Here is a 288,358-nt window from a genome sequence, read left to right on the forward strand (position 1 = left end):
TAAAATGTTCACTATTTGCAGATAACACGATACTAAATAAACAAAACCCTAAAGACTCAAAAAAAAAAAAAAAAACTACTACAACTGATAGATGAATTCAGTAAGGTTCAATATGAATGGATACAAAATCAGTGTACAGAAATCCATTGTGTTTCTACATGCTAATAATGAAGCAGCAGAAAGAGAAATTAAGAAAACAATCCCATTTACAATTGCAACAAAAATAATAAAATATCTGGGAATAAAATTAACCAGGAAGTGAAAGAAATGTATTCTGAAAACTATAAAACATTGATGAAATAAATTAAATATGGCACAAAGAGAAAGACATTGGGGTGCCTGGGTAGCTCGGTTGGTTAAGAATCTGACTTCAGCTTAGGTCATGATCTCGCAGTTTGTGAGTTCAAGCCCTGCGTCGGGTTCTATGCTAACAACTCAGAGTCTGGACCCTTCTTCGGATTCTGTGTCTCCCTCTCTCTCTGTCTTTCCCTGTCTCATACTCTGTCTCTCTGTCTTGCTGTCTCTCTGTCTCTCTGTCTCTCTGTCTCTGTCTCTCTATCTCAAAAATAAATAAACATTTTTTTTAAATAAGAAAAAAATTGAAAGACATTCCATGCTTATAGATTGGAAGAAGAAATATTGTAAAAATGCCCATACTACCCAAAACAATCTGCAGATTTAATGAAATTACTATCAAAATCTCAACAGCATTTTCACAGAACTAGAACAAATAATCTTAACATTTTTATGGAACTAGAGAAGACCTTGAATAGGCAAAGCAATCCTAAAAAAGAAGAACAAAACTAGAGGTATTACAGTCCCAGATTTCAAGTTCTACTACAAAGTTGTGGTATTCAAAACAGTAAGGTACTGGCACAAAAATAGACATGTAGATAAATTGAATAGAATAGAAATCCCAGAAATAGATCCATGATTATATGGCCAATTAATCTTTAACAAAGAAGGAAACAATATGCAATGGGAAAAAGACAGTCTCTTCAACAAATGGTGCTGGAAAAACCAGACAGCTACATGCAAAAAAAAAAAAAAAAAAAAAAAAAACTGGACCACTCTCTTACACCATACACAAAAATAAACTCAAAATGCATTAAAAATCTAGATGTGAGACTCAAAACCATAAAAATCCTAGAAGAGAGCACAGGCAGTAATTTCTCTGACATCGGCCACAGCAACATTTTTCTAGGTGTTTCTCCTCAGGCAAGGGAAACAAAATCAAAATAAACTTTTGGGACTATATCAAAATGAAAAGCTTCTGCACAGCAAAGGAAACAATCAACAAAACTATAAAAGACAACCTACCTAATGGGAGAAGATATTTGCAAATCCGATAAAGTGTTAGTATCCAAAATATATAAAGAACTTATACAACTCAACACCACAAAAACAATCCAGTTGAAAATGGGCAGAAGACAAGAACAGGCATTTCTCCAAAGAAAACATCCAGGTGGCCAACAGACACATGAAAAGATGATCAACATCACTGATCATCAGGAAAATGCAAATCAAGGCCACAATAAGGGGCACATGGGTGGCTCAGCCACTTAAACATCTGACTCATGATTTCAGCTCAGTCATGATCTCACAATTGTGAGATTGAGCCCCATGTCAGGCTCTGCACTGACAGTGTGGAGCCTACTTGAGATTCTCTCTCCCTGTCTCTCTCTTCCTCCCTCTTTACCTCTCCACCACTTGTACTCTTTCTCTCTCTCTCAAAATAAACATTAAAAAAACCCACAGTGAGATACCACCACACACCAAATGACTGGTAGACAACCTGGATGGCTAAAATCAACAACATAAGAAACAACAAGTGTTGGTAAGGATGTGGAGAAGAAGGAATCCTCTTGCACTGTTGGTGTGAATGCAAATTATTACAGCCATTGTGGAAAACAATATGGAGCTTCCTGAAAACTTTAAAAATTAAAACAACATATTATCCAGTAATTCCACTACTGAGTATTTACCCAAATGGGATGAAAACACTAATTTGAAAAGACATATGCACCCCTATGTTTATTCCAGCACTATTTACAATAGCCAAATTATGAAAGCAGTCCACATGTCAATCGATAGATACATGATTAAGGAAGATGTGGTACACACACACACACACACACACACACACAGTGGAATAGTGTCAGCCATTAAAAAGAATGAAATCTTGCCATTAGCAGCAACATAGATGTAGCTGGACAGTATAATACTAAGTGAAATAAGTGAGTCAGAGAAAGACAAATACCATATGATTTCCCTTATATCTGGAATTTAGGAAACAAAACAAAGGGCAAAGGGATAAACCAAAAACAGACTCTTAAGTATAGAGAACAAATTGATGGCTACCAGAGGAGAGATGGGTGTTGGGTGGGTGAAATAGGTGAAGGGGATTTAAGAGTACACTTATCATAATGAGCACTAAGTAATGTATGTAGACTTATTGAATCACTGGGGCACCTGGGTGGCTCAGTCAGTTGAGCTTCTGACTTTGGACATGATCTCACAGTTTGTGGTTTTGAACCCTGTGTCAGGCTCTGTGCTGACAGCTCAGAGCCTGAGGCCTTCTTCGGATTCTGTGTCTCCCTCTCGCTCTGTCCCTCATGCTATGCTATGCTATGCTTCATTCTCTCTCTCTCTCTCTCTCTCTCTCTCTCAAAAATAAATAAACATTTAAAAACAATTTTTAAAAGACTTATTGAATCACTTTATTGTACACCTGAAACTTATATAACACTGCATGCTAACTGACTGTAATTAAAATATAAATTTAATGAAGGAGAATAAAAGGGAAACAAAGGCAAAAGAGCATGATACAAGAATTAGAGAACTCAGTGACTCATTAAAGGAATAACATCCAAGTCATAGGGGTCCCCTAAGATGAAGAGAGAGAAAAAGCTATAGAAGGTTTATGTGAGCAAATCATAGTGGAAAACTTTCCTAACATGGGGAAAGACACAGACATCAAAACCCAGGAAGCACAAAGAACTTCCATAAGATTCAACAAAAACCGACCATCAGCAAGGCATATCATAGGCAAATTCACAAAATACACAGACAAGGGAAGAATCATGAAAAAAGCAAGGGAAGAAAAAAGTTCTTAACCTACAAGGAAAGACAGATCAGATTTGCAGCAGACCTATCCACAGAATCTTGGCAGGCCAGAAAGGAATGGCATGATATATTCAATGTGCTGAATCAGAAAAATATGCAGCCAATAATTCTTTATCCAGCAAGGCTGTCACTCAAAATAGAAGAGATAAAAAGTTTCCTAGACAAAAAAAACTAAAGGAGTTCATGACCACTAAACCAGCCCTGCAAGACTTTTAATGGGAGAATCTCTGAGGGGAGAAAAGATGAAACAAAACAAAAAAGACCAAAAGCAAAAAAGACTGGAAAGGACGAGAGAACACCACCAGAAATTCCAACTCTACAGGCAACACAATGGCAATAAGTTCATATCTTTCAGTACTCACTCTATATGTCAATGGACTAAATGTTCCAAACAAAAGACATAGGGTACCAGAATGGATAAGAAAAAAGATCCATCTATATGCCTTTTGCAAGAGACCTATTTGAGACTTATAGTCACCTTCAGATTGAAAGTACCTAGATGGAGAACCATCTATCATGGTAATTATTGCCAAAAGAAAGCCAGAGTAGCCATACTGTTATCAGACAATCTAGATTTTAAAATAAACACTGTAACAAGAGATGAAGAAGGGCATTACATCATAATTGAGGGGTCTATCCACCAAGAAGACCTAACAATTGTAAACATCTATGCCCCCAAAGTGAGACACCCAAATATATAAATCAATTGATCACAAACATACAGAAACTCATTCATAATAATATCATAATGGTAGGGGACTTCAACACACCACTTACAGTAATGGATAGATAATCTAAACAGAAAATCAACAAGGAAACAATGGCTTTGAATGACACACTGGACTGGAAGGACTTAACAGATGTATTCACAAGATTCCATATTAAAACAGCAGAATACACATTCTTCATGAGTGAACATGGAGCATTCTCCAGAATAGATCACATACTGGGACACAAATCACCCTCAACAAGTACAAACAGATCAAGATCATACCTTGCATATTTCAGACTACAATGCTATGAAACTTGAAATCAACCACAAGAAAAAAAATTGGAAAGCAACAAACACTTATAGACTAAAGTACCTCCTACTAAAGAATGAATGGGCTAACCATGAAATTAAAAAGGAAATTAAAAGTACATGGAAGTCAATGAAAATGGTAACACCACAGCCCGAAACCTCTGGGACACAGCAAAGACAGTCATAATAGGGAAGTATATAGCAACCCAGGCTTTCCTAAAGAAGGAAGAAAGGTCTCAGATACACAAACTAACCTCACAGCTTAAATAAAGAGCTGGACAGAAAACAGCAAATAAAACCCCAAATCAGTGGAAGACAGGAACTACTAAAGATTAGAGCAGAAATGAATACTATCGAAATTAAAAAAAAAAAAAAAAAAACAGAAACAAAACAGTAGAACAGATCAATGAAACAAGGAGCTGGTTCTTTGAAAGAATTAACAAAATTAATAAACCACTAGCCAGTTTGATCAAAAATAAAAAGCAAAGGACCCAAATAAATAAAATCAAGAACAAAAGAGGAGAGATCACAACCAACACTGCAGAAATACAAACAATAATAATAGAATATTATGGACAATTATATGCCAATAAATTGGGCAATCTGAGAGAAACGGACAAATTCCTAGAAACATATAAAGTACCAAAACTGAAACAAGAAGAAATAGAAAATTTGAACAGACCCATAACCAGTAAGGAAATCAGATTAGTAATCAAAAATCTCCCTCAACACAAGAGTCCGGGGCCAGATGGCTTTCCAGGGGTATTCTACCAAACATTTAAAGAATAGTTAACACCTATTATTTTGAAGTTGTCCAAAAAAAATAGAAATGAAAGAAAAACTTCCAAACTCATTCTATGAAACCAGCATTACATTGATTCAAAAACCAGACAAAGACCCCATGATAAAGGAGAACTACAGAACAATTTCCTGATGAACATAGATGCAAAAATCCTCAACAAGATACTAGCCAACCAAATCCAACAATACATTAAAAGAATTATTCACCATGACCAAGTGGGATTTATACTTGTGATGCAGGGTTAGTTCAATATCTGCAAAACAATCATTGTGATACAACACACCAATAAAATAAAGGGCAAGAACCACATAATTCTCTCAATAGAGAAAGCATTTGACAAAATACAGCATCCTTTCATGATAAAGGAAGTAGGGATAGAAGGATCAAACCTCAAGATCATAAAGCCATATACAAAAGACCCACAGCTAATATCCTCAGTGGGGAAAAACTGAGAGCTTTCCCCCTAAGGTCAGGAACACGACAAGGATGTCCACTCTTGCCATTGTTATTCAAGATAGCATTGGAAATCCTAGCCTCAGCAATCAGACAACAAAAAAGAATGAAAAGCATCCAAATCGGCAAGGAGGAAGCCAAACTTTCCCTCTTCACAGATGGCATGATACTGTATATGGAAAATCCAAAAGATTCCACCAAAAACCTGCTAGAACTGATACATGAATTCAGCAAAGTGGTCGGATATAAAATCAACACACAGAAATTGGTTGCATTCCTATACACCAACAATGAAGCAACGGAAAAAGAAGTCAAGGAATCGATCTCATTTACAATTGCACCAAAACCCATAATATACCTAGGAAGAAACCTAACCAAAGAGGTGGAAAATCTATACACCGAAATCTATAGAAAGCTTATGAAAGAAATTGAAGAAGACACAAAAAAAAAATTGGAAAAAATATCCCATGCTCATGGATAGGAAGAACAAATATTGTTACAATGTCAATACTACCCAAAGCAGTCTACATATTCAATGCAATCCCTATCAAAATAACACCAGCATTCTTCACAGAGCTAGAACAAATAATCCTAAAATTTGTATGGAAACAGAAAAGACCCCGAATAGCCAAAGCAATCTTGAAAAAGAAAACTAAAGCTAGAAGCATCACAATCCTGGACTTTAAGCTGTATTACAAAGCTGTAATCATCAAGAGTGTATGGTACTGGCACAAAAACAGACACTCATATCAATGGAACAGAATAGAGAACTCAGAAATGGACCCATAAACGTATGGCCAACTAATCTTTGACAAAGCAGGAAAGAATACCCAATGGAATAAAGACAGTCTCTTCAGCAAATGGTGTTGGGAAAATTGGACAGTGACATGCAGAAAAATGAACCTGGACCATTTTCTTATGCCTACAAACATCAAATCAAAATGGATGAAAGACCTAAACGTAAGACAGGAAGCTATCAAAATCCTAGAGGAAAAAGCAGGCACTCTTTGGCCTCGGCCACAGCAACATCTTACTCAACACGTCTCTGGAGGCAAGGGAAACAAAACCAAAAATGAACTATTGGGACCTCATCAAAATAACAAGCTTCTGCACAGTGAAGGAAACAATCAGCAAAGCTAAAAGGCAACCAATAGAATGGGAGAAGATATTTGCAAATGACATATCAGATAAAGGGTTAGTATCCAAAATCTATGAAAAACTTATCAAACTCAACATCCCAAAAAACAAATAATCCAGTGAAGAAATGCACAAAAGACATGAATAGACACTTTACCGTAGAAGACATCCAGATGGCTAACAGACACATGAAAAAATGCTGAATATCACTCATCATCAGGGAAATATAAGTTAAAACCACAAAGAGATAACATGTCACACCAGTCAGAATGACTAAAATTAACAACTCAGTCAACAAGAGATGTTGGTGATGATGTGGAGAAAGAGGATCTCTTTTGCACTGCTGGTGGGAAAGCACACTGGTGCAGCCACTATAGAAAACATGGAGGTTTCCTCAAAAGTTAAAAATAGAACTACCCTATGAACCAGCAATTGCACTAGTAGGTATGTATCCAAAGGACACAGGTGTGCTGTTATGAAGGGACACATGCACCCCAATGTTTATAGCAGTGCCATCAACAATAGCCAAAGTATGGAAAGAGCCCAAATGTCCATAGAAAGATGAATGGAGAAAGAAGATACACATACATATACAATGGAGTATTACTTGGAAGTCAAAAAGAAAGAAATCTTGCCATTTGCAACAACGTGGATGGAACTAGAGGGTATTATGCTAAGCAAAATAAGTCAGTCAGAGAAACACAGATATCATATGACTTCACTCATATTTGGAATTTAAGATGCAAAACAGATGAACATAAGGGAAAGGAAGCAAAAATAATATGAAACCAGGTTGGGGGACAAAACATAAAAGACTCTTAAATACAGAGAACCAACTGAGGGTTGCTGGAGGGTTTGTGGGTTGGGAGATGGGCTAAATGGGTAAGGGGCATTAAGGAAGACACTTGTTGTGATGAGCACTGGGTGTTATACATAGGGGATGAATAACTGGAATCTACTCCTGAAAACATTATTGCACTACATGCTATCTTTGATGTAAATTATAAATAAATAAATAAATACTCAAAAGGGGCCAAAAATTGATGGAAATAAATAATAGAAGCAAACTTGTACTGCGAGATAAATTAATAAAATTTTAAATGTGGTTCCCTGAGAATAGAGAAAATAACTAATGAATAGTATTTGAAGTTTGACACAGATCTAGGACAACGTGGTTTTTAGAATATGATAAAGATTGCCTTTCAAATTCAGCAGAAAAAGCTAAACAAATATTTAAATTTTGTGTTATTCTATACTATGCTGACTTGGACAATAGTCAGTCCATGCAGCTCCTGGACCTAGACTTCTCAGTCTGAGGGACAAGAGTTCGTTGCCATCCTCATCCTCACCAGGGATTGTCATTAAGTGAACCTCCATATATGTACAACATAGAATGGCCATCAAAACGTGAATGTATAGACATTGGTAAGTAAGTGTCATCAATTCATAAGGAGGACATATAGAACAATAAGTAAATTGGAGCTAGAATATCAGGTTTGACACACTCCAGTGTTAAAATGTGTTACATAAAAATTTTGAGCCTCAGTTTTTTTTTCTCAGTAAAGTTAGAATAATATCTTCAACACAGGTATAACTCCATGGGTATAAATATAAAAAAACACAAATGGAAAGCATCCACTATTTTTCTAGTGCCGAGCTAGGTTTAAGAGGATACAACTGACCTGTAGGAAATGATGTTTTGGCAAGGTAGGTTAAAACCCTTTGACACGAACATATTTAGAAGATGATTGTGGACTAAAAGGTAAAGAACAAAAAAAAGTTTAGAGAAAGGGCCAGTCTTCATGAGCTGAGTTAGTCTGAAAGACTAGAGACCAAAAAAGTTTTTATCACAGTCCTGGTGATGGTGAGGAGGAGCAGAGACTCTCATGCATTTTTGATGCAACTGTTAATTGGTTACAACCTCTTAGGAGCAAAATTTGGAAATATTTATAATAATTAAAATATGTTTAATTTTGTATTGAGGAGAAATTCACATAAAATAAAATGAACTATTCTAAGTGGAGTTTACTATATTCACATTGTTCACTTCTATCTGGTTCTAAAACGTTTTTATTACCCCCCAAAGTTTGCCCTTTACCAATTAAACAGTTACTCCCTCTTCTGCCCTTTCCCAACCCTGGAAACCACTAATTTGTTTTTTTGTCTTTATTGGATTTACATATTCTGACATTTGACATATATAGAATCATCCAATAGGTGACCTTTCACGTTTGGTTTCTTTCACTTAGCATAATTTTTTCAAGGTTCACTCCTTGAAAAATGTACCTTGAAAATAGCAAGTTATCGGTACTTCATTCCTTTTTTAGGGCTGAATAATATTTCATTTTATGAATGTACTACATTTTGTTTATCAGCTCATCAGTTAATGGACATTTGGATTGTTTCCACCTTCAGGCTGTTGTTAATAGTGCTTCTATAAACATTTGTGTATACACATTATTTGAAAACCTATTTTAAATTAAATTTTAAATTAAAATGGCTGTGCCATTTTACATCCCCACCAGCAATTCATAAGGGTTACAATTTCTCCATGTCCTCACCAACACATTATTTTTATTTTAATGGATTAGAGCCATCTTAGTGAGTTTAAAGAAGAATCTCACTGTGGCTTTGATTTGCATTTACCTAATGACTAATAATTTTGAACATATTTCTGTGTTACTTTGAGCTGTGTATCTTTTTGGGGGGAAAAGTCTATTAAAGTCCTTTGCTGATTTTTTAATTGGGTTGTTTGTCTTTTTGTTGTTGAATTGCAGCCCATTATATATTTTGGATACTAGACCCTTATCAGATACATGATTTATGAACATTTCTCCCATTTTGTAGGATGTTTTTTCACTTCCTTGAAAGTGTCATCTGGTGCATTAGGTTTTTAATCTTGATGAAGTCCAATTAATTTATCTACTGTGTGTGTGTGTGTGTGTGTGTGTGTGTGTGTGTGTGTATGTTTGATGCTTTAGGTGTCATTTTTAAGAATCCATTGCCAAATACAAGGTCATGAAGATTTATTCCTAGTCTTCTTCCAAACATTTTATGGTTTTAGCTCTTATATTTGTGTCTTTAATCCATTTTGAGTTTATTTTTGAGATCAAATGAGGTAGGTCTAATCTCATTCTTGTGCATATGGATATTCAGTTGTCTCATCACTGTTGTTTCTTTCTCCCATTGAATGGACTTGTCGCCCTTGTCCAAAATTAATTGACAATGGACGCATGGGCTTATTTCTGGACTCTCAGTTCTATTCCATTGATCTAAATGTCTATCCTTATGCCAGTAGTACACTGTTTTGATGACTATAAATTTGTAGGGTGTTATTTTTTATTTTTTATTAAATTTAGTTTTGAGAGAGAGAGAGAGAGAGAGAGAGAGAGAGAAAGAGAACAAGCAAGGGAGGGGCAGAGAGGAAGGGAGAGAATCCCAAGCAGGCTCTGTGCTGACAGTGGGGCTCAAACTCATGAACCATGAAATCATGACCTGAGCCAAAACCAAGGGTCGAACACTTAACTGACTGAGCCACCCAGGTGCCCCTGCAGGGTATTAAAATAAGAAAGTATGAGTCTTCCTACCTTTTTTTGAGATTTTTTGGGGTCTATTTGGGATTTCTTGCAATTCCATATGAATTTTATTCTCATCTTTTCCATTTCTGGAAAATAAACTTTTCTTATTTTGATAGGGATTGCATTGAATTTTTTGATTGCTCTGGGAATTATTACCATCTTAACAAATACTGAGTCTTCCAATCCATGAACATGTGGCATCTTTCCATTTATTTGGGCCTTATTTAATTACTTTTATCAATTTTGTCATTTTTCAGTGTACAAATCTTGAGATACCTTGGTTAAATTTATTATATGAGTATGTATTATGCTTCATGCTTTTGTACATAGAATTGTTTTTGTAATTTCATTGTTGGATTGCTCATTGCTAATGTATAGAAATACAACCAATTTGGGATGGCTGATCTTGTATCCTGCAATTTACCACATTCATTTATGAGTCCCGGTAGGCTTCTTGCATATTATTTGGATTTTTTTGAAAGTTTTACATTTATTTTTGAGAGACAGAGAGTGACAGAGCACAAGTGGGGGAGGGGTAGAGAGAGAAGGAGACGGAAAATCCAAAGCAGGCTCCAGGCTCTGAGCTGTCAGCAGAGAGCCCAATGCAGGGCTCAAACTCACAAACTGTGAGATCATGACCTAAACTGAAGGAGGGTGCTTAACCGACCTAGCCACCCAGGCGCCCCTGGGATGTTCTATATATAAGACCATGTCATTGACAAATAAAGATAATTTCTGCTTCTTTATTTCCAGTTTGGATTCAATTATTTTTTTTTCTTGCTTAATTTCTCTGGCTGGGACTTCCAGTACAAAACTTGTGAAAGCAAACATCCTTGACTTATTTGTGATCTTACATGGAAAACTTTTAATATTTCACTATTGAATATAAACTAGCATTGAATTTTTCATAAATTCCCTTTATTATGTTGACACAGTCTGCTTATGTTCCTAGTTTATGGACTGTTTTTATCATGAAAGGGTATTGGAGTTTGCTAAATGCTTCTTTTTTGTATCAATTGATACAATAATGTGTTTTCCTTTCTTATATTAATTTAATATATATTACATTAATTTATTTTCATATGTTGAATCACCCTTGAATTTCGTGGGTTAACCTCAATTCTTCATGAAGTAAATATTTTAATATTCTGCTGGCTTAGTTTGCTAGTATTTCTTTGAGGATTTTTGGATCAATACTCATCAAGACTTTGGAGGTGATGGATATGTTTATGGTATACATTCTGGTAGGTAAACAAACCAGTAAAATACGCACATACCATATGATCCAGCACTTTCACTGCTTTATATCATCATAGAGATATATGCACAGATGTGCACAGGAAAGCATAAATAGATACTTTTTATGGCATTGCTTCTAAGAATCAAAATACTAGAAATAGTTTAAGTCACCAAAAGGAAAAGGTCAAATAAACTGTGGTCTATCTATACTTAGAAAACTACACAGTAATTTAAAAAATGAGATTCTTATATTGAAGCATCTCCAGGAATATTGTTAAGTAAAAACAATAGGACAGTAGATGTAATGTTATAATATTTAATGAAAATGCAAAACAGGGGATGCCTGGGTGGCTCAGTCAGTTAATCCTCTGACTCAGGGTTTCAGCTCAGGTCATGATCTCAGGGTTTGTGGAATTGGCCCCACAGTTGGACTCTGTGCTAACAGCACAGAGCCTGCTTGGGATTCTCTCTCTCCTCTCTCTGCCCATCCCCCACTCAAATGCATGCATGCTCTTTCTCTGTTTCAAAATAAATAAATAAACTTTATAAAATGCAAAACAGAAATATATAAATTTCTAGATGGATATCCATCAAACTGATCAGTGTTTAATTGTGGGAAGGGGATTGAAATTGGAGGTGTGGGTAGAGCAGTATATTAAGATGAACTAGGCTATCTCAGTGGTTTTAAAGCAGTTTATTACTCATTCCTGTCATAGTTTAATGAGAGTTATTGGTTCTCCTGCATGGCTCGCTTCATTGATTATTCAGGTATCCAGCCTGCATTCATCTCACAGTCATGTGTTCCAGATGGCACACATGGTTTCCAAGGTTACTGAAAGGAGATGGAGAGATCACTCTGAATTGTTTAAAAGCCTTAGAAGTGTCTTATGTTACATTTGATGGCCCCAACATATGTGCAAGGGAGGCTGGAAAATGTAAAGGATCATGTACATTTTTACTTTCCAGAAACCATTCCATAGAAATATAAGCACCAATAATTTGAATATATGTGCAAACATGTTCATTGCAGACAGAATTGTTTTTAGTAGGCAAAGCATAGAAATAACTTAAATTTTGAGTAATAGGGGAATGATTTTAATAACACAAGCTACATTCATACTATAGAAAATAGATTCATCTGTATTTGTGTTTACAGACGTCTGAAAACTCCCATAAGACTTTCACGCTGAGAAAGAGACACAACTAACTTAAAGTCATATAAAGAAATAAACAACAACAGTAAAGGTAACTACACAGGTAAATATAAAAGCAAATAGTTTTTTTTCATATTTGGTTTATAACTCTTCTTTTTTCCCTATATGACATAAAAGACAAATGCACAAAACAATAATTATAAAGCTATGTTAATATGCACACTCACCATATATCCTGTTTCAGCTGAGTTGTGCAAAAGGAGTCTCCTTATAATGTCTTATGATTCCTAATTAAGGACTCCTGAAAGTCATAATGTAAAATTTAATTAAAATAAAAAACAAAAATACATTAATTTCTAGATGGAGATCCATCAAACTGTTAAGTGTTTAATTGTAAGGAGAAGACTTAAATTGGAAGTATGGTTAAAGCAGTATATTAAAATGGACTAGGTAATTCATTATTTGTGACAATATTATTTGTGACAATAACAGCATGAAAGTATGTAATGTCTTTACTTAACAATATTCCTGAAGATGCTTCAATATAAGAATCTCATTCTTTTTAACTTCTGTGTAGTTTTCTTGGCATAAATAGACCACTGTTTATTTGACCTTTCCCTTTTGATGTCCTAGGCTATTTCTATAATATTGGCACTTACAAACAGTGACAAAATAAACATCTATCTATGCTTTCCTGTGCATGTGTGTACATATATCTCTATGGTAATACAACGAAGTGGAAGTGCTGGATCATATGGTATGTACATATTTGTATTGGTTTGTTTACCTTTTTCTTTACCATTTGAAAAAGCTATCGGGGTTATAGAGATATTTTCCCATTGTCTGTCATGGTATTGAAAATACTTTCTCACAGCCTATTTCTTGTATTTGGACCTTTTATATTTTTTCCTTCATAATTCTGGAATTTTTTTCATGACTAAGAAGATAATGACATCACAAGATTATACATTTTTAGTTAATTTGCATTGCAATGTATTATTCTTATTCTTCACATTTTCTTTCGTTTTTTAAAAAAAATTATTTTTAAGTAATCTCTATACGCAATGTGGGGCTCAAACTCACAAACCCCAGATGAAGAGTCACATGCTCCACTGGCTGAGCAATCCAATGCTCCTTGTTCTTTACATTTTCATCTTTAATCCATGTGGGATGTATTTTTGTGTACTTGGTGAATAGGAGTCTATGTTCATTTCCTTTTGATTGGACAGTACATGTACTTGATTCTTAGGTTTAAAGAATCCTTGAAAATATGTAAAATCTTCAAATAAAAACGTGTATAGCTAAACATTTGCTCACCACTATGACTATTTCCCTACAGTAGAATTGTTCAGTCATGGTATATGCAAAATGTACAGCTTTTGGTACTTATTGTGAATAGAAACAAAAACTATGGATGTAGCAATTTACTCTCTCATTGAGTATCAGAATCCCTACATCTTGAAAAAAAATTGAGTATTGGAAACAAACATTTGCTTATTTTATAGGTGGATAACAATTTGTTGTTTTCTTTTTCTTTTTCTTTTCCTCTTACCAAGGATAAATGTTTACTGTTCACATAGATTTACTTGGTAGATACACAATTTTCAGGCTATTATAAACACCATTTTGACCTTCAGGAGCCCTTAATTATGAAATATAAACCATTTGGCTCTTTGATTATAAGGAGACCTGTTCTGCACTGCTCTTGGCTGAAACAGTGTCTGTAGTGAGAGTTTATGAAGCAATAATGGAGACAATGATTTCATGGGAAACCCAAAATGGAGGGTCAGGGCCAAATGCAGAAATTCTGATTCAGAGTGTATGTAAGAGCATGAGTAAGCACTCCAGATGATTATAATGTAAAGATCTGTTTGAGACGTCAGTTGTGCCCTGTTACAATAATTTTATAGACTGATTTGGGAAATAATCCCTTTCCTGTTAGGTCCTATTTGAAAACGAAAGTTATAGTTTGCACAGAAATAGATTATTGTCAATTTTATGCAATCAGAAGTGAAACTGGGCCAAGAACACTAGATTCTAATTAAGCAAACGTTTATTAAATGCTCACTATATGTAAGTAACTAATCAAGAGTGTAATGAAATATATTGAGATGCAAAATTCAAGAAGTCCAATTAAGAAATAATGCCTAACTGTGTATATGTATACATATGTATACATACATTTATATATGCATATATATATGTGTATATATGTGTGTGTTCATATACATCCTTTGTAAGACTAAATATATATATATATATATATATATATACACTTACACATGTACTAAAAATATATACCATACATACATGTACATATATACACTAAAAAGTGTATATACATATATTTCTATATATGTATATATATGTTATATATATTATATATATCATATATATATTAGTCTTTTAAAGAATTTTTACATATGTTTCAGAAAGGGAAGTTATAGAAAGATGAGGATTGCTTTCTTAGATATATTTCCTGCATTGTTTTGTGCAATTTATACATGTCCTCCGAGAGTCTTCTGAACCAGTAGGACAGGCCTGCCAGGAGCCTTCATGGAGAGATCATCTCACAAGAGAAGGAAGATAAAACCTTAGTGTTTAGAGGTAAGGCAGCAACTCTGACTACAGCACTTTTTTTATTCAAACTTGTACCTTGGTCCTACTCCTCAAATGACCTCATCATGTCTGACTCCTAGTTAGAGGAAGGGTCCTGGAATTAAAAACAAAAGGGGCTGTTTTGCTAAAAACTCTGCAAGACACTGTGGCTCAAGCAATCCTAGGGCAGTCTCACCTATGTTAAGAGTCACTATAAAGCAGACAGGCTTCAGAAAAGAATGGAGGTTCAACCCAGTAAGGACTCCAGGAAATTGAGTGGGATTTGGCACCCAAGCACTCCAATGTGTCAGGAGCAGTGAGGGCCAGCAGAGAGTAAAGGACCCAGCAGAAGAGGTTGCAGTGCCCACCAGGCATGGCAGAACCCAGGGGAGGAGTGGGGTTTAACAGCAGATGACTGGCATGGAAGCCCCCAATGCCCTGCCTACTAGTGAACTCGTTCCTGAGCACACGTAAGTCATGCAAGGGACCTCCCTCCAATAACTGATGTTCTGTAGTGGGTTGGAGTTCTGTATGCACAGGTAGGACTGAGTCTACTTGGCCCAGCTCAGAGTTGCCTCATTTCTTCCTTACAGCAGCTCTGTGAGGCAAATATTTTCCCCATGAAAAGACTGAGTCTAAGCTAGTATATCTGTAATAATTGCCAGTTTTATTCCTCTGGCTAAGAGGTCCAAAGGTAATTTGAAGTTTATATTTCTTTTTTATAGTTCTTATCAAGAGATTTTTAAGTGTTTTACTGCCCTTCAAAGGTGATTGACAAGTTTTTATTTTGTCTGTTTATTTTAGTTCTTTGTGAAACAAATAATACACGCACATATGCACATATATTCTTTTTTTTTTTTGGAAAATGAGAAGATGCAGATAAGCAAAAAAGAAATAAAATACATATCACGCAGAAATTCACTGTTAACCTTTCAGTGTATAATAATTCTAACTTTTTCTTTTGCGTTATGTCATATATAAATGTACATATAAAGTGTGCATGTGCATATATATGTGTGTATATATACACATACACACACTGTTTGGCAACTTATTATTTTCACTTTACAGTATACAGTGAGCATCTTCCCATGCATATGAATGAAACATCCTTATTAAATGAGTGAAATTGGGTCAAAAGATGAGATGTTGGAAGCAGGAGTCATATGCAAATCAAAGGAACATTGAAGGATAGGAGTAAAATGGTAGCAATATTTAGCAAGAACATGCAGACAAAAAGAAACCAATGGTGGTAATATTAGTAACATAAAATAATTGAATTCAGCAGAGAAATGCATTAAATGGGATAAGGACGGTCCCGAGAATGCCTATGGTTAGAATGCAGAACCCTAAATTTCTTTCCCAGACCCCTTATCTCTTCCAAACACCTTTCCATCTCATCTCCCGCCCTTGTCATTTCTTCATCCTTAAAATGCCTATAATCTATGTCCTCTTTAAATTCCTCGAGAGACTGAAGCAGCCTTTGCCTAAAATTCCCTTCTGTTTGCTGACGTTCAAATTCTCCATAGGGGCGTTCTTCCTCTCTCTTTGGCACGCTGCACTTGGGCTTTCCTTCATTTTCTTTACAGGGTTTTTGCATGATGTTTCCAGCTTAAGTCCGGGGAGAAAATATAGAGCAAAATGCCTCGTTTCTTTTGATTTCAGGTTTGTCAGTTTCTCTTTGAACAACGTACTGGCCTAATTTCCCACTCGGGCCACACAGGTCCAGCCCTTTGAAGTTTGAGATGCCTCCCCTTCCTATCCCACACCCCCTACCACTCTTCCTCCTTCCCCCTCTACCGGCAACCCACCATTTCCCCAGCAGACAAGGCTAATGGCCTCTCCCACCCGCGGGAGAAAAGGAACGCACCGAGAGTTGAGCTGTGAGGCCGCAAATTTTACCCAGATCTTGCCCTACCCAATTCCCACCCTCAGAGACCCCGGGCTAAGTGCCTCCCCGACACTGACCTATGAAGATTAAGGATAGTTTCCTCTTTTTCTTGCCTCCAGATGTCAGTGAACGCAGACCCGTGGACCTGCAGACAGAAAGGAAGGGGGAGGAGAGGAGGGAGCTCTCTGTGGATCCACCAGCCCCAGAGACAAAACACTCGTTATTATCTTGAGTCCGGGATCTTCATAACCATTGTCGCCCAAAATTTTCTACCTCCTGGTTCCCCTCCTATTCTTATCCCTTCCTCTGGATCTCTGTCCCCACCCCCCCACCCCTCAACCTCTGGCTTAGTCCTTGCGAGGGCGGCTGTCCCCTCGGCACCCCCGCCCCCTCCCATGGCCCTCAGGGAGGCATTGAATGGGAGAAAATATTTTCAAATTATGTGTAAATTTCCGCCTCCACCCCAGGATTCTAGCCTTTCTCCACACAACAGTCCACAACTCATTTCCTCAACGGAAGTGGAGAAAGAGGAGGATAAACAGAAAGTTTACCAATCTGAGAAGCCGATTATTTCTAAGCTATCACTAAGTCTGTGGCTGTTTCTCAGGAGGCTTCCACCTATTCCCCCACCCTGTCCTTTCAAAAAATACAATAATCTCCCAACGAGTTTGCAGGGGTTTGGGGAAAAGCGAGCCTGGACCTATTCCAGTCACTGGATTCAGCCACTACCACCCCCACGGGTCCCAGCGGTTCCCTCAAACCAACCTTCTGAGATTTAAGGAATTTAAGTCCTCCTTCTCTTGGCCACAAGCACAAACGCCTACAGGCCAGTAAGGAACTGGGACCCAGAGGAGAAAGAAGCCGGTGAATATAAGGACTTCGCGGCAGCTCCTGGTCATGTGAGGATTATGTCATCCAACTCTGGTCCCCACTTTCCCCTCCCACAAGCTGTGTTGCAGAAGTGGACCGACTTACCAATGTCCCACCTCCCCACCACACCAAGGACCTGTCATTCATTTTTGTCATCACTAATTTCAGAGGTCAAAAGTGGCCCTGTCTCTCTATGGTTGGAATTTGCCTTTCTCTGATTACCAGAGAAGGGCTGCAGCTTCCTAGAGTCGTATTAACCATTGTTACTTTTTAGGGTTGTGTTGAGAGAGATTACTCATCCTCTTCTAAACTACAACAGAAAGGTAGCAGTTTTCCCTTGACCACCTCCCCACCAGTCACTAATAGCCACATTTACCTTTCTGTTCAATTCTTAAAACCAAATTGTAGGGGGTAGAGTAAATTAGGAAAGAAACTAATGATTGAGACGGCGTTTTTTTACTTTTATTCTGATAATTTCCTACTTTTCCATTTTTCCATCAACTTATTGTATTCTTTTATTAATCAGAAATACAATAACAATAAATACATTTGGAAAAAGACTCAAGATAGGAGGGAAAAAAGAACCAGGACACCTGTTTCTGCTGCTGAGTCAGAAGATAAATATAGACCCTCCAGGCAGACACATTGTTGGAAGTTTAAAACATACAGGGCAGCTGGATGCTACCCTTCTGAGGAGCTCGGCATGTGAGGCCCTTTCATTAGGTGAACTACTAAGGCCATAATCCAACAGCACCTTGCCCTTAGATTTCCAGAGCTCAAAAATCAGTCATAAAACTTTACTAGTTTGATCTCAATATCATTCCCTCTCTCTCAGTTTGTACTATGCAGTTTTCTTTATTTCTTGTATTCAAAAGATCCCACCTTTCCTCAATAGTCTTATTCAGAATCACATAGTTTTTAATTTCTCCCAGACATTGCCATCCTATTTATGTTTTCTTAGACCTCATTCAGCCACACTGGAGAATTAGATGCAGTGACAGAAACTGGTCACATTTAGTCACTTATCACACTGAATTTTTTGTTGCTAAGGATTTTGGCACTAATCTAAGTGGATTCGTTGTTGTTGATATGTTAATTTGAAATATATGCAACAGAAAGAGGAATGTGTTCTTAAAGCTTTTTTTTTTTAAGGAAGACCTTAGCTCATTATGAATGCAAAGTTGCCACAAACAAGATTGATATTAATAGTTCCAGAAAATACTTAAAAGAAAGAGGTCTTAAAAAGAGTGGAGTATTGTCACAGTTATTAAGAAATGGTAAGTTGTGATAGAGGCATAAGATTAATTGGTGGGGTGGGGAGTCCCTGAATCTTCTGTGAACACCTTTTCATACAGATGGTTAGACTCATGGTTTTCAAATGGCTGGAAGGATCCAGATGCTGAAGATTTTAGCATTGTTGTAAGAAGCATAGCTTTTAACAGATCTGGGTTTGAATTAATTGCATTTGCTTACCTGTTGTATAACCTTGAATATAAAACTTGGATATTAAAACTTCCTCGTGCCTCATCTATAAAATGAGGCTAATACTTCATAAAGTTGTCAAAATTAAATGATATAATTTATATAAACCATTTAGTATATGACTGAAAAATACCAAGTGCTCCAATAAATGACAGGTCTCAATGATTACCTCGTAAGGATTTTGGGAATCCTTCCAGTTCTCACTCTGGCTCTAGTGCCACCCCCTTATGAAAACAGCCATAACTCCTGGACATCCACAACATTTACTGGTCTCTTTGACCTACAGCTTTTTACTTTCTAATAGAATAGTGATTCCAAGCAACAGATATGATCATATCACTACCCTGAATTATTTTATCTCACCCACCAACAATCTCACTAGATAAGAACATCTTTAGTTGATCTTCTGAACATCTCATGGAATATATCTCCATTTCTAAGTAAAAGCTGGTATGAAACTGCATGCAATGCAAGCAAGGTAAGATAGTTAGATTTCACTTGTTTCCTTAGTACTGACTCATGGCACTCACAGGTGAGGACAAAGAGGCATTATGTGTCATAAAAAGAAACTCCAACAATTAGGACCAGATACCTTCATAAGAGCTTGCCAAAAAGCATTTCTAAGCCAGCTCTACTACCCACAACAATCACCCCAGCCTTCCCTCTCCCCAACTCAGTGCAAGGAGACAGGTAAGGGTAAGATATAAAGAAATGTGGAAACCATTGACCTTGTTTAGAGGTCAGTGTTGTTCATTATAACAATGCCACCAATGATACTTCACACTTACATAATACTTATGTACCAGCAATTCTTGTAAGCACTTTACATATGCTTATTATAAATTAATATTTATAATACTATTAATAGGAAACTAAGAAGTACAGAGATTAAATTGCTTGCCCAAAGTCACACAATAAAAAACGGATATAGAATTTTAAGTAAGATGCTCTGACTCCAGGGTTGGCACAAGGTGCAAGTCAATTCTCTAACTTTTTCATGGATGAAAGAAAGGGCATAGATTATTCCCTCTTTTAAACCAAGTGGAGGTGGTATTTCTAAGAGGATCACATAAAGAGAGAGGTCTGTGAAAAGGGAATACTGGTGTACAATCCTCGGTTAGATCATGGTTTATCTGGTTGATCCAAAAGAGATGGCAAGGTGAAGACAGAGATACATTGTACTCCTACCTTTGCTGTGCCAAACATGGGTGAATTTTCCTGTGGGTTAAGTAGACATATGGGTGACTTGCTGGTTCCTTTTCCAATAGGACTTCACATGGGATGAAGGGAATCTATAAACAACCTGTTCTAGAATTGTACAAAATATGCTAAAATAAACCAAATGGCAAAGATTATGGGCAGACTGGAATTGGGCATATCCTCCTATCTTGAAGAACCACATAACTGGGCAAATATATCAAACAACTACAATTGTTTTCATCCTCTGGACAACTGGCAGGACAAATGGTGTGGTCCCTGAGAGAAGCAAAGCAATCAGGGTGAGCTGTAAGATTGCTTTGGGTTTTGATGAAAGATACCTTATGGATGGTGGCACAGGGAAGGTGAGCAAGTTTCCCTTCCTGAGTTGACAAGAAAGAGTTGAAATTCTGGGAGGTGAAAGTGGCTGAAATTTGTGGGGAATAATACCAGAAATGAGGGATTAGTGCAAAAAATCATTCTCCAAAATTTTTTTTAGAGTTTCCCTTGAGTCTGTTGCTGTATATTAAGTTGCACATACATAAAGTGGAACTTCATGAGGCTGGGCAAAGAATAGTAAATGAGTTACAAGCCAGGCACAAAAGGCCACATATTATACTATTACATTTATATAAAATATCCATAATAGTCAAACTCATAGAGGCAGAAAGAAAATTAATGGTTTCTAGGGACTAGGAGACAATAGAATGAAGAGAGAATGCTTAAAAGTCTTGGGGTTTTCTTCTGGGATGATGGAAATATTCTGGAGTTAGATAGTATAGATACCTGCACAACACTGTGAATGTACTAAAAGATAATGAATTCTACAATTTAAAATGGTTAGAATGGCGAATTATGTTGTGTAATATTTATCTTATGAAAAAATAATAAAAGTGAAATAAAGACATTCCCAGAGAAACAAAACCTGAGAGAATTCATTGCTTGTAAATACACCTTACAAGAAGTATGAAAAAGAGTCCTTCAAGCTGACAGCAAATTAGTCCAGGCAGCAATTCAAATCCACAGAAAAAGCAAAGAGTACCAGTAAAAGTAATTATATTATTATAAAAGACTATATAAAAATACATTTCTTCCCCTTGTCAAAAATCTTAACTGATTTTTAAAGTGATTGTATAAAGTAATCTTGAGTAATTTTATTGTTGGTCTTATTTACATATAGAAATGTAGTATATTTGACAATAATAGTACAAATGACGCGGGTAGGAGGACACTTGTATTAAGTTAAGTAAACAATACCATGTGGTAACTTGAAACCACAGGAACAGTTGAAGACAACAAGAAATGGAAAATAAGAATGTCACTATAGCAAGCTCTACAGACATACTTGTTCACCTTTCTTTCCTCAGTTTCTACATAGTAGACATAAAATTATATTAAGTAATAATTATAACTATACATTTTTGGTTTCCTAACATATATTGGTGTAAGATGTATAACAATAATTGTACAAAAAAAGAAGGAATAGAGTTATAGTGAAGTAACATATCTGTATTACACTGGAATTAAGTTAATATAAATGTGAAGTAAATTTTGATAAGAGTATATAATGCACCTACAGTAACCACTAAGAAAATAAATAAAAATCTATAGTGAAAATATCAAAGGAATAAAAATGTTACACTAAAAATTTTAACTTAATGAAAAAGGAAGCTGTAAAGTAGGAAAAGAATAACAAAAAGACTTGAGATGTATATAAAACAAAAAGGAATGTGGCAGATGTAAATACAATTCTATCAATAATAACATTAAATGTAAATAGAGTAAACAATCCAATCTAGGATAGAGATTGTAAAACTGGGTATAAGAAACAACATTCATGGGGTGCTTGGGTGGTTCAGTAGATTAAGCAACTCACTCTTGATTTTGGCTCAGGTCATGATCTCATGGTTCTTGAGTTCAAGCCCTGCATCAGGCTCTGCACTAATACTGCAGAACCTGCTTAGGATTCTCTTTCTCTCTTTCTCTCTCTGCCCCTCCTGTGAACTCTCTCAAAAGAAATAAACTTTAAAAAAATAAATAAAAAGCAATATTCATCAAAATGCTGTCTACAGAAGAAATTTATACTCAAAGGGACAAATAAGTTAAAAGTAAAAGAATGGAAAAATCATGCAAACAGCAACCACAAGAAAACTGGGGTGACTATACTAATATCACACAACTAGCTTTAAAACAAAACATTTTCCAAAATTAGATTTTATAATGATAAAGAAATAAATCCATCAGGAAGATATATCAATTATATATGTATATGCACTTAATAAGAGACCCTCAAAAATACATGCATGAGTCAAAAACTGACCAAATTAAGTGATAAATAGACAACAATAGTAAGAAATTTCAATATACTACTTTCAATAATAGAATAAGTAGACAAAAATTAAATAAGATGAAACCTACCACCTGGACCTAATTACATATATGCCACATGCTAAGCAATTAAAACACCTTAATAATAATTTTAAATGGTTAACACTATACAAAGTACAGTTTGTGATCACAATGGAGTGAAATTAGAAATTAATAGTGGGAAGAAGTTTGGTAAATTGAAAGTATGCAGAAATAGGGTGCCTTTATGGCTCAATTGGTTGAGCATCTGACTCTTGATTTCGGGTCAGGTCATGATCCCAGGTTGTGAGATCACACCCCACATTGAGATACTCACTGAGCATGGAGCCTCTCTCCTCCTCTCTCCTCTCTCTTCTCTCCCTCTGCCCCTCTCCCCTGCTCACACCTTCTCTCTCTCTTTCTAAAATAAAAAAAATGTAGAAATTAAACAACACAACTTGAAATAATGAATGTCATAAGAAATCACAAGGAAATTAGGAAATACTTTGACATAAATAAAAATTAACACACATCATACCACAACTTACGGGATTCATGTAAAGAAGTGCTTAAAGTGAAATTTATATTTGCAAGTACATACATTGAAAAAAAGAAAGATCTCAAAACAATAGCCTTCCACCTTATGAAATGAGAAAAAACAAGAGTGTAGTAAACCCAAAGGAACTAGAAGGAAGGAGATATTAAGGATTAGAGCAGAAATTAATGAAATAGATAAGAGAAAAAATTTAGAGAAATTCAACAAAACCAAAAATTGTTTATTGAAAAAGGACAACAAAATTGACAGATTTTTAGACTCATTAAGAAAAAAAAGAGAGAAGGTTCTAAATACTAAAATCAGGAATGAAAGAGCAGCAACTGCTACTGCCTTTACAGAAATTTTAGAAAAGTTTGTAAGAGAATGCTATAAACATCTGCATGCCTGTAAATTAAACAAATCAGATGAAATGATCAAATTCCTAGAAAGACACAAAATAGCAAAACAAACCTAAGAAGAACTAGAAAACTTGAATAGATTGATAACAAGCAAAGAAATTGAAGTAATAATTTAAAAATTTCCCAATAAGCAAAGAAAAACAACCTCAGATGACCTTACCAGTGAATTTTACTAAACACTTAAAAAAGAAATAATACCACTTCTTCCAAAAAGTAAAAAAGAAGAGGACATTTCCCATCTCATTCTAAGTGGCCAATATCACCCTGATCCCCAAATTAGAAAAAGACATCACAAGAAAACTACAGATCAATAACTCTTATGATATAGATGCACTCAATAAAATACTAACAAATAAAATACTAACAAAAAAATAAAATGCACTCAATAAAATACTAACAAGCTGAATTTAGCAACAAATATAAACAATTATGTGCCACAACCAGATTCAATCTCAGGAAAGTCAATATATGTATACACCATATTAACAGAATAAAAAAAAAAGAAACAAGCACCATATCACCATTTCATTTCAGTGAACTGAACAAAATTTTTAAAAAATACAACAGCCCTTCATAATAACAAAGAAAACTCTAAAAAGCTAGGAATAGAGGAAACATCCTCAACCTGATGGACATATAAGAAAAACCCACAGCTAACATTACGGTTAGTGGTGAAAGATTGGATGCTTTTACCCTAAGATCAGGAGCAAGACAAAGATATATGCTTTCACCACCTCTAGTCAGCATTGCATTGGAGGTTCCTGATAGGGCAACTAGGCAAGAACATGAAATCCAAAGGATCTAGATTGGAAAGGGAAAAGTAAATCTGTCTCTATTTGCAGGCAACATGATCTTATACATAGAAAATCCTAAACAATCCAAAAGTAGGTTACCAGAACTAATAAATGAATTCAAAACTTCAGAGTATGAAATCAACACACAAAACCAGTAGTGTTTATAAACACCTATGATGAACAATCTGAAAAGGAAATTATGGAAATAATTCTATTTACAATATAAAAAAATAACCTCAAAAGAAAAGAATAAAAAACTTAGGAAGACATTTTTTAAAAAGTGCAAAACTTATACTCTGAAAATTATAAAGATTTTTTGAAACAAAATAAATACCTAAATAAATGAAAGACATTCCATATTCATGAATTAAGGACTTAAAATTTTTTAAAGTTTATTTATTTATTTTGAGATAGAGAGTGTGCATGCAAGCTGGGGAGGGGCAGAGAGAGAGAGAATCCCAAGAATCCATGTGGGGCTCAAACCCATAAAATGTGAGTTCATGACCTGAGCTACAATCAAGTCAGATGCTTAACTGACTGAGCCACCCAGGCGCCCCAGGACTTAAGTTGTTAAAATGGCAATACTCCTCAAAGAAATCTACAGATTCAATGCAATCCCTTTCAAAAGTTTAACGACCTTTTTTGAAGAAATGAAACAGTAGATTGTCAAATACATATGGAATTTCAAGGAATGTAGAATAACCAACACGATCTTGTCAAAGAAGAATAAAGATGAAGGAATTACACTTCCTGATTTCAAATCTTACTATAAGGCTATAATCATCAAAACAATGTGGTACAGGCAAAGGGTAGACATAAAAGTCAATGGAATACAACTGAAACTCCAGAAATAAACCCATATACCATTGTCATTTGATTTTTTAGAATGGCACCAAGATAATTTGATGGGGGAAAGATCAAATTTTCAACAAAGGGTACTGAGAGACCAGGATAACCACATGCATGAGAATAAAGCTGAACTCCTCTCATCATACAGAAAAATTAACTCAAAATGAATCACAGACCTAAATGTAAGAAAAAACCCATAAAACCCTTAGAAGAGAACATAAGCATAAGTCTTTGTGACCTTGGATTAGATAATGGTTTCTTAGACATGACACCCAAAGCACACACATACAAAAATAAAAGATAAATCAGATATCTTCAAAATTTAAAACTTTTATGCCTCAGAGGATATTATCAAGAAAATGAAAAGATACTCAACAGAATATGAAAAAAATTCTAAATCATATATTGGACAAGGAGCTTGTATCTAACATATATAAAGAGCTATTATACAGGGTAATGTAAAGACAACCCAATTAAAAATGAGCAAATGATCTGAATAGACATATAAGCAAAAAGGTAAAAATATGGCTGACAAACACGTGAAATGATGTTCAACATCACTATAACCATTAGGCAAATGCAAATCAAAACCACAATAAAATATCACTTTATACCCATTAGGATAACTATACTAAAATGATAATAACCAATGTTGATGAGGATGTGGAAAATTTTGGGACTAATGCATTGCTGATGGGAATATAAAATGGTTCAACTGTTTTAGAAGACATTTTGGCAGTTCCTCAAAAAGTTAAATATAGAATTAGTATATGACCCAGCAATTTCACTCCTAGGTATGTACACAGAGAAATGAAAACATATGTCCACATAAAAAATTGTACATGAATGCTTATAAATACCCTTATTCAAAATAGGCAAAACTTGGAAACAGCTCAAATGTTCATCAACTAATGAATGGATAATTACAATGTGGTAGATTGATACGATAGAATATTATTTGGCAATAAAATACATTAAGTAATAATATAGGCTACAACATGAATGAACCTTGAAAACAACATAGTACATGAAATAAGACTGTCAGAAAAGATCACATTTTGCCTGATTCCATTTGTATGAAGTGTTCAGAATAGACAAATCTACAGAGATAGAAATTAGATTAATGGTTGTGTAGGCTTGGGAGTATGGGGACAAATATGGAATTACTTCAAGTAGGCTTCCTTTAGAGGTAATTAAAATGTTCTAACATTGATTGTAGTAATAGCTGCACTATTCTGTTCACATACTAAAAAAACATTGACTTATACAGTTTAAATTGCAGAATTAAATGATATATGAATTGTATCCCAATAAACTTTTTATTTAAAAAATGTGAATGAACACATGATAATAGAAACTATGGAAACTGCATCACAGTAAAAAATAAATGAAGAGAGGGGCGCTTGGGTGGCTCAGTCGGTTAAGTGGCCGACTTTGGCTCAGGTCATGATCTCACGGTCCATGAGTTCGAGCCCCGCGTCGGGCTCTGTGCTGACAGCTCAGAGCCTGGAGCCTGTTTCAGATTCTGTGTCTCCCTCACTCTGACCCTCCCCCGTTCATGCTCTGTCTCTCTCTGTCTCAAAAATAAATAAACGTTAAAAAAATTAAAAAAAAATAAATGAAGAGAGGGGTGCCTGGGTGGCTCAGTCAGTTGAGCATCACACATCACTCAGGTCATAATCTTGCTGTTCCTGAGTTCTAAACCCACACCAGGCTTTCTGCTGTTAGTGTGGAGCCTGCTTTGGATCCTCTGTCCCTCTCTCTCTCTGTACCTCCCCTGCTCACACACTCTCTCTCTCTCTCTCTCTCAAAAATAAATAAACATTTTTTAAAAAATGAAGAAAACCTCAGTGACCTGTGGATCAATATAAAGCAGTATAACTGGCAATATGACTCAGACAAAGAAGATAGTGTGTGACACAAAAAATATATTGAAAGATATAATAGATGAAATATTTCTTTTTTTTCAAAATGTTTATTTTTGAGAGAATAAGTGGGGTAGGGGCAGAGAAAGAGGGGGACAGAGGGTCCAAAGCAGGCTCTGCACTGGCAACAGAGAGCCCGATGTAGGGCTCAAAACCAAAAAAACGTAAAATCATGACCTGAGCTGAAGTCAGAGCCTTAACCGACTGAGCCACCCAGGTGTCCCTGATATATTTCTAAATTTTTTGAATATTATAAAATCACAGACCCAAGAAGCACAATAAACTTCTAGCAGGATAAACAAAAAGAATGTGACATCACTCCCATGTTCATTGCAGCATTATTTACAGTAGCCAAGCCATAAAAACAAACTAAGTGTCCATTGATGGATGAATCAATAAAGAAAATGTGGCATATATACACAATGGAATATTATTCAGCTATAAAAGAATAAAGAAATCCTGCCATTTGTGACAACATGGATGGACCTTAAAGGCATTATGCTATGTGAAATAAGTTAGAGAAAGGCAAATACCGTATGATCTTACTTATATGTGGAATATTAAAAAAAAAAAAAAACAAACTCATAGATACAGAGAACAGATTGATGGTTTCCAGATGCAGTGGTTGGGGTGTGTGAGCAAAATGGGTGAAGGTGGTAAAAATGTACAAACTTCCAGTGATAAAATAAATAAGTCCTAGAGATATAATGTACAGCATGGTGACTATAGTTAATAATACTCTATTGTAGGGGTGCCTAGGTGGCTCAGTCCATTAAGAATCAGACTCTTGATTTTGGCTCGGGTCTTGATCTCACAGTTGTGAGATTGAGCCCTGCATTAAACTCTGTTGACTCTGCGGAGCCTGTTTGGGATTTTCTCTTTCCCTCTCCTAGAGGCCTTCACCCCCTCTCAGAATAAATAAATAAACTTTAAAAATATTAATTGGGGCACATGGGTGGCTCAGTCAGTTAAGCGTCTGACTCTTGATTTTGATTTTGACTCAGGTCATGATCTCATGATTTGTGGGATGGAGCCCTATGTTGGGCTTTGCACTGACAGCACAAGGCCTGCTTGGGACCATATCTCCCTCTCTCTCTGCCTATTTCCCAATTGTGCTCTGTCTCTCAAAATAAATAAATAAAATTTAAAGAATAATTATAAATACTTTATTGTAGGAAAAAAGAATGTAAACATCTCATGCCTACTTTGATTATATGTTGAAATGATCATATACTGTCTATATGGGGTTAAATAAAATAAGTTATTAAAATGGAAAAACATTGTATTGTATATTTAAAAAAAATTAATGTTTATTCACTTTTGAGAGACAGAGACAGAGTGCATGCAGGGATGGGGCAGAGAGAGAGAGAGAGAGAGAGAGAGACATAGAATCCCAAGAAGGCTCCAGGATCTGAGCTGTCAGCACAGAGCCCTATGCGGGGCCTGAACTCACAAATTGTGAGATCATGACCTGACCTGAAGTCGGTCACTTAACCAACTGAGCCACCCAGCTGCCCCTGTATTGTATATTTTAAAGTTACTAAGAGAGTAGATCTTAAAAGTTCTCATCGAAAGGAAAAAAAAGAATTGTATCCCGTCCTCATTGGTCGGTTTCCCCACTGAGCTGGTGAGTGAGGTTTTAGCACTTTGTGAGTAAGATGATTCACCCGTACTTGTTGGAAGTTGTTGGAGGGGAAAAAATGGGCATAACAAAGAAAAAATTGTAACTATATGTGTTGATGAATGTTAACTAGACTTATTGTGGTATTATTTTGCAATATGTACCAATATCAAATCATTATGTTGCACACTTGGAACTAACATAATATTTCATGTCAATTATATCTTCATTAAAAAAAAGAATGCCACATCAGAGTATATCATAATCAAAGTCCTGAAAAGCAGTTACTAAGAGAAAATCTGAATAGCAGTGACAGAAAAAGGTTATGTTATAAACAAAGGTATAAATCTAAGAATGACTCCACACAGCATCATAATTTATAAGAAAAAAAGACAATGGAATGACATCTTTTAAGGACTGAAAGAAAAAAAATGTTAACCGAGAATTTTTTACCCACTGAAAATATCCTTCAAAAATCAAGATGAATAAAGGCTTTTCCCAACAAACAAAAGATCAATGTATTTGCCATTATGACTTTTACTGAAAGAAATATTAAATGAGTTCCTGACATGGAAGAAAAATGACACCTGCTGGAGTGCACCTCTACGTAGAAGAAGGAGGTATGCAGGAAATGACATACATGTGGTTATATACAAGAGCATTTTGGGGATTTAAAAGCATTTTTTTATTTTATTATTTTTATCATCTTTACATTTAATTTTGGTTTTTTTATTATTTATTTTTTTATTCTCAAGTTAGCATACAATGTAGTCTTGGCTTCAGGCATAGAATCAGGTGATATGTCACTTACATATAATACCCAGTGCTCATCCTAACAAGTACCCTCCTTAATTACCATCACCCATTTAACCTGCCCCCCAGTCCCCCACCCCCATCAATCCTCAGTTGGTTCTCTGTATTTAAGAGTCTCTTGTGGTTTGCCTCCCTCTCTCTTTTTTATCTTATTTTTATTTCCCTTCCTCTATGATCATCTGTTAAGTTTATCAAATTCCACATATGAGTGAAATCATGTGATATCTGTCTTTCTCTGACTGACATATTTCACTTAGCATAATACCTTCCAGTTCCATCCACATTGCTGCAAACAGGAAGATTTAATTTTTTCATCGCCAAGTAGTATTCCATTGTGTGTGTGTGTGTGTGTGTGTGTGTGTGTGTGTGTGTCTGTGTGTGTGTGTACACCACATCTTCTTTATCCATTCATCAGACAATGGACATTTGGGCTCTTTCCATAACTTGGCTATTGTTGGTAGCATTGCTACAAACATTGGGGGTATGTGTCTTTTGAAATCAGCATTTTTGTATCCTTTGGATAAATTCCTAGCAGTGCAATTGCTGGGGCATAGGATAATTGTATTTTTAATTTTTTGAGGAACCTCCACACTGTTTTCATTAGTGACTGTATCAGTTTGCATTCCCACCAACAATGCAAAAGAGTTCCCCATTCACATCTTCCCAACATCTGTTGTTTCCTGAGTTGTTAATTTTAACCACTCTGATAGGTGTTTTCATTGTCTTTTTGATTTGTACTTTCTTGATGACGAGCAATGTTGAGCATCTTTTCATGTGTCTGTTTGCCAATTTTCTTCTTTGGAGAAGTGTCTATTCATGACTTCTGCCCATTTCTCCACTGGATTATTTGTTTTTTGGGTGTTGAGTTTAGAAAGTTCTTTATAGATTTTCAATACTGACCCTTTATCCAATATGTCGTTTGCAAATATCTTCTGCCATTCCATCGGTTGATGGTTAGTTTTGTTGATTGTTCCCTTTGCTGTGCAGACGCTTTTTATCTTGGTGAGGTTGCAATAGTTCATTTTTACTTTTATTTCCCTTGCCTTCGGAGACATGTCAAATAAGAAGTTGCTGCGGCCAAGGTCAAAGAGGTTGATGTCTTTTTTCTTCTGGGGGATTTGATGTTTTCCTGTCTCACATTTAGGTCTTTCATCCATTTTGAACTTATTTTTGTGTATGGTGTAAGGAAGTGGTCAAGTTTCATTCTTCTGCATGTTGCTTTCCAAGTTTTTCCAGCACCATTTGCTAAAAAGACTACCTTTTTTCCATTGGATACTCTTTCCTCCTTTGTTGAAGATTAGTTGGCCATAAAATTATGGGTCCATTTCTGTTTTTGGGTTTTTTTTGCCAGTACCATACTGTCATGTTGATTACAGCTTTGTAATACAAGTTAAAAAGTCTGGGATTGTGATGTCTCCAGCTTTGGTTTTCTTTCTGAGCATTACGTTGGCTATTTGGGGTCTTTTGTGGTTCCATACAAATTTTAGAATTATTTGTTCTAGCTCTGTGAAGGATGCTGGTGTTATTTTGATAAGTATTGCGGTGAATGTATAGATTGCTTTGGGTAGTATTGACAATTTAAAAAATGTTTGTTCTTCCAATCCATGAGCATGGAATATTTTTCCATTTCTTTGTGTCTTCTTCAATTTCTTTCATAACATATCTATAGTTTTCAGTATACAAATCTTTTACCACTTTGGTCAGGTTTATCCCCAAATATTTTTATGGTTTTTTATGCAGTTGTAAATGGGATCAATTCCTTGATATCTCTTTCTGTAGCTTCATTATTGGTGTACAGAAATGCAATCAATTTCTGTACATTGACTTTATATCCTGTGATGTTGCTGAATTCATGTACCAGCTCTAGCAGTTTTTTGGTAGAGTCTTTGGGCTTTCCATATAGAGTATCATATCATCTCAAGAGTAATAGTTTGACTTCTTCTTTGCCAAAGTGGATGCTTTTTATTTCGTTTTGTTGTCTGATTATTGAGGCTAGGACTTCCAACACTACGTTAAACAACACTGGTGAGAGTGGACATCCCTGTCACATTCCTGATCTCTTAATCTCTGAAAAAATGAGAGCTTTCTCCATTATGGATGATATTATCTGTGAGGCTTTAATATATGGGTTTTATGATGGTAAGGTATGTTCCTTCTATTCCGACTTTCTTGACGGTTTTTATTAAGAAATTATGCTGTAGTTTGTCAAATGCTTTTTCTGCATCTGTTGAGAGGGTCATATAGTTCTTATCCTTTCTTTTATTAATGTGATGTATCACACTGATTTATTTGCAAATATTGAACTAGCCCTGCAGCCCAGGATAAATCCCACTTATCATGGAAAGTAATTCTTTTAATGTACTGTTGAATTAGATTTGAGAGTATCTTGTTGAGAATTTTTGCATCCATGTTAATCACAGATATTGGCCTGGAGTTCTCCTTTTTCGTGGGGCCTTTGTCTGGTTTTAGAAGCAAGGTAATGCTGGCTTCACAGAATGAGTTTGGAAGCTTTCCTTCTGTTTCTATTTTTTGGAACGGTTTGAGAAGAATAGGTATGAACTCAGCTTTAAATACCTGATTCTTAGACACCCCACACTACCAAAACACAAACAGGAAGAAAAATAAAATTTGAACAGACCCATAGCTAGTGAAGAAATTGAATCAGTTATCAAAAATCTCTGAACAAATAAGAGTCCTGGACCAGATGGCTTCCCTGGGAAAGGGAATGTTCTACCAGACATTTAAAGCAGAGTTAATACCTATCCCTCTCAAGCTGTTCCAAAAAATAGAAATGGAAGGAAAACTCTGAGACTCATTCTATGAAGCCAGCATTACCTTGATTCGCAAACCAGACAGAGACCCCACTAAAAAGGAGAATTATAGGCTGATATCCCTGTATGGACATGGATGCAAAATTCTCACCAGGATACTAGCAAATCGAATTCAACAGCATGTAAAAATAATTGTTCACCATGATCAGGTGGGATTCATTCCTGGGCTGCAGGGCTGGTTCGATATTCACAAATCAATCAGTGTGATACATCATATTAATAAAAGAAAGGATAAGAACCATATGATTCTGTCAATAGATGAAGAAAAAGCATTTGACAAAATACAGAATCATTTCTTAATAAAAACCCTCAAGAAAGTCGGGATAGAAAAAACATACCTAAACATCATAAAAGGCATATATCAGAGTACACAGCTAATATCATCTTCAATGGGGAAAAACTGAGAGTTTTCCCCTGAGATCACGACAGGGATGTCCACTCTCACCACTGTTGTTTAACATAATGTTAGAAATCCTAGCCTCAACAATCAGGCAACAAAATGAAATCAAAGGTATCAAAATGGGCAAAGATAAAGTCAAACTTTCATTTTTCTCCAATGACATGATACTCTACATGGAAAACCCAAAAGACTCCACAAAAAGGCTGCTAGCACTGATACGTGAATTCACCAAAGTTGCATGGTACAAAATCAATGTACAGAAATTGGTTGCATTTCTATACACCAATAATGAAGCAACAGAAAGAGAAATAAAAAAAAAAAACTGATCCCATTCACAATTGCACCAAGAACCATAAAATACCTAGGAATAAATGTAACCAAGGATGTAAAAGTTATCCATGCTTAAAACTGTAGAAAGCTTATGAAGGAAATTGAAGAAGACACAAATAAATGGAAAAACTTTCCATGCTCATGGATGGGAAGAATAAATGCTGTTGAAATGTCAACACTACCCAAAGAAATCTACACATTCAATGTAATCCCAATCAAAATTGCACCAACTTTCTTCTCAAAGCCAGAACAAACACTCCTAGAATTTGTATGGAACCACAAAAGACCCTGAATAGCCAAAGTAGTATTGAAGAAGAAAACCAAAGCGGGAAGCATCACAATCCCAGATTTTAGCCTCTACTACAAAGCTGTAATCATCAAGACAGTATGGTACTAGCATAAAAACAGACACATAGACCAATGTAATAGAATAGAGACCCCAGAATTGGACCCACAAATGTATGGCCAACTAATCTTTGACAAAGCAAGCAAGAGTAACCAATGGAAAAAAGACAGTCTCTTTAGCAAATAGTGCTGGGAGAACTGGACAGCAACATGCAAAAGAATGAAACTAGATCACTTTCTTTCATTATACATAAAAAAACTCAAAATGGATGAAAGACCAAAATGTGAGACAGGAAACCATCAAAACCCTAGAAGAGAAAACAGGTAAAAATCTCTTTAACCTCAACCACAATAATTTCTTACTCGACACATTTCCAAAGGCAAGGGAATTTAAAACAAAAATGAACTATTGGGACATCATCAATATAGAAAGCTTCTGCACTGCAAAGGAAGCCATCAACAAAACTAAAAGGCAACCAAAGAAATGGATAGAGCGATTTTCAAATGACATATCCAATAAATGCTTAGTATCCAAAATATATAAAGAACTTACCAAACTCCACACCCGAAAAACAAATAATCCAGTGAAGAAATGGGCAGAAAACATGAATAGACACTTTTCCAAAGAAGACATCCAGATGGTCAACAGACACATGAAAAAATGCTCCACGTCACTCATCATCAGGGAAATACAAATCACAACTACACTGAAATACTACATCACACCAGAGTGGCTAAAATTAACAACTCAGGAAACAACAGATGTTGGTGAGGATGTGGAGAAATGGAAACTCTCTTGCACTGTTGGTGGGAATGCAAACTGGTGCAGCAACTCTGGAAAACAGTGTGGAGTTTCCTCAAAAAATTAAAAATAGAACTGCCATACAACCCAGCAGCAGCACTACTAGGAATTTATCCAAAGGATACAGAAGTGCTGATTCATAAGGGCATATGTACCCCAATGTTTATAGCAGCGTTTTCAACTATAGCCAAATTATGGAAGGAACCTAAATGTTCATCAACTGATGAATGGATAAAGAAGATGTGGTTTATATATACAATGGAATACTACTTGGCAATGAGAAAGTATGAAATCATGCCATTTGCAGCAAGGTGGATGGAACTGGAAGGTGTTATGCTGAGTGAAATAACTCAGCCAGAGAAAGACAGATATCATATATTTTCACTCATATGTGGATCCTGAGAAACTTAACAGAAGACCATGGGGGAAGAGAAGGGAAAAAAATAGATACAAACAGAGAGGGGGGGAGGCAAACCATAAGAGGCTCTCAAATACAGAGAACAAACTGCAGATTGATGAGGGAATGGGAGAGTGGAAAATGGCTGATGGGCATTGAGGAGGGCACTTGTTGGGATGAGCACTGGGTATTGTATGTATCTGATGAACCACAAGAATCTACCCCAAAACCAAGAGCACACTTTACATACTGTATGCTAGCCAATTTGACAAAAATTATATTTAAGAAAATTAAAAAAATAAAAATACAATTTTCCAAAAGTAAAATAAAATATATGTCTGATAGAATTCCCTTGGAAAGCCATCGGGCCCAGGACTCTTATTTGTTGGCAGATTTTTGATAACCGATTCAATTTCCTCTCTGGTTATGGATCTGTTCAAATATTCTTTTTTTTAATTTAAATTTTATTTTTTTATTGAGGTTATGTTCATGGAACATAAAATTAACCATTTTATTTATTATTTTTTATGAATATAATTTATTGTCAAATTGGCTTCCATACAACACCCAGTGTTCATCCCAACAAGTGCCCTCCTCAATGCCCATCACCCATTTTCTCCTCTCCCCCACCCCCCTATCCACCCTCAGTTTGTTCTCTGCATTTAAGTCTCCCCATTTGACTTTTGGTAGTGTTTGAGTGCCTAGGAATTTGTCCATTTCTTCCAGATTGTCCAGTTTGTTTGCATATAATTCTTCATAGTATTCTCTGATAATTCTCTTTCTGTGGTGTTGATTGTGATCTCTTTCATTTGTGATTTTGTCTGTTTGGGTCATCTCTCTTTTCTTTTTGAGGATTCTGGCTAGGCAATACCAATTTTGTTTATTCTTAAAAAAAAAAAAAAAACCAGTTCTAGGGCGCCTGGGTGGCTCAGTTGGTTAAGTGCCAGACTTCATCTCAGGTCATGATCTCACAGTTCGTGGGTTTGAGCCCCGTGTCAGGCTCTGGGCTGACAGCCTGGGGCCTGCTTCAGATTCTGTGTCTCCCTCTATCTGTGACCCTTCTCCGCTCACTCTCTCTCTCTCTCTCTCTCAAAAATAAATAAACGTTAAAAAAATTTAAAAAAACCTGTTCTTAGATTCAATGATCTGTTCTACTTTTTTTTTTTTGAATTGCATATCATTTATTCTGGCTCTAATTTTTATTATTTCTCTTCTGCTGTATTTGAGCTTTCTTTGCTGCTGCTTTTCTAGCTCCTTTAGGTGTAAAGTTAGGTTGTATATTTGGGACCTTTCTTGCTTCTTGAGATAGGCCTGATTGCAATGTATTTTCCTCTTAGGACTGCCTTTGCTACATCCCAAAACATTTTGACTGTCATATTTTCATTTTCATTTGCTTCCATATATATTTTTTTAATTTCTTCTTTAATTTCCTGGTTGACCCATTCATTCTTTACTGGATGTTATTTAACCTCTATGTATTTTGGGGCTTTCCAAAATTTTTCTTGTGGTTGATTTCAAGTTTCATGGCGTAATTTGAAAACATGCATGGTATGATCTCAATTTTTTTTTTTTTTTTACCTGTTGAGGGCTGTTTTGTGACCCAGTGTATGATCTATTTTGGAGAATGTTCCATGTGCACTCAAGAAGAATGTGTATTCTGCTATTGTAGGATGAAAATTTTTGAATATATCTGTCAAGTCCATATGGTTCAATGTGTCATTCAAAGCCATTGTTTACTTATTGATTTTCTGCCTAAACGATCTGTTCATTGTTGTAAGTGGAATACTAAATTCCCTTACAATTATGGTATTTTCATTTATACATTCATTTAGGTTTGTGGTTAATTGATTTATATATTTGGGTGCCCTCATGTTTGGAGCATAAATATTTATAATTGTTACCTCTTCTTGATGGACAGACCCCCTAATCATGATATAATGCCTTTATCCATCTATTGTTATTGTCTTTGTTTTAAAATCTAGTTTGTCTGATATAAGTATGGCTACTCCAGCTTTCTGTTGACATCCATTAGTATGATAGATGGTTCTCCATCCCTTCACTTTCAGTCTGCTGGTTTCTTCAGGTCTAAATTGAGTCTCCTGTAGGCAGCATATAGATGGATCTTGGATTTTTTTATACATTCTGATACTCTATGTCTTTTGACTGATGCATTTAGTCCATTTACATTCAGACTGAATATTGAAAGGTATAAATTTTGTGCCATTGTATTTATCTGTAGGCGATATCTGTTCATGGTGATATCTCTGGTATTTTGTAGTCTTTGTTGCTTTCCACTACAGTCCCCCTTAGGATCCCCTCAGTGGTTATGATATCCTTTAGTGTTTGTCTGGGAAAGCCTTTATATCTCCTTCTATTCTGAATGACAGCCTTGCTGGATAAAGGATTCTTGGCTGCACAATTTTCCTGTTCAGCACATTGTATATTACCTGCCATTCTTTTCTGGTCTGCCAAGTTTTAGTACACAGGTATGCTACTATCCTTATGTGTCTACCTTTACAGGTTAAGGACCATTTGTCTCTAGCTGCTTTTAGAATTCTCTTTTTATCTTTGTATTTTACCAGTTTCACTATAATATGTCATGGTGTTGAGCTGTATTTGTTGATTTTGAAAGGAGTTCTCTGTGCCTCTTGGACTTGGATGCCTGTTTCCTTCCCCAGATTTGGGAAGTTTTCAGCCATAATTTGTCCAAATAAACCTTCTGTCCTTTTCTTTCTTTCATTCTTCTTCTTCTGGAACTTCTATGATACCGATATTGTTTTGTTTCATGGACTCACTTAGCTCTCTAATTCTCCCCCTTATGAGCTAGTAATTACCTTTAACTCTTTTTTTCAGCATCATCATTTTTTATAATTTTATCTTCTATTTCACCTATTCTCTCCTCTCCTTCTTCCATCCTCTTTGTCACTGCATCTAGTTTATTCTGCATCTCATTTATAGCATTTCTTAATTCACTGTGACTACTTACTAGGTCTTTGATCTTTGCAACAATAGATTCTTTTCTGTCCTCTATGGTTTTTTCAAGCCCAGCAATTAGCCTTATGACTGTAATTCTAAATTCTTGTTCAGATGTATTGTTTATATCTGTTTTGAGCAAGTCTCTGGCTGTCATTTTTTCCTGAATTTTCTTCCTGGGAGAATTCTTCCGTTTTTTCATTTTGGCTGTTTCCATCTTTTGTATGTTTTAATACCTTTTTAGGTGTCCTGCACCTGTGAGTACTAGTACTAGTATATTAAAAAGGGGTAATACACTGTCCAGGGCCTGGCACTTCAAGAAGTGTTTTTGGTGTGTGTTGTATGTACTCTGTCGTGTTTGACTGCTGTATCCCACTGGTTGGTCTTTTGCAAAGCTCCTCCTTTTTTGTGGTGGTGGAGTGTTTGGACCTTCAACCAGGTGTGCTTTGATTTGTTCATTGAAGTAACCCTCGAATAAAAGGAAAGTGCAGGGAAGACAAGGAGAAAAATGAAAGGAGAGAAAAGAAGACCAAGCAGAGAATTAAAACAAAACAAAACAAAACAAACAAACAAAAAAACATATGGCTAAATCCAGAGAGAGAAAGGAAAATAAAAAGGAAGAAGATGAAGAAAAGGTGTAAAAAGAATAGAGTAAAAATGCATGATTAAACAATTGAAAAAAATATACATAAATTGTATACAATTTATACAATTGTACACAATTTATACAATTGTGTACAATTTATGTATATATATATATATAGAATTATATATAGAGAATTTTATTCTATATATAGTATAGAAAATATAAAAAATCTATATTTATTATATGTATACCTTTTATTATACATATAAAAGAATTGACCAAAAACAAATCAGAAACTATGAGCTTCATTCCAAAAGAAAAGAAGAAAAGGGTAGAAAGAAAAAGAGAAGAGAACAGACAGACATACAAAAACAAAAAACAGGTGTCTGTTGGTGCCTGGGACCGGGGGCTGTTCTGGTCTGGAAGAGTCTGTCTGTGTTGGCTCAGTGTCAGTCTTCCTCCAGTAGATAAACAGTTGCCGGGCAGGGAGAGGCGGTGTTTAGTGTAAGGGAGTCCCACCTCCACTGGGGGCTTCTGTGATGCTTTCAGAAGTCTCACCTTGATGGTGTTGGGGATAAAAATGGTGATACCCCAATCTCTCTTCCCCAGACTGGGTGTCTTAAACCACACTGTTTAGGCAGCTCTCACAGAATAATGAGGGCGGTCAGCTTGCTCTGCTCGACAGTACTCTTTCCCTTCCTAGGCACTTGCATGGGATTCAAAACCTGATGTCTTAAAGGACTTTCTACAATGCAGACCCTGTTCTGGTGTAGTTCCACTCAGCCCTGCCGATAAAAGGCCTTTGGCTGGTGCCTGCAAGGTCTTTTGTCCTTGGGGAGTCAACTAACCCTTTTCCCACAGTATTCGAGGAAGGGAACTATTCTCTTCCAGTGCACCCCTGAGGAGATTGTTACAGCGCTGCGAGGCCAGCTCCTACTTCTGCAGGTGCGTGCACAGGGCTCTGGCTTTGGTCAGGGGAAAGTCGTGCACTTTTGAAACTTCTGAGTTTTGGCACCTAAGGCAGTTTACAAAATAGAAACTGGCACTCTCTGTATTTCTCATTCCCCAGTCTGTGGTCCCGAGAGGTTTCTTCTTATGCTAACTAGATACTGAAGCCATCTCTTTCTCTCCCTTTTGTCTCCGCATAAAAAGGGTTCCCTCCCCTCTGTGCCTACACTGTCTTATCTCCCCCAATTCACATACAGTCACCTCTGTCCTGCCAAGCTGTCTCCCTCCAACCATGGAGCTCCTTCTGTCACTCCGCAGATCAATTTCCTGGGTGTTCCAAGTGATCTGACCTCAATACAGCTGCGTTTGAGGGACGAGGAAAATACCTTTCCCTCTACTTCTCCACCATCTTAACTCCCTTTTCCATTTAAGCAATTTTAAAGATAACAGACTATACAAAATAAAAATAACAGTGTATCATGGAATTTACAACATAGATACAAGGTAAATAAGACAGGGCAGGGGATAGAAAATGGATGGGTTATATTTGTATAGTTCTTACATGAATTGGTATAGTATTAGTTGATAATAAAGTGTAATAATTTAATGATGCATAATGTAAATAAACTCTAGAGCAAGCACTAAAATTAAACCCAAGGGTTATAGCTAATAAGCCAAAAGTGGAAATAAAACAGAATAGTAAAAAAGTGTCAATTACGTTTTTTAAAAACAAGGAAAGAGGATAAAAAGAACAGTGAGAAATGGGTTTATAAAAGCAAATAGCAAGGCATTAGGTTTAAACCCAATCATAGTAATAATTAAAGCAAATATTGTTTAAGCACTCCAAGTAAAAATGAGAAATTGATGGATTGGATACAAATCCTAACAACTTATGTACTTTCTATGAGCCATACACTTTAGATATAAAGACACAGATGGGTTGATAGCAAAAGAATTGAAAAAGAAATAGTATGGAAACACTAATCATAAGAAAGTGGGAATGACTAGATTAACATCAACAAAATAGATTTCAGAACATGAAATGTCCATCCACAAATGAATGGATAAACGAGTATGGTATATACATACAATAGGATATTATTCAGTCTTTAAAAATAAAATAAAAATGAAATTCTGACACATACTATGACATAGATGAACCTTGAAGACATTATGCTAAGTGAAATAAGTCAGGAACAAAAGGGCAAATATTGTATGTTTCCACTTGTGTGAGATACCTAGAATAGGCAAATTCATAGAGGCAGATAGTATAATCATGATTGCCAGGAGCTGAGGGAAGGGAGGAATGAGGAGTTTTTTGTTTAATGGGTACACAGTTTCAGTGTGGGGAGATGAAAACGTCTGGAGATGGATGATGGTGGCGTTTGCACAACCCTGTGAATATATTTAATGCCACTGAAATGTACACATAAATATGGTTAAAGTGGTAAATGTTATATTATGTGTTTATGTTTATTACCAATAAAAATAAATTTAATAAACCAATGAATGAGGAAAGCTTTGGATTAAGAGATCTAAAAGACATATCAATAAAGTGTTATTGGAACTTCTTTCAAGAAAATGTAAATTTTTTTTAAACATGATATTTTTGGGGACAAATGAAAACTTCAACACTGAATAGATTTTTAATATTAAAGCATTATTATTTTAGAATAATAGTAATATTTTAATTAAGTTTAAAAAGTTTATCTTCTAGAAATCAAATGTCAACACATGGGATTATATGTTGCCCTGGAATTTGTTTCAAAATAATACAGAAGGAAAAGAGTGGGAGAGAATAAAAACAAATTGACTTTCAATTGAAAATTATCATAGTTTAAACTATAGAATGCTTGTGAAAAAATTGAAGAAGACACAAAGAAATTAAAAAAAACATTATATGTTCATGGATTGGAATAACAAATATTGTTAAAATATCTATACTACCCAAAGCAGTCTCCACATTCAATGCAATCCCTATCAAAATAACACCAGCATTCTTCACAGAGCTAGAAAAAACAATTACAAAATTTGTATGGAACCAGAAAAGGTCCTGAATAGCCAAAGTAACCTGGAAAAAACAAACAGAAAAGCTGGAAACATCACAATTCCAGACTTGAAGCTGTATTACAAAGCTGTAATTATCAAGACAGTATGGTACTGGCACAAAAACAGACACATAGATCAATGGAACAGAATAGAGAACCCAGAAATGGACCTATACTTGTATGGCCAATTAATCTTTGACAAAGCAGGAAAGAGTATCCAATGGAAAAAAGACAGTCTTTTCAACAACTGGTGTTGGGAAAACTGGACAGCAACATGTAGAAGAATGAAACTGGACCACTTTCTTATACCATACACAAAAATAAGTTCAAAATGGATGAAAGACCTAAATATAAGACAGGAAAGCATCAAAATCCTATAGGAGAAAAGAGACAGCAATCACTTTGACCTCAGCTGCAACAACTTCTTACTAAACACGTCTCCTGAGGCAAGGGAAACAAAAACAAAAATGACCTTTTGGGACCTCATCAAAATAAAAAGCTTCTTCACAGTCAAGGAAACAATCAACAAAACAAAAGACAACCAACGGGATGGGAGAAGATATTTGCAAACAACATATCTGTTAAAGGGTTAGTATCCAAAATCTATAAAGAACTTAACAAACTTAACACCCAAAAAACAAGCCAGTTTAAGGGCAGAAGACATGAATAGGCACTTCTTCAAAGAAGACATCCATATGGCTAACAGACAAATGAGAAAATGCTCAACATCACTCATCATGAGGGAAATACAAATCAAAACACAATGAGATACCACCTCGTGCACCTCGTGCCTTTCAGAATGGCTAAAATTAACAACTCAGGAAACAATAGATGTTGGCAAGGAAGCACAGAGATGGGAACCCGTTTGCACAGTTGGTGGGAATGCACACTAGTGCAGCCACTCTGGAAAAAAATATGGAGTTTCCTCAAAAAGTTAAAAATAGAACTACCCTAGGACCTAGCAATTGCAATACTAAGTATTTATCTAAAGGATACGAAATTCTGATTAGAAGAGGCACATGTACCCCCATGTTTATAGCAGCACTATCACCAATAGCCAAATTATATGGAAAGTGCCCAAATGTCCATTGTATGATGAATGGATAAAGAAGATATGGTATATACATATATACAGTGGGATATTACTTGGTAATCAAAAGGAATGAAATCTTGCCATTTGTAACAACATGAATAGAACTAGAGTATATTATGGTAAGCAAAATAAGTCAGTCAGAGAAAGACAAATATATAATTTCACTCATATGTGGATTTTAAGAAACAAAACAGATCAACATTGGAGAAGGGAAGGAAAAATAAAATAAGATAATAACAGAGAGAGGCAAACCACAAGAGACTCTTAAATGTAGAGAACAAACAGGCTGCTGAGGGGAAGTGGGGGGATGGGCTAAATGGGTGATGAGTGGGGTGCCTGGGTGGCTCAGTGAGTTAAACATCCAACTCTTGATTTCAGCTCAGGTCATGATCTCACAATTCATGAGATCGAACCCCACATTGGGCCCTGTGCTGACAGTGTGGATTCTCTCTCTACCATTCTCTTTTTCTCTCTCTCTCTTTACCCCCTCCCAAGCTCACATGCATGTGTGCTCTCTCTTACTCTGTCTCTCAAAATAAATAAATAAACTTAAAAAAATACATAACACAATTGAGAGAAATGAAAAAATGTCTAAATAAATGTAGAGATATATGATGGTCATGGATGAGAAGACTGAATATCTTTAAGATGTTAACCTTCCTTTCCAACTGATCTACATAGTCAATACAATTGCAATCAAAATCCAAGAAACCATCTTTGTACAAACTGACAAGATGTCTCCAAAATTTATACGGATTTATAATAGCTAAAAAAATTGTAAAAATGAAAAACAAGTCTGGAAGACTTAAAATTTTTATGTTATGATATAGCTGCAGTGACAAAGGCAGTGATGGTGGGGTGCAGAATTGAATAGATCAATGGAACAGAATGCATAGTCCAGAAATAGACCCAAACATATTTGGCCAATTGGTTTTCAACAAAGGTGCCAAGATATCTCACAGGTTATCATTGATATTCACTTGACATCATGCACAAAAAGTAACTTGAAATGGATCATACACATTAATATGAAACCCAAAACTATGAAACTTCTAAAATAAACATAGCAGAAAGTCTTTGAAGACTTGGGGTAGGCAAAGATGTCTTGGGTTACACAAAAAAAGGGCACAGATCATTTAAAAAAGCAGCTGCACAATTGAACTTCAACAAAATTAAAAACTTCTGATTCTTGAAAGACATCACTAAGAAATTAAATGACAAGCTAACGACTAGGTTGAAATAGTTTCAATGCTTATAGTTGACAACTAGTTTGTATTAAAAACGTATATAAAGAATTCCTAAATCTCAAAAGTATAAGACAACCAATAAAATGGGCAAAATATTTAGATACAAATTTCACAAAAATAGATATGTACACTGACGATAAGAACCTGAAAAAATGCTCAGTATTGTAAGACCCTAAGGAAATACAAAATAAAACCATATTAAGATACCATTACACATTTAACAGAATGATTACAATTACAGAGGCTAATAATGTCAAACATAACTGTAAAACATTGATGAAAGAAATTGAAGACAACACAAATGAAAAAATATTCATGGCTCACGGATTGGAAACACAAATATTGCAAAAATGTTCACACTACCCAGAACAATCTGCAGATTTCTGCAATCTTTATCAAATGTCAACAACATACTTCACAGAACCAGAATAAACATTCCTAAAATTTGTATAGCACTACAAAATATCCCAAATAGCTAAGCAATCTTGAAAAAGAAAAAAACAAAGGTGGGGGTACACAATTCTAGATTTCAAGTTATACTACAAATATGTAGTAATCAAAACAGTATGTTACTGGCACAAAAATGGACACACAGATCAATGGAATAAAATAGATATTCCAGAAATAACCCCATGATTATATGATCAATTAATCTTCAACAAAGAAGGAAAGAATATGTAATAAGAAAAGGACAGTCTCTTCAACAAATGGTGATGGGAAAACTGTATAGCTATATGCAAAAGGATAAAACTGCATTTTCTTACACCATACACAAAAATAAACTCAAAATGGATTAAAGACCTAGATGTGAGACTCGAAATCACAAATACCCAGAGAAGAGCACAGACAGTAATTTCTCTGACATCAGCCACAGCGACATTTTTCTAGATGTGTCTCCTCAGGCAAGGGAAACAAAATCAAAATAAACTTTTGGGACTACATCAAAATAAAAAGCTTCTGAACAGCAAAGGAAACAACCAACAAAACTAAAAAACAACCTACTGAATGGGAGAAGATATTTGCAAATAACATATCTGATATAGCATTAGTATCCAAAATATATAAATAACTTATACAACTCAACACCACTAAAACAAATAATTCAGTTGGAAAATGTGCAGAAGACATGAACAGGCATTACTCCAAAGAAGACATTGAGATGGCCAATAGACACATGAAAAACGCTCAACATCATTGATTATCAGGGAAATGAAAATCAAAACCACAATGAGATATCACCTCACACCATCAGAATGGCTAAAATCAGAAACACAAAAAAACAACAAGTGTTGGTGAGGATGTAGAGAAAGAGCAACCTTCTGCACTATTGGTGGAATTGCAAACTGGTGCAAACACTGTGGAAGACAATATGGAGGTTTCTTCAAAAAAAAAAAAAAAAAAAAAAAAGAACTACCATATGATCCAATAATTCCACTACTGGGTACTTACCCAAAGAATATGAAAATACTAATTTAAAAGAATGTATGCACCCCTATGTTTATTGAATCATTATTTACAATAGCCAAACTATGGAAGAAGCCCACATGTCCATCTATAGATGGACACATGTATGTATATAATAGAATATTACTCAGGTATAAAAATAATGAAATCTAGTCATTTGTAACAATGTGGAAAGATTTAGAGAGTATAATGCTAAAAGAAATAAGTTAGAGAAAGAAAAATACTTTATGATTTCACTCGTATGTGGAATTTAAGAAACAAAACAAAGGAAAAAAATAAAGAGACAAGCCAAAAAAAACCCAGATTCTTAACTAAGAGAACAAACAGATTGTTACCAGAGGGCAGGTGGGGCAGGGGAGATGGGTGAAATTGGTGATGGGAATTAAGAGTACACTTACCTTGATCAGCACTGAGTAATGTAGAGGTGTTGAATCACTATATTATACACCTCACACTAATATATGACACTGTATGTTAACTACACTCAAATTAAAATTTTAAAAAATAATAAAATAAAATAAAATAAAAAGACAAAAAATTGCCAAGCATTTGGAGAATGTGGAGCAAGAGGAACTCATATTTTGCTGGTGGGAAATTTTTCTTAGAATTATATATATTAATTTCCAAAATTCAACTATTCTGTAAAACTATTTGGTATTTTCTTAAAATTCAGCTATTCTACTTTTAGGTATTCGCAATAAATGAAAATTTTCTTTCACAAAAATATTTGTATGTGAATTTTCATAGCAGTTTTGTTTATAAAAGCTTATTATTGGAAATAATCCATAAACATGTGGACAGCCATAGAGGAAATGAGGCCCTCAGTCTAGAAGCTTTCTACAAACAAAAATCCTGCCAATAACCTTGTAAATTAGAAAGTCGACCCTCTTTTAGTTGAGCCTTAAGATGATATTGCAGTCAGGTCAACATCTTGATTGCAATCTTGCGTATGACCTTGTGGGAGAGCCACCCAGTTAATCTGTGCCAATTTCTTGGCTGTGAGATAATAACTGCTTGTTGTTGTAAGCCAACAAATATTAGGGCTATTTGTTATGCAGCAATAGATAACTAAACACATACAGTTGAACAATAAAAAGAAACAAACTCTTTATTCAGTCCATAACATGGATAAAGCCAAGCACAAAAGAATGCATGCAATATGATTCCATTTAGACAACATTCTTGAACAGGAAAGCTTATCAATAGTGATCGAAAACAGATTACTGGTTTCCTGGAATGAAGTTTGGTGGGGTAATGGCTGCAAAAGGGCATGACTTTCTGGGGGCAATGAAAATGTTTCATATCTTAAATAAAATAGTGTTTATGTGGGAGTATACGCTTGTCAATACTCAGACTCATTTGAAATGTACTCTTCATATATATGATTTATTGTATGGAAATTACATCTCTGAAAGTTGTTTAAGAAAAGTGGTCAAAACAAAAACAACACAAGGTGGGACTAATGCCTCTGCAAAACAAAGAAATTACTTTATACTATAAAAGGCTATATAGAAACCCCTCAATTGTCATAGCTCTGTAGCAATGTAGTTTTATCCTAGATGTGTACCTTCTGCTGCCTAAGTGAAACACACAATGAAATCTTGAATAATTGCATGGAATAGCAGGACAAAGAAATTCAGATAATCCTGAATTAACATACACTAGGAAACCACTGAGATAATCCAAACAATAGGATTCTTAACAACCCTGATCTTGTTTGTCATGAAGTCACAAGGAGACTCTAAGAGCTCACCATCATTACCCTTGCTATTATGTAATGATTTTTGAAAAGGTGTCTTAGGTCATATTCATGTAAATAAAAAGAAATCATGTAAGTTTTAAAGAGTTTTTATTACAAAATATAACCTAGAAACATTAAAAATGTAAACATTAGTGAAATAGTATAAGGTGAACACTCTTAACTATAACTCAGAGCATAAAACTTCATACATACATACATACATACATACATACATACATAAAACTTCATAAGTAAAATTTCCAGCCACTCCAGAAGCTCCTCCATATGCCCCATCCTAATGGAAGCCTGGCTTTTCTACCCTGAAAGTAACCACTGTCCTAAATTTTGTAGTAATCACTTTCTTTGGTTTCTTTATGGTTTATCTTCCAAGTGTGCATATCTGGATATTATAGTTTAGTCTTCTTTAGAAAATGGTGCTATATTTATTTAAAGTCTCTATTAATGTACAGGTTTTATCTCCATTTCTTTCTATTTCTTACCCATTATCTATGGAAGAAATTGGGCTGTTTGACTTCTAGACTTTCCTAGAGTCTAGATTTTGCTAACTGCTTACTTATGGTTCAACTTGATCCTCTTTATTCTAATTCCTGCAAATTGGCAACTATATCCAAGAGATTAAAATATTGACTCTAACACTTTGCCCTACCCAGACATCATTTGGTGACTACAGGTCTATGGCGACCAAATTGACTTTCAAGTCTCTGTTGATATTTTATAGTCATTTTTGAGTGAGATCCTGTGCTCTTAACACTAATTAACCCAACCTGCCTTATTAATTTGTCTAGTTGCTCTATCTTGAAATGTTAGAGCCTTGTCTGACTCTCACCCCGTCTATAGCCAGTAAGCCTCTATCTTTCTTCAATGTGACAGCTGAATTTGTCATTTTGCTGTTTTAGGCCCTCATGACCTTTCATCTGAACTACTAGGGCAGACAATTCTCTGATATTCCTCCCACTCTCCTCTCCTTCTCTTCTTTTGAGAAATTTAAGTAAGGTGTCCATGGATACACACTAGTTGATGTTGAATCTAGGAACTAACCCAAGTTTTAGAATGCGGACTGTCTCAAATGTTCCCATATTTTCTCCCATCTTTGTTCACTGATGAGTCAATAGTTATTTGGGAGAAACTTTCACATGCCCAGCACTTTTTTGTGTTCTCTTAATGTTAAGGGCTAGGTCTCAGAGAAAGGCACAACATTGGTGAAAAATATACTGTCTCTGGTTAGGCCAAATAGCCTTTCACATGAGACTATTTGGAGATAGCTATATTAAAGGGTGAACTTTCTGGCCAATAGAAGCTACAAGAAAGCAAAGGCCATGTTGGCCTGAAATAGAGAAAGTCTCAAGGAGGAAAAGGACATTGACCTGGGCCTCAGAACATGGGAAAGATCTAGAAGTTAGGTTGGAAACAGAGAAAAGAACTATCTGACTGAACCCAAGCCCCCATCCTTAACATTAATCACTCTGACCTGTCTTATGCTGCTTTGTGGGTACAAGCCCACTTGTTCCTCCTTTAGAGGTGCTTAAATCTATTGATGGTCTATGATTTAAAAGCAGGTTCAGGGCAAACTTTTTCTGACATGAAATCAATAAATCTGTGCTCCGAACTTCCCCAGTGGATTTCTCACTTGTTTCCAGGTAATAGAATCCAAATATGTTAACCTTTCTTTATGGAACTCAGGCATGTGCATTTAAAATATAGGTTCCTGTCCTAACTGAAGATGGCAGCGTAGGAGGACGCTGGGCTAACCGCAAGTCCTGCTGGTCACTTAAATTCCACCTACACCTGCCTAAAAAACACAGAAAACCTCCAGAAGACTAGCAGAACGGAGTCTCCGGAGCCAAGCGCAGACGAGAGGTGCAGGGAAGAGGGTAGGAAGGGTGGAGAGGCGGTGCTTGCTACACAGACTGGTGGGAGGGACCCAGGCCAGAGGGGCGGCTTGCCAGGCGAGCAGATCCCCCGAGTCTGGCTTGCAAAAGCAGAGGTGCCAGACAGAGTGTGTTCCAACACCAAGCGGGACTTAGCATCTGTGAGGTCAAAAGTTAGACCTCTGCTCAGAGAGCCGGAAGGCTGGAGGACAAAGGGAGGGAGAGATGCTGAGCCCCAGGATGACAGAGCTCAGTTTGTTGGGGAACAAAGGCACTCACCAGCGCCATCTCCATCGCCCATCCCGCAGCCAAAATCCCAAAGGGAACCAGTTCCTGCCAGGGAACTTGCTTGCACCGCGCAAACACCCAACGCTGTGCTTCTGCGGATCTGCACCTCCAGCGGCGGGTCTGACTCACTCCCACTGCCACAGGGCCCCTCCTGAAGCAGATCACCGAAAGGAGAAGTGAGCTGAGCTTGCCCCTCCCGCCCTCATGCACCTTGCCTATCTACCCCAGCTAATACGCCAGATCCCCAGCACCACAAGCCTGGCAGTGTGCAAGTAGCCCAGATGGGCCACGCCACCCCACAGTGAATCCTGCCCCTAGGAGAGGGGAAGAGAAGGCACACACCAGTCTGACTGTGGCCCCAGCAGTGGGCTGGGGGCAGACGTCAGGTCTGACTGCTGCCCCGCCCACCAACTCCAGTTATACACCACAGCACAGGGGAAGTGCCCTGCAGGTCCTCACCACTCCAGGGACTATCCAAAATGACCAAACGGAAGAATTCCCCTCAAAAGAATCTCCAGGAAATAACAACAGCTAATGAACTGATCAAAAAGGATTTAAATAATATAACAGAAAGTGAATTTAGAATAATAGTCATAAAATTGATCGCTGGGCTTGAAAACAGTATAGAGGACAGCAGAGAATCTCTTGCTACAGAGATCAAGGGACTAAGGAACAGTCACAAGGAGCTGAAAAGCGCTTTAAACGAAATGCAAAACAAAATGGAAATGACGACAGCTCAGATTGAAGAGGCAGAGGAGAGAATAGGTGAACTAGAAGATAAAGTTATGGAAAAAGAGGAAGCTGAGAGAAAGAGAGATAAAAAAATCCAGGAGTATGAGGGGAAAATTAGAGAACTAAGTTATGCACTAAAAAAAAATGTTATACGCATAATTGGTATTCCAGAGGAGGAAGAGAGAGGGAAAGGTGCTGAAGGGGTACTTGAAGAAATAATAGCTGAGAACTTCCCTGAACTGGGGAAAGAAAAAGGCATTGAAATCCAAGAGGCACAGAGAACTCCCTTCAGACGTAACTTGAATCGATCTTCTGCATGACATATCATAGTGAAACTGGCAAAATACAAGGATAAAGAGAAAATTCTGAAAGCAACGAGGGATAAATGTGCCCTAATATATAAAGGGAGACCTATAAGACTCGTGACTGATCTCTCTTCTGAAACTTGGCAGGCCAGAAAGGATTGTCAAGAGATCTTCAATGTGATGAACAGAAAAAAAAATGCAGCCGAGAATCCTTTATCCAGCAAGTCTGTCATTTAGAATACAAGGGGAGATAAAGGTCTTCCCAAAGAAACAAAAACTGAAGGAATTCGTCACCACTAAACCAGCCCTACAAGAGATCCTAGGGGGATCCTGTGAGACAAAGTACCAGAGACATCGCTACAAGCATAAAACATACAGACATCACAATGACTCTAAACCCATATCTTTCTATAATAACACTGAATGTAAATGGACTAAATGCGCCAACCAAAAGACATAGGGTGTCAGAATGGATAAAAAAACAAGACCCATCTCTTTGCTGTCTACAAGAGACTCATTTTAGACCTGAGGACACCTTCAGATTGAGAGTGAGGGGATGGAGAACTATTTATCATGCTACGGGGAGCCAAAAGAAAGCTGGAGTAGCCATACTTATATCAGACAAAGTAGACTTTATTTATTTATTTATTTTTAATTTTTTAACGTTTATTTATTTTTGAGACAGAGAGAGATAGAGCATGAATGGGGGCGGGTCAGAGAGAGAGGGAGGCACAGAAACTGAAACAGGCTCCAGGCTCTGAGCTGTCAGCACAGAGCCCGATGCGGGGCTCGAACCCATGAACTGCCAGATCGTGACCTGAGCTGAAGTCGGACGCTTAGGCGACTGAGCCACCCAGGCGCCCCAAACTAGACTTTAAATTAAAGGCTGTAACAAGAGATGAAGAAGGGCATTATATAATAACTACAGGGTCTATCCATCAGGAAGAGCTAACAATTATAAATGTCTATGCACCCAATACGGCAGCCCCAAATATATGAAACAATTACTCACAAACATAAGCAACCTTATTGATAAGAACGTGGTAATTGCAGGGGACTTTAACACTCCACTTACAGAAATGGATAGATCATCTAGACACACGGTCAATAAAGGAACAAGGGCCCTGAATGATACATTGGATCAGATGGACTTGACAGATCTATTTAGAACTCTGCATCCCAAAGCAACAGAATATACTTTCTCCTCGAGTGCACATGGAACATTCTCCAAGATAGATCACATACTGGGTCACAAAACATCCCTTCATAAGTATACAAGAATTGAGATCATACCATGCATACTTTCAGACCACAATGCTATGAAGCTTGAAATCAACCACAGGAAAAAGTCTGGAAAACCTCCAAAAGCATGGAGGTTAAAGAACACCCTACTAAAGAATGAATGGGTCAACCAGGCAGTTAGAGAAGAAAATAAAAAAATATATGGAAACAAACGAAAATGAAAATACAACAATCCAAACGCTTTGGGATGCAATGAAGGCAGTCCTGAGAGGAAAATACATTGCAATCCAGGCCTATCTCAAGAAACAAGAAAAATCCCAAATACAAAATCTAACAGCACACCTAAAGGAACTAGAAGCAGAACAGCAAAGACAGCCTAAACCCAGCAGAAGAAGAGACATAATAAAGATCAGAGCAGAAATAAACAATATAGAATCTAAAAAAACTGTAGAGCAGATCAACGAAACCAAGAGTTGGTTTTTTGAAAAAATAAACAAAATTGACAAACCTCTAGCCAGGCTTCTCAAAAAGAAAAGGGAGATGACCCAAATAGATAAAATCCTGAATGAAAATGGAATTATTACAACCAATCCCTCAGAGATACAAACAATTACCAGGAAATACTATGAAAAATTATATGCCAACAATCTGGACAACCTGGAAGAAATGGACAAATTCCTAAACACCCACACTCTTCCAAAATTCAATCAGGAGGAAATAGAAAGCTTGAACAGACCCATCACCAGCGAAGAAATTGAATCAGTTATCAAAAATCTCCCAACAAATAAGAGTCCAGGACCAGATGGCTTCCCAGGGGAGTTCTACCAGATGTTTAAAGCAGAGATAATACCTATCCTTCTCAACCTATTCCAAGAAATAGAAAGGGAAGGAAAACTTCCAGACTCATTCTAGGAAGCCAGTATGACTTTGATTCCTAAACCAGACAGAGACCCAGCAAAAAAAGAGAACTACAGGCCAATATCCCTGATGAATATGGATGCAAAAATTCTCAATAAGATACTAGCAAATCGAATTCAACAGCATATAAAAAGAATTATTCACCATGATCAAGTGGGATTCATTCCTGGGATGCAGGGCTGGTTCAACATTTGGAAATCAATCAACGTGATACATCACATTAATAAAAGAAAAGATAAGAACCATATGATCCTGGCAATCGATGCAGAAAAGGCCTTTGACAAAATTCAGCACCCTTTCTTAATAATAACCCTTGAGAAAGTCGGGATAGAAGGAACATACTTAAGCATCATAAAAGCCATTTATGAAAAGCCCACTGCTAACATCATCCTCAATGGAGAAAAACTGAGAGCTTTTTCCCTGAGATCAGGAACACGACAGGGATGCCCACTCTCACCGCTGTTGTTTAACATAGTGTTGGAAGTTCTAGCATCAGCAATCAGACAACAAAAGGAAGTCAAAGGCATCAAAATTGACAAAGATGAAGTCAAGCTTTCACTTTTTGCAGATGACATGATACTATACATGGAAAATCCGATAGACTCCACCAAAAGTCTGCTAGAACTGATACATGAATTCAGCAAAGTTGCAGGATACAAAATCAATGTACAGAAATCAGTTGCATTCTTATACACTAACAATGAAGCAACAGAAAGACAAATAAAGAAACTGATCCCAGTCACAATTGCACCAAGAAGCATAAAATACCTAGGAATAAATCTAACCAAAGATGTAAAAGATCTGTGTGCTGAAAACTATAGAAAGCTTATGAAGGTAATTGGAGAAGATATAAAGAAATGGAAAGACATTCCCTGTTCATGGATTGGAAGAATAAATATTGTCAAAATGTCAATACTGCCCAAAGCTATCTACACATTCAATTCAAAATTGCACCAGCATTCTTCTCGAAACTAGAACAAGCAATCCTAAAATTCATATGGAACCACAAAAGGCCCCGAATAGCCAAAGTAATTTTGAAGAAGAAGACCAAAGCAGGAGGCATCACAATCCCAGACTTTAGCCTCTACTACAAAGCTGTAAGCATCAAGACAGCATGGTATTGGCACAAAAACAGACACATAGACCGGTGGAATAGAATAGAAACCCCAGAACTAGACCCACAAACGTATGGCCAACTCATCTTTGACAAAGCAGGAAAGAACATCCAATGGAAAAAAGACAGTCTTTTTAACAAATGGTGCTGGGAGAACTGGACAGCAACATGCAGAAGGTTGAAACTAGACCACTTTCTCACACCATTCACAAAAAACTCAAAATGGATAAAGGACCTGAATGTGAGACAGGAAACCATCAAAACCCCAGAGGAGAAAGCAGGAAAAGACCTCTCTGACCTCAGCCGTAGCAATCTCTTACTTGACACATCCCCAAAGGCAAGGGAATGAAAAGCAAAAATGAATTACTGGGACTTTATGAAGATAAAAATCTTCTGCACAGCAAAGGAAACAACCAACAAAACTAAAAGGCAACCAATGGAATGGGAAAAGATATTTGCAAATGACATACCGGACAAAGGGCTAGTATCCAAAATCTATAAAGAGCTCACCAAACTCCACACCCGAAAAACAAATAATCCAGTGAAGAAATGGGCAGAAAACATGAATAGACACTTCTCTAAAGAAGACATCTGGATGGCCAACAGGCACATGTAAAGATGCTCAACATCGCTCCACATCAGGGAAATACAAATCAAAACCACACTCAGATATCACCTCACACATGTCAGAGTGGCCAAAATGAACAATTCAGGAGACTATAGATGCTGGAGAGGATGTGGAGAAATGGGAACCCTCTTGCACTGTTGGTGGGAATGCAAATTGGTGCAGCCACTCTGGAAAACAGTGTGGAGGTTCCTCAAAAAATTAAAAATAGACCTACCCTATGACCCAGCAATAGCACTGCTAGGAATTTACCCAAGGGATACAGGAGTCCTGATGCATAGGGGCACTTGTACCACAATGTTTATAGCAGCACTCTCAACAATAGCCAAATTATGGAAGGAGCCTAAATGTCCATCAACTGATGAATGGATAAAGAAATTGTGGTTTAGATACACAATGGAGTACTACGTGGCAATGAGAAAGAATGAAATATGGCCCTTTGTAGCAACGTGGATGGAGCTGGAGAGTGTTATGCTAAGTGAAATAAGCCATACAGAGAAAGACAGATACCATATGGTTTCACTCTTACGTGGATCCTGAGAAACTTAACAGAAACCCATGGGGGAGGGGAAGGAAAAAAAAAAAGAGGTTAGAGTGGGAGAGAGCCAAAGCATAAGAGACTCTTAAAAACTGAGAACAAACTGAGGGTTGATGGGGGGTGGGAGGGAGTGGAGGGTGGGTGATGGGTATTGAGGAGGGCACCTTTTGGGATGAGCACTAGGTGTTGTATGGAAACCAATTTGACAATAAATTTCTTATATTGAAAAATAAAAAAAAATAAAAATAATTAAAAAAATAAAATATAGGTCCCTCAGTCAATTGATCATTTGGCTCTTGATTTCCGCTCTGGTCATGATCTCACAGTTCGTGGTATTGAGTTCTGCATCTGGCTCCATGCTGAGAGCTCAGAGCCTGCTTTGTATTATTTCTCTCCCTCTTCTCTCTGCCTCTCTCAAAATAAAATGAATAAACTTAAAAAAAAATATAGTTGCCCCATTGAGGCTACAAATCCATTCTTAAGCATCCATCCTAAGGAAATAATCAATGATGTTCACCAAAATACTGTTACTCTATCAAAAGTTATAGTACATATGGATGGTCAAGTTCTCTTTATACTACAATGATATTCAATCAGTTGATTTTTCTTAGACGTGAATAGAGAAAACCTTATGCTTTGCACTAAACTGAGTTGTGCGTGAATGTATTCCAAATGAACAACTTTGCCAAAGTCTGACTGATGAGTGTAACCTTATTGCTATTACTCCGTTTAGTCAATATGGCTAATTTTCCCCAGTAACAACTTTCTCCATCTTCTTCTAAGTAATAGGACTCCCTTCCCCAAAGTTTTAAAGGAACTCTTCATCAGACAACTGGAAACTAACATTCCCCAGCCTCCCTTGCAGCCAAATACGTCTTTGCATCCAAATTCTATACCATGAAATATGTTATGTGGAGCACGCAACTTCTGTATCACTTTTTAAAAGGAAATTGTTTGCCTAATAATTTCTCTTTCCTCCTTCTTGTGTCCTAGAATTCAAAGTGTATGTACAACACTCTAGGAAATAACAGGCCTGGAAAATAGAAAGCACTTGACCTCACACAGCAGACAAATCCACCTGCCCAGAAGTCCCTTTCTATCTCTGGACTATTTTGTATGAGAAAAATATATTTTCCTCTCTCTCTCTTGTTTGAACCATTGTATTTTGGGGGTCTGTATATTATAGTGGCTTATCCTGTATCCTAAACAATTTTGGGAAGCAAGTGATAGATTTTCCACATAGAGTGAAAGGAAGGATTTTTCCTCATCACTTTTTTTCTGACGTGAAAAATGAAGTTAAAATGAATTCATGATATATGTTCTGCACATGTTTCCTAGTTTGTTATTTACTATTTTTGTTTCTAGTGGTTTTATGTATAGAATTTTTTTTTGTTTTGTTTTGGGGGTGCCTACATGTTCAGTCAGTGGAGCACACACTCTTGACCTTGGGGTTGTGGGTTTGAACCCCATGTCTGGTGTAGAGATTTACCTAAAAAAATGTCTTAAAAAAAAGAAGTTTTTTGTCTTAATATTGACAATATAAGTATATTCAGAAATAAGGATTGATTATATTCTATTTATTACAGTCTATGTTTATGTATATATGTATATACATGTATATTAGAATTCCACTGAGCACACTGTTTTTAATCAACTTTTCTATTATTTAAAGTGTAAATCATGAAAAGATTTCTTAATCATTAAATACCCCTTTATAGCACATTTTCTTTCTTTTATTAACTTTAATTAATTTTTAATTATGTTTTTAGTTTTAGTTCCAGTATAGTTAATATACAGTGTTATATTAGTTTCAGATGTACATATAGTGATTCAGTACTTTCGTACATCACTTGGTGCTCGTCACAAGTGCACTCTTTAATCCCCATCACCTATTTCACCCATCCTCCCACCTACCTCCTCTCTGGTAACCATCTGTTTATTCTCTAAATTAAAAGTCTGTTTCTTGGCTTGTTTCCCTCTTTTTTTTTTTTCCTTTGTGCCTTTGCTTTGTTTCTTAAATTCTACAGACAAGTGAAATCATATGGTATTTATCTTTCTCTGACTGATTTATTTCACCTAGCATTATGCTCTCTAACTCCATCCATGTTGTTGCAAATGGCAAGATTTTTATCTTTTTTGTGGCTGAATAGTATTCCATTATATATATAGTGTATTTTTCTTGTTTTATAGAACTCAATTATACAAATAGGCAATGATATGTTTAAGCCAACTAATCCATATTTGCTTATTTTTTTCATTTTGTTTATATTTTTGCTTATGTTTTCCATTATTTTCCTCATATTTGTTTTGCTACAATGAATATCTTTATAAATTTCTAAACACATGTATAATTTTTTTAAAAATAGAATAGCATCTAAAAAATTAAATGACTACATCAAGCAGTATGAAAATTTCTAAGACTTTTAATAATTACTGTCAAATAGCCTTCCAGAAAGAATATATCAAATTACATACCCACCAATAGTGTGATAATTTTTTTGAGGTTTAACAATTTACTATGAGAAGAATTGTGTCAGTTTGTTTTGCATTAAGGAAAATTTTAAATACTGTATAAAATACATATGTAAAAGTGACCAAATCATGAATACCTAGCTCAGTGAAGTTTTACAAACTAAAACTACTTAACCAACACTTAAAATGCAACAAAACAAAACCCCAGACCACTACCAACACTGTAGAAGCTCTGTTCCAGTCATTATTCAAGGCTGTCACTACCTTGAATTCTAACATCATAGTTTTGCCTACCCTAAACTCATAAAACTCATACACATTATTCTTTTTCACTCTGACTTTTATATCTCAACATTATATTTTTGAGATCCATCCATATTACATGTACTCATAATTTTTACATTTTTATTACTGAATTACATCCAACTGTGTAAATATATGATTTACTTATACATTTTCCTGAAGAAGGACATTTGAGTATGTCTAATTTCAGGAAACATAATATGTGCTTTTATAAACATGTGTAAATGTTGTTTGGTAAACCAATACACATTTTTATTATAGGCATATCTGGAGTACAACTGCTTGGTCATAAAGTGTACATATGTTTACATTTATATACTGTGATAAACAGTTTTCCAAAGTGGTAGTACGAATTTATGTTGTACCACAACCTCATAAAACACTTAACATTTTCAGTTTTTATTATTTTAGGCATCCCTAGAAAGGGTGGGGGGTGTATAGTGGTATCACATTTTGGTTTTAACTTGCATTTCTCTTCAAACTGATGAAGTTAAACATATTTTCACAAATTTATTAGATATTAGGATATTCTGGGTTTTTTTAAGTATTGTTTTAAGGTGTTTGCCCATTTTTCTATTGAATTATCTGTCTTTTAAAATTTATTTGTAAGAATTCTTTATACATTATAGATATGAGTCATTTGTCAGATATATGTGTTCCTTATGTCTTTCCTAGTTTGTGGCTTGCTTCCTTATTCTTTTAATGGTCTCCTGATGAACAGAAGTTTCTGATATTAATAAAGTACAATTTGCAATCATTTTTATCCTTCATAATTAGTGCTTTTTGTGTCCTCTTTAAGAATACTGCCTACTCTAGGGGTGCCTTGGTGGCTCAGTTGGCTAAACATCCAAATCTTAATCTCGGCTCAGGTCATGATCTCACAGTTCATGCACAGAACCTGCTTGGGATTCTTCCTCTCTGTCTTTCTCTGCCCCTCCCCTGCTCACACGTGCTCTCCCTCTCCAAAATAAATAAATGAACTTTAAAAAACCCAATAATGCCTACTCCAAAGTAATGAAGATGATTTCCTCTGTATTTTACATTAGAATGACATTTTTACTTTTCCCACTTCGATCTGCAATTCATTGGGTGTTTATTTTGTGTGTTAATTAGGGTGGAGTCAACATCATTTTTTCACATATAGATATCCAGCTGATGTGCTACCACTTTTTGGGGAAACAAATCCTTTCCCCACTTCACTGCACTGTCATCTTTGTCATAAATCAAGTGACATGTGTAGGTATGTTTCATAGGTCTGTGCATGCATGTGTGTACACAAATATGTTAATCTCTTAGACAATATGCTATTTATTCGTAATTTACTCACTATAGCATTGTACCAAGTTTGGTATCTAGAAGTGGAAGTCTCGGTGCTCCCTTCACTGTTACCTTGGCTATATTTGGTTCTTTGCATTTTGATATACAGAGTTTGGATCTGCTTGTCAACAAAAAATAACTAGCCAAGATTTTTATATAGATTGCATGAATTTAAACATCAAATTGGGACCAATTATATGGATTGCATGAATGTAAACATCAAATTGGGAATAATTGACAACTATAAAATATTGAATCTTTCGGGGCATCTGGATGGCTCAGTTGGTTATACATCTGACTCTTGGTTTTGGCTCAGGTCATGATCTCATGGGTTCGTGAGTTTGAGCCCTGCATCAGGCTCTACACTGACACCACGGAGCCCGCTTGGAATTCTCTCTCTCCCTGTCTCTCTGCTCCTCCCCCACTCTCTCAAAATAAATAAACTTTTAAAATATTTAATCCTTCAATCCATGAACCAGGCATATCTCTATAATTATTTAGGTCTTCTTGAATGTTTCTCAAAATTATTTCTTAATTTTTAGTGTAGAGGTCTTGCAACTATTTAATTAGATTTATTTCCAGATATTTCATTTTTTTTTAATTTTTTTTTCAACGTTTTTTATTTATATTTGGGACAGAGAGAGACAGAGCATGAACGGGGGAGGGGCAGAGAGAGAGGGAGACACAGAATCGGAAACAGGCTCCAGGCTCCGAGCCATCAGCCCAGAGCCTGACGCGGGGCTCGAACTCACGGACCGCGAGATCGTGACCTGGCTGAAGTCGGACGCTTAACCGACTGCGCCACCCAGGCGCCCCCAGATATTTCATTTTTAATAAGGATTTTTTATCCTGGATTTTATCAGGATTTTTTCAGGATATAATTATCAGGATATAATTTTATCAGGATATAATTACAAACAATAAGATACATACACTTTAACTATACAGTTCAATGATTTCAACAAATGTATTAGCCAGTAGAGTCACTACCTCATCAAGATACAGAACATTTCCCTCAGCTGAGAAAGTTCTGTTATGCTCCTTTTACAATTAAAAAAATAATTCCAACCTTCAAGCCAGGCAAACACTGACTTGACCCAATTTACATCAATATAAATTAATTTTGCCTCTTCCCAAACTTTATATAGATGGAATCACACAGAAAGCACTCTTTTGTGTCTGATATCTTTCCCTGAGTATAATATTTTTTTTTTGAGATTTATCTATGCTATTGATTGTACCAGCAGTTTGTTCTTTATTATTCCTTAGCTGTACCCTAACATATGACTATATCACAATTTGTTTATACATTTCCTGGTTGATGAACATTTGGATTGTATCCAGTCTGGGGCTATCATAGATGAAACTGCCATGAAATTTCTTATTCAAATATTTTTGAGGAAATATGGTTTGAATTGTGTTTGGGAAAATTCCTAAGAGTGAAATTTCTTGGACTTATGGTAAGTGTAAGTTTAACTTTTAAAGAAACTGTCAAAAAGTCTTTCAAAATGGTTGAACTTCTCATCAACAATGAATGAGGAATGAGTGCTCCAGTTCTTCCATATCCTCTAAAATACTAGGGATTGTCAGACTTTTTAATTTTAGCAATTCTGATGGTTGTGTAGTGGTATTTAATTGGTTTTTTTTGTTTGTTTGTTTTACTTTTCCCTGATGATTAATAACATTGAGCATCTTTCCATGAGCTCTTTGGTGATTTGTACATGTACTTTTCTGAAATGCTTGTTCAAATCTTTTGATCATTTTTCATTGCATTGCTTGCCTTATTTTGAATTTTAGAAGGTCTTTATATATTTTCTGGACACAAACATTTTGTTGGTTACACATATTTTTTTCTTGGTTTCCCACCTCGTTTCTTAACCATATCTTTCATAGAGCAGAAATTTTTAAATTTAAATTCAATTTCTATGTATATTCCATTACTACTCTACTTTTACTACATCTTTAATTTTTTTTAAACATTCATTTATTATTGAGAGACAGAGAGAGACAGACCATGAGCACGGGAGAGGCAGAGAGGAGGAGACACAGAATCTGAAGCAGGTTCCAGGCTCTGAGCTGTCAGCACAGAGCCCGATGCAGGCCGAACTCAGAAACAGGGAGATCATGACCTAAGCCAAAGTCGGATGCCTAACCGACTGAGCCACCCAGGCACCCCTACTTTTATTACATTTTACGTCTATAAATCAAATGGTATAATTCTCCACATTTGTGGGTTTTTTTTTTTCAAATTATTTTGTTTATACTAGGTCTTTCTCGTTTACATATAAATTTGAGGGTAATTTTGTCAAGGTATACAAATATGGCTGCTGAAATTTTGATTTTGAATACACTAAATTTATAGATTGATTTGGAGAGAATTTAGCTTACCAGTATTGTATTTCCTGATCCAGGACCTTGTTTTTTCAAATTTATACCTAAGTATTTCACCTTTTTTGGAAGCTATCATGAAATTATATATTTTATCATTATAATTATATATAGATAATAATTTCAATTTCCAATTATTCATCACTAAAACACAGGAATACAATGGATTTTTATAATATCTATCTATAACTGCAAACCCACTAAATTAAAGTACTAGTTCTATAGTAGGCTTATTGTAGATCCCTTAGGATTCTTTAAATACATGATCATGTGATTTGTAAATAAAAACTTACTGCTTTTTGAACTTTAAATTTATGAAGGAATTTTAATATTTGATATTGTTTTAGTTCTGAAAATTCATTAAGACTCTGCTGCACTACGGTCTAATTGGCTCACCTCATGCAAGGGCTTCAGGTATCTAGGGGCCCCTAACAAGAGGAGCCATCAGCTGCCCTGTTTTTTTCCAAGTTCTAAAAAAGAAGCTGGCTGTATAGTCTATATTTATGTAATGACTTATCAGAAGAGACAGATGGTTGGGTTCCCCCCCCCCCCCAACTTTAATTCTTATTTTCAAATAAAAATAACTAAAGTATATTGATTTGGGAGGATTTAATATAAAAAGAACAAAACAGATATTAAGAATTTTTAAAAATCCACTCTCCTGGGCTCTTTTCCTCACTCATCTCTTCTACGCATTTAAAAAAATTTTTTAATGTTTACTTATTTTTGAGACACAGAGAGACAGAGCATGAACGGGGGAGGGTCAGAGAGAGGGAGACACAGAATCTGAAACAGGCTCCAGGCTCTGAGCTGTCAGCACAAAGTCCGACGCGGGGCTCAAACTCACGGACCATGAGATCATGGCCTGAGCCAAAGTCGGAAGCTTAACCGACTGAGCCACCCAGGCACCCCTCTTCTACACATTTTAAAAGTGGAGGGAAAATGGAGAGAGAGCACTAGTAGCAGAAAAGACAGCAAGTGGAAGAAAGCATATCCTTGGAGCAAAGAAGGGGAAGAAGCAAGTCCCCAGAGAAGAACTGGAAGTGGTCAACAGACCCCTGAGAAGATACTGCCCTTACCAGGCAAGCAGAGAAAAGCCCAGGAATATATAAAGAGGGAGAGTCACAGAGCCCAGCCTGGAGTTGCTTCGAAGGACGAGGCGGCAGAGGGAAGGTGCGCAGACCAATCAGCTTTGCGCCACCTAGCGGGCAGCAAAGGGCGCGGGATGGGGGTAGTGCCGCTCGCGGTGACGAAGGCCTCACGTGACCTGCCAACGGTGACTCGAGCGCCTAGCTCTAGCGTCAGACTGGGCCGGCGCTCGCTCCCTTCTCGGTACCTGCTCCCGGTGGCCCTGAGGGCGTGCGGGACAGGGGCACCCCCAAAGGGTAGGAGGCGGAGGGGGAGCAGGTAAGGGACCCGGAGGAGGGGGAGCGTCCCCTGGGCTCGGTGTGGGAGAGCCCACGCGGCCCGCGGAGCCCTCCTCGGGTCCCAGCTGCCCGAGGGCGAAGCCGCGGAAGGACCGCAGCCTCACGCCCAGCTGCGGACCGCGTTTGGCCGCAGAAAATGGTAGGGTGGAAGGCTGGACCGCTGTGAGGCAACGACCCTTTGCAAACACCTGCCTCCTGCACGCCCGGCCCCGCCCGCGTCCTTCTTGGTGTAGAAAATGGTGGTCTGCGCGGGGCATGGGGCGTCTTGGCGTAGGGGTGGGACGGCCGTAGGGTCCCGGGGCCTAGGAAGGGCTGGGTGGCGACGGGTTGGACCCAAGCGCTGGTTGCATCAGTCCCCGCTCCCTTACTCCCGCCCTCTGCAGGTGTGCGGGTCTAAGTGTCGCAGCGGCGCACTCGCGGCTAGAATCGGGAGGAGGAGACTGCAAGGATAGGCCCAGGTCGGTGTGGGGGACAGTGGGGGGGGCGGGGGGAACGTGTGGAAAGCCCTGAGACCCCCAAATCCCCCGCCCCACCAAACAGCCCGTCCTCCATCTTGGTGCCCGCAGAGGCCTGGGCTTGGATCGGCAGGGAAAATGGTGGGCTTTGCGCGAGGGAGGGGAGAGGAGCGGCTGGGAGTGGGTAGGGCTCTTACTGGGGGCCCCCTAGAGGGCGTAGGGAGCCTCTCAGGTGGGAAAAATGAAATTTTAAAAAGGCCTAAGAGATCCAGGGCTGAATCTTGGAATGTGCCTAGTAGGGCCTCTGTCCTCGGTGCTGATCAGTCCTGATAAATCCTTCTCTTTCTTTTGTCTCTTAGGAGCAATGGCGTCCAAAGACGAGCAAGCAGTAAAAAATCTCCACATGGAAAATGCCAACCAGGAAAACAAAAAAAAGAATGAAGAGGAGCAAGTTGCAAATAAAGGAGAGCCCTTGGTCCACCCTTTGGAAGCTGGTGAATATTGTGTGCCTAGAGTAAATCGTAGGCGGTTCCGTGTTAGGCAGCCCATCCTGCAGTATAGATGGGACATGATTCAGAGGCTTGGAGAGCCACAGGCAAGAATGAGAGAAGAGAATATGGAAAGGATTAGGGAGGAGGTGAGACAGCTGATGGAAAAGCTGAGGGAAAAACAATTCAGTTACAGTCTGCGGGCAGTTAGTACTGACCCCCCTCACCATGACCATCATGATGAGTTTTGTCTTATGCCTTGAATTCTGATGTTTTCTCTGAAGTTAATAGGAAAACACACCTACCTAAACTTATATGTTTTCAGTGTACCTTTGTTGTAAACCTTTTAGTGTTAACATGTTTCTTGTGCGTCTCCTATGACCACTTCTGATTGAATATTGTATTTTGACCCAATGTGTAAGATTCTGTCAGCAAGGGAGTCTTACCCTATTGAATGGCAAGATGCTCATTATATATTGTGAAGTTAATAAAGCAGTTTAAAAAGGCATTCTCTGTATTCTTTTCTATTTCAGATCTCTTATATTTTGTATACGAAGACAGTCTAAGAATATATAAAGTAAAAAGTTAAAGTGTTTATCTCTTTATGGTAGAATTATGAATAATTTTAATTTTCTTACCTATATTTCATTTCAGAACTAAACACATTACTAATGAAAGAGCTTAACCACCTTTAAAAACAATGTGGGCACTTACACAAAAACTTGTGACAGAATCTGTTTTAGCTTACCTCTGGTTTTCTATTTAGAAGTATAAACTAATAGTGATAAGAGATACGTCTTTTTAAAAATCATACTCATCAGAAGGATGATGATAACTCCAAGGGCTGCTGTGTGTACTTGGTGAAGCAATAAGTGTAAGCTTTCTCCAAGTTCTTGTTCCCACTGGAATGTGTGCATGACCCAACTCTAGATATCCCTTTCAGCTATTTGAGGAAGTTTCCAAAGCCAGTTCTTCCCTATACTCCCAAACAAGTCTAGTAGACTAAGAGGTAAGTACTTCCATTCCTCTGCTACTGTGCCCCATTCCCATCTTCTCCCCTGAGTACATCAGTTCAGGAGTCCTCAAGGTGAGGAAATCCCACTGATTTTTTTTTTCTAGAACACTCAATAAAGTGAATCCTCACTCTTCTATAAAAGTGTAAATTCCCTCTCCTTTTTTAGCTTCATGAAAAGACCTTATCTGTCTAGTTCTCTATGTCTGTAGGTGTGTAGTTCTTTCCTAAGAAACCCCCTTAGTTCATTAGACTATACAGGATGTGTAAGGGAACACAGCTCACTTTCAGTCTGAGACAGTCCCTCCTCATTCCAGCCCCCTGAAATTTAGGAATATAAAGAATTAACCTACATTGAGTTGAATGCCAGGAGATTATGTCAACGAATACCCAAATGTGGGTAATTATGAGAAGTCCATTGGAGGACTGTTGGGTTTAAGTTCCAATAGAACTTGGGAAATGAAGTTGCCTTGGAGTGTGCTATGTAGGTGAAATATATATTATATATGAAGACAGTCTTGTGGAAATAAACTTAGAAGTTAGGATTCTAGGGGTGCCTGGGTGGCTCAGTTTGTTGAACACCAACTCCAGCTCAGGTTATGATCTCACGGTTTGTGAGTTCAAGCCCTACATCGAGCTCTGTGCTGACAGCTTGGAGCCTCAAGCCTGTTTTGGATCTCGTGTCTCCCTCTCTCTGCTCCTTCTCTCTCTGTCTCTCTGTCTCTCTCTCTCTGTCTCTCTCTCTCTCAAAAGTAATATAAACATAAAAAAATTTAAAGAAGTTCAGATTCTAAAATGGAAGTTTGCAAACCACAATCTAAGAGCCAGATTTGGCCTATTATTTTTGTGTCCAATGAGCTAAGAATAAATTTCATGTTTTTAAATGGTTGAAAAAAAATCAAGAATATTTTTTGACATGTAAAAATTATATGAAATCCAAATCTTAGTGTCCATAAATAAGTTCTTATTGGAATACAGCCATACTTAGGAATTTACATACTGTCTGCACTACAGTGGCAGAGTTGAATAGTTGTGAAAGAAACAGTTTTGCCTGCCCGCAAAGTGTACATATTTTATTATCTAGCCCTTACAGAAAAAAATTGCTAACCCCTGCTCTGGAATATAATGTCACAATAGCAGTTATGAAACCCAAGGAAAAAATGGATAGGCAGGTGAAAACCATGTAACGGCAACCCCCAGACATCATGAATCAGATGCCTAAGCAATTCCAAAGCCCTCCCTCCTCCAGGTGCTTGAGATATAAGGCACATTCATGCAAGACAAGTTCATACAGAGAAAAGCTAGAGTTGAAAGGGCAGGTGAACTGATGAACAGATAAGCATATGCCCTACCATACTTCCTAAACTTGATTGTTAATATTAGCACCAGATTTTCTGGAAAACAGAAGCATCCTAGATTCACTGGCCTAAGGATATTCTTCAGCCTTGAAGAAAAAGTGGAAGCTCACATATGAACTCATGCCATACTGTAATAGAAGTTTAAGCATGTATATGCCTAGAAAAATGTACATCTCTTCCATGTAAGGCAGATCCAAGTTGCCTTGTTAACCTCAGAGAAGGATCAGTTCAGGATCCTAGTCTTTGAAGAGAGACCCTGCTGTTAACCAGCTTCCCTTGGTTGTTAGTGTTTGGATCTGAAGGGACATCTGAGGGAGTAGTATGTGAGTGGTTAGGCTCCCTATACAACGTTCAGGTAACAAACAACCAGCAGAAAGTGAGCGAAAGCCAGTAAGGAAACAGAGCATTAGGTTCCCTCAAGGGAAACAGACATATATTTGCCCATTTATATCATTTCTATGTGTTGTGTAGTGAGTCTCCTTTTCTCCCTCTGGCCATTGTCCATGAAAAGAAGAACAAATTATTCCCATAAGTGCCTAAAAATTTTAATAAAGAGAAGGCAGTGAGATTAGGGATTGTACCCTGGTTCTCAAAAAAAAAAAAAAAAAAAAAAAAAGGATGTGCAAGAAAGAGGCTTGAGATATAGATATGTGGTGGGCCATTGGAGTTTTAGCATATCATGCACATCTAGTAGGTATCTGGTGAATGAAAAATTCAACAAAGTAAGTATGGATTTACTGGTATTCAGCAACTGATAAACAAGTATGTACATCTTGGAATCCTTATTTAAATTGAGATAATAATGCAAATAATGTTTCATAACTTTTGAATAAAAATAATTACTGTTTGTTTTCAAAAATTCAATTCAATTGAAGGAAATTCAGAAAATAAATTTAAAGGCCACCATGTGACCAAAGAAAGCAGTGCAATTTGAACTTTCTAGTCAGGCAGAGCAGGGAGAATACACAGACACTGGACTCTTACAGGAGTCCAGGTAGCATAGGAAACTTTGGTTAGAGGCAAAATAAATCCTTCATGATTAACTATCATTTAAAACACAAAGCCATATTTATGCTTCAAGTGAAAATGGAATAACGGTATGGATTTACCTCCCTAACTGAAACAACTAAAACCGGGACAAAATACATGAAACAACAGTTTTCAGTTATTTAACGTCAGAGAGTTGGGAAAGTTAATTGAAATAAGAGCCTTCTAATTGCCCCCAGCTTACTGTGTATTGTAGGATTTATAGCATATGTAGAAGTAAAAGGTATGTCAATAACAGCACAAAGACCAGGAGAGGGTTAACAGAAGTACAGGATTTTGAAGTTCTTATTCTATACATTAATATCACTTGAAGGTAGATTCTGAAATGTTAAAAATGTATAAACCTTAAAACAATCATGTAAAAAGTTGTAGCTGATGAGCCAACATATGAGATAAAATGGAATCTTCAAATAGTCAATGAAAAATGTTAGAGGAAAAAGAACAAAGAGCAGATGGGACAAATGGAAACAAATAGCAAGATGATTGATTTAAGCCCAAACAAATCAACATCAATAATTGCATTCATGTAAATTGTCTAAATACCTCAAATATAAACCAGATATTATCAGATTGTATATAAAAGGAAGACAAATATATGCTGCCTATAAAAACCGTATTTTAAATTTAAAGATACAAATTGATTACAAGGAACGGAAAAACAATGAGCAATCTTAACATCAATCAAAACAAAGCTTGAGTGGCAATATTGATTCAGATACAATAAATTTCAAGGCAGAGAATAGTATCAGGGATGGGGCACCTGGGTGGTTCAGTCAGTGAAGCATCCAACTCTTGATTTTGGCTCAGGTCATGATCTCACAGTTTGTGGGTTTGAACCCCATATCAGGCTCTATACAAACAGTGCAAATCCTGCTTGAGGTTCTCTGTCTCCCTCTTTCTCTCTGCCCCTCCCCTGCTCTTTCTCTCTGAAAATAAATATTTAAAAAAAATAGTAATAATACCAGGGATATTACAGTTATAGAAAGTCATTACATAATTTTAAGTGCTAAGTTTGTCAAAAGGACATAGCAATCGTTAACATTCACATGTTACAGTGCTTTAAAATAGATGAAGGAAAAACTGATAGCACTGCAAGGGAAGCAGACAAATCCACAATTACAGTCAGAGATTTCAACACCTTCTCTAAAATATTGATAGAACAAGTAGACAATCAGCAAGAACATATATGGCTTGAAGAACACTATGAAACAACTTATCTAGTTGACAATTGTAGAACTTGCCACCAACAACAGTAGAATGTACCTTTGCTTCATTTGCACAAGGAACACTTACCAAGATAGTCCATATTCAGGGCCAAAAAGTAAGTTTCAAAAATTTTAATAGGATTCATATCATAAAATATATGTTTTCTGAGCAAAATGGAATTAAATGAGAAACTAATAACAGAAAGATATCTGGAAAAATCCCAAATATTTGAACTAACATCAAACAGCACATGTCTAAATAACCAAAGAAAGAAATCAAAGAGGAAATTATAAGGCATTTTGAACTGAATGAAAATGAAAATTCAACAAATAGTAATTTGTGAGATGTGGCAAAAGCACCACTTGGGCAGAAATTTATAGCACTGAACATACATATTAGAATAGAAGGAAGCTCTATACCTATTAAATAAACAGAAATCTTTAAAAAAAGTTTTTTATTTGAAGTATTTTTGGTATCCAATGTTATATTAGTTTCAGGTATACAGCATAGTGATTTGACAATTTTATACATTAAGCTATGCTCACCATGAAAGTAAATGGAAATTTTATTTAAAATACTTCCTCTAAAGAAAACCATAGGTCAAGATGGCTTAACTGGTAATTCTACCAAACATTTAGGAATTACATAATACCAATTCTATTCAAAATCTTTTAGAAAATTGAAAAGGAAGGAATAGCTCCCAACTCACCCTATGAGGCTAAAATTACTCGGATAACTAACCAGACAATTATGTTACAAGGAAAGATAACCATAAACTAATCTCCTTCATGAACATATATGTTCATTTTTTTTTTTTGAGAGAGAGAGAGAGAGCATGAGCAGGGGAGAGAGAGAGAGAGAATATTTGGTTTTTGGTTGTTTTTATGTTTTTTTTAATATGAAATTTATTTTCAAACTGGTTTCCATACAACACCCATGCTCATCCCAAAAGGTGCTCTCCTCAAGAGAGAGAGAATCTTAAGTAGGCTCCACACTCAGTGCAGAGCCTGACATGGGGCTCAAACCCATGACCCTCGGATCATGACCTGAGCCAGGCACTCAACTGTCTGAGCCATCCAGGCACCTGCCCTTTTTAAAATTCAGTTATATATACAAAACATAATACACCATTACTAAGTAAGGTTTATCCCAAGGATTCAAGATAGTGTTAAATTAGAAAATCATTGTAATTCACTACGTTAACATAAAAGAGAAAAAAACATACGATAATCTTAATGGGTGATGAAAAAACATTTGCTAAAATTGAAAGAATTATTACTGATTAAAATAGTCAGCAACCACATATAGAAGAGACCTTCCTCAACCTGATAAACTACATCTACAAAAATTATACATAATGATGTGTATGTAAAGACTAAATGTTTCCCACCTAAGATGAAAAACGAAGCAAAATAAACACTTTCATAAATTATATTTAAAATTATACCAGAAGTTTTAGTCAGTACAATAAGAGAAAGAAATAAAAGTCATACAGATTGCAAAGGAAGAAATAGAAAATACTCCTAGAAAACTATTATCTATGTAGTAATTCTATGTAATATATAAAAAGCTACTTGAGCTAATAAATAAGTTCAGAAAGGTTGCAGGATACAAGATTGAAATACAAATTTAGTTGTTTTTCTAATTTTCTGAGACTGCTATAACAAATTACCATAAGCTTGGTGGCTTAAAAAAAACACCCAGAAATGTGTTCTCTTATAGTTTTGTAGGCCAGAAGTCCAAATCAAGGTGTAAGTAGTGCTATGTTCTCTCTGAAATTCTCTAGAAAAGAATCCCTCCTTACTTGTTCCAGCTTCTAGTGGCCTCAGACAGTCCTTGACTTGTGGCAACTTTAACTCTAATTTTTGCTTCTCTTCTGTATGTCTGTCTATGTGTTCTTTGTTTCTTCTAAGGATACATCCATTGGATTTAGGGCCCACCCTAAGCCACTATGATATTTCTCAACTCTTTTTTTTAATATTCTATTTTTAAGTAATCTCTATGCCCAACATGGGGCTCAAACTCACAACCCTGAGATCAAGAGTTCCAAGCTCTACCAACTGAGCCAGCCAGGCACCCCTCATCTCAATTCTTAATTAATTACATCCACAAAGACCTTATTTACAAATAAGATCACATTTTGAAGTGCTGGGTAGACATGAATTTTGGGGGAAAATATTCAGTCCTGTACAACAATGAACAGCCAGATTAAAATTTAAAACAATATCATTTACAATAGCATCAGAAATATGAAATACTTAGGGATAAATTTGGCAAAGATATTCAAGACCTGCACATTGAAAGCTATAAAACATTGATAACATACATTAAATCCACCAAATTCATAGGAAAAGAGATCAGATTTGTGGTTACCAGCAGTGGGGGTGAGGGGAGGGAAAAATTGTAGAAAAGTGGTCAAAAGGTAAAAATTTCCATTTATAAAATAAATAAGTCATGGGGATGTAATGTAAAGTGTGATGACTATAGTTAACACTGCTGTATGATTTATAGAAAAGTTATTAAGAGAGTAGATCCTAGGTGTTCTCATCACAAGGAGAAATTCTTTTCTTTTTTTTATTGTACCTGTATGAGATGATGAATGTTCACTAAGCTTACTGTGGTAATCATTTCACAATATATGTAAATCAAAGCATCATGCTATCTTAAACTTATACACTAATGTGTGTGAATTATCTCTCGATAAACTGGGAGAAAAAGTTGGAAACAACCTAAATGTCCATTGACAGATAAATAGATAAACAAAATGTAGTATATACATAAAATGGAACATTATTCAGTCTTAAAAAGGAATGAAATTGTGACACATGCTACAATATGGATAAAACTTGAAGACATTATGCTAAGTGAAATAAGCCAGACAGAAAAAGATTCGTGATTTCATTTATTCAAAATCCCTAAAGTAGTCAAACACTTAGGGACAGAAAGCAGAATGGTGCTTGCCAGGGCATAAAGAGAGTGGGGCAAGGGGAGTTAGTTTAATGGGTACAAAATTTCAGTTTGGGGAGACAAAGAAAGTTCTGGAGATGGATGGTGGTGATGGTTGCACAACAATGTGAGTGTACTTAATGCCACTGATATGTGTACTAAAAAATGGTTAAGAAGGAAAATTTTATATTATGATAACTTATCATAATTAAAAAAGAAATTTGCAAGTCAGTCTTCCAGGCCCAACATTGCCTTTAGAGTCTACACACATCCCAGCCTCCTTATAATACCAGAACCATGAAAACATGACTTGCATCAACCCGAGTAGGTATCTACTTGTAAATAATACCACAGTCCCACATCCTAGATGACATCACCCCAATCCAGAAGCCTGCCACTGGAAATGATGTTTCTTCAGATAACATGGTCCCAGTCAAAGATCTTACATTGGAGATGACTTTGCTCTCTAAACAGGGGAAGACTTCACCTCAGACACGGAGACCATCGTTTCAACAATGCCTATATGCTGTCTTTCCTAAAATACTGACAAATTGAACACAATATATTTATTGTTTTTCTTTCTTTGATATTGGGGATTCTATTACATTTCTTCAGTTCATTATTTATTTAGTTCATGACCCTGGTATATGTTTTTCTCTCTGCCAAAAGGTATACTGTATACTTCTACACTTCCATATCTAAAGGGGAAATCTTGTAGAAGTTATAACTATTAATGCCATTTTAAAAATTAATGGAGATTATTGCTTGCCTCATGAGGCAACTACCTCCTAGACCACCCCTCATCTACCTTGGTTATGTCTGGCCTATAAGAACTTCTTATTCTTCTACTTGTTTTCTTCCTTTTTATTCTCATAATAAAAGGTCTTTTATGTTGTTTAAGGCAACTTATGTCCTGCTCTCTGTAAATCTTTTTTACTATTTGAGCCACTCAAATATCCCAACAATGGAGTTCAAGATGGATGTCAAGACATCTAGTCATCAACTACATCATCTTTTTTATTTTTATTTTATTTTATTTTATTTTATTTTATTTTATTTTATTTTTGTAAAAATGCTGTCGAGTCAATTGTGAGGCCCTGGCTAGAGGCTGGTTAGTTGCCCTTCATGAACAGATGATAAAGTATACACTTCTACCACTTCCCAGATCATGCATTCACACTCTGGGACACTATGCACAAGCCCTATTAGCCCATGGGCCAGGTTCCAGACAACTAAGAACAGCCTCTATGCCCTGGAGCCTGAGAAATTATTCAAATTAGCCAATCCTCAAAGGTCCAGAAAAATGTAGCTAGCCCCACCTAATTTGTAATACATAAACTGCCCTTGAGAGATCCAACTAGCTGTTATTCAGGTGTAATGCCTGTAGCTCTGCTTGGCAACTAACTTTCTCTCTTTTGGAGCTATAAGTAACAAAGGGTTCTGCCTTCTATCTATTTTTGTGACAGTGTGTTGTGTTCTGCAATCAAAAGAACCTTTAAATTGTATAAAGTCATTTAAAAAAATAAACTCACACAATATACAAAAATTAACTCAAAATGTATCAAAGAGCTAAATATATGAGATAAACTTTAAAACTCTTGAAAGAAAACAAAGGTATAAATCTTCATGTCCTTGAATTTGGCAATGAAGTTTTAGATATGACATCAAAAAGAAGAACAACAAAAAAGAAAAACATATAAATTGGACTTCATAAAAATTAAAAACTTCTGTGGATAAGAAGACACTTTCAAGAAAGTAAAAAAGCAATCCACAGAATGGAAGAAAATATTTGCAAATCATATATCTGAAAAGGGTTTTGTATCCAGAATATATGAAGAACTCTTATAATTCAATAAGAAAATGACAAGCAAGCCAATTTAAAAAATGGAAAAGGGTCTTGAATAGATATTTCTCCAAAGAAGATCGATAAATATCTGATAAATACAAGAAAAGATGCTTAATATTATTAGTCATTAGGAAAATGCAAAAATAAAAAAAGTGAAAATTAACAGTTGTCTTTGAGAATGGAGAGCAATTGGAACCCTAATATATTGGTGGTAGGAGTGCAAAATGTTGCAGCCACTGTGGAGCAGTTTGGCAGTTCCTGAAAAAGTTTTACATAGAATTACCACATGACCCAGCAATTCCATTCTTAAATATTACCCAAGAGAAATAAAAACATACACCCACACAAACACTTATACAGAAGTGTTTAAGGCAGCACTTATAATGGTAGAAACATGGAAATAACCCAAATATCCATCAATATTGAATGGCTAAACAGAATACAATATGGGCATACAATTAAATATTATTCAGCCATAAAAAGGAATGAAATACTATACATACTACAATGTGAATGGACCTTGAATATATTATGCTAAGTGAAAGAAGCCAAACATGAAAGGTCACATATTGCATGATTCCATTTATATGAAATATCTAAATTGGATAATTCCATGGAGACAAAGCAGATTAGTCATTGCTAGGAACCAGTAAAAGGGAAAAATTGGTAGTGACTGCTTAATGGGTTTGGGGTCTCCTTCAGAGTTAATGCAAATTATTTTGGAATGGAATAGAGGAGACGGTTTCACAACATTGTGAATGTACTATATGTCATTGAGTTATACACTTTAAAATAACTAATTTTTATGTTATGTTAATTTCTCCTAAAAATAGAGTCCTATTTGAAAAAAAAGATATTTATAAAAGTATATTCTCTAGGGCAGTTGGCCTTCACTTGTTTTTATATTGCATACCCGTCTGAACATCTTATGATACTAGTGGATCCTATCCTAGGCAAATATACACACCCGGTAACAATGTACATATCGCTCCCAACCACACACACATGCACATCATTTTGAATATAATTCCAGAGGATTAAGACGGTTCTCTAGTTAAGAATGCTGGAATCCAAGGAGAAAGTGCTCTCACTTTAACATAGGTCAGCTTCTAGGATTTTTTTTTTTTTCCTTTTCTCATTTTATTTATTTATTTATTTATTTATTTATTTATTTATTTTTTCAATATATGAAGTTTGTTGTCAAATTGGTTTCCATACAACATCCAGTGCTCATCCCAAAAGGTGCCCTCAATACCCATCACCCACCCTCCCCTCCCTCCCACCCCCCATCAACCCTCAGTTTGTTCTCAGTTTTTAAGAGTCTCTTATGCTTTGGCTCTCTTCCACTCTAACCTCTTTTTTTTCCTTCCCCTCTCCCATGGGTTTCTGTTAAGTTTCTCAGGATCCACATAAGAGTGAAACCATATGGTATCTGTCTTTCTCTGTATGACTTATTTCACTTAGCATAACACTCTCTAGTTCCATCCACGTTGCTACAAAGGGCCATATTTCATTCTTTCTCATTGCCACGTAGTACTCCATTGTGTATATAAACCACAATTTCTTTATCCATTCATCAGTTGATGGACATTTAGGCTCCTTCCATAATTTGGCTATTGTTGAGAGTGCTGCTATAAACATTGGGGTACAAGTGCCCCTATGCATCAGTACTCCTGTATCCCTTGGGTAAATTCCTAGCAGTGCTATTGCTGGGTCATAGGGTAGGTCTATTTTTAATTTTTTGAGGAACCTCCACTCTGTTTTCCAGAGTGGCTGCACCAATTTGCATTCCCAACATAGGTCAGCTTCTATTTGTCTTTTCCTTTTCTCACTCCCAAGTAGCTTCTTCTCCATCTCCTCTATATCTTTTCTCTACCTGTAGCTTCTGCTTTTCCATGATGTCAATCTGCTCATGTATCAGGGTTTCTCTGGTTCCTAGGTACAGATCTTTTCATAAGTGCACATACTCTAGTACTTTCTAAGCATATGCAACCTTGCATACCATTTTAGGTGGTCCAAGACTTCATCAGTTGAGAATGCATGGTCTACGTAAATCAGTACAGTCACCATGTCAGACTTCCTTAGACACTGAACCAAACCTGGCTCAGAGGGCACAGGATGGGTATGAACTGGGAAGCAGACACCTTGCAGCATGCAAGGTGCTTTGGTGCTTCCTAGGTGCTCTGGTGAAGATACTGCAATTTAGAAACCCATCAGGCATCACCTCCTAAGTCAAGCAGTAGGCAGCAGACAGGGTCAAAGAAACTTCCACTTGGACACTCTGAATAAGGGCAGAGAACAGGCAGGTATGGAGGCTCTCCCTAAAGCAATCATTTCTCTGGGTTTTATAGAAACCTTCCACTGCAGGGGGCTGGAAGGGATGTGTCTTGGTTTTCAGTTGTTAGGATAGCATTCCCATCTCTGCTGGGGTTGACTTACTTCTGTGAGAATTTGGAAGAAGGAGGGAAGGATCCAAAGACATTTACTCAGGTCACTACCATGGTCATCTCTCCATGTTCGTTTTGGAGTAAGCAATAGTCAGGTGCCTGAATGCAAAGGATGAGAGGCTCTGGAAGGTGAGAAGGGGATCTGGAAACTGCATATTCCCCGCTTCTTGGAAGGGCAGGGAAAATCAGACCATATCTGCATCCCTCAGATCCTCAGCCGCCTTTCCACAACAGCTAAACTTCTGAATGAAAATAGCCATGGACCAAATGTTCAAGATTGATATTGTGTCCGCCATCAGATTTCAGCAAGTCTACTTAACACTCAGTGATTGTTTAGGCACAATAAATACATGTATTTTTAGTAGAACATGGAAGAACTACCTATTTATGAAAATTACAAAAAAATATTTTGTGTATAGCCAGTTCAAGCCATTTTCCATACAGTAAAAATTAATGCAATGAACTTAATTTTGGAAACTTGTTGGTTTTTTTTCTATCCTAAACACATTCTTTGCCCCAAATGAAAATAGCTTTATTTAATTTTTGCTTATAAGAATAACCCATGCTGAGGGGAGCAAATTAAATAAAACTGAAAAAAAATATTTAGAAGAAAATAAAATCCCCACTTCAACTATCTGTTTCCCTACCTGGCAATCCATCATGTACCTGTTATGTGAAGATTTGGAGGAGAGGAGAAACGAAAATCAGTGGCTAAGTTGAGTAGATTGACGGGACGGGGTAGGTGCTCTGAGATCAAAGGAGAGAAAGAAAAAACAATCCTCAGAAATGTACCAGTGACCAGTTGCGCTAGGAGAAAATGTAGCTCTTCCTTGATAAAACAGAACAAACACATACCACAGGGAGAAGGGGCCACATTTGATCTTTGGGAATAGCAAAGACCAAAATGAGTGACAGGGGCTCAAACGGTGAGAGGAGGGGACTTAAGCAGAGCGAGGCGGAAGGGGGCTAGTGAAGGGAAGAAGTGGGCTGGCTCCTGACGCACTTTCTGCTGGTGGGAGGGGAACTAGGGACCCGAGCCCACTGGTGACGTTTTCTTCACGTGATCAGAGGCCTACGTGTGCAGAAGTCCCTCTCCTCCAGGTACCAGCTCCCTATTTCCGTGGAGAAAGATTTCAGACTGAGGGACAGAGGGCAGCTGCCCTATAGCCCTGCAGGTCGGTACAACCAGAGGAGAAGTTGCGGGGGGCGGGGGGTGGTGCACTGGGGTAGGGATGGTAACTGATAGAGGCTACAAAGGATCCTGTCTGCTTTCCAGATGCCACCCCCTCCCACCACCATTCATTCTGGCGCAGGAAATTGTATGAGTGTTCAGGGAGAGGTCTGGGTACCAACTCTTATTTCCCCGGATAAATGTGGGCTTATGGCAGAAAGAAATGTGAGGAGACGGAGGCATCTCTCTGGAAGGGCTACAAATCCACAGGCACCTGCAGACCCCTGGGGTGGGGGATGGCAAAAGGCAAAGACCCGAGCGGGTCCAGGACTGGATTCTCTCTATCCCTTCTTTTCCCAATGGGTATATATTTGGTACAAGAAATCCAGGGCTTGGCGGGAGGAGGTGGAGAGGGACAAGGGGTTGAGACTGGGTACCAACTGGGATCTCCTAGGAGGCAGGTTATCCAGAGACGTCTGGCGGAGACGGCCGGGGGAGGGGGATGACGATGAGGAGGAAATAGCCTGATCTCTGCCGAGCAGCTGGAGGATGGCACAGCCTGTGAGCCAAAGGTGGGGAGGGCCTGTGTTATTTGCATCTTTTCTCCAACTTCCGTCCATTTTGTAGCCGAAAATGATGGCCTGCAGGTAGCGGGGGAGGGGGGAGGAGGTGCTGCAAAGAAGGGAGACAGAGGTTCAGTCTGCAGCTCCCTGTTGGGGAGGAGTGGCTTCTAAACTAAAGAACACTAACAGGAGATAAGATGAGCCAAATCTACTGAATTTGGAAATAATTTGTCTCTTGCATTGTAGGAAAACGTGGTATTCTTCGTATGTAGAGAGGCAAGGGGTGTCAGGAATGCTCTGGACGTTTCAGTCCTGCCTCCTGACTCTATCTTCATCATTTTCAGAAACGTGATGGACTTTGTGCTATGTGGGCACCCTGGAGTGGGGGGTTGGGAAGGCAGATACCTGAGCCCAGCAGGATCTGCCTTCTGAACATCACTGTCCTGAACCTCACTCATTTTAGTGCAAGAACAAATCAGATATAAATTTGGGAGGAAGATTCAGAAACATAGTAACTCTTTGGAAATAATTGTTCTCTGCCATTGCCCAGTGGTAGAAAATGGAGGTATTAGGGAAGGGCTGTAAAGGGGGATCCGGGAAGCAAGGAAAAGGATGGGGGGGTGGCGCGAGTTGGGAAAGTGTTGACAACTATAGTGTGAAAAGAAACAGCGTCTCAGTTGCCAGTCATTCACTTCTCATTTACCATCTGTCTCTTGTCTCTTTATAGGTCTTCAGGTCGGTAGTTGTAGGCACCAACCCAAACAAGAAAAGGAAAGACCTGCAGTATCAGTGCAGGTCAGTGGGAGAAGGTAACTGTCCCAGGACCCCTGGGAGTAGCAGTGACTTAAGCTTGAGCAGAGGTTGGGGAGGACAACCTTCCTCCAAGCCACCCTACTGCAGTCTCAGAATACATGGCCTATGTCAGGACCCTAAGGGAAGGAACATGGTGCTTTATGGCTGGTGAGGACCAAGGTAAGAACAAAGAAGTGAGAGACAAGAGGCATGGCATCTGTGAAGCCCCTTGAAGATATTAGAATAGCTCTGAAATCTGAGAACTGGCCATTATCTGTTATATCTGCAGTTCTAGAAGTCTTACAACTGCAGGCAAGGAAAAAAAGAAACTGGCCAGGATTCCTGCAGGTCAGTGTGAGTTGGGACTACCCATTTAAAATTGTCCTGGGCATTGCTAAGGCCAGAGCAAAGTTTAGGGACAAATCTGCTCTTATACAGTTCTCAGCACACCCCACTTAAATGTAGAGAGAAGCACCTGTGAAAGTTTCTGTAAGGCTGGCTCATGTAAACATGTGGAAGTGGGGAGGAAAGGGAAAAAATGTATAGGTAGGAGTGCACCTGTAATTTGGGTAGGGTAAGGAAAACTCTAAATCATAAAGGCAAATATTTTTAGGAACTATATTATACAACCTAAGTTCTCCTTTTTGTCTCCTAGGACAGGCAAAGGAGGGAGAATCTCAACATGGAAAAGGTCTACAAAGAAAATGAACGAAAGCCAGAAAATGAAGGAAACCTCAAAAACGAGGGAAAGCCAGAAGATGAAGTAGATACAGAAGATGAAGGAAAATCAGATGAGGAAGAAAAGCTGAAAGTGAAGGGAAAGCCAGGGCATGAGGGAAAGCTCCAGAATGAGGGACAGTCAGATGATGAGGGACAACCAGAAGATGAGAAAAAGCAAGAAAAGCAGGGCAAGTCTGAAAATGAGGGAAAACCACACAGTGAGGGCAAGCCAGAATCCCTGACAAAGGCTGAGAGTGAGTCGCGGGCTGCCGAAAAGCGCCCAGCTGAAGATTATGTGCCTAGAAAAGCAAAAAGAAAAACGGACAGGGGGACAGACGATTCCCCCAAGGACTATCAGGAGGACTTACAGGAAAGGCACTTGGGCAGTGAGGAAATGATGAGAGAATGTGGAGATGTGTCAAGGGCTCAGGAAGAGCTAAGGAAAAAACAGAAAATGGGTGGTTTTCATTGGATGCAAAGAGATGTACAGGATCCCTTTGCCCCAAGGGGGCAACGGGGTGTCAGAGGAATGAGGGGTGGAGGTAGGGGCCAGAAGGACTTAGAAGATGTCCCATATGTTTAATGCCTTTGGCCTTCAATTCTGATTTCTCTAGTGAGAATATTGCTGACCCTGCTTTCCCTGGTAGGCATTTGCCAGGCTATGTGCTTTAACCTTATGCTGATACTTTGCTTTAGGTGTCACTCTCGGTTACCAGCAGCCTTCACCCAACTGCAGCACTCTGTCTTTAAGTAGGGAACTTTCACCCATGTGCATGGAAAATATGTTCATGGTACATTGTAAAATAATAATAAAAAAACAGTTTTCAGAACCGCATATACAGCATCAGCCCATTTTTGAAAAAAAAAATAGTTACATAATACATCCATGAGTAGGGAAAACTGAGTATATCAAAAGAGAAATGGTGGCTTTCTCTGTGTAGTGGCAATGGAAGAGATTATCTTCTCTTATCTGCTTTTTTCCTGAAAAAACATAGATTACTTTTGCCATAAAATAAATAATAAAAGATGTAAAAATGGGAAAACACATACAAAGCAATCAAAATAACAGTTCAGTGAGTTTATGAAGGCAGTGGAGACACTTAAAATTACTTTGGCACGATGTGAATGATGTGTTATATTCACATTCCCTCTGGGACTCAAAACTGGAGGAATTAACTTGAGAGTTATTACAGATCCATTTCTGTAACAGTCTTGTCATCTGTGAAATGGGGATAAAACTTCTCTTCCAGGGCTGTGGAGAAGATCAGATGAGGTACTGAGTATGTGAGCTGTATTGAGCTGACTCCTACCCTCTGACCTGCAGTAACAGAAACAGAACTCTGGGGGAGGGCTGAAGGAAGTCTCATTTGTGTCAGGAATAAGTCCTGGAAGCTAAGAGGTGGGTGCCACTTTACCTTGAGTAATACTATGTTTGATGTGCACTGTGCTTCTTCTCATGGGTCCTGCACTCCCCTAAGGGCCTCACTGCTGCTGGTGGGTTGGAATCCTCAAGGTAACAAAACCTCTTTGATTTCCAGAGTCTCTGCTGAGTTGAATCCTCACTATGTTCCCTGCCAAACTGTGGAGAAGGTCCCTCTTTCCATGTTATACTGTAGTTTTAACACTGACAAGAAATGTGGGAAAATGCTTTGTAAATTTTTAATTAATATACTTTTCAGACATTATAATTACCCCATTAGACTTGCCTTTTACAAAACAAAGAATTCATCTTACTGATTTTGGTACCCACAACATATAATAGAAATTTTTTTAAAAAGCCAGTACATTATCAAGTCAGAAGGCCTCAATTCTTGCTCCAGTTCTGTCTCTGATTGAATATGTAAGCCTGAGCACATAATTTCATTTTTTAGCAACTGAAACTTAACACTCCAAAAGGAACACAGCAGTACAGGGATTATATCACAATTCATTGGTAAATGATTTTAACATTGGATATAGTAGTATTCTCAAATTTTGCTAGCTGCCAGCAGACTACCTGCATTAAAATCATCTAGCTACCTTGTCAAAAATTCACAATCCTGGCACATCCAATATAGCAGAATCTCTTTTGACTTGTCCTCACAATGTCTGTGTGTGTGTCTTTTGTTCTTAGCTCATTTTTATCAAATGGATACCTGTAAATTTTTTTAATCCAATAGTGCAAAAAGTTTATTATTAAAAATCTCAGTCTGCCTTGCCATTCCACATTCTCATCCTCCAAAGGCAACTACCATAAACGTTTTTGGTTTCTTCTAGTATTTATCTCCATATTTCTGAATAATATACTTACGCTGCAATTTCTTTCTTTATAAACAGTTGCATTGAAATGTAATTCACATACCACAACATTCACCCTTAATTTTAAAGTGTACAATTTATTGGTTTTTAGTATATTAGCAGAGTTCTGAAACCATCACCACTATTAGTTCCAGGATATTTTCATCACCCTGAAAAGAACTTTATACACATTAGCATATAATGGTGTTCCCATTCTCTTCTCCCCCCAGCTCCTGGCAAATAATGATCTACTTTGTCTCTACAGATTTGCATATTCTAGACATCTCATATATATGGAATCATACAATATATGATTCCTTTCAAGTAGCATAAAGTTTTTAAGTTTCATCCATATAGTAGTATGTATCAGTACTAAAAATTCATGTACATGGGATTTTTTGCCTTTTAAAATAAACTTCATTGAGAAGACAAAATATAATATTTACAAGTACAGAAATTATGGTTTTGTCTTAGCTTATTATGTAGATAGCCTCAGTGCATGCTAATGATTATGTCCAAAGTTGCATTAACTTCATTTAAATGCTTTGATTCCTTTTATGAAGAGGTACTCTAAATTTAATGTACTTGTTTTTTGTCTGTTTTAAAGTAAACACAGGTGTGTAGTATGTGATACACTGCTTATTCATTTCTGCTGAAAGAACCAAAAGTTTTTTCCATTCTTTTTTTACTTGAAATCTTTCATTTTATTGAAATATAATTTACATGCATTGCTATATGTTTAAGATGTACAGCATGTGGATTGATTTACATATTTGTAAATTACCACAATAATTAGCTGTATACCCATCATCTCATATAGATATGATAAAAAACAAAACAAAACAAAACACCTGTTGGGAGAGGGGCCTGGAGCGGCACCACCTGTGTGGTGCAATGGTGTTGCATGGAAGGTTCATGTAGGCTGAGTTTTGAGTGGATGCACGACTGTATGAGTGTGCGAGTGGGCCATGCAAGGTGAGTGTGTACCCCAATCCCTGAGCCCTTGCCCTCCCCCACACTTTGATAGTATTTGACCAAGGTGTGACCCTAGCCCTGAGGAGCTGACCTGAGATGAAAAGCTTCCTTCCTGAGAAGTCCCCTCCTCTGTGCAGGGATCTCCCTCCTCAAAAAAAGAAATAAAGAAAAAGAAAAGAAAAGAAAAGAAAAATATATGGTGATGAGAACTATTAGGATTTCCTCTCAACAACTTTCATATATATTATACAGTAATGTCAACTTTTTGCATTTAAATATGTGTTTTATTTCCTTGAGTATATACCTAGGAGTGGAATTGCTATGCTATGCGGTAATTCTATGTACAACTTTTTGAGGAACTGCCAAACTGTTTCCTAAAGCAACTGTGGCACTTGACAGTCCCATCCAGATCCTGTGTTCAAGTATTCCAACTTCTCTACATCCTTGCTAACACTTGCCATTGCCTGCATTTTTTATTTTGGCCATCTTAGTATAAAGTGGAATCCATTGTGGTCTTGATTTGCATTTTCGTAATGGCTAATGATGTTGAGCATATTTTCATGTGTGTATTGTTCATTTGTATATCCTCTTTGGAGAAATGTCTATTTAAATCCTTTACCAATTTTAAAATTGGGTTGTTTGCCTTTTTATTGTCAAGTTTTGAGTTCTTTCTTTATCTTGGCTACAAGTCTCTTATCAGATATATGACTTGTAACAGCTATTTTCTAACTTATTAACTTAGTCATTATCCACTGGCTTTCTGATACCATAATTGAGTAGTTCTCTCTTCTCATCACAATCTCCATATCAATTGCCTATCTCCTAATATAGCTTTATCACATCTAATGTGTATTGTAACAAGCCTTCAGTGATTCTGTTGTTTAACTCTGAGGACCATTTGTGCATTAGGGTAGCTACCAACCCCAAAACATCAGTGGCTTACCACAACAAAGGTTTATTTTTGAAAATTCATGAGGATTGGGTATGGACAGGTTCTGCTCCCTCTAGTTTCCCAGAGATCCAGACTAATCATGATACCACTGCAACAGAGGAAAAGCATACATGGAGATCTCACACTCATTTTTCCACACCGTGGTCTAGAAGTGATATAAATCACTGCTGTTCACAGCCCATTTTTTTCATATTTCTAACTCTTCAATTCTGGCAAGCAATTCTGAGAAAGGTGTTATTATGCTTTCCATATAGGTGACTTAATTGAGGCTCATAGAGTGTAAATGACTTATGCAAAGTCACATACTGGTAAGGGGAAGGGCCAATATTGGAACTTGGGTTTACTTGGCTCTAAGGCGATGATGCTTAACTAGTTAGCTTCCCTAAATACAAGGATTTGAATCTTATCTTCACCTTATTGACCAACCAATCCTTTAAGATGTCAGAATAGTGGTAATGTTTTTTTTCAGATGACAGACCTAAAGAGCAAGGCTCACAATGGCATTGCTTCCTCCACTATTAATGCCTTTAAAAGACATTTAATGCCAATTCACGGCTCGATTGCCTTGGCCTCCAAGTCATGGGCTCTTCCTATAGTACATGTAGGTATTCAGACAGGTGGTAACACCTGTTTTCTCCTGAGTTGGAAGATCACATTCCTTCTTAAGCTCCCTTTGCCTGGGATCTCTTATACATTTGGGCCTGGGATGACTCAAACATTAGAAGTACTGCACTGGGCAGATACAGAACTGATGTCACTACAAAACCACCAAAACAGGCCCAGGCACAATCAAGGCCCTTCTGGGAGTTGGAGCAAGGTTGGCTGGAGTAATTGTCTTAACTGCATCCCCATGCCTATTGTTCTGGGGGCTATTTCAATAGACTCTGAGAGAAGGGTTCAACATGTTTACTTCAAAACTCAAATTATCTGTTCAAATCCAGGTTGTAACTGGTTCTGAAAGGGAGCAATGCTTTAAAATTTTATGGTATGGAGTTTAATTTCCATCCCTACAAAATTCTCCTTCATACTTCAAAAGTGAAAAGGACAGAGAAAACAAACAAACAACAAAGCCTTATGACTAACAATGAAGAGTTTCTGTCATTGGAGACTATCGAACCTATTACCTGTTCCTTTTAGCCAACAAACAATGACCTATGTTGCTAAGGATAGTCATATAAGAGATAGCTACTTTGCTTCTCCCTCACAATCTTCCCAACCCATAAATACTTTTGGGATAAGAAAATAAATGTTCCTGAGAATAGATATCAACTCCTTGTCCACTGCAAGCCACTAGAGCAAGAGTTTGTACTTCTTATGGGAACCAAAAGGAACCTTAAATCAAGTGTTATTTAATTTGTAAAATGAACAAGAAAATTTTTGGTTTCATCCCCAAATGGAGAGCTAAAAAGAATAGCACTCACACTACAACAGGAAAGAAAGTTGTATAAATGGCAAAATAACAATTTTTCTTAAAACTCTCAGAGAACTGAGTTCACAGGGCAAACAATTATCACAAAATCTATAGAGAGACTTGTGGAGGGAGAAATAGGACCTGAGTATCTGCTTATCTGGGATAGACACTACCAAACAGCATGTAGACCAGTAAGAAAATTTGGCTTGAAAATGCTAATGAATTTCTAAAGACTGAGTGAGGGCTAGCATGAGTGTGTGAAGTCCCCGAGGGCTGCAGATATAAAGGGCTTACATTCAGGTTTTATTCCAAAAACTTCAAGTGTTCCTAGGGAAGATCAGGGAGAATCTGAGAAAGCTTGCTCCAAAATGCCAGCTAAGAGACTGAGACAGCAGTCACTGATTAAATCCCAACCAGACTAAACTCCCCTGATAAACAAAAGACTTAATCACGCAGGAAGAAGGACAACAAAACCCATATCTTGAAGGCACAAGTAGAACCCCACAGCAGTTGGGGAAAGGAAACAGAAAAACAAAAAGCTCTATGAAGGGAGGGAGCAGGCATGTGTGCTAGGTTCAGCATTGTATCTGAAGGAGAGGCATGAATACATGCAAAGGTTACATCACTAAAACTCAGGTTCACAGTGCTTACCTAAGATGAAGACCTTATCAGAACATCAGAGAATGCCTGTCCCTCTCTGTTCAATACCACACTAACAACCACTGAGTAAAAATAACAGTGGAGGACAGCAAGAAACATTCTTTCTCAGAAGAGCAAAGGAAAACTGCAAAGCCAATTGGAAAGACTCAAAGCCAATGGGAAGAAAACATCAAACTAAGCCCAACTTCTAACTAGATTAAACTTCCATACTAAAAACTTAGCAGGAAAGACACGTTCATCTTCAGTCATAAACTCTATTTACCTCAGTAATTACTATCTTACCTAGTTTTCAGGTAAAATTATGAGAAATACAAAGACAAGAAAAGAAAACATTCTGAAGAGACAAAACAATAATGAGAACCAGAATCAAATATGACATGGGTCTTGAAACTATCAGACAGGGAATTTAAAATAACTGTGGTTGGTGTTCCACTTCTGGCATGGTAATGTGAGAAACTCTGAGGATCCATTCCCCGGTGAAATTGCTGAAAGTTATTTTTTAATATAACCATTTGAATTCTTTGAAAATTATCATAAGGGTATACAGCAAATGGAAAAAAATGATACATTTCTTTAAAAAAATCTAAAACAATAAAAACAATGAGAATCTGTGACATTTGAACCAAGACTTTCTCCATGCTTACACCTTCCCAGCTCAGCATAATGGAAATTATACTCCAGAAGGGTACAGCCAAGAGCACAGTTCCCTTCTCACCTCAGCTCACATCTGAAGGGTCACTTTATCTTTCCAGGAGAGAAGGAACTTCTTATACTGCTTTGAGTTAATCTGTTGTTCAGACTATAAGTTTTAGGTGAGTGTAGCCAAAAGGTGAGGGCTCCCTTCTGCCCAGGCCCAATTTATCAGAAAGAAGCTCTCTCTTCAGCACAGTGTGCTAAGAATACTGGGCCCCCAGTTGCCTGGGACAGGCAAGTCAAGAAGACTTGATGGTACTTAATCCCCATTCAAGTGCACAGGTCCTAAAGCAGGAGTGTCACTCAAATTGTGCCACTGTGCCCATCCCTAGCTCCAGAGCCTTGTATCAGAGATTTTTTTTTTCCATTGGGAAAGGCAGGCTTTGAAGCAGAGAGCTCCAATCCCTTTCCAAAGCACTGTCACACAGTGTGGAGAGGTTGAAGTTTGAAAGCACGATAAGAAATGAAGATTGCGGTCAAATGCAATTAAGAGGAGGTCAGTACATTAACTAGAGATGTAACTTAACATTATGCCAGCTAGTTTATCAGAGGATTAAAAAAAGAGACAGATAAGTAGAGTCTTATTGGGGTCAAAACAAACATCACACAATGACATCAAAAACTATGTCTGAAAAGGGGCCAAAATTTCATACCATAAATCTGTGAAGCAATTTATGCCCCAGAGCAGTTTCAAAAACAATATAGCAATAGGGCACCTGGGTTTCTCAGTTGGTTAAGCATCTGACTTTGGCTCAGGTCATGATCTCTAGGTTCATGAGTTTGAGCCCCACATTGGGCTCTCTGCTGTCAGCACAGAGCCTGCTTCAGATCCTCTGTCCCCCTCTCTCGGCCCCTCCCCTGCTCTCTCACTCAAAATAAATAAATAAATAAATAAATAAATAAATAAATAAATAATAAAAAAATTAAAAACAGGGGTGCCTGGGTGGCTCAGTCAGTTAAGCATCTGACCTCAGCTCAGGTCATGATCTCATGGTTCATGAGTTCAAGCCTCGCATTGGGTTCTGTGCTGACAGCTCGGAGCCTGGAGCTTGCTTCGGATTCTGTCTCTCTCTGTCTCTCTCTTTCTCTCTCTGTCTCTGCCCCTCCCCTACTTGCTCTCTCTCTCTCTCTCTCTCAAAAATAAATGAAACATAATTTTTTTTTAATTAAAAACAAAATAAAAAGAAGAGAACAATCAGCCAGCTATTAGTGGAGCTTAACAGCTAAGTATGTTCAGGGAAAAAGACAGTGAAGAGAACTGACAAAACCATTGTCATACAACAGTGACTGTGGGCATACCCAATTCTGTGCCCTCTCAGGAACAACAAAAGAGTCTTAACATAGCTGGGAAGAAATGGACATGACTAAAATAGCCAGCCACTAAACAAACAAGCAAACAACAACAATAATAAACCCCAAGAGAAGAACACAAGTACTCAGAGTTGCTAAAATGTATTACCTAAAAAATTGCAAGACATGCAGAGAACAGGAAAGTATGCCCATGTATGGGGAGCAAAGCAGGCAATAGAAACTACCTGTAAGAGTGACCAGATGTTAAATTTAACAAAAACTTCAAAGTAGCCACTATAAATATATTTCAAGAATGAAAAACCCTGTGATTAAAGAATAAAGGCAAGTATGATAACAATGTTATATCAAGTAGAAAAAAATAAAAAAAGAGATATTATGAAAAGAAACAAGTGGAAATTCTGAAAAGTACAAAGAATGAAATAAAAAATTCATGAGAGGAACCAAACAGTAGATTTGAGCTAGCAGAAGAAAGAATTTGTAAATTCTAAGATTCATAGATTTTATGTAATCTAAAGAAGAGAGAAAAAAGAAAACTGAATAGTCTCAGGGAAACATAGAATAGCATTAATTGGACTAACGTACATAATGAGAATACCAAAAGCAGAGGGAAAAGGAGGAGAAAAAAAATTCAAAGAAATAAGGTTTGAAAACTTCCCAGATTTAATGAAAAATATTCATCTACATATCCAGGAAGCTCAGTGGATTTCAAGTAGAATACATACAAGAGATTGGCAAACAGACACAACATTGCAAAATACTGAAAGCCAAAAACAAGAAGAAAATATTGAAAAAAAACAAGAGAAAAATAACTTCTAACTTATAAGAGAACCACAGTAAGATTAATAGCTAATTTATCATCAAAATAATGGATGCCAGAAGGAAGGAAAACAACATATTCAAACTGCTCACAGATACGACCTGTTAGCCAGGAATTCTGTGTTCATCAAAGTTAATTTTCAAAAATGATGGCAAAATAAAGAAATAGATAAAAAATGAATCTGTTGCTAGCATTCTCACCTTACAAAAAATACTAAAGAAAGTTCTCTAGTTCTGAATGTGAATGACCCCAGACAGTAATTTGAATCCATGGAAAATAAAAGCACACATACAGGTAATTATGTAATTCTAAAAGACAGTACAAGTGCATATTTTTCCCTTTCCTTCTCTTAACTGATTTTGAAAAGGAACTGTTTAAAACAGTACATTTATAATGTGTTGTTTGGGGCTATAACATATAGAGCTGAAATATATCTGCCAATAAGAGCACAAAGGAGATGGGTGGGAGCAAAGCTGTATTAGGATAAGGACATGAATCCACAAGGTAACTAAAATACCTCTGAAGAAACGAAGAGAACCAGAAGTGATAAATAAGGAGACTAACATAATTCTATTAATATTACTTGCTATCCTTCTTCTCACATCTTTCATAAAAGACATAAAGTTATGTAAAGTAATAATAAAAATGGATGGGCTTATAAGATTTTTTGATGTGATATGTATAACAATATTACCAAAATGAGTGGAAAAAGGGAATAGGACTGTATGGGAATGATGTTTCTATGTCTTACTGGAGTTTAGTTAGTATAAATATGAAATAGATCCTGGTAAGTTAAGATGTATGTGCCAAGTCCTAGGACAATCATAAAGGAAACACTTCTGAAAAATATAATGAAAATGTTATTAAAGAAACTAAAATTCTTTATTAAAATATATTCGGGGCGCCTGGGTGGCTCAGTTGGTTAAGCGTCCAACTCTTGGTTTCGGCTCAGGTCATGATCTCATGGTTCATGGGTTCAAGCCCCACGTCAGGCTCTGTGCTGACAGCATGGGCCCTGCCTGTGATTCTGTCTCCCACTCTCTCTGCCCCTCCCCTGCTCTCTCTCTCTCTCTCTCAAAAATAAATAAACATTAAAAAAAGTTAAAAAATATATTCAATTAATGTAAGGAAAAGGAAGGAAAGGGAGAATAGAGGAACAAAAAATACATGAGCCATATGACAAACTAAAAGTGAGTTGGCAGAAATAATTACAATTATATCAATAATAACATCAAATGTGAATGAATTAAACAACTCAAATGAAAGGCAAAGATTGTCAGACTGAATTTTAAAAAGATCCAACTATATGCTGTTTATAGGAGACACACTTTAGATTCACAAGTAGATTGAAAGCAAAGGGATGAAAAAAATATAAATCATGAAAATCCGAGGCATTGTATTACAGATGAATGCCCTAACCTTATGAAAGGGTGGGGGGAAAAGAGCTGACCTAAGATGCTTTGGAAAATAGTGTTTTCGCTGTATATTATAAGGATGAAGACAAAAAGAACTGACAAAATAAATTCTGTGCTCTTATTGGGAAATTTGTTTCCCACAGATATAAATGACAACAATTCTGAAACTACTTTAAATATACAGTAGGGTTAAATCAGTCAATCAATCAATCAATCAATCATATATAAAGAGAACCAGGTTTCTCACTGTCAGTGACAGAAGTTAAAAATAAGTGGACGGACTGGGGTGCCTGAATGTTTCAGTCAGAAGAACATGCAATTCTTGATCTTGGGGTTGCAAGTTTGAGCCCCACATTGGGTGTAGAGATTACTTAAATAAATTTAAAAAAAAACTTTAAAAATAAGTGGAGAAAAAGCTAAATTAATACCTGTCATAATGGATTAGAGTCATAAGTATAAGTATGAATGTATGTATTGTGGGGAGGGGAGAAGGAGGGAAGGAGAGATACAGACACAATAAATAGATGCAGGTATACATACATCTCTTTGCTCTATCAACTGAGAAGTCCTAGAAACAATGACACTCCATTACCAACAGATACACCTTGCATTCAGATCTTAATTATATATGATTATCCAATAAAAGTAACCAAGATTTCTTGGAGAAGTGGCTGATTATTGGGCCATTGGAAAAAGGAAAATACAAGATGAATCTGGAATATCTTGTAGTACCAGAAAGCAAGGAAGCAGAAAAAGGATAAGGGTATGCTAACCTGAAAGAGCCCCTATGGCCAAGGGTGGTACAATTTGGGGGGAAAAAACCCAAAAACAATAATGATCATATTGAATTATAATGCCAAAGATTTAAAAATTCATGAGTCATAGTGATAGAAACAAAGATTTGTATCAATAAGTAAATCGGGGGAGGGGGAGGACAAATCTTTACAGAATAATTTAGAAGTATTAAATGTAGAAGGAAATGAGTGATATAAAAATTTACCATAAGAACATCATTGTAATAATTGCTGCAGGAAAAATCCACAGAATATTTTTCATAGTTTCAAATTATTTGACTCCTATTATTTATTAATTACTATGGTTATTTTCTTTTCATTTTTAAAAATTTTTTAATGTTTATTTATTTTTTAAGAGACAGAAAGAGACAGAGCATAAGTGGGGGAGGGGCTCAGAGAGAGGGAGACACAGAATCCAAAACAGGCTTCAGGCTCTGAATTGTCAGCACAGAGCCGGACATGGGGCCCCGACTCACAAACCATGAGATAATAACCTGAGCCAAAGTCAGACGCTTAACTGACTGAGCCACACAGGCACCCTACTATGGTTGTTTTCAAACACATATCTACAAATTCCTTGGTACTCCCCCATCCAGGGGGTAGAACTTAATTCCTCTCCTCTTTAATGTGAGCTAGACTTGGTAACTTGCTTCTAACAAATAGAGTAAAAAAAGAGAAAAACAGTAACTTTATAAGTGGAGAAACCCAGTAGACATCATCTTAACCAAGTGATGAAAATTAACTTCACCATTGATTGGTCATATTGATATCATGTAACCCTGATATTATGATGAAAATGGCATTTCACCTCTGTGATATTCTTCTTCCAAATCAGTAACTCTGGTGTAATTATGAGAAAAATATCAGACAAACCCAAATTGAGGAACATTCTACAAAATACCTCACTCTTCAAAAGTGTCAAGGTCATGAAAACCAAGGAAGACTGAGAAACTACAACAGTGCAGAGTAGACTAAAAAGATGTGTTAACTTTGTATCCTGGGTTGAATCTTGGAATAGAGAAAAGTCATTTGTAGAAAACCTGGAGAAATCTGAATAAAGTCTGTAATTTAGTTAATAGTAGGGCACAAAAGTTAATTTCTTTATTTTTATAAATGTAACATAATTACTAGACAAAGCTGGACATAGGGTATATGGGAACTCTTTGTACTATCCTTAAAAGTCTTCATTAGAACTAAAATAATTTCAGAACAAAAACTTTAAAAAAATACACCAGGCTGAATTTCAAGAACCCATATAATAAAACTCTCTTAATGAATGAAACTAAATAGCTGAGAAAACAAACTGAAATGTCATTACATGGACTCATTATTCAGTGAGAAAGGGAGAATTTGACAGACTACAGTTGACAGCAATTACTTGAAAAAATAAAACCATTCCATGTTATGCCAGAAAATTTGAACTACTTAATAAACTAGTTATGCATACATATATCTATTTATCATGTGTATGTGCATGAAAGAGTATTTTCTAAATACTGTTATGCCACTTCCTTCACTCAAAAATATAATTTTAATTTATTTTAACATTTATTTAGTTTTGAGAGACAGAGAGAGATAGAGCATGAGCAGGGGAGGGGCAGAGAGAGACACAGAATCTGAAGCAGACTCCAGGATCTGAGCTGTCAGCACAGAGCCCGATGTGGGACTCAAACCCACAAACTGTGAGAACATGACCTGAGCTGAAGTCAGACACTCAACTGACTGACCCACCCAGGGTCCCCCCAAAATATTATTTTAATATAATTCAATGTCACTTATATGTACATTTTTCATTCCTTTTTATATCTACACAATTTCTACAGTATGGATAATTTATTTAATCATTCCCATATTGATTTAAATTATTTCCACCAACTTAATTGTTTCTATCAACATTGGAGTGGTTACAAAGTTGAACCAGATAAAGTTTTTGTCCTTATGGCACTTTTAGGTAAGGGAGGGATACAAAGTAGAAAGCCAACAAAACAGGGTGAAAGTGTTAGGATGGGAAAATACAGCATCTAAAGGATAATGTAGAACAGGTAATGTAGGCAGAATCAAAAGGCCAGCAGAAACTTTCTTTTTATTATAAATTTAATTTTTAAAAGCACCAAGCCTGTTAGCAAGGACACTTTCTCTCAAACAACTCAGCTTCTGCCACAGGAAAAGGTTGCCTGGCCCAAGCTGTAGTACAGCTGATGTGTGCCTACCCTGAACCCAATAAGAGGCTCTACATAGATATGGATCTCAAGGTTTAATTAAGCAAAACAATCTAAAGAATCTACCTGAGGTGGATCTTGAGCATGCTGTCATATTAAAAGTCTAAGCAGACCAACTCAAGGATTCCTATTAACTGTGGCCAACATGGATACCATGGGAACATTTGAAATGGCAGTGGTTATGACACAGCATTTCAGGTTCACAACAATTCATAAGCATTATGCCCTGATAACCAGAAACTCTTTGCCACAATAATCCACAATGTGTGCAGCATTTAGCTGTGAGTTCAGGAAGCAGGCAGAATTATCTGGCAGAGATGAAAAGTTGTGCTTCAAGATAGGTTCATTTCCTTGAACATGGCCAATGGCTATTCTGAGTAGTTTGTGAAACTTTTGAAACGTATCCATGCCAAATTTCCAAATGTCAGGGAATATAGTATGGAGGGATGGTAGAAGAGTTTACTTTGTGAAACAGATACAGTCTAATTGGAAATCATGTTTTCTGTGTTTCACTTAACAGAACATGAGTGGACTACTCTCAGTAGAACAAAGACCCAATGTATTATGTCTGCTTGTGCTCTGAAGGGGCGAATCATCTCATATGGTGGCCACTTGAATCTACACTATGCAGCCAAATCTTTGGATGTGGAGCAGATTTTGCCATGCTGGGAAGGATGCTTTCAATCCATACAGAGTGTGCTAGAGAAGTTAAGGAGAGGAATAGCTGTCTCAAGCTCTTCTATGGGATGAGCTTTGAAACAACAATGAAAAAGAAATATGCAGGAGGAGTTCCTGAATATAGAGATTCAGAACAAAAAACTATGGAAGTGACTTCTAAAGGGAACACAGAGGGGCACCTGGGTGGCTCAGACAGTTAAGCATCCAACTCTTGATTTTAGCTCAGGTCATGATCCCATGGTTCAGATCCAGCCATGCATTGGGCTCTGCACTGACAGCCTGACAGTGAGGAGCCTGCTTGGGAGTCTCTCTCTCTCTCTCTCTCTCCCTCCCTCTGTCTCTCTGCCCCCCCCACCCCCACTAATGCTCTCTCTCTCTCTCTCTCAAATAAACATTAAAAACATAAATAAAGGGAACATAGAAAACAATATTCTGGATATCACAGTCTTGTACAAGAGCTCCTGGTTGGCAAAATGCTACCTTCCTTTCTTCTGCCCTCACACCACTTGGAGGACTTTGGGCTTTGCAGCCATCCCTAGTGTCCTCTTGGTACATGAAAACAAGACATTGATTAGGTCAGAAGCTCAGGGTATCTACTTTCTAGAACTCATACCTTTATTGTTAAATTAATATGTGCACATTTTTCATTCCTTTTTAAAAATAGTTTTCACTTTAATATAATGCTGTTATATTCAAGTATCTACTTATATTTATTTTTCTATTTCAAATTTTTATTTAGATTCTAGTTATTTAACATATAGTGTAATATTGGTTTCAAAAAATCTACTTATATCTAAAAGCTACTGTGATTAATTTAATTTTGAAGGTAGCTATGTGTTATATTGATGCACTGAAATTGCTCAGGGATAAGAATAAAGGTAAACACCTGTATGATCTTCCTGTCAGTGTACACCAGTGAGTGTCCGATCTCTCTCGTCAGTATTTAGGAAAACAGGGTCAATATTTTCTATCGATATTTCCTTAAAAATGGTGTCAAAGTTGCTCAGACTACATGTAAGGAGAATAAGCAGAGGAGGAGGCAATGAAACTTCTCCATTTTTTTGTGCAGACAGAAAGAAGTTTCATCTGTGAGTCAATCTGCAAACAGCTCCTTCTGAAACTCTGAGTTTTTTGGGAGATGCACCGTTGAAAATTATAAGAGCCACTCAAGCAGCATGTAAGCTGAAGCCTGACACTCCCTCCACTCCCCATCTTCAAACTACATCTGACCATCTGCCTGATTAGATATGCCTTCCCTCCAAATACACAGAAAAGTGCAAAGGTACAAGGCAACTTTCACTAAGGGCAATATAAGAGGTACAAACCCTGTATGTAGAATAGAGAGGGAAGGGAGAGATCACTTCCAGTTGTGGTGGCTTTAGAGTCTGGGTGATGAAGTCTGGGCTCCTAAGAATGAGCAGGACCAGGATTTAGGAGGAAGTGGAGGGCAATCAGGAGGAAGAAAATGGCATGTTAAGGACAAAGAGAGAAGAAGGCATACTTGGGGCACAGTGAATGAGAGTTCCTTTTGATGCAGTAGAGAAGTGTAATGACAAGGTTGTGAACATGGGTCCTGAGAATCAATTCTGATCAATGTTGAATGTCAGGATGAGGAAAGTAGGATTTATTTCTCTGATGGTGGGGTTGCCATCCAGGACTGTCGAGCAGGAGAATAACAAGCTAAAAATAAGGAAGAGTAAAGTTGAATTTGATGGTAATGTGCTAGGTAAATTGTAAAGGGAGAAGGAGGCACTGAAAGCAGATAGGTCAGAGAAGGAGTTCCCTTAACAGTCAGGCGTGAGGCAATAATGTCCTAAACCTATACACAAATGTTTATAGGAGCTCCCTTCATAATTACTCAAAACTAGGAACAACTTAAATGTCGTGCAGGTAAATGGACAAATAAACTGTTACATCCATATAACAGAAAGTTACTCAGCAAAAAGAAAAGAATGAACTATCAGTGCTACATGAAATAGCTTAAATGACTTTCCAGGGCATTTTGCTGAGTAAAAGAAGCCTGTCTCTAAATGTGATATATTGTAGATTTCTTTTATATAACATTTTGCAAAAGACAAAACTATAGGAATTGGGAATAGACCAGTGGTTGCCAGAGTTCAAGGATGGGGGTAAGATATGACTACAAAAGGGTAGCATAAGGGAGTTTTTTTGGAGGGGTGACTGAACTGTATCCTGATTGTGGTGATGATTACATAAATCTATACTTTTGTTAAACTTCATAGAACTATCCACACAAAAAAAGGGACAATTTTATTGCATGATAATATTTTTTTAAAAAATCAGAGTTGTCCCCCATTAAATGTAACATCTGATGGGGCACCAGGGTGGCTCAGTCGGTTTAAGCTTTGGACTTTGGCTCAGGTCATGATCTCACGATTTGGTTTGTGGGAGCGTTGGGCTCTGTGCTGACAGCTCAGAGCCTGGAGCCTGCTTCGGATTCTGTGTCTCCCTCTCTCTGTCCCTCCCCTGCTCACACTCTGTCTCTCTCGCTCTCTCTAAAATAAATAAACACATTTAACATGTGAAAGAATGGAAACATTTTGTCGTAGTTAATGATTACATCTTTATAATTCACTGTCTATATTTACATTGAAAACTCTCTCTTGAATAATAGAAAATGTATCCCTCAACTGTGGAATAAATTATTCATGCTTAAATATAAATTATGAAGCATTAAGCCTGAAAAAAATATTTATTTTTTGAACCTTTCCTTTCCCATGGCAGGCTTTGTTGTCGGCTGCCTCATCCCCCTGTGACCATCCTAGGCAAAAGATTCCTTACTTCCTCCTTTCCCTGACTCCCCAGCTGACTCCATTAGCCAGAATGCCATTTCTGGCAACAACACACCTTCAAGTACTCAAGATTATGAGTTGTTAGGGTATCATTTTCCACTTTTAACTAATATTTTTTTGCAGCACTGATGTTCTCTCTGCTTCTGATCATAACAATTATGCATGTTGATAGTTCTCTTTTTGAATGGAACAAAGTGAATGATACCAGAATATCTTAAGAGTGCTATGAATGAATGAAAATTCTACCTAATAAGCCTCACACCAAATGGTGAGATATAGGGGACCAAATGGTGAGATATAGGGAACTCTCTCCTTTCTGAATGTTTGAATGTGTGAAAGCTATTTGAGTTCCAAAATAAAGTTCACTCTGAGGAAAGCTGGCTTTTCTGTGGACTCATCTGATTAACAAGGCACCAGATCCTAGAGAACAGAAGAGGTCTGTCTGAAGTCCATTTGAAACCCAAGCGGAATTCATTCATCAGTCATCAATGAAAAAATCAGGCTTCTAACACTTGATAACTTGAGTTCAGCCAGAGAGAGAAAATAGTTGATTATTTATATAAAATTGTTAACAAGAGAAAACTGGGCTTCTTTCCACAGATTAATCTGGGAGCCAGTTTTTTTTAAAGGTGCACTTTTAATAAGATTATTTTTTTCTAACACATCAATATGTTGTGCAAACTGTCATTTCATTTGTAGCCATTACGAAATTTTTCCGAAGTCTTAAAAATTGATAAAACTATCTTGTCCTCCATATTGTGTCAAATATCGACTATAAGGCATCTTTTTTAAGTATCATTGTAAAATATCATGATCATTTAATATCATACTTAAAACATTAAAAAATTCAAAAGAAGTCGTAAAAAAAAATCCCACACTCTCACTCCTACATTCTTTTCCTGCCGCCTCTACCCACCACCTTCCCCCATCTACCACCTTCGCCCCTTTTAATGCTAGTTAGGACTCCAGGGGAAATGGTGGACTGTAGGTCTTCCTGGAGGAGAGGAGGTGGGCGAATTTGAAGCAGGAGAGAGAAGGAGATAATTCCCAAACGAAGGAGAAATGGTCGATTAACCCCTAAAAGCTGATCCTCCCTGGCAATCCAAGAAGGGCGAATAGCAACTGCAAGAGTAAGATACCAGTTCTATTGTCTGTGATTGGCAAATACGAAAAAAGATTGACAGTATCAACTGGAGGGAATGCAGGGGGCGGACTGCAGTGTTAAATGGGAGGGGTAACTGAAGACTGGAGCTCATTGATGACGCGACCCTCACGTGATCAGGAGTCGACGTGTGCAGAAGTCCTTATAGTCCAGGGCCTGTTTCCCTGTAGCTGCTACGTATTGCTGGAGAAGGAGAAAAGTGCCCCGGATCCTTTCAGGTCAGTATAAAAGCGGGCGCTGCCTTGGGGATCCTGAGGTCTAGGAACCAGAGAGCAAAAGCTAGTCAGGGTCGCCACTGTTTTCCTAACATTACAGTCCGCCAAACTCCCATTTTTTGCAGGAGATTTGGGGCTGTTTGATGGGGGTGGGGGATGGGGGAGGAAAGGCAGAATGCTAACCAATTGAGGGTTCCTAGAGAAACAGAAACAATTTGGGAAATAACATGTGTCTTCCACTCCCTGCCTGCAGGGAGCCGGGGGGCACCGGGGAGGGAGGGCGGGGTTGCCTTAAAAGGAAGGAGAGGACAACTTTAGATGAACAAGGCCTAGAATCGTGAAAAGGATCAGAGATTCAGGTACTGGCCTGCTCAGCAAGCACTTCTGTCCTTCTGCAGGACTCTTGGTCTTTGGACGCGACACAGATCGAGTGAGGGAAGAGGCAGGAAAATCCCCTGGATCCCTGCAGGTCAGTGTAAGGTTGCCTCAGGTCCCTTCGGGTGGGGACGGGAGTGGGAGTGGGAGTGTGGATGACAGCAAAGCAGATCCTGGGGTCGCCACAGCCTCTCCCCATCCGGATTAAGCGCCGGAGGCCTTTGCAGAGCCTGCAGCGGAAATGGGGCGGGGGCGGGGGAGGTAGGAGAGACCGGGAAGGGGGAGGGGAGGCCAGATACTGCACCACCCGGTCTCAGGTGAGTGGCGGGAGTTTGGAACCTCTTGGGAAAGCCCAGGAGGGCGGGAATATTGGAGACAGGCCTCTAAGGAGAGGGTTAATTGCTTCTGCGCTGCTTCCGCTTGTGTGCTAGGAGAGGCCTGTAAGCAGGGCCTGCTGGGAAATGGTGGGCTGGAGCGGGAGAAGGGAAGATGGAGCTGGAGCCAAACGGGGAGGGAAGGAAGGTGGAGGAAGGGGTGGAGTCAGGGGAGTTCTGAGCTTGAGGACCTAGCTTTCTCTAGTTGGAAAACTTAGACATATTAGGGACCTGAAAGAGAAGAGGCCAGTCGCTATGGGAACCCATACTATGGCTGGTCTATTTGTCTGGCATCTAGTTTTGTTTCCTTGTTTTCTAGAATTAATTTATTCAAAAGAAATAACAGAAAAATACTCAACATGCAAAAGTCTTGTGAAGAAAATGAAGGAAAACCACAGAACATGCCAAAGGCAGAGGCAGGCCGCCCTTCAGAAGCTGTACCACAGGAGGCAGAAGGAAATCCTCAACCTTCCGAAGAAGGTGTAAGCCAGGAAGCAGAAGGAAATCTTAGAGGAGGGCCGACCCAACCTGGCCAGGGGTTTAAAGAGGACACTCCTGTGAGGCATTTGGACCCTGAAGAAATGATAAGAGGAGTAGATGAGTTGGAAAGGCTTAGGGAAGAGATAAGAAGAGTAAGAAACAAGTTTGTGATGATGCATTGGAAGCAAAGACATTCACGCAGCCGCCCTTATCCTGTGTGCTTTAGGCCTTGAATTTTTTTGTCTGATATTAAATCTGGCCCCTGCTTTCTTTCTGTTAGCGTTTTCTGATGTATCTTTGACTTTCGTTTTATTTTAATCATCTGGTGGAATTTTTTTTTAGGTAGTTCCCTTGTTACCAGCATCTCACTGGATTTTGTATTTTGACCCATTCTCCAGGTCTGTTTTTCAATTGGAAAGTTTCACACATATGCATGAAAATATATTCATACTATATTGTAAAGTAAAACATAACCGGTTAAAAAGCAGTATATTTAGTATCAGCTCACATATGTAGGATTAAATCCCAAATTGTGTGTGTGCGTGCGTGTGTATACATACATACATATATCAAAAACTGATTATTTCTGTGTAGTGTGAGCTTTTTTCTTTTTGCTTATATGTATTTTTTCATGAACACATGTCACACACACAAAAAGAATAAAAGTTTTATAAGTAAGAGTCAAATAATTTGCAACCGGCTTATAGGAGCAATGGGGGCACCTAAATTCTTGATGGAATAACTAAAAGAAATATGTAAACCTCAAATTACCTCTGGATCTCTTAGCCAGAGGAATAAAACTGGCAATTATTACAGATATACTTGCTTAGACTCAGTCTTTTCATGGGGAAAATATTTGCCTCACAGAGCTGCTGTAAGGAAGAAATGAGGCAACTCTGAGCTGTGCCAAGTAGACTCAGTCCTACCTGTGCATACAGAACTCCAACCCACTACAGAACATCAGTTATTGGAGGGAGGTCCCTGGCATGACTTACCTGTGCTCAGGAACAAGTTCACTAGTAGGCAGGGCATTGGGGGCTTCCATGCCAGTCATCTGCTGTTAAACCCCACTCCTCCCCTGGGTTCTGCCATGCCTGGTGGGCACTGCTACCTCTTCTGCTGGGTCCTTTACTCTGCTGGCCCTCACTGCTCCTGACACATTGGAGTGCTTGGGTGCCAAATCCCACTCAATTTCCTGGAGTCCTTACTGGGTTGAACCTCCATTCTTTTCTGAAGCCTGTCTGCTTTATAGTGACCCTTAACACAGGTGAGACTGCCCTAGGATTGCTTGAGCCACAGTGTCTTGCAGAGTTTTTAGCAAAACAGCCCCTTTTGTTTTTAATTCCAGGACGCTTCCTCTAACTAGGAGTCAGACATGATGAGGTCATTTGAGAAGTAGGACCAAGGTACAAGTTTGAATAAAAAAAGTGCTGTAGTCAGAGTTGCTGCTTTAGGTCTAAGGACTAACTAAAGTTTTGTCTTCCTTCTCTTGTGAGATGATCTCTCCCTGAAAGCGCCTGGCAGGCTTGTCCTACTGGTTCAGAAGACTGAATATGCATAAACTGCGCAAAACAATACAGGAAACCGATCTAAGGGAATAGTTTCCTTCACCCCATCCCATCCCCAATTGAAACGTGAAAAAAGAAAAAAAGACTTGAACTGTATAAATGCACTAATAGAAAGGCTACTATATAAATGTTCAGGATTTTATTTCCCCTACAGAACAAAAACTATCTTTTCTTCCTGACAGCCTCACATACTTGTGTTTCACTGAGACATCATGTTTTAATATTTAATTGATTTCTTGATTATTACTAAGGAGCTGGCGTTGTCCAAATTCTGCTATCGACTCAATAGTCTTCAACAAATCTTTTTATTTCTCTAGTATCATGGCAAGCAATTCCAAAAGGAAAATGCATGATGTAGATTGCACTCCAAATGTTTTCTCAAAGTCTTGCATAATCACCTGCATTAGAATCACCTTGGAGAGCATCTTTAAAATAATGATTTCTGGGGCTGACCTAAGACTCATTGACTGGCTGTAAAAGTAACAGCAAGTTCCTCTAGGGGATTATGATACACACTGAAGCATGAGGATGACTGGCATATACAGTATGCTTTACATTGTTTCAAATATGAACCCTAAAATAATTAGGAGACAATATGGATGAATTTTATTGAAATTCAGAAAGTAGAGGTCTACAACAGTATTTATATTTTTAAGTATGAACTATGAAAAGATTGACAGATTTATACATAAAATTTAAAAGATTCCCCTTGATAATGAAATACAAGATAAAAAGACAAGGGAAGAAATGTAATATTAGATACATTTTTTCTTGACTGAACACCATGTTTGGCCATGCATTCACTCCTTTTAATATGAGTTAAATATATTCAGGTACCCTTTTTGTGATCAGCACACAAAATGGTTAGCCAGTCCTATGCTTTTTGGCTTTGTTTTCATTTTTTCATTGTGATATAATTTGGGGGGATCTTCATGTCTCCAAACTATTCTTCAAAGTTGCAACAGCTGGATGGATGCTAGTTGGGCTCGACTCTGGTTGGAGTGAGATGAACTTCTAGGACCTCATTGCACCAGTTCTACAAGACAGGGTAAATCCATTCTCCTGGTTCTCAGAGGGGCTGTGCTCAGGTAGTCACTGAGGTAGACTTGGCTGTGCTCACCCAAGTCACTCCTCCTGAGGGTGGCTCTGACTATGATTTCTCTGTTCCAGCCTGCAGCAGGCACAGACTCTCTTAAGATGATGGCTGGGCTGCCCTGGACATACTTGGAGGACAACACCTGTCCTCATTGCAGTTCAGAGCAGTTTACCTTTGCTTCCTTCTCCCCTTCTCTTTTAAGGAACTTTGTGTATGGGATGAGATAAAGCCCCAAAGATTCATAACCAGAAACATTGGTTTATGATCATCTTTGTCTATGCAATTGTCTGAACTGGGTTTGGCCAGGTAACTTGGAGATAAAGCTGAAGAGATTGACTTTTCTCTCAGAGTCCAGTGAAGTAGCTCCCAAAACAATTGGGATGAAAATGGGTATAGATTTCAGGCAAGACCTCTATCATTCTCCTACTATCCAGCTTGCTCAGACTCCCAGAAGGCCTCTGTTGTGTCTGGGCCTGTTGGTGTGGTTCTGCAATAACTCTGTGTGTGTGTGGTGCAGTGCTTCTGATGTCTGTATCAGCCCTGGCTCAGGGATATAGGAAACCCCAGGTAAAGGAAGCTTACAAGAGTATGTGGTCCTACAGTTCAGGAGAAAAGGGGTGTCACCTCCTGTTTGAACAACATCCTTTCACTGTGGGCTCAGCCCCCAACTTGGGGGCCAGAGGAGTTAAGCCGTAAGTTGGTATGAAGATGCATTTGAAGGCATTGATGGTAGAGGAAACAATTGTTACCATTGCTCTTTTGGTCTGTCATCTGAGGAATTATTACCACTTTTTTTTTTCATATCCTGAAAAACTGGTTGGGCAGTAAGGTGAAGATAAAATTCAAGTTCTTGGGTTTAGGAAGGCAAAGTGGTTAAGTGTATGGCCTTGGAGTCAGAAAAAACTTGGGTTCCAAGCTGGGCTCTTTCCCTTACAGCGTGTAACATTGCATTAATCACTTATCATTTTTTCTTGGAGGACGCCTACTATCTTTGAGACTAGACCATTCATGGGCTCCCTGGAAATGGAACTCTTAGACCAAAGAGGAAATTTCCTCTCCATCACCAGCACTGCTGTTATCATCATCATCATCATCATCATGATCAATGTCATTATCATCATCAAGGGATGGTATTGAGTGAATACTCAGTGGATTCCTGTTGGGTACAGGCCACATACTGTGAAGATTTCTAATGATCAATGAGCAAGCCCTGGCAACCTATCATCTGAAAGAATGAGGCCAGTATAATGGAAAAGCAGTGGCTAGAATTGGATTCTCTATGTATAAAAAGTGTGAGCCCAGAGTGGTCCATTCATCTCTAAAATGAGTATGACTCTACATACACCCACAAGACTGTTGTGGGAAGTTAGTGCAGAAAACTATGAAATTCCTGGCTTACAACAGGCCCTCATAGAATGTTAGATCTTTGATCATCCTTATCAACATCATCATCATCATCATCATCATCATCAGGTGATGCTGAGATAATACTCAAATACAAACTCAGAAAGTCTGTGCTTCCTTGACTCCATATCACCCTTCCAAAGCAAAAGTCTATTCTTGTTCCTTTCATTCAACCTCATCCCTTGCATAAAAGAAGCAAATAGTGCATAAACTAAATGGAATAAATGTTATTCATTTAGAATTATAAAATAAATAATTGAATTCCATATACATTTCCAGCATTTATGCACTCTGGTGGCATGTGTGAATTTTAGAACGAGAAAATTTCCCTTTTTACATTTCCATGTTATTTAGCTACCTGCCTTAAAATTTGAAATCATGAAGAAAGTCTTTCTTTCATGAATTACAAAATATGGTGTAGAAACATCTCACTGACATGGAAAGGTATTTCTGACGATCATACTGTTTCATGAAAAAGCCAGCTGCAACACACACACACACACACACACACACACACACACACACACAGAAGTTAAAGAGAAATATCAAAATACTTCTAAATGGTATTATTATGGAAAATTTATAGCTTCCTCTTTGTTCTCTGTATTTCCAGTTTTAACTGTTTCAATGAGCATATGGATTTTTTATAATTAGAAAAGGATCATAAAGGTGAAAGTAGTATAATTCTGTTTCTCCTATCCCTTTAGCTGAGATAGGGCCTGATGGCTCTTCCAGTTCTTTGCATTCTGTTCCATCTTACTTCTGAGAAGAACCTGGTATAAGTGTTAGACCTCTGAGGGTACTGGCTGTGAAGCTTCCCCTCTCTGGGCCACTCTCCCTTGTGTGAAATCCTGTACTTCTGTCTTTGGTCACAAGGTGGCATTTCATAACTACTTTCTAAATATTCTACTACAAAGTGACATTAATTTTTCAAAAATAAAATAGCAATAAACATAATTTTCAAAGAACATTATGAAACTGATTCCGAATTCTGCTTTTAAAGATACACAGATATAGAAAAATACTGGTAGGATATACCTTCAGTTACATTTGCCTGAGCTTCCAGATTTACATTTCATTTATTTACTCATTCACTGGATGCCTACTGTGTAACAGACTGTGCTAGACAAAATCAGTTTATCCAACCCAGACTTTTCTCCTGAGACTCTATATTCAACTTCCTGTTAATACTGGCCACATGGACTAAGATAAATGTTAACCGACAATATTGCATAATTTTGTATGGACACATACTCATCACTTAGCCAATTTATCCCTTAATCCTGGAGGCTCACCACGTAAAGTGAAGGCAGTATGAAAAAAACTGGGAAAGTTTAGGTTTAAAGTAAGAAAATTTTCATTGAAATGGACATTTTCTTATTTCATAACACTTGTAATTGATCAAAAGGATTCTTAGTAAACTAGGAAATGGATTAATAATATAAGGTTTCAAATACAAGACATACCTATACATCTAGGGTTGAAAGTTAGAGTCTACATTACACATTTGACAACCATTGATGTAGATGATTTCCATGGTCTGCTTCCTTTCCTTCCTTTATTGAGCTCCTGCTAAGTGCCCTGTCCCTTGGCTAGGTCCTGAGACACAGCAGTGAACAAAAGAAAGTTCCTGCCTTTATGATGTGCATATTCAGATAGACACTCTTTTAAAAAAATTGAAGTAAAACTTACACACAGTGAAATGCACAGATCTTAAGTGTATACAATTGTGTGTAAAATAGGACACTTCCATTACTCCAAAAAATTTTCCATCACTCCAAAAAGTTTCCTGTCCTTTTCCATAGTCTGAATATACTACAATTTGTTTATGTACTCAGATATTTTGAACATTTGAGTTATCTCCATTTTTGTCTATTATAAATATAGCTGCTATGAACATTCTTGCATAAGTTTTTTTTAATGAATATGTGTTCTTATTTCTTTTGGGTAAATATCTAGTAGTAGAGTTGCTGGGGTATAGAAAGAGCAACTGTTTGACATTGTATGAAATGGCCAACAGTTTTCCAAATTGGTTGTACAACATTTTGTACTCATACAAACAATGTATGAGAATTTCATTGCTCCACATTCCACCAAAATGTCAATGCCATGAAAGAATGAAGGTGAGAGAACTATTCTAGATTAAAAGAGATTAAAAGACATACCAACTAAATATAATGTTTGAATAAGGATGGTAGATAAGAAAATAGTATTACATTAATACTAAATTTCCTGAAGCAATCATTGTATTGTGCTTGTTTAGGAGACTGTCCTTATTGTTAGGAGATAAAATGCCGAAGTATTATAATATCTGTGATTAGCTTCAAAATGTTTCAACATGAAGAAAGAGAAAGTAAATATGTAGCATAAGAGAGAAAGCAATTGGCAAAATATTAATTGCTGAATCTAATCTAGATGAAGGGATTAAGAGTATATGGACATTCACTTTATTATTCTTGAAATATTTTGGAGGTTTGAACTTTTTCAAAATAAAAAGTTAGTGAAAATGGGGGGAGGTGGTGGGGGAAAGCATAGATATCTGGTCAGCTCTCCAGAAGAAAAGGTGGCTAATGAGAATCTAGAGTCAAGATTGACAAATTCGGTTATCTGCAAACATGAGGTGATAGATTATGCAAATTTAGAGGAACACAAAGACAGGGACAGCTGCTTGAACTCTGCTTGTGGAAATAGTTTAAGAAATCATTCCAGAGGCCAACTTGTTGGGACAGCCCACCACATGTTATCAAGACTTTTTTGTAAAAGTTAGAATAGCAGGGCACCTGGGTGGCTCAGTTGATTGATCTCCTGACTCTTGATTTTGGCTCAGGTCATGATCCCAGGGTTGTGGGATCAAGCCCATGTCAGGGTGGAGGGTGGGGTGGGGCTCAGCATGTAGTATGTTTAAGATTCTCTCTCTCTTACTCTCTCTCTCTCTTTCTGCCCCTCTCCTCCTCTCACATGCTCTCTCTCTCTCTCTAAATTAAAAAAAAAAAATAGGGGCTCCTGGGTGGCTCAGTCAGTTGAGCATTGGACTTTGGCTCAGGTCATGATCTTGTGGTTCATGGGTTCGAGGCCTGAGTGGGGTACTGTGCTAACAGCTCAGAGCCTGGATCCTGCTTCAGATTCTGTGTTCCCCTCTCTCTTTGCCCCTTCCATGCTTGCTGTCTGTCTTTCTTTCTCTCAAAAATAAATAAAAATTAAAAATTAATTAATTAAATTTAATTTAAAAATAGCAATATCTACACACCATGGATAGGATTAGATTATTGTGGGAGGAAGAGTGGAGCTTGAGAACATCTAAATATCCAATTAAAGGAAATGACCTTAGAGAGTTAAGACAAAAATATATAGTTTAATAAGAAGAATTGAATATATTGTATGAGATATTGATGATGTGAAAAGACTATGTGAACTGCTTTGCCAGCAGGGAACGTATCAAAAAAGGGGAGTCACGGAGACCAAGGTTGGACCTATCCCATTCAGCCACAATCCAAAACAGGATGAAAACAGTAGTCAGAAGCCCTAGAGCAAGTGTTCACAGTCAGGAAGAAAATACAGCAATGGTAGGAATGGAGTAACAAGCGGTGTGAGGATGCAGCAAGGATGGGAGTAAAGAAAAAGAATCCAAAATAAGAGTAACGTAACCTGTATTTACAGCAAAGCCAAAGGTGAAACTGGACTCAGACTAGAAATATATCAGGACTATAGTATAGTGGTGTACATAAAGTTACCCTCCAAGAACAACATTTTATACTAATGTTCTAAACATTCCACAAACGGAGCTCATCTCCAATAACAGCTAAAAACTGATATGAAAATATATTAAAAAAATGTTTTCTACTTGTCAGGTTCTTCTTGTCTTTGAGAATTCTGTAAAGGTAGAATGAAGATTTCCCAAAGTTATGCTGAATTCATAGAGCTGTTTAAGGATTATTGAATATGACATTCTGGAATCACCTTAAAAATTTTTTTTAATGTTTTTATTTATTTTTGAAGGAGAGAGAGACAGAGCATGAGCGAGGGAGGAGCAGAGAGAGAGGGAGACACAGAATTTGAAACAAGCTCCAGGCTCTAAGCTGTCAGCATAGAGCCTGATGCAAGGCTCGAACTCACGAACTGTGAGATCATGACCTGAGCCGAAGTTGGACGTTTAACCGACTGAGCCACCCAGGCGCCCCTGGAATCATCTTTTTTTTTTTTTTTAAGTATATTTATCTATTTTGAGAGAGAAAGAGATAGAGTGAATGCCTGAGTGTGTGGGGGAGGGGCAGAGAGAGATGGAGAGAGAGAATGCCAAGCAGACAGTGTGGACCCTGATGTGTCTTGAATCCATGGATCATAAGATCATGACCTGAGCTGAAATCAAGAGTCAGACACTTAACAAACTGAGCTACACAGGCATTCTTGGAATCAGCTTTTTGTAGGATAGGACAATACTTTAGGTGGGGAGATCAGAAAGGAGGCTGTTGAGTAGTTTAAGGGAGGTACAATCAATAGGTCTTGGTAACTGATTGGATGTGGACACTAAGAAAGTCTGGTTTAGGAAGCTTGTTGAATCTTAGTGTTTTAATGTAATTTAATTTAATTTAATTTAATTTAATTTAATTTAATTTAATTTATTTTACTTTAGACCAATATAGTTAACATATGGTGTTATATTACTTTCAGGTGTACAATATAGTGATTCAACAATTCCATTCATCACCCAGTGCTCATCATGACAAGTGCACTCCTTAATTTGCATCACCCATTTACCCATCCCCCCAATCACCTCCCTTCTGGTAACCATCAGTTTGTTCTCTATAACCAAGAGTCTATTTCTTGGTTTCTCTCTCTCTCTTTTCTACTTTGCTCCTTTTTTCCCCTTAAATTCCACATATGAGTGAGATCATATGGTATTTGTCTTTCTCTGACTCACTTATTTTGCTTAACATTATACTCTTTAGCTCCATCCATGTCATTGTAAGTGACAAGATTTCATTTTTTTCCGTGGCTGAATAATATTCCAATGTATATATCACTCTTTTATCCATTTATCTGTTGATGGACATGTGGGCTGCTTCCATAATTTGGCTATTGTAAATAATGCTGCTATAAACATAGGGGTGCATGTATACCTTTAATGAGGGTTTTGTATTTTTTGGGTAAATACCCAGTAGTGTCATTACTAGATTATAAGGTAGTTCTATTTTTAACTTTTTTGAGGAACCTCCATACTGCTTTCCACAGTGGCGGCACAGTTTATATTCCCACTAACAGTGTAAGAAGGTTCCTTTTTCTTCACATCCTTGTAAACATTTGTTGTTTCTTTGTTTTTGGCCATTTTGATAAGTGTGAGGTGATATTCATTGTAGTTTTGATTTGCATTCCCCTGATGAATGATGTTCAACATCTTTTCATGTGTCTGTTGATCATCTCTATGCCTTCTTTGGAGTAATGTCTGTTCATGTCTTCTGCCCATTGTTAATTGGATTATTTGGTTTTTGGGCGTTTAGTTGTATAAGTTCTTTATATAGTTAGGATACTAATCCTTTATCAGATATGTCTTTTGCAAATATCTTCTCGCATTTAGTAGGTTGCCTTCTAGTTTTGTTTCTTTCACTGTGCAAAAGCTTTTAATGATGATGTAATCCCAATAGTTTCTTTTTGCTTTATTTCTTTTGTTTCAGGAGACATATCTAGGAAAATGTTGCTAGAGCCAATGTCATCAGAAATTACTACCTATGCTCTCTTTTAGGATTTTTATTACTTCACACCTCACATTTAAGTCTTTAATCTATTTTGAATTTTTGTATATGGTGTAAGAAAGTAGTCCAAGTTGGGGTGCCTGGGTAGCTTAGTTGGTTAAGCGTCGGACTTCGGCTCAGGTAATGATCTCACAGTTCGTGGGTTTGAGTCCCGTGTCAGGCTCTGTGCTGATAGCTCAGAGCCTGGACCCTGCTTCTGATTCTCTGTCTCCCTCTCTCTTTGCTCCTCCCCTGCTCATGCTCCATCTCTCTCTCTCTCAAAAATGAATAAACATTAAAAATTTTTTAGAAAGTAGTCCAGGTTAATTCTTTTTCATGTAGCTGTCTAGTTTTCCCAGCACTGTTTGTTGAAAAGACTGTTATTTCCCCCATTGGATATTCATTCCTTTGTCAAAGATTAATTGACCATATAATTGTGGATTTATTTCTGGGTTTTTTATCTTCTTCTATTGATCTATATGTCTATTTTTGTGCCAGTACCATACTACTTTCATTACTACAGCTTTTTTATATATCTTGAAGTCTGGAGTTGTGATACCTCCAGTTTTGCTTTTCTTTTTCAAAATTGCTTTGGCTATTCGGGGTCTTTAAGGTTCCATACAAGTTTTAGGACTGTTTTTTCTAGTTCTGTGAAAAAATACTTTGTATTTTTATAGGGATTGCATTAAATCTGTAAATATCTTTGGGTGGCATAGACATTTTAAGAATATTTGTTCTTCTAACCCATGAGCATGGAATATTTTTCCATTTCTACATTAATTAAGATAAAGATCTCAGGGGCGCCTGGGTGGCTCGGTCGGTTGAGCATCCGACTTCAGCTCAGGTCACGATCTCACGGTCCGTGGGTTCGAGCCCCGCGTCGGGCTCTGGGCTGACGTCTCAGAGCCTGGAGCCTGCTTCCGATTCTGTGTCTCCCTCTCTCTCTGCCCCTCCCCTGTTCATGCTCTGTCTCTCTCTGTCTCAAAAATAAATAAACGTTAAAAAAAAATTAAAAAAAAAAAAAAAAGATAAAGATCCCAGAGAGATTTTGGGTAGGGAGAGAGAACTGAAAGAGAAGACATTTAGTACAAGGTAGAGAATATAGGTGGTGAAGTCGAAAAGTAAGTTGAATAAAATAGCATGGAGCTCAAAAGAGAGATATATGGTAGAGACACAGTTTTGGAAGTCAATGTTTATATGACAGTGTAAATCATAGGATCATTTGAACATTGTAGTAGGCTGAATATTGTTCACCAAGGATATCCAGTTTCTAAATCCCTGGAACGGGTAAATTTTACCTTACATGGCAAAAGGGATCCTGCTGATGTGATTAAGTTAAAGATCTTGTGATGGGGAGATTTTCTTGGATTATGCAAGTGGGTCCTAAATGTAATTGTAAGTGTCCTTATAAGAGAGAGGCACAGGGAGATTTGACTTCAGAAAAGGAAAAAGCAATGTGATAATGGAAGCAGAAAATATAGTAGCACAACGTAAGGCAAAGAATGTCAGCAGTCAACAGAAGCTGGAAGAGGAAAGGAATGGATTCTCTCCTGGATCCTTTAAAAGGAATCAGACTTGACAACACCTTGAGTTTAGCCTTGTAGAACTCAAAATTTGGAGTTCTGGCCTCCAGAATTCTAAGAAAATACTGTTATTTTAAGTTTGTGGTAATTTGTTACAGCAACAATAGGAAACTAAACACTAAAACCTTTTCATTTTGAGAATAAAAAAAAATGACTGTGAAAGAACTCAGACAGATACCAGTATTTCAGGGGGCCTATTGCTTATCGGCCCTGAATACAAGTGGTGGTGTCAAACAGATCTGGATTCAAATTCAGGTCTGCTCTTAGTAGCAGTGTGACTATGGGCAAGCTATTTAAACTATATAACTAAGTTTCTCTGTAAAATTGAGACAATAACAGAGCATCTGTCAAAGATCTGTTGTGAGGATTAAAAGCAAATATCCAATTATGCCCCAGTGCATAGTAAGAACTTCATAAATGGTGATTTTGGAGATCCATATGTATAAGCATGAGTTACAGCTATTATTGTGTAGTTAGTAAACATTTTTAATGTGGAGATGAATCAACAATGCTATTTTTTTTTTTTTGAAGAGTTGTATTACATTGTTCAGCTGAGTTCAACAATGTATGAGAGCATGTGGAGGCTTGGTGGCAAAGCCTACACTGTTAATAAAAAGTTATTAACAGCATTCATTTAGACTGCTGTATGTGTGTGTTGCATATATATTTTTGGGAAAAAATAGGTCAAAATGCAACTTGTTAAGGATGTGAGATGGCATCAAAATCTTTTTCTACTTTAATAGTTACTTTTTCTATTAAGATCTCTCTCCTTCCTGGTCCCCTTAAAAATTTCAGGCATTTACACAGAAGTTAATTATAGTTATAATGCTAATGATAAGCTCCCTTTACATATGAACATAAACTTGAACTGATTTTTAAATTTCTTGCTTCTTACTGTGGTGCCTGGGCGGCTCAGCTTGTCACATGGGCCCTCTCCATCCTCCAACGAAAGGTGAGGTAATCTACCTAAGACCCTCTGCCTTTCCCCCTAAAGGGAGGTGATGTTGCCTGAAACAATCTTTTCTTTTGCTAATAACTTCTTTGCCCCACCCTCATGCTTAATAAAGCCAATTTTATCTTCAAATTTATTAGGTTGATTTTTTTTAACACAGGTCAGAAGACTTACCTGAATATGTTAATTATAGAGTGGCACAGGATTTAAGTTCAAGCTAAAACATTACATTCCTTACTCTATCCCACACAGTTTGTATCCCACAGATCAATCTATAAAGCTAAGTACTGTGTACAGCATCATTATTTCCCATATATTATGCCCAGTTAAAACAAAAACATCTTTTTTATCATCGTCTACTAAGTAGTGCCTAATAAGGTATATTACTACCTTGATATCATATACATATTAAGCAAACACCCCATCATGGCAGGAATATACTACTCTGTACCTTGGGATCAATTTTTTAAAAGAATCTTTCTTTTGATATTTGGCTCCTGTTCTTGTTATGGGACTGAATGCTTACTGTAATTTCATTACCGCTATTGCAAGTTGTGGTAGCTTCACTACTTGCAGTAGTGGAGCATTGCAAGCTCCTCCTACCTTTCACGCTGTTTGGCAGACCAGTGACAAACGTGCTTGGAAATTTCCTTCTTACAAAAACATGTGAAAAGGTAGTAAGTACATAATGCCATTTTATTGGTTCTCAGGTCTGTTCTGATTGAGTTCTCATGAGCCAAGTGCTTCATATTTGTAACCTTCAATCTATTTCTTCTACTTTGGGATCCATTATGACCCTCATGCCTACAGCAGTGGTTTTCAAACCTTAGCGTACTCATAATCAACTGGCCGACTTGGAAACACAAATGGTTGGGCCCCACTTCCAGAATTCTGATTCATTTGGGCTGGAGTGGGGCCTAAGAATCTGCAATTCTAACAAGTTCTTAGGTGATGCTTCTAGTCTGACAGCAATACTTAAGAACTACTGGTCTTAGGGGTCCCTGGGTGGCCTTGTTGATTGAGCACCTGACTCTTGATTTTTGCTCAGGTCATGATCCTGGGGTCGTGGGATCAAGCCCCACATCAGGCTGAATGTGGAGCCTGCTTCAGATTCTCTCTCTCTCTCTCTCTCTCTCCCTCTGCCCCTCTCCCCTGCTCATGCACACATGCTCTATCTTAAAAAACAAAACAAAACAAAACAAAACAACTATTGGCCTTAAATAATAATTGGTAAGCACTCAATAAATTTCTTGAATAAATGAATCTTTTTTATGTTTATTTTTAAATTTTTTTAACATTTATTATTTTTGAGAGACAGAGAGAGACAGAGCGCAAGTGGGGGAGGGGCAGAGAGAGAGGGAGACACAGAATCTGAAGCAGGCTCTAGGGTCTGAGCTGTCAGCACAGAGCCTGCCATGGGGCTCGAATCCATGGACCATGAGATTATGACCTGAGCCAAAGTAGGATACCTAACCAACTGAGCCACCCAGGCACCCCTTGTTTATTTATTTTATTTTTTTTTGAAAGAGAGCTAATGAGTGGAGGAGCAGCCGAGAAACAGAAAGAGAGAGAGAGAGAGAGAGAGAGAGAGAGAGATTGAGAGACAGAGAGACAGAGAGAAGATCTGAAGCAGGCTCTGCACTGACAGCAGAAAGCCCAATGTGGGGCTTGAACCCAAGAACCATGAGATCATGACCTGAGCCGAAGTCAGATGCTTAACCTACTGAGCCACCCAAGTGCCCCAAATGAGTCTTAACAGTAACCATTTGAAATAGATCAGAATTACCTTTTACAAATACGATAGCTGAGTGACAAAAAAGTTAAGTGAATTGTGTGTAGGGGCCAAGGGCTGGGTCCCCCAAAATGTGCCACTTCAGTATATTGATTATTTTACTTTAGATTTTATTTTTAAGTAATCTCTACACACAACATGAGGCTTGAACTCACAATCCTGAGATCAAGAGTCACATGCTCTACCAACTGAGTCAGCCAGGTTCTCCTGCATATTGTATTTTAAATAAAAGTTACTTCAGAGATGGCCCATGCAGGAAGGTTCAGATCTTCCTCTGTCCATCCTGAAAGCAAGAAATAAATATCCCATGTGAAAGGCATTCTCCCTGTACCAGGAGACAAGGAGCCATATTTATCACTGGAGATGAGAAATTTAGAACTGAGAAGGCTGTATAAACAACCCTTGTTACTTTTTACTAATTAACTACCCGAGTCCAAATTCTGTTTAGAATTCCTTACGAATTGAAGCTCCCAAAGTCGTTTTCTTTTTCCTGTCAATTCCTCACAGATTATTGTCTCCTTGTCTAAAATGTATAAAAACTGCCCACCTTGGTTACTTCTTTAGGTGACAATTTCATTATTGGGGCTCTGTGCACACATAATAAAACTTTGTGAGTTTTTTTTCTGTTAATCTGTCATATGTAAATTTAATTCTTAGTCCAGCTGCAAGAACTTGACAGGTAGAGAAGAATTTTACCTTACCTTCATGTGCAAGGTAAGAATTTAATCCAATTTGTCTAAATCCAAAGTCATGGTTTTTAACAACTATGTCATGTTGTATCCTCAGTGCCAATTCAATGGCTTTCACCTTAGAATATTAGAGAAGTTGTTATGACCACCAGTGTTTGAATATTTTTTTTACTATTAATATGTTCAATTATTTTTTATTTTTCTGCTATGTACATATATTACTGCAATCAGAAAATTCCATGAAGATTATTATAAATGCCTCAAAACAAAGTAATATTATAAAGCATGTTAAAATACAAATAAACAATGCAATGCAATATTTACAACATGTATTACAGATTTGGAATTAGCCTTAATATTTGAGTAGCTCTTATAACTCAATAGCAAAATGAAATGCCAACAAAGGAAAAAAATGGTAGCTGCAAAATAAAATATGTATACTTATTTGCAGTTTTTGGGATTGCAATCCAGGAAACACAGATATGAACAAAATCAAAAGCATGCTCCAGAGAGACAAAGAAAGTTAGAGTTTTTGAAGAGGAATGAGGAGATTTACATAGGTTGTTTTGAAGAAAATGCAATTGGTGCTGGTATTGCTACAGTTACACTAATCTATGTTTGACTGGTTCCTAGGGCTAGTGTTAGGCAGAAAGTCCATTTATGTCCATTTTATCATATAGCAGATGCCTTGTCTTTTAGCTGAGTTGAGTAAAAATTCTGATAATTTGAGACAGAAGATGTGCATGAGCCCCACCTCCTCAATATCTTCCCAGCTGGCCCCATTTTAAATTATTCTCTTAGCAATGGTTACTCCATCTTATTCTTTTCATTGTCAGAACTAAAGATATGAATGGGAAATTTACAGTAAGGGAAACATAAAGGACCAATAAACAAGCAGAAACTGAACAGTGAAAGAAATACAAATGAAAACAAAATATACCCTTCCTTTCCCTATCAAATCAGAAAAGATTAGAAAGACTGATAAGATTCTGTGTTTGGGTGTCAGTAAATAGGACTAGCACATATTGCTGGTGGGAATAATGTATAATCATAATTTTTATAAAGGTGAGGTTTGTTTATGAATGTCAATTAGAACAATAATGATAATACTAAAACTTGAAAGCAACACAAATATGCATGAGTAGAGGGTTAACTGAAAACATTATAAGACACATTGAAAGAAATAGTATACAGAAAATCAAAATAATTAGGGAGACTGCTGATTAAATGTTGTAAATTGACTACAAGCTTTTATCTTACCTTTTTCATAAGATCTCACAAGAATTAAGTAAACTGAGAACAACATTTAAAAAACCTTTTTATTTTGGAATTTTTTTTAAGTTTATTTATTTCTAAGACAGAGAGAGACAGAACATGAGTTGGGGAGGGGCAGAGAGAGAGGGAGACACAGAATCTGAAGCAGGCTCCAGGCTCTGAGGTGTCAGCACAGAGCCCGACGCGGGGCTCAAACTCACGAGCTGTGAGATCATGACCTGAGCCGAAATCAGTGGCTCAACCGACTGAGCCACCCAGGCGCCCCTATTTTGGAATATTTTACACAAGAGTTACAACGATGGTAAAGAGAGTTCCTGTATACTCTTAATCCAGATTTCCCAAATATTAACATATTTCACCTGCTAAAATTAAGAAATTAACAGTCAACACTATTAACTAAACTAGACATTTTATACAATTGTCAACAAGTTTTCCCCAAAGTCCTTTTTTTCTGTTCCTAAGGTTTAATCCAGGGTACTAACTGTATTTATTTAACATGTCTCCTGATTCTACTACATTTTCTGAAAGTTGTTCTTTTGTTTCATAACCTTGATATTTTTTGAAGAGTACCGTCGGCTATTTTAGAAGATGTCCTTCAGTTTGGGCTTGTCTGATGTTTTCTCATGATTATTGAGATTATGGGATTTCAGGAAGAATACTACAGAGGCAATGTGTCCTTTCCTGTGATGTTCTGTGATATGATTCATGTGATATGATATCAACATGATTTATTAGTGATAGTGTTAACTTTGATTCCTTGACTAAGATGAAGTCTGCCAAGTTCTTCCTTTGTAGGATCTTTCTCCATTTTCATATTCTATTTCTTAGAAGTGAGTGAATCACTAAGTCCAGGCCATACTCAAGAGAAGGGAAATTAAGCTTGACCTCCTGGGGGGAGAAGTATCAAATAATTTGTGGGTGTATGTTTTTTTAAAAAAAAAACATAGTAATTAATTAAAATTTGGAGAGGAGATACTTTGAGGCTATGCAAATATCCTGTTTCTCCTTAAAGTTTTACTCATTAAGTTTAGCATTCATCAGTAGTTCTTACATGCAACAATTACTACCTTGGTGTTCTAATGGTGATTTTCTATATCTCTCATACTGACTACATTTATTACTTGGAATTATTTAGTAAGGAAGTTCTATTTTATCTATTTTTCTATTTGTCTATCATTTGTTTATCTATCCATCTACCTATTTATCATCTACCTATCATCTATATATCTATTTATATCAGTATGGATGTTGTTATTCTTTGTGATATAATTCAATAATATCTTTATTTTTTTCAAATGGATCCAGTTTTGGCCACTAAAAGCTTATTTGGATTGGCTTAAGTTCCTTTGATATGCCCAATGTGTTAGGCAGAATTTTCAAGACACCCCCAAGATTCCTGTTTTTTGGTTATTCAGTAAAACACCAATGTAGGTACTGCTGTAAGGGGATTTTTCGGATGTAATTTAACACAATAAGCTGACTTTAACCTTGGGAAATTTTCCTGGATTATTCTGGTTGGCCCAAAATAATCACATGAGCTGTTGAAGCATAGAACCTTCTCTAGGCAGAAGCTGAAGGCAGAAAAGAAAAGAAGAGAAAGTTAGGGATATTCAAAGAATGAAATGGATTTAATTTATCATTGCTGGCTTTGTAAATGGTGGTGGCCAGAAGTGAAGGAATATAGGGAGTCTCTAGAAGCTGAAAACAACCTGCAGCTAACAACCAGCAAGAAAACAGGGACCTCAATCCTACATCTGTATGGAACTGAATTGTGTTAACAACTTGAATGAGACTGAAAGCATGTTCTTTCTCAGAGTCTCCAGACAAGAGCCCAAGCTGGTTGGCCCTTAATTTCTGTTTTTTTGTTTTGTTTTGTTTCGTTTTTTTTTTGAGACTGTAAGTAAAGAATCTAGTTGAACCCATCTGGACTTCTGTTTTAAGCCAATAACTTGGTGGTTGTCATGTAGCAATAGAAAATGAATACACTTGCATACTGTTTTTAAATCACATCCTTACTTTCTGGTACTATAAGATGTTCCGGGTTAATCTTGTATTTTCCCTTCTCTGGCCCAAGAATCAGCTGTTTCTCTAAGGAGTCCTGATTCCTTTTATTAGAAAATGGTATTTAGAAATGAAGATCTCGGCCTTACATGTGTTCATTGCTAGAGGGACAGCATTGTGTCTAGACCTTCTCAGTGGACAGAACTAGTAAATATATCTACACTACTCTGTGTACACACACACACACACACACACACACACACACAAGTTCATATTGATATATCTAACTCTAAAACTTTTCTTCTGTGCAACTTCTTTCTCTGACAGTGAGAAACTTGGCTCCCATTATCTATATTAACTTATTTGTTCAACCCTCATATGCATGCAATGTATTTCTATACATGTAATAAATTGCTATATAATATTCTGTGAGAAACAAATATACCAACTAGAGTATGGTTCTTTTTGTCTTTAGCTTTGCAGTAGTCAGTCAAAACACTGTTTTCCAAAGTTACTTAGGTCAGCTCCATTATTCTTCATCCACTTTAGTGAAGTGACTGCATACATTTTGCTATGGTCTGAATGTTTGTGTCCCCATCACCACCAAATTTATATGTTGAAATCCTAATGCCCAGTGTGATGATATTAGGAAGTAGGGCCTTTGAGAGGTGCTTAGATCATGAGGGTAGAACACTCAAGAATGAGGTTTGTGTTCTTATAAAAGAGACTCCAGGGAGCTCCCTAGTCCCTTTCATCATGAGAGGACACAGTGAGAAATCAGCAGTCTGCAATGCAGGAAAGGGCCTTCGTCAGAATCCAAACATGCTGGCACACTTGTTCAAGCCTCTAGAACTGTGAAAAATAAATTTTTATTATTTATAAACTACCAAGTCTATAGTATTTTATTATAACAGCTCAAATGGACTAAGACATTTATAATACAATTAAATGCATTTGTTACAGTCTGTATTCCATCCTGGGTTCTTCTTACAGTCTGGCCGATTTAAAAAATTTTTCTATGCATATATCAAAGTTTCTCAACTTTGGCATTATTGACATTTTAGGCTTGATAATTCTTTGTTTGTATGGCTGCCCTGTGAATTGTTGGATGTTTATCAGTATTCCTGGCCTCTACCCACTGGATGCCAGTAGCACACACCTCCACAGTGTGAGAACGAAAAATGTCTGCGGACATTGCTAAATAACCCCTGGTAGGCATAATTGCTCCCAGTTGAAAAATACTGGCATAGGGAAAGAGTCACCTTTTGTGGTGGTGTATGTTCTATGGGTTTTAACATGTACATTAACTACAACAGTAACATATAGAAGAGTTTCACCATCCTAAAAATTCTCTTGTGCAGACTCTGTTATCAGTCACATCCATCACCCCCAGCTCCTGGGAGCCACTGAACTGATTCTGATTCTATAGTTTTTCCTTTTTCAGAATGTCATAAACTGTGATCATATTATATGTAGCTTTTTTTTTTTACTAAATTTTAATTTATTTTTGAGAGAGAGAGAGCACTAGTGGGGAGGGGGAGAGAGAGGGAGAAAGAGGATCCCAAGTAGGTTCCAAGCTGTCAGCATGGAGCCTGTTGCGGGGCTTGAACCCACAAACGATGAGATCATAACCTAGGCTGAAACCAAGAGTTGTACCTTAACTGACTGAACCACCCAGGCACCCCCTATATGCAGCTGTTAAGATCTGATTTTATTCACTAACATAATGCTTCAAATTTATTCATAAAACAAGAGTTTGTTTCTTTTCATTGCTTAGTAGTATTCCATTTAATGGATGTGCCATGGTTTATTTACATATTCACTTGTTGAAGGAATCTGGATTGTTTTCAGATTTTGGTGATTATGAATAATACTATAATGAACATTTTGTGTATAGGTTTTTGTGTGAATACACACTTGAAATTCACTTGGACAAATACATACAACTGAGATTCCTGGGTCATATGGTAAGTGTATGTATGATTAACTTTATATTAAACTGTGGATATGTTATCCAAAGTAGCTGTATCATTTACATTTCTACAAGCAATGCATGGGAATTCCTCTTGTTATAAATCTTCACAAGTATTTGCAATTGTGGACTTTTTCAATTTTATCTATTCTAATAGGTGTACACCGGTATTTCATTGTGGTTTTAACATGCATTTCTCTAATGACTAACAATATCAAACATATTTTCATATGTGCTTAGGTACCATTTGGATATATTCAGATATTTTGACAATTTCTTAATTGAGTTTTTTTTCTTTTGGTGTGTTTTAACAGTTTTTAAAAATATTCAGGAAATGTGTTTTATAAAATATGTAATCTGAAAATATTTTCTCCCAGTGTGGCTGTCTTTTTACTCTTTTAACAGGTATTTTATAGAGCAAAAGATTTTCATTTTGTTTAAGTTCCATTTATCATTTTTTTTCTTTTACGGATGTCATACATAAAAACTTTTCTTTTGTTGTCACACCTGAAAACTCATTGCCAAAGTCAACATCACACAAATATCTCCTATGTTTTCTTCCATAATTTATATTTTTTGCTTTACATTTACATTTAATACATTTACATATCTGTTTCATTTTGAGTTAATTTTTCTGTAAGTTCTGAGGTATGTGTTGAAGTTCATATTTTTGGTTATGCATTTCTAGTTGTTTTTGTTTTATTTCTTCTTTTCCAATATCTGATTCTTGGGGTTTCCTACATAGACAATAATGTCATCCACAAGAAGGAAACTTTACTTTGTTTATTTGTTAAAGTATAGTTGACACAGTGCTACACGGTATAATTTTATTTTTACATTCCAAACTATATGCTTTTCATTCCTTTTGTTGTTGTTGTTGTTGTTTTATTGCACTTGATAAGACTTCCATTATGATATCAAAGGTCACTGCTGAGAGTGGATATGCTTGCCTTGCTCCCAGACTTGAGAGAAAATATTCAGTCCCTCACCACTACATATGTTGCCTGGATGTTTTTGTAGAAGCCCTTTATCAGGTTGTGGAAGTTAACTTCTATTTATACTTAATTGAAAGTTTTTATCATTAATAGATGTTGTATTTTGTCAAAAGACTTCTCTGCATCTATGGCTATGCTCATAGCGTTTTTCTTGTTTAGATTCTTAAGATGGTGGACTGATTTATTTTCAAATATTGAATTAGCCTTTCATTCTTGGAATAAATCCCACTTGGGGAGAGAGTGAGAGTGAGAGTGAGAGAGAGAAAGAGTGAGAAAGAGAGAGAGATTTAATCTGGTAATATGAGGGATACTAGTCTTAGTTTTCTTTATTTGTACTATATTTCTCTGGTTTGGTTGTTGTAAAATGAGTTGGAACAGATTTCTTCCTCTTCTGTATTAGTTTTCTATTGCTGCCATAAAACATTACCACAAACTTAGTATATTACTTTAAATATAAAGGTTTTATATTATTTCACAATTATCTAGGTCAGAAGTCCGACATAGGTCTCATTTGCAAAAAATAATGATGTTGGCAGAACTGTATTCCTTTCTGGAGGCTCTAGGGAAACATCTCTTTCTTTGCTCTAAAGAATTAAATTATGTTTATGCTTTCTATTTCTTTGCTCATAATTTCAGGTTTAATTAGGTTTTTTTTAAGTTTATTTATTTATTTTTAAGAGAGAGAGAGAGAGAGAGAGAGCACGAGCAGGTGGGGGCAGAGAGAAGGAGAGACAGAATCCCAAGCAGGCTTCATGCCGTCAGCACAGAGCGCCATGCGGGGCTTGAACTCATGAACTGTGAGATCATGACATGAACTGAGATCAAGAGTCAGATGCCTAACCCACTGAGCCACCCAGGTGTCCATAATCACTCCCTTTAAAAGGAGAAAGATTTATATGGTTGTTAACAAGTTAAAGTCAGAGAAATTCAAAGCATGATAATGCTTGGATGCATTACCATTGCTGGCTTTGAAAGTGGCATGGACCAAATGCAAGGATATCAGAGAAACCTCTAGCAGCTGAGAGCAATGCCCTGTCAAAAGTCAGTGAGGAAAAGTAAGCAAGGGTATGGGGACATTAATCCTACCACTTCAAGAGATTGAATTCTCCCAACCACCTGAATAAAGTTTGAAGGGGATTCTTCCCCCTGACCCTCCAGATAAGAGGCTAGAACAATCAACACCTTCATTTTAACCTCATGAGATCCTAAACAGGAAACTAGCCAAGTCCTCCCAGACTATTGAGCTATAGAACTGAGAGTTAATAAAGAGATGTTGTTTTAAGCTGCTGAATTCATGACAATATGCTACAGTAGTAGAAAATGAATATAACCACAAACATTTTGTATACATTTCCCACAAAGACATTTTCCTACATAACCACAGTATAAATATCAAAATAAGAAAATTAACACTGATGATATACTACTACCATCTAAACTCAGGCCTCAATAATTTTTTGCCAGTTATTCAACAATACCTTTTATAGCAAAATGACATTCTAGTTCAGAATCACCTGTTACATTTTGCTTTCAGATCTCTTTATTATCCTTCAGTATAGAATATACCCTCCATTTTTTTCTTGACTTTCATGAATCTGTAAATTCATGAAGGTACAAGTCCAGTTATTTTCTACAGTGTCCTTCAATTTGATTTTGCCTGATCATTCTTCTAGAATGGATTCATGTTATGCATCTTTGGCAGGAATATCACAGAAGCATTGCTTTGGTGTGCTGTTTATCCTATCAGGTGACACAATTTCAATTTGTGCCATTACTTACAATGTCTTCTTTGACCATTTGTTTAAGGTGGTGACTTCCAGGCCATTCCAGTGTCTTTTCCCTTTGTAATTATTAAATATTTTATGGGTAGGTATTTTGAAACTATCTAAATGTTTATTTTTATATTTATTTATTTAGATACTGAATCATATTTTATTTTTTTGATCCAATGGATTACACTATCTTCTATCATTATTTAATTTGATACTCATATTGTCCTTTATTTGATTTGTAGGAGCCTGTTAATACCAGCTTCTATGTCCTTTTGGTATGCCATCATTTTTTTGCCACTTTGCTTTCTGGCATTGCAATATGTTCCAGGCTCATTATGTTCTTTACCTACCACAACCATGTAATCAGCCATTTCTCCAAGGAGTTCTTATTATTTTTATTCAATAATAGTATTTAAAAGACACCATATGGACACTAGGTCTGTTTCTTTCTATTGGCATACTGGGCCCCTGGGCTCTCTCAGTGGAAAGAATTAGGCAATATTTGTATATACATGTACACACACAGACATAGGTACTCACACTTATATGCATTTACACACTTACATGTATATTTCTATCTTTCTGTATCTTTATCAATTGAGAGCCATATAGGTATCCTCTTCAGATTACTAGCAGGCTTCTGCATGGACATGTTTCTCACCCTGCTCAGATCTGAAATCCTGCTCAAGTCTGCCACATATTGCCTCCACATGGACACTCTCTTCAACCAAATAAAAAGAACCCAATGCTCCTCACCTGGATAGTTTCCTACCTAGGAAGCTCTCTTTACAGTCTTAGGCTCTAAATCTTTACAATGAGTCTCTCTCCAAGGTTGCCCAGGTTGGATGTCTTCTTCACCCTGCTCAGGCCAATATAACTCTGTTCTCTCCTCTGGCAAAAACACCTATCTTCCTTTTCCCTATCTAATGGTGTTAGAACTGAAATGTCCAGGAAGAGAAGGGAAGGGCTGAGAAAAAGGAAAACAAATATATATTTTTGTTAAATAAAGTCATCAAATTTTTATTCATCATAATAAATGTACTCTTTAAAACCCATCACCTATTTCAGCCATCCTTCCATCCAATTCTCCTCTAGTAACCATCAGTTTCTTCTCTATAGTTAAGAGTCTGTTTCTTGGTTTCTCTCTCTCTCTCTCTCTTATTTGATTATTTGTTTTGTTTCCTAAATCCCACATATTAGTGAGATCATATGGTGTTTGTCTTTCTTTGACTGACTTATTTTCCTTAGGATAATCCTCTCTAGCCATGTTGTTACAAATGGTAAGATTTTATCCTTTTTAAAATTTTTTTAATGTTTATTTATTCTTGAGAGAGACAGAAGAGTGTAAGCAGGGGAGGAGCAGAGAGAGATGGAGACACAGAATCTGAAGCAGGCTCCAGGCTCTGAGCTGAGAGCCCGACATGGAGCTTGAACCCACAAACCACGAGATCATGACCTAAGCTGAAGTCAGACACCCAACTGACTGAGCCATCCAGGCACCCCAAGATTTTGTTCTTTTTTATGGCTGAAAATTATTCCATTCTCTCTATATAAACACCACTTCTTTATTCATTCATCAGTCAGTGCACACATGGGCTGCTTCCATAATTTGACTATTGTAAGTAATGCTGCTATAAACATAAAGGTGCATGTATCCTGTTGAATTAGTGTTCTTGTATTTTTTGGGTAAATACCCAGTAGTGTGATTACTGGATCATAGAGCAGTTGTATTTTTAACTTTTGAAGAAACTCCACACTGTTTTCCAAAGTGGTGGCACCATTTTGCATTCCCACCAACAGTGTAAGAGGGTTCTTTTTTTCTCCACATCCTCACCAACACTTCCTGTTTCTTGTGGTTTTTTTTTCTATTTTAGCCATTCTGACAAGTGTGAGGTGATATCTCATTGTAGTTTTGACTTGCATTTCCCTGATGATTATTGATGTTGAGGATCTTTTCATGTGTCTTTTGGCCATCTCTATGTCTTCTTTGTTCATGTCTTCTGCCCATTTTTCAATTGGGTTATTTGTTTTTTGGGTCTTGAGTTGTATCAATTCTTTATATATTTAGGATACTAACTCTTTAATGGGTATGTCATTTGAAAATATATTCTCCCATTCAGTAGGTTGCCTTTTTGTTTTGTTGATTGTTTCCTTCACTGTGTAGAAACTTTTTATATTGATGTAATTCCAAAAGTTTATTTTTGCTTTTGTTACCCTTGCCTCAGCAGACCTACCTAGAAAAATGTTGCTATGGTTGATGTCATAGAAATTACTACCTGTGCTCTCTTCAAGGATTTTTGTGGTTTCAGGTCTCACATTGTTCTTTAATCCGTTTTTTTAAACTCTTTTTAATGTTTATTTATTTTTGAGAGAATAGAGTGTGAACAGGGAGGGGAAGAGAGAGAGGGAGACACAGAATCTGAAGCAGGCTCCAGGCTCTGAGCTTTCATCACAGAGCCAGAAGCAGAGTTCGAACTCATGGACCATGGGATAATGACCTGAGCTGAAGTCGTATGCTTAACTGACTGAGCCACCCAGGCGCCTCAGTCTTTAATCCATTTTGAGTTTATTTTTGTGTATGGTAAAAGAAAGTGGCTTAGTTTCATTCTTGTATGTAGCTTTCCAATTTTTCCCAACACCATTGTTTGAAGAGACTGTATTTTTCTCATTGTATATTCATTCCTCCTTTGTCAAAGATTAATTGACCATATAATATTGAGTTTATTTCTATTTTTCTAATATTCTATTTGATTGGTCTATTTTTATGCCAGTACCATACAGTTTTAATTACTACCATTTTCAATAATATAACTTGAAGTCTGGAATTGTGATACCTCCAGCTTTGCTTTTCTTTTTCAAGGTTCCTTTGGCTATTTGGGATCTTTTGTGGTTTTATACAAATTTTAGGATTGTTTGTCCTAGTTCGGTGGAAAATGTTGTTGGCATTTTAATAAGGATTGCACTAAATGTGTAGATTACTTTGGGTAGTATATACATTTTAACAATACAGTAAAACCTTGGTTTGCAAGCATAATTCATTCCAGAAACATGTTTGTAATACAAAGCACTTGCATAACAAAGCAAATTTCCCTATAAGAAATATAATACACAGTAATAAAAAAAATACAAAATATAAAAAAATAACAAATTAACCTGCATTTACCTTTGAAAAGCTTTGTGGCTGATGTGAGGGGGACAAGACAGAGGAGGGTTATTGTGTATGATGAATTTCACTACCACTAACGTAATCACCGTTATCTATTGGCTCAATGGAATCTTTTTATTTTCATGCAACTTTAACAAGGAATCTATCCAATGACACTTCTTTTTGTCTCCTTTTTAGGATTTCATGGAAATGTGACATTGCTATGACGATCACCCAAAATCCTGCAGCGAGAGAGAGAAAGAGAGAGAGAAGAACAGTTGTGATCAGAACCAGTTGTGATCATGTGATGTTTGGCATCACGTATTAGTCCTATTGCAAGACATCGCTCATTTATCAAATTAAAATTTATAAGAAATGTTTGCTTGTCTTGCAGAACACTCACAGAACAAGTTACTTACAATCCAAGGTTTTGTTGTATTTGTTCTTCCAATCCATGAGCATAGAATGTCTTTCCATTTCTTTATGTGGTCTTGAATTTCTTTCATCAGTGTTTTGTAGTTTTCAGAGTAGAAGACTTTCACCTCTTTGGTTAAGTTTATTCCTAGATATTTTATTGTCTTGGCGCAATTATAAATGAAATTGTTTTCTTAATCTCACTTTCCACTCCTTCATGGAAATGCAACAGATTTCTGTATAAGAATGCAACAGATTTCTGTAAATTAATTTTGTATACTGCAAATTTACTGAATTCACTTACCAATTTTAGTAATTTTTTGGTGAAGTCTTTAGGATTTTCTATATTGAGTATCATGTCATCTGCAAATAGTAAAAGTTTTACTTCTTTACCAATTTGGATGCCTTTTATTTCTTTATGTTGTCTGATTGCTTTGGTTAGGACTTCTAGTACTGTATTGAATAAAAGTGCTAAGAGTGGACATAGTTGTCTTGTGACTGACCTTAGGGGAAAAGCTCTAAGTTTTTCCCTACTGAGTATGATGTTCACTGTGGGTTTTTCATATAAGGCCTTTATTATGTTGAGATATGTTCCCTCTAGACCTACTCTGTTGAGGGGTTTTATCACGAATGGATGTTGTACCTTGTTGAATGCTTTGTCTGACTCTATTGAAATGATCATATGGTTTTTATCCTTTCTCTTATTGATGTGACATATCATGTTGATTGTTTCATGAATATTGAACCACCCTCTTAATTCTTTTTTATTATTGAATTGTATGAATACATTACCAATCTAAACTATAAAATATGTTGTGTTTAAGTTAAACTCAAATGTAAATGGAGCTTATGTGCTGTGAAATTGTTCAGGACACAGCACCTGATCACAAAACAAGCACTTTCTTCATAAGAAGGTGGGGATATCTTCTGCCAATAATTCCATTGATATGACGTTAATGTTGCCTCTGACTACATGTAAGCAGAATAAGCAGAAGAGGAGTCAGTAAAACTTCTGCTCCCAACTTCGTGTGGGCAGAAAGAAGGTGTAGTTGTAAGCCAATAAACAAATAGCTTCTTCTGAGCTTCCAAGATTTCTGGAGATGCACAATTTAAACATTAACAGAAGTCATTTAGGCAGAGTGAGGGTGGGCCCCTGCCTGTTACCCTAGCACCTAACTTCCTGAGAAAGTAGCCCCTGCCATCCACACACATACTGGAAAGAGGAAGAAGACAGACTATCCATTGTTAAGGACCATAAGAGTGGTTGAGACTCCATGTGCCTCAATGCCCATCAATGACAAAGATGGGAGAGTTCACTTCCAAGTAGCACGGTCTCAGATGCTGTGTTGTCAGTGCTACGCCTTGAGGAATGAGCAGTACAAGGATTTGGGAGGAAGAGGAAATTAAAAGAAGGAAGGGGAAAAATTGAACTCTAATAGCCCACTTTCATTCCTTACTATGTCTTCCTTACCAAATTAGTTTATCTTTCCTTTTATGGGTGAGAGTATTCCTGCTTTGTTTGAAAACCTGTAACAGCCTGTCTGAAGGCACCTTACAAAGGAGACCAATTGTCTTCATTCTCTCCCCATTGCCTTCAGTCACTCATTTTCTCTAAATCTATAACCCAGCATGCCAGGTGGGGAGGGAGGACACTATAATTATAAAAAATGAAATAGCTCATACATCAGATGAATTGCAGAATTTTATACTATATATATATATATATATATATATATATATATATATATATAATAACCTATTTCAGTCACATTTTTGGTTGAGGTCTCAAGATAATTGGTTTCCACTACTGTCAAATTCCAAAGTGTAAAGCAAGGTGATGAAAACAGGTCATGCAAAGGACTTGGATGAGTACTGAGTTGGTTATCCCTAGATAACTACACATTTTTAGCCTACAAAAGACATTTGAGAGGCCAAAAAGATTGTCAGAGATTGAAGAGGATTTTTATCGAGAACTATTGGAATTTCATGAGTGCTTCCACTGTAGAGAAGGATTTGCTGTTCTTCACTGTCACCTCAGTCCTAAGGCAAAAAAGTCAATGGGTCTATTCAGTGGCCCCATAACTTGTTAACACAGTAGGTATCTAACTCATCCCTGAGAAATCTAAAAGGCAAGACTAGCTAATTTTTTTGACATTTCAAGAGAAGAGCAAGAAAGAGATTTTCAACAATGGAGGACGCCCTAGAGAACCAATAAGGGAACCACACAAGGGAAGGAGTTAACTTTAGATACCTTCACAACATAGAAAGTGCCAGTACTATATGGCCGTAATGGTACCAGTTATACAAGTTATACAATTATACAATTGTTATTTCTTTTCTGCCTTAATTGAAAGGAAACTGTTTTGTGACTACAACTGACAGGATGATATTTTTACTTACAGACATGCAGGGAAGTCATGGGACATACCCTAGATTTAACTCAAGGGACAGGAGAACTAGTGTGAAAAAGTAGGCTTACATAGACAGCAGGTAAAAAAAAAATGTTTTATTATGGTATCCTACAAATCCTACTTTTTCAATTTATTTGTTACTTCGGCAAATCTTGAAAATATGTGTGAGAATATTAAAGCTGGGAAATGGCATAATTTTAGCTACTTTTTTCAGGCATGCTTTCAATTCAGGTCCATTGCATTGCTTTTCCCTCTGATTGGAAGACTCTACCCTCAAACATCTGCCTAGATCACTCCTTTGCCTCCTTCAGATGTTTCCTCCTGAGCTTTGTCTTGTTTTTCCAACAGGAATTCAAGTTCTATGAAGACATTTTTTTTCTCTTTTGTTTAGTGTTGTGATTCCCCAATACCTAGAACAACACTAGGTATGTAGTACATGCTAAACAATTTGTTAAATTAATAAATTAAATTGAATTCATCAATATTTGTGCACATAGCAGAGATTCTAAATTCAATGTGTTGTCTCATGCAGCTAGCTTCTTATTGTTTGCTCAGTTGGTTGACTGAACTATGGCCTCCTGATGGATGACACAAAATGTTGGTGTATCAGAAATTGCTTAGTATGATGTAAATAGTCTAAATAGTTATCAAAAGGGAATGTTGGAGTGTGCTTATCATGTATTACATACTCATCTACTTCCTGTGTCCAAAAAATACCTAGTAAATGGAAGACCTGGGATTCAAGCTTATATTCCTTATTCTTAGATGACAAGACTGGTTGTTACGAACTTTTGTCGTATGGTACCCATGCTTTATCATGCATAAGTGGAAATTAACTTCTTAATAGGGAGGGATGTTGGAAATAAAATGCTTCCGCCTTGGGCTGAGAGGCCTAGTTCTGGGAGTTACATTAATTTGCTGGTTCCCAAGTTAGCATAACACAAAGAAATGAGAAAAATATATTGAATGACACAGATTTCTTTTCAGATTGACATGTCAACTTTGTCATATAGTAAAACACTTCTTGATTTTTTGAGAAACTTCCATACTGTTTTTGAGAGCAGCTGCACCAGTTTGTATTCCCGATGAAATCTTGCCATGTGCAACAACGTGGATGGAACTGAAGGTTATTATGCAAAGTGAAATAACTCAGTCAGAGAACAACAGATATCATGTTTTCTCTCATATGTGAAATTTGACAAACTTAACAGAAGACCATGGGGGAAGGGAAGAGGAAAAATAGTTTTAAACAGAGGGAGGCAAATCGTAAGAGACTCTTAAATACAGAGACCAAGTTGAGGGTTGATGGGGGGGTGCAGGGAGAGGAAATGGGTGATGGGTACTGAGGGGGACACTTTTTGGGATGAGCACTGGGTGCTGTAATGTAAGCAATGAATATAGGAATCTACTCCTGAAGCCGAGAGAACACTGTATACACTGTATGTTAGCTAACTTGATAATAAATTATATTAAAAAAAGACTTTGGGGCACCTGGGTGGCTCAGTCGGTTAAGTGTCTGACTTCAGATCAGGTCATGATCTCACAGCTTGTGAATTCAAGCCCCGTGTCGGGCTTTGTGCTGACAGTTCAGAGCCTGGCGTCTGCTTTGGATTCTGTGTCTTCTTCTCTCTCTACCACTTCCCCGCTCATGCTGTCTCTCTCTCCTTCGAAAATAAATAAACACTAAAAAAAAAAAAAAGATTTATTTTACCTAAATATGTCTATGCTACTGTTTATATATTTTTGTTTTATTGGGAGATAATCAAACTGTTTTATTTATTAATAATAAATTGTTCCATCTGGTTATTGATGTTCTCCTTTTTAATACCCCAAAAGGAAACTTTATATATACCCTTTAGTAGTCAAGCCCACCCCCCCCCACCACCAGCTACCACCACTATTCTACTTTTTGTATCAACAGATTTGTCTATTCTGGGCACTTCATATAAATGGAATCATATAATACGTGCCCTTTAGGTTTGGTTTTCATTTAGCATAGTGTCTTTAAAGTTTACCCATGTTGCAGCATTTATCAGGACTTCATTCCTTTTTATGTGCATTGAATATTTTGCTACAAGAATATACCACATTTTATTGATTTGTCAGTTGGTGGATATTTGGGTTGTTGGCACTTTTTGCTATTATGAACATTTGTGTACAAATATTGTGAACATATGTTTTCAATTATTTTGAGTATATACCTACAAGGGAATTGCTAGGTCACATGGTAGCTCTACGTATAACTTTTGGAAGAATTGCCAAACTGTTTTCCATGGCAAGTGCATGGTTATACATTCCTATCAGCACTCTATGAAGATTATAATTCTCACATCTTCATGAATACTTGTTATTGTTTGCTTTTTGATAATAGCCTTGCTAGTGGATGCAAAGTGTCTAAAGGACACATCTCCAGTGGTCCTGTTCTTATCTAACCTTTCTTCTGAAATTGGTCCTCCTGACTGATTTACTACTGGACCAGAGTCTGTCATTCACTTGGAAATGTTTGGCCTAATGGTCAGAAACCACTTACATTTTACATTGTTCTCTACATATGTCTTGTTACTTTCCAAATCAGTTCTTTGACCCTGGCATTCTTCTCAAATCCCCTTATCAGAAAGGACCTGAACATGTCATTTACATGAAGCTGTATTTGACTAATTGTGAGTGTGGGAAACTTCCAAAAATGAAAAAAGAGAGAAGATACCCTATGTGAAAGACAGAGTTTTCAGCTTCTTTCAGGGGCCTTGTCCTTTTCCTTGACTGCTGTGACAAGACACCTATTTGTGTTTTTCCTTATAAAAACACTGTCCCTAGTTGTAGATGGTATAAATGCTTATGTAAAAAGCTGCAAGGAATCTAGAATTAGCGACTAGAATTAATAAATGAATTTAGCAATGCCATAGGATATGAGATTAATATAGAAAAATAAATTGTATTCTTATGTAGTAGCAGCAACAAACAATTGAGAAATTAAATTTAAAAATTCCATATATAGCAGCAACAAAACCGATAAAATACCTAGGAGTAAATGTAACAAAATATGTCCCTAAGACCCCCATAATGACAACTACAAAACGTTGTTGGGAGAATTTAATAAGATTTGTGTAAATGGAAGTCATACCATGTTCACATATTGAAAATCTATTAATATAGTTATTCTCACCAAATATATATATACATATATATATATATATATATATATATATATATTCAAAGCAATCCCAATAAAAATTCTTGCAAGCTTAATCTTAATTGAGGTTGTGGGAAGATGGCGGCATAGGAGGATGCTGGGTTCACCTCGTCCTGCTGATCACCTCATAGATTCCATCCATATCTGCATAAATAACCCAGAAAACCGCCAGAAGACTAGCAGAATGGACTCTCCAGAGCCAAGTGTAGACAAGAGGCCCACGGAAGAGGGTAGGAAGGGCAGAGAAGTGGTACATGCCACATGGACTGGCGGGAGGGAGCTGGGGCCGTGGAGGGGCAGCCCACCCGGCAAGGTGTAATCCCTGAGTCTGGCTTGAAAAAGTGGAAGGGCTGGACTACATGCGTTATGACAGCAAGCGGGACTTAATATCTGGATTAGTCAACAGCTCTATTCGGAGAGTGGGAGGGCAAGAGGACACTGGGAGGGAGAGGTGTTGAGCCCTGGAACACAGAGCTCAGCTGGGCGGGGAACAAAGGCACTGGACAGTGCCATCTCCCTCTCCTGTCCGCAGGGGAAATTCCAAAGGGAACCAGTTCCCTTCACCTAACTTGCTTGCACCGTGCAAAAACCAAATGCTGTGCTTCTGTGGATCCATCCCTCCAAAGGGTCTACCTCCTTCCCGGTGCTGCAGGGCCACTCCCACAGGGGACCACCAATGGCAAAGCGAGTTAAGCCTGCCCCTCCTGTCCTGGTGCACCTTTCGGATCCACCCCGGCTAATACGCCAATCAAAGTACCCCACAAGCCTGGCAGTGTGCAAGTAGCCCATTCAGGGGCCACAGCACTCTACAGTGAGTCCTGCCCCTGGGAGATGGGAAGATAAGGTACACACCAGTCTGACAGTTGCCCCAGTGGTGGGCTAGGGACAGACATCAGGCCTGACTGCGGCCCTGCCCACCAACACAAGTTAATCCATACAGCACAGGGGAAGAGCCCTGCAGTTCCCCGCCACACCAGGGAATATCAAAAATGATGAAACAGAAGAATTCTCCTCAAAAGAAACTCCAGGAAGTAGAGAAAGCTAACGAATTTATCAAAAATATTTAAGCAATATAACGGAACAAGGATTTAGAATAACAGTAAAAAAAAATTAGTCGCTGGGCTTGAAAAAAAGTATCGAGGACAGCAGAGAATCTATTGCTACAGAGATCAAGGGACTAAGGAATAATCATGAGGAGATAAAAAATGTTATAAATGAGGTTCAAAATAAAATGGAGGCAACGACAGCTCAGATTAAAGAGGCAGAGGAGAGAATAGGTGAATTAGAAGATAAAACTATGGAAAAAGACGAAGGTGAGAAAAAGAGAGATAAAAGTATCCAGGAGTATGAGGGGAGAATTAGAGAACCAAGTGATGCAATCAAATGGAACAATATCCATATAATAGGAATTCCAGAAGAGGAAGAGAGAGAGAAAGGGGCTGAAAGTGTAATTGAAAAAATCATAACTGAGAACTTCCCTGATATGGGGAAGGAAACAGTATTGAAATCCAATAGGCACAGAGAACTCCCTTCAGATGTAACTTGAATCGATCTTCTGCATGACATATCATAGTGAAACTGGCAAAATACAAGGGTAAAGAGAAAATTCTGAAAGCAGCTAGGGATAAACACGCTCTAACATATAAAGGAGAAACATAAGACTAGTGGAAGACCTATCTACTGAAACTTGGCAGGCCAGAAAGGAACGGCAGGAAATCTTCAATGTGATGAACAGAAAAAAAAATATGCAGCCAAGAATTCTTTATCCAACAAGTCTGTCATTCAGAATAGAAGGAGAGATAAAGGTCTTCCCAAACAAACAAAAACTGAAGGAATTCATCACCACTAAACCAGCCCTACAAGACATACTAAGGCGCATTCTGTGAGTGAAATGTTGGAAGGACCACAAAGTACCAGAGACATGACTACAAGCATGAAACCTACAGACATCACAATGACTCTAAACCCATGTCTTTCCATAATAACACTGAATGTAAATGGACTAAATGCCCCAACCAAAAGACATAGGATTTCAGAATGGATAAAAAAAACAAGACCCATCTATTTGCTGTCTACAATAGACTCAATTTAGATCTGAGGACACCTTCAGGTTGAAAGTGAGGGGATGGAGAACTAGCTATCATGCTACTGGAAGTCACAAGAAAGCTGGAGTAACCATACTTATATCAGGCAAACCAGACTTTAAGTTAAAGGCTGTACATAAAAAGAGATGAAGAAGGGCATCATATAACAATTACAGTGTCTATCCATCAAGAAGAGCTAACAATTATAAATGTCTATACACCAAATACGGAAGCCCCCAAATATATAAAACAATCACAAACATAAGCAACCATATTGATAAGAATGTGGTAATTGCAGGGGACGTTGATACCCACTTACAAAAATGGATAGATCATCTACACGAGGTCAATACAGAAACAAGGGCCCTGAATGATACATTGTTTCAGATGGACTTGACAGATGTACTTAGAACTCTGCATCCCAAAGCAACAGAATATACTTTCTTCTCGAGTGCACATGGAACATTCTCCAAGATAGATCACATACTGGGTCACAAAACAGCCCTTCATAAGTATACAAGAATTGAAATCATACCATGCATACTTTCAGACCACAATGCTATGAAGCTTGAAATCAACCACAGGAAAAAGTCTGGAAAACCTCCAAAAGCATGGAGGTTAAAGAACACCGCACTAAAGAACGAATCAGTCAAACAGACAATTAGAGAAGAAATTAAAAAATATATGGAAACAAATGAAAATGAAAATACAACAATCCAAACGCTTTGGGATGCAGCGAAGGCAGTCCTGAGAGGAAAATACATTGCAATCCAGGCCTATCTCAAGAAACAAGAAAAATCCCAAATAAAAATCTAAAGGCACACCTAAAGGAACTAGAAGCAGAACAGCAAAGACAGCCTAAATCCAGCAGAACAAGAGAAATAATAAAGATCAGAGCAGCAATAAACAATATAGAATCTAAAAAAAAAAAAAAAACCTGTAGAGCAGATCAACGAAACCAAGAGTTGGTTTTTTGAAAAAATAAACAAAATTGACAAACCTCTAGCCAGGCTTCTCAAAAAGAAAAGGGAGATGACCCAAATAGATAAAATCATGAATAAAAATGGAATTATTGCAACGAATCCCTCAGAGATACAAGCAATTATCATGGGAATACTATGAAAAATTATATGCCAACAATCTGGACAACCTGGAAGAAATGGACAAATTCCTAAACACCCACACACTTCCAAAACTCAATCAGGAAGAAATAGAAAGCTTGAACATACCCATAACCAGCGAAGAAATTGAATCAGTCATCAAATATCTCCCAACAAATAAGAGTCCAGGACCAGATGGCTTCCCAGGGGAGTTCTACCAGATGTTTAAAGCAGAGATAATACCTATCCTTCTCAAGCTATTCCAAGAAATAGAAAGGGAAGGAAAACTTCCAGACTCATTCTAGGAAGCCAGTATTACTTTGATTCCTAAACCAGACAGAGACCCAGTAAAAAAAAGAGAACTACAGGCCAATATCCCTGATGAATATGGACGCAAAAATTCTCAATAAGATACTAGCAAATCGAATTCAACAGCATATAGAAAGAATTATTCACCATGATCAAGTAGGATTCATTCCTGGGATGCAGGGCTGGTTCAACATTCGCAAATCAATCAATGTGATACATGACATTAATAAAAGAAAAGATAAGAACCATATGATCCTGTCAATCGATGCAGAAAAGGCCTTTGACAAAATTCAGCAACGTATCTTAATAAAAACCCTCGAGAAAGTCGGGCTAGAAGGAGCATACTTAAAGATCATAAAAGCCATTTATGAAAATCCCACAGCTAACATTATCCTCAATGGGGACAACCTGACAGCTTTTCCCCTGAGATCAGGAACACGACAGGGATGTCCACTCTCACCGCTGTTGTTTAACACTGGGTTGGAAATTCTAGCATCAGCAATCAGACAACAAAAGGAAATCAAAGGCATCAAAATTGGCAAAGATGAAGCCAAGCTTTCACTTTTTGCAGATGACATGATACTATACATGGAAAATCCGATAGACTCCACCAAAAGTCTGCTAGAACTGTTACATGAATTCACCTATGTCGCAGGATACAAAATCAATGTACAGAAATCAATTGCATTCTTATACAATAATAATGAAGCAACAGGAAGACAAATAAAGAAACTGATCCAATTCATAATTGCACCAAGAAGCATAAAATACCTAGGAATAAACCTGACCAAAGATGTAAAAGATCTGTATGGTGAAAACTATAGAGAGCTTATGAAGGAAATTGAAGAAGATACAAAGAAATGGAAAAACATTCCGTGCTCATGGATTGGAAGAATAAATATTGTTAAAATGTCAATACTACCCAAAGCTATCTACACATTCAATGCAATCCCATTCAATATTGCAGCAGCATTCTTCTCAAAGCTGGAACAAGCAATCCTAAAATTCATATGGAACCACAAAAAGCCCCAAAGAGCCAAAGTAATTTTGAAGAAGACCAAAGCAGGAGGCATCCCAATCCCAGACTTTAGCCTCTACTACAAAGTTGTAATCATCAAGACAGCATGGTATTGGCACAAAAATAGACACATAGACCAAAGGATTAGAATAAAAACCCCAGAACTAGACCCACAAAAGTATGGCCAACTAATCTTTGACAAAGGAAGAAAGAATATCCAATGGAAAAAAAGACAGTCTCTTCAACAAATGGTGCTGGGAGAACTGGACAGCAACATGCAGAAGAATGAAACTAGACCACTTTCTTACACCATTCACCAGAACAAACTCAAAATGGATAAAGGAACTGAATGTGAGACAGGAAACAATCAAAACCCTAGAGGAGAAAGCAGGAAAAAAACCTCTTTGACCTCAGCTGTAACAACTTCTTGCTTGACACATCCCCAAAGGCAAGGGGATTAAAAACAAAAATGAACTATTGGGACCTCATGAAGATACAAAGCTTCTGCACTGCAAAGGAAACAATCAAGAAAACTAAAAGGCAACCAACAGAATGGGAGAAGATATTTGCAAATGACACATCGGACAAAGGGCTAGTATCCAAAATCTATAAAGAGCTCACCAAACTCCACACCCAAAAAACAAATAATCCAGTGAAGAAATGGGCAGAAAACATGAATAGACACTTTTCTAAAGAAGACTTCCAGATGTCTAACAGGCACAAAAAAAGATGCTCAACGTCGCTTCTCATCAGGGAAATACAAATCAAATCCACACTCAGATACTACCTCACACCAGTCAGAGTGGCTAAAATGAACAAATCAGGAGACTATTAATGCTGGCGAAAATTTGGAGAAATGGAAACCCTCTTGCACTGTTGGTGGGAATGCAAACTGATGCAGCTGCTCTGGAAAACAGTGTGGAGGTTCTTCAAAAAATTAAAAATAGATCTATTCTAGACCTAGCAATAGCACTGCTAGGAATTTACCCAAAGGATACAGGTAGTGCTGATGCATAGGGGCACTTGTACCCCAATGTTTATAGCAGCACTTTCAACAATAGCCAATTCATGGAAAGAGCCTAAACGTCCATCAACTGATGAATGGATAAAGAAATTGTGGTTATATACACAATGGAATACTATGTGGCAATGAGAAAGAATTCAATATGGCCTTTTGCAGCAATGTGGATGGAACTGGAGAGTGTTTTGCTAAGTGAAATAAGTCATACAGGAAAGACAGATACCATATGTTTTCACTCTTATGTGGATCCTGAGAAACTTAACATAAGACCATGGGGGAGGTGAAGGAAAAAAAAAAAGTTAGAGAGGAAGGGAGCCGAAACATAAGAGACTCTTAAAAACTGAGATCAGAGGCGCCTGTGTGGCTCAGTCGGTTGAGCGTCCGACTTTGGCTCAGGTCATGATCTCACAGTTTTGTGGGTTGGAGCCCGCATCAGACTCTGTGTTGGCTGCTTGCTCAGAGCCTGGAGCCTGCTTCAGATTCTGTGTCGCCTTCTCTCTCTGCCCCTCCCCCGCTCACACTTTGTCTCACTCTGTTTCTCAAAAATAAATAAATGTAAAAAAAATAAAAAAAAAAAACCTGAGAACAAACTGAGGGTTGATGGGGGGGTCAGAGGGAGGAGAGGGTGGGTGATGGGTATTGAGGAGGGCACCTTTTGGGATGAGCACTGGGTGTTATATGGAAACCAATTTGACAATAAATTTCATATTTAAAAAATAAATTAATTAATTAACTTAAAAAATAAATCTTAATTGAAAAGGAAAAAAAGTTCTTGCAGGCTTAAAAATAGATCATTGACTGATTCTAAAACTTATATGAAAATTTAGGGGACCTAGAATATTGAAAGCAATTTTAACAGAGAAGAACAACGTTGCAGGACTTTCCCTACCTAATTTCAAGACTTACTATAAGGCTACAGCAATCAAGACAATTTGATATTGGTGAAAAGATAGACATAGTCATTAGTAAAGCAGAATAGAAAGTACAAAAATACAGCTACATATGTATAAGTACTTGATTTTTGACAAAGATAAAAAGGCTATAGGATAGAGAAAGGAAAGTCTTCTCAACAAATGGTGTTGTATTAGTCAGATATCAATATGGGAAAAATGAACACTAAGGTTTACTTCGTATTCACACAAAAATTAACTTAAGATGGTTCATAAAACAAAATGAAAAGCCTAAAAAATATAAAACTATGGGAGTAAAATAGAGGAGAAAGTCTTTATAACCTTGGATTAAGCAGCACATTATTTAAATAGAACACAATTGTAAAAGGAAAAATTGATTAAATGGACATCATAAAAATTTAAAACCTTTGGTCTTTGAAAGAAACAATTAAGTAAATGAAAAGGCAAGCCAAGGGGGTCCGGAAGATGGCGGCTTAGGAGGACGCGGGGCTCACAGCGCGTCCTGCCAATCACTTAGATTCCACCTACACCTGCCTAAAGAACCCAGAAAACCGCCAGAGGATTAGCAGAAGGGAGTCTCCGGAGTCAAGCGCAGACTAGAGGCCCACGGAAGAGGGTAGGAAGGGCGGCGAGGCGGTGCGCACTCCACGGACTGGCGGGAGGGAGCCGGGGCGGAGGGGCGGCTTGCCGCCAAGCAGAGCCCCCGAGTCTGGCTGGCAAAAGCGGAGGGGCCGGACAGACTGTGTTCCGACAGCAAGCGCGACTTACCGTCTGGGAGGTCATAAGTTAACAGCTCTGCTCGGAAAGCGGGAAGGCTGGAGGACAAAGGGAGGGAGAGCTGCTGAGCCCCCAGACGGCAGAGCTCAGCTTGGCGGGGAACAAAGGCGCCAGCGCCATCTCCCCCGCCCATCCCCCAGCCAAAATCCCAAAGGGAACCAGTTCCTGCCAGGGAACTTGCTCGCTCCGCGCAAACACCCAACTCTGTGCTTCTGCGGAGCCAAACCTCCGGCAGCGGATCTGACTCCCTCCCGCTGCCACAGGGCTCCTCCTGAAGTGGATCACCTAAGGAGAAGCGAGCTAAGCCTGCCCCTCCACCCCCCGTGCACCTTGCCTACCCACCCCAGCTAATACGCCAGATCCCCAGCAACACAAGCCTGGCAGTGTGCAAGTAGCCCAGACGGGACACGCCACCCCACAGTGAATCCCGCCCCTAGGAGAGGGGAAGAGAAGGCACACACCAGTCTGACTGTGGCCCCAGCAGTGGGCTGGGGGCAGACATCGGGTCGGACTGCGGCCCCGCCCACTAACTCCAGTTATACACCACAGCACAGGGGAAGTGCACTGCAGGTCCTCACCACACAAGGGACTCTCCAAAATGACCAAACGGAAGAATTCCCCTCAGAAGAATCTCCAGGAAATAACAACAGCTAATGAACTGATCAAAAAGGATTTAAATAATATAACAGAAAGTGAATTTAGAATAATAGTCATAAAATTAATCGCTGGGCTTGAAAACAGTATACAGGACAGCAGAGAATCTCTTGCCACAAAGATCGAGGGACTAAGGAACAGTCACGAGGAGTTGAAAAACGCTTTAAACGAAATGCAAAACAAAATGGAATCCACGATGGCTCGGCTTGAAGAGGCAGAGGAGAGAATAGGTGAACTAGAAGATAAAGTTATGGAGAAAGAGGAAGCTGAAAGAAAGAGAGATAAAAAAATCCAGGAGTATGAGGGGAAAATTAGAGAACTAAGTGATACACTAAAAAAAAATAATATACGCATAATTGGTATCCCAGAGGAGGAAGAGAGAGGGAAAGGTGCTGAAGGGGTACTTGAACAAATTATAGCTGAGAACTTCCCTGAACTGCGGAAGGAAAAAGGCATTGAAATCCAAGAAGCACAGAGAACTCCCTTCAGACGTAACTTGAATCGATCTTCTGCACGACATATCATAGTGAAACTGGCAAAATACAAGGATAAAGAGAAAATTCTGAAAGCAGCAAGGGATAAACGTGCCCTCACATATAAAGGGAGACCTATAAGACTCGTGACTGATCTCTCCTTTGAAACTTGGCAGGCCAGAAAGGCTTGGCACGATATCTACAGTGTGCTAAACAGAAAAAATATGCAGCCGAGAATCCTTTATCCAGCAAGTATGTCATTTAGAATAGAAGGAGAGATAAAGGTCTTCCCAAACAAACAAAAACTGAAGGAATTTGTCACCACGAAACCAGCCCTACAAGAGATCCTAAGGGGGATCCTGTGAGACAAAGTACCAGAGACATCACTACAAGCATAAAACATACAGACATCACAATGACTCTAAACCCATATCTTTCTATAATAACACAGAATGTAAATGGATTAAATGCGCCAACTAAAAGACATAGGGTATCAGAATGGATAAAAAAACAAGACCCATCTATTTGCTGTCTACAAGAGACTCATTTTAGACGTGAGGACACCTTTAGATTGAGAGTGAGGGGATGGAGAACTATCTATCATGCTCCTGGAAGCCAAAAGAAAGCTGGAGTAGCCAAACTTATATCAGACAAACTAGACTTTAAATTAAAGGCTGTAACAAGAGATGAAGAAGGGCATTATATAATAATCACAGGGTCTATCCACCAGGAAGAGCTAACTATTATAAATGTCTATGCGCCAAATACCCGAGCCCCCAGATATATAAAGCAATTACTCATAAACATAAGCAACCTTATTGATAAGAATGTGGTCATTGCAGGGGACTTTAACACCCCACTTACAGAAATGGATAGATCATCTAGACACACAGTCAATAAAGAAACAAGGGCCCTGAATGATACATTGGATCAGATGGACTTGACAGATATATTTAGAACTCTGCATCCCAAAGCAACAGAATATACTTTCTTCTCGAGTGCACATGGAACATTCTCCAAGATAGATCATATACTGGGTCACAAAACAGCCCTTCATAAGTTTACAAGAATTGAAATTATACCATGCATACTTTCAGACCACAATGCTATGAAGCTTGAAATCAACCACAGGAAAAAGTCTGGAAAACCTCCAAAAGCATGGAGGTTAAAGAACACCCTACTAACGAATGAGTGGGTCAGCCAGGCAATTAGAGAAGAAATTAAAATATACATGGAAACAAACGAAAATGAAAATACAACAATCCAAACGCTTTGGGATGCAGCAAAGGCAGTCCTGAGAGGAAAATACATTGCAATCCAGGCCTATCTCAAGAAAGAAGAAAAATCCCAAATACAAAATCTAACAGCACACCTAAAGGAAATAGAAGCAGAACAGCAAAGGCAGCCTAAACACAGCAGAAGAAGAGAAATAATAAAGATCAGAGCAGAAATAAACAATATAGAATCTAAAAAAACTGTAGAGCAGATCAACGAAACCAAGAGTTGGTTTTTTGAAAAAATAAACAAAATTGACAAACCTCTAGCCAGGCTTCTCAAAAAGAAAAGGGAGATGACCCAAATAGATAAAATCATGAATGAAAATGGAATGATTACAACCAATCCCTCAGAGATACAAACAATTATCAGGGAATACTATGAAAAATTATATGCCAGCAAATTGGACAACCTGGAAGAAATGGACAAATTTCTAAACACCCACACTCTTCCAAAACTCAATCAGGAGGAAACAGAAAGCTTGAACAGACCCATAACCAGCGAAGAAATTGAATCGGTTATCAAATATCTCCCAACAAATAAGAGTCCAGGACCAGATGGCTTCCCAGGGGAGTTCTACCAGACATTTAAAGCAGAGATAATACCTTTCCTTCTCAAGCTATTCCAAGAAATAGAAAGGGAAGGAAAACTTCCAGACTCATTCTAGGAAGCCAGTATTCCTTTGATTCCTAAACCAGACAGAGACCCAGTAAAAAAAGAGAACTACAGGCCAATATCCCTGATGAATATGGATGCAAAAATTCTTAATAAGATACTAGCAAATCGAATTCAACAGCATATAAAAAGAATTATTCACCATGATCAAGTGGGATTCATTCCTGGGATGCAGGACTGGTTCAACATTCGCAAATCGATCAACGTGATACATCACATTAACAAAAAAAAAGAGAAGAACCATATGATCCTGTCAATCGATGCAGAAAAGGCCTTTGACAAAATCCAGCACCCTTTCTTAATAAAAACCCTTGAGAAAGTCGGGATAGAAGGAACATACTTAAAGATCATAAAGGCCATTTATGAAAAGCCCACAGCTAACATCATCCTCAACGGGGAAAAACTGAGAGCTTTTTCCCTGAGATCAGGAACACGACAGGGATGCCCACTGTCACCGCTGTTGTTTAATATAGTGCTGGAAGTTCTAGCATCAGCAATCAGACAGCAAAAGGAAATCAAAGGCATCAAAATTGGCAAAGATGAAGTCAAGCTTTCGCTTTTTGCAGATGACATGATATTATACATGGAAAATCCGATAGACTCCACCAAAAGTCTGCTAGAACTGATACATGAATTCAGCAAAGTTGCAGGATACAAAATCAATGTGCAGAAATCAGTTGCATTCTTATACACTAACAATGAAGCAACAGAAAGACAAATGAAGAAACTGATCCCATTCACAATTGCACCAAGAAGCATAAAATACCTAGGAATAAATCTAACCAAAGATGTAAAAGATCTGTATGCTGAAAACTATAGAAAGCTTATGCAGGTAATTGAAGAAGATATAAAGAAATGGAAAGACATTCCCTGCCCATGGATTGGAAGAATAAATATTGTCAAAATGTCAATACTACCCAAAGCTATCTACACATTCAATGCAATCCCAATCAAAATTGCACCAGCATTCTTCTCGAAACTAGAACAAGCAATCCTAAAATTCATATGGAACCACAAAAGGCCCCGAATAGCCAAAGTAATTTTGAAGAAGAAGACCAAAGCAGGAGGCATCACAATCCCAGACTTTAGCCTCTACTACAAAGCTGTCATCATCAAGTCAGCATGGTATTGGCATAAAAACAGACACATAGACCAATGGAATAGAATAGAAACCCCAGAACTAGACCCACAAACGTATGGCCAACTCATCTTTGACAAAGCAGGAAAGAACATCCAATGGAAAAAAGACAGTCTCTTTAACAAATGGTGCTGGGAGAACGGGACAGCAACATGCAGAAGGTTGAAACTAGACCACTTTCTCACACCATTCACAAAAATAAACTCAAAATGGATAAAGGACCTGAATGTGAGACAGGAAACCATCAAAACCTTAGAGGAGAAAGCAGGAAAAGACCTCTCTGACCTCAGCCGTAGCAATCTCTTACTCGGCACATCCCCAAAGGCAAGGGAATTAAAAGCAAAAGGGACCTTATGAAGATAAAAAGCTTCTGCACAGCAAAGGAAACAACCAACAAAACTAAAAGGCAACCAACGGAATGGGAAAAGATATTTGCAAATGACACATCGGACAAAGGGCTAGTATCCAAAATCTATAAAGAGCTCATCAAACTCCACACCCGAAAAACAAATAACCCAGTGAAGAAATGGGCAGAAAACATGAATAGACACTTCTCTAAAGAAGACATCCGGATGGCCAACAGGCACATGAAAAGATGTTCAACGTCGCTCCTTATCAGGGAAATACAAATCAAAACCACACTCAGATATCACCTCACGCCAGTCAGAGTGGCCAAAATGAAGAAATCAGGAGACTATAGATGCTGGAGAGGATGTGGAGAAACAGGAACCCTCTTGCACTGTTGGTGGGAATGCAAATTGGTGCAGCCGCTCTGGAAAGCAGTGTGGAGGTTCCTCAGAAAATTAAAAATAGACCTACCCTATGACCCAGCAATAGCACTGCTAGGAATTTATCCAAGGGATACAGGAGTACTGATGCATAGGGGCACTTGTACCCCAATGTTTGTAGCGGCACTCTCAACAATAGCCAAATTATGGAAAGAGCCTAAATGTCCATCAACTGATGAATGGATAAAGAAATTGTGGTTTATATACACAATGGAATACTACGTGGCAATGAGAAAAAATGAAATATGGCCTTTTGTAGCAACATGGATGGAACTGGAGAGTGTGATGCTAAGTGAAATAAGCCATACAGGAAAGACAGATACCATATGGTTTCACTCTTATGTGGATCCTGAGAAACATAACAGAAACCCATGGGGGAGGGGAAGGAAAAAAAAAAAAAAAAGAGGTTAGAGTGGGAGAGAGCCAAAGCATAAGAGACTGTTAAAAACTGAGAACAAACTGAGGGTTGATGGGGGGTGGGAGGGAGGGCAGGGTGGGAGGGAGGGCAGGGTGGGTGATGGGTATTGAGGAGGGCACCTTTTGGGATGAGCACTGGGTGTTGTATGGAAACCAATTTGACAGTAAATTTCATATATTAAAAAATAAAAAAATAAATAAATAAAAATTTTAAAAAAAAACTGTTTTGAAAGTTCAAAAAAAAAAAAAAAAAAAGAAAAGGCAAGCCAAGACTGAGAGAAAAATTTACAACATATATATCAGAGAAACTGAATACAGAATTTATAAAGAAATCTTGCAATTCAGCAGTAAGAGAATGGACAACCAAATTTAAAAATTAGCAAAATATTTGAACAATATTTTTTCACAAAAAAAGCTAGATGAATGACTAATGAGTACACGAAAAGATGCTGAACATCACTAGTCATCAGAGAAATAAAAATTAAAGCTATAAGATACTATACACCCTTTAGAATGGTTAAAATTTCCAACAAAGACATGAAAATATGCTCAACATCTCTCATCATCAGGGAAATACAAATCAAAACCACAATGAGATATCACCTAACACCCATCAGAATGGCTAAAATCAAAACACAAGAAAGAACAGGTGGTGGTAAGGACATGGAGAAAGAGGAAACTGCACTGCCAGTGGGAATGCAAACTGGTGCAGCCACTCTGTAAAATAGTTATGGAAGCTCCTCCAAAATTTAAAAATAGAACTACTTTGTGAGCCAGCTATTACAGTACTAGGTATTTACCCAAAGAATACAAACGTACTGTTCAAAGGGATACATGCACCCCAATGTGTATATCACCATTATCTACAAAAGCCAAACTATGGAAAGAGTCCAAATGTGCATCAAGTGATAAATGGATAAAGAAGAAGTGGTATATATGTACAATGGAATATTACTCAGTCATAAAAAAGAATGAAACCTTGCCATTTGAAACAATGTGCATGGAGCTAGAGAGTATTATGCTAAGGAAATCAAGTCAGTCAGAGAAAGGCAAATACCATATGACTTCACTCATATGTGGAATTTAAGAAAGAAAACAAACGAGCAAAAGTAAAGAAAAGAGAGAGAGAGGCAAACCAAGAAAGAGACTCTTAACTATAGAGAACAAACTGATAGTTACCAGAGGGGAGAGAGGTGGTGGGATGGGTTAAATAGGTGATGGGGATTACGGAGTGCACTTGTTGTGATGAGTACCTGGTGTTGTATGGAAATGTTCAGTCACTATATTGTACAGCTTGAAACTAATATTACGCTGTATGTTAACTACCTGGAATATAAATAAAAACTTTTAAAAATTAAAAGTATTAACAAAAAAACCCTAACCACACTGAGTAATGATAAGGATGAGGAAAGTTGGCACTCTAATACTCTACTCATGGGAATGTAAAATGGTGAAACCACCTTGGAAAACAGTTTGGTAATTTCTTTCTTAAAAATTAAACTTACAACTTCTATATAATGTTGCCATTTCATTCCTAGGTGTATACCCAAGAAAAATGAAAACACGTTTACAGAAAAATCTGTGCATGCATATTCATATCAGCTTTATTTGTAACAGCCAACAACTAGACATTATCTAAGTGCCCATCAACAGATGAAGGGATAAACATTCACCATATCATGAAATATCACTCAGCAGTAGAAAAGAATATGTTATTATTGCATGCAAAATCATTATATTGAATAAATGAGGTCAGACAAAAAAAAAAGTATATGCTCTGTGATTAACTTTATATAAAAAATACTGCAAAAATCAAAATATAGTGACAGAAAGCAGACCAGAGTTTGCTTGAGGATGGAGGTGGAAGTGGGGGTAGACTACAAATGGGAAGAAAAAGACTTTTGGAGGTGATGTAAGTGCTTGCTATTTTCATTGTGGTTATGGTTTCATAGGCTTACATATATGTAACACAGATCAAATTGCATATTTAGGTACTTTCTGAACTTTAGTTATACCTTAATAAAGCTAACATAATTACTTACATGTAGATACAGACTGAAAAGAGTAGAAGTGATAACTTGTTTTGTGTTTTCTTCTCGTGATATTTCGTTTGTTTTTACTTTTTTTTCGTTATAAGTTCAATTTTTTCCTTGCTAGCCTCTTTAAAGCCTCCCTCAATGATATCTCAATTTTCTGTAATTTGAAGGTGACAGCATATGCTTCTGAAAGGCTCTACTCAGAGATATCTCCTTTTCCTTTTTAATTACTTAGCTTCTATCCTAAGCCCTGTTTCAAAATCTATAAAAATATACACATGTTCCTTAAGAAACTAAACATGAATATATAAATGACTGATAGGGATGAATGCCTTAGTCCTTTTTGTTGTTCCCAGTTGATTCACTTTTCTTTGGTTTTCATATTTCTTTCATTTTCTTACTGGCCTCTTTAGGGACATTCCCCAATGATATATTTCAATCATCACCTTAAAAAGTCAGAATGTACTGCCCACCAAGATTGACCCTCCCATGGGATGTATAAGTTAATGGAAGTGTTCACTACAGCTACTCAGTGCTCCTTCAATTGCCTTGTTACTCAGTAAATTTTACTTTTTCTCCTGGCTTTTATTTTTTTCCAGGAAGTTCTGTTCTCACTCTTTCACCCTTGCTGAAACACTCAGGAAAGTGTACTTCCTTGTTTATCTTCAATCATGCTCTGATTATGATCTCTGAACTTTGCTGCTTCTAGAAAGTTCTATGCTCATACTACCTTGGGGGTGGGCTCCTGGATGGCTCAGTCAGTTAAGTGTCTGATTTCAGCTCAGGTCACCATCTCATGGTTCATGAGTTCGAGCCCTGCGTTGGGCTCTGTAATGACAGCTCAGAGCCTGGACCCTGCTTTGGATTCTGTGTCTCCCTCTCTCTCTGCTCCTCCCCTGCTCACACTCTCTCTCTCTCAAAAATAAATAAACATTAAAAAAAAAGAAATACATTTTTAAGGCTACAATATTTCCTACAAGTAAAACTAAAACTAGTTTCTTAAAATAATTTTTTAAAGTTTATTTATTTATTTTGAGGGGGGAGGGGCAGAGAGAGAGCACAAGAGAATCCCAAACAGGCCCCACACTGTCATCACAGAGCCTGATGCAGAGCTGGATCCCACAAACCATGAAATCATGACCCGAGCTGAAATCAAGAGTCAGATGCTTAACCAACTGGGCTACTCATGTGGCTCTCAAAAATAATTCTTTTTTTTAAAGTTTATTTATGTATTTTGAATGAGAGAGACAGAGAGAGAGAGAGCAAGTGGAAGAGGGCCAGAGAGAGAGGGAGAGAGAGATAATACCAAGCATGCTCCACACTGCTAGCACAGAGGCTAATGTGGGGCTTGAACCCACAAACCATGAGATCATGACCTGAGTTGAAGTCGGATACTAAACCGACTGAGCCATCCAGACACCCCCTCAAAAAAATTATTAATGCTACTGGATGATGGACTATGATGTTTTTTGTTCTTTTTTTAAAAAAAAATTTAAGTTTATTTAGTTTGAGAGAGAGAAAGGGAGCACAAGCAAGCAGGGGAGGGGTAGAGAGAGAGGGAGGGGCAGATAGAGAGGGAGAGAAACCCAGGCAGGCTCTACGATGTCAGCCTGCAGCTCAACACAGGGCTTGGTCTCAAAAAACGTGAGATCACGACCTAAGCCGAAATCAAATCTGATGCTTAAATGACTGAGTCACTTAGGCACTCCCTAATTTGTTTTTTAAAATTGATTGTTGTGAGCCACAAAACTGATTTCAATAGCCATAATGGATGGCTATTATTACCGTGAAGAAGACTGGGTTGTCAGGTCTTTAAAATTTTTCTCTTCTTTCATAAAATTTAAAGCATCTACATTGAAAATATACAAAAATATTAAAGATACCCTCAATCTCACTGAGTCTCCCTGAGACCCTCCTTAGCTTGTTACCAGTTACAAAAGTTAAATATTCTGTATCTCCATATAACAGTCTTAGAGAAAATGGCCCAAGCCAGTTATATAGCAGGGGGTAGCCTTGGTTCTGAACATCTCTGAACACCAGTACCCTCATCTGCCATTATCCCTACCACTCTTATACCATTCTATTTTAAGGCCCTGTACTTTTCCTTTTTAATGTTTTTGTCCATCAAATTCAGGTGATATTCATCCTGTTATTTTACTTTATTTTTCACACTTAATAATACAGCACACACATATGTACTTAGATATATACATATATATGTATGTATATATATATGTATATGTGTGTATATGTGTGTGTGTGTGTGTGTGTATATATATATATATATATATATATATATATATATGGCCTCAGTGTACATTAGATTTAACAGGAAAGTGTGTTAAAAAAAATGAAGATTCTGGGGGCGCCTGGGTGGCTCAGTCAATTAAGTGTCAGATTCTTGATTTTGGCTCAGGTCAAGATCTCATGGTTTGTGAGATCTAGCCCTGCATCAAGCTCAGCACTGACAGCATGGAACCTGCTTAAGATTCTCTTTCTCCCTCTCTGCCCTCCCCTGCTCACACACTTACATGGTCTCTCTCTCAAAATAAATAAAACTCAAAAACAAATGGAGATTGTGGCATGCCCACCTGTGAGTCTGGAGAATAGCAGCCAGATGTTCTACATTAAAAAGCTTAAAAATCTCCCCTGGGATGCCTGGGTGGCTCAGTCGGTTGAGCATCCAACTTCGGCTCAGGTCACATGATCTCAGTTTGTGAGTTCCAGCCCCGCATTGGGCTTTGGATCTTCTGTCCCCCTCTCTCTCTGCCCCTCCCCCACTCTCTCTCCTTCTCAAAAATAAATAAATAAATAAATAAATAAATAAATAAAATATTAAAAAAGTGCTCCCCTCCCCAGGTGTTTTTATGCAGGTGGTGGACTCACTCTGAAAAACAGTAGGGCATACATTCTTAAAATAATATCAGATGTTATGAATATGGTCCTTCCTTACTCATTGGATGGTAACAACAACAACAAAAAGTCAAAGACAGTTGTGGTTTTGAGTCTAGGCAGCTAGGTGAGGACAGATAGTAGCAAAAAATAAAGACGAGGGTGAAAAAGGAAGATTGCTTTTTAAACTGATTTATTCATTCATATTATGAAAAGAATAGTGTTTCCTAAACCTGGGTGAAACTGCCCTACTGGACAGAAAGTTTTACACTGAGACAAAACAATATTTAATTACAAACTGCTAAGTGGAAACCAACAGGTTTACCTAAAAAGTAAATCACAAAACTACAAGCTTGTAGAGCAGAGGCCACATTATTAGCCGCAGGGAAAACCTTAGAATTCAAGGTATAAGGCAAAAGTCATAATGATTTTCAGGTTCAGGAGTTTGGAAGTGCTTATGATGCCTCATTTGCTGGTCCTTAGTTTTTCTCCTGATTTCCATCATCTGCCCTATGAACTTTTCCACATCATCTCCCACTTCATTATGATCAATATGCCTGTTGGGTATGGCCCATCGAAAATTAGAGACAAGTCGTCTCATTCGCCCCAGCCTGACATTTCGTCCATGCTTCTGGCCTTCACCTCCTCTCGAATTGTGCGCTTCCTCACCATTCTGTGGAAGGCCTTGTTCTCCATTTTCCTGCTGGGCATTTTCCATGTTGAGATTTTTCACCGTTTGTTTCTCTTTGGACGCCATTGCTCCTAGGAGATAAGAGACCAGAAAAAGGACTATTTTCTTGGGATGAGCAGCACCGAGGACAGAGGCCCTTACTATTCCTGTTCCAAAATTCAGAGCCTTGGATACCAAAGGCTTTTTAAAATTTTACTTTCCCACCATAGAGGCTCCCTACGGCTTTGGGGCAGGTCCCCAGTCTGAGCCTTACCCCCTCCCGGTCGCTCCTCTCCCAAAGCCCACCATTCTCCCAGCCGATCCGTCTCCACGCCTCTGCAGGCACCAAGATGGAGAGGGGCTGATTGGTGGGAGGAATTTGGAGTCTCAGGGCTTTCCACACGTTACCCCCACCCGCCTCCCCACTGTCCCCCGCAACGACCTGGGCCTATCCTTGCAGTCTCCTCCTCCCGATTCTCGCCCCCAGTGAGCCGCCAGGACACCTACACCCGCACACCTGCAGAGGGCAGGGGTGGGGGAGCGGGGACTGCTGCAACTCAGTGCTCGGCGCCAACCCGACGCCACCCAGCCTCTCCTGGGCTCCCCGAGACCCTACGGCCGTCCCACCCCTACCCCCACTCCCACCCCCGGACGCCCCATCCCCCGCGCTGACTACCATTTTCTACACCAAGAAGGACGGGGGCGGGGCCTGAGTGCGAGAGGCAGGTGTTTGAGAAGGGTCATCGCCTCATGGCGGTCCAACCCTCCGCCCTACCATTTTCTGCGGCCAAATGCGGGCCACAGCTTGGCGTGAGGGCTGTGGTTCTTTCCCAGTTCCGCCCCCGGGCAGCTGGGACCCGAGGAGGCCTCCGCGGGCCGCGTGGGCTCTCGCACACCGGCCCAGGGGACTCTCCCCCTCCTCCGGGTCCCTTACCTGCTCCCCCTCCAACTCCTACTCTTTGGGGCTTCCCCTGGCCCCCACGCTCTCAGGGCCACGAAGAGCAGGTACCGAGAAGGGAGAGAGCGCCGGCCCAGTTTGACGCTAGAGCTAGGCGCTCGAGTCACCATTGGTGGGTCATTTGAGGCCTTCGTCACCGCGAGCGGCACCGCCCCCATCCCGTGCCCGCTGCTTCCCGCGAGGTGGTGCAGAACTGGTTGGCCTGCGCACCTCCTCTCTGCTGCATCGTCCTTCTGAGCAGACCAGGCTGGGCTCTGTGACTCTCCCCTCTTTGTATATTCCTTGGCTTTTCTCTGCCTGCCGGGGAAGGGCAGTATCTTCTTAGGGGCCTGTTGGCCATTTCCTGTCCTCCTCTGGGAACTTGCTTCTTCCTCTCCTTTGCTCCCAGGATACATCCCTCCAAGAACATCTATGAGCAAGATGTCGCACCTACCCTGCTCCCAGCCTGTGGTCCTCCTTGCTACCAATGCCCACCATTTTCTCTATACCAAAATGTTGGGGGTGGGGGTCAGGAAAGGAGATGTTATTTTTTCTAATTCTTCTTTATACTCTTTTGCTCCCTTTTCGACTAGAATGTCATTCTCTTTATAGTTTACCTTAACTTTATTCTAACTTTTGTTATGAAAAAATTTAAAACATATGCAAAAATAAAATACTAGAATGAAAGCCACTGTACTCATCACATAGCTCCAACGGTTAACTCATTGCCAATATTACTTCATGTGTATCCTTACCCACTTCCTACTCTTAGAAATTATTTTTGAAGCAAATGTCGGTCATAATATCATTTTGTGCATAAGTATTTCAAAGTACATGTCTATAAGGACTCTCATATGTATTTACGTATTTATATAATTTATGTATAACATATCATATGTATATTTATACCACAATACCATTTTCCCACCTAACAATGAATAATTCCTGAATACTGTTTTATGTCCAATCCGTGTTCAAGTTTTCAATTCTGTTATAGTTTTTTAACAGTTTGTTTGGACTAGGGTCCAAATAAGACTGAATGCTGCTTTCGAGATACTCTTTTTGTCTTTGGCTTTGACAGTTTGACTATATTGTGTCTTGGTAAGTGTATTCTGTAAGTGCATCTCTGATATTGAACCTTTTAATTGAATTTTTAATTTCAGCTACTGTAATTTTCAGCTCCAGAATTTTTGTTGGTTCCTTTTAATAATTTCTTCCTGTTTATTCATGTTCCCCATTTGACAAGACATTAATTTCCTGGTTTATTGTAGTTCTTTTTCTGTGGTTTCCTTTAGCTCTTTGAGCATATTAAATTCAGTTGACTTAAAGCCTTTCCCTAGTAAGTCCGGCTTCCTCAGAGTCAGTTTTTACTAATTTCATTTTTGTTGTGAATAAGCCATACTTTCTTTGCACATTTCATATTTTTCTGTTGTTGCTGAAACTCGACATTTTGAATAGTATAGTATGGCACCTCTAGAAATCATATTCTCCCTCAGGATTTGTTGTTGGCTGTTGTGGATTGTTGTTTGTTTGTTTAGTGACTTTTCTAAATTGATTTTGTAAACTCTGTATTCTTTATCATGTCTGCCACTGAAACCTGTGTTGCCTTAACTTAGTGATCAGCTGGTATTTTGACAGTTACTTTAAATACCTGGAGCCAGTAAAAGAAAAAAAGAAGAAACACTCCCAGTATTTGCAGATTGGTCTGTGCTGGTGAACTCGTTCACTGCCTAGCCAGACCATTTTCAACTCTGTATTAATTTTCACTTTCTTCTTGCACAGAGTATGAAGGCTAGCTGGAGGTGAAAGGCCTCCTCAGGTCTTTGAAACAGTTGCATCCCATCCTGGGCATATGTGTGGTCTTCTCAGTCTCCCTGTATATTGGGGAACTTTTAAAAGCCCTTATTTTCCCATGTATTTCCTTTCCTAGCCTCTTCCTCCCAGTTTTCTCATTCTATTTATTTTTTGACCTTGGTACTGTCCTTTACCCCAGGCTGCTGTGTCTAATATCCAAGCCTTTAAATGCTTTTGACAAAAGCCACTCTACTCCTGGGAAGGCTCTGAGGCAAAATAAAGGGAAACCTTGGTGTCTTCTGTGAGGAGGACCAGCGAGATGGTCAAGACCCACAGACACAATTGAATAAGGTCCATAATGTTCCTTCTGGTACTAGCAAACTTCACTAGCTGATCTGGAGTATTGGGGATGATAGTCTGGCAATTTAAAATGTCATGGCACTCTCTTACTACAATGCAGGAGCTTTTATCTTAAACTAGTTTTCCCCTGGTTGTTTTAAGTTTTTATTAGATTCCAGACTCCTGCAAAAGTTGATACTGACCATTTTTGGCATGAAATCTTTGAGTTCCCTACTCTACCATTTTTGGTGATGTCTTTATATTTTTCAGTTCTCTACAACATAATGGCAGCATACAATTGTTTTTAAAAACTACCCTCTTTAAAAGAACAGTACAATATTATGCTTGCTTCTTCTCACAAATTTTAAAATAGAGTACTTGATTAATTATACTGTTTGGTACTTTGCCACAGATAATATTTGATGTGTTTGACATGATTTTAAAACATTTTTTTGTTTAGTTGTTCTCTGGCATGTAGCTGTGGAAACTTCATATTTCTAAATATGTTGAAAAGTTATATACAAGTTTAAAAATGATAGGTGAACATCAAAACATAAGTTTTGTTATCATTGTGAGTAGTAACTATTTGGGTATTGTTTGAGTGCTTCTAAAACAATAAATAATGCAATTGAAAAAATCATGTTTGTTTAAAATAAATTTTCTTAAGTTTAAAAGGTTATTAGTAAACTTTTTTTTCCCTTTTACCTCATGCTTTTACCATGTCTGCCAAGAGGAAACATTTCCTCCTTTAAGTCTCTTAAAAATAACCAGGAAAAAAATCAGTGAAAAAGTTGGTATATATCTTTCAACATTCTTCCCTCTCCCCTAACAGACAAGGCACGGGCTATAAGACAAACAACCTAAACTTGAGTCCACAACTCTGCCACTGTTTCTGTGTATCTAAACAAGTCATTTAACTTCTCCAAAGTCTACTTTACCAGATTTAACCAAATTGACTAAATTTAACAGAGTTTGAATAGATTGCATTGGATAATGTACATAAATATGCTTGTAAACTATAAGGCATATTCACATATGTTACTATTAATAACTATCATCTTCCTGAAACACGCACACATGCACACACAATGAGGTGGGTCTGTTAGCCAGGAGCCAAAAGATTTGGCAACTTGGGCAAAAATGACAAGGTGGAAAATAGTAATGTAATCCATGAACTAAGAAGCATGGAAATATTTATTAACAGAGAAATATTATTAATAAGAAAATAAAGAATTATGGTGCATTTCCATAATAAGAACACTATGCACAGTTAAAATGAATGACCTACATATCCATATAGCAATGAGTGAAAGTCTTAAACATGATAAACCTGAGAGAAACAGGTTGAAAACACAATTATTTGCCAATGTGTTTGACAGTGTAAAAACTGTCAAAATGTTTACATGTCTAAAAGTAATTCTATATACATTTTAATATTTTTATATTTTATATGATATACTTTAATTTATATTTTCAAAAATATTTTACATACTTAAATTATGTATATACATATATAGGCAAAGTGTAGAAACATATGTGTAAAGATATATACCAACTTAAGAGCGTGGTTACCTCTGGGGAGAGAATGGGGTAAATGGAGATGGAGGCTAACTCAGCTATATTAAAATCATGTGATTGTTTAAAAATTCAATGTAATAGTCTTCATATATTTCAGAGCATGAGGTAACTGTATTTTTATTATTTTTTAATATTTATTAATTTTTGAAAGAGACACAGAAGGTGAGTGGGGGAAGGGCAGAGAGATTGGGAGACACAGAATCAGAAGCAGGCTCCAGGCTCTAAGCTGTCAGCACAGAGCCGGACGCGGGGCTCGAACCCACGAACCGTGAGAACATGACCTGAGCTGAAGTTGGACCTTTAACTGACTGATCCACACAGGCGCCCCAGTAACTATATTTTTAAAGACAAAAATTAAAGCCAAGACTTACTTTTAGGCAAAAAATAAGTTTTGGATCAATACACATCATGTGTTTCGACTAAACATATTCATAAATACATGTGTTTCACTATATGCATATAAAAAACTTTTAAATCTACAAACTAACTTGTTTCACATTCTATATCATTTTGATGATCTATTGCTATGTATCAAACAAGACACCAAATTAGTAGCTTAAAACAATATATTACTTTTGTTAGAGTTATAATCATCACCACCATCATTTCTTTTTTTTCGTGAATATTTTATTTTATTTTTTTCTTCAATATATGAAGTTTATTGTCAAATTGGTTTCCATACAACACCCAGTGCTCATCCCAAAAGGTGCCCTCCTCAATACCCATCACCCACCCTCCCCTCCCTCCCACCCCCCATCAACCCTCAGTTTGTTCTCAGTTTTTAAGAGTCTCTTATGCTTTGGCTCTATCCCACTCTAACCTCTTTTTTTTTCCTTCCCCTTCCCCATGGGTTTCTGTTAAGTTTCTCAGGATCCACATAAGAGTGAAACCATATGGTATCTGTCTTTCTGTGTGTGGCTTCTTTCACTTAGCATCACACTCTCCAGTTCCATCCACGTTGCTACAAAAGGCCATATTTCATTCTTTCTCATTGCCACGTAGTACTCCATTGTGTATCTAAACCACAATTTCTTTATCCATTATCAGTTGATGGACATTTAGGCTCTTTCCATAATTTGGCTATTGTTGAGAGTGCTGCTATAAACATTGGGGTACAAGTGCCCCTATGCATCAGTACTCCTGTATCCCTTGGGTAAATTCCTAGCAGTGCTATTGCTGGGTCATAGGGTAGGTCTATTTTTAATTTTTTGAGGAACCTCCACACTGCTTTCCAGAGCGGCTGGACCAATTTGCATTCCCACCAACAGTGCAAGAGGGTTCCCGTTTCTCCACATCCTCTCCAGCATCTATAGTCTCCTGATTTGTTCATTTTGGCCACTCTGACTGGTGTGAGGTGACATCTGAGTGTGGTTTTGATTTGTATTTCCCTGATGAGGAGCGACGTTGAGCATCTTTTCATGTGCCTGTTGGCCATCCAGATGTCTTCTTTAGAGAAGTGTCTATTCATGATTTCTGCCTATTTCTTCACTGGATTATTTGTTTTTCGGGTGTGGAGTTTGGTGAGCTCTTTATAGATTTTGGATACTAGCCCTTTGTCCGATATATCATTTGCAAATATCTTTTCCCATTCTGTGAGTTGCCTTTTAGTTTTGTTGGTTGCTTCCTTGGAAGTGCAGAGGCTTTTTACTTCCATGATGTCCCAGTAGATCATTTTTGCTTATAATTCCCTTGCCTTTGGGCATGTGTCAAGTAAGAAATTGCTGCGGCTGAGGTCAGAGAGGTCTTTTTCTGCTTTCTCCTCTAGGGTTTTGATGGTTTCCTGTCACACATTGAGGTCCTTTATCCATTTCGAGTTTATTTTTGTGAATCGTGTGAGAAAGTGGTCTAGTTTCAATCTTCTGCATGTTGCTGTCCAGTTCTCCCAGCACCATTTGTTAAAGAGACTGTCTTTTTTCCATTGGATGTTCTTTCCTGCTTTGTCAAAGATGAGTTGGCCATACTTTTGTGGGTCTACTTCTTGGGTTTCTATTCTATTCCATTGGTCTGTGTGTCTGTTTTTGTGCCAATACCATGCTGTCTTGATGGATACAGCTTTGTAGTAGAGGCTAAAGTCTGGGATTGTGATGCCTCCTGCTTTGGTCTTCTTCTTCAAAATTACTTTGGCTATTTGGGGCCTTTTGTGGTTCCATATGAATTTTAGGATTGCTTGTTCTAGTTTCGAGAAGAATGCTGGTGCAATTTTGATTGGGATTGCATTGAATGTGTAGATAGCTTTGGGTAGTATTGACATTTTGACAATATTTATTCTTCCAATCCATGAGCAGGGAATGTCTTTCCATTTCTTTATATCTTCTTCAATTACCTTCATAAGCTTTCTATAGTTTTCAGCATACAGATCTTTTACATCTTTGGTTAGATTTATTCCTAGGTATTTTATGCTTCTTGGTGCAATTGTGAATGGGATCAGCTTCTTCATTTGTCTTTCTGTTGCTTCATTGTTAGTGTATAAGAATGTAACTTATTTCTCTACTTTAATTTTGTATCCTGCAACTTTGCTGAATTCATGTATCAGTTCTAGTAGACTTTTGGTGGAGTCTATCGGATTTTCCATGTATAGTATCATGTCATCTGCAAAAAGTGAAAGCTTGAGTTCATCTTTGCCAATTTTGATGCCTTTGATTTCCTTTCGTTGTCTGATTGCTGATGCTAGATTTTCCAACACTATGTTAAACAACAGCGGTGAGAGTGGACATCCCTGTCGTGTTCCTGATCTCAGGGAAAAAGCTCTCAGTTTTTCCCCATTGAGGATGATGTTAGCTGTGGGCTTTTCATAAATGGCCTTTATGATCTTTAAGTATGTTCCTTCTATCCCAACTTTCTGAAGAGTTTTTATTAAGAACGAGTGCTGAATTTTGTCAAATGCTTTTTCTGCATCGTTTGACAGGATCATATGGTTCTTCTCTTTTCTTTTATCAATGTTATGTATCACGTTGATTGATTTGTGAGTGTTGAACCAGCCCTGCAGCCCAGGAATGAATCCCACTTGATCATGGTGAATAATTCTTTTTATATGCTGTTGAATTCTATTTGCTAGTATCTTATTGAGAATTTTTGCATCCATATTCATCAGCAATATTGGCCTGTAGTTCTCTTTTTTTACTGGATCTCTGCCTGGTTTAGGAATTAAAGTAATACTGGCTTCCTAGAATGAGTCTGGAAGTTTTCCTTCCCTTTCTATTTCTTGGAATAGCTTGAGAAGGATACATATTATTTCTGCTTTAAACATCTGGTAGAACTCCCCTGGGAAGCCATCTGGTCCTGGACTCTTATTTGTTGGGAGATTTTTGATAACTGATTCAATTTCTTCGCTGGTTATGAGTCTGTTCAAGATTTCTATTTCCTCCTGACTGAGTTTTTAAAGCGTGTGGATGTTTAGGAATTTGTCCATTTCTTCCAAGTTGTCCAATTTGTTGGCATATAATTTTTCATAGTATTCCCTGATAATTGTTTGTATCTCTGAGGGATTGGTAGTAATAATTCCATTTTCATTCAGGATTTTATCTATTTGGGTCATCTCCCTTTTCTTTTTGAGAAACATGGATAGAGTTTTTATCAATTTTGCTTATTTTTTCAAAAAACCAACTCTTGATTTCGTTGATCTGCTCTACAGTTCTTTTAGATTCTATATTGTTTATTTCTGCTCTGATCTTTATGATTTCTCTTCTTCTGCTGTGTTTAGGCTGCCTTTGCTGTTCTGCTTCTATTTCCTTTAGGTGTGCTGTTAGATTTTGTATTTGAGATTTTTCTTGTTTCTTGAGATAGGCCTGGATTACAATGTATTTTCCTCTCAAGACAGCTTTGCTTTATCCCAAAGCGTTTGGATTGTTGTATTTTCATTTTCGTTTGTTTCCATATATTTTTTAATTTCTTCTCTAATTGCCTGGTTGACTCATTCATTCTTTAGTAGGGTGTTTTTTAACCTCCATGCTTTTGGACGTTTTCCAGACTTTTTCCTGTGGTTGATTTCAAGCTTCATAGCATTGTGGTCTGAAAGTATGCATGGTATGATATCAATTCTTTTCTACTTATGAAGGGCTGTTTTGTGACCCAGTATGTGATCTATCTTGGAGAATGTTCCATGTGCACTCGAGAAGAAAGTATATTCTGTTGCTTTGGGATGCAGAGTTCTAAATATACCTGTCAAGTCCATCTGATCCAATGTATCATTCAGGGCCCTTGTTTCTTTATTGACCATGTGTCTAGTTGATCTATCCATTGCTGTAAGTGGAGTGTTAAAGTCCCCTGTTATTACCACATTTTTATCAATAAGGTTACTTATGTTTATGAGTAATTGTTTTATATATTTGGGGGCTCCCGTATTCGGCGTATAGACATTTACAATTGTTAGCTCTTCCTGATGGATAGACCCTGTGATTATTATATAATGCCCTTCTTCATCTCTTGTTACAGTCTTTGACTGAAAGTCTACTTTGTCTGATATAAGTATGGCTACTACAGCTTTCTTGTGACTTCCAGTGGCATGATAAATAGTTCTCCATCCCCTCACTCTCAATCTGAAGGTGTCCTAAGTTCTAAAATGAGTCTCTTGCAGACAGCCAATAGATGGGTCTTGTTTTCTTGTCCATTCTGATACTCTATGTCTTTTGGTTGGCGCATTTAATCCATTTACATTCACTGCATTATAGAAAGATATGGGTTTAGAGTCATTGTGATGTCTGTATGTTTTATGCTTGTAGTGATGTCTCTGGTACTTTGTCTCACAGGATCCCCCTTAGGATCTCTTGTAGCGCTGGTTTAGTGGTGACTTATTCCTTCAGTTTTTGTTTGTTTGGGAAGACCTTTATCTCTCCTCCTATTCTAAATGACAGACTTGCTGGATAAAGGATTCTCGGCTGCATATTTTTTCTGTTTATCACATTGAAGATCTCCTGCCATTCCTTTCTGGCCTGCCAAATGTCAGGAGAGAGATCAGTCACGAGTCTTATAGGACTCCCTTTGTGTGGTAGGGCACGTTTATCCCTAGCTGCTTTCAGAATTTTCTCTTTATCCTTGTATTTTGCCAGTTTCACTATGATATGTCATGCAGAAGATCGATTCAAGTTACGTCTAAAGGGAGTTCTCTGTTCTTGGATTTCAATGCCTTGGATTTCAATTCCTTCCCCAGTTCAGGGAAGTTCTCAGCTATTATTTCTTCAAGTACACCTTCAGCACCTTTCCCTCTCTCTTCTTCCTCTGGGATACCAATTATGCGTAGATTATTTCTGTTTAGTGCATCACTTAGTTCTCTAATTTTCCCCTCATACTCCTGGATTTTTTTATCTCTCTTTTCTCAGCTTCCTCTTTTTCCATAATTTTGTCTTCTAATTCACCTATTCTTGCCTCTACCTCTTCAATCTGAGCCGTGGTCATTTCCATTTTATTTTGCAGCTCGTTTATAGCGTTTTTTAGCTCCTCCTGACTATTCTTTAGTCCCTTGATCTCTGTAGCAATAGATTCTCTGCTGTCTTCTATACTGTTTTCAAACTCAGTGATTAATTTTATGACTATTATTCTAAATTCACTTTCTGTTATATTGTTTAAATCCTTTTTTATCAGTTCGTTCGCTGTTGTTATTTCCTGGAGATTCTTTTGAAGGGAATTCTTCCGTTTGGTCATTTTGGATAGTCCTTGGAGTGGTGCGGACCTGCAGGGCACTTCTCCTGTGCTGTCTTGAATAACTGGAGTTGGTGGGCGGGGCAGCAGTCAGACCTGATGTCTGCCCCCTGCCCACTGCTGGGGCCACAGTCAGACTGGTGTGTACCTTCTCTTCCCCTCTCCTAGGGGCAGGATTCACTGTGGGGTGATGTGGCCCGTCTGGGCTACTTGCACACTGCCAGGCTTGTGGTGCTGGGGATCAGGTGTATTAGCTAGGTGGATAGGCAAGGTGCATGGGGGGCGGGAGGGGCAGGCTTAACTCGGTTCTCCTTCAGTGATCAGCTTAAGGAGGGGCCCTGTGGCAGTGGGAGGGAGTCAGACCCGCCACCAGAGGGGTGGCTCCACAGAATCACAGAGTTGGGTGTTTGCGTGGTGCCAGCAAGTTCCCTGGCAGGAACTGGTTCCCTTTGGGATTTTGGCTGGTGGATGGGCGAGGGAGATGGCGCTGGTGAGTGTCTTTGTTTCCTGCCAAACTGAGCTCTGTCATCCCATCCTGGGGCTCGGTAACTCTCCATCCTGTTGTCCTCCAGCCTTCCTGCTTTCCGAGCAGAGCTGTTAAGTTATAACCTCCCAGATGTTAAGTCCCACTTGCTGTCTGAACACACTCTGTCTGGCCCCTCCCCTTTTGCAAGCCAGACTTGGGGACTCTGCTTGGCCGGCGGGCTGCCCCTCTGCCCTGGCTCCCTCCTTCCAGTCCGTGTAGCACGCACCGCCTTGCTGCCCTTCCTACCCTCTTCCGTGGGCCTCTCGTCTGTGCTTGGCTCCAGAGACTCCGTTCTGTTAGTCTTCTGGCAGTTTTCTGGGTTATTCAGGCAGGTGTAGGTGGAATCTAAGTGGTCAGCAGGACGTGGTGAGCCCAGAGTCCTCCTACGCCGCCATCTTCCCCGAAATCCCTCTTCCACCATCATAATTTCTTATAGTTCTGTGGGTGACTGGGTTCAGCTGGGTGTTTTTCCCATGACATCCCTTACAAAGTTGCAGTTAAATCACAGCTGGAATTTTGAGCATCTGAAGACTCGAATGAATCGGATCTCCTGGCAATGGATGCTTGCTGGTGATAGGGATCTCAGCTGGGGCTGTTGACCCCATTGTCTAAAGTGTCAACATTAAACTAAAGTGTTTCAGTTACCTATTACTGTATAACAAACCACAACAAAATTTGGAGTAGCTTAAGTAACACCAAACAGTAATATCTTTCATGATTATGTGGGTTTACTGGACTCAGCTGAACAATTTTTCTGCTCCTTATGGATTTTTTTGGGATGTAGCAATTTGGAGTTTCAACTGATGGAATAACCAGAGTGGCTCAACTTACATGATTGGCAGCCAGAGATGGAATAAATTCTCTGTGTCTGATTAGTACATTTGCCACAGCAACTTATTAGAAAACAGGCAAGAAATACTGCATCAACAGTTCTGCCATTTGTATTTGGTTTACATAGTATATTTAAGACCTAATTCCATACCCATTGTGTAGAATTACACATTTCTCTAAATGCCTGAATGGTGTTCTGACATATTTATGCACTCTGTAAAGTATTGTATTCAATAAGACCCTAATTGATGGACATTTAGGGTGAATCCATCTTTTATGGGCTACAGAGGAAAAAGTGGTGAGCAGGATAGCACCCAGGTACTTGAACAGCTTATATCCTAGTGGGTTGCATGCGCAGGAGAGCAAGCCATTACAGAAGGAGTGATAAGTTTAATGAAGTGGGAGGGGTTACTTGTCCAGAGTGGATAGGACCCATGAACAGTTCCTCCACAGAGTTCTGTTTTAGGCCATCAGACCCAAGGCCAGGCCTACCCTGAAGAGGTTCATTCCAGGGGTAGCATCATATAGAGGAAAGAACACAGCTGAATCAAGGGATAAACAATCTGCCGGTTAATTTTGGGTTCTGTCATGCACTTACTGAAGATTCTTATGTTGAGAACTCCTTGGTTCTCATTTTTGGCCACCTTCCCCCTTCATGCCATGATGTCTCCTTAGGCACCAATCTCATCTTTACCTATATCTTCCGTTGACATCCACCCATATATGATCCCTGAATTTTCCTCTATAGCTCAGTCTCTGATCTAAATATCTTGCTACATTCTTAACATCACTACTGGAGTGTACAAAAGTATCAAGAAATCAAGATGGCCCATTGTGCTCCCAGCAAAAAAAAAATATATATATATATCATTATGTGTTGTTCATTCCAGTTAAAATTACCATCTATTACAAGGATGATCAGGTGAGTTATCTGAGAATCCCCCTAACAGTTCTCTCTTATACCTCCCATCCAATTTTCATATCTTTCATCTGTTTGTTCATTAATGAATATGCTTATTCATCTAGTAGAGAGAGGAATACCGCTGTATCATGGGAGAAGGGGGATAATTACACAATCACAATCACAGTCATAGAGTGGGTTATCCATTGCAATGAGAAGAGACTGCCTTACTAAGATTTTTCACAAGAAAGGAGGCACCATAGTTGGTGATGTGGGTAAATTGGTAGGTTTGGTCGTGGGAACATATAAACAATCTCTTCTGTTATAGCATCTACTTTTCCAAAGAAACAAAAGGTCTAAAGAGCAGTTGATAATGTTGAGGTGTGAGATAGTGTTGAAGGTTTGTGTAGAGAATAGGTGTTGTGCCACAATGATCTCAGATATTGAGAAAGTATATAGACCATGAAAATGTGGTAAGACTACCAGCCAGGTCTGAATATTGCTCCATACCTTGCATTAGCTTCCCTTCCACCTTAACTCCCACAACTCTCCTACTTTTTCTACGAGGTTCCAGACACACTGGCTTTTTTTTTCATCTGTTTTTGGGAAGAAGTCATGCTCACTCCCACTTCAGAGTGTGCTGTTCCCTAGTCTAATGTCAAAAGATCTTCATACACACACAACTCTTCCTTGTCATCCAGGTCTCAGATGAAAAGTTACATCCATAGTATGGCCTTATCTAGTGATAAAGCATGGCACAATTCCAGGTATCATCATGCATAGTGTAGTCTAAGTACATGATGCTCTTTGAAGTTGTTAAACTGGATGGCCCTGGACATCCTTCACTGTCCTCTCCATAAAATGCTATTTTCTATCCTATTTTCCTGTTTTATTTTTTTCATGGCACTCTTTACCCACTGAAATTATATTGGTTATTGTTTATCTGTATCCAAAAGAGAATGTAAACCCGCTAAGGGGAGGGGACTTTCCTGTCTTATTGCCTAGAAGCCAACCAGTTAGGCAAAAAGTAGATACTCAGTAAACAAATGCTGCATGTCTGGATTTTTATCTACCAAATACATGAAAACATAAATAGGTAGTTAAAGTTGAGTGGCAAAAACATCGATGTTGGAATCGAAGATCACAATATGTGAAATATTTAAAGAAGTGATACATGATGTATTCAGCAGTTTTCAAAATATAGTAAACATCAGAATCTACCAGGGGAACGGATTCATGACCCTCAAACCCCAGGGAACGGGTTCAGCAGGTCTAGGGTAAAGTTTCAGAAGTTGCAGTTTTAAAAAGATCCAGGTGACTCCAGTTGCCTGTGGCTCATGCTTATACCAACACATACCTTTAAAAATTGTGTTTTCCTAAGGAAAATTGCTTTTATACCATTAATCTGTTACCTATCATGCAGAGTTCTTATATCTTCAATTTGACTGCTGGAGTGATTAGTGGGAAACTAATCGTCTAGGACCTCAGATTGTTTTTTCAGATGGGATCTCATTTAACTCTTGGTAAACTATCAGGGTCCATTGGATCCAATTTTTGTTTTTGACCATTTCTTTGAACATTTTTAACTATTTGTAAGGATTAATATTTCATGATTTCTACTCTTTCTTAGAAATCTTCCAAAGAACAAGGAGAAAATTTCTCTCTTATTTTTAAATAGAATAAGCCCATTCTATTTTGCACAACCACATGGAAGAATTGGGCTTTTTTTTTTTTTTGTAAAATTAACATATGGGATCTCATTGATCTTATTTTTCCTATATCTTAAAACACCTTGTTATTTGTCATGCTAGGAATTATTTCGTTATTAGTAAATTATTCCCAGCTCTACTAAAACGACTTAAAAAATAAGAGAAAGAAAAGATTGATGGAAGAGCTTACATTAGAAATAATGCAATAATAAAATAAATAATACCACATATCAATCACCATTTAGTTTTTTTACTGCATTGTCCAAATTATTACACCATCTTTCAAAAAGATATAGAAGAAATTAAGAGACTCCATTTTGCATTTATTTAACACAGCTTTCACTGAACAAAAATGATTTTTTTTTCATTTTTCTTCCCAGGCTGGCAAAGAAAAGTAAATTGACAGAGAAATTCGTTTTACAATTATTAGATAAGAAAGTACAGTGACATTAATACGCTAGATGCCATTACTGATAGTGAAATTGATATCTCAAACTATGAGTCTTCAAATGATAATATCTTAGATGATTTTCCAACCCTCAAAATCAATTACTGAACAGTGTACTTCTAAGGACCAAAATGATAAATGGTGTTCTCAGTTTGTCACTTGCCATACAATATGTTGCAGCAAGAAGTAGGAAACATCCCAATTTGTTCAAAGGATGTGGGACAATTTTTTGTCATCTTTTATAATATTGGATGTTTAATATATGTCTAGTATTTAATCAATAAGGTTTCTGAGTGAACAAATGCTGAATTCAGGTAAGTAGAGGGGAATAGATCAGGTATAAATTAAAAAATGTCATTGGACTGGTCATTCTAATTGGTGTTTATCAATCCAAAAATAAAAATGTCTTGCAATTATGGAGAAAAGAAGATGGCAATCCTCCCTTCAACAAAATTATGAGCTGTCAATGTTTTGAAAATTTTCTGTTTTGATGATATAAAAAGAACTAGAAGTAATGATAAGACAACTTATTGGGGATATAAGTGAGGAAGAAGTGAAAAATCAATACCTACAAGATGGATATATTCTAAGTTCAGGGATGAGAATTGATAAGGAGTGAGCTGCATTCAAAGGACTATGTCCTTTTTGAGTATACTTTCAAAGCTAGGAAAATGAAAAATAAAATTTTGGTTTGATATGTTTAAATTCTTGTTAGATTTTCTGATTCAGTTGTTCTTCATTATCCCTTTATTTTTACTTCTATGAATTTTTCATAAAGTGACTTAATACAAAAAAACATCAAATGGGTATTTTGTACCCAGAAGGTGATGATGATTTTGTCCGGGTATTCTGAGGGTTAACATTCTAAACACTACTGAGTGGGATAACTCAATATTTTTATCTTGTTTAATGGATGAGGCTGGTGCAAGGGAAGTGACCTCTCCAAAGTGCCTTCATGATGGGACCTCTTGACTCATTTTAATGTTCTGTCTAGTCAATATCACACCTTGTGCTTACTTATCACCTTCTGTGCCTCAAGATGGAAGTTTACAGATTTCTCTGTTAATCTACAAGTCAAAGTGAGACAACTGAAAATCTTTGAAACAGAAATGCAAGGGATGATTTTCTTCCCCTGAGACTCAACTGGAGGATCATTCAACTAAGTGGAAATGATGTAATAACATTCTTTCTCCAGGGCTCTATCAGGTAGCCAATTATATCATAACAAATTGGCACAGAAAATCATGTGGGCATGTAATGAATTTGTATACATATCCTTTTGTGCTGTTAAATTTTCAAGTATTCTTTTTGGTAGTCAAACTTCATTTCATGTCCAGGACACTTCTTTTAAAGAATAGAAGAGGCAAAGTGGGAAGGGAACTGGCAATTCCTAAAGTGCTTCACCGGGTTCCTAACACTGGTGCTTTAAAAATGAAGAGAGGTGAGAGTCAGAGTAGTTAAATATCATTCCCAGGTTCCAGTTAGTAGAAGGCTGAGGAGACCTCTCCAAGAGTTGTCTGACTCCAGGGACCCTGATCTCACCACTCTCCCACTGCGACCTCCTTTTGAGATGGTGGCCTTGCAAGAATGAGGAATGAATGAGTTTATACATTCCGGGTAGGGCGGGTTCATGTTGGGTGTTACAGGTTAGTAGGGGACTTGTACTAATACATATCTTCCTCCATTTGAAGATTTATGATAGATACACAGGGGAGTTCATGTGAGAAGTCTGGGGTAAAGATATAGATTGGCGTTTGCATATTTCAATCCCATTAGGTGCATAATACATGCATGGTGGCCATGCAGTCCTTTGCTTTTTCTGGGCTTCGTTACCTGATCTGCAAGCTAAAGTTCCTTGACTAAGTAAGTGTTAAGGTCTCCTTCTACTCTGTTTTCATAAAAGCTAAAGATAGCCACTTAATTTTTGGATCTTGCAAAGTGAGTCAGAATTCCTCATCAATCACTCCATCATGCTGTGCATGCTGCATTCAAGTTATACCAGACTGTCTCCTGACTGTGCACCCCAAGCACACAGGGTACATTTTCATTTCCATGACTTTGTATAGCCAAGAATGTCTATACATGCATTCCATTTCCTTTCACAATCCTACTCCTCCTGTAAGATTTAGCTGAAAATCCACCTTCTTCTCTGATGATTTTTACTGGCATTGCCTGATGTACAATATTTGCTAAGGAAGGGAATGCCAAAAAACAAAAACAAAAAACAAAAAACAAAAAAACAAACAAACAAACAAACAAAAAACGAGGGCATTAACCAATGAAGGTTTAATATCCTGAATGTGTAAAGAGCAGTAAATATCAGAAAAGAAGGTTAATTGTAATAGTAATCAGGGAAATGGAGTTGAAAACAACAAAGAGTAATATTTCACAACCATCAATTAGCAAGACTTATTTTAAAATTCTCTAAATACCTGTGGTGCCTAGGTGGCTCAGTCAGTTAAGTGTCTGATTTCAGTTCAGGTCATGAGCCCACAGCTCACGAGTTTGAGTGCCATGTCAGGCTTTGTGCTGACAGCTCAGAGCCTAGGACCTGCTTTAGATTCTGTGTCTCCTTCTCTCTCTGCCTCTCCCCCACTCAGGCTCTGTATATCAAAAATGAATAAATGTTAAAAGAAATTTTAAATTCTTATTTTTGATATGACATATAAATGAGAATTTCTTTTTGCTTTGAGTATGACGTATAAAAGAATATTTTCAAAGTTACAGACAGGGTAGGAGGCAAACCATTAGAGACTCTTAAATACTGAGAACAAACTGAAGGTTGATAGGAGGTGGGGGAGAGGGGAAGTGGGTTATGGGCATTAAGGAGGGCACCTGTTGAGATGAGCACTGGGTGTTGTATGGAAACCAATTTGACAATAAATTACATGTAAAAATAAATAAAATGCTAATAAATAAATGTTATAAATTAAAACAAGATAAATAAATACAAGTATTTATATGAAAAAATAACAATATTGAAATACAAAAAAAATGAAATTTTAGTCTGCTGCTAATGGCAATTTAAAAAGACAGAAGCAGAGACAGAGGAGGAAGATGGCAGCGTAGGAGGACGCTGGGGTCACTGCGTCCCGCTGACCACTTAGATTCCACCCACATTTGCCTAAATAACCCAGAAAACTGCCAAAAGACTAGCAGAACAGATGCTCCAGAGCCAAGTGTAGACAAGAGACCCATGGAAGAAAGTAGGAAGGGTGGAGAGGTGGTGCGCGTTACACCAACTGGCGGGAGGGAGCCGGGGTGGTGGAGGGGCAGCCCTCCGGTGAAGGCAGAGCCACCGAGTCTGGCTTGCAAAAGCAGGGGGCCAGACTCTGTGAGTTCTGACAGTCAGTGGGACTTAACATATGGAATGTTATAAGTCAACATCTCTGCTCAGAGAGCCGGAGGGCTAGAGGACAATGGGAGGGAGAGTTGTTGCGCCATGGAGGACAAACCTCAGCTTGGTGGAGAACAAAGGCACTGGACAGGGCCATCTCTCTCGCCCATCCCCCAGCCAAAATCCCAAAGGGAAACAGTTTCCCTAACGGAACTTGCTTGCACCGTGCAAACACCCAAATCTGTGCTTCTGTGGATCTGTCCATGTGATGGGCCTGACTCCCTCCCAGTGCCACAGAGCCCCTCCCGCAAGAGACCACCAAAGGCAAAGTGAGCTGAGCCTACCCCTTCTACCCCTGTGCACCTTGTGGATCCACCCCGGTTAATACGCCAGGTCCCATAGAAGCAGCACCACAAGCCTGGCAGTGTGCAAGTAGTCCAGACAGGGGCCACATCACTGCACAGTGAGTCCTGCCCCTGGGAGAGGGGAAGATAAGGTACACACGAGTCTGACTGTGGCCCCAACGGTGGGCTGGGGGCAGACATCAGGTCTGACTGTGACCCTGCCCACCAACACAAGTGACTCCAGACAGCACAGGGGAAGTGCCCTGCAGTTCCATACCACTCCAGGGACTATCCAAAATAAAGAAACGGAAGAATTCTCCTCAAAAGAAACCCTAGGAAGTAGAGACAGCTAATAAATTGATCAAAAACGATTTAAGCAATATAACTGAACATGAATTTAAAATAATAGTCATAAAATTAATTGCTGGGCTTGAAAACAGCATAGAGGACAGCAGAGAGTCTATTGCTACAGAGATCAAGGGTCTAAGAAACAGTAATGAGGAGCTGAAAAATGCTACAAATGAGGTGCAAAATAAAAGGAGGTGACCACAGCTCGATTGAAGAGGCAGAGGAGAGAATAGGTGAATTAGAAGATAAAATTATGGAAAAAGAGGAGGCTGAGAAAAAGATAAAAAAATCCAGGAGTGTGAGGGGAGAATTAGAGTTCTAAGTGATGAGATAAAATGCAACAATATCAGTATATTAGGGATTCCAGAGGAGGAAGACAGAGAGAAAGGGGCTGAAGGTGCACTTGAACAAATCATAGTTGAGAACTTCCCTGATCTGGGGAAGAAGAAAGGCATTGAAATCCAAGAGGCACAGACAACTCCCTTCAGAAGTAACTTGAATCGATCTTCTGCACGACATATCATAGTGAAACTGGCAAAATACAAGGATAAAGAGAAAATTCTGAAAGCAGCTAGGGATAAATATGCTCTAACATATAAAGGGAGAAACATAAGACTAGTGACGGATCTATCTACTGAAACTTGGCAGGCCAGAAAGGAATGGCAGGAAATCTTCAATGTGATAAACAGAAAAAAACATGCAGCCGAGAATCCTTTATCCAGCAAGTCTGTCATTCAGAATAGAAGGAGAGATAAAGGTCTTCCCAAACAAAAACTGAAGGAATTCATCACCACTAAACCAGCCCTACAAGACATCCTAAGGGGGATTGTTTGAGTGAAATGTTGCAAGGACCACAAAGTACCAGAGACAACACTACAAGCATGGAACCTACAGACATCACAATGACTCTAAACCCATATCTTTCCATAATAACACTGAATGTAAATGGACTAAATGCCCCAACCAAAAGACATAGGGTACCAGAATGGATAAAAAAAAAAACAAGACCCATCTATTTGCTGTCTACAAGAGACTCATTTTAGACCTCAGGACACCTTCAGATTGAAAGTGAGGGGATGGAGAACTATCTATCATGCTACTAGAAGACAAAAGAAAGCTGGAGTAGCCATACTTATATCAGACAAACTAGACTTTAAAGGCTGTAACAAGAGATGAAGAAGGGCATCATATAATAATTACAGGGTCTATCCATCAGGAAGAGCTAACAATTATAAATGTCTATGTGCCGAATATGGGAGCCCCCAAATATATAAAACAAGTAATCACAAACATAAGCAACCTTATTGATAAGAATGTGGTAATTTCAGGGGACTTTAATACTCCACTTACAACAATGGATAGATCATCTAGACACACGGTCAATAAAGAAACAATGGCCCTGAATGATACATTGGAGCAGATGGATTTGGCAGATATATTTAGAACTCTGCATCCCAAAGAGCAGAATATACTTTCTTCTCGAGTGCACCTGGAACATTCTCCAAGATAGATCACATACTGGGTCACAAAACAGCCCTTCATAAGTAGAAAAGAATTGATATCAGACCATGCACACTTTCAGACCACATGCTTTGAAATTTGAAATCAACCACAGGAAAAAGTCTGGAAGACGTCCAAAAGCCTGGAGGTTAAAGAACACCCTACTAAAGAATGAATGGGTCAACCAGGCAATTAGAGAAGAAATTAAAAAAAATATATGGAAACAAATGACAATGAAAATACAACATTCCAAACGCTATGGGATACAGCGAAGGCAGTCCTGAGACGAAAATACATTGCAATCCAGGCCTATCTCAAGAAACAAGAGAAATCCCAAATACAAAATTTAACAGTACACCTAAAGGACATAGAAGCAGAACAGCAAACACACCCAAAATCCAACAGAGGGAGAGAAATAATAAAGATCAGAGCAGAAATAAACAATACAGAATAAAAAAAAAAAACTGTAGAGCAGATCAATGAAACCAAGAGTTGTTTTTTTTTTGAAAAAAGAAACAAAATTGATAAACCTCTATCCATGCTTCTCCAAAAGAAAAGGGAGATGACCCAAATAGATAAAATCATGAGGGAGAATGTAATTATTACAACCAATCCCTCAGAAATACAAGCAATTGTCAGGGAATACTCTTAAAAATTATATGCCAACAAACTGGACAACCTGGAAGAAATGGATAAATTCCTAAGCACCCACACACTCCCAAAATTCAAACAGGAAGAAATAGAAAACTTGAACAAACCCATAACCAGCAAAGAAATTGAATCAGTTATCAAAAATCTCCCAAAAAATAAGAGTCCAGGACCAGATGGCTTCCCAGTGGAATTCTACCAGACATTTAAACCAGGGATAATACTTATCCTTCTCAAGCTTTTCCAAAAAATAGAAAGGGAAGGGAAACTTACAGACTCATTCTATGAAGCCAGCATTACTTTGATTCCTAAAGCAGAGAGAGACCCAGCAAAAAAAGAGAACCACAGGCCAATATCCCTGATGAATATGGATGCAAAAATTCTCAATAAGATACTAGCAAATCGAATTCAACGGCATATAAAAAGAATTATTCACCATGATCAAGTGGGATTCATTCCTGGGCTGCAGGGCTGGTTCAACATTCGCAAATCAATCAATGTGATACATCACATTAATAAAAGAAAAGATAAGAACCATATGCTCATGTGAATCGATGCAGAAAAAGTATTTCACAAAATTCAGCTTCCTTTCTTAATAAAAACCCATGAGAAAGTCGGGATAGAAGGAACATACTTAAACATCATCAAAGCCATTTATGAAAAGCCCACAGCTAATATCATCCTCAATGGGGAAAAACCCAGAGCTTTCTCCCTGAGATCAGGAACACGACAGGGATGTCCACTCTCACCATTGTTGTGTAACATAGTGTTGGAAGTGCTTGCAATCAGACAACAAAAGGAAATCAAAGGCATCAAAGTTGGCAAAGATGAAGTCAAGCTTTCACTTTTTGCAGATGACATGATATACTTGGAAAACCCGATAGACTCCACCAAAAGTCTGCTAGAACTGATCCCATTCATAATTGCACCAAGAAGCATAAAATACCTAGGAATAAACCTAACCAAAATGTAAAAGATCTGTATGGTGAAAACTATAGAGAGCTTATGAAGGAAATTGAAGAAGATATAAAGAAATGGAAAAACATTCCGTGCTCATGGATTGGAAAAATAAATATTGTTAAAATGTCAATACTACCCAAAGATATCTACACATTCACTGCAATCCCAATCAAAATTGCACCAGCATTCTTCTCAAAGCTAGAACAGGCAATCCTAAAATTTGTATGGAACCAGAAAAAACCCTGAATAGCCAAAGTAATTTTGAAGAAGACCAAAGCGGGAGGCATTACAATCCCAGACTTTGGTCTCTACCACAAAGCTGTAATCATCAAGACAGCATGGTATTGGCACAAAAACAGACACATAGACCTGTAGAATTGAATAGAATAGATACCCCAGAATTAGACCCACAAAAGTATGGCCAACTCATCTTTGACAAAGCAGGAAGAATATCCAATGGAAAAAAGACAGTCTCTTTAACAAATGGTGCTGGGAAAACTGGACAGCAACATGCAGAAGAATGAAACTAGACCACTTTCTTGCACCATTCAGAAAACTAAACTCACAATTCATAAAGGAACTGAATGTGAGACCGGAAACCATCAAAATCCTAAAGGAGAAAGCAGGAAAAAACCTCTCTGACCTCAGCTGCAGCAATTTCTTACTTGACACATCCGCAAAGGCGAGGGAATTAAGAGCAAAAATGAACTACTGGGACCTCATGAAGATAAAAAGCTTCTGCACAGCAAAGGAAACAATCAATAAAACTAAAAGGCAACAAACAGAATGGGAAAAGATATTTACAAATGACATATAGGACAAAGGGCTAGTATCCAAAATCTATAAAGAGCTTACCAAACTCCACACCTGAAAAACAAATAATCCAGTGAATAAATGGGCAGAAAACATGAATAGACACTTCTGTAAAGAAGACATCCAGATGGCCAACAGGCACATGAAAAGATGCTCAACACCGTTCCTCATCAGGGAAATAGAAATCAAAACCACACTCAGATACCATCTCACACCAGTCAGAGTGGCCAAAATGAACAAATCAGAAGACTATAAATGCTGTCGAGGATGTGCAGAAATGGGAACCCTCTTTCACTGTTGGTGGGAATGCAAATTGGTGCAGCCACTCTGGAAAACAGTGTGGAGGTTCCTCAAAAAATTAAAAATAGATCTACCCTATGACCCAGCAATAGCACTGCTAGGAATTCACCCAAGAGATACAGGAGTGCTGATGCATAGGGGCACTTGTACCGGAATGTTTACAGCAGCACTTTCAACAATAGCCAAATTACGGAAAGAGCCTAAATGTCCATCAACTGACGAATGGATAAAAATATTGTGGTTTATATACACAATGGAATACTAGATGGCAATGAGAAAGAATGAAATATGGCCTTTTGTAGCAACATAGATGGAAGTGGAGAGTGTGATGCTAAGTGAAATAAGCCATACAGAGAAAGACAGATACCATATGTTTTCACTCCTATGTGGATCCTGAGAAACTTATCAGAAGACCATGGGGGAGTGGAAGGGATAGAAAAGTTAGAGAGGGAGGGAAGCAAACTATAAGAGTCTCTTAAAAACTGAGAATAAACTGAGGGTTGATGGGGGGTTCGAGGGAGGGGAGGCTGGGTGATGGGGGGGTGCGAGGGAGGGGAGGCTGGGTGATGCGTATTGAGGAGAGCACCTGTTGGGAGGAGTACTGGGTGTTGTATGGAAACCAATTTGACAATAAATTTCATATTTAAAAAAATAAAAAGAAGCAGAAAAGCTTGAGGGTACAATTTTATATTTTCAGACAGATCTTATTCGTATCATAAGACTCAGACATTCCATGATTAGACATATAACACTTGGAAACATGTGTGTGTATGTGTGTGTGTGTATGTGTGTGTGTGTGTGTACGCAGAGAGAGATCTAAATTTCCATCAAGAAGAAATAAGGTAAAAGTAGAGTATACACTCACACCAGTGACTAGTATACTCTGGTACTGGTTACCCTTCCCTACTCCACACATGTAAATGAAAAATAATTCAAATCTTCTTGAGCAATTGGCTCCTTTATCATCATGTAATACCTCTTTTTATCCCTGATAAATTTTCTTGCTCTGAAGTCCTCTTTGTTTGAAATGAATATGACTATTCTAGCTTTCTTTTGATTATTGTTAACATGATATATCTTTCTCTAAACCTTTAGTTTTAATCTACCTGTGTCTCTATGTTTAATATGGGTTTTGTGAAGACAACATATAGCTGGGTCTCTTTTTTGTTATTCTTTTTTGTGTTTTTTTTTTTTTTTTTTTTGTCTACTCTCAGTCTCTGTCTTTTAATTGGTGTAGGTAGGCCATTGTTGTTCAAAGTGATTATTGATATGGATGGACTAATATCTACCATGTTTGTTACTGTTTTCTATTTTTTGCCTTTCTTCTTTGTTTCCTTATTTTCCTTTTTTTCTGTTTTCTCTGGTTTAAATTGAATATTTTATACGATTCCATTTCCTGTCCTCTCTTAGTGTATCAATTATACATATTTTTACATTTTTAGAGGTTGCCCTTGAATTTGAAATATATATTATAACAATCCAAGTCCTTCTTAGAATAACACTATACCACTTAAAGAGTAGTGCAAGTATTTTGTAACAGAGTGTTCCCAATTCCTCCCTTCCATTCTTTATACCATTTCTGTCATCCACTTAATTTATCCATAAGTTATAATCACCAAATACGTTGTTGCTATCAATAGTTTAAACAAATTGGGGCGCCTGGGTGGCTCAGTCGGTTAGGCGGCCGGCTTCGGTTCAGGTCATGATCTCGCGGTCTGTGAGTTCGAGCCCCGCGTCGGGCTCTGTGCTGACAGCTCAGAGCCTGGAGCCTGTTTCGGATTCTGTGTCTCCCTCTCTCTGACCCTCCCCTGTTCATGCTCTGTCTCTCCCTGTCTCAAAAATAAATAAATGTTAAAAAAAATTTAAAAAAAATAGTTTAAACAAACGATTATCTGTTAGATAAATTACGATCAATAAAAAGGACAAATTTTATTTTACTTTCATTTATTCCTTCTCTAGCACTCTTCCTTTCATTATATAGCTCTGAGTTTCTGACCTATATCAGTTTGTTTATCTCTAAAGAACTTTTGAAATATTTCTTGCAGAAGAGGTCTACTGTTTACAAATGAATTTTTCTTTGAGAAAGTCTTTATTTCTCCTTCACTTCTGAAAGATAACTTCACTGGTCCAGAATTCTAGGTTGATGATTTTTCTTCCAACAATTTAAGTATTTCACTTAAATTCCACTCTGTTCTTGAATGCATGATTTCTGAAGAGATATTCAATGTAATTTTTATCTTTTCTTCTCTATAGGTAAGGTCTGCCCACCCCCAGTTTTTTCAAGACTTTCTCTTTGTCTTTCTATAATTAGAATATGATGTTTTCTTGGATGTACCAGTCTACTGATAAGCCCATCAAAAGTATTCTTCATTTCTGTTACAGTTTTTCTTTTTTATTTCTGTCATTTCCTTTTTTTAAAGTTTTTATTTAAATTCCTTTTAGTTAACATACAGTGTAATGCTAACTTCAGGTGTACACTATAGTGATTCAACACTGCCATAAAACACCAAGTGCTCATTACAACAAGTGTACTCCTTAATCCCCAGCACCTATTTAACTCATCTCCCCACCTACCTCCCATTTGGTAACCATCAGTTTCTCCTCTATAGCTAAGAGTCTGTTTCTTTGCCTCTTTTTTCCTCTTTTCTCATTTGTTTTGTTTTTAAATTCCACATATGAGTGAAATCATACAGAATTTGTCTTTCTCTGACTGACTTATTTTCGCTTAGCATAACACTCTCTAACTGCATCCACTTTGTTATAAATGGCAAAATTTCATTCTTTCTTATGACTAATATTGCATTGTATATATATACACACCACTTCTTCATCCATTCATCAGTCAATGCACACTTGGGCTCTTTCCATAGTTTGACTATTATAGATAATGCTGCTATAAACATTGGGGTGCATGTATCCCTTTGAATTAGTATTTTTGTGCTCTTTTTGTAAATACCTAGTAGTGCAATTGCTGGATCACAAGGTAGTTCTATTTTTAATTTTTTGAGGAACCTCCGTACTACTTTTGAGTGCAGTAGCACGAGTTTACATTTCCATCAGCAGTGCAAGAGTGTTGTTCCTCTTTCTCCACACCCTTGCCAACACTTATTGTTTCTTATGTTGGTTATTTTAGCCATTCTGACAGGTGTGAGATATTTTATTGTAGTTTTGATTTACATTTTGCTGATAAGTGATATTGAGAATTTTTCATGTGTCTGTTGTCCATTCGTATGTCTCATTGGAAAATGTCTATTCATGTCTTCTTCCCATTTTTCAATTGGATTATTTGTTTTTTGGGGGATGTTAAGTTGTATAAGTTCTTTATATATTTTGGATGCTAACCCTTTATCAGATATGTCATTTGCAAATATCTTCTCCCATTCCATAGGCTGACTTTTAATTTTGTTGATTGTTTCCTTTGCTGTACAGAATCATTTTATTTTTAAGCTTTTTAGTTTTATTTTTATTTTAAGACCCAATAGTTTATTTTTTCTTTTGTTTTCATTGCCTCAAAAGACATACCCAGAAAGAAATTGCTATGGTTAATGTCAAAAAGTTTACTGCCTGTGTTCTCCTCTAGGATTTTTATGGTTTCAGGTCTTACATTTAGGTTTTAATCCATTGTGAATTTATTTTTGTGTATGGTGCAGGAAAGTGGTCCAGTTTCATTTTAATTTTTGCATGTTGCTGTCCAGTTTTCCCAACAGTATTTATTAAAGAGACTGTCTTTTCCCCATTGGATATTCTTCCCTGCTTATTGAAGATTAATTGATCTTATAGTCGTGGGTTCATTTGTGGGTTTTTTATTCTGTTCCATTCTATCATTTTCCTTTGATTCCTTCTTAGAGATTTTATATCTCTGCTTACATTACCCATCTGTCTTGCATGTTGTCTGCTTTTTCCATTAGAGTCCTTAGCATATTAATCATATTTGTTTTAAATTCCCAATATGATAATGTATATGTTCCTGCTATATCTGAATCTGACTTTGAGGCTTGCTCAGTCTTTCCAAACTGTGCTTTTGTATTTTTTCATGCCTTGTACTTTGTTTGAAAGCTAGATATAATGCTCTAGATAAGTGGAACTGTAGTAAATAATCCTTTAGTGAGAGGTTTTATGTTTGTCTGGATAGGGTTAGGCTATGTTTACTGATGAGGGAGCATAGTGCAAGCTGAGAGCAACGTACAAGCTAGCACCCCCACCCCCACAACTGGTGGAATATGTGTGATATTCTTTGAACACACCTGGCTACCCAAGAACAAACAAAAGGGGTTTAAGTGCTTGTCATGGTGATGTGGGAAACTAAGGCAAATGAAACATTAAATTCCCTTACTGCCTACAACCCATTGAAAAGTCCTTGAAACAGGTAGAGTGACCACCCTCTAGAAGCTCAGCTGTGTTGATGATGACACTTTGCTAGGGGCAAAAGGGATTTCTGATTTCTTCTGATTTCTGAAGCCTCAAAATCAGTTTCAGATATAGCAGGAACTTGTACATTATCATATTGGGAATTTAAAACAAGTATGATTAATATGTTAAGGACTCTAATGGAAAAAGCAGACAACATGCAAGACAGATGGGTAATGTAAGCAGAGAGATACAAACTGTAAGAAAGAATCAAAGGAAAATGATAGAATGGAACAGAATAAAAAACCCACAAATGAACCTACGACAATAATGACCCACGATCATTATACTGACACCTCCCCCCCACCCAGGATCCTGTAAGTCTACTTTAACATATAAAAATTCCCTTGGAAATGTCCTTTATCTTAACTTCCCCAAGATATATGCTGGCAATTGTACTCCAGGCATATAGCCCCCCGATATGCATCTGAAGGGTCTCATGACTGAGGTTTCCCTAAGCAGTAATAAATGGTAATTTGTCCTAACAACAGCTAGCCCCTCAAGGTCTCGGAAACCTTGCTTCCACAATTCCTTAAAGACTTACTCTATCTCGGGGGAAGGTTGGAAGATGGCGGCGTAGGAGGACGCTGGGCTCACCGCGCATCCTGCTGATGACTTAGATTCCACCTACACCTGCCTAAATAACCCAGAAAACCGCCAGAAGATTAGCAGAACGGAGTCTCCGGAGCCAAGCACAGATGAGAGGCCCACAGAAGAGGGTAGGAAGGGCGGCGAGGCGGTGCGTGCTCCACGGACTGGCGGGAGGGAGCCGGGGTGGAGGGGCAGCCTGCTGGCCAAGCAGAGCCCCGAGTCTGGCTTGCAAAAGCAGAGGGGCCGGACGGAGTGTGTTCTGACAGCAAGCGTGACTTAGCGTCTGGGAGGTCATAAGTTAACAGCTCTGCTCAGAAAGTGGGAAGGCTGGAGGGCAAGGGAGGGAGAGTTGCTGAGCCCCCCGGATGACAGAGCTCAGCTTGGCGAGGAACAAAGGCCCTCGCCAGCGCCATCTCCCTCGCCCATCCCCCAGCCAAAATCCCAAAGGGAACCAGTTCCTGCCACGGAACTTGCTCTCTCCTCACAAACACCCAACTCTGTGCTTCTGTGGAGCCAAACATCCGGCAGTGGATCTGACTCCCTCCCGCTGCCACAGGGCCCCTCCTGAAGTGGATCACCTAAGGAGAAGCGAGATAAGCCTGCCCCTCCTGCCCCCTTGCACCTTGCCTACCCACCCCAGCTAATACGCCAGATCCCCAGCATCACAAGCCTGGCAGTGTGCAAGTAGCCCAGACGGCCACGCCACGCCACTGTGAATCCCGCCCCTAGGAGAGGGGAAGAGAAGGCACACACCAGTCTTTCTGTGGCCCCAGCGGTGGGCTGGGGGCAGACATCAGGTTTGACTGCAGCCCCGCCCACCAACTCCAGTTATACACCACAGCACAGGGGAAGTGCCCTGCAGGTCCTCACCACTCCAGGGACTATCCAAAATGACCAAACGGAAGAATTCTCCTCAGAAGAATCTCCAGGAAATAACAACAGCTAATGAACTGATCAAAAAGGATTTAAATAATATAACAGAAAGTGAATTTAGAATAATAGTCATAAAATTAATCACTGGGCTTGAAAACAGTAGAGAGGACAGCAGAGAATCTCTTGCTACAGAGATCAAGGGACTAAGGAACAGTCACGAGGAGCTGAAAAACGCTTTAAATGAAATGCAAAACAAAATGGAAATGACGACGGCTCGGATTGAAGAGGCAGAAGAGAGAATAGGTGAACTAGAAGATAAAGTTATGGAAAAAGAGGAAGCTGAGAGAAAGAGAGATAAAAAAATCCAGGAGTATGAGGGGAAAATTAGAGAACTAAGTGATACGCTAAAAAGAAATAATATACACATAATTAGTATCCCAGAGGAGGAAGAGAGAGGGAAAGGTGCTGAAGGGGTACTTGAAGAAATAATAGCTGAGAACTTCCCTGAACTGGGGAAGGAAAAAGGCATTGAAATCCAAGAGGCACAGAGAACTCCCTTCAGACGTAACTTGAATCGATCTTCTGCACGACATATCATAGTGAAACTGGCAAAATACAAGGATAAAGAGAAAATTCTGAAAGCAGCAAGGGATAAACGTGCCCTCACATATAAAGGGAGACCTATAAGACTCGTGACTGCTCTCTCCTTTGAAACTTGGCAGGCCAGAAAGGATTGGCACGATATCTTCAGTGTGCTAAACAGAAAAAATATGCAGCCGAGAATCCTTTATCCAGCAAGTCTGTCATTTAGAATAGAAGGAGAGATAAAGGTCTTCCCAAACAAACAAAAACTGAAGGAATTTGTCACCACTAAACCAGCCCTACAAGAGATCCTAAGGGGGATCCTGTGAGACAAAGTACCAGAGACATCACTACAAGCATAAAACATACAGACATCACAATGACTCTAAACCCGTATCTTTCTATAATAACACTGAATGTAAATGGATTAAATGTGCCAACCTAAAGACATAGGGTATCAGAATGGATAAAAAAACAAGACCCATCTATTTGCTGTCTACAAGAGACTCATTTTAGACGTGAGGACACCTTTAGATTGAGAGTAAGGGGTTGGAGAACTATTTATCATGCTACTGGAAGCCAAAAGAAAGCTGGAGTAGCCATACTTATATCAGACAAACTAGACTTTCAGTCAAAGGCTGTAACAAGAGATGAAGAAGGGCATTATATAATAATTACAGGGTCTATCCATCATCAAGAGCTAACAATTATAAATGTCTGTGCGCCAAATACCGGAACCCCCAAATATGTAAAACAATTACTCATAAACATAAGCAACCTTATTGATAAGAATGTGGTCATTGCAGGGGACTTTAACACTCCACTTACAGAAATGGATAGATCATCTAGACACACGGTCAATAAAGAAACAAGGGCCCTGAATGATACATTGGATCAGATGGACTTGACAGATATATTTAGAACTCTGCATCCCAAAGCAACAGAATATACTTTCTTCTCGAGTGCACATGGAACATTCTCCAAGATAGATCATATACTTGGTCACAAAACAGCCCTTCATAAGTTTACAAGAATTGAAATTATACCATGCATACTTTCAGACCACAATGTTATGAAGCTTGAAATCAACCACAGGAAAAAGTCTGGAAAACCTCCAAAAGCATGGAGGTTAAAGAACACCCTACTAACGAATGAGTGGGTCAACCAGGCAATTAGAGAAGAAATTAAAAAATATATGGAAACAAACGAAAATGAAAATACAACAATCCAAACGCTTTGGGATGCAGCAAAGGCAGTCCTGAGAGGAAAATACATTGCAATCCAGGCCTATCTCAAGAAACAAGAAAAATCCCAAATAAAAATCTAAAGGCACACCTAAAGGAACTAGAAGCAGAACAGCAAAAACACCCCAAACCCAGCAGAAGAAGAGAAATAATAAAGATCAGAGCAGAAATAAACAATATAGAATCTAAAACAACTGTAGAGCAGATCAACGAAACCAAGAGTTGGTTTTTTGAAAAAATAAACAAAATTGACAAACCTCTAGCCAGGCTTCTCAAAAAGAAAAGGGAGATGACCCAAATAGATAAAATCATGAATGAAAATGGAATTATTACAACGAATCCCTCAGAGATACAAGCAATTATCAGGGAATACTATGAAAAATTATATGCCAACAATCTGGACAACCTGGAAGAAATGGACAAATTCCTAAACACCCACACGCTTCCAAAATTCAATCAGGAGGAAATAGAAAGCTTGAACAGACCCATCACCAGCGAAGAAATTGAATCAGTTATCAAAAATCTCCCAACAAATAAGAGTCCAGGACCAGATGGCTTCCCAGGGGAGTTCTACCAGATGTTTAAAGCAGAGATAATACCTATCCTTCTCAAGCTATTCCAAGAAATAGAAAGGGAAGGAAAACTTCCAGACTCATTCTAGGAAGCCAGTATGACTTTGATTCCTAAACCAGACAGAGACCCAGCAAAAAAAGAGAACTACAGGCCAATATCCCTGATGAATATGGATGCAAAAATTCTCAATAAGATACTAGCAAATCGAATTCAACGGCATATAAAAAGAATTATTCACCATGATCAAGTGGGATTCATTCCTGGGATGCAGGGCTGGTTCAACATTTGGAAATCAATCAACGTGATACATCACATTAATAAAAGAAAAGATAAGAACCATATGATCCTGGCAATCGATGCAGAAAAGGCCTTTGACAAAATCCAGCACCCTTTCTTAATAAAAACCCTTGAGAAAGTCGGGATAGAAGGAACATACTTAAGCATCATAAAAGCCATTTATGAAAAGCCCACTGCTAACATCATCCTCAATGGGGAAAACCTGACAGCTTTTTCCCTGAGATCAGGAACACGACAGGGATGTCCACTCTCACGGTTGTTGTTTAATATAGTGTTGGAAGTTCTAGCATCAGCAATCAGACAACAAAAGGAAATCAAAGGCATCAAAATTGGCAAAGATGAAGTCAAGCTTTCGCTTTTTGCAGATGACATGATATTATACATGGAAAATCCGATAGACTCCACCAAAAGTCTGCTAGAACTGATACATGAATTCAGCAAAGTTGCAGGATACAAAATCAATGTACAGAAATCAGTTGCATTCTTATACACTAACAATGAAGCAACAGAAAGACATATAAAGAAACTGATCCCTTTCACAATTGCACCAAGAAGCATAAAATACCTAGGAATAAATCTAACCAAAGATGTAAAAGATCTGTATGCTGAAAACTATAGAAAGCTTATGAAGGTAATTGAAGAAGATATAAAGAAATGGAAAGACATTCCCTGCTCATGGATTGGAAGAATAAATATTGTCAAAATGTCAATACTACCCAAAGCTATCTACACATTCAATGCAATCCCAATCAAAATTGCACCAGCATTCTTCTCGAAACTAGAACAAGCAATCCTAAAATTCATATGGAACCACAAAAGGCTCCGAATAGCCAAAGTAATTTTGAAGAAGAAGACCAAAGCAGGAGGCATCACAATCCCAGACTTTAGCCTCTACTACAAAGCTGTAAGCATCAAGACAGCATGGTATTGGCACAAAAACAGACACATAGACCAATGGAATAGAATAGAAACCCCAGAACTAGACCCACAAACGTATGGCCAACTCATCTTTGACAAAGCAGGAAAGAACATCCAATGGAAAAAAGACAGTCTCTTTAACAAATGGTGCTGGGAGAACGGGACAGCAACATGCAGAAGGTTGAAACTAGACCACTTTCTCACACCATTCACAAAAAGAAACTCAAAATGGATAAAGGACCTGAATGTGAGACAGGAAACCATCAAAACCCCAGAGGAGAAAGCAGGAAAAGACCTCTCTGACCTCAGTCATAGCAATCTCTTACTCGACACATCCCCAAAGGCAAGGCAATTAAAAGCAAAAATGAATTACTGGGACCTTACGAAGATAAAAAGCTTCTGCACAGCAGAGGAAACAACCAACAAAACTAAAAGGCAACCAACGGAATGGGAAAAGATATTTGCAAATGACATATCAGACAAAGGGGTAGTATCCAAAATCTATAAAGAGCTCACCAAACTCCACACCCAAAAACAAATAACCCAGTGAAGAAATGGGCAGAAAACATGAATAGACACTTCTCTAAAGAAGACATCCGGATGGCCAACAGGCACATGAAAACATGTTTAACGGTGCTCCTTATCAGGGAAATACAAATCAAAACCACACTCAGATATCACCTCACGCCAGTCAGAGTGGCCAAAATGAACAAATCAGGAGACTATAGATGCTGGAGAGGATGTGGAGAAACGGGAACCCTCTTGCACTGTTGGTGGGAATGCAAATTGGTGCAGCCACTCTGAAAAACAGTGTGGATGTTCCTCAAAAAATTAAAAATAGACCTACCCTATGAGCCAGCAGTAGCACTGCTAGGAATTTACCCAAGGGATACAGGAGTGCTGATACATAGGGGCACTTGTACCCCAATGTTTATAGCTTCACTTTCAACAATAGCCAAATTATGGAAAGAGCCTAAATGTCCATCAACTGATGAATGGATAAAGAAATTGTGGCTTATATACACAATGGAATACTACGTGGCAATGAGAAAGAATGAAATATGGCCTTTTGTAGCAACGTGGATGGAACTGGAGAGTGTGATGCTAAGTGAAATAAGCCATACAGAAAAAGACAGATACCATATGGTTTCACTCTTATGTGGATCATGAGAAACTTAACAGAAACCCATTGGGGAGGGGAAGGAAAAAAAAAGAGGTTAGAGTGGGATAGAGCCAAAGCATAAGAGACTCTTAAAAACTGAGAACAAACTGAGGGTTGATGGGGGGTGGGAGGGAGGGGAGGGTGGGTGATGGGTATTGAGGAGGGCACCTTTTGGGATGAGCACTGGGTGTTGTATGGAAACCAATTTGACAATAAATTTCATATATTAAAAAAAAAAAGACTTACTCTATCTCTAACCCCTCCCAACCTGAAGGTATATAACCAGTTACCCATCACAACTCCAGGGCAGCTCTTTCTGCACATGGGTCCTGTCCCCCTCCCCCCGCTTTAATAAAATCACCTTTTTGCACCAAAGACATCTTCAAGAATTCTTTCTTGTCCATCATCCCTGAACCCCACCATCACCCCCAAGCCCCATCATTTACTGCTTGCTTTCCTATAGTTTTCAGAGGTTAAAATTTCCATAAACATTGGTTTTTTTCTCCCCTATTGTGTTTCAGTTTCCCTAGGGACTTTTCTTAAATAAAATATCAGACATACAGTTCTTTCAGTTGTATTCCCCTATAATTATACAAAAGCCTTGTTGATGTAGTGGTAAGATGTGGGTTGGGGTAAGCATCCTATAATCCTCTGATATGGTCAGAGTTTAGTGAGCCTGTGACCCTGGGCTTTGAACTACTCAAGTGCTTCTCAGTTTTTCTGTGTTGAGATGGGAAGGCCAGAGGTGGCTGGGGTTCAGTGTTTTCCTTCCTTCACATGAAAGACTAGAAGGGACGGGGATTGGGTATTTCCTTGCCTGCATGTCAAATACTAAAGGGGTTGGAGTTGGGTATTTCCTTTCCCTCAGGTCAGTTAAGTTCCAGTAAAACCACAACAGACTCTGGAAAAATAGTTTCCCTTGAGGGCAGGATTTGTTAAGAATGGAGTGTTCTGGGGGTGCCTGGGTGGCTCAGTCAGTTGAGCGTCTGACTCTTGATTTCAGCTCAGGTCATGATCCCATGGTTCAGTTCGTGAGTTTGAGCCCCACACTGAGCTCTGCACTGAGAGCATGGAGCCTGCTTGGGATTATGTCTCCCTCTCTCTCTGCCTCTCCCCCACTCACTCGCTATTTCTCTCTCAAAAATAAATAAAAAATAAACTTAAAAAAAGAAGAAAGCTCTGGATGTATTGCTTTCTTTTTTTTTTTTAATTCTAATGTTTACTTATTTTTGAGAGAGAGAGAGAGAGAGAAACAGAGCACAAGCAGTGGAGGGGAAGAGAGAGATAGAGACACAAATCAGAAACAGGCTCCAAGCTATCAGCACAGAGTCCGATGAGTGGCTCAAACTCATGAACTGTGAGATCATGAGTTCAGCTGAAGTAGAATGTTCAACTGCCTGAGCCACCCAGGCACCCCTGGATGTATTTCAAAATGACTACTTCTCTTGCCATACCAGAAGCATGAAGGGATTTTTCTTTAATCTTCACTGTAAGAACTTGGTAGAGCTCCTGTAGGTAAAACTCCTGAAAGTTTTGGAGCCCTTGCTGATATCAGGCACTCCTTGAGTTGTTAATTCTCAGACTTGCCCACACTGGGCTTCCAGCAATTTGTCAATTATAGTTTATGCTTTCCTTTGTCGGTACTGATTTTAGCAGGGGTTTTGCTCCTGGGTTCTACTCTGGGGAATTCTGATCTTCTATATCTGTCTGTATGTTTCTCCAATCTTGGGGGGCAGTAGTTTGTCTTGTGACCTCAATTGTCTGACTGATCTAAGAAGAGGTATTGATTTTCACTTTGTTCAGCTCTTTTCTTGTGAGAACTGAACTGGCAACTTCCAAGCTCATTACATGCCAGACTGGAACTTAAAGTATATACATTTTGGCTTATGCTAATAATTACCAAAGGGTGATATCTTAGGAGGTGTATTTAGGGTTTTTAGAACAGATACAAATGCAGGCAGGATGTCATATTATGGTACCTGAATGCTGAGCCAATGTATGCAGGTGAGGAGGTATTCCAGTAAGAACCAATTGTGCAAACATAGTTGTGATGTCAGTCAAGTGCTGCTAAGTCAGATCTCTGGTTTATCCACTAAGAAGATCCTTAAAATATTGTGGGGACATGATACAGGCTATCCCCACCTCCCAGAACCCCATATATTATATAAAGTGGACTAGTCCAAGCATGCTGTGTGATTGGTACATACTTCACTCAAAGCAAACTTAGAGTCTCTTTTCCAAAACAGCTCCTTAAATAAGTTATTCAGTGTTCTGGGTCTCTCCCATGTATACAAGAGTTATACATGCTGTTAAACTTGTTTTTCTCCTATTAATATGTCTTATAAAAGAAACAAAATGGGTCTTGAAACAAAGCAAGTCATAGTCAGAGAAGGTAATAGACTGGATACTTTTGCAAGTCCTATGGCCTTAACCCACGTGGATTCTACTGAAGTTCAGAGAGGAGATGTACACTTTTCAAGGCTCTGCAGCTTGGGAAGAGGCATTACAAGGATTGTGATACTGATTTTTTTCTTACTCTCTTCTACCACACTACTTTTTCTGAAGACAGTTACTTTCCAGGTCTCAAAGTCAGATTTGTGTCAACTTATTTGATGTGAAAACTGTGGTAGAATCTTGAAGTTTAATAGGACAGGTACACTAGGGCAGACAGTTGTATGGATAATTTTGGGGCTGAACACAGAGGTGTGAAAATGGAGTATTTATGTAGGTTGCCAGTGCCTGCAACATAGAGGCTGCTTATAAATAAGTAGTGGTATGATAAATGAATGCAATGTTGATTTTGGAGTGATGAGCCTCTTTCCAACCGTTTCCTAAGTATATGAGATGGAGGCTTATTTCATATTTCCTAGTTTAGAACCTGCTTGGTAAAAATTATTTAATTTTTTTTGCTTTGACAATGTAAAATATCAACTCTGGGTGATAATGGGTGTGTCAGTACAGTTTCTTTGATTGTAACAGATGTAGCACTCTGAGGCATGATGTTGATAGTGGGGGGAGATTGTGGGAGTACAGGAACAAAAGGTATATGGGAACTCTCTGTACTTTCTGTTCAAGTTTGCCTTGAACCTAAAACTGTTCTACAAAATAGTCTATTTAAACAAGCAAAAATGTTTATTGCTTTCATTTTCTCTCCTTGCTATTGAAGCATTATGCTGGATAAAATTTAGAAAGTAGAGGTCTTTCACCATCTGGTGACAAGCACTGGAACTGCAACTTGTACCTCAGTTGACAGATTAGGAGGGGATGAGGGAGGACCAGGGGTTCCTTAAATCTACCAAATGTACCTATATAGATGTGAAATGTGGCACAAGACCCTGTACTGTCACTTCTGTCTGTAAGCCTCATGACAGACAGACCCTGTCTGATTAGCAATGTTTGGAATGATGCTATACACAGTTTCTAATCTGCCTTTTTCCACTCCAATTCACAATTAGTTGTAGATGTATTTTTAAATAAGTAAATCTTTCTCTACAACAATTCTGCAAATACATTTAAGAGCAAATTGTCACCTCTAATTTAAAAAATATTATTTTTTCTTATAATTACATAAGTAGTAAATCCTAGTTGTAAAGCAAATTCAAGCAGCATAAAAAATTTAACTTCTATATTTCCCCACAGCTCTGGTGATATTCATTTCTGTAGTTTTGTGTATGTTTTGGCCAAATATATTTAGCTGAATATAATTATATGTATAATAATTCTTACATAAATATCAACATGTCATCAATTAGTAATAAAATATCAATTTATTAAAAGCAAGATCTTTTGTAGGAGAGCATCCTCCATACCCAGCCCTTTGAAAATACTGAATTGAATGTTTGATCATTGTTCTGTCAATACAGAAGAGTCAGAAAAACTAAAGGCTGAGTGTACTTCAACTTCATCTGAACTGTTAGGTCTTCAACCTCTTAATTTCTAAGTCATCCCTTTTCATCATTAATATGAATTTGTTTCTGTCTCTTCTTCCAATAAACAAAGATATTAAAAAACTCTTCCCTATGAATCAATTCCCCTAAGATCCACTCTCTCCTCTTCTCATTTTCAGAAACAACAAACTTTTCAAAGGGGGGAATGTATTCACTGTCTCCACTTTCCAATCTCCCTATCATTCTTCAAACCACCCCTGTTTATTGCCTCTCCATTATGCTGAATCTGCTCTCAAGGTTAGCAACGTAAACATTGTTACAAAACCCAAAGGGGTTCCTTTCAGCCTTTATCTATAGTTTAAGCCCATATTAATTTTTATTGTTTCTGATGAAAACAATAAATACTCCTTATTTTGTTGTCGTTGTTGTTGAAAAAATGCACACTTGCAGGAAAATAATTGGTATAAAACAAAGAATCCAAACTCCTCCCTGGACCATATGAGAATAAGTTGCCAACGTTATACCCCATAGCTCCCAAATACTTAAGTGTGTATGTCTTACAGATAAGAACATTCTCCTATATTAGCCACAAGACAACCATCAAAATCAGGAAATTATCATTAATAACACTTACTACAAGCTAATCTTAAGACCTTGTTTAAATTTTGCCAAATGTTCTAATAATGTTCTTCATAGCAAAAGGATCCAGGATAGAATCCTGTACTGTATACAATTGTCATGTCTCTTTGGTTTCCCATAGTCTAAAAAATTCTCCAGTTTTGCCTTGACTTTAATGACCTTGACATTTTTTAAGATTGTGGGCCAGTTATTTTGTAGCCCACATCTTGATTTGAGTATGTCTGATGTTTGGTAATGATTATATGTAGAGATAATATAGAAGTGATGCTGTGTTTTTCACATTGTACCCTAGAATACAGTGTGTAATTTGGATTTTTCAGTTATATATTGTACTTTGATCACTTGATTAGAGTATTGTCTCCTAGGTTTTCTCACTGTAAAGATACACCCTCTGCAATCAATAAGTATTTGATGATGCACAAATGTACTGTTCTTAATCATTTGAAATTAATTATTTAAATATATTTATTAAATATATTTATATCATGGACTCATGTTTTCCTGTGTAATTGAATTGGTTATATATAATATATCCTATCACATTTGTTTTGTGCTCAAAATTGTTCCTCTTTGGGCTGCTTTTTGTGTCCTTTGGATAAAATCTCAATCTTTGAGAAGATATGATCTCAATTTTCCTTATTATCTGGCACATTATATGCCAGAAACAATTTGTATTTTCCCTGCCCCAAACCTGGAATTAATTTTTTTAATTAAGAAATTAAAATTAATTTCATCAAGAAACCCTGGTTCATTATAGTAACCATAAATATTTAAAAACCAAAATATAGTCACTAGGTGGGCCCAACTGCTACTTGAGTGTTGCTGTTTCCAGGTCCCCTTAGTGGACAGAGCTAGGGAACGCACATACACACACAATTTTTACATGTACATTTTGTTCCAAGTCTTTATTTATTTATTTATTTATTTATCTATTTATTTATGTATAAAATATAATTTATTGTCCAATTGGCTTACATACAACACCCAGCGCTCATCCCAACAAGTGCCCTCCTCAGTGCCCACCACCCATTTTCACTCTCCCCCACGCCCTCGTCCAGCTTCAGTTTGTTGTCTGTATTTAAGAGTCTCTTGTGGTTTGCCTCCCTCCCTCTGTTTGTATCTATTTTTCCCCCTGTCTTCTCCCATGGTCTTCTGTTAAGTTTCTCAAGATCCACATATGACTGAAAATATATGATATATGTCCTTCACTGACTGACTTACTTTACTCTGCATTATACCTTCTAGTTACATCCATGTTGCTGCAAATGGCAGGATTTCATTCCTTCTCACTGTCAAGTAGTATTCCATTGTATATATAAACCCCATCTTCTTTATCCATTCATCAGCCGATGGACATGTAGGCTCTCTCCATGATTTGGCTATTGTTGAAAGCACCGCTATAAACATTGGGTACATGTGCCCCTATGCAACAGCACTCCTGTATCCCTTGGGTAAATTCCTAGTAGTGCTATTACTGGCTCATAGGGTAGTTAAGGAACCTCCACACTGATTTCCAGAGTGGCTGCACCAGTTTGCATTCTGACCAACAATGCTAGAGTGTTCCCATTTCTCCACATCCTGGCCAGCATCTGTAGTTTCCTCATTTGTTCATTTTAGCCACTCTGACCGGTGTGAGGTGATATCTCAGTGTGAATTTCATTTATATTTCCCTGATGATGAGTGATGTTGAGCATCTTTTCATGTGTCTATTGGCCATCTGTATGTCTTCTTTGAAAGGGAATAGTGTCTATTCATGTCTTCTGCCCATTTCTTCACTAGATTATTTGTTTTTTGGGTGTTGAGTTTAGAAACTTCTTTATAAATTTTGGATACTATGGGGTGCCTGGGTGGCTTAGTTGGTTGAGCGTCTGACCTCGGCTCAGGTCATGATCTCACGGTTTGTGGGATCAAGCCCTGTGTTGGGCTGTGTGCTGAATGCTCAGAGCCTGGAGCCTGCTTTGGATTCTGTGTTTTCCTCCCTCTCTCTCTCTATGCCCCTCCCCCACTAGTGCTCTGTCTCTCAAAAATAAATAAATGTAAAAAAATTATAAATTTTGACACTAATGCTTTACTCGATATGTCATTTGCAAATATCTTTTCCCATTCTGTCGGTTGTCTTTTAATTTTCTTGATTGTTTCCTTCGCAGTGCGGAAGCTTTTTATCTTGATGAGGTCCCAATAGTTCATTTTTGCTTTTAATTCCCTTGCTTTTGGAGATGTGTTGAGTAATAAGTTGCTGCAGCTGAGGTCAAAGACGTTGTTGCCTGCTTTTCTCCTCTAGGGTTTTAATGGTTACCTGTCTCATATTTAGGTCTTTCATCCATTGTGAGTTTATTTTTGTGTATTATGTAAGAGAGTGGTCTAGTCTCATTCCTCTGCATGTTGCTGTCCAGTTCTTTAAGCACAATTTGCTAAAGAGACTGTCTTTTTTTCCATTGTATGCTCTTCCCTGCTTTCTCAAAGATTAGTTGGCCATACACTTGTGGGTCCAATTCTGGGTTCTCTATTCTATTCCATTGGTTTGTGTCTCTGTTTTTGTGCCAGTACCATACTGTCTTCATGATTTCAGCTTTGTAGTAGAGGGTAAAGTCTGGGATTGTGATACCTCCTGCTTTGGTTTTTTTCTTCAATATTACATTGGCTATTTAGGGTCTTTTGTTGTTCCATACAAATTTTAAGATTGTTGTTGTAGCTCTGAGAAGAATGCCAATGCAGTTTTGAATGGGATTGCATTGAATGTGTAGATTGATTTGTCTAGTATTGACATTTTGACAATATTTATTTTTCCAATCCATGAGCATGAAATGTTTTTCCATTTCTTTGTGTCTTCTTCAATTTCCTTCATAAGCTTTCTATAACTTACAGCATACAGATATTTTACATCTTTGGTTAGGTTTATTCCTAGGAATTTTACAGTTCTCGGTGCAATTGGAAATAGGGTCAGTTTCTTTATTTCTCTTTCTGTTGCTTCATTATTGGTGTATAAAAATGCAACTGATTTCTGTACACTGATTTTGTACCCTGCGACTTTGCTGAATTCATTTATCAGTTCTAGCACTCTTCTGGTGAAGTCTTTCGGATTTTCTATGTAAAATATCATGTCGTCTGCAAAAAGTGAAAGGTTTTTTTTTTTGCTACTTTTGATGTCTTTTATCTCATTTTGTTGTCTGACTGCCGATGCTAGGACTTCCAACACTGTGTTAAACAGCAACGGTGAGAGTGGACATGTCATGCTCCTGATCTCAGCTCTAAGTTTTTCCCCATTGAGGATGGTATTACCTGTGGGTTTTTCATATATGGTTTTTAATGATGTTTAGATATGTTCCTTCTATCCCCACTTTCTTGAGGGTTTTTATTAAGAAAAGATGTTATATTCTGTCAAATGCCTTTTTCTGTATCTATTGGCAGGATCATATGGTTCTTATCTTTTCTTTATTGATGTGGTGTATCACATTGATTGATTTGCAAATATTGAACTAGCCCTGCAGCCCAGGAATGAATCCCACTTGATCATGTTGAATACTTATTTTTTTATGCTGTTGAATTTGATTTGATAGTAATTTCTTGAGAATTTTTGCATCCATTTTCATTGGGGATATTGGCCTGTAATTCTCCTTTTCAGTGGGGTCTCTGTCTGGTTGGGGAATAAAGATAATGCTGGCTTCATAGAATGAGTCTGGAAGATTTCCTTCCATTTCTATTTTTTTGGGAATAGCTAGAGAAGGATAGGTATTAACGCTGCTTTAAATGTCTGGTAGAATTATTGAGGGAAGCCATCTGGTCCAGAACTTTTATTTGTTGGGAGATTTTTGATAACTGATTCAATTTCCTCACTAGTTACAGATCTGTTCAAGTTTTCTATTTCTTCCCGTTTGAGTTTGGATAGTGTTTGGGTGTCTAGGAATTTGTCCATTTCTTCCAGGTTGTCCAGTTTGTTGGCATATAATTTTTCATAGTATTCTCTGATAATTGCTTGTATTTCTAAGGGATTGGTCATAATAAATCCATTTTCATTCATCATTTTATCTATTTGGGTCCTCTTTCTTTTCTTTTTGAGAAGTCTGGTTAGGGGGTTATAAATTTTCTTTATTTTTTCAAAAAACCATCTCTTCATTTCATTTTTCTGTTCTACTGTATTTTTTTATTCTATATTTATTTCTGCTCTGATCTTTATTATTTCTCTTCTTCTGCTGGGTTTGAGGTGTCTTTGCTGCTCTGCTTCTATTTCCTTTAGGTGTGCTGTTAGATTTTGTATTGATTATTTTTCTTGTTTCTTGAGATAGGCCTGGATTGCAATGTATTTTCCTCTCAAGACTGCCTTTGCTGCATCCCAAAGGGTTTGGATTGTTGTGTTTTCATTCTCATTTGTTTCAATATGTTTTTTAAATTTCTTTTTTTAATTGCCTGGTTGACCCATTCATTCTTTAGTAGGATGTTCTTTAACCTCCATGCATTTGGAGGTTTTCCAAACTTTTTCCTGTGTTTGATTTCAAGTTTCATAGCATTGCGATCTGCAAGTGTGCATGGTATCATCTTAATTCTTCTTTATTTATTGAGGGCTGTTTTGTGTCCCAGTGTGTGATCTATCTTGGAGAATGTTCCATGTACACTCAAGAAGAATGCATATTCTGCTGCTTTAAGAAGAAAAGTTCTGAATATACCTGCCAAGTCCATCTGGTCCAGTGTATCATTTGGGGCCTTTATTTCTTTATTGATTTTCTGTCTAGATGATCTGCCCAATGTTGTAAGTGTAGTATTAAAGTCCCTTGCAATTACCACATTCTTACCAATAAGGTTGCATATGTTTGTGATTAATTGTTTTATATATTTGGATGCTCCTGAATTCCATGCATAGACATTTATAATTGTTAGCTCTTCTTGATGAATAGACCCAGTAATTATTATATAACACCCTTCTTCATGTCCTGTTACAGCCTTTAATTTAAAATCTAGTTTACTTGATATAAGTATGGCTAGTCCAGCTTTTTTTTTTTTTTTTTGACTTCTAGTAGCATGATAGGTGGTTCTCCATCCTCTCACCTTCAATCCGAAGGTGCCCTCAGGTCTAAAATGGGTCTCTTATAGACAAAAAATAGATGGGTCTTGTTTTTTATCCATTCTGATACCCTATATCTTTTGGTTGGAGCATTTAGTCCATTTACATTCAGTGTTATTATTGAAAGATATGGATTCAGTGTCAATGTGTTATCAGTAGGTTTCATGCTTGTAGTGATGTCTCTGGTCCTTTGTAGTCTTTGCAACATTCCACTCACAGAGTCCCCCTTTATTGTCTATTGTAGGGCTGATTTAGTGGTGATGAACTCCTTCAGTTTTTGCTTATTTGGGAAAACCTTTATCTTTCCTATTTTGATTGACAGCCTTGCTGGATAAAGGATTCTTGGCTGCAAATTTTTCCTATTCATCACTTTGAATATTTCCTTCCACTCCCTTCTGGACTGCCAAGTTTCATTAGATAAGTCTGCTACTAGCCTTATGTGTCTACCTTTGTATGTTAAGGCTCGTTTATCCCTAGCTGTTTTCAGAAATCTCTCTTTATCTTTGTATTTAGCCAGTTTCACTATATATCAGGCAGAAGATCAATTCCTGTTATGTCTGAAGGATGTTATCTGAGCATCCTGGATTTCAACATCTGTTCCTTCCCCATATTGGGGAAATTCTCAGCTATGAGTTGTTCAAGTACTCCTTCTGCCCATTTCTCTCTCGTTTCTTCTTCTGGAACGTCTAGATACAGATATTATTGTTTCATTGAATCACTTAGTTCTCTCATTCTCCCCTTGTGGTCTAGAATTTTTTAATCTCTTTTTTTTCTCAGCTTCATCTTTTTCCTTGTTTTTATCTTCTATTTAACTTATTCTCTCCTCTGCTTCTTCAATCCTCGTTGTCACCACATCTTGTTTATTTTGCACCTCATTTACAGCATTTTTAAATTTGTCATGACTGTTTTTTAATTCCTTGATCTTTCCAGCAATAGATTTTCTGCTGTCTTCTTCAAGCCCAGCTATAATCTTATGACTATTATTCCAGATTCTTGATCAGATATATTGTTTATATCTGTTTTGAGCAATTCTCTAGCTGTTATTTCTTCCTGAAATTTCCTTTGAGGAGAATTCTTCTGTTTTGTCATTTTGGCTAGTTTTCTGTCCCTTATATGTTTCAAAAGCTTTTATGTGTCCTGCACCTGTAAGCACTATGATATTAAAGATGGATCATACACTGTCCAGGGCCTCGCCCTTCAGGAGGTGTTTTTTGAAGTGTGTTACTTGCTCTCCCTTGTTGTGACTCTGGTTGCTTTATCTCCCTACTTGTAGTGATGTTTGGATGCTCCATCAAGTGTGCTTTGATCTGTTCATTGAAGCAGCCCTGGAAAAAAAAATTAGAAAAAAAAGAAAGAAAAAAAAATGGGGTCGGGGGTGGTGGTGGAAGTGGCCTTATCCCATACAAAGGGAGAAATGACAGGGGCAGGGAAAAAGAAAAGAAAAGAAAATTGACGAGGCAGAGAAACTATACGGCTTAATCCAGAGAGAGAGAGGAAAATAAAGATGGAGATATAGAACAGGCATAAAGAGAATAGATTAAATATGTCTGCTTAAACAAACCAACAACCAAAATAACCAGACTAGAGGAGGGAAGAAATAAGGAAAAGGGAAGAAAAAAAAATATATATGCAATAAGAATTGTCTAAGAATTAAATCAGAAAATTCCAAACTTCTGGGTGCCTTGGAACGGGTGGCAGTGCCGGTCTGGAGGAGGGGATGTCTGGTTGGTCAATGTCAATCTCGCTCCAGTAGGTACCCAGTTACCAGGCGGGGAGGAGCGTGGTTTGGTGTAGGTGGTACTGCCTATACTGTGGGCCTGCTGTCCATTCCTTGAAATCCCACCTTGTTGGTGATGGGGAGAAAAATAGCGACAAGCTTGTCTCACCTCCCTGGACCAGGTGTCCCAAATACTCTGTTCAGGCAGTCTTCACGGTGCTGTGCAGGTGCGAGTGGCCCATTTTTTGTTTGTTTGTTTGTTTGTTTGTTTTTCCACTCCACAGTCTCCTGTTCCTCCTTGGGGCTCCTCTGAGATTCAAACCTAGATATCCTAAAGGATCCTGCTTCACAAGCTCTGGTTGCAGGGCAATGCCACTCCTCCCACTGAAGGGCCTCCTCACAGTGCCACTGGCATGAACCAGGTGGTTTGTCCTGCTCCTCTGACTCCTGTACCTCCATGGTGCTTGGCTGGGATTTAAACCCTGATGTCCTAAAGGGTCCTGCTCTGTGTGCCCTCGTTCAGGGGAAGTGCCACTCCATCCTGCTGATAAATGGCTAATGGCTGGCGGGTGCAGGCAGAGTCTTTTGTCCTTTGAATGGCTAAATACCTTCTTCCCACAGCGTTATAGGGAGGGGATTGCTTTCTTCCACTGTGGACTGTGCTTCTGAACTGGTTACTGAGGCCAGGCTGGCTCCCCTCCTCCCCAGGTGTGTGAACAAGGCAGCCAGCCCCAGTCCTGAGAAAGCCCCACAGTTAGAGATTGGATCTTTCCCTGTTTTTTCCCGATCCCGGTCCATGGTTTTTCTCTTGTCCAAATACAGTCCTACACTTCCACAGCCTCTCTTTCTCTTCCTTTTGTCTCTCTGCAGAAGTGGACCCCTCCCCTCCATGCCTAAGTCACTCATTTTATCTTTCCCAGTTTGCAACCATGCACCTACAGCCTGCCAGGTTGTCTCTGTGGGCCCCTGGAGATGTCTCTGTCACTCAGTAGCCCAGACTCTTGGAATTCAAAGTCCTGGCCTCTAGACTGCTGTTTGAGTGATGAGGGAACTTCAGGTATTCCTACTTCTCCACCATGTTGGATCTCTTTTGCCTGACTGATCATCTTCTTATTCATCCACTCAACCTATATTGATTGAAACTCACAATGAAGGATTACAGGGAGGATGAAAGAAGTTAGTAAAAGTAAAAAGAGGACAGGGTGTGTGAGACTGTTCTGGACAGAAGGAAACACACTTTGCAAAGCCTCTGAGAGAAGCGTGACACACACATGGAGCAGAAGGAAGTGAAATGTGTCCAGGACTCAGAACCCAAGACAGAGAGAATATGACGTAGCAACCTTAATCCTAGGTATTAACCCTGTTGCAGAAATGCAAAATTATGTTCACAATGAAACCTGCACACAAATGTTCATAGTGCCTTCATTTATAATTGTCAAAGCTTGAAACAACCTAAATACCCTTCAAATAGAAAATAGATACACAACTACAGTTCTTCTACACTATGGAATACCACTTAGAAATATTAATGAACAAACTATTTGTATAGAAAATAGCATGGATGAAACTGCAATGCATTATACTAAGTGAAAAAAGCCAGATTTAAAAATGTTTCACTATGTATGATTTCATTAGTGTGACATTCTGGCAAAAAAAAAAAAAAAAAAAAAAAAAAAATATATATATATATATATATATATATATATATATATATATATATATGAGCAATAAACAGATAAGGGTTGTTAGTAGCTGGGGTGGGGATAATGGGTGACAATGAAGGGGACAGGGGAATTTTTCAGAAAGATGGAACTTCTCTATCTTAATTGTCATGGTGGTTACTCAATTGTTTGGATTTGTAAGACTTTCAAAATAGTACACTGAAAGGAATAAATTTAACTTTATCTAAATTACAGTTTAATGAAAATAATTTTAAAAGTTTATATTTTGTTAACTGAAAAGCAGATCATGTTATACTGTGATTCCAATATGGTACCTAAAAACAAAATAAATAAATCAATCAGTGAGTAGACAAATGTATCTATGCATCTATGTGCATTTGTATATGCATAGAAAAAATTTGCCAAGTAATAGCAGTGATGATATTTGGGAAATGGGATGTGAGAACATTTAGTAGAGAAGACTTCTTATTTTAATTCCAAAAAAATAACACAGTGTTATATTAGTTACAGGTATACAATATAGTGATTCAACAATTCCATAAATCACCTGGTGCTCATCACTGCAAGTATACTCTTTAATCCTCATCTCTTATTTCACCCATCCTCCCAACCCACTTCCTTTCTCATAACCATCAGTTTGTTCTCTATAGTTAAAAGTCCATTTCTTGAATTCTTTCTCTACACATTCCTTTTGTTTCTTAAATTCCACATATGAGTAAAGTCATGTGTTATTTGTCTTTCTCTACCTGACTTATTGCCCTTAGCATTATGCTGTCTAGTTCCATCCATGTCGTTGCAAATGGTAAGACTCCATTCTTTTTCATGGTTGAATAATATTCCATTGAATATGTATGCCACATATTCTGTATCCATTCCTCTCTAAATGGACCCATGGGCTGCTTTCATATCTTGGTTATTGTAAATAATGTTGCAATAAATATAGGGTGCATGTATCCCTTTGAATTCGTGTTTTTGTATTTTTTGGGTAAATATCCACTAGTGTGTTTACCGAATCATAAAGTAGTTCTATTGTCAACTTTTTGAGGAAACTCCATAGTGTTTTCCACAGTGGTGGCACCAGTTTGCATTCCCACCAACAGTTCACAAAGGTTCTTTTTCCTCTACATTCTCATTGACACTTGTTTCTTGTGTTTTGTATTTTAGCCATTCGATAGTTATGAGATGATATCTCATTGTTGTTTTGACTTGTGTTTCCTTGATGATGAGTGATGCTGAGTACCTTTTCATGTGTTTGTTGGCCATCTAGATATCTTTGAAATGTCTGTTCATGTCTTCTGCTCATTATTTAATTAGATTATTTGTTTTTGAGTGTTGAGTTGTATAAATTCTTTATTTTGGATACTAATCATTTATCAGATATGTCATTTGCAGATATCTTCTCCCATTCTGTAGGTTTTGTTGCCTTTTAGTTTTGTTGATTTTTTTCTTTGCTGTACAGAAGCTTTTTATTTTGATGAAGCTCCAATAGTTTATTTTTGCTTTAGTGTCCCTTTCTTCAGTAGACAGATCTAGAAAAATGCTGCTATTGCTGATGTTAGAGACATTACTGCCTGTGCTCTCTTCTAAGATTATTTCAGTCTCACATTTAGGTTTTTAATCCATTTTGAGTTTATTTTTGTGTGTGATGTACGAAAATTGTCCAGTTTCCTTCTTTTGCATGTAGGCAACCAGTTTTCTGAATATTATTTTTTGGAAGAGACTGTCTTTTTCCCATCGGATATTCATTCATTCATCCATTGTTTGAGATTAATTGACTATATAATTGTGGGTTTATTTCTGTTTTTTTTTTCTGTTCCATTGATCCATGTGTCCATTTTTGTGCCAGTACCATACTGTTTTGATTACTACAGCTTTGTAATATAACTTGAAGTCTGGAATTGTGATATTTACAAGTTTTTTTTTTCAAGATTGCTTCAGTTATTCAGGGTCTCTATTGCTCCATACAAAACTTAGGATTGTTTGTTCTTGTTCTGTGAAAAATGCTGTTGGTATTCTGATAGTGATTATGCTAAATGTGTAGAATGTTTTGGGTAGTATAGACATTTTAACTTGTATTTGTTCTTCCAATCCATGAGCATGGGGTGTCTTTACATTTTTCTGTGTCATCTTGAATTTCTTTCATCAGTGTTTTACACTTTTCACAGTACAAGTCTTTCACCTGTTTGGTTAGGTTTATTCCTAGGTATTTTATTATGTTTGGTGTTATTGTAAATGAAATTGTTGTCTTAATTTCTTTTTCTGATGATTCTTTATTAGTGTATAGAAATTCCACAAATTTCTGCACATTGATTTTTTATCTTATGACTTTACTGAATTCATTTCAGAGTCCTAGTAGTTTTTTGTAGAGTCTTTTGGGTGTTTTATATATAGTATCATGCCACCTGAAAAATAGTGAACACTATTCTTTTTTACCAATCTGGATAACTTTCATTTGTTTTTGTATGTTTGATGGCTGTGGCTAAGAGTTCTAGTACTATGTTGAATAAAAGTAGTGAGGGTGGACATCCTTGTCTTGTTCCTGCTCTTAGGGAAAAAGCTCTTGGTTTCTCTCCATTGTGTATGATGTTCACTGTGGGTTTTTCATATATGGCCTTTAATATGTTGATGTATGTTCTCCCCAAACCTATTTTGTTGAGGGTATTTATCATGAATGGATGTTGTATTTTGCCCAATGCTTTGTTCTGAATCTATTGAATTGATCATAGAGTTTTTTCTGGTCTCTTATTGCTGTGCTGTATCAGGGTGATTGATTTGCAAATATTGATCCACACTTGCATATTGGGAATAAATTCCACTTGATCATGGTGAATGTTTTTTTTAAATGTATTCTTGGATTCAGTTTGCTAGTGTTTTGTTGAGGATTTTTGCATCTATGTTCATCAGAGATATTGGTTTGTAGTTCTCTTTTATTATGGTGTCTTAATCTGGTTTCAGTATCAGGGTGATACTTGCTTCGTAGAATGAATTTGGAAATTTCTCTTTTTTATTTTTTTGGAATACTTTGAGAAGAATAGGTATCAACTCTTCTTTATATGTTTAGTAGAATTCACCTGGGAAGCTGTCTGGTCCTGAATTTTTGTTGGGAATTCTTTTTTAATTTTTTTAATGTTTATTTATTTTTGTGTGTGAGAGAGAGACAGAGCATGAGTGGGGGAGGGGAAGAGAGAGAGGGAGACATAGAATCCGAAGCAGGCTCCAGGCTCTGAGATGTCAGCACAGAGCCCAGTGTAGGTCTTGAACCCACGAACTGTGAGATCATGACCTGAGCCGAAGTCAGACACTCAACTGACTGAGCCACCCAGGCACCCCTGAAAATTACATTTCTTTCTGCCTCCTTCTGCCCCTTCATGGTGTTCCTTCACACTTGGTCTTCCTTCCCAAATCCAGGCCCAGAGTAAAAAGAAGAAGTTATCAGGAGGGCAATCCATATAATCAATACTTTACTGCCATCTTTAACTATGTCCTGAAGATAAACTTCTAACAGGGAAATTGTTGGTGCAAAGGATGTGCACCTATGTAGCCCTTTAAAAAGTCCTGCCATACTGACACACAGAAAGATAGTTCTAGTTTGGCTCCCTCAAAGTAGAGTCATGTGAGAAAGGCCGCAAAGCAGTGAAGAAAGCAGTAATGCTAAAGTCGTGTCACACGGGACAGGCTCTGGACTGTCATGGACCTACTCTCAAGCCTCTATCATGGTCAGAGGATGTGGAAGTAATACATCACACCTTGCACACAAGAGCAACCTGAGGTGGCATGTGTGTGGGGGGGAGATCATTGCTTGAAGAAACACAGGGCATAAAATCAGCAGGTCTGAGATACGGTGGCAGTTTTATTAGATTCATTTTTATATAAAACCCAAGCATGAAGACCTTTTTTATTAAAAGGCTGGTGTCCACTGTGGTACAACAGGAGACCATGCCAACATCATGTTGTAAACAATTTTACTGAGATATAATTTAGACAATAGAGTTCACACATTTTAAGGGTACAAATTAATGATTTTAGTAAATGTATGGAGTTATGTAGTCATCAGCATAAGTGAGCTTTAGACATTTCCATCACCCCCAAAAGTTCCATCATGTTTGAATTCCACTAAATCTTGCACCCACCTTCAGCCCAAGGAACCAGAGATGTGTTTTCTGTTTCTATGGATTTGTCTATTTTTGATATTTTATATTAATGGAATTACAAAAAAATGTGGTCTTTTGCATATTTGGCTACTTCACATGTTTTTATGGTTCATGCATATTGTATCATGTGCCAGTAGTTCATTACTTTTTATGAATGAATAATCTACTGTGGATATACTGCATTTTGTTTTATCTATTCATCTACTGATAGTCATTTAGGTTACTTTTACTTTTTGGCTATTATGAATAATGATGATATGTGCATTTGTTTACAAGTTTTTATGTTGACATGTGTTTTCACTTCTCTTGGGTATATACTTTGGATTGGAATTTATTGGTCACATGGTAATTATGTTAAACTCTGAGGGACTGCCATACTAATTTCATGACCCTGACAGTCTTGGGGGGGGGGGTCCAGGCTTGGTTTGTTGCTTTTCTCATGATTAGACTAGGATTAAGGGTTTTCTGAAACAATACCACAGAGTTGCAGGGCCTTTCTTGTCACAACCTACCTGGGAGGACATAATACCCACATGATGTCTCTGGAGATGTTCACATTCATTGCTAGTTTAAGGCGATGTTTGCTGAATTTCTCTATTGTACAGTAACTATTTTCCATTAGGGAAATTATTTCCATTTCCCTACTCTATTCTTTAGAAGTGAGGTATTAAGTTTGCCCTGCCCTATATATATGCATAAGGAATTAAAGAGGAAGGTGAGGAGGGAAGGAGAGAAGGGTGGAGAGAAAGAGAGAGAAAGAGAAAGATTGAGATTGGTTGATTATGAGGAATTAGCTCATGCCATAATGGACAATAAGAAGTCCCATGATCTGGTGACTCTTTGCTTGAGACCCAGCAAAGCTGATTACGTAGTTACAGTCCGAGTCCAAAGGCCTGAGAATCCAAGCACAGATGGTGTAAATCCAAGTCTGAGGCCAAGAGAAAACCAATGTCCAGTTCAGTGATTAAGGCAGAGAGAAGAAATCCTCCCTTCCTCCACGTTTTTGTTCCATTTAAGCCCTCAATGGATTGGATCATGCCCACCCACATTGGGAAAGGTGATCTGGTTTAATTAATTTACCAATTTTAATGCTAATTGCATCCAGAAACACCCTCACAGAATACCCAGAAATAATGTTTAACCAGATATCTGAGCATCCCAGGACCCAGTAAAGTTGGCACATAAAATAAAACATACACCTCATGGAGGGAGCATATCCACATATACTATTTGAAATTGTTAAATGAAGATAACTTGACACCTTTCAACCATCTTTTTATTAATTCAAGCATTTACTTAATTAGCATGGATATGTGTATATTTATTATATAGGCTGGGTTACTGAATGGACACATCCCCCGAAACGTCCAGCACTATGATTTATGTTGTGCAGTGTAAGTATTTTGGCTTAAGATCCCAGAACATGCAAAAGAGTTCCCTATCACCACCATTATTTTTCAGCACTGTCTTAGTCCATTCAGGCTGCTAGAACAAAAATAGCAGCCTGGGTGGCTTATAATGATAGGAATTTATTCTCATAGTTCTGGAGGCTAGAAGTTCAAGTCCATGATGACATCATGATTGGGTTATAGTGAAGACCCTCTTCTGGGTTGCAGACTGCCAACTTATGCTGTATCCTCACATGATAGAAGGGACAAGCAAGCTTTCTGGAGCCTTTTTAATAAGGGAAGTAATCCCATTCATGAAGGCTCTGCCCTTGTGACCTGATCACCTTGTAAAGATTCCACTTCCTAATACCATCAGCTGGGGGTTATGGTATATGTATTTTGGGGGGACACAATCGTTCAGATCATACTAAGCACTATTACATTGTCTAATTATGGTATATTAAAGAATGTTTTTAGATGGTGCATTTAGCCATGATATAATATAAAAACAACATTATAAATTCACTTCATTTCATTGCATACTTGGAAATCCCTTGAAAAAAGGGAAAAAAAGACAAAGTTTATTGAAAGGATCATGAAAATTTATTGCTACCATTCAGTAAACCTATTAGCAAAATTCCTTATGATGGAGCCAAAGTATGTGAGGTAGAGAAAAATATTTCCTTTATTTGAAAGCCCATTGTCTTGGGCACAACCTTCCCCATTCTCTGACTCTGACTCTATGGAAAGTATTTTAAACTCTAGATATTAGGTAACTGATAGCATTGTAATATAATATTTGTTTATACACAAGCAAATGAATTCTGTCTTAGAAAGGAAATCTTTGTCTTCATTTGAGTCTTCATTTCAACACTCATGATGTACAAATGTGACAAAGGTGGTTGCTGACCTTGTTAAGATTAATTTCAGTGGAAACATGGAGGGACACAGCCCTATTGGTTGAAGGATAAAAGGTGAGGCAAAGTTTTGAGATGGTATGTATTGTCAATGGGACAGACACAGTGCTGTACTAGACAAAGCCAGGTAGAGATGGATCCAATGAGGACAACCAGTCCAGTTACAAAGGCCCTCCATAGTTTTGTTCATCTGAGCTGAGTGCATGGTGAGCAAACTTGGGCACTACTGTGCTAGTAAGTAATGGGACCAGAGCTCAAACCCAGATCTCCTTTACTCCAATGCATTTACCCCTAGCCACTGCGATTTGGTGCTTTCCTTTGTAAGTGAGGTCAGCATAAGGGAAGGGACTTTACACATCCAGAGGAAGGGGCTTCTTGTGTGTGTGTAAGGAAGTGGGAAGAGAGGCAGATTCTAGATTACCATAGCAAGTTAAGGCTGAGGCTCTGGTTGGGTTAAGTGAAGTGTGGTTGTCTGTGCTCATACAGGGCACTATCTCACACACTTGGAATTTGTACAGGGAAACATTTGTCATAAATCAAGTTTTCAACCCTTTTCTACTCAAGCTTAGTTTAGTGCTCAGTCCATTACAGAATGAGTGCATCGTAGTTTTGTCGGTAGAAAGTTAATTTCCTTTCCACTGTGGATATTCACCTCTGCACTATCCCTAGCTCCTGAAAATGGAGTGGCCCACTGATAGGACAAGAACTGCTTTGTATCCAGCCACATTTGCTTTGAGAAAGTAATAGGTGGTACTTAAACTGGGTCTTGGTAGATCAATAATTTAGGCACGTTAAAGTTTTCTTTCAAGATTCCTTATGAATATGTCTGAAAGTCACTTAAGTTTTGGTTTAAATTTATATAGTCTGGCTTAAATTTAAATTTAAATTTTGGCATATATATATATATATATATATATATATATATATAGCATTGCCTATAAGCAAACATGTCATTATATAGACTTCAATTGTAATTTGCTTTAAGAGGAAGCTCTTTAACTTGAGAAACAAGGAATTATGTTCTTTGAATGTTTCTGTTCAGGTTTTGCCTATCACACTCTTGCAATAGTTAATTCATTTTCCAAGATGAATTCAAAGATAGCTTGCTTTCTTTGTTAGAAACATCTGTGTGATATGCTTTAAAAGAGGAGAAATGAAGACAAAAGAGTTGGTCCAAATAGTCACAGTAAATTGAAATTCGATTCTAAACCGTGTTCAAGTGTCAGGAAGGGAACGCCAGAAGTTAACTGTTCGTCAGTGGGCTGTGGAATTGCTGGTTATTTATGTTTTTCCCTCCATACTTGAATGTATTTTCCACACTGTCTAAACTGAGTGGGAATAGCTACGACAGTCAGAAACAAAGCCCATAATGGTATACTCAATGGGAAGAGTAAGAGAAAGACATGGGTTCCAGTCTGGGCTCTGACAATGGCAAATGGCAGGATGGGGCACTAAGCTCCCCAAGCCTCAGGCCCCCCATCCAGGGGCTGAGCAGAGGACCCTCCCTCACAGGGTCCTTGTGGGCAATTGATGAAATCACAAAAGCAGCATAGGTCACAGAGGTGTTTTGGTCTCAGCCACGCCTGGGAGGTGAGGCTCAGCTTCTGCATCTGTAAAGAGGGGGAAACACCATGTGGACCCCTGCAGTTATGTCAAGAGATTCAACGTTATTATGTAGATTAAAAGATAAGTCAGTGTCGTATTATGCACTGTTAATAAGAATGTAGAGAATGATTATATGTAATGAGAATGTAATAGAGAATTTTGTTGTTCTTTTTTTGTTCTTTAATTTTTTAAATTTTGTTTTGTTTTGTTCTTTAATTTTTCCTCTTTTCCAAATTCATTTATACATTTTGGAAATATATTTTCAACAGTATTCCACAAAGTAAATCGATTAAAACCTTTTAACTTGCAACTCTACCTCTAGAATATTCACGTGTTCTTTTCCATGGAAAACCGTGTGTGGTAAAAAGAAGAGTCACATCAGAGCTCTCATTGGATCTTTTAGAGGAGGAAGCATCAATCCGCAGCCTCCACAGGTTCTCTACAGTATGTGCCCCAGTTGTTCTCTATGGAACAGCTCTGCAGTTCCATTACTCAAATGGCCCGTGTCCTGGGCATCCTTCTCAAAAGTGGAAGAGGTGAATCCTGGGGCAAAGCTCCAAATAAGCCATTTGAAAGCTCTAGGGTTCTCAGCGCATTGTGTGAAGCCACAGCCCATGAGAAATTTTGAACTCACTCCCATTGGATCCCTTGCAAATGAAAAAGTGTATCTGGCAATGGTGAGCTAGTGGAGTTACCAGATGACTAAGGATAATCAAACCACTAGGCTGAGGACACTTCCCACAGGAAGCAAGGTTTAAACAGACCTGAGGGGTAAGGGGGCACTAACCAGGGAAAGAGGGGAGCATGGAGCTAATCTGAGGCCCTAACTGGGTATCACAGTCAGGAAATACTCTATGACTTGGTTTGTCCCTGAGGAAATCCCGTGTGGAGATCCACTACCCGGCTGCTGGGCATCTCTGGAAAACTGTGTGTATCACAGCGCAATGGTAGAGGTACCTGAACCCCTTCTCCCTTTGCCCTGACCCCAGGCCTGCGGTATCCACCAGTGTTCTCAGCAAGTGTGATACTAGTCCTGTGTTTTACACCTGTGGAACCATAGAGAAGAAAACTACTGACAAAAGGGATTTGATTATGATGTTCGTTTTACATACACTTTGACCACTCGCAATGCATTATTCCTCGCAATAACGTTTGATAGATATTTGTTTCATTTTCTCTAACAATTGTTTTGTTTGGAGGAAATTCAGAAATTGGTGGTCACTGCCATCTAGTGACCGGGTCGAGAATAGCGTCTTGGACATCATGTAGCAGGAGGCCTTGGAAGGAGGGAGAGGAGAGCCCCATCACGGAATTTTCTGGACGTTTATATGACAAACTCAGCATTAAAGGGTGACTCAGACAGAGCCCAAGGACAATAAACCCCATGTCAGGAATTTTTCGTCAGTCCCTCTCACCAATGATTCCCAGAAATCTGCACCTGTGTGTCTGTGAGAATGTGAACTATAAAAATATGTGTACATACATACATATAGACATATAGACATACACACACACACATACACATACATATGTAGTTGAGGTGCATTCAAACATTATTTTTGCAAAGAAATTCCCAACAAAGAATATACTACAATCTTCTGTAATTTTATCTGTTATTTTTCTGACTTCAAAATTAATATAAATGTCCTGAAAATAAATGCACTGCAGAATGTATATTTATTAGGGAATTTTTCTTGTATATTTGTCTATCCTTCATAATTAAGTTTGTATTTTCCAGCTATGATTTTCCGTGTAGAGTCACAGGAATGTATATATTTCTTCAAAATTTGGATTGCATACTGTACTTCAATATGCTTTATACATACATACACAGACATATATATATAATTTGTTTTATTTTTATTTTTATTTTTATTTGAGAGAGAGAGAGGGACAGCACATGAGCATACACTCACCCATGCGAGCAGGGGAGGAGCAGAGGGAGAGAGCGAGAGCGAGAGAGCGAGAGAGAGAGATTCTTAAGCAGGCTCAGCACAGAGCCTGATGCGGGGCTCCATCCCAAGTCCCTGGGATCATAACCTGAGCTGAAATCAAGAGTCGGAGGCTCTACCAACTGAGCCAGCCAGGCACCCCATGTTTTTATACTTTGATCTTTATATATGTGACTGTGATGGATAGTTTGAACTGCTTCACTATGGACTTTGAACAACACTTTCCTAGGTAATCAGATTTATTTACATATGATAACAATAAACATTTGTTTATAAAATATGTTTCAAATATTTTTCTAATAATTCACATTTCTTTATATGTAATGTTTTTGTTTGGGATAGACAAGGTGTTTTTTTTTTTAACTCCCCTTTAACTTGTCTAATTAAATTTGTAACGTAAAGTGTTTCCAGGGTTGCACATTTAGTTTTAAATTACTCTGGTGTGTATATCATGCCCACGGGGTTTTCAAACAACCCACCCTCTTGGTGCTGAAGATGACTGTGGAGGTGCAATGCTGGCCCTTCAGCCTAGAGGCCTGGATATAGGGCCCCTTTGATTGGTCTGTCTGAAGCCAGGCGTGTGGCCTAGGCAGAAGCACAGGAAAAGCAAACTTCCACGGCAGGAATGAAATTATGATTGACAGAATTACTTTAATCCAGATGCACATTACATATCCGCCTTAAGCCACACAAGTGTTCAGATATCATCCCCATTTTCCAATATGAAGCTTTTTCCACTGTGCCCTGATGCCTTTATGGCTTTGAATGATTGAAACTCCAGGGGACTGGTATTTGATGAAACCCTGTGTATTATTCACTTTTGCTATATTATTTTTAAAACACAAAATCAACGAAACTGGAAAGCCAAGGTAGGCACTGTCAAAGTAAAAAAAAATAAATAAAGTGTGAAAAGCTGGAAATAAATATGTGCAAACATTACTACAGACCTTGTGCTAATACGCATTAACCTAAAGGACTATTGGTAACCAGTCAATAGAGAAAAAGAGCCAAAAGATAGGAATAAATAATTCACCTAAAAAGGAAAATGTTTCTGTAATAAATGTTGGACAGATGCCAAACCATATTAGCTGAAGAAGTGAAAATCTGGAGAAGTCAAAACAAGTGAAAAATGCAGTTTGCATAAAACTACGTATGTGATTGATAATTTAAAAATAATGTGTGTGCGTATAAAATACTTGTATTTTAAGGTGCATGATCACAGTACCTAAAGAGAATACATCTGGAAAATGAGCACCAATCTACTTATAGTGGGTATTTGTGGGTCACAGTGAAGGGATCATTTAGTTGGAGGGTGCAGAGTGATTTCATTGTCTAAATGTATATTTGTAGGGTTTAATATTTTGACATTAGGTAAGATTGTTTAAACTCTTAAAGTATACAATAAATAATAGAGGGAAAAGTTCACATATATTTTTACAGTTTATAAACATGTTCACTTGACACTGTTTTATAAAATTCAAAAAACTTCCACTCTTCACTTGAAAAGTTTATCTGTGTAGGTGTGTTCACACGCTATCGTGTGCAAATTTCTTTTTAGCTCACTCAGGCTGGACTTGCCCTCTCAGGGCATAGAGACTTGGGAAAGAATTGCTGAAAGAAGGTGGGAAATTCCAGGGAGTTCTGGCTGATGCCCCAGAGCCCAGGCCCTCTTCTCCTCCTTTCCCTTTATGGTGCCCCTGATCCAAGACTTTCAGAGCTACGATTCTAGAGCTGACCACCAGAGGGCATTTGTCTACACTGACTATATTTTTATTTATTTATTTATTTATTTGTTGTTGCTGTTGCTTCATTTTCTTAAAATTTATTTTTATTTTTTAATTTAAATTCAAGTTAGTTAACATACACTACAGTCTTGGCTTCAGGAGTAGAACTCAGTGATACATCCCTTACATATGACATCCAGTGCTCATCCCAAAAGGGCCCTCCTTAATGCCCATCACCCATATAACCCATCACCCACACCCGCCCCCCTCCAGCAACCCTTAGTTTGTTCCTATGTATATAAGAGTCACTTATGGTTTGCTTCCTTCTCTGTTTTTATCTTCTTTTTCTTTCCTTCCCCATATTCATCTATTGAGTTTCTCAGATTCCCATTATGAATGAAATCATATGATATCTGTCTTTCTCTGACTGACTTATTTTGCTTCACATAATATCCTCTAGTTCCATCCACGTTGTTGCAACTGGCAAGATTTCAATCTTTTTCATAGCCGAGTAGTATTCCATTGAATATACATACCACATCTTCTCTATCCATTCATCAGACGATGGACATTTGGGCTCTTTTCATAATTTGGTTATTGTTGATAGCGCTGCTATAAACATTGGGGTGCATGTGCTCCTTCGAATCAACATTTTTGTATCCTGTGAATAAATTCCTAGTAGTGCAATTGGTTGGTCATAGGGTAGTTCCATTTTTAATTTTTTGAGGCATCTCCACACTGTTTTCCAGAGTGGCTGCACCAGTTTGCAGTCCCACCAACACTGCAAAAGAGTTCCCCTTTCTCCACATCCTCGCCAACATCTGTTGTTTCCTGAGTTGTTAATTTTAACCATTCTGACAAGTGTGAGGTGGTGTCTTATTGTGTTTTGATTTGTACTTCCCTGATGATGAGTCATGTTCAGCATCTTTTCATGTGTCTGTTCGCCATCTGGATGTCTTCTGTGGAAAAGTTTCTATTCATGTCTTCTTCTCATTTCTTCACTGGATTATTTGTTTTTTGGGTGTTGACTTCAGTAAGTTCTTTATAGATTTTGGATACTAACTCTTTATCTGATATGTCATTTTCAAATATCTTCTCCCATTCCGTTGGTTGCCTTTTAGTTTTGTTGACTGTTTCCTTTGCTGCACAGAAGCTTTTTATCTTGATGAGGTGCCAATAGTACATCTTTGCTTTTATTTCCCTTGCCTCCGGGGAGACATGTCAAGTAAGAAGTTGCTGCGGCTGAGGTGAAAGAGGTTGCTGCCTGCTTTCTCCTGTAGGATTTTGATGGTTCCAATCTCACATGTAGGTCTTTCATCCATTTTGAATTTACTTTTCTGGATGGTGTAGGAAAGTGGTCCAGTTTCATTCTTCTGTATATCACCATCCAGTTCTCACAGTACCATCTGCTAAAGAGACTGTCTTTTTTCCATTGGATACTTTTTGCTGCTCTGTCAAAGATTAGTTGGCCATATATTTGTGTGTTCATTTCTGGGTTCTCTATAATATTCCATTGATCTATGTGTCTGTTTTTGTGCCAATACCATACTGTCTTCATGATTACAGCTTTGTAATACAGATTAAAGCCTGGAATTGTGATTCCTCCATCTTTGGTTTTCTTTTTCAACATTACTTTAGCTATTCAGAGTCTCTTCTGGATCCAGGCAAATTTTAGGATGGTTTGTTCTAGCTCTGTGAAGAATACTGGTGCTATGTTGATAAGGATTGCATTGAATGTGTGGACCGCTTTGGGTAATATTGACATTTTAACAATGTTTGTTCTTCCAATTCATGAGCATAGAATGTTTTTCCTTTTCTTTGTGTCTTTTTCAATTTCTTTCATAAGCCTTCTATAGTTTTCAATGTACACATCCTTTACGTCTTTGGTTGGGTTTCTTCCTAGGTATTTGATGGGTTTTGGTGCAATTGTAAATGGGTTTGATTCCTTGATATCTCTTTCTGCTGCTTCTTTATTGGTGTATACAAATACGACTGACTTCTGTACTTGATTTTATGTCTGCCGACTTTACTGAATTCATGTATCAGCTCTAGCAGTTTTTTGGTGGAGTTTTTAGGGTTTTCCACGTAGACTATCATGTCATCTGTGAAGAGTAAAAGCTTGACTTCTTCCTTGGCAATTTGGATGCCTTTTATTCCTTTTTGTTGTCTGATTGCTGAGGCTAGGATGTCAAGTACTATGTGAAACAGCAGTGGTGCGAATGGATATCCTTGTCGTGTTCCTGATCTTAGGGGGAAAGCTCTCAGTTTTCCCCATTGAGGATGATATTAGCTGTGGACCTTTAATAAATGGCTTTTATGATGTTAAGGTATGTTCCTTCTATCCCTAATTTCTTGAGGGTTTTTATTAAGAAACGATGCTGTATTTTGTCAAATGCTTATTCTGCGTCTATTGAAGGGATCATATGGTTCTTATCCTTTCTTTTATTAACATGGTGTAGCACGTTGGTTGATTTGTGAATATTGAACCAGCCCTTGTAGCCCAGGAATGATTCTAACTTGATCATGCTGAATAATTAATGTACGGTTGAATTCAATTTCCTAGTATCTTGTTGAGAATTTTTGCATCCAGGTTCATCTCAGATATTGACCTGTATTCTCCTTTTTAGTGGGGTCTTTGTCTGGTGTTGGAATCATGGTAATGCTGGTTTCATAGAATTAGTTTGGAAGCTTGCTTTCTTTCTTTATTTCCTTCTTTCCTTCTTTCTTTCTTCTTTCTTTTCTTTTCTTTTCTTTTCTTTTCTTTTCTTTTCTGTAACAGTTTGAGAAGAATAGGTATTAACTCTGCTTTAAATGTCTGGTAGAATTTCCCTGGGAAACCTTCTGGCCTAGGACTCTTATTTGTTGGGAGATTTTTGAGAACTGATTCAGTTTCTTTGCTGGTTTTGGGCCTGTTCAAATTTTCTATTTCTTCCCATTTGAGTTTTGGTAGTAGATGAGTTTCTAGGAATCTGTCCATTTCTTTAAGATTGTCCAGTTTGTTGGACAATACTTTTCATAGTATTCTCTTATGATCGATTGTATTTCTGTGGTGTTGGTTGTGATCTCTCCTTGTTCATTCGTGATTTTATCTATTTGGGTCCTCTTTTCTTTTTGAGAAGTCTGGCTAGATGTTTATCAATTTTGTTTATTCCTCCAAAAAAATCAGCTCTTAGTTTCATCGATCTGTTCTGTTGTTTTTGTTCTTATTTTTTATTCTGTCTTTATTTCTGCTCTAATCTTTATTATTACCCTTCTTATGCTGGCTTTGGGCTTTATTTCCTGCTACTTCCCTAGCTCCTTTAGGTGTAAGGTTAGGTTGTGTATTTGGGAACTTTCTTGCTTCCTGAGATAGGCCTGAATTGCAATGCAATTTCCTTTTAGAACTGTCTTCACTGCATGCTAAAGAGTTTGAACTGTTATGTTTTCATTTTCATTTGCTTCCATGTATTTTTTAATTTCTTCTTTAATTTCATGTTTAACCCATTAATTTTTTAGTAAGATGTTCTTTAACCTCCATGTATTTGGGGATTTTCCAAATTTTTTCTTGTGGTTGATTTCAAGTTTTATAGTGTTGTGATCTGAAAAAATGCATGCTGTGATCTCCTTCTTTTTGTACCTGTTGAGGGCTGTTCTGTGACCCAATATGTGATCTATTCTGGAGAATTTTCCATGTGCACTTGAGAAGAATGTTTATTCTGATGCTTTAGGATGAAAAGTTCTGAATATATCTGTTAAGTCCATCTGGTCCAATGTGTCTTTCAGAGCCATTCTTTCCTTGTTGATTTTCTGCTTAGATGATTTGCCCATTGCTGTAAGTGGAGTATTAAAGTCTGCTACAATTATGGTATTATTATCAATGAGTTTGTGATTATTATGTTTGTGATTAATTTGATTTATGTTTGTGTATTTCCAAACTGGAGGCATGAATGTTTCCAATTGTTAGATCTTCTTGACAGAGATACCCTTTAATTATGATTTAATGCTCTTCCTCATCTCTTGTTACATTATTTGTTTTATTTTATTTTCAAAAAAAAAATAATGTTTATTTATTCTTGAGAAAGAGAGAGAGAGAGAGAGAGAGACAGAGAGAGAGAGAGAATGAGCAGGGGAGGGGCAGCGAGAGAGGGACACAGAATCCAAAGCAGGCTTTGGGGCTCGAACTCACAAGCTATGAGATCATGATCTCAGCTGAAGTCAGACGTTTAACCGACTGAGCCACCCAGGTGCCCCTCAGTCTTTGTTTTAAAATCTAGTTTGTCTGATATAAGTATGGATATTCCAGCTTTCTTTTGACATTCATTAGCATAATAGATAGCTCTCCATTCCTTCACTTTCAATCTGTAGGTGTCCTCAGGTCTAAAATGAGTCTCTTGTGGGCAGCATATAGATGGCTCTTGTTTTTTTTTTTTTTTTTTTTTTTTTTTTTTTTTTTTGTTCGTTTTTTTCTTTTCTCCACTCTGATACCCTATTTCTTTTGATTGGAGCATTTAGTCCATTTACATTCAGAGTGATTATTGAAAGATAAGAATTTAGTGCCATTGTGTTATCTATAGATCTCATGCTTGTAATGATATTCTCTCCTCCTTTGTAGTCTTTGCAGCTTTCCACTCACAGAGCTCCCCGTAGGATGTCTTTCATGGGTGGTTTAGTGGTCACAAATTCCTTTAGGTTTTGTTCGTCTAGGAAAGTCTTTATCTTTCCTTCTATTCTAAATGACCGCCTAGCTGGGTAAAGGATTCTTGGCTGCATATTTGTCCTGTTCAGCACATGGAATATTTCCTGCCACTCCCTTCTGGACTGCAAGTTTCAGTGGAGAGGTCTGCTATTACCCTTATGTGTTCTACCCTTGTAGGTTAAGGCCTGTTGTCCCTAGCTGCTTTCAGAATTCTCTCTTTATCTTTGTATTTTGCCAGTTTTGTTATGATATGTTGTGGTGTTGAGCTATTTTTGTTGATTTTGAAGGGAGTTCTCTGTGCCTCTTTGACTTGGGTGCCTGTGTCCTTCCCCAGATTAAGGAAGTTCCCAGCTATAATTTGTTCAAATAAACCTTCTGTACCTCTTTCTTGCTCTTTTTCTTATGGGACTCCTGTGATATGAATATGGTTTTCTTTCCTGGAGTCTTAGTTCTCTAATTCTCCCCTTGTGATCTAGTAATTTCCTTTCCATCTTTTTTTTTAAACACTTCACTATTTATCATAATTTTATCTTCTATTTCACCTATTCTCTCCTCTGCTTCTTCAGTCCTCACTGTCACCATATGTAGTTTATTTTGCATTTCAATTATACTATTTTTTAATTCATACTGACTAGTTCTTAGGTCTTTTATCTCTGAAGCAAGGGTTTCTCTGGTGTCTTCTATACTTTTCTCAAGCCCATAAGATGTTAGTCTTATGACTGTTATTCTAAATTATATATATATATATATATATATATATATATATATATATATATATATTGTTTATATCTGTTTTGATCAATTCTCTGGCTGTGATTTTTTCTTGAACATTCTTTTTGGGAGAATCCCTCCATTTGTCATTTTGGCTAAGTTTCTGCCTTTTTCGGGCTTTAAAACTTGTTATGTGTCTTGCACCTGAGGATGCTACTATATTATAAAGGGGTCATATCCTGTCCAGGGCATGGCACTTCAGGAAGTGTTTTCGGTGTATGTTGTGTGCACTCTGTTGCATTTTGGCTGCTCTATTCCACTTGTCTGTCCTCTGCAGACCTCCTCTTTTCTTGTAGGGGTGAAGTGTTTGGACCTTTAACTAGGTGTGCTTTGTTTGTTGAAGTGATATTAAACAAACAAACAAAAAATTAAAAAAAATGGGGGAAGCCTGATCCCATAAAAAGAGAAAAAAAAAGAGGAAGAAAAAAACGCAGAGAATCAAAAACTTATAAAGCTAATTCCAGAGAAAGGGAAAGGAAAATAAAGAAGAAGAAAGAGAAAAGATGAAAAAAAAAACCAGAATAAAAATGCCTGATGAAATATGTACATATATATATTTGACCAAAAACAAATCAGAAACTATGAGCCTGGTTCCAAAAGAAAAAAAGAAGAGGGAGGAAAGAAAAACAAACAAAAAAGAGCTCTCTGTTGGTGCCTAGGGCTGTTGGCTGTGCTGGTCTGGGAGACAGCCTGGCTGTATTGGGTCAGTCTTGCTCTAGTAAATAAGCTGTTGTCAGGTATGGAGGGGAAGGGTTTGTTATCAGTGTCTCCCACCTCCACTGGACACAGCTGTGCTACTCTCTGAAGTCCAACTGTGTTGTTGTGGAGGAAAATGGTGACATCCCAATCTCCTCCCTTGACTGGGTGTCTCAAACCACGCAGCCTTTTCAGGCAGCCCTCACAGAATAAAGAGGGCACTCAGCTTGCCCTGCTCTATAGTTCTCCTGTGCCTTCTTGGCGCTTGGCTGGGATTCAAAACCCAGTGTCTTAAAGGACCCAGCTCAGTGTGGCTCCTCTCCCCTGCTATGGATTAGCGCCTCTCCATCCTGCTGATAAAAGGCCTTTGGCCCCTGTAAGGTCCTTTTGTCCTTGGAGAGGCAATAAACCCTCTTCCCAATGTACTCCAGTAAGGGGACTATTCTCTCCCAGTGTGTCCCTGAGATCGCTACACCACAATATGCACTCTGGGGCTGGCTCCCTCTACCCCAGGAGCATGGCTCCTGGCTCCGCCCATGAGAAAGTCACATACTTAGGAAACCTCTGAGGTTTGGCTCCAAAGGCTGTTTGTAAACCAAACCAAACCAAACAAAACAAAACCAAACCAAACAAAACCAACCAAACAAACAAACAAAAAACCCCAAAAAACTGGCACTCTCCGTATTTCCCATTCCCTAGTCCGTGGTCCAGAGAGGTTTTCCTCTTGTGCTAACTAGATGCTGCACTTTCACAACCCCTCTCTCTTTCCCCTTTGTCCCTCCACAGAAAGGGTTCCCTCCCTTCCATGGTTGTGCCATTTTGTCTCCCCCAATTCACATACATGCACCTTGATCCGGCCAAACAGTCTTCCTTGAACAGTGGAGATCCTTCTGCCACTCTGCAGATCAATTTTCTGGGTGTCCCAAGTGATCTGACCTCAATATGGCTGTGTTTGAGGGATGAGGAAAATCTCCGTCCCCCCACTTCTCTGCCATTTTTAAAGGGAAAAACTACATTTTTAAAAGGAAAAACCAATCTTTTTTTCCTGTTCTCATCATAGTGACCCACCAAATGTTTGCTGTTTCCTTTACACCCTCCAGCTGTTTTGTGTGTAACCTCTTTGGAATGTGCTGGAGTTATTTCCTGCCACGTGACTATTTCGAAATGTTCCTGTTACTTTACACTTATTTCAGAAAACCTCATATACAGTTGTCCCTTGAACAATGTGGAAGTTAGGGGCTCTGACCCCCTTCCCCCCTAGAGTTGAAAATCTATGTATAACTTTTACTTCCCCCAAAACTTAACTGCTAATAGCCTACTGCTGACTGGAAGCCTTACTGATAATATAACTAGTCGATCAACACGTATTTTGTATATGTATTATATACTTTATTTAAAAAAATATTTATGGGGCGCCTGGGTATCTCAGTCGGTTGAGCGTCTGGCTTCGGCTCAGGTCATGATCTCACAGTTCGTGAGTTCGAGCCTCGCATCGGGCTCTGTGCTGACAGCTCAGAGCCTGGAGCCTGCTTTGGATTCTGTGTGTCTCTCTCTCTGCCCCTTTCCCACTCATGCTCTGTCTCTGTCTCTCAAAAAATCAATAAGTGTTAAAAAATATTTAAAAAAATGTGTATTATTTTCAGAGAGAGAGAGAGAGACAGACAGAGCACTGGGGAGGGGAAGGAGAGAGAGAGGGAGAGAATCGCAAGTAGGCTCTGTGCTGTCAGCACAGAGCTCAACACAAGGCTTGATCCCATGAACTGTGAAATCATGACCTGAGCTAAAATCAACTGTCAGACACTTAATTGACTGAGCTACTCAGGTGCCCCTATAAACTGTATTCTTATAAGAAAGTAAGATGGAGAAAAGAAAATGTTATGAAGAAAATCGTAAAGAAGAGAAAATACATTTACAGGACTGAAGCGTAAAAAAGAAATATTCTTATAAATGGACCTGTGCAGTTGAACCCTGTGTTCAAGGGTCAACTGTATTGCAGAAAGAGTTAGTTGCAGCTATGCATGGCAGCGTCATCGTATCTCATGGAGCTCAGTTCCGGTCTCGATTTCTCTGTAGTATCTGAATGGCCCCAGAGAAACTCCTGTAGCTAAAACTCAGCAACCTCAGCAAAGGCAAGGAGCTGGTGACTATGTGGTCAGAATCCCCTTTTGAGGAAAAATGAAGGAACATCATGTTATACAGTAGGCCATAGAATCTCCTATATTTGCAAAGTACTTGGGTCTTAGGCTTCCTGGACTCTGGTTGGCCTCCTGTGTAAGAGTGGTGCAGTTGGAAATAGCTCCTGGGGCATTAGGCTGGTCACAAAACTCAGGAGGAAGTAAGAACTGGAAGGTGTGTGTGTGTGTGTGTGTGTGTGTGTGTGTGTGCGCATGTGTGTGTTTCTGGCTGCCAGCGATCTCTTCCTTATGCCCCTGGGGAAGGGTTTTCCTATCAGGACTCCATCTTGTTTGTGTGGCCCTGACAAAGTGGTTTGGGGTCTGCTCTTGCCTTCCTCAGCAGCCCTCCTGGATCTTCTCCAAACCTCCAGCCTCAGACCCTCATAAGTGCCCTGTGAATACATTGGTGATGGGTCACTGCCTGCAGGTCACTCCATGGGTGGGTTGGTCAGTGCTGGTCCTCAGTCTCAGGACCACACAGGCCAGGAGGGTTCTGGTCCCCCTCTCCAACTCCATCCAACAGGAACCCAGTAATCCCCCTTTAGATGGGAGGTGGCAAGTGCCCAGGCTGAGTGTTTTCCTTTCTTCTGAGGACATGACCCCAATGGGCCATGATACACCTATCCTAGTTCTACATGGAAAACCTCTCCTCGTATGGCTATGGTTATGACTGAGGTGAAATCTTACCCTCGGTGTATTCATCATGTTTTCTATTAACTATATTTTCTGATGGTTTGATACCACAAGAGCCTGTGGACCTGGTGAGGAACTGGGTCTCCTAGGGTGAGCTAATTCCTTGAGCTAGCAGTCAACTTGCCTATGAACATGATTTTGATATGTAAACCAGCAAATCCAGAGCCCACACCCCCAGCCACCTCCTTTATCAAACTCTCACACCCCAGTCCAATATTCTCCTTTCCCTAAATCACCCCAAGTCCAGACACTGGACAACTAGGGGCTACCCTTATCACTCAGAGCCCACCAAAATTATTCCAACTTTTCAATCCAAAGTTTTACTCAGCATACTGATCTTGCTTCTCCCGTTCGTTTCCATAAAACCAGAATAAAGACTCTGGTTCATGTTTTCCCCTCATTCTCTCTGCCACCTGACAGCTCCACCAGGAGTTTCCTCGTGTGACCCTGAGTGTTATTGTATGTCCCCTCCTCTTGGGACCTGTAGGTAATAAACTCTTCTTTCAAGGACATTGGCTCCATGTCTGCCGTCTCACTGTACCTGATTACAGCATATCTCAGGTATATTTTAAGACATCTAGTTGAGGGTAAAGGCCAGAGTCATGTGCTCCTCTTAGGTCCAGGGTTTGGTATGTGGAGAGGGTCTTTTGGAGCCAGGGGGTTGTTGGAGATTAATGTTCTTGCGATTGATGTAAAGGTAGGAGAGCGGCAGAGAACCCAACATTACCCTTGAATCTTCACACCAACCACTCAGGCTAGATTGCATTATGCTCTTGGAAGTTTCCCAAGGCTTCCTTTATGGCCCAGCATGTGACTTATTCTGCCATGTTTCATGTCAGTTAAGTAAATAAATTGGTTAATAACATTTAAAAAAAATATACAGAATGCTTCACAAATTTGAGTGTCATCCTTGTTCAGGGGCCATGCTAATCTTCTCTGTATCGTTTCAATTTTATTATATGTGCTGCTGAAGCAAGCACTTGTTACTAACATTGTTTAAATCTAATTCATCTAACTGAATTTTTGTTTCCCTGTTTTCGCTATCACTCAGTGAGATGTGTTAAAATTTCCAGTTGTGATAGTGGATTTGTCCATTTTTCCATTTACTTCTGTCAGTTTTAGGTGTTAATATACTGTACCCAATTCCAATGTGTGGGTTTCCCCCCACACATATTCAAGCAAGTCTCCTACACAAGCTGGGTGTCCTATAAGGTAACTCAATTCTGACACCATCTGCCTGGAGATGGCATCAGATTCCACAGGTTAAGGGCTCAGTCCCACAAGACTGCCCTCTACTTTAGATGCTAATCTCGAGTCCAAGTTGTTACCTGTGCTTCTGACACTCTGGCTATAAGTCAGAGATTCCCACAACCCCTTCCTTGGGTTCGATTAATTAGCTAGAGTGGCTTACAGAACTCGGGAAACTTGTTTATTCACTACATCACTGGTTTATTACAAAGGATATTAAAGAATAGGAATCGACAGCCAGATGAAGGGATACATGGGGTGAGGCCCCAAACGCAGAGGCTTCTGTCCCCGTGAGGTTTGGGGCACGACACAGTGGCACATGGAGGCATTCCGGTTTACCAACCTGGAATCTCTGAACCTGGTCCTTTGGGGTGTTTCATGGAGGCTTAATTACATGGTCAGGATTAAATTATTGGCCATCGGTGATTGGACTCAGTCTCCAGCCCCTTGTCTTCCCTAGAGGTCAGGGAAGTAGGACTGAAAGTTCTAACCCTCTAATCTCTTGGTGGGTTCTTCTGGCAACCAACCCCCAACCTTAGGTGTTTTCCAAAAGTCATCTCACTAACATAAAAAAGACAGATTTATCATTTTCAACATAGAATATTCCAAGAATTTTCGGAGCTTTGTAGCAGGAGGGACAAAAAGACCAATTAAGATGGGTATAGTAGCATACCCAGTTAAGATGGGTATACTAGATTTCTGTTGGTTAATGTTTAAGTTGACATTTCCCCTAATTTTCTGTATCAATAAACTTTACATGTGTCTCTTTTAAGGTGCATTTGACGGAATTTTTATCTAGCCCGATGTTTGCCTTTCGATCTGGAATATTTCATCTGCCTACATGTAATGGCATTAACATACATAATTTGGCTTAAACATGTCATCCTAATATTTGCTTTATATTTATTTTTATTACATTTATTTCTGCTCTAATTTCCTTTTCCTTTCCTTTCTTTTGAGATAATCAATAAGGCCTAGGTTTGGTTTTCCTCATACCCCTGTAGGCTTGACAAACACAGAGCTTTGTGAATCTGTGACTTGATGTCTTTGGTCACTTTTTAAACTTCCCAACTATCATTTATTTAAATATATCTTCTGTACTGTTGCCTTTCCTTTTTATCTGGGACCAATTGAACATATGTTGTTATTATTTTCTACGACACCTTCAACTCTTGTCCTTTCTCTTTCAGGATCCTCCATCATTTTGTCTCACCAGGCTTAATGCTGGGTATTTCTTCAGACTAATTGTTTGTTTATAGAATTCTCCATCCAGGTGGGTAACTTGCCTTTGACTCTTGAAACATAGCACCACACAGTGAGGGTAGATTCTGTTATTGCTTTAGAGTTCAGGTTGGAGTAGGGGGGTTATAGACAGTAATTAACTTGTGCCAGGTCACCCAGCCTGGAAATGTCAGAGCAGGAACTAAGATCTCAGAATGGACCGTCTGCCCGACCCTTCTTTGTGTGCTTGTTCTCTCCCGGGCTGAGGATGCTCCCTACCTCTCATCTTCCAGGAAGCAGATCCACAGTGGAGGTTTCCAAACTTTAAGCATGTTGTTGTTATATTTCTTTTTAGATGAAAAAAGTCAACGATATTTCTTCATTACCCATAAAAGTTATCACAGGACTTTTCTCTGTTATTCAGGCCATTGATGTGTTTTCTACCTTGATTTGGTTTTAATTTTGTTGTTTTTATACCGTTCTTCCTGATTTCAGAGTATGTTGATAGACATAATTCCTTTCAAAGAGGACCTAGATACCTGGGTGTTTCCCAAGGAAGTATGAAAGCTGATATAAACATGGCATTTCTGGCATTCATCTTCATGAATCCATGAACAAGAGGGAGAAGCAGCAATGAATGATACTTATGTACAACCCCAAATAAGATAGTGTTAAAAATAAATTCAAGTGAGTAAATTTTAAAGATATTATTGGATTTATTCAACAATCCATGAATTAGGCAGCATGCCATCTAGCAAATGGAAAGAAGTTCCTAAGAGCTGGTCAAAATGGAAGACCTTTATAGGCAGAAAGCAACAGGACAAGGAAATTACTAACAAATAGTGGATTGTTTCAGACAAGGTGACCTTCCTTTTGGGGGATGGCAGGGGCCTATTAAGCAGATTACCTCACTAGTACTGACCAGGAGATGCCAGACTAACTAGTTAAGATTACATTCCTGAGAGAGGCTGAGACTGCAATTAGGTTAGGTATTAAGTAAATAAGGTGACCTGTATTAGGTGTAATCACCTGAAATTAGGTGACACACGCTTATAGCATTAGTGACTCCATTTGGGGCCTGTTGTCTCTTCTTTAACAATGTTAAGTGATCAGTCATCATGGTTGACCTGTACTAGCCAGTGGAATACATAACCCTGTAGTTAACTATATCTTTTTTTTCCCTACAACATGACAGAGTGTAGGCATTAATTAATGGTTGAGCAATCTTAATGGTAGTCTGGTAGTCTTGGTATCCGAGGGGCAAAAGTGTAGAAATCTTTTTTAGAACTCATGGATTTCTTCTTTCTCTCCACTTCCCCACAGCATCCACTAGGCCAACGAACTGTACCATGGGAGGGGCCAGTGGCATTATTAAAATTTTGTCCATGCTAATGTGGACATATGGAAAGAAAGAATTACTCTATGGAGATAAATGAAGGTGAATGGGCAAGATGGAACTATAAGAGTGGGTTCGAGATCACAGTTCTGGCAAGACGTATGGAATGTGCAGGAGAGACAGGTCAGGGCAGCTGTGATGGTCTTGTGTAGAGGTGCTAGATTATTTTGCTGGGAACAGGTGAGATTTGTAATGTGTCCCTTTCTTTCTTTCTTTCTTTCTTTCTTTCTTTCTTTCTTTCTTCTAGGAGTTATCTGCCTCGGTCACCTAAGGGTAGGTTCAGAGAAATGATGTAAAGGGATAAGAGTAGAGGATGGCTAAAAGCAAAGGTGAAAACTGCACCCAAGGTGATGGAGCAACTTTCCACTGGATGTCTCAGTTTGGCTCAAGATGAGTGCGGGAGATGGAGGTCGAGTCTCTGGAGACTTTATCTGAGAGGCAAGCAGGGTCTTCACGAGATAGAATCTCCTGGAAATGTATAAAAGGAAGATCACGTCTAATATCTTAAGTGTTTATTTGGAAGGAGAGGTTTGAATGGAGAGAAAGGGCATTTAATAAATCCCTATTTGGGGGAGCACCTGGGTGGCTAATGTCAGTTGAGTGTCCAACTTTGGCTCAGGTCATGGTTTCACAGTTCACGAGTTCAAACCCTACATCGGGCTTACTGCTGTCAGCACAGAGCCGGCTTTGGATCCTCTGTCCCCCTCTCTCTGCCCCTGCTCCACTTGAGCATGCTTTCTCTCTCTCTAAAAAAATAAATAAAACAATAAAAATAAAGAAATCCATATTTGGTACAAAATATGAAATTATGTCAATGATCCTTTTTTTAGCACTTTCTTTTCAAGCTCAGTAGGTGGTTGGAAAAGGATCTGTTCTCTAGTCTTAATTCCATGTTGCCACTCTTCTCTCCTATCCTCTCTTTTACCCCTTACATGCCCTATGGAAGAAAGTATGACAATACATGGCTACTGATTTCAATCCTGAGCCATTGCAGTGTACCCTTCACCCCTTTTGATGTATAAGAGAATGGTGAAGCCAGAGGAGTGGGCACAGGGAAGGGGGAGAGCTGGTTCTCCAACACTTTTTCTGTTGCTTCTGCCACCTGTAGTTCCACTATGTGAAAACACAGGCCTAGAACTTTGTCCAGGATGCTGACACTGCCTCTGCATTGAAGGGTGTCAGCTCTAAGATGTGTAACGAGGAGAACCAGAAGGTTTGTGTCAAGGACATTACCTGTACCTAGTCCTGGGGAAGGAGGACAGGCCAGGGGTTAGCTGTCTTCTTTAGAATGAGAGTTCCTAGTGCTTACCCCACCCCTCCTTTCTGTAGATATCTCTTTGTCAGTCATTCTGCTGTATCCTACTCTGTGTGGTATGAGTTGGAGCCAGAAGAAATAGAACATCTAAAGGTAATGCAGACTCAAGGCCCATTGTGTGTTCACACCCAGACCTACGTCTTCTTCCTCCAGCCCCCGATTTCCCTATCCCCACCAGAGCCTCACAGTGGCTGTCTCCATCTCTTTCTGCAGCTGACCATGAACAAACACTATGATGTCTCCCAGCAAATTCTTGACCTCCAGAGGCTCTGCTTTGACCCAGGTACAGTTGACAGCAGTAATGCTAGGGCAGGGATCTGCCTGGGAGGGATACTTAAAGGATGACAATGTGGGGAGGGGTTGGTACTGACCCTGGAACCCTCTCAGCCTTCCTATTGCCTCTTCTCAGATTGTTGAAGACTTGGTGGGCCATGATATTGATATAATCCTGAATTGAAGAAAATGCATGGCTGCCACCCTGAAGATCATTGAAAAGAGTTCCCCCTGATGTGAGGCCTTATGCCCAGTGCTGTTTTTATGGTAGAGGATGGTACGAATGGTGTGGAGGGAAGACTTGTTTCTGAGGCCCTAGATAGTAACTGTGACTCTAACTCCTTCTCACAAAAAGCTGTTGTCCTTGAACTCGAGCAACAACAAACTGTACAGGCTGGATGGCCTGTCTGACATTATACAGATGGTCCCCACAGTCAAGATCCTGAAGCTCTCCAAGAATGAGGTGGGAAGAGGGAGGCAGATCAAAGTTGGGGTTGACGGTGGGTGGTAGTGTATATCAGTGATGACAGGAGGCAGGAGAAGGTACCTGTGTGGAAAAGTGGGGGCTGGAGGTGCAGGGGCCCACATGTCTCTCTTTCCCTGGGACTCGTTTCCAGCTTCCTCCCCATATTTCTCAGCAGACGTCAGCCTGAGAGTTGGACAAAGTGAGGGAGCTGTGGCTAGAAGAGAATCTGTGACACCTTTCCTGGGGACCTCTGCCCCTGGGAGCATGAGCTACCTGACAGTGCCCATCTGCAGGAGGCAGCAGCTATGAGGAGGACCATGTGCCCTGCCTTCTCTACTCTCTCTGTCTTTCACCTGTGCTTAGAGGTCTCCTTTCCTTCCTGTGACCTGCTTACCTGTTTCCCTGGTCTGGGGTCTGTTTCTTACCTTTCTGCACTTAGCTTTCCCTAACATACTGCTATGTTCTGACTGTTTGTGTCCCCCACCTCACCGCATTCATTTGTTGAAATCCTGACACCCAAAGATGACAGTATCAAGAGGTGGTTTTTTGGGAGGTGCTGAGGTCATGAGGGTGCAACCTTCCTGAATGGAATGAGTACCATTATATAAAAGGCTCCAGAGAGATCCCTAACACCTTGTACCATGTGAGGACACAGCAAAACGATGCCAGGAATGAACCAGGAAGAGGGCCCTCACAAGAAAGCGACCATGCTGGTGACTTGATCTAGACTTTCCAGCCTACAAAGTGGATAGCAAAAAATTACTGTCATTTATCAGATACCAACTTGGCAGTATTTTGTTATAGCAGACTGAGCAGACTAAGACACATGCCTTCCCATGAGTGTGTTCCAGGAAGCAGGGCTCCATCTCCTCTCCAGAACCAGAGTGACCACTTTGGGCCAGGTGCTGGTGCCTTGGACTGAGAAGGGCCCTCAACCCCAGGGCTTCATGCTGAGACAGGCCTTCCTACTCCCTGCTGAGATGGTGCTTCCCTCCCTTGTTCTGAGAGGGACCCTCTTTTCCTTGAACCAAATGTGTCCCCTCCTCCAATTCCAGGATGCCATGGTGGCTTTTCCTGCCCATGCTGAGGGCTGAGGTCCTAGGGGGCTGCCATCATGACATCCGTTCCTCTGACCCAATGCCAGGAGCTGGGCCCTCCTTGAGACAAACCAGGGTTCCCTGAGTCAGGGGGCCAGAAGTGGGAGACTGCCAGGGAGCAGAGGACTTCCTGAGGCAGGAATGGAAGTCAGAGAGCAGAGGTGTTTGAGGAGACAGATGGAGAGGCTTCTCAGAGGCACTGTTCCCTCCCCACCCCCACACATGTCACATCATCCAAACCGGTCCTTCAGAGGATCCATGGGTAGCCCGACAACGAATATAATCCCTCAGGCAAGGAACCGACTGAGACAGACACAGGTGCACTGGGGCCATCAGGAGGGAAGGCGGTGATCATAAGAGGGGACCGCAGACCCTCAGCTTCATGCTGACCTGGGACTTGACCCTCTACTCCTTCTGCGGATGGTCACCTGCCCCTGTGGCTGCCTCGTTCCCCATGCCCAGCTCAGACTGAGTTCACACAGGTGACAAACCTTCAACCAGCACCCATCCAGTGGGCCCCCAGCCCAACACCTGCATGTTCTTCATTCCTACCTTGGGTGCCAGGGTGTTAGGGAAACAGGCTGTGGGGTTTGATGGCCCTCACCCTAAATCCTTACCTTTCAAACCTGGGCCTATTACCTAACCTCTCATTTTCCTCATTTGCAGAAGGGACCCAATAATATCCATCTCTTGGGCAGCTGTGAAAATGGAATCAAATGAACTTGTGAAGTGGCTGTCACAGAGTCTGCACATAGTAACACTCCTGTCACTGAGGGCAGATCGCTCCTATTGTTGCTCTCCCAATTCCTGACACCTCGATTCCCAGGAACTTTTGTCCCCTTCAGCATGAGTATCATGTAAGATCCTGACTGGGGAATGCTGTGTGAGTGTGTCAAGCATGTGCAACTCTAAGGGGGTATTGTTGTTTGTTGTTGAAGTGGAAAGAAATTCTCAGGGTTCTGTTCATAACCTATTTTCCCTCTCCCCCCACCAAGTGTCATTGACATATAAGTGACATTCAACCACATTCACTTATTGTACCTTGTATCTGTACCTTCACCCAGACTTTCACTGCCACCCCTGTCAGCAATTCCAGGTGAGTGCTGTGTTTTGGGTGGCACTCCCAGCCCAGCCTTGGTTCAGGGGTGTGGGAATGTGGTTGTGTAGCCCTTGGGATTTTCTCAATATTGCAGAAAGCCAACAGGTAGATCCAAGGAGTCTAGCCTAGTGGTAAGGGCATGGGTTCTGGAATCAGAATATGGGTTTTCTTCCAGACCCCAACACCCACTAGCTGTGCGACCTTGGTCAAGTCATAGGACCCCTCTGTGACCCAGTGTCTTCCTCTGAAAATGAGGATTATACAGTCCTCTCCTTGGGCTGTTTTACAGACTAAATGAGAGTATAAAACCATCTCTGAGGTGCGGTTAAGCCTCCTAATCTAGCGAAACTGGTAGATAATCTCTCCAAAGGTGGTCTCTGTGGCAGGGGTAGAGGTATCAGCCAAGCAATCTGGGGGGGGGGGGAGCAGGCACAGTAGGGGTATGGAAGGAATGTAGTTGCTGAGTGGCAGTGGAAGCAAGGCCGTTGTTGAGGGAGTGGGGCTGCCTATGTGTCCAGCTGTCCCAGGGCTCATGTTCGCCCAGTGTATGCATCGTGAATGATAACTCTGCTTGTGAGGGACGTCAGCCCTAAGGAGACCCAGAATACATTCTCTATCCCAGTTCCCACACCTTCCTGAAGCTTCTTGACCACCTTCTCTCAGGAGCAGCAGGAATGATGCCCTTTTTCACCACCCAGTCTGGGATGAACCTCCAGTGGTCTAAGAAGTGAGTGGTCAGGCAGCATGCAGATAGGAGCTGGCAGGAGCCAAGAAGGGAATAATGGGAACTTGCAGGTAATTGTTTTGCTTGGTTATTTCACTCATTGTCACCCTGAACATTCCTGTCTCCATACACACTAAATTACCTAGTTGTTTTGAACAGGTTTACATTACTGTTATGAATTCTGTGGGCCTCATTCCTTTATTAACAGATGTTTTGGTTTCAGGAGTTTTCCCAGTACACACTGACACAGGGCTCATTCTACTGCATATGTTGCAGTAAATGTGGAGCCATATTTTCCTTGCATAGATTGGGAAATGGCAGCCCTAATGGATGTCATCTGACTTTTCTCTACCCCAGGGGACTTTGTGACAACCACTGGGACCACACTGGTTCTCACTTGGCCCAAGGTGAGGTCCAGGTATTCAGGCCAAGTGAGTGGAGACTGGGTGACCTGGGGATGAGACTCAGGGCTCATGGCTCTGCTGATCTCCCACCTTCCTCCCTTTACTTCCTCCAGGCCAAGCACACGATTCCAGAGGAGGCCCTCACCCAGGCTGATTCAGGATGCTGAGAATACAGCCCTGACAAGAAACTCTTGGATGTGGTCATCTTTTTTGTGTTTCTCCTCCAGTCTAAGTATAACCCTGTGAAGGAGCAGGAGGCCTGCTTGGGGTTGGGAAGCCAACAGTTAACTGACACTAATCCACCCAAAGGACTAGTTGTTCTGCATATTTGTCTCACTCAGAATTCCTGATTCTTTTGATAATAAAGAATGATGTTGCCTATTATGTCAAATCCCTGCAAAATCCATTTTGAGGCAGGCATTTTTGTACTACAGGCAAAGGTAAAGTCAGAGAGGGTCAGAGACTCCTTGAGAACAGCGGGGTAGGGTCTCAAATCCTGGACCCCCTAAATCCCAGGCTGTGTGTGTGCTCCCCAGGGCCACGCAGCTGTCGAGGTGGGGAATGTTACCCTGGTAAACCTGGAGATGGTGTTCTGTGCCCATAGCATATGACTAAAATGTTTTTATACAGAGAACAGTATAACTGCTTAGCCATACAAATGAACTTAGATACCTTTTGCGGGGCGGGAGGGAAATGGCATTAAAGAGCACATGAAAACCTGGGAACTACAAATTACCCATATACATGGATGACATAGGATAAATGTCCTTGATATCAAAAGAAATCAGTAAAGAGATCATAAATTGATATTAACCTAGAATTGTTATTAAAAGCAATAGGAGTGTCCAACCAATCTATGAAAAGCTATACAACCACAATAACTATAAAAATGTAACTGCAAACATTAGATGAGATACTAAATGAGAAAAGAAAGCTGAAGATAGTTATTTTCAGGAAAATACACACACACACACACACACACACACACACAGAGAGAGAGAGAAAGAGAGAGAGAGAGAGGAGTCTATCTCGATAGGTTGTGTATAGGAAATGTATAAAGTCATTACTTATAAAAGTCAGATCAGGTATACACATGTGGAGATGACCTATCTCTGAGAGGTAGGCATTTCCGTCTTTACCTCAGAGTCCCCTCCACTCCTTTGCTGGTGTGCAGGGCAACTTTCAGAGACTGCAGGGTTTGAAACTCATTTGTATGGGGAAAATTCTTCAGGGTTAGTTCTGGGAGGTTCTACAGGTAGACCTTCCTTGATAACCCAGGAGAAAAGGGAAAAGAGATGGGTTTAGATGGAGGGTGAATGTTGGTGGCCCTTGAAGGGGGAGGGAGTTGATGAGGACTTAGCCCTTTAGCCCCATAGCTCCAGGGCAGCCCTCAGGTTGTGGCTGTCTTCAGTTGAAAACCAAGAGTGCTCTTGGGTCAGAACCTTCCCAGGGTCATGAGAGGATGGGCACAGGAAATGGTACTCAAAGAGCCTTGTGCTTCTCTACTTCACTTTTATTCTCTGTCTTGACTTTTTGTATTCCCCACCCTCAGATGAGTTCATCTGTAACTTTGTACTGTCTGGCAGTTAATCCCCACTTCTATCATTCACACTTTGGCTGGGTGGTAGGAATAATTAAAGCAAGTATACTAACAACAATAATAAAAGATACCAACAATTATAGCACATATAGTAGATAAATTACTTGGTCAAGATCATGGAAGTACTGGTTCCCAGCATCAAATCCAGGTCTTTCTGACCCAAAAGCCCCTGCCCTAACCCCTGTGTATACATTGTTCTTCTGTGTTAAGCTGGAGGCCAGCACAGGGGAGGGAAGTCACCCAAGGTCCTGTGGTCAGTGATGGGTCTGGCAACTGGGACACATGCTTGATGACTCCCATCTTCTATAGTTGACCTGTTACTATTATTATTTCTTCCATATTATTTCTTCTTCCTGAGGGCTCAGTAAAAAAAAAATGTTTCATCCATGTCAAAGTAGAAGGAAACTAAGGAGACAGGAAAGCATGAAAGGAATAGGAAATGATGAAATGGGACCAAAGTTCACTTCTTGCTGCTACATTTCCAGATAATGTTTCAAATCTTCTACTTTATGGGCAGAGGAGGCAGTGTGGTCCAGAAGTAATATACCTCAAGTCCTGCTACATGCCAGACATTCTTTGAGGTTTTCTCCCTTTCTTCTTACAAGTCTGGAAGTAGGCACCCTTAGTCCCATTTTACAGATGACCAACCTCAGACTTGCAGAGCTGTGTAAATGTTCCAGAATCAAACATCTACTCCTTGCCATCTGCACAGGCCAACCAGAAGTCTCCCCTTTGGGTGATGGATTTTGAAGGCTTAAGGACTGATAGAGGGAAACTCTCCTGATATAGAAACTGGGCGGTGTCACGTCCTCATTTGGCATGAAGATGATGGTGGGGATGAAATCCTGCACCATGAGTCATGAGCCAAGAGGCCTGGGTATGGGGGTCACATAGACCGGCTGATTCTTGGGGTGCTGAATTGGACCCAGGAAGCAGCACAAATGGTTGCCTTTTGGAAAGGGAACCCGAACTATAGGATATTAACATGGACAACTACTATATGAAAGGTGTTTTACAGTTCATCTCATTGAATCCCAACTACTCTATGCGAGACCAATACTTACCAATGATCAGGGAACAGACATTAAAAGTTAAGTAACAAAATCCAAGAAACAGTATTGTAATTAAATTCTTTAATACACAAAGATTAGGTTCTTCCCTGTTTGTCCTATGAGCCATCATTCCACATCTCGGAAGGCATTATTATTCACTTGTTCTTGTTCAAACAGTGCACGGAAATACTTTTAAAATACGAAAACTCATTAAAAATAATCAAATGTTGTCTGCATAGCAAACATTAAAAGGCATGTGAAAAGCTGGGGGAGATCATTTCTAACCTACCTTCAGACACTTGTTTACGTATTCAATGTACAAAATATTCTTAAACAATAGAGATAGATCAATGATATCGAGTGGATGCACATAAGAAGGAACATAAATTCCTAATAATCACGTGAAAACATGCTACTCTAAATAAGTAAATAAATAAAAAATAAACCATATCAAGTGAAACAGGGATATCACAATGTATAAAGCAAAATATGACCCCATTTCTGCAAAAAGTATATATCAACATAGGTGAATAGGTATGAGTGTGATTAAATACATTAGTGCAATACATACAGAGAAAAATTTGGGAAATAGGCACCGCTAAGTTAACAGAGACTATCTTTGTGTTACGGTGGGCAAAAGGTAGGGACAGAAGGGAGCGACATAACAATTTCAGCTTTTAAATATGCATTTTATATGTTTCTCGTATGTGTCAGACAAACAGAAGTATTAATTGGCAATCTGACAAAGTATGGGGATGAAGTTTTGTGAAACAGGCATATCAGCAACTGAGTCACAAGATAATAGTGTAGCTATATGTTTATTTAGCAACTTAGAAACCTGTTCATATCCTGTAGAATGCAAATAGTATGCTAAATAGATGTCTATGATAATTCACTGTGTATGCATTGTTGGGGAGAGAGATATGTTTATTTTATAAATTTTCATTTTTATAGTGTCTGAAATATGGAAACATTGAATAAAATATCAAAAGCATAAAATAATTGCGAGGTGATTACAAATATGATACACATTCATGGCCTTGGAAGCAGATCAAAACAATTTATTTGACAGTTTTCTGTATGCATATGTGTTTGTGTATGTTTCTTTGTTTCAAACTTCTTCACACCAATTATTCATACACTAAGTCATGCAACTTTCTACTTAGTTCACTGAGGGGCTGCATTTCCAGACCAGAGCTTGAGGATCCCAGGATGGGAATGAAAGTCGAAGGATTGGTGCCAGTGTGTAGAAAAGTCTAGAAATCTTGGCCTATGTTATGGTATCTATTCACCTTCCTCCCTCACCACCAATACCACAGCCCTTTCCATCCCCTATCCTTTGCCAATCTCCATAGTTGAGACTTTCACACCTGCATTGCTGACTCCGGTCATCAGGTAGCACTGTTCTCCATTTTCTAAAGCTCCCCTCCCCTGCCACCCTGGATCCTTTTTATAAACAGAAACAAAATGTTTCTTCAAAGCACATTACAGAATGACAAGTACAGTGTGATACAAATTCTTTTTTTTTATAATAAATTACCTCACTTTATTTATTTTTTTCCCAATATATGAAATTTATTGTCAAATTGGTTTCCATACAACACCCAGTGCTCATCCCAAAAGGTGCCCTCCTTAATACCCATCACCCACCCTCCCCTCCCTCCCACCCCCATCAACCCTCAGTTTGTTCTCAGTTTTTAACAATCTCATGCTTTGGCTCTCTCCCACTCTAACCTCTTTTTTTTTTTCCTTCCCCTCCCCCATGGGTTTCTGTTAAGTTTCTCAGGATCCACATAAGAGTGAAACCATATGGTATCTGTCTTTCTCTGTATGGCTTATTTCACTTAGCATCACACTCTCCACAAATTCTTTATGAAAACTTTATATGTGCATAAAAAGACCAAAAGGACACATGCATAGTTTCGCTTCCTGTTTATGCCTACATCTACATCTAATTAATTAATTAACCAATTAATTAATTAATTCTATATTGGGTGTCTACTATGTGCCAGACACTATCAGTCTAAGACTACATTTGCATCGCAACCTTACCTCTCTTCATCTCCAGACCTGCATTGTTGGAAATGCCCACAGGAAGCAGCATGGATGTTAGTGCCCACCCCATAAGGTATGACCTCCATTCCAAGCAAGATCAGCACAAGCTTGACCCCCGAGTCCAAGAAACCAGCATCCAAATGGGAAATTATAGGGTTGAGTGGGAGAGGTTGTAACTTGACAAAAGCTGCCACCTTACAACTCACACATCTGTACTCTTGCATAGGACTAGCAGACTATTACCTTCTCCTGATTAAACCTCACTCATAGAGAGTAAAGGATGAGTTGGAGGTTTTACTTCCCCTTTAGTCCTTTGCTCTGTTAGAATGGTACATTTTGGAATTGGCTTTATGTCTGTCATATCCCTAGGAGGGTGGTTCCACCCATTTAGTCATCTGACAGGTCGATCTGAGGTGACATGGAGTTTCTGCTTCATGTAAGACCTTCTCTGTCAGTTATGGGGGTCTGGATCCATATCCACGGAACACAGAAAATAATAGATACCAAGTTCTCAAAGACAAGCACAGGACAAAGATTCTGGTCTGAACATCTAACTCTCCTGATTTAGTAAAATGGTTTTTACAGATTTCTCACATGATGGTTCCTCAGAGTTCCTCTTACACCTGACACTCATGTGACTCTTTTCCATCTCCTCTCCCTCCTGTCCACAAAGGCACACACACAGTGAAATTCCTCTATAAGCTAGCAGTGAAGAAAACTTTTTAAAATATGATTTCAAATCCAGAAGCAATAAGAGAAAACAGTGATACACTTGATTTCATTAAAAATTGCACAGAAAAAAAAAAAAGTTAGAGAGGGAGGGAGCCAAACCATAAGAGACTCTTAATAACTGAGAATAGGGGAGAAGGTGGTGGCATAGGAGGATACTGGGCTCACCACGTCCTGCTGATCACTTAGATTCCACCCACATCTGCCTAAATAACCCAGAAAACTGCCAGAAGACTAGCAGAAAGGACTCTCCAGAGCCAAGCGTACACAAGAGGCCCACGGAAGAGGGTAGGAAGGGCAGAGAGGTGGTATGCGTTACACAGACTGGTGGGAGGGAGCCAGGCAGTGGAGGGGCAGCCCGCCAGGCAAGGCAGAGCCCCCAAAGTCTGGCTTGCAAAAGTGGAGGGGCCGGACTCTGTGAGTTCTGACGGCCAGCAGGACTTAACATCTGGAATGTTAAAAGTCAACAGCTCTGCTCGGAGAGCGGGAGGGCGAGAGGAAACTGGGAGGGAGAGGTTTTGAGCCCCAAAAGACAGAGCTCAGCTGGGCGGGGAACAAAGGCATTGGCCAGCACCATCTCCCTCTCTTATCCCCCAGCTGATATCCCAAAGGGAACCAGTTCCTGTCACTGAACTTGCTTGCACCATGAAAACACCCAACACTATGCCTCTGTGGATCCCTCCCTCTGACGGGTCTGCCTCCATCCTGGTGCTGAAGGGCCCCTCCCACAGGGGACCACTGATGGCAAAGTGAGCTAAGCCTGTCCCTCATGCCCCTGTGCACCTTTCGGATCCACCCCGGCTAATACGCCAGATTGCACCAAAGCAGCACCACAAGCCTGGCAGTGTGCAAGTAGCCCAGATGGGGCCACATCACTACACAGTAATTCCTGCCCCTAGGAGAGGGGAAGTGAAGGTACACATCAGTCTGTGGCCCCAGCAGTGGGCTGGGGACAGACATCTGGTGTGACTGGGGCCACACCCACCAACACAAGTTACTCCAGACAGCACAGGGGAAGTGCCCCGCAGTTCTGAGACACTCCAAGGACTGTCCAAAGTGATGAAACGGAAGAATTCTCCTCAAAAGAAACTCCAGGAAGTAGTGACAGCTAACAAATTGATCAAAAATGATTTAAGCCCTATAACGGACCATGAATTTAGAAAAATAGTCATAAAATTAATCGCTGGGATTGAAATAAGTATATAGGACAGCAGAGGATCTATTACTACAGATATCAAGGGACTAGGAAACAGTCACGAGGAGGTGAAAAATGCTATAAATGAGGTGCAGAATAAAATGGAGACGAGGGGAAGATGGGGGCGTAGGAGGACGCTGAGCTCACAGCGTCCTGCGGATCACTTAGATTCCACCCACACCTGCCTAAATAACCCAGAAAATCACCAGAAGACTAGCAGAATGGATTCTCCGGAGGCAAGCATAGATGAGAGGTCCAAGGAAGAAGGTAGGAAGGGTGGAGAGGCAGTGCACACTACACGGACTGGCGGGAGGGAGCTGAGGGAGATGGGCAGCCTGCCGGCCAAGCAGAGACCCCGAGTCTGGCTTGCAAAAGTGGAGGGGCTGGACAGAGTGTGTTCTGACAGCAAGCGGGACTTAACATCTGGAAGGTTATAAGTTAACAGCTCTGCTCAGAGAACGGGAGGGCTGGAGGACAACGGGAGGGAGAGTTTTTGAGCCCCTGACAACAGAGCACAGCTTGGCGGGGAACAAAGGCACTTGCCAGCTCCATCTCCCTCGCCCATCCCCCAGCAAAAATCCCAAAGGGAACCAGTTCCTGCCGAGGAACTTGGTTGCACCGCGCAAACACCAAACACTGTGCTTCTGTGGATCCATCCCTCCGGCGGGTCTGACTCCCTCCTGGTGCCGCAGGGCCCCTCCCGAAGCGGATCTCCAAAGGAAAAGTGAGCTGAGCCTGCCCCTTCCGCCCCCGTGCACCTTGCCGATCGACCCCAGCTAATACGCCAGATCCCCAGCACCACAAGCCTGGCAGTGTGCAAGTAGCCCAGACAGGCCACGCCACCCCACACTGAATCCCGCCCCTAGGAGAGGGGAAGAGAAGGCACACACCAGTCTGACTGTGGTCCCAGCGGTGGGCTGGGGGCAGACACCAGGTCTGACTGCGGTCCCGCCCACCAACACAAGTTATTCAAGACAGAACAGGGGAAGTGCCACGCAGTAGCGCACCACTCCAGGGACTATCCAAAATGACGAAACAGGAGAATTCCCCTCAAAAACACGTCCCGGAAATAACGACAGCTAATGAACTGATCAAAAACGACTTAAAGAATATAACAGAAAGTGATTTTAGAATAATAGTCATAAAATTAATCACTGGCCCTGAAAACAGCATAAAGTACAGCAGAGAATCTATTGCTACGGAGATCAAAGGACTAAGGAACAGCCAGGAGGAGCTAAAAAATGCTATTAATGATCTGCAACATAAAATGGAGACAACCACGGCTCACATTGAAGAGGCAGAGGAGAGAATGGGTGAACTAGAAGATAAAATTATGGAAAAAGAAGAAGGTGAGAAAAAGAGAGATAAAATTCCAGGAGTATGAGGGGAAAATTAGAGAATTAAGTGATACACTAAAGAGAATAATCTACGCATAATTGGTATTCCAGAGGAGGAAGAGAGAGGGAGAGGTGCTGAAGGTGTACGTGAAGAAATAATAGCTGAGAACTTCCCTGATCTGGGGAAGGAAAAAGACATTGAAGTCCAAGAGGCACAGAGAACTCCCTTCAGACGTGACTTGAATCAATGTGCACAACATATCATAGTGAAACTGGCAAAACACAGGGATAAAGAGAAAATTCGGAAAGCAGCTAGGGATAAACGTGCTCTAACATATACAGGGAGACCTATAAGACTCGTGACCGATCTCTCTACTGAAACTCAGCAGGCCAGAAAGGAATGGCAGGAGATCTTCAATGTGATGAACAGAAAAAAATATGCAGTCGAGAATCCTTTATCCAGCAAGTCTGTCATTTAGAATAGAAGGAGAGATAAAGGTCTTCCCAAACACACAAAAACTGAAGGAATTCATCACCACTAAACCAGCCCTACAAGAGATTCTAAGGGGGATCCTGTGAGACAAAATACCAGAGACATTGCTACAAGCATGAAACCTACGGACATCACATTGACTCTAAACCCATATCTGTCTATAATAACACTGAATGTAAATGGACTAAATGCACCAACCAAAAGACATAGGGTATCAGAATGGATAAAAAACCAAGACCCAACTATTGGCTGTGCACAAGAGACTCATTTTAGACCTGAGGACACCTTCAGATTGAGAGTGAGGGGATGGAGAACTATCTATCATGCTACTGGAAGACAAAAGAAAGCTGGAGTAGCCATACTTATATCAGACAAACTAGACTTTCAGTCAAAGACTGTAACAAGAGATGAAGAAAGGCATTATATAATAATCACAGGGTCTATCCATCAGGAAGAGCTAACAATTATAAATGTCTGTGCGCCAAATACGGGAGCCCCCAAATACATAAAACAATTACTCACCAACATAAGCAACCTTATTGATAAGAATGTGGTAATCACAGGGGACTTTAACACTCCACTTACAGCAATGGATAGATCATCTAGACACACGGTCAATAAAGAAACAAGGGCCCTGGATGATACATTGGATCAGATGGATTTGGCAGATATATTTAGAACTCTGCATCCCAAAGCAACAGAATATACTTTCTTCTCGAGTGCACACGGAACATTCTCCAAGATAGATCACCTACTGGGTCACAAAACAGTCCTTCATAAGTATACAAGAATTGAGATCAGACCATGCATACTTTAAGACCACAATGCTATGAAGCTTGAAATCAACCACAGGAAAGAGTCTGGAAAACCTCCAAAAGCATGGAGGTTAAAGAACACCCTACTAAAGAATGAATGGGTCAACCAGGCAATTAGAGAAGAAATTAAAAAAATATATGGAAACAAACGAAAATGAAAATACAAGAATCCAAATGCTTTGGGATGCAGCGAAGGCAGTCCTGAGAGGAAAATACATTGCATTCCAGGCCTATCTCCAGAAACAGGAAAAACCCCAATTACAAAATCTAACAGCACACCTAAGGAAATAGAAACAGAACAGCAAAGACAGCCTAAACCCAGCAGAAGAAGAGAAATAATAAAGATCAGAGCAGAAATAAACAATATAGAATCTAAAAAAACTGTAGAGCAGATCAACGAAACCAAGAGTTGGTTTCTTGAAAAAAGAAACAAAATTGATCCACCTCTAGCCAGGCTTCTCAAAAAGAAAAGGGAGATGACCCAAATAGATAAAATCATGAATGAAAATGGAATTATTACAACGAATCCCTCAGAGATACAAGCAATTATCAGGGAATACTATGAAAAATTATATGCCAACAAACTGGACAACCTGGAAGAAATGGACAAATCCCTAAACACCCACACGCTTCCAAAACTCAATCAGGAGGAAATAGAAAGCTTGAACAGACCCATCACCAGAGAAGAAATTGAATCAGTCATCAAAAATCTCCCAACAAATAAGAGTCCAGGACCAGATGGCTTCCCAGAGGAGTTCTACCAGACGTTTAAAGCAGAGATAATACCTATCCTTCTCAAGCTATTCCAAAAAAATAGAAAGGGAAGGAAAACTTCCAGACTCATTCTAGGAAGCCAGTATTCCTTTGATTCCTAAACCAGACAGAGACCCAGTAAAAAAAGAGAACTACAGGCCAATATCCCTGATGAATATGGATGCAAAAATTCTCAATAGGATACTAGCAAATCGAATTCAACAGCATATAAAAAGAATTATTCACCATGATCAAGTGGGGTTCATTTCTGGACTTCAGGGCTAGTTCAATATTCGCAAATCAATCAACGTGATACATCACATTAATAAAAGAAAAGATAAGAACCTTATAATACTGCCAATCGATGCAGAAAAGGCATTTGACAAAATTCAGCACCCTTTATTAATAAAAACCCTCGAGAAAGTCGGGATAGAAGGAACATCCTTACACATCATCAAAGCCATTTATGAAAAGCCCGCAGCTAACATCATCCTCAATGGGGAACAACTGAGAGCTTTCCCCCTGAGATCAGGAACACGACAGGGATGTCCACTCTCACTGCTGTTGTTTCACATAGTGTTGGAAGTGCTAGCATCAGCAATCAGACAACAAAAGGAAATCAAAGGCATCAAAATTGGCAAAGTTGAAGTCAAGCTTTCACTTTTTGCAGATGACATGATATTATACGTGGAAAATCCGATAGACTCCACCAAAAGTCTGCTAGAACTGATACATGAATTCAGCTAAGTTGCAGGATACAAAATCAATGTACAGAAATCAGTTGCATTCTTATACACTAATAATAAAGCAACAGAAAGACAAATGAAGAAACTGATCCCATTCACAATTGCACCCAGAAGCATAAAATATCTAGGGATAAATCTAACCAAAGATGTGAAAGATCTGTATGCTGAAACTATAGGAAGCTCATGAAGGAAATTGAAGAAGATATAAAGAAATGGAAAAACATTCCGTGCTCATGGATTGGAAGAATAAATATTGTCAAAATGTCAATACTACCCACAGCTATCTACACATTCAATGCAATCCCAATCAAAATTGCACCAGCATTCTTCTCAAAGCTAGAACAAGCAATCCCAAAATTTGTATGGAACCACAAAAGACTCCGAATAGCCAAAGTAATTTTGACGAAGACGATCAAAGCAGGAGGCATCACAATCCCAGACTTTAGCCTCTACTACAAAGCTGTAATCATCAAGACAGCATGGTATTGGCACAAAAACAGACACATAGACCAATGGAATAGAATAGACACCCCAGAATTAGACCCACAAAAGTATGGACAAGTAATCTTTGACACAGCAGGAAAGAATATCCAATGGAATAAAGTGTCTTTAACAAATGTTGCTGGGAGAACTTGACAGCAACATTCAGAAAGATGAAACTAGACCACTTTCTCACACCATTCACAAAATAAACTGAAAATGGATAAAGGACCTGAATGTGAGACAGGAAACCACCAAAATCCTAGAGGAGAAAGCAGGAAAACACCTCTCTGACCTCAGCCTTAGCAATCTCTTACTTGACACATCCCCAAGGCAAGAGAATTAAAAGCAAACATGACCTATTGGGACCTCACAAAGATAAAAAACTTCTGCACTGCAAAGGAAACAATCAACAAAACTAAAAGGCAACCAACGGAATGGGAAAAGATATTTGCAAATGACATATCGGACAAAGGGTAGTATCCAAAATCCATAAAGAGCTCACCAAACTCCACACTCGAGAAACAAATAGCCCAGTGAAGAAATGGGCAGAAAACATGAATAGACACTACTGTAAAGAAGACATCCAGATGGCCAACACGCACATGAAAAGATGTTCAACGTCGCTCCTCATCAGGGAAATACAAACCAAAACCACACTCAGATATCACCTCACGCCAGTCAGAGTGGCTAAAATGAACAAATCATGAGACTATAGATGCTGGTGAGGATGTGGAGAAACGGCAACCCTCTTGCACTGTTGGTGGGAATGCAAACTGGTGCAGCCGCTCTGGAAAACAGTGTGGAGGTTCCTCAAAAAATTAAAAGTAGATCTACCCTATGACCCAGCAATTATTGCACTGCTAGGAATTTACCCAAAGGATACAGGAGTGCTCATGCATAGGGGCATTTGTTTCCCAATGTTTATAGCAGCACTTTAAACAATGGCCATGCTATGGAAAGAGCCCAAATGTCCCTCAACTGATGAATGGATAAAGCAATTGTGGTTTATATACACAATGGAATACTATGTGGCAATGAGAAAGAATGGAATATGGCCTTTTGTAGCAACGTGGATGGAACTGGAGAGTGTGATGCTAAGTGAAATAAGCCATACAGAGAAAGACAGATACCATATGGTTTCACTCTTATGTGGATCCTGAGAAACTTAACAGAAGACCATGGGGGATGGGAGGAAAAAAACAAAAAAGAGGTTAAAGAGGGAGTGAGCCAAAACATAAGAGACTCTTAAAAACTGAGAACAAACTGAGGGTTGATGGGGGGTGGGAGGGAGGTGAGTGTGGGTGATGGGTATTGAGGAGGACACCTGTTGGGATGAGCACTGGGTGTTGTATGGAAACCAATTTGGCAATACATTTCATATTTTAAAAAAACCCTGAGAATAAACTGAGAGTTGATGGGGGTGGGAGGGAGGGGAAAATGGGTGATGGGCATTGAGGAGGGCACCTGTTGGTATGAGCATTGGGTGTTGTGTGGAAACCAATTTGGCAATACATTTCATATTAAAAAAAATTGCACGGCAAAAAAAAAAAAAATCCCATGAGCAAACTAATGTGAAAAATTACAAACAGGGCACAATACTTACAAGTTAGGTCAGAAGGTTTGCATACCTTGTAACAGAGATTATCGAAAAGCAAGGGCAAATCACAACATGTGAGGCAGCAAAGGCACTAGATACAAAGGGGTATTTCACCAAGAAAATGTTTCTTAAACATATAAAAGAATGCTAAATCTTACTCCTTTTTTAAGTTTCTATTTTAATCACCCAGTGCTCATCAGGACAAGTATACTCCTTAATCTCCATCACCTATTTCACCCATCCCCTCCACCTCCCCTCTGGTAGCCATCAGTTTGTTCTCTATAGTTATGAGTCTGTTTCTTGGTTTATCTCTCCCTTTCTCTTTTTACCCTTTGCTTGTTTGTTTTGTTTCTTAAAGTCCACATATGAATGAAATCATGGTATTTGTCTTTCTGTGATGACTTATTTCATTTAGCATTATACTCTAGCTCCATCCATGTTATTGCCAATGGGAAGATTTCATTCTTGCTTTTATGGCTGAATAATATTCCATTGCATATATATCCCACTTCTTTACCCATTCATCAATTGATGAGCACTTGGGCTGCTTCCATAACTTAGCTATAGTAAGTAATGCTGCAATAAACATAGGGGTGAATGTATCACTTTGAATTGGTTTTCTCATATTCTTTGGGTAAAAACCCAGTATTGCAATTACTAGATTGTAGGATAGTTCAATTTTTAACTTTTTGAGGAGCCTCCATACTGTCTTCCACAGTGATCGCATCATTTTGCATTCCCACCAACAGTGCATGAGTGTTGCTTTTTCTCCACATCGTCCCCAACACTTGTCATTTCTTCTGACTTTGATTTTAGCCATTCTGGCAGGTGTGAGGTGATATCTCATTGTGGTTTTGATTTGCACTTCTCTGATGATAAGTGATGCTGAGAACATTTTCATGTGTCTGTTGGTCATCTCTCTGGATGTCTTCTTTGCAGAAAGGTCTGTTCATGTCTTCTGCCTATTTTTTAATTGGATTATTTGGTTTTTGGGTGCTGAGTTGTATGAGTTCTTTATAGATTTTGGATACTAACCCTTTATTGGACATGCCATTTGTAAATATCTTCTCCCATTCAGTAGGTTGCCTTTTAGTTCTTGTGTTTCCTTCGCTGTGCAGAAGCTTCATAGTTTGTTTGATGTAGTCCAATAGTTTATTTTTGCTTTAGATTTCATTGCCTCAGGTGACCTATTTAGAAACAAAAAGTTGCTAAGCTGACCTCAGAGAAATTACTGCCTTCTAGGATTTTTATGGTTTCAGGTCTCACATTAAGTCTTTAACCCATTTTGAATTTATTTTGTGTATGGTGACAGAAAGTGGTTCCAGTTTCATTCTTTTGCATGTAGGTGACCAGTTTCACCAACACCATTTGTTGAAATGACTGTCTTTTTCCCATTGCATGTTCTTTCCTGCTTTGTTGGAGAGTAATTGACCTTATAATTGTGGGTTTATTTCTGGGTTTTCTATTCTGTTCCACTGATCTGTGTGTCTATTTTTGTGCCAGTACCATACTGTTTTGATCACCACAGCTTTGTGTCATAAGTTGAAGTCTGGAATTTTGATGCCTCCAGGCTTGCTTTTCTTCTTCAAGGTTGTTTTGGCTATTCAGGGTATTTTGTGGTTTCATATAAATTTTAGGATTGTTTTTTTCTTGTTCCGTGAAAAATGCTGTTGGTATTTTGATAAGGATTTCATTAAAGGTGTAAATTGCTTTGTGTAGTATAGACATTTTAACAATATTTGTTTTTTCCAATCCGTGAGCATGGAATGTCTTTCCATTTCTTTGTGTTGTCTTCAATTTCTTTTTTTTTTTAATTTTGGTAATATTTATTTATTTTTGAGAAAAGGAGAGAGAGAAGAGAGAGAGAGAGAGAGAGAGAGAGAGAGAGAGAGAGAATGAGTGGGGGAGAGGCAAAGAGAAGGAGACAGAGAATCTGAAGCAGACTCCAGGCTCCAAACTGTCACAACAGAGCCTGATGCAGGACTCGAACCCACAAATCGTGAGATCATTACCTGAGCCAAAGTCAGATGCTTAAATGACTGGGCCACCCAGGTGCCCCATCAATTTCTTTCATCAGTGTTTTGCAGTTTTCAGAGTACAGGTCTTTCACCTCTTTGTAAATCTTACTCTTGATAGGAGATGCAAAGAAAAATAAACTGTGATGCCTCTTTTCATTATTTACCTCATCTGTGAAGAAAGAGGCAGTCTCAAGCATTGTTTGCAGTAATGGTACATGGTACAACCCCCATTCAGGGGATTTGATATTATATTATAAAATTACTAGGGTACTTACACTTGGAATCAGCAATTTGTCTTCTAAGAATTTATCCCCCCAAAAAATGCAAAAAAAAAAAAAAGGCATAAGCACAAAGCCATTCCTGGCATAACAATTCATAAAGAAGACAAGAAAAAGAGGCATGTCCACCAATAGGGGGCTGGTTGAATAAACCATGGTATATATACATCCTGGAGTACTATGCAGCCATAAAAACCAACGACTCTCCCTATAGTGCTTTGAAGTAATCTCTAAGATATGTCGTTAAGTGAAAAAATCCAGGTGCAGAAAAGTGTGCAGAGCTGCTACTGTCCAGTATGGTAGCCACCAGTCACAAACAAGTATTTACATTAAATTAAATTAAAGTACACGGAATTTCAAAATCAGTTACTCAGTCTCAGTTGCGACATTTTGGGTGCTAAATGTTTAATTCCCAAATAAAACATTCAGGTAGCTAGTTGCCACTGTGTTGGACAGTGCAGATACAGAATATTTCTCTCTGCGGAAATTTCTACTGCACAGCACTGGTGTAGAATATAACAACTTTTACCTGCGAAAGGTATAGAAAATTAAAACACATGATGTATTTCCTTATATTAAAAAAAAACCTGTATGGTTAAAACAAAAGATGATAAAAAAAATGCTTGCCTATAAAGGGACAGGGGGACAGCCCAGGACGTAAGTTGATGATGTATATTCTCTAAAAAATATAACATAGATTCACAGGCTCCATGCCCTGGAAAAGGCAAGAAACAATGAGCAACCCAGTAGCAAAGAGCAATTCTAGTCCGCAGACTGAATCCTTTAAGCACATTTCCCACTAAATGACTGATTCCTGGTCTAAGTCGGGGTTGTACCAGGTGAGTCTGGACTGAACTCTCATGCCAGAAAGCATGTCCAAAGAGTAAGAAGCCAATTTGAAGGGGCTCCCACCGGCCAAAGATACTAAAGCACATCAAATACAGAAACATCCCTGAACTCATGATAAGAATCTGAAAAAAAAAAAAGAAAAAAAAAACAAAAATCCAACTCATTGCTCACCTTTGAGGATCCTAGGAAAATAACTCATCTTTTTAGATTGTGGAAATGTTGCAAAAGAACTAAGCATTCGCCTTACCCTCCTGTGGTTCCTATACGTAAGCTTAACCTAACAGTTGATGAGGGGAAGTTTCTTTTATAAAAGGATGTCAGCTAATAACATGCAGAAGAAATCAAAGAATTAGTACATCGTGCTTTTATAACCTTACTGAAATGCAGTTCTAGGCCATAATCATTAGAAACGGTGAAAAACATGAGGTGAAAAGCAGGCGGAAGACTTTATACTGGCTGGATCAGGCTGACAGTTGAGCCCAGTGATCGATCTCATCATCGCAGGAGGAGATACCACCAGACACTACTAGGCTCCTGGTGTAAGGCTATGGTAAGTCCACCACCACATCTGAGGTACTCTTGCCAAAAGATACATATCTAAGCAAGTCTCTAAATCTAATTACTGATTTAAAGGAAAGAAGAAAGCCATAGGAGCATAATAAACACAATAAGGATACAATTGGCAAAAACCCAGAATGCAAACTCCACAGGAAAAAGATCCAGTTTCGTAAGTCAATAAATCGGGATGTTAGAAAAAAAAAAGAGGGTGGAATTTCTTTAGAGTAAAAGAGACTAAAAACTTCAGAGAGAGTTAAGTTCAAGAGAAATTAAAACAGATAAATTAAAATTAACACCACAATGGGATACCACCAAAACAACAAAAATGAAAAAGATGGAAAATACCAAGCGTTGGTGAGGATGTGGAGCAGTGCAACTCTCACACACTGCTGGTGGGCATGCAGATTAGAACAAACATTTTGAAAAACTGCTGGGTAGTATCTTCTGAGCTCAATGTGAACACACTCTATGACTTGGAAATACCACACTTTGAGACATGCCCAAGAGAAAGAAATGTCCACCCGAAAGACATGTACAAGAATGTTCAGAGCCTCATTATGATAATAAGTCAAATATGGAAAATACCCAAATCCCCCTAACAAACATATAGGTTGTGAAATAGCCACACAAGACAATACTCTACTGTTGTGTCAGTCCCAGCCTAATGATAGTGATAGCGTCACTATCAATATCACAAGGGCCAGCCTATTGATAGTGGCTAGGAATGCCTGATGCACTCATCTACACCCATATTGCTCCTAGGAAGACCCCACAGACTTTTCCCCCACAGGGGCCAATGTTGTGGCTGGACTGGCCCTTGTGGTTCTTCCTTGTGGTTTATTATGATTGCATTATTATTGCAGGATGTGCTTCAGCAAAAAGCCATTAGGGAACTTTGAGGAACGGAATCTGTTACTCACAGATCCAGGAGGACACATGGAACACCTGAGGGCTACACAGCATGTTGTTGTGGGGGGCGAGGTAAAGGGGGGGGGGAAGTGAGCAGGGACCTGGGATTTGCCTTTATTAGGGTTGAAGACTGGCTTGTCTAGGGTTTTGTGTGTTCACTCTTTATTGGCTAATTTAAATCATGACAGCAGGAATTAAGACATAGGAAGGGAAAAGTGGGGTCATTCAAGGGCTCAGTTATCTAGGTTTACCCAGGGCTTTCTGAAAGAGGGATCTTCATGGGTGGAGGTAGCCCAGCTCCTTACCTGGTTGTTTTGCTAGTAGTTGTGTCATACAGCTGGAAACTGTTTATTTTAGATGGTTGGAGAAAGAGAGGAAAACAAGTACTCTGTTTCCTTTTATTTCAAGGTACTTAGAACATCTATGATGGTTAATTTTATGTGTCAGCTTGCCTTGGCCACACTACCCAGGTATTTGGTCAAACATTATTGTGGATGTTTCTGTCAGTGTTTTTGAATGGGAATAACATGTAAATTGGTGGCTTTGCATAAATCATTATGTGAGTGGGCCTCATCCAATCAGTCAAAGGTCTGAATAGAACAAAAGATTCACCTCCCCCAAGCAAGGGTGAACTAGGCAGCAGATGGCCTTCAGCCTCGATAACCGTGTGAGCCAATTCCTTCAAACCTATATCTACCTATATCTATCTATCTACCTATCATCTATCTATCTATCTATCTATCTACTATCATGTATCTATCTATCTATCTATCTATCTATCTATCTATCTCTACACACGTACAACACATCCTATGGGTTCTATTTCGCTGGGGAATGATGACTGATACAGTGTCTTCTTATATTACCTGCAGGGTAATCTCAAATATGTATCCTTTGAATCCTTGAAAAGTGACTTACTAAACATAGGAACAAAGTTAATGCTGTCTGATGGACAGGCAACTGGGTGCATGACAGGAGACATACCTGGCCACAGTGGCAGACCTAACCTACTACCTCTAGATGACACTCCATCTGACTTCATTTGCCAAAGAGGATCAGACCAGCCCTGCCTGCCAACCAGCAAGGTCTCAGACATAGAGAAATGCGATCCCCATCTGGAAATTGGCACTCTGAGTTAATAACAGGGGGCAAAAAATTAGCCATGGGAGTCCAAAGAATTATCTTAATAGCCAAGTTGTCTAATGTGTAGTGACTGTGATGATTATTAACTTTTCTGTTTTTATGATTGTTACCTTTCTGTTTTATTAAATAATTACCACCTAGCACATGGCAAAATGCTTCCCAAATATAGTATCCACCCAAACGGACCCTGTGAGCCACCTCAGAGAGTTGGTTTTGTTTATTTATTTATTTGTTTGTTTGCTTTTTAGAGTACCAAGAGACCCCAGCCGAACATCAACCACCATGGGTTGACATAGTTCAACACATGTCTTTTTCATCTTGCTAAGTGTACTGGTTAGGAATGTGGGCTCTGAAGGTAGACTAGGTCTAAACCCTAGTTCTGCCACTTATAAACTGCGTGAGTGTGAATACTTCATTTCTTCTTACAGTCACTGGATTGGCTCTTGTTTTCCTATTTGACTTCATCTCCTATCTTCATCTGTATTGTGTCTGACAAGCTCCAGCCCATTGAAGTTTTTCATGTGTCTATTTGTGTCTGCTCCTAGAAAACTGGTACTCACACACTTTGCTCATGCATACACAAAAAGGCCTGCCCAAGCCTGTTTTTTTTTTCTTGTTGTTCAGGATTCAATTCAAATGTACTTTCTGAGAAAGAGCTTCACTGACAGTCCCATTTATAGTTGTCTCTGACCGGTCATTTTCTACTCAATTCATGTGTTCATGTTTCTTAAAGCACAAATCCCCATATAGAATTCTCCCACTTATTGATTTTTCTGCTTATTTCAAGTGTTCCAAAACTAGACTGAAAGCTCCTGGGACCCTTTTTATCTTGTTCTCTGTGCTGTGTCCCCGATTCTGGTTCAGTGCCTCACATACGAATCACTGAATAAATATTACTTACAAGAAGGGATTGATTCCTATGGGACACACTGGAGAAGACACAGATATTTAGAACTGAATGGCAGGAGAAGTTGACAAGGAGATTAAACATCAAGGAATTCAAATTTTTAAATGAGTGTTTATTGCAAATCCTCAGCAGTGCTTTTTAAACTTGGATGGGTGCCAGAAACAGCTGTAGATATCACTCAAAATGTAGAGACTTCCCATGCCACCTCTCTGGTTTTGATTCAGGAGACCTAGGTGGCCCCAGGAATTTGGAAATTTAACAAGCACTCCCTATTGATTAAAGAAGTGCTCTGAGAACCGCACTTGGAGAAATCCTGACCTAAACAGCTGAAATTTGTGTAGCATTAATGTGACGGCTACCATGCAGATGTCTGTGATATCAGGGGGGGTGTCTGAGTGTCTGCTAATATGATTACTCAAAGGGCACTGGTCTTTCCTTCTTACCTATGACCAAAGATTTCTTTTCCACATAGGATCACACTTAAAGTCTGCAATATTTCTGAGTGGTTGGATTGGGTATTGTTATCCCATCGTATAGATGAGGCTAGTGGAAGGATAGTGATTTAACTAAAGTGCACCAATGATGGGACCCTGATCTCTTCACTCTTGCTCCAGAAAATTGTCTAGGACACTGGACATCACACCTTGTTCTTCTCTATCACCTCCTGTTTCTGGGGCTCAGAGTTCACACACTTTCTCTGATGTCCCACTAGAAGGGAGAGTCAGGAGATCAGACAGCACATAGAATAGAGAGGAAGGGGAGAGGAAAGGAGAATGCATGAAAGGCAGAGGAAAGGGGTGAGGACATGCTTGCCTGTCTCCACTCAGGTCACTGGAAGCTGTGCAATGACACTGTGCCTCCTTGCCAGCTCCATTCCACAGCCTCTTCCTGCACACAGCAGTGGCACTGAAGTTCTCACATCATGGAAATGCAGGCTCATCTCTGCTTGCAGCTCCATATCCAAGTATTTTCCCTAGGAAGTCATACTATGATGTTTATGTCAGAGGCATCACACTGACAGAAGGAAGGAGCCAAAGCTGGAATGGGCAACTAATCATATTTGCTGAGGGCTTTCTAGATGCTACACATAGAGTGGGTTGTTATTTTCAGACTTTGTCGCTTCAAGTCCTCAAAGTAGTCTGCTGAGGTGGCATCACTACTTCCTTTCTACGCACGGAGAAATAGGCCCAGAGAACAAAGTACATATTCAAAGAAATCTAGGGAGGTGTCGAATGGATGCAGAGGCCAACTGAAGAGCTAACACTGCCCAATTCTGGGACAATTCCAGAATCAAAGTAAATAGAGTAACAAATGCTAACACTCTGGGACAAATAAGAATCTATGGGTCATTCTGACATAAATAAATACTTGAATGAACACATAACTAAATGAACCTTAGAGCAGAAGGGAAGGTCTCCCATACAGTCAGATGCCAACTAATAAATCCAGAAGGAACGACAGAATTATAAAAACAACACTTGACCAACTATCATAGTAACAAGTGATTCAGGCAAGAGCCCTGAATGGAAGCTCAGTCTGAGCCAAATCCCACTGCAGGCACAGTCACCATGGCAGCCATGCTCACCCAAGAATGCTGGAAAAACAACAAGCCACCACCACTCTCTTTTCGTTCCTAATATGTACTAAGATCTGTATAGCACAGACACGATGTGAAGCAATTAACACCACCTATTTCTCAAAATAAATACTCCTCGCAGTTTTACCGATTTAAGCATACATGCATGCAAACATACATAATTACAAACATGCATACAGACCCCAATACATGCATGCTTTGTCCCACTTTCTCTTTTACTATTCAAGTTTCCAGGAATTCACTGAAGTGGATTTACGGAAGGGTAATGAAGAAAAAATCCACAATTCAACAAACTCAATTCTAATCACACCTACCAAGTGGAAAGTACCATAACAACTTTATTTTAGTGATTTATTTTTCTGTAGTAGATCTAAAGTCTGTCTCTGGAACATTTTTCCATATCCTTGGGTTGGAAAGCTCACTATTGTTAAGACAAAAATTGTTAAGATGAGAAATCCCCACACTCATCTACGGATTCAATACAATCCGAATCAAAATCTTAGTGGGCCTTATCATCATCATTATTATTAATTATTATTATTATTATTATTATTGGAAATCAACAGCTGAATTTAAAATTCACGTATGGATAACAAAACGACCTAGACTATAAAAACAAATAGAAACTGTGATCCATATAATCACCCCATATAGAAGTCTAATGAGAATGGACCATAGACCTCAATATAAAACCTAAAGCTATAAAAACATAGGAGAAAACACAGGAGAGGAAAACATGGAAGAAAATCCTTCTGACCTTGGCTTAGGTGAAGATTTATTAGATACCACACCCAAAACACAATCCACAAATAAACGAGTTGATAAATTGGACCACCTCAAAATGAAAAGAAAAAAAAAAGTCTACTCTTCCAAAGACACTGCTGAGAGAATGAAAAGCAAGCCACTGACTGGGAGAAAAATATTTGCAAGTCATTTACCTGGTAAAGGACCTGTATCCAAAATATAGAAAATATAGACCTGAATCCAAAATATGGAAAATCCCTGGGGTGTTAAGTCAGTAATAGACATGCCAATAAATAAATGAGCAAACAATTAAACAAACACTTCATCCAAGAGATTATACAAGTGACAAATAGGGTCATGAAAAGGTGATCAACGTCGTTAGTTAATAAGGAAATGTAAATTAAAACTACAATGAAATATCACTACACCCCTGTGAGAATGGCCAACATTAAAAATACTGACCATACTAAGCATTGTGGAGGATGGAACTCTCATAGACTGCTGGTGGGAATTAAAGATGATACAAACACTCTAGAACTAGTTTGGTAGTTTCTTACATTGTTCATCTAACATCTACCATATGATCCAGTCATTGAACCCTTATGTATTTACCCTACAGAAGAAATCTTGTCCATGTAAAGATTTGTATACAAATATTCACAACAGTTTTACTGAAAAGAGCTTCAAGCCGAAAACAATCCACATGTCCATCACCAGGTGAATGGCTAAAACAAATTGTCATATATACATACAATGGAATATTATTTAGCAATACTAAGGAACTATCCAACCATGCAACAAATGGATAGCTTGACACATAGTTAAGTTGAATGAAAGAAGCAAGAAAACAAAAGTGCATTCTATACAGTTTTATTGACAGAAAGGTTTGTTTTTTTTTAAGAGAAATTAATGGTGACAGAAGTTCAGTGGTTACCTGGGAACAGGGAGAGGTCCCAGGGGAGGCAGTCGGAGGCTACAGGAGGGTGGATGAAGAGATTACAAAAGAGCATGAGGAATCCAAGAATAGAGTCCAGGGCCTGGCCTGTGTGACATGACCTTAACATTACTACTTTCTTCACTGCTCTGTGGACTTTCTCATGTGGCTCCTCTTTGAGGGGACAATTCAGGAACTATATTTCTGGATGTCGGTATGGTGGGACTTCTCAAAAGGCTACAGAGGTGTACATCCTTCACACCAACAATTTCCCTGATAGAAGTTTAACTTAAGGGCAGAGTTAAGGATGGAAGTAGGATTTGGTTCTAAGGATAGTCATCTTGATAATTCCCTACCAGTTTTTCTCATGAACTAGAACTCTCCCAAGACAGTGTGCTGTGCTCAAAGAGAACACATTTAGCTCACCAGTGCAAAAGCCACATGAACTGTGCTCTTCAGCACAGTCAGGTGCCATCCACGAAGTGTTGATAATTGGGAATATGAGAAACACTCTGAATTCCAAATAACATAGGGCTGTGACAATTGATTATGTCCCATTGAAAAGGTACAATTCAGGGCGCCTGGGTGGCTTGGTCGGTTAAGCGTCCGACTTCGACTCAGGTCATGATCTCACAGTCTGTGAGTTCGAGTCCCGCGTCGGGCTCTGTGCTGACAGCTCAGAGCCTGGAGCCTGTTTCAGATTCTGTGTCTCCCTCTCTCTCTGCCCCTCCCCTGTTCATGCTCTGTCTCTCTCTGTCTCAAAAATAAATAAACGTTAAAAAAATTAAAAAAAAAAAAAGAAAAGGTACAATTCTATGCAGGGAGCAAACATGAGTTTTAATGAAAACAACCAGGAGGGACGATTTGTTGCCTATCAGATTAGCAATGATTCACATTTGTAATGTGTGGGGAAACAGGCACTATCATACAGCGTTGTTAGAAATATAAAATAGTTTCTTTCAAAGTTGTGTTCATATAAAATACAGTTTTCATGGTTTTGAAAAAAACACTTTCAAGAACTTATTAAGAGAAATGCTTACTAAAACATCTGAATGCCTATGAAGAAGAATGTTAAGAGACTCCCCGGGATGATGGTGGAGTCAGAAAACTCTAAGCTCACCTTGGCTCATTGATACTACCAGATAGCATTCATATCAGTGTAAATAGCCCATAAGACAACCCAAAGACTTGCAGAAGAAACTCTCCACAGATAAATATAGAGAAGAAGCTGATGAAAGAAAGTAGGAAGGGTGAAGATGCAGTGGGGGTACTAAATGGACCCACGAGACTGCCCTCAGGAGAGAGGGCTGCCCAAGGTGTGGAGAGGGGAGAGAAATAGACTCTCACACTATGTAGCCCGCACAGGAAAGACAAGTTCTCATCACATTGGCTGCAAAAACCAGAAGGGCCAAATTTCACGAGTTTGTACAACCAGTGGGACTTAAACCCAGCATGGTGAGGGGAAACTGAGTTCCCACCTTTAAAGAGACAGGACAACAAACAGCCCTGTGGAGATACAGCATAGAAGGGGCAGTTTGAAAATCACATGGGGACATGGGAGGGAGATTTACTTACTGATCTCGGAGCATGTGTTGAAAGGGCAGGGATGTGTGGGGGACTTGCCCACAAACAAAGGAGCTGGTGGGAGCCAGTTTCCTCCCCCCAACCGCAGCATGAACACACAGCCACCTGGGGGAACAAACAAAGAACCAGTGAGGTGCTGACATTCCCTACTTAACTTGCTGACAGGACACCCGGCCCTCGTGTTTCACTGTGGACATGCCCCCTCCAATCGGGCCTTGGCTCCAGGTCTTCTCCCACAGCAGACCCATGCAAACCTTGCTAACACTGCAAGTCCATTCTCCTCCCCAGCCCCCCACGCTTCCATGGATCCACCCCCTCCAATCCTCTCTTGGACAGAGCTTATGTAAAGCAGTGTCACAAGCCTGGAAGTTTGCAAGCAGCCCCAAGAAGGGCCAGTGCCACCCCAAAGTGACTTCTGCCCTGGGGAGAGAGAAACATAACCACACACAACAATCAGACTGTGGCCCCAGCAGTGGGCTGTGGGCAGACAGGGGGTCTGACTGCAGGCCTTGCCCATCAAGGAAAGCTTCTCAGGGGACAAAACAGGGAAAGTACCCTGTAGTTCAGTGCTAGTGTATCCCTGGGAGATGCCTGGTCTGACTCAAATCAAGCCCAAGGTGGCCCCAGACTGGCCCACCAGGAACACAGGGACCAAACCCTGCCCACCACAGGCAAAGAGCGCCATTGTGGATGGCTGAACTGAAGGAAAAAGCAGCTCATCCACAAGAGCAGGGTGCACACAACAAACATACGAGAAACCCTGAAGCGCTAAATTCTGGTAAATAGGGGACACTGCACTGCAGGCACTACAGGCTTGCTTCTTCATAAGGCCACTGGTTTTAAGAGCAGGGGATGTGGTTAACTTTCCTAACACACAGAAACAGGTGCAGAGAGTTAGACAAAATAAGGAGACAGAGGAATATGTCCCAAATGGAGGAACAAGACAAAATCACAGCAAGAGACCTAAGTGAAATGGGGATTGAGTAGTATGTCTGACAGAGAATTGACAGTAATGATCATAAAGATACCATGAGATGCGAGAAAAGTTTGGAGGACCTCAGTGAGACCCTGAACAAAGAGATAGAAATCATAAAAAAGAAACAATCAGGGATGAAGAACCCAATAACTGAAATTAAAAATACACCAGATATAAAGAATAGTAGACTAGATGAAGCAGATCATATCAGCAACCTGGGGGGCAGGGTAATGGAAAGCAACCAAGCTGGACGGTTGAGAAGAAACAAAACACAAAATGAAAACAGACTTTGGGACCTCAGTGACACCATCAAGCGTAATAACGTTCACATTATAGGGGCTCCAGAAGGAAAAGAGAGAGAAAAGGGGGCAGAAAATTAATTTGAAAAAATAATAGCTGAAGAAAACATCCCAAATCTAGGGAAGGAAAGAGAAATCCAGATCCAGGAAGCACAGGCGGCCCCCCCAAAAATCAACCTAAAGTGGTCAACACCAACACATAATACTTAAAATGGTAAAAAGCAGTGGCAATGAGATAATTTTAAAAGCAGCAAGAGGAAAGAAAACCATTCCATACAAGGTAAACCCCATAAAGCGATCAGTGGATTTTTTAACAGAAGCTTTGGAGGCCAGAAGGGAGTGGCATGATATATTCAAAGTGGCGAAACTAAAAAATCTGCAGCCAAGAATATTCTATCCAGGAAGGCTACCATTCAGAATATAAGGACAGGTAAAGAGTTTCCCAGACAAACAAAAGCTAAAGGAATCCATGATCACTAAACCATCCCTACAAGAAATGTTAAAGGGGATTCTTTGAGTGGAAAGGAAATACCATAAGCAGAAATAAGAAATGTAGGAAGCATCAAAGCGGTAAAAATAAGTACATCTATAAAAAACAGTCGAAGGGTCTCTCAAAACAAACGGATGTAAATTATGGCAACATACACCCAAAACGTGGGGTGAGGGGAGAGGAGTAAAGAATGAGTTCAAACTTAACCAGCCATCAACTATTTGCACAAGATATTATATACAAGCTGAACGGTAAAAGAAAAAAAAAAAAACAGTAACAGATAAGCAAAAACTAAAGAGAAAGGAATCCAAGTTTATCAATAAAAAAGCCAACTAACTGTGAAGAAAGAGAGCAAGAAAAGTAAGGAACAGAGAAAAACCACAAAAACCACCATAAATTGGGTAACAGAATGGTAATGATTACCTACCTATCTCTAATTTTAATGTAAATGGACTAACCGCTCTGATCAAAAGACATAGGGTGACAGAAATGTGAAAAAGCAAGACACATTTATATGTTGCTTGCAAGAGACTCACTACAGACCTAAAGACACATGCAGATTGCAAATGAAGTGATGGAGAAACATTTATCATGCATATAGATATGAAAAGAAAGCCAAGGTAGCAATACTTATATTGGGCAAAATAGATTTTAAACAAGAACTGTAAGAGGGGACAAAGAAGCACATTATATAATCATAAAGGGGACAATGCAACAAGAAGATATAACAATTGTAAATATTTATGCACCTGACATGAGAGCATCCAAATACATAAAGCCGTTCATAACAAACATAAAGAAGGCAATTCATAATAATACGATAATAGTAGGGGGCTTTAACAGCCCACTGACATCAATGGGTGGATCTCCTAAACAGAAAATCAACAAGGAAGCAATGTCTTTGAATGACACTTTGGACCAGACGGATTTAACACATATATTCAGAACATTCCATCCAGAAACAGCAGAATACACATTTTTCTCCGAGTGCACATGGAACATTCTCCAGAATATATCACATATTAGGCCACAAGACAGTCTCAACAAATTCAAAAGGATCAAAGTCATACCACCATGCACCTTTTCTGACCACAGTGCTGTGAAACAGGAAAAGAACCACAAGAGAAAAATCTGGAACTAGCACAAATACATGGAAGTTAAATAACATGCTACTAAACAATGAATGGGCTAACAAATAAATAAACGGGGAATTAAAATAAAAATACATGGAGATAAAAGAAGAAGAAAACACAGCAATCCAAAATCTTTGGGATGCAGCAAAAGCTGTCCTAAGGAGGAAGTTTACAGCAATGCAGTCCTACCTGAAGAAGCAAGAAAAATCTAAAAGTAAACAATCTAACCTTACACCTCCAGGAACTAGAAAAAGAACAAACAAAATCCAAAAACAATAGAAGGAAGGAAATAATAAAGATTAGAGAAGAGATAAATGAAAAAGAAACAAAACAAAACAAAACAAAAAACAAAAGAACAGATCAATGAACCTAGGAGTTGGTTCCTTGGAAAGATCAACAGAAGTGATCAATCATTAGCCAGACTCATCATAAAAAGAGAGAGGAGTCAAATAAACAAAATCACAAATGAAAGAAGATAAATAACAACTGACATCACAGAGATGCAAAGGATTATAAGAGAATAGTATGAAAAATTATATCCCAACAAACTGGGCAAACTGGAAGAGATGGATAAATACCTAGAAACATGTAACCTCCCAAAACTGAATAGGGAAGAAATAGAAAATTTGAACAGAACAACTAACAGCAATGAAACAGAATCAGTAATGAAACAAAAGAAAACAAAACAAAAATATCCCAAGAAACAAAAGTCCAGGACCAGATGACTTCACAGGTGAATTCTACCAATCATTGAAAGAAGAGTTAATACCTAATCTTCTCAAACTATTCCAAAAAAGGAATAGAAGAGGAAGGAAATCTTCCAAATTCATTCTATCAGGCCAGTAGTAGCCTGATACTAAAGCCAGATAAAGACATTACAGAGAGACAGAGAAAGAGAGAGACAGAGAGAGAGAGAGAGAGAGAGAGAGAGAGAGAAGTACAGGCCAATCACTTTGATGAACATAGGTGTGAAAATCCTCAAGAAAATATTGTCAAACCGAATCCAGCAATACACTTAAAAAATAATTCACCACAATCAAGGGGGTTTAGTCATTGGATACAAGAGTGGTTCAATATTTGCAAATCAACCAACGTGATTTACCACTTTAATAAAAGAAAGGATAAGAACCATATGATCCGAATTGCTTGCAGTAGCCATGGTGGTCATGAGTTCATTACAGTGGGTTTCTGTCACTGCAGTGTCCACTCTCTCTGGCCACTGTCTCGGCACTCAGCTTGGATTCAAGGGCTTCCTCACCCATGGCTTTCTGAAGACTGCAGCTCAGTGCGACACAGTGGAAACAATGAGAAAAGACTGTTTACCACCAAACCTTCTGGATTCTATGACAGGTGTTATTTGAGTTTAATGAAATTCTACATTTTTGTTGAGTGGGATTCCAGTAGCAATTGGCATAACTCTGGTGAATATATTCATTGGTGAAGCCTGAGTTAGCAGAAATTCCAGAAGGCCAAATTCTGGAACACTGGGAATGTTTCAAGCATCCTATATCAAGATGGATTTCCAGAACTTTCTTCGATGGCCCTGAAAAGAATTATGAAAAGACAATGGCTATTTTTCAAATTGAAGCTGAAAAGTCTGATTTATGGTTAAAGTAACTGGAAGTACCAAGGTTAGTTAATGCATCCCAGAGGCAATGGTCCCTTGTATCAGTATCCTTCCATTGATAAGGCGCTGATTGATCATTCTCCAAAAGCAACTCCCAACATCGAATCTCTTATTTATCTAAATACAAAGTATATTCTCTTTAGGTATAAGTATATTAATTAAAAATATATTCTGTATTTTTGCTCAAGCGATGAATAAAAGGCCTTCTATTGCTCTATTTCTCAGCATTGGTTCAGATTAAGACTTTAGTGTGGGATTTCATTTTTTTCAGCTTTATTGTATTGGGGCATAGTGGACAATATTGTAAGATATTTAAAGTGTACATTATGATGACTTGGTACCCATTGTGAAGGGCAGATTAAAACTTTTGATTTGTGGGTTTTGGCTTCCTCCTATAAGAAGGTATATAGGTAAATATAGAAACTTGAACAAATAGGAATTTGTGAACTCCCAACGGTGTAACTTCGAAAGTTTAATGTTTTATTTGACTCATAATTGGAAGTTAGAGAAGTCCAATTATGTTAAATACCAAGAAATATAGTAGTTTACACAAATGTCTGTATTGTAGATATCTAGATTACTCACAGGTAATTCATAATTTTAAATTACATAAATATTGAACTAACTATATAAACCATTAACCCCTGAATAAACAATTTTTCAGTGACAAAAAAAAGAACCATGTCATCATTTAGAAAGATGCAGAGAAAGCATTTACAAAGTATAAGATCCATTTATGGTAAAAACGTTCAACAAAGTTGGTTCAGAGGAAACATACCTCAACATAATAAAAGCCATATACGAAAATCCCACAGTGAACATCATACTCAACGTGGAGAAACTGAAAGATTTCCCCTCCTAGTGTCAGCAACAAGACAAGGATGTCCACTCTCACCACTTTTATTCAACATAGTACCAGAAGTCCTAGGCGCAGCCATCAGACAAGAAAAAGGAATACAAGGCATCCAAATTGGTACGAAAGAAGTAAAACGTTCACTATTGGCAGAAAAACATGATACCATATATAGAAAACCCTAAAGACTCTACCCCAAAAACTACTAGTAATGATAAATGAATTCAGTAAGGTCTCAGGATACAAAATCAACGTACAGAAAGCTGTTGCATGTCTACACACTAATAATGAAGCAGCAGAAAGAGAAATTAAGAAAACAATCCCATTTACAATGGTATCAAAAATAATAAAATGCCTAGGAATAAACATAACCAAGGATATAAAAGACCTGTACTCTGAAAACTATAAAACATTGATGAGAGAAATTGAAGACAGCACAAATGGGAAGACATCCCATGCTCATGGATAGGAAGAACAAACACTGTTAAAATGTCCATGCTATCCTGAACAGTCTACAGATTTAATGGAATCGCTGTCAAAAAATACCAACAGCATTTTTCACAGAACTCGAACAAGCAATCCTAAAATTTGTATGGGACCATAAGAGACGCCGAACAGCCAAAGCAATATTGGAAAGGAAAACAAAGCTGGAGGTATCAAAATTCCAGACTTCAACTTATATCACAAAACTGTAGTACTCAAAACAGTATGGCACTGGCACAAAAATGGACACACAGATCAGTGGCACAGAATAGAGATCCCAGAAATAAGCCCATGACTATTTGGTCAATTGATCTTTGACAAAGGAGGCAAGAATATCCAGTGGGAAATAGACAGTCTCTTCAACAAATGATGTTGGGAAAGCTGGACAGCTACATGCCAAAGAATAAAACCAGACCACAATCCTACACCACACACAAAAATGAACTTAAAATAGATTAAGGAACTAAATGTGAGTCCTGAAAATATAAAACATCTTAGAAAGGAGCACAGGCAGTAATTTCTCTGACACCGACTGTAACAATTCCTTTTTTTTTTCTTTTTTGGATATGACTCCTGAGGCAAGAGAAACACAAGCAAAAATAAACTATTGGGACTACATCGAAATAACAAGTTTCTACACAGCAAAGGAAAAAAATCGAAACTAAAGGACAAACTACTCAATGGGAGAAGATATTTCCAAACGATATATCTGATAAAGTCTTAGCATCCATAACCGACACATGAAAAAATGCACAACATCACTCATCATCAGGGATACACACACACACACACACACACACACACACACACACAATGGAGTATTACTCGGCAATCAAAAAGAATGAAATCTTGTCATTTGAAACTACATGGATGGAACTAGAGGGTATTATGCTAAGCAAAATTAGTCAGAGAAAGACAAATATCATATGACTTCACACATATGAGGACTTTAAGGTACAAGACAGATGGACATAACGGAAGGGAGGGAAAAAATAACATAAAAACAGGGAGGGGGACAAAACGTAAGAGACTCTTAAGTATGGAGAACAAACAGAGGATTACTGGAGGCGTTGTGAGAGGGGGTATGAGCTAAATGGGTAAGGGGCATTAAGGTATCTACTCCTGAAATCATTGATGCACTATGTGCTAACTAACTTGAATGTAAATTTTAAAAGTAAATTAAATAATAAAAGGGCTTAGCATCCAAAATTTATGAAGAATGTATACAAATCAACACCCAAAAGACAAATAATCCAATTAAAAAATGGGCAGAAGACATGAACAGACATTTCTCCAAAGAAGACATCCAGATGGCCAAAAGACACATGAAAAGATGCTCAACATCACTCATCATCAGGGAAATGCAAATCAAAACCACAGTGAGATATCACCTCACACCTGTCAGAATGACCCCCATCAAAAACACAAGAAACTACAAATGTTGGAGAGGATGTGCAGAAAAAGGAACCCCCTTGCACTGTTGATGGGAATGCAAGCTGCCTCAGTCACTCTGGAAAACAGTATGGAGCTTCCTCAAGAAGTTAAAATGTAACTACCGTACGATCCAGTAATTTCACTGCTGGGTATTTACCCAAAGAATACAAAAACACTAATTCGAGAAGGTACATGCACCTCTCTGCTTATTGTGGTATTATTTACCATAGACAAATTATGGAGGCAGCCCAAGTTCCACCGATTGATTCATGGATAAAAAGTAGTATATATATACAATGGAATATCGCTCAGCCATAAAAAAAAAAATGAAATCTTGCCATTTGTAGCAACATGGATGGAGCTAGAGAGTATAATGCCAAGTGAAATAAGTCAGTCAGACAAAGACAGATACCATACGATTTCACTCCTATGTGGAATTTGAGAAACAAAACAAATGAGCAAAGGAAAAGAGAGAGAGAGAGAGAGAGAGAGAGAGAGAGAGACCACAAAACACTATGAAACAGACTCTTTAGCTACAGAGAACTGATAGTACCAGAGAGGAGGTGGGTGATGTAGGTGAAGGGGATTAAGAGAAGACTTATCATGATAGGCACTAAGTAATGTATAGAATTGTTGAATCAGTATATTGTACACCTGAAACTAACAGAACACTGCATGTTAACTGTACTGGATTTAAAATTAAGACAAGAGAGGGCTGCCTGGGTGGCTCAGCCAGTTAAGGATCCGACTTCAGCTCAGGTCATGATCTTGCAGTCCATGAGTTACAGTCCCACACTGGGCTCTCTGCTGTCAGCACCCAGCCCGCTTTGGACTTTCTGCCCCCCTCCCTTTCTGCCCCTCCCCCACTCGTTCTCTCTCTCTCTCTCTCTCTCTCTCTCTCTCTCTCTCAAAATAAATAAATAAACTTTAAGAAGAGAGAATGTTAACATACTATTGTTTGTAATAGAAAATGTGGTAAAAGAACTATATTTACATTACTAGTATTGGAGAAATAAATGTTGGGCCATTCATATGATGCCACAACTGGTCTTTATTTAAAAACTAAGTGAAATTTTGTAAAATAATTGAAAATATTATCATTGAAATATGTGTTTACATAGAAAGATGGTAAAAAAATGTGCTAAAACAGGTTACAATGATCATAAAGGGCACAGATCCATTTTTTGTTTATATAGGCATATACCTATTTATCCAGAGGTCTCAAGGCATAAAATCAAAGTGATCTTGTTGTTCCAGTGGCCTAGAGCTTTTATTCAGCATGGAAAGAGTCTGGACACCTCACACAGGCACCCTTGAGAATGTCTCTGTACCCTTGGGAATGCCCCCTTTCTACTCAGATGTCCTGAAAGCTGTCTGGTGGGTTTTCACCACAGCCCCTCCCTCCCACCTTCCTGCTCAGCCATGCTCAAACTGCAGCTCAGGCTCCTGTCACGAGGTGGCACCAACGTACTTCCACCATCAATTTCTCTACAAGAGGTTTGTTTATTCAAGGGGCAAAAACCAAAAACCAACCAAGCAACCAACCAAACAAACAAAAACACCTTCCCTTAAGACCTAGCATGTGAACCAACTGTATACAATAATTTATATAATTTAAATTCTGTCTGATAGAACTGATGGGTTAGATAGATAGATAGATAGATATATGTATAGATATATGTATAGATGATATATATATATATATATATATATATATATATATATATATATACCCCAGGACATTCTTAAAATGATACACAGGCGATAGTGTTGCACCATGGCAGTAGGAGGTAAGGCAGGTGGGCTTAGGGCAGGGCAGAACAGGACAGGTAGGAGGTGCCTGAGAGAGAATGGGGCACTGGACTGAGACTGGGAAGCCTGTATGGGGGTGGGGTGGTGGAGGGAGAAAATTTGTCTCTGGGAGGGACATGCTACATTGTGGACATGGTCAACCTGCACTGAAGAGGGGAAAAAATACATCACTAAATGCGATATAGGTTTGGGGCCAACAGCAAATGGAACTGCTTTAATATACATATGAATTTTCCAAACATAATCTTAGTAAACAAATGATTCCAAGACTTTTCTTATTCTTTGCTTGGTTTATTTGAAAAAGAAAATGGAGACGGATGCCACTTGATAGCCAGAGCCAGAATTGCAGGTCTGAGGCACAGACCAGGAGGCTCAGCAAGGAAGAAGGAAAGATGGAGTTTGTGATCTTGGTTGAATGGTTTCAGCCAAAGTTTTTGGGAATTTTTCACTTCATGGCAGTAATTCCTTGGTGTCCATCATTTTCTGGGATATCTAAATCTGAGTTCAGAACCCACCCCTTGTATGAACTGAATCTAGAGCTACACTTGAGATGGGGTGGTTGAGCCAGAGGAAACACACACACACACACACACACACACACACACACACACACAGAATCAATTCAATTTTGAAACCTACTTGGTTCTCCTATAAAATTGAATATAATGAGTGTTTATGAAATGAAGAATGTACACGTACATGAACATACATGTGCATTACTACCATCATTGTTAAAAGGGGCTTTTTGGATGAATACCCATGGTGCCACAATATCAGGGGAGTGTGAAATGCTCATTTATCAAGGCTTAGAAACCCATCTTCTAAAAGCAAGCCTGCTCTGTGTCCTCAAGAGAGGGTGAAGGATGGAACCTCATTCCCATCCTGCCATTTAACTGGAGAGGTGAATTTGGTTTTGTGAGCATGAGCTTTGCCATCTGTGAAATGGGACTCAGGATACTTTTGCCACACAAGTGTCCCAAGGGAAAAATGAGAAAACCTACTCAGAATATATGGCATGTAGTGGGACTTCAAGGGCCCTTTAAAAGTTGAGACGCAGCAATAGAGGCTGGCTGAGCTTCAGGGCTAAGGCAGGCATAGTGAAAAGGTATTTCTCACTGTTTCTCCTAACGAAAATATAGATATCCTTATGAAAGAAGCATATATTTCTCTTATACACCTTGTGTTTAAAATCTTGTAGACAGAAGGATCCCTAGTTTCTTGGGTGAATCAGAAGCTTATAAGCAATGCTCAACATCATGCTTCTGAGCAGACCCTAATCCAGTTCCCCACCCTGGGCAGACAGGACTGCTTATTCGTTTACTTTTTGTTTGCTTTTTTTTATTGAAGTGCAGGTGACACAGAATATTATATTAGTTTTAGGTGTACGAAGTGTGTTTCAACAATTATATACATTACAAAACGCTCACTACTATTAGCGTAGACACCCTTTGTCACCATACAAAGTTATTAAAATATTATTGACTATATTGTCTGTGGTGTACTTTTCATCCCCACGACTTATTTATCTTATAACTTCCGTTTTGTATCTCTTAATCCCCTCCATCTATTTCACCCATCCCCCCTTCATCTCCTACCATCTGGCAACCACGTTTGTTCTCTGTATTTATGAGCTTGTTTCTGTTATGTTTTGTTCGTTCATTTGTTTTGTTTACTAGATTCCAAATATAAGTGAAATCATATGGTATTTGCCTGTTTGTCTGACTTGTTTTACTGAGTATAATGCCCTCTAAGTCCATCCATGTTATTGTGAATGGCAAGATTTCATTCTTTTTATGGCTGGGTAATATTCCACTGTGGTGTGTGTGTGTGTGTGTGTGTGTGTGTGTGTGTGTGTGTGTGTATCACATATTCTTTATCCATTTGCCTATTGATAGACACTTGGGTTGCTTCCATATCTTGTCTATTATAATTAATGATGCAATAAGACAGCTCTGTGTTTTTTTCTTTTTCAAAATTCTATTTAAATTCTACTTAGTTAACATATAATGTAATATTGGTTTCAGGAGTAGAATTTAGTGATTCATCACTTACATATAACATTCAGTGCTCAACACAACAAGTGACCTCCTTAATACCCAATCATCCATTTAGTCCATCCCTGGCCTACCTCCCCTCCAGCAACCCTTAGTTTGTTATCTACAGTTAAGTGTCTCTGACGGTTTGCTTCCTTCTCTCTTTTTTTGCCCTTTCCCTATGTTCACCTGTTCTGGTTCTTAAATTCCACATATGGTTAAAAGGACAGGCCTGTTTTTAACTCACCTCAGTGATAGAGCACATCATGGCAGCAAGGTGTGGTACTTGCCTAACTGCTGCTCTTGGACTGCTCCATAGGTTAATACATTTACAGGAATATTCTAGACCAGTCCTGGAGTCACCATTGCAGGAGCCTTCAGACCATGCGTTATCCAACCATATCACACCAGAATTTCAGCCAACTGCTGTCTCCCTGAGATGCAGAAAACCAAGATTTACTAGCATTTCTTTGACATACACTTGTCAGTTCTTTCATTCACTAATAACTAAATATATATTGGCTTAAAACCCATACTGTCCATTGAAAGTGTTCCATTAATTATGTAGTGTAAATAAGAGGATAAGGAGGAAAATGAATATACTGGAAAATTCAACGGTTAAATCTGAGATGAAATAACTCTTAAACATTAACTTTTAAACTTGTTCAAACTTCAGGGCATCAAATATTTTTTTTAATTCCCTTTGGGAATGCAAGCTGGTGTAGCCACTCTGGAAAACAGTATGGAAGTTCCCCCAAAAAAACTAAAAATAGGACTACCCTACGACCCAGCAATTGCACTACTAGGCATCTATCCAAGGGATACAGGTGTGCTGTTTTGAAGGGACACATGCACCCCCATGTTTATAGCAGCACTATCAACAATAGCCAAAGTATGGAAAGAGCCCAAATGTCCATCGATGGATGAATGGATAAAGATGTGGTATCTATATACAATGGAGTATTACTCAGCAATCAAAAAGAATGAAATCTTGCCATGTGCAACTACGTGGATAGAACTGGAGGGTATTATGCTAAGTGAAACTAGTCAGTCAGAGAAAGACAAAAATCATATGACTTCACTCATATGAGGACTTTAAGAGACAAAACAGATGAACATAAGGGAAGGGAAACAAAAATAATATCAAAACAGGGAGGGGGACAAAATAGAAGAGACTCATAAATATGGAGAACAAACTGAGGGTTACGGGAGGGGTTGGGGGGGATGAGCTAAATGGGTAAGGGGCACTAAGGAATCTACTCCTAAAATCATTGTAGCACACTATATGCTAACTAATTTGGATGTAAATTAAAAATAATAAAAAATAAAACAAGTTAAAAAAAAACATAAAAAGAAAGAAAAAAATTCCCTTCTCTGACCCCTAATTCCCATGCAGACATAAGCCTCTCACTCTGTCTCTCCATCTTTCTGCCCACCCCCTCCCCTTCAAAATCAAAGTTCCAGAGATTTTGACCTTCACTTCGCACCAAATCTTTATCTCACTGCTTCTGTCTCCATGATTGCAATGATGCATTCTCACCAAGGTCACAAGCCACTTTATTCTCACTAGGTTCAGATATTGTCTAAGGATTATTCACAGTGATATATGGGATATGTTGTAGTGAGTGTGTTAATTGCCTAGGATGCCATAACAAGTCTCCACAAATTCTGTAGTTTGAAATATCAAAAATGTATTCTTTCATAGTTCTGAATGTCAGAAGCCCAAAATCAAGGTGTCAGACAGGGCCATGCTTCCTCTGAAGGCTCTAGGGCAAAATTCATTCTTGACTCTTCCAGTGTCTGGTGGTTCTTGGTCTTCTGTGGTTTGTGCCAGCATAACTCTAACCTCTGCCTTATCTTCACATGGCCTTCTTCCTTGTGTGTGATGCCTCCTTTTGTTTCTCTTATAAGAACAACACTCATTAGATTTAGGGACTACCCTAGATCTCAAGGTCCTTAACTATGTGTGCATAGACCTTGTTTCCAAATAAGGTTCCATCACAAGTTCAGAGGTTGAGGTTTGGACATATCTTGTTCAGGACATAAATTAATCCATTACCATGACATTTAGGTTAGAAGATCTTACCTTTCCTATATAAATATACAACCATATGCATACATGAACAAACATAAAATACCTGCATACGCAAGAATGTAATGCATTCGTGAAGAATATAATGCAGATTAAAACTTTCAGGGGCCGTCTGTTGGTTGTATGTTTTGGGGTAATGCTTTTTTCCCCTCTCTTCCATATTATCTATTTTACCTAAGATAAATACATATTGCTTTTTTTTTTAATTTTTAATTTTTTTATTTTTTTAATATATGATATTTATTGTCAAATTAGTTTCCATACAACACCCAGTGCTCATCCCAAAAGATGCCCTCTTCAATGCCTATCACCTACTCTCCCCTCCTTCCCACCCCCCATCAACCCTCAGTTTGTTCTCAGTTTTTAAGAGTCTCTTATGCTTTGGCTCTCTCTCCCACTCTAACTTCTTTTTGTTTTGTTTTTTTTTCCCCTTCCCCTCCCCCATGGGTTTCTGTTAAGTTTCTCAGGATCCACATAAGAGTGAAAACATATGGCATCTGTCTTTCTCTGTATGGCTTATTTCACATAGCATCACTCTCCTGTTCCATCCACGTTGCTACAAAGGGCCATATTTCATTCCTTCTCATTGCCACATAGTACTCCATTGTGTATCTAAACCACAATTTCTTTATCCATTCATCAGTTGATGGACATTTAGGCTTTTTCCACAATTTGGCTGTTGTTGAGAGTGCTGCTATAAACATTGGGGTACAAGTGCCCCTATGCATCAGTACTCCTGTATCCCTTGGGTCAATTCCTAGCAGCGCTACTGCTGGGTCATAGGGTAGCTCTATTTTTAATTTTTTGAGGAACCTCCACACTGTTTTCCAGAGTGGCTGCACCAGTTTGCATTCCCACCAACAGTGCAAGAGGGTTCCTGTTTCTCCACAACCTCTCCAGCATCTATAGTCTCCTGATTTGTTCATTTTGGCCACTCTGACTGTCGTGAGGTGATATCTGAGTGTGGTTTTGATTTGTATTTCCCGGATGAAGAGCGATGCTGAGCATCTTTTCAACTAGACCCACAAAAGTATGGTCAACTAATCTTTGGCAAAGCAGGAAAGAATATCCAATGGAAAAAAGACAGTCTCTTTAACAAATGGTGCTGGGAGAACTGGACAGCAACATGCAGAAAAATGAAACTAGACCACTTTCTTACACGATTCACAAAAATAAACTCAAAATGGATAAAGGACTTGAATGTGAGACAGGAAACCATCAAAACACTAGAGGAGAAAGCAGGAAAAGAACTCTCTGACCTCAGCCACAGCAATTTCTTACTTGACACATGCCCAAAGGCAAGGGAATTAAAAGCAAACATGACCTATTGGGACCTCATGAAGATAAAATGCTTCTGCACAGCAAAGGAAACAATCAAAAGTAAACGGCAACCAACGGAAATTGGAAAAGATATTTGTAAATGACATATCGGACAAAGGGCTAGTATCCAAAATCTATAAAGAGCTCACCAAACTCCACACACAAAACACAAATAATCCAGTGAAGAAATGGGCAGGAAACATGAATAGACACTTCGCTAAAGAAGACATCCAGATGACCTATTGCTTTTGAAACTACAGTTTATATCTCAGGAGGGAAGATGGAGGTGTAGGAGGACGCTGGGCTCACTACGTCCTGCTGATCACTTAGAGTCCACCTACACCTGCCTAAATAACCCAGATAACCGCCAGAAGACTAGCAGAATGGATTCTCTGGAGCCAAGTGCAGACAAGAGGCCCACGGAACAGGGTAGGAAGGGCGGAGAGGAGGTGCGCCCTACACGGACTGGCAGGAGGGAGCCGGGATGGAGGGGCAGCCCGTCGGCAAAGCTGAGCCCCCGAGTCTGGCTTGCAAAAGCGGAGGGGCCAGACGGAGTGTGTTCTGACAGCAAGCAGGACTTAACACCTGGAAGGTATAAGTTAACAGTGCTGCTCAGAGAGCGGGAAGGCTGGAGGACAACGGGAGGGAGAGTTGTTGAGCCCTGGACAACAGAACTCAGCTTGGAGGGGAACAAAGGCGCTTGCCAGTGCCATCTCCCTCGCCCATCCCCCAGCCAAAATCCCAAAGGGAACCAGTTCCTGCCAAGGAACTTGCTTGCACTGAACAAACACCCAACACTGTGCTTCTGAGGATCCATCCCTCCAGCGGAGGGTCTGACTCCCTCCCAGTGCCACAGGGCCCTTCCCGAAGCGGATCGGCAAAGGATAAGTGAGCTGAGCCTGCCCCTCCCACCCCTGTGCACCTTGCTGATCCACCCCTGCTAATATGCCAGATCCCCAGCACCACAAGCCTGGCAGTGTGCAAGTAGCCCAGATGGACCACACCACCCCACAGTGAATCCCGCCCCTAGGAGAGGGGAAGAGAAGGTACACACAAGTCTGACTGTGGCCCCAGCGGTGGGCTGGGGGCAGACATCAGGTCTGACTGTGGCCCCGCCCACCAACTCCAGTTATTCAAGACAGCACAGGGGAAGTGCCCTGCAGTTCTGCACCACTCCAGGGACTATCCAAAATGACGAAACAGAAGAATTCCTCTCAAAAGAATCTCCAGGAAATAACAACAGCTAACAAACTGATCAAAAACGATTTAAACAATATAACAGAAAGTGAATTTAGAATAATAGTCATAAAATTAATTGCTGGGCTTGGAAACAGTATAGAGGACAGCAGAGAATCTATTGCTACAGAGATCAAGGGACTAAGGAACAGTCAGGAGGAGCTAAAAAATGCTATAAATGGAGGGTTCCGAAGATGGCGGCTTAGGAGGACGCTGGGCTCACCGCGCGCCCTGCTGATCACTTAGATTCCACCTACACCTGCCTAACTAACCCAGAAAACCACCAGAAGACTAGCAGAACGGAGTTTCTGGAGCCAAGCGCAGACGAGAGGCCCACGGAAGAGGGTAGGAAGGGCAGCGAGGCAGTGCGTGCTCCACGGACTGGCGGGAGGGAGCCGGGGCAGAGGGGCGGCCCACCGGCCAAGCAGAGCCCCCGAGTCTGGCTGGCAAAAGCAGAGGGGCTGGACGGAGTGTGTTCCGACAGCAAGCTCGACTTAGCATCTGGGAGGTCATAAGTGAACAGCTCTGCTCAGAAAGCGGGAAGCCTGGAGGACAAAGGGAGGGAGAGTTGCTGAGCCCCCGGACGACAGAGCTCAGTTGGTTGGGGAACAAAGGTGCTCGCCAGCGCCATCTCCCTCACCCAACCCCCAGCCAAAATCCCAAAAGGAACCAGTTCCTTCCAAGGAACTTGCTTGCTACGCGCAAACACCCAACGCTGTGCTTCTGTAGAGCCACCCCTCTGTCAGCGGGTCTGACTCCCCCCTGCTGCCACAGGGCCCCTCCTGAGGTGGATCACCTAAGGAGAAGCGAGCTAAGCCTACCCCTCCTGCCCCTGTGCACCTTGCTTACCCACCCCAGCTAATACGCCAGATTCCCAGCACCACAAGCCTGGCAGTGTGCAAGTAGCCCAGACAGGCCAGGCCACCCCACAGTGAATCCCGCCCCTAGGAGAGGGGAAGAGAAGGCACACACCAGTCTGACTTTGGCCCCAGCGGTGGGCTGGGGGCAGACACCAGGTCTGACTGCTGCCCCGCCTACCAACTCCAGTTATACACCACAGCACAGGGGAAGTGCCCTGCAGGTCCACACCACTCCAAACACTATCCAAAATGACCAAACGGAAGAATTCCCCTCAGAAGAATCTCCAGGAAACAACAACAGCCAATGAACTGATCAAAAAGGATTTAAATAATATAACAGAAAGTGAATTTAGACTAATAGTCATAAAATTAATCGCTGGGCTTGAAAACAGTATAGAGGACAGCGGAGAATCTCTTGCTACAGAGATCAAGGGACTAAGGAACAGTCAGGAGGAGCTGAAAAACGCTTTAAACGAAATGCAAAACAAAATGGAAACGACGACAGCTCAGACTGAAGAAACAGTGGAGAGAATAGGTGAAACCAGAAGATAAAGTTATGGAAAAAGAGGAAGCTGAGAAAAAGAGAGATAAAAAAAATATAGGAGTATGAGGGGGAAAATTAGAGAACTAAGTGATACACTAAAAAGAAATAATATACACATAATTGGTATCCCAGAGGAAGAAGAGAGAGGGAAAGGTGCTGAAGGTGTACTTGAAGAAATAATAGCTGAGAACTTCCCTGAACTGGGGAAGGAAAAAGACATTGAAATCCAAGAGGCACAGAGAAATCCCTTCAGACGTAACTTGAATTGATCTTCTGCACGACATATCATAGTGAAACTGGCAAAATACAAGGATAAAGAGAAAATTCTGAAAGCAGCAAGGGATAAACGTGCCCTAACTTATAAAGGGAGACCTACAAGACTCGTGACTGATCTCTCTTTTGAAACTTGCAGGCCAGAAAGGATTGGCAAGAGATCTTCAATGTATTGAACAGAAAAAAATATCCAGCCGAGAATCCTTTATCCAGCAAGTCTGTCATTTAGAATAGAAGGAGAGATAAAGGTCTTCCCAAACAAACAAAAACTGAAGGAATTCATCATCACCAAACTAGCGCTACAAGAGATCCTAAGGGGGATCCTGTGAGACAAAGTACCAGAGACATCGCTACAAGCATGAAACCTACAGACATCACAATGACTCTAAACCCATATCTTTCTATAATAACACTGAACGTAAATGGACTAAATGCTCCAACCAAAAGACACAGGGTATCAGAACGGATCAAAAAACAAGACCCATCTATTTGCTGTCTACAAGAGACTCATTTTAGACCTGAGGACACCTTCAGATTGAGAGTGAGGGGATGGAGAACTATTTATCATGCCACTGGAAGTCAAAAGAAAGCTGGAGTATCCATACTTATAGCAGACAAACTAGACTTTCAGTCAAAGGCTGTAACAAGAGATGAAGAAGGGCATTATATAATAATCGCAGGGTCTATCCATCAGGAAGAGCTAACAATTATAAATGTCTATGTGCCGAATATGGGAGCCCCCAAATGTATAAAACAATTACTCATAAACATAAGCAACCTTATTGATAAGAATGTGGTAATCACAGGGGACTTTAACACACCACTTACAGAAATGGATAGATCATCTAGACTCACGGTCAATAAAGAAACAAGGGCCCTGAATGACACATTGGATCAGATGGACTTGACAGATATATTTAGAACTCTGCATCCCAAAGCAACAGAATATACTTTCTTCTCGAGTGCACATGGAACATTCTCCAAGATAGATCACATACTGCGTCACACAACAGCCCTTCATAAGTATACAAGAATTGAGATCATACCATGCATGCTTTCGGACCACAATGCTATGAAGCTTGAAATCAACCACAGGAAAAAGTCTGGAAAACCTCCAAAAGCATGGAGGTTAAAGAACACCCTACTAAAGAATGAGTGGGTCAACCAGGCAATTAGGGAAGAAATTAAAAAATGTATGGAAACAAACGAAAATGAAAATACAAGAATCCAAATGCTTTGGGATGCAGCGAAGGCAGTCCTGAGAGGAAAATACATTGCAATCCAGGCCTATCTCCAGAAACAAGAAAAATCCCAAATACAAAATGTAACAGCACACCTAAAGGAAATAGAAGCAGAACAGCAAAGGTAGCTAAACCCAGCAGAAGAAGAGAAATAATAAAGATCAGAGCAGAAATAAACAATATAGAATCTAAAAAAACTGTAGAGCAGATCAATGAAACCAAGAGTTGGTTTCTTGAAAAAAGAAACAAAATTGATCCACCTCTAGCCAGGCTTCTCAAAAAGAAAAGGGAGATGACCCAAATAGATAAAATCATGAATGAAAATGGAATTATTACAACGAATCCCTCAGAGATACAAGCAATTATCAGGGAATACTACGAAAAATTATATGCCAACAAACTGGACAACCTGGAAGAAATGGACAAATTCCTAAACACCCACACTCTTCCAAAACTCAATCAGGAGGAAATAGAAAGCTTGAACAGACCCATAAGCAGCGAAGGAATTGAATCAGTCATCAAAAATCTCCCAACAAATGAGTCCAGGACCAGATGGCCTCCCAGGGGAGTTCTACCAGATGTTTAAAGCAGGGATAATACCTATCCTTCTCAACCTATTCCAAGAAATAGAAAGGGAAGGAAAACTTCCAGACTCATTCTATGAAGCCAGTATTACTTTGATTCCTAAACCAGACAGAGACCCAGTAAAAAAAGAGAACTACAGGCCAGTATCCCTGATGAATATGGATGCAAAAATTCTCAATAAGATACTAGCAAATCAAATTCAACAGCATATAAAGAGCATTATTCACCATGATCAAGTGGGGTTCATTCCTGGGCTGCAGGGCTGGTTCAACATTAACAAATCAATCAACGTGCTGCATCCCATTAATAGAAGAAAAGATAAGAACCATATTACCCTGTCAATCGATGCATAAAAGGCATTTGACAAAATTCAGCATCGTTTCTTAATACAAACCCTGGAGAAAGTCAGGATAGAAAGAACATACTTAAACATCATAAAATCCATGTATGAAAAGCCCACAGCCAACATTATCCTCAATGGGGAACAACTGAGAGCTTTTTCCCTGAAATCAGGAACACAACAGGGATGCCATTCTCACCGCAGTTGTTAAACATAGTGTTGGAAGTGCTAGCATCAGCAATCAGACAACAAAAGGAAATCAAAGGCATCAAAACTGGCAAAGATAAAGTCAAGCTGTCACTTTTTGCAGATGACATGATATTATACATGGAAAATCCGATAGACTCCACCAAAAGTCTGCTAGAACTGATACATGAATTCAGCAAAGTTGCAGGATACAAAATCAATGTACAGAAATCAGTTGCATTCTTATACACTAACAATGAAGCAACAGAAAGACAAATAAAGAAACTGATCCAATTCATGATTGCACCAGGAGGCATAGAGTACCAAGGGATAAATCTAACCAAAGATGTAAAAGATCTGTATGCTGAAAACTATAGAAAGCTTATGAAGGAAATGGAAGAAGATATAAAGAAAAGGAAAAACATTCCGTGCTCATGGATTGTAAGTCCATGCAATCCGAATGAAAATTGCACCAGCATTCTTCTCGAAACTACAACAAGCAATTCTAAAATTCATATGGAACCACAAAAGGCCCAGAATAACCAAAGTAATTTTGAGGAAGACCAAAGCAGGAGGCATCACAATCCCAGACTTTAGCCTCTACTACAAAGCTGTCATCATCAAGACAGCATGGTATTGGCACAAAAACAGACACATAGACCAATGGAATAGAATAGAAACCCCAGAAATAGACCCACAAACGTATGGCCTACTCATCTTTGACAAAGCAGGAAAGAACATGCAATGGAAAAAAGACAGTCTCTTTAACAAATGGTGCTGGGAGAACTGGACAGCAACATGCAGAAGGATGAAACTAGACCACTTTCTCACACCATCCACAAAAAGAAACTCAAAATGGATAAAGGACCTGAATGTGAGACAGGAAACCATCAAAACCTTAGAGGAGAAAGCAGGAAAAGACCTCTCTGACCTCAGCCGCAGCAATTTCTTACTTGACACATGCCCAAAGACAAGGGAATTAAAAGCAAAAATGAACCACTGGGACCTTATGTAGATAAAAAGCTTCTGTACAGCAAAGGAAACAACCAACAAAACTAAAAGGCAAGCAACGGAATGGGAAAAGATATTTGCAAATGACATATCAGACAAAGGGCTAGTATCCAAAATCTATAAAGAGCTCACCAAACTCCACACCCAAAAACAAATAACCAGTGAAGAAATGGGCAGAAAACATGAATAGACACTTCTCTAAAGAAGACATCCAGATGGCCAACAGGCACATGAAAAGATGCTCAACGTCGTTCCTCATCAGGGAAAGACAAATCATAACCACACTCAGATATCACCTCACGACAGTCAGAGTGGCTAAAATGAACAAATCAGGAGACTATAGATGCTGGAGAGGATGTGGAGAAACGGGAACCCTCTTGCACTGTTGGTGGGAATGCAAATTGGTGCAGCCACTCTGGAAAACAGTGTGGAGGTTCCTCAAAAATTTAAAAATAGACCTACCCTATGAGCCAGCAGTAGCACTGCTAGGAATTTACCCAAGGGATACAGGAGTACTGATGCATAGGGGCACTTGTACCCCAATGTTTATAGCAGCACTCTCTCAACAATAGCCAAATTGTGGAAAGAGCCTATGTGTCCATCAACTGATGAATGGATAAAGAAATTGTGGTTTAAATACACAATGGAGTACTACGTGGCAATGAGAAAGCATGAAATATGGCCCTTTGTAGCAACGTGGATGGAACTGGAGAGTGATGCTAAGTGAAATAAGCCATGCAGAGAAAGACAGATACCATATGGTTCCACTTTTATGTGGATCCTGAGAAACTTAAAAGAAACCCATGGGGGAGGGGAAGGAAGAAAATTAAAAAAAAAAAAAAGGTTACAGTGGGAGAGAGCCAAAGCATAGGAGACTCTTAGAAACTGAGGACAAACTGAGGGTTGATAGGCGTTGAGAGGGAGGGGAGGGTGGGTGATGGGTATTGAGGAGGGCACCTTTTGGGATGAGCACCGGGTGTTGTATGGAAACAAATTTGACAATAAATTTCATGTATTGAAAAAAAAGAAACTGCAGTTTAAAAAATAATTATAAGTGACAGGGAAGAAAGTGTATTCTTAGACCATCCACAGGAAAGCCTTTAGAATGGGAACGTACTTATGGGACAGGAAAGAAGACAAGATTTGAAGGAAACCCTTTCCTCAATATAACAAGATAATTTCCCTCCATATTGCAAACCACAGCGATTGTTGTCAATATTTTAAATTCCTGCCTATTAAACTGTGGGAAAACGTTGTAATTCAGTTTTTCTTTCTTTTATTTTCTTGTCTTTTGAGGGCCTTATCAGATGAGAAGCAATAGTGTACACTGGAGAGATATGGGGCTCAGCAGCCACACAGAATCTGTTCAAATCTGTCTTGTGACTTGCTAGCTCTGCCTTCACTGTGCCTCAGTTTCCTGGTGTTTAAAATCAGGGAACAATAGCTCTTCCTCATAGGCTCTGCTGAGGATAAAATGAGTAAGTTTAGCCTTAGCACATACAACACGGTGGGGCACAGCAATATTAACTATTCTTATGATTATCATCATGCCAGAATGCACCATTAGTGTTTCTACTTGTGAGTAACCACCTTGGATATTTAGCAGGGGCGATTTCTAGGCAAAATGTTGAAGTGTGGGCTGGTTTCCCCTTACTACTGATAATAAAATGTGAGAGGAGAGATAAATCCAATGAACTAGCAAGCAAAAAATAAATGGGCCTTGAAGGTATGGAACATTCTGAGCCTACGTATAGTATAAAAATGTGAGAAAGCTTGTTCAGGAGAAAACACCAACGATATGGCTGGGAAATCACTCCAGGAAGAGATTACCTCTGGATTTAATCAGCCATCTCAGCTGAATTCAGAAATAGAGATGGGATTCTACCAGCAGAGACACTGCCACCTGGGATTGAAATGGACAGAAAAAAAATGGGGATAGAAGGGAAAAAAGGCTGTGGGAATTGTGGGGACTTTGGGGGAGGGAGCGGAGTGCAGTTACTTGGTTGCAAACATGTTCTATCCTTCAGGAAAAGGGAAGAATCACCCTCCAAAGACTATTCCAAGACATCAGTGCTTCTATCTCCTCCCACTACAAGTCAACGGGGCAAGTCTGTGGGTTTATCCTGGGTTTCACTGGTGGGGCCACCTCCTCAGTTTCAGTGGCCAGTGCCTCAGGGACCACACTGCCTTGTAGGGCTATTTTATGCGGGTGGGGATGCTGTCTAGGCCCTTAGAGTGAAACTGCTGTCCCAGTGAGTCTTGAGAGATCATCCAGCGTAAGAGCATTATTCTTGAGCTCAAAGAATAATGGAATTTGCCTTGCTGTGTATTTGACTTGTTTGGAATCTGTTTATCCATGTTTTCCCTCTGATATCTATTTTCTTCAAATGAGAGTGTCTTTTCTATGCCTGTCCCCCTCATTTTGTATTTTGGAAGCACACAGCTTGTCTGGTTTCACAGGTTCACAGCTGGGAGGAATTATGGCTCAGGTTTAATCATACCTCCAAGTCATCCATATGCCATTTAGATGATATTTACATGAGGCTTTACACTTGGAATTCATGCTGGAGTGAGTTAAGGCTCTTGGCGCTGTTGAGATGGCAGTGGATGTATTTTTGCATGTGAGAACATGCATTTTGGGGGTTCAGAGGGCAGAACATTATGGAATTAATTTTACGCTCACATTCACATATTAAAGTCCTGATCCCCAACGTGGCTCTCTTTGGATATAGGGACTTTAAGGAGGTAGTTGAGGCTAAATGTGGTCATAAGGATGGGACCCTAGTCCTATAGGACTGGTGTCCTCATAAGAAGAGGAAGAAAAACTAGAACTGGTTCTCTCCCTGCACACACGCAGAGAGGAAGGGCTATGTAAGGACCCAGTGAGAATGTGGCCATTTGCAAACCAGGGAGACAGGTCTCACCAGAAATCAACCTTGCCAGAACCTTGATCTTCAACTTCTAGCCTCCAAAACTTCAACAAGTCAATTTGTGCTGTTTAAGCCATCCAGTCTGGTAATTTGTTAAGACTAACACAGATGGGAAGGAAACAAACACTGGCATTGACAATGGGTCAAACACGGTTTTGGGATCTTGAAAAAGGGTTCACCGTGATTTCTTTACAAAGCTCTTTCTCTCTCTCTTGCACATTCCCTCTTACACACACACACACACACACACACACACACACACACACACAGTTAAATAAATTAGCAAGATGGGGGATAAGGGTGCCTACCGTGTGTGTGTTGTGAATGTGTGTGTGTGTGTGTGTGTGTGTGAGTGTGCAGTGAGAGTGTGAACAACAATACTGTATTTTGTTTAAGTACGTTCTTATATGGCATAAAAAGATAAAGCGATGTGTTAACCTGACACTTATTTCACTCTGGATAGTGATTATCTCTAGAGGAAGACAAAGAAGATGTAATTACAGAGGAACAAAATTTTTCCTTAACCTCAATTAAATTTATAGCTTTCTATGCTTTTTATTTGAACTGTTGTTCATAAGTAGTAGAGCTTGTAAGAGCTACACTTTTTATCATAAATAAAAGCCATACTCATCTTAGCAAATGTTTCATACTGAGACAAAGGCAGAGGTTAAACATCTCAGTTCACACCAATCCCATCATCTTTGAAATTCACATTTTGCTATTTTGTTCCATCATTTTTTTTTTCTGTGCATACGAATGTAACATGTATATGTTTCATAGAACTATTATCATACCAAATATAGAGGTAAGTATTCTGGGTGTTTTTTTATTTGCTTTCCTTTTTAATTTGTACCTTAAGTACCAGCAAGTAGAAGAGTTCTGATTAAATGTCAGGGTATAAGAGATGATCTAATTGTATTTATTAATGAACACTTAGTGAAGTGACAGAGATCCAAACCTTGAGCACTGAATTTGATTGGAAATGCCAAATTCATTATATATTAAATAATGTTGTACATCCTGGTCTGTTCATGAGCTTTCTAAAGTTCTTTTACATTGTACACCAACCACTTTATCCAACAGTGATAAAATAATAGATTCTTGGGAAATTGTAACAGCTGGCAAGGGAATCCCTACCCCTCTTTATTCACCCTTTGGACTGATGGTGGGAATAATAAGAATCAACAATCACAAAAGACATCGATAGTCATAGAGCAGATAGTAGATTAACAGATAAAACTCTTGGTTAGCATCATACGACCAGCAAGTAATGATTCCCAGGGTCAAATCCTGGTCATTTCTGATCCCACATTTGATGCCTCTAACCCCTGTTTGTATATTGAGTGTTCTTCTGTGTTAGGCTGGAGGCCAGCACAGGGAAAGGGACTTGCCCAATATCCTGTGGTCAGTTAATGAGTCTGGCAACTGAGATGCATGTTTGATGACTCCCATCTTCTGTGTAGCTGACCTGTTCCTATTCTATGCTCTTCCATACTATTTCTCCTTTCTGGAGCACAATAAGAAATTGCTTCTAGTCAAGCTAGAAAGAAAATGGAGAGATAGGAAAGTACTTGGAAAAAAGGAAATGGTGAGATGGGACCAAAGTTTACTTCTTGCTGCTACATTTCCAGATGTGGTCTTGTTTCAAATCTTCTATCTTGTGGGACAGAAGATGTGGGGTGGGCTGAGAGTAACATTTATCAAAGTCCTGCTATGTACCAGACATTCTTTGAGAGTTTCTCTGTTTTTTTTTTCTTACAACAAATCTGTGAGGAAGGCACCACTCTTAGTCCCATTTTAGAGATGACCAAACTCACATTTACAGAGCTGTGTAAATTTTCCAGAGTCAAACAGGCCAACCGGCAGCCTCCTGTTTAGGTGATTGATTTCCTGGGCTTAAGACCCAATTGTGGGAAACTCCTTCAAATGTAAACTGGGTTGTGTCATGCTTCCATTGGGCATGAAGATGATGGTGGGCATGAAATCCTGCCCCATGGGTCAATAGGCCTCAGTATGGGGACACATAGAGTGGCTGATTCCTGAGATGTTTTAATGGACCCAAGGAAGCAGCACTGACTGTTGACTTTTGGAAAGGGAACCTGAATGGTAAGATATTAACAGGTACAAAAGTATCTTATGCAGGTTTTTTTTTCCTTTTTCTGTTCAATCTCATGTAATACTAATAGCTCCATTCAAGAACAATAATTATCCCTATTACTCAGACAATGGAACTGAAGTTAAAAGAATAAGTAACATGACCTAAGAAAACACATTATAAATTAATGCTCCGGGACTCAAAACCTGAAATTGCACAAAAGACTAAGCTTTTTGCCACTCTGTCCTATAAGCTGACATTTGATATACCTCAACGCATTATTAGTCAGTTGTTCTTTTTAAAACAATGTGCGGGATAAAGAAATTGTGGTTTAGATACACAATGGAATACTACGTGGCAATGAGAAAGAATGAAATATGGCCTTTTGTAGCAACGTGGATGGGACTGGAGAGTGTTATGCTAAGTGAAATAAGTCATATAGAGAAAGATAGATACCATATGTTTTCACTCTTATGTGGATCCTGAGAAACTTAAAAGAGGTCCATGGAGGAGCGGAAGAAAAAAAAAAAAAGAGGTTAGAGAGGGAGACAGCCAAAGCATAAGAGACTCTTAAAAACTGAGAACAAACTGAGGGTTGATGGGGGTGGGGGGGGGAGGGTGGGCGATGGGTATTGAGGAGGGCACCTTTTGGGATGAGCACTGGGTGTTGTATGGAAACCAATTTGGCAATAAATTTCATATTATAAATAAATAAATAAATAAATAAATAAATAAATAAATAAAAACAATGTGCTGAGGTACTTTCTAAATGCTAAACATCATTATAAAGTGTAGAATGCCATCCATGTACCAAAAATTAAAAATCAAAAGGCATGTGAAAAGTGATGAGAAATTATTTACAACTTCTATTCAGCTACAGTGTTTATATCCTTGATGTGTGAAATACTCAACAGTAGAGATGAGTCAATAATATCAAGGAAGAATGTACATATAAAGAAGTATAAACCTCCAATAAACACTTGGACATATGCCCCCAAACACAAAGTAATTAAAATGAAAATGAATCATATTATGCAAAACAGAAGTTGTTGAATATTATGAATAATATGATTGCATTATGCAAAATAATATATACCAACATGAGTGTACAAGAGTGTGTGTGATTGTTAAGAGGTGCATTACACACAGAGGAAAATTCTGGGAAACAGGCACAAATAAATTAACAGAGACTGTCTTTGTATTACGGGGAGCAGAAAGTGGGAGAGTAGGGAAGGATAGAATAATTTCAGTTTCTAAATAAACATTTATATATTGTTTCATACTCAATAAACAATGAAAGGTATTAATTGGTAATCTGACAATGGTAAAGAGGTAAAGTTTAGTAAAATGGGAAAATCTGTAAATTGAGTCACAAAATGGTAGTGCAGGAATACATTTATTGACTTAGACATATGTTCATATACTGTTGCAAAAAAATAACACAGTAAAGGTTTCATTTGAAAATAATTCGATGTGTGCATGCTGGTGAGAGAGGATATTTTTTATTTTAAATTTAAATTTCTGTAGGGTTTAAAATACGAAAATTTTATTGAATAAAAGGTTGGAAATATAGGATGATTTTGAACTGATAATGAATATGATGCCTTTATATTCATTGCTTTGGAAATATATTCCCAGTATAGATTTCATGGGTAAAGGAGCAGATTAGAACAATTTATTTGATAGCGTTTGCATGCATGTATGTATGCACACGTGCATGTCAGTGTGCATGTGGGCATATGTGTGTTTCTAACTCTCAAGCATCTTCACAATAATTGTACATGCTAACTCATGCAGCTTTCTCTTCAGTTTGCTTAGAAGCAGGACTTCCAGGCCCCGGACTTGAAGATCCCATGATGGACATATATATATAGAAGGAAGGATAAGTGACTCTGTGTGGAAAAGTGCAGAACGCTTTGGCTTACACAATGGAATCAGTGTATTTCCCACACTCCCCCCACATGCCTTATGATCATTTGGTGACATCTATGTCCATTTTCTAGGAGTCTTCCCCCCCCCTCCCCCCCACTGAAAAGGCATAGGTTTTTTTAGAAGCAGAAGCAAAATATTTCCTTCAAAGGAGATTATGAAACAGTAAGTACAGTCTGGTCCTAATTCTCTTTGAAAAAGTCATATGTGTATGAAAAGGTTGAGAGGACAGATACGTAGTAGTTTTGTTTCCTGCTTGCTCCTGCATCTACGTTTCATTATTTTGTTAATTTGTATTGGGTGTTTACTGTCTGTCAGGCACTGTTGTCCATTCCTTGTCTGCATTTCAACCCTCCCTCTCTTGATCTCTAAACCTGCATAACTGGAAATGTTCACAGGGAGCAAGATAGATGTTAGTGCCCACCCCATAGGATAGTGAACTATGATCTCAAGTGGACGCCATTCCAAGCAAGTTTAGTCCAAGCTTGACCTTGACTCTTGGAATCCTAGCATCAAAGCACAAAACGGTACAATTGAGTGGGAGAGAAGTTGCGAGCTTGGGAAACTGAGGCAACTTGTAACCCAAACATTTGTCTTCTTGCATAGAGCTAACAGACTATTACCTTTTCCTGATAGAATCTCTCTTAATAGAGACTGAAGGACAAGGCAACCATTGTGTAGTTTCAATGTTGGTTCTTCTCCTGGGCCTGGATTAGAGGTTTTACTTTCTCCATTACCTCTTTGTTATTCAAAGTGGTAGATTTTTGATCTGTCTGCCTTATTCCCAGGAGGGTGGTCTCTCCGATGTAGTCTATGAAAGGGTCCATCTGAGATGACAGGAGGTTTCTGCTACATGTAAGGCCTTCTCTCCCAGTTAAGGGGGCCTGCCTATGCCTGCCTTCTTCTTCTGTTCAGGACTCATTTAACATGTCAGTTCCTGAGAAAGAGCTTCACTGAAAACCCCATCCATAATAATCTCCGTTCCAGTCATTTTCTACTCAGGTGTTTATTTTCTTCAAAGCACAATTCCTCATATGACATTAATATGCTTATTAATTTCTTTGCCTACTAACTTCCAGTGTTCCCAAACCAGAATGAAAACTCCAGGGAGCCTGCCTGTCACATTCTCTGTGCTGTGTGCCCAGCGACATATAAATCACTAGAAAAATATTACTTAAATGAAAGAAGTGTTACTGATCTAACACGCTGGAGCAGATAGGCATTTAAAGTTGAGTAGCAGGAGTAGTTGACAACGAAATTAGACATCAGAGGATTCAAAAAATTTTAAGTTTTTGTTGCAAATCTAACAGCAATGCTTTTCATTTTTTTAAAAATTTTTTTAACGTTTATTTGTTTTTGAGACAGAGAGAGATAGAGCATGAACGGGGGAGGGTCAGAGAGAGGGAGACACAGAATCTGAAACAGGCTCCAGGCTCTGAGCTGTCAGCACAGAGCCCAACGCGGGGCTCGAACCCACGAACTGTGAGATCATGACCTGAGCTGAAGTCAGACGCTTAGCCGACTGAGCCACCCAGGAGCCTCCTATTTTACCAATCACTTAAAGGAGAATTTACATCAGTCTTTCCAAAACTCTTTCCAAAAAATTGAAGGAGAAAGGACGCATCAAAACTCATTTTTTAAAAAAATTTAGTTTTCTTAAAATTTACATAAAATTAGTTAGCATGTAGTGCAACAATGATTTCAGGAGTAGATTCCTTAATGTCCCTTACCTGTTTGGCTGACCCCCCCTCCCACAACCCCTCCAGCAACCCTCTGTTTGTTCTCCATATTTAAGAGTCTCTTAAGTTTTGTCCCTATCCCTGTTTTTATATTATTTTTGCTTCCCTTCCCTTATGTTCATCTGTTCTCTGTCTTAAAGTCCTCATATGAGTGAAGTCATATGATATTTTTCTTTCTCTGACTAATTTCGCTTAGCATTATACCCTCTCATTCCATCCACGTAGTCGCAAGTGACAAGATTTCATTCTTTTTGATTGCCGAGTAATACTCCACTGTGTGTGTGTGTGTGTGTGTGTGTGTGTGTGTGTGTGTGTGTGTGTATGCCACATCTTCTATATCCATTAATCCATACATGGACATTGGGGCTCTTTCCATACTTTGGCTATTGTTGATAGTGCTGCTATAAACATGTGTCCCTTTGAAACAGCATACCTGTATCCCTTGGACAAATGCCTACTAGTGCAATTGCTGGGTCGTAGGGTAGTTCTATTTTTAATTTTTTGAGGAACCTCCTTACTGTTTTCCAGAGGGGCTGCACCAGCTTACATTCCCACCAAAAATGCAAAAGAGATCCTTTTTTCTCCGCATCCTCGCCACCATCTGTTGTTGCCTGAGTTGTTAATGTTAGCCATTCTGACAGGTGTAAGGTGGTATCTCATTGTGGTTTTGATTTGTATTTCCCTGATGATGGGTGATGTTGAGCATTTTTTCATGTGTTGATTGGCCATCTGGGTGTTTTCTTTGGAGAAGTGTCTATTCATGTCTTTTTCCCATTCCTTCATTGGATTATTTGTGTTTTGGGTGTTGAGTTCGATAAGTTCTTTATAGATTTTGGATACTAACCCTTTATCTGATATGTCGTTTGCAAATATCTTCTCCCATTCCATCGATTGCCTTTAAGTTTTTCTGATTGTTCCCTATGCCATGCAGCAGTTTATTTATTTATTTTTTTAATCTTGATGAGGTCCCAATAGTTCATTTTTGCTTTTGCTCCCCTTGCCTCGGAGACATGTTAAGTAAGAAGTTGCTGCGGCCAAGATCAAAGAGATTTTTGCCTGCTTTCTCCTCGAGGCTTTTGATGGCTTCCTGTCTTATATTTAGGTCTTCCATCCATTTTTTTTTATTTTTTTAATTTTTTAAAATTTACATCCAAATGAATTAGCATACAGTGTAACAATGATTTCAGGTGTAGATTCCTTAAGGCCCCTTACCCATTTAGCCCATCCCCCCTCCCACAACCCTTCCAGCAACCCTCTGATTGTTCTCCATAGTTACAGTCTCTTATCTTTTCTCCCCCTCCCTGTTTTTATATTATTTTTGTTTCCTTTCCCTTATGTTCATCTGTTTTGGGCCTTTCATCCATTTTGAGTTTATTTTTGTGTATGATGTAAGAAAGTGGTCCCGGTTCATTTTTCTGCATGTCACTGTCCAGTTTTCCCAACACCACTTGCTGAAGAGACTGTCTTTATTCCACTGGGTATTCTTTCCTGCCTTGTCAAAGATTAGTTGGACATACGTTTGTGGGCCCATTTCTGTGTTCTCTATTCTGTTCCACTGATCTAAGTGTCTCTTTTTGTGCCAGTACCATACTGTCTCGACGATTACAGCTTTGCAGTATAGCTTGAAGTCCGGGCTTGTGATGCCTCCTGCTTTGGTTTTCGTTTTTGAGATTGCTTTGGCTATTCGGGGTCTTTTCTGGTTCCATACAAATTTTAGGATTATTTGTTGTAGTTCTGTGAAGAAGGCTGTTGTTATTTTGACAGGGATTGCATTGAATATGTCGATTGTTTTGGGTAGTATTGACATTATAACAATATTTTTTCTTCCCATCCAGGAGCATGGCATCTTTTTCCATTTTTTTGTGTCTTCTTCAATTTCTTTCATCAGCTTTCTATAGTTTTCAGTGTATTGATTTTTCTCCCCTTTGGTTAGATTTATTCCAGGCTTTTTTTTTTTTTTTTTTTTTTTTTTTTTTTTTTTTTTTGTGGTTTTTGGTGCAATTGAAAATGGGATCAATTCCTTGATTTCTCTTTCTGTTGCTTCATTGTTGGTGTATAGGAATGCAACCGATTTCTGTGCGTTGATTTTATATCCTGCAACTTTGCTGAATTCATTAATCAGCTCTAGTAGTTTTCCAGTGGAATCTTTTGGGTTTTCCATATAGAGTATCATGTCATCTGTGAAGAGTGAAAGTTTGACCTCCTCCTGGCCCATTTGGATGCTTTTTATTTCTTTGTGTTGTCTGATTGCAGAGGCTAAGACTTCCAATACTATGTTGAATAACAGTGGCGAGAGTAGACATCCCTGTCTTCTTCTTGACCTTAAGGGGAAAGCTTTCAGTTTCTCCCCATTGAGAATGATATTAGCGTTGGGTCTTTCATATACAGATTTTATGATCTTGAGGTATGATCCTTCTATCCTTACTTTCCTTAGGGTTTTTATCAAGAAAGAATGCTGTAGTTTGTCAAATGCTTTCTCTGCCTCTACTGAGAGGACCCTACGGTTCTTGTCCTTTCTTTTATTGATGTGATAAATCACGCTAATTGTTTTGCGGATATTGACCCAGCCCTGCATCCCAGGTATAAATCCCACTTGGTTGTGTGAATAATGTTTTTAATGTACTGATGGAGCCGGTTGGCTAGTATCTTGTTGAGGATTTTTGCATTCATATTCATCAGGGAAATTGGTCTATAATTCTCTTTTTTAGTGGGGTCTCTGTCTGGTTTTGGAATCAAGGTAATGCTGGCTTCATAGAAAGAGTTTGAAAGTTTTCCTTCCTTTTCAAATTTTTTTTTTTTGGAACAACTTCAAGAGAATAGGTGTTAACTCTTCCTTAAATGTTTGGTAGAAATCCCCGGTAAAGCCGTCTGACCCTGGACTTCTTGTTTTTTGGGGGGACTTTTGAATACTAATTCGACTTCATTACTGCTAATGGGTCTGTTCAAATTGTCTTTTTATTCCTGTTTCAGTTTTGGTAGTGTATATGTTTCTAGGAATCTGTCCATTTCTTCCAGATTGCCCATTTTATTTCCATATAATTGCTCATAATATTCTCTTATTGTTTTTATTTCTGTTGTGTTGGTTGTGATCTCTCCTCTCTCATTCTTGATTTTATTTATTTGGGTCTTTTCCTTTTTCCTTTTGATCAAACTAGCTAGTGGTTTATCAATTTTGTTAATTCTTTCAAAGAACCAGTTTCTGGTTTTATTGGTCTGTTCTAGTGTGTTTTTGGTTTCGATAGCATTGATTTATGCTGTAATCTTTATTATTTCCTGTCTTCTGCTGTTTTTGCGTTTTGTTTGCTGTTCTTTTTCCAGCTCTTTAAGGTGTAAGGTTAGGTTGTATATCTGAGATCTTTCTTCCTTCTTCAGGAAGGCCTGGATTGGTATATATTTCCCTCTTATGACCACCTTTGCTGCCTCCCAGAGGTTTTGGACTGTGGTGTTATCATTTTCATTGGCTCCTATGTACTTTTCAATTTCCTCTTTAACTTCATGGTTAGCCCATTCATTCTTTGGTAGGATGTTCTTCAGTCTCCAAGTATTTGTTATCTTTCCACATTTTTTCTTGTGGTTGATTTTGAGTTTCATAGCATTATGGTCTGAAAATATGCATGGTATGATCTTGAACTTTTTGTACTTGTTGAGGGCTGATTTGTGTCCCAGTGTGTGGTCTATTCTGGAGAACGTGCCATGTGCACTGGAGAAGAATGTATATTCCGTTGCTTTTGGATGAAATTTCCTGAATATATCTGTTAAGTCCATCTGGTCCAGTGTGTCATTCAAAGCCATTGTTTTCTTGTTGATTTTTTGATTAGATGATCTGTCCGCTGCTGTGAGTGGGGTGTTGAAGTCTCCTACTATTATGATATTACTAGCGATGAGTTTCTTGATGTTTGTGATTAATTGATTTATATATTTGGGTTCTATCACATTTGGTGCATAAATGTTTACAATTGTTAGGTCTTCTTGGTCTATAGATCCCTTGATTATGATATAATGCCCTTCTGCATCTCTTGATACAATCTTTATTTTAAAGCCTAGATTGTCTGATATAAGTATGGCTACTATGGCTTTCTTTTGTTGACCATTAGCATGATAGATAGTTCTCCATCCCCTTACTTTCGATCTCAAAGTGTCTTTAGGTCTAAAGTGGGTCTCTTGTAAACAGCATATAGATGGATCTTGTTTTCTGTTCCACTCTGTTACCCTATGTCTTTTGATTGGAGCATTCAGTCGATTGACATTTAGAGTGAGTACTGAAAGATATGAATTTATTACCATTATGTTGCTTGTAGATTTGGAGTTTCTGGTGGTGTTCTCTGGTCCTTTGTAATCTTTGTTGTTTTTGGTGTCTTTCTTTCTTTCTTTCTTTCTTTCTTTCTTTCTTTCTTCTACTTTCATCTTTTCTCCCCTCAGATAGTTCCCCTTAAAATTTCTTGCAGGACTGGTTTATTGTTCACAAACTCCTTTAAGTTTTGTTTGTCTGGGAAACTTTTTATTTCTCCTTCTATTTTTTTTATTTTTTTTTACGTTTATTTATTTTTGAGACAGAGAGAGACAGAACATGAACAGGGGAGGGGCAAAGAGAGAGGGAGACACAGAATCTGAAACAGGCTCCAGGCTCTGAGCTGTCAGCACAGAGCCCGATGCGGGCCTCGAACTCATGGACCATGAGATCATGACCTGAGCCGAAGTCGGACGCTTAACCGACCGAGCCACCCAGGTGCCCCTCTCCTTCTATTTTGAATGACAGCCTTGCTGGCTAAAGAATTCTTGGCCGTATATTTTTCTGATTCAGCACATGGAATATATCCTGCCACTCCTTTCTGGCCTGCCAACTTTCTGTGGATAGGTCTCCTGCAAACCTGCTCTGTCTTTCCTTGTAGGTTAGGGACTTTTTTTTCCCTTGCTGCTTTCATGATTCTCTCCTTGCCTGAATATTTTGTGAATTTGACTATGGTATGGCTTGTTGATGGTCTAATGGTTTTTGTTGCGTCTAATGGGAGTCCTCTGTGCTTCCTGGATTTTGATGTCTGTGTCTTTCCCCAGATTAGGGACGTTTTCCACTATGATTTGCTCACATAACCCTTCTACCCCTATATGTCTCTCTTCCTTTTCTGGGACCCCCTATGATTCTGATGTTGTTCCTTTTTAATTAGTCACTGATTTTTCTAATTCTTAAATTGTGCTCTTTTGCCTTAATCTCCCTGTTTTTTCTGCTTCATTACTCTCCATAAGTTTGTCCTCTATATCGCTGATTCTCTGTTCTGCCTTTTCATTCCTTGCCACTGTGGCATCCGTTAGAGATTGCAGCTCATATATAGCATTTTTATTTCATCCTGACAAGATTTACTTCTTTTATCTCCGCAGAAAGGGATTCTAGTCTATTTTCGGCTCCAGCTAGTATTCTTATTATCGTGATTCTAAATTCTGGTTCAGACATCTTGCTTGTATCTGTGTTGGTTAAGTCCATGGCTGTCGTTTCTTCCTGCTTTCGTCTTCATTTCGTCATTTTGAAGGGAGAAAAGAAATTAATGAGGTAAAGAAATTAAAATGAAAAATGTTAAAATTAAATAAACATATGAAAATTTAAAAAAAGAACAAACACATGCACACACACAAATGGAATAAATGATGCTAGATACTAGGTGTGTTTTGGTCTGGGTGTTGAAAGGTGCTTGATAGATTAGAGAAAAAGGGGGAAAGGAAAAAAAAAGAAAGAAAAAGGAAATTGTTTGAAAATTTGAAAAAAAATGAATACATGAAGTAGACTAAAATGAAATGATGGAAGTAAAATAGAATTTGAAAAAATTTGCACAAAACCAGAAAATGTAGTTGAAAAATATATTTTTAATAAAAACTGAAAGTAAAAATGAATTGTTTCTCTTTATGTATTCATGAAAAAGACAAGAAATGAAAAAGAGAAAAAAGAAAAAAAGAAAATGAAAAAGAAAGAAAGAAAATTGAATAGATGGTCCGGTGAACAGACTGAAATACAAATGAAGTTACTTCGTTTTCCCCTAGAAGTCAAACTATGAAGAATTTTATAGTCCATAAAGTAAGCAGGTGGAGAGATTTGTGTTCCTGAAGATCAAAGTTGGCCATGTTGGGTGGGGCTTAGTGTAATGGCTCAATTCTCCACTAGACGGTGCTGCTTAGCCTACTGGGGTGGATTGTTGTGGCGCTTGTAGGTGCATATGCACGTGCACGGAAGCGGTGAAAATGGCATCACCCAGCTACCCAGTCTCTAGTATCAGAACTCTGTTCTCCCTGATCAGCACTTGCACACCCGTCCTTTGTCTTCAGCTTCCATCCACTCCCTGCTTTTACACTGTCCGTGACCAAGCCCCAGGCAGCACCTCCCTCCTGAGTTTTGTCTCAGATGGGGCTGCTTTTCCTGACCCCTTCTGAGGGACTGCGGCTTTGACCTTTTCTGCCCCTCTGCGGAGGGTCTTACTGAGCAATGGCCAGGTGCTGGCTGCACCCAGAAACGTTTGCGGGTCTGCACTGCTGCTGATGCCCAGAGACTGCGGCCAGGTGCCGGCCCACCTCAGAAAAAGTTCACGAGATAATGTAGCAGCAGTGCTTCAGGGCTTATGAAAAATCACAACACACATCTGGCACCAGGCTTCACCCTTAATGACCTTGTTCCAGCCCCAGTGAATGTGGTTGTTCTCCTGGGTCCATTGGGGCCTTGCTTTCAGAGGACTCACACAGCCTCTACCAGGTGTCTTCCCAGCTGGGGAACTGCCTCTCCCCATGTGGCCTGAAGAACCCTGGACTCCACTCTGCTCCTGGGGATTTGCCCTTCCCACCAGAGCACCGCCTGGTATCGAGCTGTGGAGTTTCAGACTCTGCACTCCCTCTGTTTATATTCTTAATGTAACTTAAACCCTCCCCTTTCTCCTTTCTCCCTTTTTAGTTCTGTCCCTGCGGCTGTTTCCACTTTTCCACTTTCTCCCCAGCTGCTTTGTGGGGGGCGCTTTTCCTGTATTCTCCCCCACACACCTTCTCCATCCTCTCTCCGCACGCAAAAGTGGCTCCTTGCCCTACGCTGCTTCCCTCTCCCCCAGTTCACCTCTCTGTGCCACGTACCTGCTGAATTCTTTGGTTCAGGTTGTGCAGATTGTTGTGTTAATCCTCAGATCAGTTTTCTAGGTGTGCAGGATGGTTTAGTGTTGGTCTGGCTGTATTTCATGGATGCAAGACACACAAAAAAATTCCATGCTTTTCTGCCATCTTGGCTCCTCTCTCAAAACTCATTTTTATGAGGTTGGCATGATCTTGATGCCAAAATTAGACAAAGATTCTACAAGAAAAGAAAACTAGAGACCAATATACCTGAGGAATATTGATGGGATAATCCTCAACAAAATATTAGGAAACTCAATTCAACAACCCACTAAAAGTATTATATTGTATGACAAAGTAGGATTTATTCCTGGAATGCAGTGATAGTTTAAGGTAGGGAAACCAATCAGTGTAATACACCATATAAAACTGAATGAGGGACAAAAATCACATGATCTTCTCGAGGCAGGAAAAGCATTTTCAAAACTCAACACACTTTCATGTCAAAAACACCACACACTAAAATTGTGAGTAGAAGGAAGTTATAGAAATATAACAAAGACCATGTATGAAATGACCATAGCTAACATTATTCTCAACAGTGAAAAACTCAAAGTGTTCCTTAGGAACAAAGACAGGATACCCTCTTTTGTTACTTCTATTCAACAGAGGACTGGAAGTCCTAGCCAAAGCAATTAGGAAGGAAAATGAAATAAAATACATCCAATTTGGAAAGGAAGTAGTGAAATTATCTGTGTTCACAGATGACAGTATCTTGTATGTAGAAAACCCTAAACATTCCACAACTACCAAACACATTCAGCTAAGTTGCCCGACGCAAAAGCAACACTGTTGTGTTTCTATGCACTAACAGTGAACAATTCAAAGAGTAATCCCATGTTATATAGCATCAAAAAGAATAAGATCCTTAGAATTAAACTTAACCAAGTGGTCAAAAGACTCGTACAGTGAAAACTTCTAAACCATGCTGAAAAGAATTAAAGAAAACATAAACAAATGGAAAGACATCCATGTTCGTGGATTGGAAGCTATGAATTGCTGAAATGTCCTTTCTACCTAACATGATCTACAGATTCAGTGCAATCCGTATCAAAAGACTTATGCCATACTGTTTTGATTACTGAAGCTTTGTAGCATACCTTGATATCTGGGATTGTGATACCTCCAGCTTTGTTCTTTGTCAAAATTGTTTTGGCTATTTGGGGTCTTTTGTGGTTCTATACTAATTTTAGGATTGATTTTTCTGGTTCTGTAAAAAATGTTGTTGATATTTTGATAGGGATTGCATTAAATCTGTAGATTGCTTTGGGTAGTATGGACGTTTTAACAATATTGATTCTTCCAATATATGTGCATGAAAAGATGCTCAACATCAGTAATCATCATGGAAATGAAACTTAAAACCCGAATGGGATATCCACTTTATACCTGTCAGAATGGCTAAAATCAAGAACACAAGAAACAACAAGCGCTGGTGAGGATGTGGAGAAAAAGGAACCACTGTGGCAGGAACGCAAACTGGTGCAGCCACTGTGCAAAACAGTATGGACATTGCTCAAAAAAATTAAAAATAGAATTGCTATATGACCCAGAAATTCCACTACCGGGTATTTACCCAGAGAATACAAAAATCACTAACTGGAAAAGATATATGCATGTGTATATTTGTTGCAGCATTATGTACAATAGCCAAGATATGAAAGCAAGTCAAGTGTCCATTGATAGATGTATGGATAAAGAAGTGCTACACTATGAGAAAGAATGAAATATGGCCCTTTGTAGCAACGTGGATGGAACTGGAGATTGTGATGCTAAGTGAAATAAGCCATACAGAGAAAGACAGATACCATATGGTTTCACTCTTATGTGGATCCTGAGAAACTTAACAGAAGCCCATGGGGGAGGGGAAGGAAAAAAAAAGAGATTAGAGTGGGAGAGAGCCAAAGCATAAGAGACTTAAAAACTGGGAACAAACTGAGGGTTGATAGGGAGGGAGGGGAGGGTGGGTGATGGGTAGGGAAGAGGGCACCTTTTGGGATGAGCATTGGGTGTTGTATAGAAACCAATTGACAATAAATTTCATATATTGATAAAAAAAGAAGTGCTACACACACACACACACACACACACACACACACACACACACCATGCAAAGGAATACTATTCAGCCATAAAAAAGAATGAAGTCTTGCCATTTCCAGTGACATGGGTGGACCTAGAGGGTATAGTGCTAATCGAAATAAGCTAGTCCAGAGAAAGAAAAATAACATGATTTCACTCATAGGTGGAATTTA

General features: G+C 38.7%; 5 protein-coding genes, 1 long non-coding RNA gene, 2 other non-coding genes and 2 pseudogenes across 14 annotated transcripts; 7 read left to right on the top strand and 3 right to left on the bottom strand.

Moving 5' to 3' along the window:
* Nucleotides 1–14,920: 14,920 nt before the first annotated feature.
* TCEAL7 (transcription elongation factor A like 7) lies at nucleotides 14,921–17,905 on the bottom strand. The gene is made up of 3 exons (XM_081792416.1): nucleotides 17,765–17,905; nucleotides 17,077–17,144; nucleotides 14,921–16,719 (listed from the first exon to the last, which is right to left on the bottom strand). The coding sequence occupies exons 1-3, from the start codon at nucleotides 17,896–17,898 to the stop codon at nucleotides 16,406–16,408; spliced, it is 516 nt and encodes a 171-aa protein (XP_081648542.1). The 5' UTR covers nucleotides 17,899–17,905; the 3' UTR covers nucleotides 14,921–16,405.
* A 44,538-nt stretch (nucleotides 17,906–62,443) lies between these two features.
* LOC145714532 (protein BEX1-like) lies at nucleotides 62,444–64,064 on the top strand. Of its 4 annotated transcripts, none has more exons than XM_081794113.1 (3): nucleotides 62,444–62,518; nucleotides 62,997–63,071; nucleotides 63,428–64,064. In XM_081794113.1, exon 3 carries the CDS (start codon nucleotides 63,433–63,435, stop codon nucleotides 63,817–63,819), a length of 387 nt encoding a protein of 128 aa, XP_081650239.1. In that variant the 5' UTR covers nucleotides 62,444–62,518; nucleotides 62,997–63,071; nucleotides 63,428–63,432; the 3' UTR covers nucleotides 63,820–64,064. The 4 variants fall into 4 exon arrangements, with proteins under 4 accessions (XP_081650239.1, XP_081650241.1, XP_081650238.1 ...); XM_081794112.1 differs by having other exon boundaries at nucleotides 62,461–62,593; XM_081794114.1 differs by lacking the exon at nucleotides 62,444–62,518 and adding an exon at nucleotides 62,631–62,752.
* A 12,382-nt stretch (nucleotides 64,065–76,446) lies between these two features.
* On the top strand, nucleotides 76,447–79,499 carry TCEAL5 (transcription elongation factor A like 5). Of its 3 annotated transcripts, none has more exons than XM_081792543.1 (3): nucleotides 76,448–76,593; nucleotides 77,880–77,961; nucleotides 78,600–79,499. In XM_081792543.1, exon 3 carries the CDS (start codon nucleotides 78,627–78,629, stop codon nucleotides 79,245–79,247), a length of 621 nt encoding a protein of 206 aa, XP_081648669.1. In that variant the 5' UTR covers nucleotides 76,448–76,593; nucleotides 77,880–77,961; nucleotides 78,600–78,626; the 3' UTR covers nucleotides 79,248–79,499. The 3 variants fall into 3 exon arrangements, with proteins under 3 accessions (XP_081648670.1, XP_081648669.1, XP_081648668.1); XM_081792542.1 differs by having other exon boundaries at nucleotides 76,452–76,593; nucleotides 77,880–77,947; XM_081792544.1 differs by lacking the exon at nucleotides 77,880–77,961 and having other exon boundaries at nucleotides 76,447–76,593.
* Nucleotides 79,500–81,787: 2,288 nt separating this feature from the next.
* Nucleotides 81,788–82,052, top strand: LOC145714793 (small Cajal body-specific RNA 2). The gene has a single exon (XR_014136999.1).
* Nucleotides 82,053–96,939: 14,887 nt separating this feature from the next.
* Nucleotides 96,940–99,104, top strand: TCEAL8 (transcription elongation factor A like 8). The gene is made up of 3 exons (XM_081793865.1): nucleotides 96,940–97,059; nucleotides 97,455–97,525; nucleotides 98,125–99,104. Exon 3 carries the CDS (start codon nucleotides 98,165–98,167, stop codon nucleotides 98,516–98,518), a length of 354 nt encoding a protein of 117 aa, XP_081649991.1. The 5' UTR covers nucleotides 96,940–97,059; nucleotides 97,455–97,525; nucleotides 98,125–98,164; the 3' UTR covers nucleotides 98,519–99,104.
* A 19,162-nt stretch (nucleotides 99,105–118,266) lies between these two features.
* Nucleotides 118,267–220,608, top strand: LOC145714631 (uncharacterized). Its single transcript, XR_014136915.1, has 5 exons — nucleotides 118,267–118,338; nucleotides 127,429–127,505; nucleotides 218,268–218,350; nucleotides 218,794–218,985; nucleotides 219,942–220,608. It is a non-coding gene; the product is annotated as an uncharacterized LOC145714631 (long non-coding RNA).
* BEX4 (brain expressed X-linked 4) lies at nucleotides 148,077–149,576 on the bottom strand. 2 transcript variants are annotated; one of them, XM_081793017.1, is made up of 2 exons: nucleotides 149,443–149,576; nucleotides 148,077–148,600 (listed from the first exon to the last, which is right to left on the bottom strand). In XM_081793017.1, exon 2 carries the CDS (start codon nucleotides 148,593–148,595, stop codon nucleotides 148,239–148,241), a length of 357 nt encoding a protein of 118 aa, XP_081649143.1. In that variant the 5' UTR covers nucleotides 148,596–148,600; nucleotides 149,443–149,576; the 3' UTR covers nucleotides 148,077–148,238. The 2 variants fall into 2 exon arrangements, with proteins under 2 accessions (XP_081649143.1, XP_081649142.1); XM_081793016.1 differs by lacking the exon at nucleotides 149,443–149,576 and adding an exon at nucleotides 148,951–149,031.
* LOC145714821 (U6 spliceosomal RNA) lies at nucleotides 216,703–216,809 on the bottom strand. The gene has a single exon (XR_014137012.1). It is a non-coding gene; the product is annotated as a U6 spliceosomal RNA (small nuclear RNA).
* An 18-nt stretch (nucleotides 220,609–220,626) lies between the features above and the next one.
* Nucleotides 220,627–223,147, top strand: LOC145714633 (nuclear RNA export factor 5-like; annotated as a pseudogene).
* Nucleotides 223,148–253,420: 30,273 nt separating this feature from the next.
* On the top strand, nucleotides 253,421–254,135 carry LOC145713738 (NADH dehydrogenase [ubiquinone] 1 beta subcomplex subunit 5, mitochondrial pseudogene; annotated as a pseudogene).
* Nucleotides 254,136–288,358: the final 34,223 nt, after the last annotated feature.

The sequence above is a fragment of the Panthera onca genome, chromosome X (genome assembly GCF_046562875.1).
Source record: "Panthera onca isolate mPanOnc1 chromosome X, mPanOnc1 haplotype 2, whole genome shotgun sequence".
NCBI classification, from domain to species: domain Eukaryota; kingdom Metazoa; phylum Chordata; class Mammalia; order Carnivora; family Felidae; genus Panthera; species Panthera onca.

Bases quoted from the DNA above. Each gene is read 5' to 3' on its own strand.
- TCEAL7 (XM_081792416.1), bottom strand. From the start codon at position 17,898: ATGACCAGGAGCTGCCGCGAAGTCCTTATATTCACCGGCTTCTTTCTC. The intron at 17,145-17,764 runs GTTGGTTTGAGG...TTCTGTCTGCAG, and splicing joins AATTCCTTAAATCTCAGAAG to GTCCACGGGTCTGCGTTCAC. The intron at 16,720-17,076 runs GTCAGTGTCGGG...CCCGGACTTAAG, and splicing joins ACTATCCTTAATCTTCATAG to CTGGAAACATCATGCAAAAA.
- LOC145714532 (XM_081794113.1), top strand. From the start codon at position 63,433: ATGGCGTCCAAAGACGAGCAAGCAGTAAAAAATCTCCACATGGAAAAT.
- TCEAL5 (XM_081792544.1), top strand. From the start codon at position 78,627: ATGGAAAAGGTCTACAAAGAAAATGAACGAAAGCCAGAAAATGAAGGA.
- TCEAL8 (XM_081793865.1), top strand. From the start codon at position 98,165: ATGCAAAAGTCTTGTGAAGAAAATGAAGGAAAACCACAGAACATGCCA.
- BEX4 (XM_081793017.1), bottom strand. From the start codon at position 148,595: ATGGCGTCCAAAGAGAAACAAACGGTGAAAAATCTCAACATGGAAAAT.